Raw genomic sequence first — 288358 nt, forward strand, 5'->3', positions numbered from 1 at the left:
TTTTTCTACTTCTTGTCTCTGTGTGTTGTCTTGGGTGTTGAAATAATGCTCTAAGCAAAAGCATGACATCTCCTTGTCAGTCAGTCCTAGTCTTGATTAGATGGCAGGACTGTTTTCCCAAATAATTTGTATAAACTTTTCTCACTGATAAAATGGCTTTGGGCTCTCTAAATTTCTCACATATGGAAGTTATGCAGATTAATGTAGATTGTTTAAACATCAGGGAGAAAAAATTGCTCCCACTAAGTTCTTGGAACTTGTAAACGAAATACACTAAAATATGCTGGCTGCATCCACTTTTGGTTATATTCATTTGACTACATATTTATAATTTTTATTGTTAGAGTATTTCATGCATGCATAAAGTGCATTTTGATCAACTCTATGTGCCATTCCTTCTTTTCCAATTCTCTTCATATTGCCCACACCACTTTTCCCTCCAATAGTTATGTGTTCTTTGAAAACTCCACTGATCCCACATAATGATAATTTTTCATTCATACACATGTATAATTACTGGATAATCTACTGAAATATGGATATCATTATGATTAAAACTAACTCCCCCCTTCTTCCAGCAGTCACCAGTTGACAATAATTTCTCAGTGAAGTACTGAACTTAAGAATTTCTACTTTCATTCATGCTGGTATTATGGAGGTCTTCTTCTTCTTCTTCTTCTTCTTCTTCTTCTTCTTCTTCTTCTTCTTCTTCTTCTTCTTTATTCTTCTTCTTCCTTTTCTTCTTACTTACTTATCGATCCCAGTTCCCTCCCTCCTTCCCATGTCCTTGACTACCCTTCCATCACCCCCCCCACTCCAAAGGGAGTGTGATGCCTTCCAGGAGGGAATCAACAAAATATGTCAAGTCACTTGGAGTATGGACTAGGCCCTCCTGCCTGCCTCTAGGTTAAGGGAGTATCCCTCCATGGGGAATGTGCTCCCAAATCCCTTTGGTAAACCAGGGATACATTCTGTCAGAGGTCCCTTAGACTGCCCAGGCCTTCTAACTAAGACCCATGTTCAGGGGGTCTGAGTCAGTCCAATGCTGGATTCCTAGATACCAGTCTGGAGTCTTGATCTCCCCCTTGTTCATGTCAGCTGTCTCAATGAAAGTCTTGATCTTGTGCAAAAACTGTTCATGTAGTCATATCTATTGGGAGTACACATGTAAATTGCCTCATCGTGTCAAGCAAATATTAGTTTGCTTCAGATAACCACTACTTCTGGATTTTATGATCTTTATTATCCCCTCTTTCTGTTGATTCTGATGTATTTTGTGCTAGAGGATTTGATATAAATATCCCATGTAGAGTTGAGCCCTCCACAGACCCTTATTATCTGCATGGTCTCCAATTATGAATGTCTGTTGTAAACACAATATGATGCCAAAAGGCTTGAGAGATATATTAATCTGTGGATGAACAGATAATAATTTAGGGCCATTTTATGGCTGTGTTTATTTAGCTGAAGAATAGCATTAGGTTCTCCCATATGATCTTTAACCTAAACAACTATGTGTTCTATGCCAAGTTAAAAATACTAAGTGTAAGTTTCATCTTGTGGGCCCAGACAATCAGAAAGTTGCTGGTTACTCATAAACATTTGTCTATGTTGCTCTGGTGGAAATATATTCATGGGACCTAAATAATTGTAGCTTGCAAGATTCAAAGCTAGATGAAACTTCTGAAGACTACCTGTTCCCTAAATAGTACAAATAAATCATTACAACATTTCATAACTCTGGAAGCTATACATGAGACATAAATTTTTAGCTTGTACCAGCTTCATTTCTCAATTTTTGGTGATTTAAAAATTTCAAGTGTTCAGTAATATAGAGCAATGGCAATACATTGCAATATTTGGAGGTGTCTATGGAACCTTACTTCTAAACATCTCAGAAATAGATGACTGACACCTTACACAGCATCTGTATTTGACAGCCTGTGTTCTCTGGAAGAGACAGTATCCCCCATTATAGAGTAGTTCCCTTCAAACTCCATTTATATTTGTATATATAAATATGTGTATATATATACATATATAATTTAAATTCTTAGCAATTCTGTATTTCTAATACATTGAGAAGAAATCCTTGCTATTCATATACCTCATTTCCTGATTTTCTTCCAATTTTTTTTTACTATATATTGATTAAAGGTATGTCCTCACCATTTGAGAAGTGGCTTCACAAATAACGATAATGATAATATGCAATTGGTTTAAAACATTGAACATTCCAAATTTCCTGTATTTGTCAGGGTTTCATCACACTGCCTAAATCTAATGGATCACAAAAAAGGATACATAGGTAGACTAGATGATAGATAGATAATTGGAAATCTTTTTAAGTGTGTGATTGATAGATTCAGGCATAGACCACACACACACACACACACACACACACACACACACACACACACACACACACACACACCTGGCAACAGAGTCTGAAATATAGGTTATCTCTGAGGGAGAAAACAACAAATACAGGTACTTGAGACCAGTTCCACTTAAAATCATCATAATAAGGGTAGATGGTTGTTCAGTTCTGAGGCTAAAATTCTAAGAACTATGAGAACCATTGAAAGAGCAAAGTCTGGAAATTCTGAATATTACTGAAAGAATTAAACAACATTGTCTAGTTTTAGATAAGGTAGCATAGATTCTCTTCTCTGCATTTTTTTTCTCTCCAGATACTCTATATGCTCAATTAATGAGAAGGTGCCTACACTCATTGATGAATGGAAATATTTCTTATTGGCTCCACTGATTGAGATGCCAGACTCTCTAAAAAATACTACTATTGCACAGATCCATTCAATCAATAAATATGACACTTCAAATTAGTGATTATATATTTCTTACTACTTATTTGCTGCTATGGAAGAAAATAAACAGAAATTTGTATTTTGACTGTTTCTTGTTATTCATTTGCCTTTCTTCAAGTGTGTCATAAGATTTTACCAAGGATCCCAAATCTGTCCCTTCAAAATCCTCTCGGTAAATATTATCTCCATTTCCTGACTGCACTACATACGCAGATTCAGGAAACTTATAGCTTCGTAGCCATTATTAAGGCATACAACCTGAGAGACATTTAGCAAAGAGGAGCTTTTATGTCTTTATTAAAGAAAGACATACTTTAACGAGCTGAATATTGTATGAAGTTTCCCTTCTCGTGGCTAATATCTATAATAAACGACTATAAGCATTAAGAGCAGTACCTTGCCCAAAACTGACTTTACTTCTGATACAGTGTCTTTGGAAGGGAGGAAGTCAACAGGATTCTTAAGCTTATTTTCACAAAGCGATGCATGAAATGCACTGATATTTTCCACGTATCACAGGAGAAGAATTTCAGTAAAAGCCACATTTCTCTTTGGCAGAACAAAGTGTTAAAGGAAGAACTTTTAGACTGACTGTATGATGGGAATCCCTACTAATGCTTTTCACGCTTCTCATACCTGCCTGTTTATACCAGCAGACTTATTGTAAAGTTCAACTTCAATCCCGTCACAGAGTAGGTGCTTTTTTGTCACTGTCCTGTTATGTTTAAAGAGATTTTAATGTTTAAGTTTGTATTTGTGCATGTGTGTTAGAGAGTGTGTATGTAATTTTGTGACCAACCACTTAAATGATTCATAGAAAAGGAGTGTGAGTTTGATAGTCAACTCAGAATACATTGAATAAATACAGGTGCAAAGAGAGAAAAGGTAGTGGTGGACATTATATACCACAACGGTGTGAAAGGCAATGTTGGTAATAAGCTTCTCATAGAAACACATTAAATAGAATACAACATTACTTCTTGCTTTATGACAAACAATGATTGAAGGTTGGGAACACCAAAGAAGATATTTGTTGTTCCAGAAAGAACAGTATAATTTGAAATGCTTACATGCCATTTGAAGAATGAGAGAATCTGGAAGCAACAACACAGTCTATGTATCCTCATATGTACATGAACAAAGATAACAAAATGATGTAACAATGTTAACGGTCTTATAAATACCCATTATTAATACATATACAGGAAAGCCTCTAACAAAACTACTAAGTATACTTACTTTGCCAATACCTGTGAGACATTGAGTGACAAGTGTCTGTTTTGCGGTACTTTTAAAACAGAAGGATATTGGTTACTTTTCTCTTACTGTCATAAATCACGATAACCATGAGCAGCTCCTGAATGCAAGAGGATATATTGGTTTATGGATACAAAGGGGCCTTCTGTAATGAAGAACAGGGCATGGTAGCAATTAGTTTGAACGAAAAGCTAGCTGATCACATTTCATCTCACAATACTGTGTCAACAAACTTCCAAGTTCACTTGCCAACAGACTTTGTAAACTGATACACTTAGAAAAATAATGCTTTCTAGAATGAAGTGATTCTTTGGGTTCTTTTTCATGACTTAGAATCTTAACTTTACCGTGAAGAACAGTCTTCTCTTTGTTGGTACCAATCTCTTTAAACACCAGGCTTTCAGCACACACCATGGCTATGACAAAAGTTTCCTCACCAAACTATAATTTTGCATTTACCCCTACTTTTACTTTTTTGAGTATTAAAGTCCAAACAAACAAACAAACAAACAAACAAACAAAAAGAAAAGAAAAGAAAAGAAAATCAGTTAAAAGCTACTACAAACTCAATGTTATGCTGCCATAACTATTGGAGACCAGAAGAGAGGCAAAGTAACCAGCTTCAGAACTGAAGGAAATTGACTCATTGGCTAGCATAATTACAGTGGATGAACCTTGGACAGACAGACCAAGGTCCTTGATAAATCTATGAGTTGTATGAAAATTATAAGAGGGTTTCTAGCTCCTCTCCAGGCAGTGTCACTGGAAGACATTCCTCACTCAATCCACTACAACATCTCATAACCATCAAGTGAAGGATGAAATGTGCATAGGTGTAAGAGAGTTAAAGGTATAGTATGAGGCTAAGACAAAACACAGCAATATATGAAAAACAATGAAGTATGCTAAAATTGTAAAGATTCTTTTATAGAGAGACTACTTGATGTAGGATGACATCTAGGGAAATAAATGATCTTTCATGGGCTGCAATAGAAACATTTTCTGGAGAGATATAAAGAAACATTCACATCACTCAGAATTTTTCATAAATATCTTTTGACAGAATGGATAATATTCTCAACTTCTTCCAAAGGCAGCCATATTTTTATCCTTAAGAAATATATTTAATCTTATATGACAAAATGTGTTCAAGTTGGTTTAAGCTAACTAATTTGAGGTGAAGTGGCTACTTATTATTCAAGTGGGTCCTAACAATACTTAAATTTACTTCAGCTGTCTTCCATAAAAGCAGTAGCAGATAAGGTAATCTCCATAATTTTTGGTTTTGGAAAATACTTTTCTACAAAAAGTGCCCCAGAGCATGTGCTCAAGATCATAAAATGCATAGCCCTTAGGATATGTAAAAGCTAGAGGACTTTATTTCCCTATAGCCATCAGAAAGCGGTAGACCAAATGCACCTTTGGTTTTCAACTTACTTAAACAAATTTTGCACGTCCAGTCTATACTCATATACCATAGGACACTAATAGAGTTCTCATGTATATTTCATCGTATTGTTTTATATTTCCAAATTCTGGGAAATGAATATATATGAGTCAGTGCATTTCAAAGGATATTTCAGGTCCATGAATCTGTTACAACACTGTGGTTAAAGTTATAATGCTAATTCAAGCAGCATGCATTTATGGGCTTGAATTTAGCTATTGTGAGTCAAGTATAAAGTACCCCAAGGTAGATGTTTCCATTTAGGTGGTTAGTTGATATACATAGAATAAGGACAATAAAGATAACTCAATTGTTTGTCTAGTGCTTTGTGCCTAATAATAATCCACAATGAACTCAGGACACATGGAAGAGATCATTAGGTTTCAGAAAATGTCTGGTTTGCCTTGTCAATGTATAAGTGAGAAGAGAGATTGGCACTGAGGTAGTGGATGAAAGGGAGAAACCAGAGCAAAGGCTGTACCAGCTTGCAGAAAAGCAGTCTCTAGTCTCAGGGTCAGAATTAGGTTGCTCTGATATCAGACCCAGAAATGTTAGTCGCAGAAACTGTCAGCCTTCGGAATGGAGCTCACATATTTTAGGAGACAAAGTAATCTCAGAAGCATGTCAGGCAAACGTGACACTGTCTCCAAAGCCTAACCTTTTGTGTCAACTTTGGATAAAGCAGTAACAATTACCATAAATTAACCTTGAAATTTTTTTGAAAAATTCTAAGGCATTTAGTGATATTTTTAGGTTTCCTGAGACTAAAGAGCTGAGAAAATTGTACATTTCTACAAGTAAAATTCTGTTTGAATACTAATAGTTTAGTAATGTTATTTGTGTGTTAGTGTGTATGTGTATGGGTGTGGGCTTATTTTTAAGAACTTGGTTTTTTTTGGGGGGGCAGGGGTATAAGTCTGAGTTGTTTACAAAACATTTATTTTCTCTGCTTTTGGACTATTTGCCCAATACTATCTTGTCCATATGACCAGGCTGTGGAATGACCATTCTACCAGACTACAGACTTGCTGAAGCTTCCTGTCATGGCAGAGTGGGACATTTATTATGCCTTTGTTCCTCTGCCTGTTCCACTAGCTGTTGAACACAGCTTCACCTTTTGGGTTCATTTAAATTAATCAGGCCCCATAATGACTCCCGCCATTCATATATATAAGTATATACGTGTGTGTGTGTGTGTGTGTGTGTGTGTGTGTGTGTGTGTGTGTTTGTTGGAGATTCAGCATATGAGTACGGAGAGAGGGTGACAGACCATATCATGTGTAATATGAACATGTCATATATTTTGATGTTTCTCTACAGTTAATAGTTTCTTTTGAAGAGAAAAAAATAAAAATGTTAATACGAGCAAAATTTTTCTGCATTATTACTTCCAGTGACTAAAGGGATAATGTATTTTTCTTCTTGCTTTATTCATGTTTGAAAGATTTTTAACTACAATCCTATAAATAGCCTTCAATATAGATGGCCGTAGAAGGTCCTTGACTTTGAAATTACAGACTCAAGGTCTGTGAGAGAAGAAGTTGCTTCAGATTAAGTTATTCATTTTTAATTACCTTTTAATTGTAGGCTAATGCAATTGCCACAAAACATAAAAAAACACTATCCAATGAATATGTAATTTCCAAAAATATATTAACTGATGGACAGATTATATTCTTCATAACTAATAAATAAGTCGATTACAAGCAAGGGTATAAAATTTTGTCTTTAACATTGCTACCATTGGGGACACGAGTTGCATTCTCAAAAGCCACCAGCAGATGGTGGGAGAGGAATAACTAAAATTGAGGAACATGTTGGAACCAGTTTGAATTCTTAGTTTCTCTACTTTCCTTGCTCTTCTCTGGTTGGTCTCTTTATAAATAAAATAAATAAACATTCAACAAAATAAATTTAATATGAGTAAAAGCACACTAAGGTACCTTACCATTGTTCTGTGTGATATTTAAAAACTGATCAGAAGTGATTTGATTCTAAATGGCAAGAAACACAGTGACATTTCAAATTTAGACATTTTCTATACAAATTTGCTTGTGTCCATAATTCTTCATGTATGTTTATTATTTAACACCACCATATCTACTGTTATGGATCAAAATTGTAAAAATAACTTTGAAGGAATGGTTCAAAGGTGATTATTTAATAGTTTTCAATCTAGATTTTTTTTAATTTGACATTTCTATTTTTATAATATTTTTAATTTAAATTTGAAACAAGATAATTTTACATGTCAATCCCATTACCTCACCCTCCCCTTCCCCCCTGTCCCCTTGCCAACCCCTATCCCATCCCCTTTCTGCTCCCCATGGAGTGTGTGGCCTTCCATAGGATATCCTCAAAAGTCTGTCATATCACTTGGAGCAGGGCCTAGGCCTTCCCCATGTATCTATGTTTGGAGACTATCCCTCTATGTGGAATGGGCTCCTGAAGTCCATTAGTATACGAGGGATAAATACCGATCAACTACCAGAGGCCCCAAACTCTTCCCTGACCTCCTAACTGAGACACACTTTCAGGGAGTCTGGGTCAGTCCAATGCTGGTTTCCCAGCTATCAGTCTGGGGCCCATGAGCTCTCCCTTGTTCAGGTCAACTGTTTCTGTGGGTTTCTCTAGCTTTGTCTTGACCCCTTTGTTCATCAATCCTCCCTCTCTGTGTTGTGATTTTTAAATTTTAATGGAAATACTATACTCAATCTATGATACATGTAACTACCATAACTATTGAAAAATCCAATGCCTGTTTCCATTGTAATGTTAGTAGGGTGAATAAATAAAAGAATTTGAAGTTTTTGCATGATCTTCTGATACTTGCCAAGTTTTTCAGTTCTATACCTCAAAAAGACAAAAGGGTATAGATGACTGTGTTCTGGATAGGTAGTTTCTCAAAGAATGTTGTAAGCTTTGATAGAGGTAAAGATGTTTTATCTGTCCAGTCTATTAAAAGTGATCATACAAGAGCTTAGCATGTTGAGATTTTCATCCTTCTTTGTTAACCTTAATCAAGGGAAATAAAAATATTTCTAGTACATTACTGGGAATTATAACTATTTTTATAGGGGTATATAAAGTGGCTAGTAAGGACAAATCAAATGCAGTAAACCAAAGGATAGTTTGTTAACCAGTTGTGATTGTTAGCATTAATTGTAACTTGAGAAAATTAAAATCACCTGTTAAGAAACCAATTGGTCATTATCTATATGGTGTTTGCCTGAGAGGAATTTCTCCTTAAGTTAGTAAATGTGGGAAGTCACATTCTAGTGTAAGCATCCTTACTTCCTAGGCAGGTTACTTTGAACTGTGAAAAGAGCAGAAAACTGAATTGAATAGAAGCAGATAAGCAAGTAGATGGCATGCATTGATTTCTCTCTGCTCTGGATAGTTTATGAGAGACAAGCAGCTGTCTTAAGCTCCTCCTACTATAAACTTCCCTTAAATGATGAAAAGTAATCAGGAATTATCAACTAAAAATTACCTAAGGATCACCTTATCTGGTATTTTTGTCACAGCACCAAAAATGAAAGCATAGGATACTTGAATATTCTCAAGAGATCTGTAAGTTGTGTGTTGAGAGGGATAAAAGAATGTCTTATCTGTGCTCAAATATGTTCCTAGCAGCATTACTTGCAATAGCAAGAACCTGGAAGCAACCTAGATGCCCCTCACTGAAGAATGGGTAAAGTAGATGTGGCACATCTACACAATGGAATACTATTCTGTGGGAAAAAAAGAAAAATAAAAAAAACAAAAACAAAAACAATGAAATCTTGAAATTCACAGGCAAGTGAATAGAACTTGAAGAAACCATCCTGAATGAGGTAACCCAGTCACAAAAAAAGAGGAACATGGTGTGTACTCATTCATATATGGATTTTAGACATAGAGCAAAGGATCACCAGCCTATAATTACACAGCCAGAGGAACTAGGAGACAAGGTGAATTCTAAGAGATTCATATAAGGTCCCTCACAGAAGGGAGAAGGGACAAGTTCTCCAGAGTACATGGGGGGGGCAGTGAGTGGAGAGGGAACTAGGAGAGAAGGGTAGGAGAGAAAAGTACTTGGGACTAGGAAGACTGAGGCAGGGGAGGAATAGAAGACAAAAGAGAGAGGGAGAGGGAGAGAGAGAAAGAGAGAGAGAGAGGGAGAGGGAGAGAGGGAGAGACAGAATAAAAGAGGGAACCATTATAGGATTGAAGAGAAAACTGAAACTAAAGAAATGTTCAGAGACCTACAATATTAACACCAATTAACAATTTGAGCAACAGTGAAAAGGCTACCTTTCCCTGATAGTGAGATCAATGGATAACTTATCCACCATCATGGAGCCCTCATCTAATACCTGTTGGAAACAGAAGTAAACACCCACAAGTAAACACTGAGCCGAACTAGAATCCAAATGCAGAGAGGGAAGACAAGACCACCCTGCAGAAACACATAGAGACAGCTGACCTGAACAAGGAGGAACTAATGGGCCACCCAGACTGATAGCTGTGAATCCAACATGGGACTGACTGAGATCCCCTGAACATGGGTCTCAGCTAGAAGGCCTGAGCAGTCTAAGGGACCTCAGATAGTGGAACCAGGATGTATCCTGGTACACACTAAGACCTTGTGGGCACATTCTCCGATGGAGGGATACTCCCTTAACGTAGAGACAGGAGAGAAATCCTAGTCCCTACTTCAAATGACTTGACAGATTTAGATGACCCCTCCTGGATGGCATTACCCTACATGTGTAGTGGGGTTGGGGTGGGATGGGAGGGTGGTCAGGGTGCATGTGAGGGTGGGATAGAGAGAAAGAGGGAGAAAGGGAGGAGGGGGAGTTGGGATCAATATGTAAAAAAAGAAAAAGAAGAATATCTTATCAGCTTTTTTTGATAAGCATGTTGCTGTGATATGACAACATGAGCATCACAATTTATAAAAGCAAAAGCTTATTTGGTGCTTACAGTTTGAAAAAACTAGATTTCAGAGGCACCATGGTGGGGACACTGACAGCAGACAGATGGCAGGTACTGAGCAGTAGCTGAGAGTTCACCTCTGGATCTACCACCATGAGACAGACAGAGTTGCTTAGGAGTGGAATACATTTATAAATTACTGAGTAGTCAAATACTTTTTTAAAAAATCTACTAAGGAATTAATAAAATTATTTTTAATAAACATGCAGAAGCTTATATTAATTATAAACTGTTTGGATGTTGGTTCAGGTTTCTTATTGGCTAGCATTCTCTTAATAATTTACCCATTTCTATTATTCTGTGAAAAGATTACTGCAATAATAATGATCCACAACAGTGATTTGATTCTATTTATTAATCAGGCTCAAAAGGTCATATAGAGAGGATAATAGAAAACTGATTTCAGTATTTGTGACACAGAATATTTTCTTATATGCTGTCAATTCTGGGTATGGGCAGTAGTGCATTTCAGTTTATTCTATAGCTGAGGGAAGGTCGGGATCCTATTCTTATTTTGCAGAATAAAAGTGAATGTCAATAAAATATAGAATATAAGGTTTAAACAGTTCTTCTGGAAAATTTTCAACAGAAAACTAAACAAATTTAATAATTGCTGCCATGATTAATGAATATGGGAAGTGTCAGATATTTACCATGTGCTGCTACAGTAAATACCCAATAATGCCAATGTTGGCAGTAAAGCCAAAGACCATTGTTTTACAGTCTTCTTCAATCCTTCACTTACTAGTAAGGTCTGTTCACATTCTGAAAGGTAACCCTTTTACTCAAAATGCAGTGATTTAAATGATAATTGCATCCAAAAGCACCCAGAAAGAAATATTCAAGACAGAATTTGGTCATGTAGCTAGATATGTTCATGGTTCAGATGAAAGGTTTATTAAAATTAACTATTACAGTTGATTAAAGAAAGTTTATTCACACACTCTCTTCTTTAATTCAGTGCCCTAAGATTTCAATGTATATGGAATAATTTGGGCATTACTTATGTAGTTATAATTTGAGACATCTGTATTTAATATTCTGATTCATATGTCTTTGGTAATTGACATAAATTTACATTTTTAGCATTCTTCTGTATGGAGGGATTGTGAAAGTGATGGTCATGTACCGTCCATTTGAGAAGCTCTGCTCATGGTTTTCTTTTGACATTCATTGTCTAATTAATGCTTTATGAAGTCACGGGGATTTTAAGCACCTGCAATTGTTCATCTCAGTCGTAGTTAACAGTCTGGAAATAACATGTCACGATCTATGATATTCCTTGCATCCATTAGTCTCATTTTACATTTTTTCATTGCTAATTTACTAGCCTCATTATGCTTCTTTTTTTCTCTCTCTTACTGCTCTAGAATAAGATGGCTTGTTGAATATGAACTCTAAATATAATTCCCTCAAGATATCTCTCAAGTGCCTTATTTATTCACTGTTCACTTATGATTATCAGTGAATTATTTGTTGGCTAATGTTGCCAAAAGTCCATGACGATTTGCTTAGTATCAAAGTTGTTTGTATACATTGTAAGATATACATGAAGAAATTCTTATTCAATTAAAATTATAATCAAAACTATGTCAACATATATAATCCACACACTTGTGTGAATACACAAATTATGTAGATAGTAACTTTGTTGTATAACAAATCCTGATTATAAAGGCATAAAAATTAATACACTATATTTCTATTTTAAATTTTTTATTTTATTTTGAATTGTGTGTTCGGTTTGAGTGTTTGTTTTTATGTATTTTTGCAAACATGCATAGAAACTAGAAGATGACATTGAAACCCCTGGAGCTGGAATTACAGGCCACATGAAATAATACACGCCCTAAACTCCTGAGTCAATTCTCCCACTCTGAAAATTTCTTAAACTTTATTTTTTTTCTGTCATACAAGCATACTATATATATTTTCACATAAATTAGGAAAAATCTACAAACTAGTCGATAAAAGTATTAAAATAGGACATAATAAAGAAATTAAAAATAAGTTCAATGAAAAATTGGAAATTATGAAGGTACGGTTAGCACCAGTTATTATTTTAAAATTACTGTATATCACACATTGCAAGCTGCTGTAAAATTTCATATGCCAAGTAACAGTGTATTTGTGAAGGTTAATAAAATTATGAAATGATTCAACTAAGAGGTCTTTAAAAAACAGCAAAAAACACACCTATGTGAGTCTGTAAGGTGATTATTTCAGGAAGGATTGAATAATGCAAGTAATGTGTTAGGACTACACATGGCATCCATCATTCCACAGGCATGACGCTCAGCAAGCCTTCACTATGATTTCTATATATCAAGGTGTAAACAGATGTATTTCATTCCTTCCATATACAGTGAATGGAAACTGATGAAACTATTAGCTTAGACAAATTATTCTGACTTTAGTCACTTCATTTCAGATTTTACTCAGCAATGAAAAAGTAAAATGAATGTAGTATTGATGGTAGATATCATTCTGTAATATGTTTCTTGTATTGGTTAATGAATAAAGCACTGTTGGCCAATTGGAAAGCAAGATACGCAGAACTAGGAGACTAGGAGGAGAGAGGAAGTAGTAGGGAGGAGATCCAAGATGGAGGGACTACAGGGTAGAATTCCAGCCCTTCTCTCTGGTAAGATGGAAATACTTAGATTAATAGAAATGGGTTAATCCTTAAGAAAGAACAAGCCAATAACAAATGATAGTAACTGGCCAACAGCGTTTATATCTAATACAGCATCTCTGTGTGTTATTTGGGGCTGGCACAATAGTGGGCCCAGGCTGCAGGGAAAAACCTTACTCATAACAAACTGGAGCTAATAAGAACTTCCACTTAAAACTTAACAAAAGCTTAAGAAAAGCATTTTAGAAACAAAATAACAGAGACAAGCAAGGCTTCTTGGTAACAGCATTTTTCTCACTTGGACTCTGTTTTGCTGGAAACAATCAGAGATTTCGGTGGCTCCTTTAAGGGAGATTTCCTGACTCAGCATAAGTGGCAAAAAACATCAAGGCTTTTAAAGACCTCTGATAACAACTGAATGGCGTGTACAAGAGCTGGCAATGACAGTGACCACATCTCCAAGCCAGCAGCATGCTGCTGGGTGCAGTGTAGACCAGGGCAGAGAGCACAGCTCTCAGTTCTGGTGGTGAAAGTACCCACAATCATCTTGCATAGACCTTGGCTAACACAGCTATGGCATTCATTTTAGCAGTGTTGTTGTTTACCAGATAAAGATGCATGGCCAGAAAAAGATAAAGATTTACTTTAAAGACAGAGTCTCATTAAGAAAATCCTCTAAAGTTTTACAGTGTGTTTTAAAATATACATCAGCTTGGGAGCGAAAGGGAATAAAATGGTTTTAAACATACAGAATGTAGCTGGGTGTTGTGGCACACACCTTTAATCCCAGCACTCAAGAGACAGAGGCAAACAGATCTCTGTGATTTCAAAGTAAACTTGGTATACAGAGTTAATTCCAGGACAGATAAATATTACACAGAGAAAACTGCCGCAAAACATGAAAAAATAGAAGAAATAGAGTCATAAAAAAGCCACATAAAGATGGGAAGCACAAAAAGAGTGAGGATACTATATACTATTCTGTTATCTTTGTATCATTTGACTGCTGAGGAAATAAAAACTGTTAAAAGAACTGGTGCTGGATCAATCCAATTTATATATTTTAAAAATGCTTTGACTTCAAAATTTAAGTCCAAGAACAGGTTACTGGGGAAAAGGATTTCCATTTTTGTTTCTACAGAAAATGAAAAGCTGTGTATTCCTTCCAGACTAATGAGCAAGCCAGACCCCCTGAAAGGAGTCCCAGGTGATCCAACATTCAAAACAGTTGGGACAAGGCAGCCTTATAGACTACAGCTAGGATTTCAGCATCTCCTTCAGATCCCCCATGACAGCACCCCCTACCAGGAGGAAGCAGTTTGGAAAGAATGACTACCAAATTCTCAAATATTGTTTATAAATGTTTGTTTTTATTTAAGTGGGGTGGTTATAAATGGTTAATGACCACAACCAATCTTTTTAAACGTAAAAAGGGAATTATGGTATAAATATGAATACTTCATTTTGGAATGGATTTTCATTTGTTGATACAAATCTAAGTCAATTTTGTGATATGTATATTTCTCCTCTTGTGTAGATATTGTATTTATAAAGCTCATTTAGAAATGTAATGTATAAATTTATACAGATTATAGAGAGTTACCTATGATAGTCAAAACTTAGAGTTAAGTTATTTGGTTTTCAAGATGTTTTGGGATGAATAGGCATTCTCCATACCTTTCAAAGACCTACTGAATATGGCATTTAAAGTGGTTTAGGGTTTTTCTTCACACTGAGGAACAACTGTTTCTGGAAATACCACCTGTGTCAGAAAGGAAGATGATCATCGAAGAAACTTGTTTATGGAGTTTACTTCCAATATGGCAAGGCTAGCCATTTGGGTAAGAAACTACTCTTGCCTGGACTGTTCGACTTTATGCTATATAAACTGGACATGCAGGACCCACAGGAAAATAACTGCTGATACAAGATGGACATTTGCTTCATGAAAGTGTCTGCCAGACATTCTGCAGGACACAGAGAAAAGAGACCGACAATTTGCCAATACAGGCAGACATTTTAAAGTTTACTGTTTGCTGAGATGTCTGCCAAACACTCTATGGCATATGGGCTAGAGATGGAACATTACAGAAGAACTTTGGGTGACTGACCAGGCAGTGAATTGTCTCTGTCATTTCTAGAATATATACTATCCTTCTGTGGTCTTTGAAGGAGTTGAAGACAGATAGTTATGGTTATAGTTTTCCTTAGTTAGGATTAAAGATAAGTTACACATAAGACTTTAGACTCACAAAGATAAGATAGATGATGAAACATTTTCTTTAATTCTTACTAAATGTTAATGGACTAAATATTGTTAACTGTGGTTCTTATTTGATAACTGTTTTGTTATATATTTTGCTATGTTAAGGCTAAAATCCTTCTTTTTATTTTAGACAGAAAAGAGGAGATTACGGGAGATGTTATTCTGTAAATATGTTTCTATTATTGGTTACTGAATAAAGCACTGTTGGCAAATAGCAAAGCAAGCTAGGTGGGACTAGGAGACAAGGAGGAGAGAGGAAGTAGGAGGGAGGAGATTCAAGATGGTGGACTGACAGAGGGAATGCCACCCCTCTCTCCCATAAGATGAGGCCAAGTGGAAGTACTTAGATTAATAGAAATGTGTTAATATTTTAGACAGAACTAGCCATTAAGAAAGTAGTAACTGGCCAACAGAATTATTTCTAATACAGAGTCTCTTTCTTATGTGGGGCTGGTGCAGTAGTGGGACCAGCCCAGAGGGGAAAAACCTACTCATAACACAGTATGATTTTTATTTTACTTGACCACTTCTGCTTTTCAGAGGAATGAGTTTGGTAAACAGTAATCATCTCATTTTTTTTCTCCATCACTTCCTTCTTCACCTCACTTCCTGCCTACCTCCTTTGCTTCCTTTCTTAATTTAGGACTTTCTCTTCCCTCACCCCTTCCATTTCTGTCTTTCTTTTTTTTTTTTTTAATTTTTAATATGTGACCAATTTAAGTGGTAGAGGTAATTAAGTAGCCATAGATACAATACAAAAGCATGTGTCTTTGTTTTGTTTTTTTATTTTTGTTTGTTTGTTTTTTTCCCTAAACTAACTTATAATTCACCAGGGGCAGCAGCAGAAGTGAGTGGATACATACATAAATCAGTACAGTTGAGTAAAAGCAAACAAACAATTGTTTCTGTCATAATTTAAGTGAAGCGTGAGAGGAAGATGCCATGATACAGAGTTCAAACAGAGTTATTTTGTTGTTGTTTTTTTGTTTTGTTTTGTTTTGGGAAAGAGATCATGACAGGGAAAAGCAGAGGGTGGATATCAGCCTCCAGAGACAGGGGCAGCAAGAGAAATGAGAGAGGAAATAGGGGAAGAATGAGAAGAAAGAAGGGGACTGAGAGAGGGAGAGAGAAATAAAGAGAAACATGGAATGTGGGCAGGGCTGCTTTAAAAGGGAACAGGGTGATTGTGCACAGGTGGTGCTCTTGGTGGCTGCAGCTAAGGGCCAATTCTGTCAGAACCCCAAAAACAGGCCAGTACAGATCCTTGAATTCTAGCATTCTTCCATTTTTATTTATTATAAAAATATGACACCTTAGAAAGTTGTAGCATTTGAGGTGGCAATCAGGACACTGTGTTCTTAAGACTATTTCCTGTTCACTTGGAGTTTCTTTCATCTATGGAGGACCTGGGAAAGCTGGGGTGACATCCTGAAATAGTTGGCTATTTCACTTCACTGTCCAGACATTTCTGAACCATCAAGTACTTCCTGGACCTGGCAAAATGCCATTCTTGGTTGTTCCAAATTGATTCCCTAAGGCTTAAAGCACCTTGTCACTTCCCATCAACACATTATCACCTGAACATGTTTGTTAGCCTTGTGCTTCCAGCTCTATGGCCAACTACTGGTAGTCTGTAACAAAAGCTGATTAGGAGTGGTCAGTGGGTCTCCATAAACATCCCAGTGAGAGCAAGGAGGTATAGAAAATGACACAGCTCCCATAAGAGTGGAAGAGATGTAAGACCCAATTTTCAGCATTCCAGAAATTAGGAGCTTAAAACAGGGACAAATGAACACCGGCAGGTTCCTGTCCCAAGGATGCCTCCAGATGCTCTCTGTCTCCATTCTCTACCTCATACCTAGTTCCCCCAAGCCCACACCTGTGCCAATCCCCCAATGGGCATGGTCAGTGGAACAGGTGCAGACAGAATGAATATGTCACTACACCACCCAATGAGTCCTCACTGAAAGGGTAGTGGTGGAGAGTGGTGGAGGGGTCTAAGCCCCAGAGAGACACAGGAGCCTGGTACCTGGAATTAAAGAAAAGCCAGAATTCAAGGAATGGATTGTGCTTGAGAAAAGAAGCTTCACATCCAGGGCAATGGTCAGAAGTGGATAACCCCACCAGTGACCTATTTGGAATACAAAGCCATCAGAAAATGAAAAGCAGATTTGTTGCAGGTGGAAGACAGCACATCAATTGAAGGTGAAGTAGGGTCTAGAGTCCATGCATGATTACAAAGTGTTGAGAAGCTGATTTTTGGTAGGTTTATTCCACATGAATGAGGCAGAACAAGATCCAATGACTTTTATCAAGCAAGGGTCAAGAAATAAAGGCATAAGCCACCTTGGTGGTGATTCATCAATCAAAGAGCAGAGGCTGAAGGATCACAGGGTCTGATACTGGCACAGGCCAAAAGGCAAGAAACCATGCTTGAAAGAAGAGTCCTCACTCATGGGAAGAGCCTGAAGTGGGGTAAGTTGAGTGGCTCAACATTCATGACTAGTTTGGATGGAAGTACCCAGCAATCCAGAGAAGTAAGGCTGTTTCATGTGAACTTGATTCCAGGGTCCTGGAGTGCAGGGCAGGTGTCAATGCCAGAAGAGTCCCCTCATTAGGGAACCAAAGTTGTAATTTAAGAAAAGCATCAGCACATGAGAGAAAGATGCCCTGGGACAGAGTTCAGAGGTGTAGAGATAGAGGTGATTTTTGTTTTTAATTAGGAAAAGGAATCATTATAAGGGGAAGGCAGAGGGGGGGAGACCATCCTCCAGAGACAGAAGAAGCAAGAGAAAGGAGAGCAGAAACAGGGGAAAGAAGAGAAGAAAGAGAGAGAAGGATGGGAGATTGGTAGGACCCCTTTAAAAGGAAACATAGTGAATATGCACAGGTGGTGCTCTTAGTGACTGCAGCTGAAGTCATATCCTGTGAGAAACTCAAGGACAGGCTAGTACAGATGACTGAATACTTACAATTTCTAAGAGTTGAATAATTCCTTCAAGAATTTACTACATGTATTTTCTCCACAGGAGAACATACAATAGGTAGGTTAGATGTATAGCTAAGACATACCTTGCTAATCATTTCTACTGAAACCTCTTTGGTGCTCTACCTAAAATAACAGATGTTATTTGGAAAATTGGGGTCCTCTTTGAGAGTTTTAATCCCATTCATAAAATAACTTGAAAGTAGAATCAGAAAGAAGGTCAAGTGCAGTCTTAATAGTGTACAGAACCTAAACCACAGATCAGACAAAGAGCAAAGCTTGACAACTTCCTGAAGGAGGGAGATGGAGAGGAGGGAAATAAAGGCATTTTGAGTTAGAAACAGATCAGTAAGGAGACACAGAACAAAAAAAATGGAGGGAATTTCAGAGAAAGATAAAAAAAAAAATTCCCAATAAAATACCAAAGAAAGCATGCTTAAACACTGTCCAGGATCTGTGGACCAAGTGATAATAAGTGATAGGAAAGAAAAAAATGTGTAAGTTATACTCTTTAGAGAAAGATTTTGAGTAAGTAATCAGAAAGGAAGACTGGCAGGGCATTGTAGATGCCCACAGCAAAGCTGCAGCTGGAGCATGCTTTCCAGAAACACAAAGAAACTACATTTTCTATTAAAGACATATTGTCATTGTACCTTCCATTTCTGTAGTAGGACCTAAGCCAAATTCACTTTTGTGAAGTCTAGTCTCTTACTTGAAAGAGTGACTTACCCAGTTATTTCTGATGTTTTGGTCAGCTTGGAATGTTAGACCTCTACTTAGGAAAAGATTAGATTCCCACATTGGACCAGAAGATAATTGCTGTTTATAAATGAGCTTCATCAGAGTATTGAACTCGGCTTCAGTAACATTTTCTTTTCTGAAGTGGTAGTTCCAAAATCATCTGTGGACTGTGCTAAAGTTGTAGAGCAGTTATTGCCCTGGCCAGCAGGGCAGCAATGAGGGCCTGAAACTCAATGGACCAGGAATGAAAGGACAAGAGACACAAAAACAAACAGAAGGACAGGATTTCTGATCAGGCTGCATTTTATTTTTCTCAAGCATGATATATAGTGATTATGGAGGGAAGCTAGATAGGGCAGGGATTCAGAAGGGAAAGGTAGTTGCCTGGTAACCAGACTGTAGAATGTTCTTATTCATGGGTCACTGAAGGTTAACAGGATGTGCTAAAGCAAAATGGAATGCAGGTGGAGATAAGCAGGATGTTGGCAGGGGGAAAAAGGTCCCAGGAGTAGGGGTTTCTAAATTACCTAACCACATCCTGTAAGCTCTATGAAACCTGATTTTCGACAAAACAGCTAAAATTATACAATGGGGGGGGGAGGAGAGCATTGTCAACAAATGGTGCTGGCACAATTGGATGAGGGAGTGTAGAAGACTGCAGATAGACCCATGTCTGTTGCCATGCACAAAACTCAAGTCCAAATAGATCAAAGACCTCAATATCAATCCAGCCACATTGAACCTCTTAGAAGAGAAAGTAGGAGGTAGTCTTAAACAAATTGGTATAGAAGACAACTTCCTGAACATAACACCAGGGGCACAGACACTGAGAGCAACAATTAATAAATGGGACCTCTTCAACCTTAGAAGCTTCTGTAAGGCAAAGGACATAGTGGACAAGACCAAATGGCCCCCCACAGATTGGGAAAAGATTTTCACCAATCCTATATCCGACAAAGGACTGATCTCCAAAATATACAAAGAACTCAAGAAACTAGTCAACAAAACATCAAATAACCCTAATAAGAATGGGATACAGAACTTAAGAAAGAATTCTCAATAGAGGAAACCAAAAAGACTGAAAGACACTTAAGAAAGTGTTCCACATCCTTAGCTATCAGAGAAATGCAAATCAAAACAACTTTGAGGTAAAATCTTACTCCCACCAGAATGGCTAAAATTAGAAACAGCAATGACGACTCATGCTGGAGAGGATGTGGAGAAAGGAGAACACTCCTCCACTGCTGGTGGTAGTGCAAACTCATACAGCCATTTTGGAGATCAGTATGGCAGTTCCTCAGGAAAATGGGAATTAGTTTACCACAGAATCCAGCAATACCCCTCTTAGGCATATACCCAAAGGATTCACATCCATGCAACAAAGACATCTGTTCAACTATGTTCATAGCAGCACTATTTGTAATAGCAAGAAGCTGGAAGCAACCTAGATGCCCCTCAATTGAAGAATGGTTAATGAAGATGTGGTACATCTACACAATGGAATACTACTCTGCAGAAAAAAAAATGGTATCTTGAAATTCGCAAGCAAGTGGATGGCACATGAAGAAACCATCCTGAATGGGGTAACCCAGTCACAAAAAGAGGAACATAGTATGTACTCACTCATATATGGATTTTAGACCTAGAGCAAGGGATCACCAGCTTATAATACACACCACCAGAGGAACTACGATACAAGGTATATTCTCAGAGATTCATGTAAATTCTGTCACAGAACTGGGAAGGGATAAGTCCCCCAGAGCACAGGGGAAGTGGGGGGGCAGCAAATGGAGAGAGAAGTAGGAAAAAACGAGGGGGAGGAAAGGAAAACAATTGCGACTAGGAAGACTGTGCCCGGTGAGGAATAGAAGATAGGAGAGAGGGAGAGGGGGAGAGAGAGAGAGAGAGAGAGAGAGAGAGAGAGAGAGAGAGAGAGAGAGAGAGAGAGAGAGAACATTAAAGAGGGAGCCAATATTGGTTTGAAGATAAAATTGAACACAAAGAAATATCTAGAGAACTACAAAACTGCCACCACCTAACAATTTGAGCAGCCATGTAAAGGATACTATAAATGCCCTTCCCAGATAGTGAGATCAACAACTAACCTATCGCTGGAGCCCTCATCTAATACCTGTTGGAAATAGGAGCAAACACCCATACATAAACACTGAGTCGAAGTAGAATCCAGATGCAGATGGAGAGGACAAGACCAGGCTGCAGAAACACATAGAGACAGCTTAACTGAACAAGGAGGAGCTAAGGGGCCCCCAGACTGATAGCTGGAAAGCATGGGATGACACAGGCTCTCCTGAATATGGGTCTCAGCCAAAATGACTGAGCAGTCTAATGGACCTCAGACAGTGGAGCCAGGATGTATCCTGTTTGCACAAAAGGACCTTGGGAACATTTCCCCCATGGAGTGATAACTGCCTTAGCCTAGCTATAGGAGGGGAACCCTAGTCCCTACTTTACATGACCTGTCAGATCTACATGATCCCAACTGGATGGCATTCCCCTACATATGGAATTGGTGTGGGGGGGAATGGGAGGGGAGGTGCATGTGAGGGGGCAGAGAGGGTAAAACGGAGGGAGGGAGAGGGAACTGGGATGGACATGTAAAGTAATACATAGAAAATAAATATAAAAATAAATAATAAAAAAATATTTTGACTCCAAATTTTAAGTTCAAGGACAAGTTACTGGGGAAAAGGATTTCTATTTTTGTTTCCACAGAAAATGATAGTGCCCCTTACCAGCAGGTAGTAATTTGGAAAGAATGACGCCCAAATTCCCAAATATTGTCTATAAATGTTTGTTTTCATTTCAATGGACTTGGTTACATAAAATAAATAAATAAATAAAAATAAAATATAATATGAGCCGCACAGTGACTGACTCGGTTTGTCTTTTAGACTGGATCAATCTCATGTAGCCCAGGGTGGCCTTGAACTCTCAGAGATCCAACTGCCTCTGACACTGTTATCAGCCAAGACTGCCTGGCATCTATGGCTAATTTGAGTGGCTAGCTCCATAGTCTGACCTTCAGACATGTTTTATTTGTTAGATCACAAGCACAATATCACCACACAGAAACAGTTCTAGTCAAGGAAGCCTAAACTCTTTAAAACTGAAGAAATCACACTGAACACAAGCAAGCAGATAATAATTAATGTATTCATTACTTTCTGCTCTTGACAGCTGACATGATGCAATGTAATTAGTTGTTGTACTTGCTACCCTGGCTTGTTAGAATATTTTTACCACTGTAAAAGAAAGCAATGTATAATATTCACTATTCATTTCTGTAAAATTATTGGAATTAAAATTTTGACTAATAGGTCAGAGCTAAATAATTCAAACTTTTCTTGTACAATAATAAACATATAATAGTCCAACATTGTAAGGAATTACGAATTCTTACAAATACAGCAAAGCTAGTTTTAACTTAAAAATGGGAAAGAAAAAAGTGAGCTGATAAAATACAATGAGTACCAATGCTAAGTAGAACACATCAAGAATTGACATTGCAGTGAGGGGTGTCATCTATGGTAAAACATCACTAGTAATTAGGAAACCTTAAATGCCAACCTTTAAAAGAATGCATTTTTATTTCTTTTGACTAATGTAAACATTAGTAAATATGAAATTGCCATATGTTCAATTGAATACTGGTGAGTGTACAAATGCACACAGATACAGGCATGCTGTTATGCTCTAATGCTATGCTGGCAGAAGCTTATTGCTATATTTTACAAAGATGAACAACAATGTACATATGTACCTTAAAATATTGCTTCACATATTTATAAAAGGATAATCCCTACCATGTTTCCTTCATAGAATCATGCAAGTATATGCCCAACAACACTTTACATAGTTTAAATTAGTAAGCAATGTACATGACAATCAAAAGAAGACTAAATATTTAGTTAAGCTGAATCTTACATAAAGAAAATATCTACCTTTTCCTTTTCAACTGTTAGAGACAATTTCACTTAAGAAAATATAAACAATCATCTGTTTGTAAAATTAGAAAGATAGATTTTATAAAAAATAAGAAAAACTATATACAAGTATAAAAAATCATAGTGAAGTTGCATGTCGAAATCAGATATTTTTAAAAGCAAATAAAAAAAATTTCTATAATAAGGTGAAATTTGTGGTATACAGTGAAAGGGACAGATTTATATGTTTTCATCTATGTTAATTTTATAAGAATTAGTGAATGGGCTTGTATAAAAATGCATATTTATAATATATGAAAATATAGTAGTTGGATATTTAAAAGTCATAGAATAAAAACATTTTTCTTAGATATTAAAAAGCTTTAGTACAAATGATCATATGAAACATAGATATTAATATTTTCTAATCTTTTCATTCATACAATATACAAACATGCAAAGGATTTCCCTTGGAATATAAATAATCACAGATATTTTAGATATTGAAAATGCATATAATGTACATTTTTAAAATGACGTTTCATCTTATAGTCATATCCTGCATCTGCACTTTACCCACTTCTTGTATTCTGCAGTATTTTCATAACAGAACATGGAAATAACAGACTCTTTGCAATAATTTTGCAATAATTTTACTCCAATATGTAAGCTGACTATGATTTATAGGAACTGCTTATTCTAAAAGGACATTTGGGTTGTTTGGATGTGTATGGTATTTCAAAACAATATTGTATGCATTAATCATTCCTCATGGGTGAGAGTTTATCAGCAATGTAAATGCAGTCACTTCCAGCACAAGAGTTATGTGCATGTCTAATTTGAGTAGATATTATCAATCTTCCTCCTCCCAGGTTGTACAAGTTTGCTTTTCCACTGGCAACAAAGGACAGTGACTCTTTACAATGTTTGATTAGTAGAATACACATCTTTAATAATCATCCTCAGTTTGAAGGAGAGAACATGAAATTATTTCAAGACTTCTGAGTAGTTCTCCCTAAAAATATTTCAGTTAGGTATTAGTTGTGTGTTTTGAAATATGATAGCATGTTTGTGACTATTCTTGTTTGATATGGTATTCTCATCATCTATTCTTTTTACAGATGACTTTAAGTTATTACTCTAATTTTATGGTTTGAGGAAAATTTTGATGAATTCTATAATGTTATGAAGTAACATTTCAGTACTGTCAAATACATTTCTCTCCATGTTTGAGGCAGAGAATTATTAAGCTATCTGTACTTTTGTAATTTAAAAATTGCTATACATTTGTAATCTACATGCATATTTTCCACATTCATCTTATCTATTTTAATAAATTAATTTATATTAAAAATGTTACCTATCCTGTTTCTCACTTTTTTCAATAGTTATTAATACTTTGTCTAATATAGTATTATAATACTTTTATCTAAATTGTTTAACTGTGGCAAAATCAATTTTCATTTATTACAATATTACTTAGTAAATATTAAAGTGAATCTTTTACTTTTCCACTATTTTTCTTCAAACTTATAAGTATATACATACATTTATTTTTATTTTCTCTTTTGTGATAGAATAACAAATGATGCTGACAAACCTTCTGAATTAAGGAGACTGAGAAAGGAATGGTGACTGCTACATGTTTGGAATGCAGTTTGCATCATTTGTGGTTGCAGGGTTCTGTATTCTTGCTTATGAGTCTGAAGTTCTTTTTGGGGGCCTCTGACATGTCTTAGGGCCTGCTTGAATATGGACAAGATGCACTGCTGATGAAATAAGAAACAGGATCTCTAGAATGGAGATCAGAGATAGAGCTTGAGATTTACTGGGTCAGCCAAATTTGTCAAGGTATGCAGCATGGGAATTATAGCATCTCCTGGAGGTGATCTCCCCAAGATCTTATGCTGACTCACCATGCAAATGTGATTCTTTTTAAAGTAACACATATTACCATTGAAGTGGCAAATGCAAGACATTATCAGATTAGATTTAGAACTTATACTACATAATATATACACATATCAAAATGGGAGAAGTTACCTAACATGGTGTTTCCTAAGGAAAATTTGTAGGTGAAAACAGATAGTAATAAAAAGGAATTTGTGAAAGTTATATAAATACAGGTATTTGAATCAAATAAAAATAAAGGTGACACTACTGTTTAAAAATAAACAAATGAATGAGGAGATGATTCCCTCCAAAAAGTGCTTGCTGTACAACAATGAAAATCTGAATTCTTATGTATAGTAATTATATAAAATCCATCATGAGACATGTTTCTGTGAACTTAGCCTTGAGTCAGCAAAGGCAGGATGATCATGTAGACTTCCAGCTTGCAAATCTAGCTGAAACTATAAGCCTCAAGACCCAATGAGAGATATTAGTCCTTAAAAATAAGGATGTAGAAAAGTATAGAAGAAAAATATATACAATATGCCGCTCTCAGTTCAATACTCCCATGAACAAGTATGTGCACTGAATCCCACATGAAAAAAGATGAATATGACATACATACCCATAAATAAAAATAAGAAAACATCAATCAAGACTCTATAAATCAACAGGAAGCCTAAAGGAATAGCAAAGTATAAATGAACACACGGAAAAGCTATCATTCTGAAAAGATAAATATAATTCTTGAGTATCTGGATAATTATATCTGAGGAATAAAAGCACAATATAATAATTGCCAATGGTCGAAATGAAACTAGAAGGGGAAGGCAGCCAACTATGTATATTAATCCTTTTCAAGTATTATGGATGGCTTTATAGCATCTTATATGTTCATCTCTGAAGAGTTATAACAAAGCATTTGTATAATTTGGTTAACATATTTATGATTAAATCTTCTCACCAAATTTGATATTGACAAAAATAACAATAAATTTCTAAAGGCTCTCATAAAACCCTGTTGCACATATCCAAATCAGTGTAAAAAATTAATAATTTTCTTAGGTAATGAACAAGTTAATATTTATCTTTTTCAATGATGTTCATTCTCAAAACAAGGGTGTTTGATTCTCAATTAGAACTAATAGAGAAATCCTAAACAGATCATTAATTTGAGAAGAAATTGCATAAATAAAAATGACATGGATATTTTTTATAAATATAAAACAAAGACATGGATAGCATTACTGACAAACAAAATTGTGCTAAATGACACTAATATAAGACTAAATGCTCATATATCTCTATTTGCAAATGAAGAAACAGACATGAGAGACTACATTCCATGTTTCTGTGCTTCCTTTCTTCTACCCAAGCCTCTGTGTGTTCCAGTTAACTTGTGTTTCTGAAATAACAGGACTGATTCAAATGTATTTAAAGTCTGATATGCCTCTACACAGCAATAAGTTTTATAGGAAAATAACTGTAGTGAGATATTTACCTTGTCTGCTTCTGTGGCACTGACCATACCCATTGGGGGTGGAGCCAATGGGTGGAAGTGACCTGTGGAACTAGGTCAGAGGAGGAGCCCAGGAATGCTCTCTTGCTGGCAATACTCAGAGAGGAGAGCATCCAGTGGAACCTGCCGGTGTTCATGTTTAGTTTGTAAGTTATTTCTCCCTGAATAAACATCTGTTGGGCCTATTTGTTTATCCTGATCCTTATTAAATCATGATAAATAATCATATATATATATATATATATATATATATATATATATATATATAGAGAGAGAGAGAGAGAGAGAGAGAGCTTGATAAGAGAGCTCCCTGAGAAGCAATTTTCTCCTGGGAGCCAGAGTGCTACCTGCCTTTTTCTTCCCTAGAACCCCTATATAGCCTGAAAAAAAATATAATGACAAATCACATAATAACTACTTTGCAAGTTAGTCATGTTCCACTTCCCTTCCTAGATTTTTTTATTTCCTTTTGAACTTTAAAACTCATGTCAGTCCCTTGAATACAGATGTGAATATCTTTATCCGTTCTTCCAAATTTGGTCACATTTATTAACTCTCCTTTCTCTGTCCTTTGTGACTTCTCTTGTGAAAGGGTCCAATAGGCCATTACCAAATCACCTGTGAAGGATGCCTATATTTTCTTCTGTAACACTCTCTACTATGATCTGTGAATCCACATACATTTTTTTAAATTCAGTCATTCACTTTCTATGATTCTCTTGTTTATCTTACCATTATGATCTCCATTTCCCTTTATTTAACTGTACAAAACATATTGTTATTATTTCTATGTCTGAATAAAACTTTTAGTGTGTATCACATATTATTTATTCATTTTATATTCTTCCAACCTATGTAAAAATATACAGTAAATGGCTTTAAAACCTTTATATAACACATGGAAATTCCAAGCTATTAAAAAGAAATAGTTCAACATCTAGGCATCTTTAGTAACTATCTGATAAGACTACAATAAGTCAGAAAATTAAATTAAGAACTGACCAACAGGAATACATTAAATTTATAAGATTCTGCACAACAAAAACAACGTTCAAACAGTGAAAAAAAAAATCACCCCATGGGATGGAAGAAAATTATTGCCATATAACCATCAGTAGATGTTTATTCTTCTGTGTGGAACATTGCACTAGGCCTTGAAAGGGTGACTTAGCCTTTCTTAAAGATATGATCTCAGTATGGACACAGGATGCAAACAGTCATGCTGTAAACAACATGGAGAGGGTAAGCATCCAGGCACTGAGGGATTATAGCCAATAAGGCTATTAAGGAATGATGCTCAATCCAAATAAACTTGAAAAATATCCCAATTCCAGAGAACAAAATATATATAGCATCTTGAAGGCATTCCTATGAAACTCAGTAAAGAAACCAGCTAAGTCATTCAAGGGCTATTGACTCATATAACTACCTAAAGGTATCAAAGTGGTAGAAATTTAATATATAAAAATTATTAACAGCTCAATAGATATATGTACTGTATATATAGAATTAGATACTTTATAATTAGAATTTCTAATATCAAAAATTTAGTAGGTCACTCAAAGATAATATTAGTAAAATCTTGTTATTGGTGAAATTGGATTATTCCCATCAGGCAGAAAAATAACTGAACAATGGGCTAAGAAGGAAGCTCAGGCACAATGTGATTAGAATTTGTTTTAAATCACATAACCTGGCTAAGGAAGGTGTGGAAGAGAAAAATAACAGACCATGGAGTTCAGGCATGTTGCAGGCAAGCAGTCATGTGAAAGGAGAGATTTGATTAAAGAGTAAATTCTAAAATATTTCATAAAGCATGCTTAAATAAGATATGGTGATAGGAGATTTCATTCTGTAAATGTGTTTCTTGTATTGGTTAATGAATAAATCACTGTTGGCCAATAGGAAAGCAAATAGATGGGACTAGGAGACAAGGAGGATTCTGAAAGAAATAGGGAGGAGATCCAAGATGGAGGACCTAGAGGATAGTATGCCAGCCCCTCTCTCTGGTAAGATAAGACCACATGGAAGTACTTAGATTAATAGAAATAGGTTAATATTTAAGACAGAGCTAGCTTATAAGAAATGCTAGTAGCAGGCCAACATCTTTGTATCTAACACAGTGTCTCTGTGTATTATTTGGGGCTGGTGTGGCAGTGGGACCAGACTGGCAGGCAGAAAAAATAATTCATAACATAGGCGTCCAACACAGACTGAACAACTTCTACTAAAAACTTAACAAAAGTTTAAGAAGGGGTTTTAGAAACAAAACAACAGAGACAAGCAAGGCTTTTGGTAGCAGCAATTTTCTTGGTTGTACTCTGCTTTGCTAGAGACAGAGATTTGTACAGCTCCTTTAAGAGAGGTTTCCTGACTCAGCATGAGTGGCAAAAAAAAAAAAAAAAAAAAAAAAAAAAAACCCACAGGGCTTTTAAAGAGCTCTGCTAACAACTGAATGGTGTGTATGAAGCTGGCAATGGCCAGCTAGCAGCATGATGCTCGATGGCAGGGTAGATTAAGGCAGTGAGCACAGCTCTCAGTCCTGTCAGTAAAAGTACCCACCTACATCTTGGATAGACCTCGGCTAATACAGCTGTAGCTTTCATTTTAGCAATGTTGTTGTTTAGCAGATAAAAGACTCATGACCAGAAAAAGATATTTACAGTAAAGACAGATTAAGATTAAGAAAAACATCTAAAAGGTTTAAAGTATGTTTTAAAACATATGTAGGCATGGGAGAGAAAAAGAATAAAATTATTTTAAAAAGAACGAGAGTAGCTAGGTTAATTACAGAACTCAGGTGGGAGAGGCAAAGAGATCTGTGTGATTTCAAAGCAAACCTGATATATAAAGTTAATTCCAGGAAAAATAAAAGCTACACTGAGAAACCATGTCTCCAAAATAAATAAATAAATAAATAAATAAATAAATAAATGTAAAAGAAATAGAGTAAGGAAAGAAAAACATGTGTGAACAGGAAGAGTGAGCCTGGTTAGGAATAGAAGTCAGGAGAGAAAGAGAGAGAGAGAGAGAGAGAGAGAGAGAGAGAGAGAGAGAGAGAGAGAGAACATAAAAGAAGGAGCCAATATTGGTTTGAAGATAAAATTGAACACAAAGAAAGGTCTAGAGAACTACAAGACTGGCACCAAATAACAATTTGAGCTTCTGTGGAAAGGCTATCATAAATGCCCTTCCCAGAGAGTGAGATCAACAACTAACTTCTCCATGGAGCCCTCAACTAATGCCTGTTTGAAACAGGAGCAAACAACCATAAATAAACACTGAGTCAAACTAGAACCCAGATGCAGATGGAGAGGACAAGACCAGTTGGCAGAAACACTTAGAGACATTTTACCTGAACAAGGAGGAGCTAAAGGGCCCCCAGACTGATAGCTGGGAAGCCAGCATGGGACAGACTCAGGCCCCCCTGAATATGGGTCTCAGCCAGAAGGACTGAGCAGTCTAAGTGACTTCAGACAGTGGAGCAAGCATGTATCCCTGGTGCATAAAAGGAGTTTGTGTACTCATCCCCCATGGAGGGATAACTGCCTTAATCTAGAGACAGGAGAGAAGCCCTAGTCCCTACTTCACATGACCTGTCAGATCTACATAACCCCAACTGGATGGCATTCCCCTACATATGGAATTGGGGTGGGGGGGATGGGAGGGGAGAGTGGTTAGAGTGCATGTGAGAGGGCAGAGAGGGTAAAAGGGAGGGAAGGAGGGAGGGAGGGAGGGAAGGAGGGAGGGAGAGGGAACTGGGATCGAAGTGTAAAATAATAAATTAAATTAAAAAAATGCTTTGACACCAAAATTTAAGTTCAAGGACAAGTTACTGGGGAAAAGGATTTCTATTTTTGTTTCCACAGAAAATGAAAAAATGTGGATTCCTTCCAGACTAATGTGGTTTGATCAAGCCAGACCACCTGAAACAGAGTACCAGGTGATCCTACATTCAAAACAGCTGGACAAAGTAGTCTTACAGACTACAGCCAGGATTTCTGAATCTTCTTCGAATCCCTCATGACAGAGCCCCTTACCAGCAGGACGTAGTTTGGAAAGAACGAGGCCCAAATTCCCAAATATTCTCTATAAATATTTGTTTTAATTTAAATGGACTTGGTTATATAAATAAATAAATAAATAAATAAATAGAGTAATCAAAAAGTCTTGCAAAGATGGAAAGCACAGAGAAACTTTGGATACTATACACTATTCTGTTATCTTTAACTTGCTTGACTGCTAAGGAAATAACAACTGTTAAAATAAATGCTGCTGGGTTAATTCAATTTATGATTTTCAAATGCATTGACTCCAAAATTTAAGTTCAAGGAGAGGTTACTGGGGAAAAGGATTTCTATTTTTGTTTCCACAGAAAATGAAAAGATTTGGATTCTTTCCAGACTAACATGGTTTCATCAAGCAAGACCTCCTGAAGCATTTTCCATGTGATCCAACATTCAAAACACCTTGGACAAGACAGCCTTGCAGACTACAACCAGGATTTCTATGTCTTCTTATGATCCCAAACACAGTGCCCCTTACCAGCATGTTGCAATTTGGAAAGATCGACACCGAAGTTCCCAAATATTGTTTATAAATGTGTGTTTTCACAACCAATTTCTTTTTAAAGGTAAAAAGGGGATTATGGTACATATATGAATACTGTTTTGGAATGGATTTTCATTTATTGATACAATTTAATGTCTCTTTTATGATGCGTATAGTTCTCCTCCTATTTAGCTATTATGTTTGCAAAGCTCACTTATAAATGTAATGTATAAATTAGTACAGATTATAGTTACCTATGATAATTAAAACTTATAGTTAAGTGAGTTGTCTAGATATACAGAGATATATTTGAGATGAATAAGCATTTTCAAACCTTTCAAACACCTATAGAATATTATTGCTATTAAATAAGGATCAAGATAAACAAATAGGCTGAATAGATATTTATTCAGGGAGAAATAACTTACAACCTAGACAGATGAACACCAGCAAGTTCCACCAGATGTTTCCTCTCCCAGTCCTGCCAGCAAGAGAGTATTCCCCAGCTCTTCCTCAGACATCCTTCCACAGGTCACTTCTGCCCATGGCTCCACCCCCAATAGGCTTGGTCAGTGCCACAGAAGGAGACAAAGTGAATATCTCACTACAATTCCCCTTTTAGTCTAAAGAAAAGATTTAAGCTTAATACAAAACTATATATAAAACAGTAAATAACAAGTGTGCTCTAAGAAACAGAAAATCAAATCGAGAACAAAATGACCTACATATTTATTACTAGGATGAAGGCATAACAAAATTTACAATAGAGTTGTCCTAAGCTGGAAAATGTAAGTCTAGTACCTAATATGTCTAACTAGGAAGAGAGAATAATAGTTGTTATAGTTTGATCTTTAAACTTATCAAGACCTGAGAAGGAAAATAATGATACTAGGGTATACAGGAAGTGCAGATGTGCAAAGACTCTCTCTGTGCATTGAGAGTCAGTAACTATATTGAGGGGTTCTGTAAAATCCATAAGTACCATGAGAATGGCATACAATTCTGCCTTTTATACAGAATTGTAAGCATTTTGAAACACTTTGCTAATTTTTCCTGATTTATTTCCTGCCTTACCTGATTTGTTTGCATCAGTGTAGAATGTATGAACTCCAGAAATAGGTGTTTTTCTTACAATGCGTGGAAGGATCCAAATCTTTTTTTTTTTTTTTTATGAATTTGATTCTCTCAGATTTGGGATAATTGTTGCTAATCATTCCCTAAAAATTACTGCATGCTCTCTGCCAATATTCATTATATTTCTATAAGGAGGAAATTTCCTCATTAGTTAAAGGTACTATGATTTCTTATGGGTCCCTTCCTGTTAGCTGACAAAGTCTTAATTTACCTTTTATAATCAAGTCAGATATATTTTCGATATATGTTTTTAGTTTTATATTATGTTTATGTGGTAGGAATATACATTCTAAAATGATATCTTCTCTCTTCATCAAAATCCCTGAAGGATATTCTCTAGATGGTAATATAACCAGAATACAGTCTAGGTTTGGATCCACATGGTCCACATGTGCTTCTAGTATCCTCTTTTCTACCCATTCTAATTCCTTTTCAGCTTCAGCTGATAGTATTCATGGACTATTCAAGTCCTTGTCTCCTTTTAGGGCCATTTTTTAAGTATTTCAAATCATGCCCTTCTACTCCAATAATGGTTTTCAGTTGAGAAATCTCTCCTAGTAATTTTTGAAGATCATTAAGAGTCTGGCAGCAATTTCTCCTGATCTGTACTTTTTATGGTCTAATTTTCTGTAGACCTATTTTATATCCTAAGTAGTTGATAGACTCTCCTTTTTGTATTTTTTTCAGGTGCAATTTGTAATCCCCAGCAAGGTAAAACTTCCTTTACTTTCTCAAACATTTTTCCTAATATTTCTCCTTTAGAGTCAGCTAACAATATATCATCCATGTAATGGTAGATTATGGATTGTGGAAACTGTTTACGAATTATTTCTAGCGGTTTTTGTTCAAAATATTTGCACAGGGTGGGTCTATTTAGCATTCCCTGTGGCAAAACCTTCCATTGATATCTCTTCACGAGTTGAGAATTATTGTAATTAGGTACCGTGAAGGCAAATTTCTCTTTTCTTGTTCTTGTAAAGGTACAGTGAAGAAGCAATCCTTTAAATCAATAACTATAATAGGCCATTCTTTGGGTATCACAGAAGGCAAGGGCATTCCAGGCTGTAGAGAGTCCATTGGCTGTATAACTTTATTGATGGCTCTCAGGTCTGTAAGCATTCTCCATTTACCAGATTTCTTTTTTATCACTAATACAGGAGAATTCCAAGGGCTGGTTGATTCCTCGATATGTCCAGCATTTAGCTGTTCCTGAACCAGGCTTTCTAAAGCTTCTAACTTCTCAGAGGCCATAGGCCATTGTCCTACGCATAGCATACAGGTTCCTCTCTTAGCCATTTTTAAGGTATGGCTTTTGGTTCCTCTGTTTGTTCAGCACTTGTATTCTGTTTTTGTACAGCCTGGATAATTGGTATCTGTCTTGTATAGTACTTAACAGTATTTTTTCCACAATCATGAGGTCGTCTATGGTTCCTATCTAATACAGGAGGAATGTTAATCTGCATATTCCATTGCTGTAATAGATCATGTCCCCATAAATTTATCACTTCATCAGCCACATATGGTCTCAAACTTTCTCTCTGTCTTTCTGGTCCTATACATTCAATCCATCTCGTTACCTGAGACAGTGTTCCAATCTCTAAGAATTGAACATTTACCTTATGCAGGGGCCATCGTTGAGGCCAAGATTTATTAGATATGATAGTTATATCCGCCCCTTTGTCAAGTAACCCATCAAACAGTCTATTATTCATCTTAACTATCAATCTAGGCCTTTGACTATTTATAGAGGTTTGCCAAAATATACGTTTTTTATTTCCTTCTGTCATGTTTGATTCAACTTTCATCACTAGTTTGTCATCCAGAGCGGTATGAGTTTTTCTAATAGGCACAGAATTTTCTAATTGTCCTGTGGGAGATTGTCTTCCACTGTGACTGGGAATGTTCAGACCACCTGTGATGTGGGGGCCTTCGAGAGGCCCCCTAAGGCATTTAAAATGGTTCAGGGATTTTCTTGACAGTAACACATAACTGCTCCTGGAAATACTACTTGTGTCATAAAGGAAGATGGACATCAAAGAAACTCGTTTTAGAGTTTGCTTTCAATAAGGCAAGACGAGCCATTTGGACTAGATACTGCTTTTGTCTGGACTGTTTGACTTCATGCTGTATAAACTGGACAGGCAGGACCAATGGAAATGTGACTGCTGATACAAGATGGAAATTGCTACAGGATTCCTACTTCATGGAAAAGTCTGCCAGACAGAGAAAAATGACTGACAAACTGCAAATACAGATGGACAGTTTAAAGTTTCCTGCTTTGCTGAGTAGTCTGCCAGACACACTATGGCCTATAGTCTGAAGATGAAAATTACAGAATACAGAAATTCAGGTGACTGACCAGGCCGTGAGTTGTTTCTGTCATTTCTAGACCTTTTGTGGTCTTTGATGGAATTGAAGACAGACAGTTATGTTTATAGTTTTCCTTAGTTACGATTAAAGATAAATTGCATATAAGACTTTAGACTCACAAAGATAGGATAGATTATAGAGTATTTTCTTCAAATCTTATTAAATGTTAATGGATTAGTTATTGCTAACTGTGATTCTTATGTGATAACTGTTGTGTGATATATTTTGCTATCCTAAAGTTAAAACCCTTCTTGGTATTTTAAACAGAAAAGAGGAGATGATGGGAGATGTCATTCTGTAAATATGTTTCTTTTATTGGTTAATGAATAAAGCACTGTTGGCCAATAGGAAACCAATATAGGTGGTATTAGGAGACAAGGATGATTTTGGAAGGAGTAGGGAGGAGATCCAAGATGGAGGACCTACATTATAGTATACCAGCCCCGCTCTCTGCTAAGAAAAGACCTGGTGGGAATACTAAGACTAATGGGTTAATATTTAAGACAGAGCTAGCCAATAAGAAATGCTAGTAAAAGACCAACAGAATTATTTCTAATACAGTGTCTCTGTGTGTTATTTGGGGCTGGTGTGGTGTTGGAACCAGACTGGCAGGCAGAAAAACAACTCATAAAAATATATCAAGAAAATAGGGAAATATTAAGCTGCTCTAAGTCATTCAGAAATAAAGGATGACTTACAGGCTCTCTGTTTATTAGGTCATTAGGTGTTTTAAAGAAGCGAAGAATCACAACTTCACAGAGTTAAGCAAATGCAAGACAAACACACACACACACACACACACACACACACACACACACACACACATCTTAAAGTAATATTCCACCACAAAAATGAGTGAGAAAGCCCAGAGTGAAAGCCTGATAATATGGTATTGTAAAAGGAGTTCTTAATTGTAGTATATAATAAAAAGCTGGAGTAAGATATAGAGGGAAATGATGAGAGATCAGAGAGAAGGAGCAAGCCACAGTACACTTTACCTCCTAAGCATCTTACTGGAGAATAGAGTTATTTCCTGAATATATAATTTCCTGCCCAGTTATGTCATGTCCTTTCTGTACAGATCTCCAGATCTCTACATTTATCTAGTGGCAAGAGTCATTCTCTGACCTCCCAGACAGATTTTATTTGTGTAAGAAAGATATCACAACGTGGTATATTTTGTCTTAGAGAATATTTTGTTTCTATGAAACAATCAGTAATATGTTACATAAAATCAGCATCAATAATGATGGGACCATATGGAAATTTTAACTTTCTAAGTTTCTCTTATGTTAAGATATACATATTTCTAATATTATGATGACACATTTCCTCATGCATATATCAATGCAATAAACACTTGATGACTGTTTCATTTGTTGAAAATATTGCATTAGCTTCAGAGGATAACTCAAGGAGTGGAGCCTGATAACAACCCTGTTTGCCTTTAATTTGAATTCTAGTATGGTTGGAGAGTACAAAATAAGCAAACAGATGACCAATAAAATGTATCTACAGGCATTTATAATGTATGAATGGACTTAAATAATACAGGATGGGCTAGGAATTCTAGTTTTAACGAATGATCGCAGTACCTACATGCATCATGTTTATTGATAGCAGGAAGCAGGACCGGATTTAGAGGCCAGGGAGGGATGCTGCTTAGATGCTTATTCCTCATGGCTTGCTCAGCCTACTTTCTTATAGAACCTAGGCCCAGTGACGACACCAGCCACAAAGGACTGAGATTGGCCCAATCAGTAATTAAGAAAATGCCCTACACACTTGCCTGCATCCTGATCTTCTGAAAGCATTTTCTTAGTTGAGATTGCCTCATTTCAAATGACTTTACCTTGTATCATGTTGACATGAAATTATTCAGCACACATAGATAGCATGCAGTGTCATAAGCAACCAGGGCTTACCATTTAGCTTTAGCTTAAATTGATATCCATGTCAGTAGCCTGTACTATACCTGTGGGGTAAGGAGAATATTTAGGGACATCTCTTGCCAAAAACTTGTAAGGATTAGCCCAGTCTACCCAATAATGTAAGACTTCTGGGATTGTCTACCTCTACACACATGGTGTCTTGATTGAATCACTAAATGTGTTTAATAAATTAATGAATAATTGATTTAGTGTGTTAGTGTATGTGGGCAGGTTGGAAATAAGAGTACAGCTCTTCATAATAGATTTTCCCTAATATTTTTTAAGATTCGACAATCCAGGTCATCAGTGATGAATATAAGCCATTTTTACAGCCTTTAATAAAACTAGTGGATGTTTTTTATTGCTCTTCCTAATATTTTTTCTAACCTATAAAAAAACCAAAGGCAGAGTAAACCCTTTTCACAAAGAATGGACAGGGACAGGATCACTGAAGATACATTGATATCAGTTCCAAGAAACAGAAATTGAGTTTTGCACCAATCGCTTGAAAGAATAAATATTATCAAGATCCAATATAACTGGAACATTTTCTTACCAGCAGTACCAGTTATCTGGGAAAAAATAACAATAATCCAGAAAGTAGAAGCCAATTTGATCAAATTGGTGCTCTATAGTCAGTAGCCATTCTGGGTAATACAGGTGGCCTTCTCATGTACTACATGGTGTTATCGATCTGCTCTGCCTTGAGCAATTATTGGGTACTGGTGATGAAAACAGCAGATAGAAATTGGCTACTTATTATTTAGGCATGGATCACAGAAGCAGAAATTCCAGGAATGCCAATTGGAGTCTGTTTTTTTTGTTTGTTTGTTTGTTTTGTTTTGTTTTTTATTTTGTTTGTGCTTTTTCTAGAAATGCTGACAAACACCCTGGATTATTATATTTTTTTAATTTTTATTTTATTTATTTTAATTAACAAAGTCTAATTAAATGAAAACAAACATTTATACACAATATTTGGGAATTTGGGCGTCGTTCTTTCCCAACTACTTCCTGCTGGTAAGGGGCTCTGTCATGGGGGATTCGAAGAAGATTCAGAAATCCTGGCTGTAGTCTGTAGGGCTTCTTTGTCCAGCTGTTTTGAATGTAGGATCACCTGGTACTCTGTTTCAGGTGGTCTGGCTTGATCAAACCACATTAGTCTGGAAGGAATCCACATCTTTTCATTTTCTGTGGAAACAAAAATAGAAATCCTTTTCCCCAGTAACTTGTCCTTGAACTTAAATTTTGGAGTCAAACCATTTTTTTTAAATTTAATTTAATATTTTACATGTTGATCCCAGTTCCCTCTCCCTCCCTACCTCTATCCCTCCCTCCATCCCTTTTTCCCTTCTTCCTTCCCTTTTACCCACTATGCCCTCTCACATGCACTCTAAAAACCCTCCCCTCCCATCCCCCACACCTATTCCATATGTAGGGGAATGCCGCCATCCAATTGGGGTCATGTAGATAGGACAGGTCAGGTGAAGTAGGGACTATGGCTTCTCTCCTGTCTCTAGATTAAGGCAGTTATCCCTCCATGGGGGATATGTTCGCAAAGTCCTTTTGTGCACCAGGGATACATCCTGGCTCCACTGTCTGAGGTCTCTTAGACTACTCAGTCCTTCTGGCTGAGACCCATATTCAGGGGGGCCTGAGTCAGTCCCATGCTGGCTTCCCAGCTATCAGTCTGGGGGCCCTTTAGCTCCTCCTTGTTCAGGTAAAATGTCTCTAAGTGTTTCTGCCAACTGGTCTTGTCCTCTCCATCTGCATCTGGGTTCTAGTTTGACTCAGTGTTTATTTATGGTTGTTTGCTCCTGTTTCAAACAGGCATTAGTTGAGGGCTCCATGGAGAAGTTAGTTGTTGATCTCACTATCCGGGAAGGGCATTTATGATAGCCTTTCCACGGAAGTTCAAATTGTTAGTTGGGAGCAGTCTTATAGTTCTCTAGACCTTTCTTTGTGTTCAATTTTATCTTCAAACCAATATTGGCTCCCTCTTTTATGTTCTCTCTCTGTGTGTCTGTCTCTCTCTCTCCTATCTTCTATTCCTAACCAGGCTCAGTCTTCCTGATCACACATGTTTTCCTTCCCTCCCCCTCATTTTCTCCTACTTCTCTCTCCATTCGCTGCCCCCCCCCAACTTCACCTGAGCTCTGGGGGACTTGTCCCTTCTCAGTTCTATGAGGGACTTTATATGAATCTCTTAAATACACCTTGTATTCTAGTTCCTCTGGTGATGTGTATTATAGGCTGGTGATCCTTTGCTCTATGTCTAAAGTCCATATATGAGTGAGTACATACTGTGTTCCTGTTTTTGTGACTGGGTTACCTCATTCAGGATGGTTTCTTCAAGTGCCATTAACTTGCCTGCCAATTTCAACATGCCATTATTTTTTTTTTCTGCAGAGTAGCATTCCATTGTGTAGATGTGCCACATATGTTTTATCCATTCTTCAATTGAGGGGCACCTAAGTTGCTTCCAGGTTCTTGCTATTACAATTAATGCTGCTATGAACATAGTAGAGCACATGTCTTTATTGCATGGATGTGTATCATTTGGGTATATGCCTAAGAGGGGGATTGCTGGGTCCTGTGGTAAACTAATTCCCATTTTCCTGAGGAAACACCATCTGATCTCCAAAATGGATGTACGAGTTTACATTCCCAACAGCAGTGGAGGAGTGCCCCCCTTTCTCCACATCCTCTCCAGTGTGTATTATCATTGGTGTTTCTAATTTTAGCCATTCTTGCAGGAGTAAGATGGTATCTCAAAGTTGTTTTGATTTGCATTTTCCTGATAGCTAAGGATATTGAGCAATTTCTTAAGTGTCTTTCAGCCCCATTTTTAAAAGGGGTATTTGGTGTTTTGGTGACTACTTTCTTGAGTTCTTTGTATGTTTTGGAGATCAGGCCTTTGTCAAATGTAGGATTGGTGAAAATCTTTTCCCAGTCTGTGGGACTGCCGTTTGGTCTTGTCCAATGTGTCCTTTGCCTTACAGAAGCTTCTAAGTTTGAAGAGGTCCCATTTATTAATTGTTGCTCTCAGTGACTGTGCCCCTGGAATTATGTTCAGGAAGCAGTCTCTTATACCAATTTGTTCAAGGGTACCTCTTATTTTCTTTTCTAAGAGGTTCAGTGTGACTGGGTAGATGTTGAGGTCTTTGATCCATTGGGACTTGAGTTTTCTTCATGGTGACAGACTTGGGTCTCTCTGCAGTCTTCTACACATCATCATCCAATTGTGCCAGCACCATTTGTTGAAGATGCTTTCCTTGCCCCATTGTATTCTTTTAGATGTTTTGTCAAAAATCAGGTATTCATAGTTGTGTGGGTTTATATCAGGATTTTCAACTCAATTCCATTGGTCTAGCTGCATATTTTTGTGCCAATACCAGGCTATTTTCAGGACTACAATTCTGTAGTGGAGCTTAAAGTCAGGAATGTGATGCCCCCAGAAGGTCTTTTATTGTATACATGCTTTTTTTTTTTTTTTTTTTTTTTTTTTTTTTTTTTGACTATCCTGGGTCTTTTCTTTTTCCATACAAAGTTGATCATTATCCTTTCATGGTCAGGAAAGAATTTTGCTGGGTCTTTAATGCGGATTGCATTGAATATGTAGATTGATTTTGGCAAGACTGTCATTTTTACTATATTTATCCTACATATCCAAGAACATGGGAGATCTTTCCATTTTCTCATATCCTCTTTAATTTCTTTCTTTAGAGCCACAAAGTTCTTATTATATAGGTCTTTCACTTGTTTGGCAAGCATCACCCCAAGATACTTTATGTTGTTTGTGGCTATTTTAAAGGGTGATGTTCCTCTGATTTCTATCTCAGCCTCATTGTCGTCTGAATAAAGTAGTGCTACTGATTTTTGTTGTTTATCTTTTATCCTGCTCATTTGCTGAAGGTTTTTATCAGCTCTAGGAGTTCCCTGGTAGAGTTTATTGGGTCACTTGTGTAAACTATCATATCATCTGCAAATAGAGTCAGTTTGACTTCTTCCTTTGCAATTTAGATCACTTGATCTCTTTCTGTTGTCTTATAGTTTTAGCTAGAAATTCCAGTACATTATTGAGGAGATATGTAGAGAGAAGATAGCCTTGTCTTGTTCCTGATTTAGAGGAATTGGCTTAAGTTTCTCTCCATTCAGTTTGATGTTGGCTGTTGGTTTGCTGTATATTGTTCTTATTATGTTTAGGTATGTTCCTATTATCCCTGTTCTCTCCAAGACCTTTATCATGAAAGGGTGTTGAATTTTGTTGAAGAATTTTTCATCACCAAGGAGATGATCATATGTTCAGTTTGTTTATATGGTGTATCACATTGATAGATTTTCATATGTTGTTCCATCCCTGCAATCCAGGGATGAAGCCTACTTGGTCATGTTGGATGATTTCTCTGATGGATGCTTGGATTCTGTTTACCACTATTTAATTGAGTATTTTTCATCGATATTCATCAGGGATATTTGTCTGTAGTTTTCTTTCTTAGTCATGTCTTTGTGAGGATAGGGTATCAAGGTTATTATGGCATGGTAGAAAACATTTGGCAATGATCCTTCTGTTCCTATTGTGTGGAAAATTTTGTGGAGTATTGGTCCTAATTCTTCCTTGAATTTCTGGTAGAATTCTTCACTGAAGCCATCTGGCCCTAGGCTTTTTTTGGTTGGAAGGATTTCGATGACTATTTCTATTTCATTCTGGGTTATAGGTCTATTTAAGTTGTTTGTCCTTGATTAAATTTTGGTAAGTGGTAGTTATCCAGAAATTTGTCCATTTCCTTTGAATTTTCAATTTTGTCTGGATTTCCTCTGTGTCCATTGTTATGTTCCCCTTTATTTTCTGATTTTGTTAACTTGCATGTTCTTTCTCTGCTTTTTTGTTAGTTTGGATAATGGTTTGCTTAATACTGTTTTAAAATATACTTGGATATATAAAATAGCATTTTTTCTGTTCCTTAACTCCATTATCTAATTGTCATCTTTAATTGTTACCATCATCTTTTAATACCATATATACACCTTATACAAATAGTCAATATTATTAATAACACCTTTTTTTAAGACTGCAAGTACATATTTTTACTTCATAAAATAAATTTTCTTAGTTTTGTAGAAATAATATTTAAAATTACTCACAACTAGGTCTTTTATTATGCATGCATACTTTAGTTTGTGTGTGCATGTATGTGTGCTTAAAGAAAAACCCAAGTTTGTGTATGCATGTATGTGTGCCTACATACAAACACCAGAGTTTTGTATGTGCACATACATGTGCTTACATGGAAACACCAGATTTTAATGTCAAGTGTCTTTCTTACTCAATTTCTTCCTTATATTTTGATACACTGTCTCTCAATAAATCGATATGACACTAATTTAACTAAACTGTTTAGCATTCAAGTCCCAGGGATGTTACAATATCAACCTCCCCAGTGCTAATATTTTAAATATCTACCACTCTTCCCAGATTGTCATGTTTAAGCTCAATACCTCAACCTTGAACATCAAGTACTAGTTCAACCTGTCCATCTATTTATGCTATCATGACTATATTTATTTGTTCAAATTCTCTTTTGTTACAGACTTTCTTATTAAATGTATTTTCACAGATCACTCATATATGCAAACAAAATATATGTCCATACACAATAAATAAATATGTAATAAAGAAGAAGCATTATTTATATTTTATTCCTAAAAATAAATCTCATTGTTATATTCCTCAAAATATTATTTAAATACAAAAACATAGTTGGTCTTTTTGGCAGCCTAATTTTTTACTATTTTGCCTAAAATTTCAGAGAGTTCCTTCCACTCAAATAAATTTGACTATTGAAGTGTTAATAATACATTTTCTTGTTTGCTTCAATATTTCAGCTAATAGCTATTGTAAACTATTTGCAACATTCATTTTTAAAATTATAATGCCAACTTTATTTATGTCCCTGCAGTAAGGTAGAGAGAAGGTTAGAGAGGATTCAGAATATAACAAAACTAAATTCCTTCCCCCCAAAAAAGGCAAAACAAAGATAACTAAGAGCTTCTCATTACATATAACCCACAAAGTGATAGAGCTCTTCAAATTACAAATTACATTGAGAAACTTGTATATATATCAATGATAGTTTCTTATTGAATTGGATTAACAAGATTATTTGCTGAAAGCAAATCCTATCATATAGCCTTAGCTTGTTTTTTCACTTAAATTGAGTTTCACAAGACAGTGCTGGATAGTAAGTTGATCAAACAAAGGTCAGTGTAGGTGAACGTTTCTGTCCCACCAGCAGCTTCCAATTAAGCACACTTAGATTTATATTAATCATAAATAATCACCTGGTCATTCGGGCTTGTTACTAGACAACTCTAACATTTAAATTAACTCATGTTCCTTATCTATTCTTTGCCGACATGGCTTGGTATCTTTTCTCAGCACAGCATGCCCATCTTGCTTTTTTCTGTGTCTGCTGCAGACTGCAGACCTTCCCTTCTTTGTCACAGCATTCACAGTTTAGCTCTTCTACCTAATATTTTCCTGGTCAGCTATTGGACAGTCAGCTTCTTTATTAAAGAACAACATATATTCACACACTGTAAAGGAATATTCCATAGGTCACCAAAACCAGAGATTTGTTGTTCTCTGTGTCAGGATTTGCCCATACATCACTATCAGTCTGTCAGAAGTTCACATTATTATGTGTAACATAGGTAACCCTGAATGTATAAAGTCCTCAGTAGATATGTGTTGTTGACATGAGTCAACAATCTCAAGAACCACAGCCTTAGACACATCAGTAAACATGTGTCTTTCCCCCAGGTGGCACTCAAAGGGAAGACAAAGCTTTCCCCCAGTATGTGTGCAGAAGTTAATAGTGTGTGGAGAAAGTGTCCAGCATTGCTTTGTCCCCCCTCTGTGATAGCCATAGGCTGAAGATTCCTCCCCTACAAGTAGGCTGCTCCTACTGAGATTGGCTAAACCAGTGTCTTTGATTCAGTGATATACCATAAAATCCAACTACCTCATTCATTTTTAAGTAATAACCTCACTCTTAAATTCACATATATAAAATGAACATTCTGAGCTTCCAGATGGGTATACATATGTTGTGACTTTTTCATTAAAGAGCCTGGTCTACATAATCTAAACTTTTCTATATGCCCTTCTGTTTGTCTTTTCTTTATTCCTCTGTTATCACAATCAGGACAGGTTCATGGGTCAGTATAATGATGTGGCAAATGAGTTTCTGCATTAGTCAAGTATCTAAAGCTGTATCTAAACACTTCAGAATGTAGCACAGGGGGAGGTCTTATTCTGGTTAAAGTTCCACATGTTTCATGGAATCATGGCAATAAAATGTGGAGGAATACAATTCTTCAACTTATGACGCGGAGAATACAAAGTGGCTGACAATAAATGGCCAGTGACCTGATATCTTTTAAAAGCGTGCTGACAGTGTCTTACTTCCCTTCAAAAAGTCCCTGCCTCCTGTTTTAAAGCATCTCCTAATAGTGTCATCACATTAAAAACCTGACAAAATATAATTCCAATTTTTATGTCTATGTCTTAGGTACCTAGTCCTCTTCCTTAAAGTCTACTTGCTAGCAGATGAGAACCACAATGAAAATTTTAGACATTAACATTGATGAAAATTTTATACATTAACCATATATTATATCCATTCTTACCCCCAATGACTCAATGGACATTTCAGAAAGCAATGCTAGTTCCTGTGAAATGTTTTTATATCCTTAAGTTATCAACATTTTCAAACATCTAAATCTATTTTCTTAAGTTCATACTTTTAACTTGGAGTCCCTATATTATATATCACAGATCATTAAATTCCAAAACACTATGCACAAAATAAGCAATTACATGAATGTTGGCAAGAAAATGGGCTAGAAAGGAGGTTTAGAATGCAAGCAAAGACTAAAACGCAGTAATTCAAGCTATCAATTTTGTTCTGTCTCCACTGCAGGACTTATGGAATTATGTATTAAACCAAAAGATCTATCTTCATCACCCCTATTTCAGTAACCTTGATGCTTCAAGCCTGCATGACTTTTATTTGGGCTGTCTATGGCGATTTTCTACACCATTTCCTGGCAGATATTTCAATTTTCATCTCCAATTCCTGGGCCCCATTGAACCTTCAATCTCAGTTGCTCAACTTCAATTATTTCACTCTTTTGAGTTGCCTACAGGGGTCCTGACCCTTCTCCCCCATTGGTTGGACTGTTAGCTATTTCCTTGAAATTTGGATGTAATATACCGTGACCCTGCGACTATTGCATTATGCATGTTTGATAACCCAGCACATCATGTATGATGCCAAGGATTGTCACCAGCTTCAGCTGTAGCCATAATATGTAAATCAGGGGCTTTAGGAGCTATATTTCTCTGTATGGATGAATATAAGAGATTAGTTCCCCAGGTTGCACCATTTAGGAAACTTCAGAGATTTCTTTCCACACCGAATCATCTTCCAAATACGTAAAATCTGTTAGAAATGCACATACCTGATGAGTGGTGCCTAATCAATTCCTGAAATTCCTTCATTGTTTGTTTTTTTATCCTCTTGATTTTAATGACCTTAATTTCATCCGTTACAACTTATTTGGCTCCAAACAAAACACACAATTTATTTTGGAACAAACTGAAAAATGTCAAACCTTTCATCTTTGCTTTTTGTTCAGTATATTATTATTAGACATGTTCTTGAAAGCAAACAGGACCATGCTAATGACTGATTTCTGGCAGCATTTACATGTGCTGTACTATATTAAATAGCTTATTTTCTTTAAACCCCACTCCATGTCAGCTCATTATGGAATACAGTCAAGTTCATTATCACAGTACAATATGAAATGATTGGAGTTCTTAAGCCTTTTCATTTCTAACCAAACAACCTTAGAGAAACAATTTAAAGATGCACAGACTTAATGTGGCTTATTGTTTCAGCCATTTTCAGGCTATTGTGGCTCAGGGGACATGGCAGAGACCTAGTTCCTATCATGAAGACTAAGAAGCAAAGAGGTATTCAAGAAGCAGAGAGGTTTTTCCACATGTTGTACTTTTATTTATATTTAGGCCAGATAATTCCACCTCAGATAGTCATCTCTGAAAATCCCAGACACATATGGGAGGAGGGTTAGGGTTAGGGTTAGGGTTAGGGTTAAAGAATGAAGTGACACTCAATAACAGGAAGCCACAGTTAGTGAAGAAGAAGCACCTGTCAATTGAACATACAAATATTTCACCTTAAACCATAACATTAAACAACTGGACAGGTAAATGTTCAAATGCACCTTGTAATTCAGTTTAATCTGGTTATTTTCTAGAGTCCCCATCCCTTAACACTGTTCTAAAATTCATATGCAAAATCTCTTCTCAGATTATAAGCCTTTAACAGTGAGACAATGTAAAAGCAAAAGAACATTCCATACTTATTATATATAATGAGGCATACCAAAACTTCTGAAAATGCAGACTAGGGATATTGAAATGGCTGTGGGATCAAAGTAAAAGCAAAACCAAGTATAAAGATACAAACTCTCCTTCATCCACAGAAGAAGGCCTCCTGTGGATCTATGGAATTCTGCAACTACATTCTGTGCCACCATGCACACTTCTCAAGTTATTTTATCAAACTGATTTTCACAATGGGAAAGCTAACCAGGACCAATCCATCCTGGTTAATATTTAAAGTCTTTGCGTCTCTCTCTCTCTCTCTCTCTCTCTCTCTCTCTCTCTCTCTCTCCTTTATTCTCCTGTGACTAATATAAATGGTAGCTCAAACTCAATTTTATGCTCAATGACAAGTTTGCTGCAAATGTAGTATAATATTCTTGACCTGGCAGGTCATGCCGCCCTTGAAACCCAAAATAAACATACCGAGATGTATATTAATTGTGAAACTATTGGCTGATGACTAGGGCTTTTTATTGGCTAGCTATGTCTTAATTATTAACACATTTCTATTACTCTAAATATTTTCATATGGTCTTTTCTTACCCAGGAAGTGTCTGTCACATCCTACCTTCCCAGTCTCACATGGTGTCTGCCATCTGCCTACACTTCCCAGAATTCTCCTTGTCCTAGTCCTGCCTATATTTCCTGTCTCACAGATGTAATGCCAGATAGTAAATTATTCACCAGCACTATATTTTGGTATGTTCTATATTATAAAAAGAAGGACTTTTAGAGTTACATAATTTAAAATGATATTATTTGATTGAACTTTTTTGTCACAATGTTATTTTAAACTAACAAGAAATACAGAGAATTTTTTGAACATGTACTGTCACATTTGATAGTCATCAAGAGTGGGTATTAGTACTCCTGTACTTAAGGACAAGAAAAGTTGAATATTCTAAATTTAAGTGAAAATTATGGACCAAGTAAAGAACTAATAACCATGAATTATAGCCATCATTCTGAAGCTAAAACAATATTTTTATGCTGTTTGAAACTTCCACTATACTCAATGACAAACACACATACACACAGTGGAAGCACATAGACATGGAGAGATTGAGACAGAGATATAAACACATGGAGATTAAATGGGAAGAAAACAACAGGTGAAGATTAAAAATATTGAGAAAAAGAATGAGGAAATTGCTAATTAACAGAGAGTGAAACAAACACAAGTATTCACTAGACTGGTCATCAGAAAGTTTGAATGCAAAAAAAAAAAAAAAAAACCAGTGTTGAAGTATTTGTCGTGTTGACAGACAAAATAAATCATTATGCAGTCCTAAAAGGTCTATGAAAAACAGCATACACATGAATAAGCATTAAAGACATTTCCAGACAACAAATTACATCAGGGTATTACTGCACTGGCATACCTCAATGCAAAAATATTCTTCAGAAAGATAGAAGGTCCTACAAGATTTTACAAAGTGCAAGGTTGTGTGCTTTTTATCTCCACAAATATAATTTTGTTAGAAATATTTAATAAATGAAACAAACATTTATTATTAAAATTTTTACTGAAATAAAGGACTCTATTTCAATTAAGTTGTAATAATACATTGATTCATTCTCTCAGAATACAAATGGAAATGAACATCAGCAATATTCTGAGGATAAGTCAGACACAATTTTTGGGTGGCTGGAATTAAGCTTACAATATCAATTAAACATTTATAAACTACCAATTTTATATTCCCTTTCCCCCTCGTTATTCTTCTTTGTAGTATTTTAAAATTATTACTTAAGTTGAAATGACTTTGCAATAAAATTTCCATGCATGCTTTGCTTTGGCTGATATTCCCTTATCTCCCACTCTCCTCTCCCACTCTTCTGCTCCCTTCTGACACAGTAGTCCTTTTCTGCTCTCATGCTCCAAGTATATTGATACACATTCTCTTCCTTCTTTAAAACATTTTTATTCTCTAGTAGTTCTTTTTCTTAGCTTCATGAACTACGCCACAGTCACATTTAAAAGGGCTTTCTACATTTCATCCCTACAAATGAATGTTTCTATTTGTCATTTATAAATTGAGAAATACCTACTTTCATATTTGTGGCTTATATATTTTTGTATTTGTTAGACTTGCATATTTGTAGTGAAATTATTTCTGGTTTCTCTTCTTAGTTTAAAAATTCGATTTATGTGAATATAATGAATTCCATATACAATGTTTTATAATGTAAGTTTGTCATGAAAACAAAACAAAAACAAAAACAAAAAAAGAAAAACAGAAAAATGGACTGTTTGTGCCAGATTTAGGAATACTAAATTTTAATATCAGCTTATGTAGCAACAAGAATTCAGTTGTTAAGTCATTTTATTTTCTACTTCACTTGAAAAAATACATGTAACTCTGTACAATAAACCTACAGTTAAATGTTATTGTTTGAATTTATACTACATCAATATTTTTTTTAAATAAGAACTATATTTTCTAATGTAACATTATATAAATGAAGGAATACTTTTAAACATGACCAAAAGCATCTCAAACCCTTCTTTTAGGAATAAATATAATTATTTAAATTTACTTTTAGGAGTCAAATAGAATCATCTAAAACTGAAATTCACAGTTAGGATGATGTGATTGTCATAAAGGAAAGGAAACAAAACATTCCTGTATCTGACCTATTCACAAGATTTGTCCACAAAAAGGTGTTCATAGGTTAGAAAGACAGTGTCTCTGTACAAAAAAAAAAAAAAAACATTTCTTTGAAGGGCTTTAAAAGACATCCTAGTGATGCTTTCATAAAAACAAGAAAAAAGAGAAAGGATTTGTGAAGGGCCAGAGAAAAGAAGCACCTGTTTAAGTGAAGATTAAAGCTCACAAGTATGAAAATACCAGTAATAAAATTAATGTGGATATAAGCAGAAAGAAGGTGGTTAGAAGACACTCATAACTTCCAGGTTTCTCTGAAGAAGGCTCCCACAGAAATTATTCCTGCAGATTTTACATCCCCGTGACAGTGAACAAAAGCCTATTGTCTTTCAAATAATTCCATGACTAACAACAGCATTTGAATTGTTGTTTTTGAGCCCTTGGGTCTTATTCAACAGTTGATTTATTATACAGAAAGATTATCATATCATGGAATATTGATAGCACATGCACAGCTGCCATCGAATTTAGTTAACATCACTTTGGAATGATGAATTAAAAATCAGATAGATGATAAAATTGCACAATCCATGATAAGTTAAAAGATTATGAATCTAAGTTTGATTACTTAAGTTTCCTTTTGCCTCTGGTCAAACAAAAATTGTTTCCCAACTCTTACAATGTTGTCTAGGCACTTATTTACAGCCTGTCAAATTTCATGAGTTTTTAAAAGTTTGCCTAAATAAAATTTCTTTGTTTTTAATATTTGATTTTAATATTTGGTGAACAAGAAGAAAATAACAGAAGCCATCGAAAAACAACTAAAATGAAATGTTGATGACATTTGCTCACATCATAGAAATAAGGAAAGGGACAAAGTGCAGGAGAATGGCCCAGAGTGTGAAGCAGGAACACAGGGCAGAAGGCAATAACACAGGGCAGGAAGCAATTGTATAGGGCAGGATGCTAGATACCAGGCTAGTCATTGTGATAATATTCTCAGTGCTAAAATGCTCCTATTAGTGTTTCATTCCTATGACAACATTAAATGAAAAGATGATAGTGTGCATTGACAAAATAAGCAAGATCCAATAGATGAATTTGTTCAGTATACAAAGTACTGATATCAGAAATTTTATGCCATATGTTTTGGATAATGAAATGCAGTGTGTAAATACAATGAAAATATTCAGCAGAAATGGAAAAATAAAAATTGAAGGAAAATAGATGGATCTAGAATGAGGTTGCTCAGACTTGAAATGCAAAAGGCATACTGTCTCTTTTAACTCTGTATAACTCCTTGCTCCAAATTATGATATGTGAGTGTACAAAAGGGAGTACCCATGGAAACCAGGAAAGTTAGTAAAAGGGAAATATAGGTGGGATGGGTAGATTGAAGGAAATTAAACCACTTAGAATTTCAATGCTTTTTAAAGAACCAGACTAACACACCCCTCAGTACTAAGCAAAAGAAACCTTATTTTAAATGGATGGTCACAATAATCAAAGTGATTCCCTTAAACAATTCCCATTATTAATGTAGTCCTATGTACTAAGAGATTGGTGTCTTCAGAAATAGAGACACCAAGATCTTAGCACACAGGACTCCAATGATTCAAGCTGCATCAGGCACAAAAGTCTCCTTCCTCTGCTCAATTTCTGGAACTATTTAATAGTTCCAGAAAATACTAGTGAATCTGCCAAAAGAGGAGACCAATTGAACTGTTTCATCCAGTTAAAGGAACTATGGCCCATGGCAATTACTAGTATGGCAAGATATACATAAAATGCAATAAAAGGCAAACATGTTAGTGGGGTGGCAACTAACATCTAATTCAACATAAAGCTCATTCGACAAGAGGGAAATCATGCCCAGTATTGGAATCCTAGACATATTTCTGAGGATAATGAGGTCATAGACCTTATCAAATAATCTGTTCTCACCAATTTTCTAGATAACCATAATTCCTTAGTGAATTGAAAATGTTATCCTTATAACATTAATATCCACATATAAGGGTGTCTAACTTCTTGAATTAAGGAAATTTTATTCAGTAAATGAACATCACAGAGTAACCACAATGAGGAGATCATATATACCTTAACACACACACACAAATATACCATTGCATCATATCATATTTCTTGCAGATATGGCTCAGGGATCACCAGAAAGGAAGGGTAAAACGATTATAAGAGTCAGAATGCCAGAACTTCTAATGTGAAATACTGTCTCCTAGATATGACTGCATAATCAAAATCAAAACAATGGAAATATCTCTGGGTGTGCTTTCATTGACGTGGTAAAAGTTTCTTTCTTTCTTTTTTTTTTTTTGGTTCTACTTCTTTAAAAAGAACTTCAGGCAATTAAGGACTTCTAGAAGGAGAAGGAGAATTATTCACCCCCAGAGAGATGATCCTTCTCATGGATTGTTCAATGCTCAGTTGCCAGCTCTGAAAACCATATATACAAATAACAAAAACAGATTCAGCAGGTACATGTACACACACATACACACACATTCATACATACATACATACACACACACACACATGTGTTTGGTTAAGATTATGTTATACATATATAAATGTGGGTGCATTTGTGTATGTATGTACATACATACATATAACACTAGCAATCAAAGAAAAAAGAGGATCTCAACACAAGTGAAGGATTTATGGGAAGCATACAATACCAGGTAGCAGGAATAGACTAGAGGGAAGAAAGCATGTTGGATAAGTGACAAAATTTTTTTCTATTTCTGTTAAAAATATAATATAGAGAAAATACTAACCAATATTAAAAGAATTAATTTAGATCCCAATCAATGGAGGATGGCTGTAATCGCTGAGTTAGAATTAAAACATCTACCTTCATTTTTTATATGCACTTGCTTTACTAACTTACTAAACAATAAAATTTACGGTCAAGAATCAATTTTCACCTTGTCCAAATCTATATAAATATAAAATAAAGAAAAAATAAAAATCCCCAAATTTAATGTTTCAAAACATCACCACAGCTTGTAATTTTGATGTATATAGTTAAGTCATGAGAAATAATTTTATAGATTATTATTCTACATGTTATGTGAACTAAATATTTGAATACGGAAGCTAATACATTAAAATACCATGTTGATAAGACAGAATTGAGGGTACTGTACACATTTTCTATTAACTGCTGCCTCATGAGAAAAGGAGACTGGTACTGAATGAATGTCCTCCTGCAAACACTAGTCAACACAGTGTATCAATTCTTTTTGCTGCCTGCTATTTCTGCTTTGCTTCTTTCCCATTTTTTCAAAATCTCTACCCAATTTTGTTTATTGATATCTTGTTACTATTGCCAACATCCATAACTATGTTTATTTTAAACATGTATGAAAACATTAGCCATATTAGAATTGATATCAAAACTAGGATAGTATACAATTTCTGTTATTTTATCCTTATCATCTTCAAAACATTTTTGTAATATTTTTTTGACTGTCAGGAAGTTGGATCCTAGTTTTCACAATATAGCATGTTGAGTAGAAATTCTGCTTAGTTCATCTATGTCTTCTAAGAAAATTGGTTAACCTGAAAGTAATTGTAAATGAAATTTATTCAGCAGTCATTGACTATTGATTTTAGATGCAAAGTGTACATGTTAGTAAAGTAAAATAATATTTCTTAACCTGTGTCTACTGTTAAGAAGTTTTTTAATCAAATGAATATTATGTTAGATCACATATTGTGTCAGTGATTTGTCCTATTTTTTTTTAGAAATTTCATTCAACTGTTTCCAAGCTTAAGTTACTGAATAGTGTGGAGTATATAGTTATACATAAGGCACATTTAAATGCCATATTAATTTCTGAAGAGACTGATATAGTGGGAGGTTGTAAGATTGGAGATATATTTATTAATAATAATGAAATTTGCTTTAGAATCACTGCCTTCTATAGACATGACCTTAATTTACCTGTTATTTATTATTATCAAATTAACATCCAACATTTAAATGTTTGTAATTACCTATTATCTGTCTCTGAAATTTAACATTTGTTAGACTGTTCATATGAAATGGCAGTTTGATAAAAGGCAGGCAATAAATATAATCCTGAAAATAGCAGGTTTATACATACAAAGTGACATGGTTTGTCAATCGCTACAGTGAAATTAACAGTGCGAAGTTAAGATAGAGTCATTCAGTTCATGGACTAGAAGCATTTCACAGAGACCTTTAAATGTAATATTGTGATCCAATATAAATCCAGTTATTTTTCTTTTTTTTCTTTTTATTTTACATATCGATGCCAGTTCCCTCTTCCTCTGTCACTACCTCCCTCCCTCCTTCTCTCCCTCCTTCTCTCCCTCCCTCCTTCCCTCCCTCCCTCCTCTTTCTCCCTCCCTTCCTCCCTCTTTCCCTCTCTCCCACCCTCTCATGTCCAACATTCTCCTCCCGTCCCATGCCCTGAAACCTTACCACATATAGGGTAATGCCATCCAGGAGTGGTCATCTAAATCTGTCAAGTCATTTGGAGTAGGGACTAGGACTACTCTCCTGTCTATAGGTTAAGGGAGTATCCCTCCATGGGGTATTCGCCCCCAAAGTCCTTTTGTGCACCAGGGATACATCCTGGTTCCACTGTCAGAGAGCACTTAGACTGCCCAGGCCTTCTAGCTGAGACCAATGTTCAGGGGATCTGAGTCTGTCCCATGCTGGATACTCAGCTATCATTATGGGGGCGCATTAGCTTCTACTTTTTCAGATGCCCTGTCTCTACATGTTTCTGTAGCCTGGTCTTTTCCTCCCTTTCTGCATCTGGATTCCAGTTGGGCTCAGTGTTTAGTTTTGGGTGTTTGCTTGTGTTTCCATTAGGTACTTGATGAGGGCTCTATGATGTGGATAAGTTAGGTTTTGATCTAATTATCAAGGAAGAGCATTTAGGTTAGCCATTCCACTGTAGCTCTGTAGATGGTAGTTGAGGTTAGTCTTGTAGGTCTCTGGAGATTTCTCTAGGTACTTTTCTCTTTAAACCTATAATAGCTCTGTATGTTATTCTCTCCCTCCCTCCCTCCCTCCCTCCCTCCCTCTCTCTCTCTCTAATCATTTTTCTCTAGTCTATTCCTTCCCTGACTCAATCTTCCTACTTCCATAGGCTTTCCTCTCCTCCCCTTCTCTTTCTCTCACTTCCCTCTCCACTCACTGCCCTCCTCAACTCTACATATGCTCTGGAGATATTGTCCCTTTCTCCTTCTGTGAGGGGCCTTATATGAATGAATGTCTTAGACTCTTACTTGTATCCTAGTTTATCTGGAGGTGTGAATTATAGGCTGGTGATCTTTGCTCTGTGTTTGAAATCCATATATCAGCAAGCACATACCATGTTCCTCTTTTTGTGATGAGTTACCTCATTCAGGATAGTTTCTTCAATTTCTATCCACTTGACTGCGAATTTAAAGATTCCATTTTTTTTTTCTGCCGCGTCATATTCCATTGTGTAAATGTACCATAACTTCTTTATCAATTCTTCAGTTGAGGGGCATGTAGGTTGCTTCCTGGTTCTTTCTATTACAAATAATACTGCTATGAACATAGTTAAACACATGACTTTGTTGAATGGATGTGGATCATTTAAGTATATGCCTAAGCGTAGGATTGCTGGGTCTTGTGGTAGACTGATTCCCATTTTCCTGAGGAACTGCCATACTGATCTCCAAAATAGCTGTACAAGTTTGCACTCTAACCAACAGTGGAGGAGTGTCCACCTTTCTCCACATCCTCTCCAGCATAAGTTGTCATTGGTGTTTCTAATGTTAGCGATTCTGGCAGGAGTAAGATGGTATCTCAAAGTTTTTTTGATTTGCATTTTCCTGAGAGCTAAAGATTTTGAGCACATTCTTAAGTGTCTTTCATCCTTTTTGAATTCCTCTATTGAGAGTTCTCTAACCAGTTCTGTTCCCCATTTTTTTAATAGGGTTATTTGGTGTTTTCTTGAGTAGTCTCTTGCGTTCTTTGTATATTTTGGAGATAAACCCTCTGTCAGCTATAGTATTGGTTAAGATCTTTACCCACTCTCTGGGCTACTGTTTTGTCTTGTCTATTTTTGTGCCAATAGCAGGCTGTTTTCAGGACTATAGCTCTGTAATAGAGCTTAAAGTTGGGGATGGTGATGACTCTTGAAGTTTCCTTATTGTACAGGGATGTTTTGGATATCCTAGGTCTTTTGATTTCTTACATAAAGTTGATTTTTATTCTTGCTTTTGGAAAGATTGCCATTTTTACAATGTTTATCCTACACAACGAAGAACATGGGTGATCTTTCCATTTTCTCATAGCTTATTTCATTCTTTAAAGATGCAAAATTCTTGCTATATAGGTCTTTCACTTATTTGATAAGATTTATCCCAAGATACTTTATGTGTTTGTGGCTATTGAAATGGGTCATAATTTTGATTTCTTTCTCATTCCCTGGGTCATTTGTATATAATGGGCTATTTACATTTTTTTGAGTTTATCTTTTATCCAGCTAGTTTGCTGAAGGTGTTTATCATCTGGAGGAGTTCACCCATAGAGTTATTTGAGTCATTTATCTGAACTATCACATCATCTGCAAATAGATAATGTTTGACATCTGCCTTTGTAATTTGTGTCTCCTTGATCTCCCTTTGTTGTCTTATTCCTTTAGCTAGAACTTCATGTATAATATTGAAAAGATATGGAGAGATAGGTCAGCCTTGTCTTGTTCCTGATTTTAGAGGAATCACCTTAAGCTTCTCCCCATTCAGTTTGATGTTGGCTGTTGGTTTACTGTATATTGCTCTTATTATGCTTAGGTATGTTCCTGTTATCCCTGTTCTTTCCAAGACCTTTATCATGAAAGGGTGTTGAATTTTGTTGAAGGCTTATTCAGCATCTAGGGAGATGATCGTGTGTTTTTTCTTTTTCAGGTTGTTTATATGGTGGATCATGTTGATATATTTTCACATGTTAAACCATCCCTGCAACCCATGGATGAAACCTACCTGATCATAGTGAATGATTTTTCTGATATATTCTTGGATTCAGTTTGCCAGAATTTTATTGAGTATTTTTGCATCAATGTTCAAGAGGTTTATCAGTCTGTAGTTTTCTTTCTCAGTTGTGTCTTTGTGTGGCTTGTATACCAATATGATTGTTACCTTGTAAAAAGAGTTGGGTAAGGAACCTTCTGTTTCAATTGTGTGGAACAATTTGGGGAGTATTGATACTAGATTTTCCTTGTATTTCTGGTAGAGTTATTCACTGAAGCCATCTGGCCCTGAGCTTTTATTTGTTGGGAGGCTTTTGATGACTGCTTCTATTTCATTAGGACTTACAGGCATAATTAAGTGTATTTTTAATCTGTTCTTGATTTAATTTTGGTGATAGTTTTCCAGAAATTTGTCCATTTCTTTTGTATTTTCAAATTTTGTGGAATACAGGTTTTCAAAGTATGACCTGAAAAGTATCTGGATTTCCTCACTGTCCTTTTTGTCCCCCTTGCCATTCCAGATTTTGTTTATTTGTCTGTTCTCTCTCTGCTTTTTGGTTAGTTTGGATAAAGGTTTGTCTATCGTGTTGAATTTCTGGAAAAACCAATTCATTGTTGCATTGATTTTTTGTATTACTTTACTGGTTTCTACTTCATTGATTTCAGCCCTCAAATTGATTTTTTTCCTGGCCTCTACTCCAACGGAGTAAGTTTGCTTCATTTTTGTTCTAAGGCTCCCAATTTTGTTGCTAATTCTCTAATGTGACTATCCTCTGTTTTCTTCAATTGGGCACTTAGTGCAATGAACTTCCCTCGTAACACTGCTTTCTAGGTGTCCCAAAAGTTTGGGTATGTTGTGTCCTCATTTTTGTTGAATTACAGGAAGTCCTTAATTTCTTTATTTCCTCTTTGAACCAGGTATGGTGCAAGTGCACATTGTTCAGTTTCCAAGGGTTTGTAGTGCTTTTTTGCAATCCAACTTTAAAGCATGGTGGTCCAATAAGATACAGGGTACTTTCCCAATTATTTTGTATCTGTTGAGGATTGTTATGTAGCCTAGTAAGTGGTCCGCTTCAGAGAATATTCCATGTGGAGCACAGAATAAAGTATATTCTTTTGTGTTTGGATGGAATGTTCTAGAGATGACTGTCAACCCCATTTGAGAAATAACTTCTGTAATTTCTTTTGTTTCTTTGTTAAGTTTCTTACTGGTGGACCTGCATAGTGGTAGAGTGGGGTATTAAAGTCTCCCACTATGAATGTGTGTGGTTTTATGTGAGCTTTGAGTTTTAGTAGTATTTCTTTTATGAATGTGGGTGTTTTGGCATTTTGGGAATAGATATTCAGAATTGAAATTTGTTCTGATGGATTTTCGCTATGATGAATATGAAATGACTGTCTTCATCTCTTTTGATTGATTTTGGTTTGAAGTTGAACTTGTTAGATATTAGGATAGCCATATCTGCTTGCTTCTTGGGTTCATTTGATCAGAAGATCTTTTTATCATCCTTTACCCTGAGATAATGTCTGTCTTTGAAGCTTAGATATGTTTCTTGTATGCAGCAGAAGGATGGATTCTGTCCTCATATCCATTCTGTTATCCTGTGTCTGTTTATAGGTGTGTTAAGACCATTAATATTGATGGTAAGTAAGTAACATTGATTGTTAAGGTTTATTTGTTTTGGATTTGTTGTTGGCATTGGTATTGTGAATATATCCGCCCTGCTTTACCCTTGGGTTCTGGTGAAGTGGGATTATCTATTGGCAATATCATTATGAGCATAGTTAACTGCCTCAGGTTGGAGTTTTCCTTCCTTAACTTTCTGTAGGGCTGTATTTGTAGATATGTATTGTGAAAATCTGGTTTTGTCATTAAATATCTTGTTTTCTCCATCTGTAATGATTGAGAGTTTTGCTGTGTATAGTAGCATGGGCTGCCATCCATGGAATCTCCCTACTTGTAGAATATCTATCCAGGACCTTCTGGCCTTGACAGTTTCCATGGAGATGTCAGGTGTAATTTTGATAGGTCTGCCTTTATATGTTACCTGTCCTTTTTCCTTTGGTGCTTTTAATATTCTTTCTTTATTTTGTATGTTATGTGCTTTGATTATTGTGTGTCAAGAGGTCTTTTTTCTTTGGTCCTTCTATTTTTTGTTCAGTATGTTCTTGTTCTTTCATGGGTATGTCCTTCTTCAGATTAGGAATGTTTTTTTCCATGCTTTTGTTGAATATGTTTTGTGCTTTTTTGTGCTAGATTTCTTTGCCATCTTCTATGCCTATTATTCCTAGGTTTGACCTTTTCATGGTGTCCCACATTTCCTGGATGTTTTATTTTAAGGATTTGTTCGATTTAAGTTTTTGTTCGGTCAATGAATCTATTTCCTCTAGTTTATCTTTAGTGCTTGAGATTCTCTCTTCCATTTCTTTTATTCTGTTGGTTATGCTTGCATTTATAGTTCCTGATTCTTTGCCCAGTTTTTCTGTTTGCAGCATTCCTTTAGTTTGTGTTTTCTTTATTGTCTCTTTCTCAGTTGAACTGTTTCCTTCACCTGTTTAATTGTGTGTGTGTATTTTTTTTTTTTTTTTTTTTGTCCTGGCATTCCTTACTTTCTTTAAGAGATTTTTCCATTTCTTCTATTTTTTCTTTCTTTTTTCTTCCATTTCTTTAAGGAATTTTCTCACATCGTCTTTTAAGGTCTCTAACATTTTTATGAAGTTATTTTTTAAGTCATTTTCTTCTATTTCATCTGCTTTGGGTGTTCAGTTCTAGTTGGTGTAGAGTCCCTAGATTCTGGTGGTTTTATGCTTGTCTTTCTGTTGTTAGTTTTTTTTTTTTTCTTGTATTGCCATTTTTCCATCTCTTCTAGTGGGTTCATGTGGGGTCTCTCTCTCTATGGTACTTCCCCTGTGGGCTTAGGTGGGTTGGAAGTTAGTTGTCTGTAGCTCTCTGTGGTCCAGCTCTCAAGGAGGTCTCTCCTCAGGCAGGGGTCCAAGATCAGGCTCAAGCAGAGGCCAGGCAAATGGGAACAAAGATTCAGCAGTCAGGGACTCAGGATTGTCCTGTGGGGTTGAGTGAATCTCTGGCCAAGGCCAGGAGCTCAGGCAGAGTATAGGCAGTGGGAGTCAGAGATCAGACAGAAGGAAATTCATGGTGGTCATATCTGTATAGTCTGGTATATTGTGCACAGAGCAGTTCCAGGAAGTTACATGGAAGGTGGCGGATTTGTTGGATCTACCTTATTTTCTAGTGCTCAACCAGAATTGTGGGACAGTGGTCAGTGTATGGCATAGGATAGGGGTAGGGCAGGCTTTTGTATGTGTAGAGTGGGTGTGTATCAGATCACCAGAAGTGCTCTTGCCAGCAACAGGACACAGGGAGTAATGAGATTCAGGGCCAATGCAGGGAGTTCCCAGGGAATGGGGGGGGGATTCAACCTGAACTGGTCCTAGAGTCACCTCCAGCAGAGGACCAGAGGTGGGTCGGAGATCAGGCAGGCAGGGAATCAGGGTAGTCCTGCGTGGATCATGAATCCAATTTTAAACTATAAAATAATTAAAAAGTTCAATAATTTCATCCTCAGTCAAAAGTATATTCAAATAAATGGTATTTTGTTCTTTTTCTAACAAACATAATAAAGGTATTTGGAGAAGCCTTAATAAACTAGTATAAAATACCCTGATTACAAGAATTGATCAAGTGAAAGTAAAGGAATGGGACATTAAGAAAAAATAGTTCACTATTCTGAATGGATGAAGATGGCTCTTATTCTCAAGCTTAGTGACAAATTAGATAATGTAAAAGCAAGTTGAACAAATAATATAAACTATGTCAGCAATATAGCTTAGTAGGCTAAATTTTTATAAAGTTATTCATAGATAACATTGGTCAATTTGTAAGAAACATACATTTATGAGGTTTCTACATTTAACATGATTGTTTTCCTAGACTGTATTTATTTCAAGTAAATTGTTAACACTAACCAACCACTTTCGGTTGGATTTAAGGTTGGCTGTTCAAGAAGAAACCCAGGTCTGATGATTATCAGGGACAGGGTCCTGTAGCAAAACATGTCTTATGCCCTAAGAGAGATACTTCTACTTAAATTCTACTACAGGACCACAGTATTAAACTGACTCTATAGAAAAGTCATTACACCCACAAATTAGTTCATCTCTCAACTGTCACTAGAGAAGTTTCTCCTTGTAGTAGATAACAAAAGAACACCGATATCCACAACTGGTCAAATGTCAAGGAAAAATAATCACAGAATTCTAACATATGGGACATATATAACACAGCCAGACTCCCAAGGCTTAGAGAATATTGCAGAAGATGAGGTGAAAATATTTTAAGAGCCAGAGGTTGCAGGTGATTAAAAGGAAGGTAATTTTCTGGCACAGTAATGTATTTGCACAAAATATTTATTAGCTATGGCATATGATCTGCATTTGACTAACCCTGTGAATCACAGAACAAAAGGGGTAGGTGTACACTAAACCCCACCATGAACAGAAAACCTATTGATAACCAATAACTGCTGGAATGCAGGAATAAGTTTTCTATAGAGATCTTTTCCTTGGCAGGTTGCTCATATTTTAATGTAAGACCATACATTAAAGAGCATAGATGTACTAAATGTATTTGACTAGATAAGTTAAAAAAGGAGAAGACACAAATTTGGCAGCCTATGTAAAGGGTTTTGAAGTGAGAGGGCAGAGTGGGGATAAGGGGGACACATATGATCTAAATGTATTATTGGATATTATCAAGAAAGTTATAAGACTGTACAATTAAAAGTGCATTATAAAATCTAACCACACTCAATGGGAGAACTCAATTCTATCTTTTAAAGAGATGGGTAATAGAAAGTTGTTAAAATACAAAGAGTGGAGATATTAGAATAAAGAGTATGAGGTTTGTAGTGATTCCTCTTCTGGGAAGTATGACCCTTGCTCTCCCATGCATGTGTGCATTTTACTTGCAGTTATTATTTTGATTGACTATTCAGTTATTTATCTTTTTCTTTTAATCTTAACACATTATTTGGAGTTCTGAGACTAGTTTGTAACTTCTTCAATATCCACCAAGTTATTAAATCATTTATTTTTATCAACATAGAGCTATAAATATTTTTGTTGTTTGTGTTATAATCACTGACATTATTTATTCAGTTAAAATTTTTGCAGCTTTATTCATCAGGAGGTCCATGAGGTTTTAGCATACCTCCATGAATTTTGTGCACTTCCAGTTAACTCAACCTAGTTTGCATTCTTCAGTTCCATTCTTAATTTAGCTTTTAAGAAAGCCAAGTTCAGTTGCTTTAATTAAAAATACTTTTACTGGCTAACCGTTTTCTCTGAATGTATTTGATTCTGGGAATTGGGAAACTGTTATCCTAGGTGGTCTCAGTACATAACTATGAAGCTAATACTGAGGCCATTGTTGTTTGTATAAATTCATACACATGCTAACTTTTTTAGAATATAGTGTAATGATCTTTATTTCATCTATATTTTATTTTATGCATTAGTATCTGCAGTTTTAAAAGCTCTTTTTATATGCATTATTTCTGCCTATCTCATTTGAAATTAATTAAAATGAGAATTACTCATGGCATCTCCCACTGGAGCTCAATCTAAGATGTTGATTATACTTTATCTCCATCATTTATTTCTAATTATTTGCCTGTATTAAAACATGACAGATGGCATGTGTATTTCATTCATGGATTTATAACAGATTAACACACAATTAAATTTTATTTCCAACATTCACACATATATAATACACTCATTATGCTAACCCTAATAGTGTGTTGTCAATTAGGCAGAAGTATATTTTTTAAGCAAGATTCCTTCCGAATGTTCCTCAGCTTTTTTTTTTTCTTCTTTTCCTTCTTCCCTCCAATATTTGTCACCACAGCTGTGAGCCTCAAAAGTATTCTCTGAGATTTGTGACATCCTCAAGAAAGGTGGGAGGATTGTAAACACTGACAAAGTATGGGAACACATCAACAGGTGGTGTTAGGGTTTGGAGAAGTTTATCGATATGGAGATCCCTACCCTGCTCAGATTGGAAAACAACTATCTAATTTCCTTTGATAATGGTGAATCAGAAAAATAGCTTCAAATCACTTTATAAAGGTGCTCATGGAATTTTTCAAAGACTTATATTTTGAAGAAAAAGAGAAAATAATTATGGTATAGAATGAATAAATATCTTCAGAACATGGAAGTCAAAGGCAAAATTTTTGAAGGAGTCTAAAGTTTAGTCAGCTGTAGGGGAGTACCTGACACAATCTCCTACACTCTTATGGTGTCAGTATGAGCTTCATAGTTATTTACTGAGACAACCTAGAATCACAGTTACCCAATTCCAGAAGCAATTATATGTATATAATTTAACTTCTGTTCCAGCTTTCTTGGTGGTGTCCTGGACAACATAATTGATCTAATTATTCTGTGAAAAGACTGACCACTATGGGTTTTCTTAGTATAAGGGAAGATGATCTGTTCTTTCCAGATATATATATATCACTGAGAAGAAACCAGAAATAACAATAGCTTATGCCTCTAATCATATTTAAATGCCCTACACTGAAATTATTGTGTCCTTATGATAGAGGGAGACTAGCACCAATGCTTAGATGTAATGCCTTAAGATGATTTATTCACACACACTGTAAAGCCTGTTGCAACAGATTTTATAAACAGAGTAAGAGTAGACACTTTTCATCATGTAAATGTGTGTACTGAAGCAAAGAAGGTTTAAGTGCTTTTTCAACATCATAGGTCTAATTTATGACTATAGCCTTTTACTTCTCAAAGCAGGGTTCTATATCATGAAGCCACTTATTCTAATAATTCAATTTTTCAAAAGGTTTGTAAATAATATACTTCATTCTATTTTGAGATGTGCATGCATTCAGCATAGAGGTAGAGCAGAAGGGTTCATTACTGGGAAATATTTGTCCATATACCTAAGTAAGAGTGTCACTTAATTGCAATCTATTCTTCATTATCTTATCAAGAATAATTGACTTATATTTTTATTACTCATCGTCAAGCAATGGGTTGAATTCATTTCAGATATATACTAAAAGTACAAGTAGTACAGAACAGATGAATTATGATCATAATTATAATAGCTCAAGGCCCATTACAGAATGATAGGTATTTTGAAGATTATGTGGATTATTTTATTATGAGAACATCAGCCATCTGAAGATGTCAAACTGATATGAAAGAATCAAACAGAAAGCTGAATCTAGTCTAACATACGCCGAAGGGCTTTCCTGATATGCTATAGATTGTTTGTGATTTGAATATTAGCAGTAATGAGTGAATGGGGACATCTTGATAGATAGGAGCTAGCTTCATCTGAGAGCTAACTTACAATTCTGGAATAAATTTGGCAAATAACAGGATGAGTGAGGAAAGATGAGGACAGCAATGAAATTCACCTCTAGACTAAACTAGAGGAAGTTTCCAAAGAACAGAAGAACCCAGGGTTTGTGTTATTACTGCCTCATACTTACATAATTCTTTTGTCTACTGACAATCTTTCCAGACCCAATTTTACTTGCCTAAAAACACAATTCATCCCCCTTCACATGAAACAGTATAATCTTTCTCAATAGACAAAAATTACCATGATGAGTTGCTGACATGTTACAATAGGCCTGTGACTAGGGAGAGAAGGCTGGACTAGTGGTACTGGCCATTTAGTCATTGTTGATTCTAAGATAAACTTGCCTTTTATCTGCCCATGGGATTTCCTCAGATAGAAGAAATTAATTTCATGAAATCCTTACTGTTATTCAAATCCTAGTATTGGGGAATTGACCAGGCATTTAGTGCCTAGATTACCTTTCTCTCTTCTACTCATTGTCACTTTGCAAAAAATTTATCACCATGGTTTATTATTTCAGTAATGAAAGCACTTAATAATTAAATGATTTTTCTACCTTTCCAAACTTTGATTATTATTTTAGTCAGTTAATAATACAATTCCTAATACTACTTAGACAGTTCCTAAATCTACTCTGATTTGAAAGTGATGAGTAAATATGTCTTGGCATTGCATTTTTTTTTTCATGAAACTATTGAAAACAAACCAAGTATAAATACAAATATGAAGATACCCAATTTAACCCAATTTTGATGATATTAGGCTAAATTGAATGAGTCAGAGAATCTGCCATTATGAATTTCAATTTAATTTGAAATAATACTCTTCTTCAAAACTAAGTTCCAATATGGCAAAACAGAGTAACTACTTTAAAAAACAATACATAGTTGCAGCAGACAGAAGAACTTAAAGAAATTACATAACCACAAATGGAACTCTTTTTGAATTGAAAGTGATCTTGTTTACTAGGACCCATTGGATTACTAGTCTCCTGCTTTGAAAGTGTAAACCATCTTGGGTGGTTTAGGGGTTCCTATGGCAAACAAATCAATTGGATGTAACACATTCTCAGGGCCATTATTGGATGGCAAAACATGGTTACTCAGGGTTAAGTCTACCCCATGATTTAGCAATTTCATTTTGACATTATTCCTATATCTTATGGTATTTCTATTGTATTTGGTTTCTATACATCTTACTTCAGGTTTTATTGCTGTTCAGAGACAATGCCATCAGATATGACAGAAAACATTTAATGAGCAGTGACTTAGAATTCAGGGTTTTAGTCTATTATCATCATGGTAAGAACATGGCAACAAACGGGAAGACATAGTATTGGGCAAGCAGACAAGAGTTCCAAAACCCATCCCTAGTGACACACTTTCTCTGACATGGTCACACCTATTTCATCAAGGCCATATCAAGTGCCATTTCCTGTGTGCCTATGGGGGCCGGTTTTAGTCAAACCAACATGCCATACTACTTTTCAGATGTCTATTAAATGTGTCTCTATATTTCCTTACTTGTAGCTCACTTCTCTCCCTCTCCCCATTTATCTTCCCATTATACTCCAAATGTCTATGCCTAACTATCTATTCAATTTACAGTTCCAAGGGATATCTATTTCCCTACCCAAGTACTTCACACTATACCTAACTTTTATGGTCCTACAGATTGTGGGTTGATTATTTTTAACTTAACAGGTAAGATCCAAATAAATTAAAATGCAAACCATAATTGTTTTTCCATATCAGTATTATCTTACTCAAGATGGTCAATAATAATTCAGTCCATTTACATGTAGGATTCATTTAATACTCTATTGTGTAAATGTACCATGTGTTCTTTATACAATATTTTGTTCAGGGACATCTATATTCTTTCCAAGTTCTGATAATTATGAATAGAGCAGTATAACATAGTTAAGCAAGTACCTCTGTGCTGGGACAGATTTCACTTGGGTATATGCCCAAGAGTTCTATATCTGCTTCTTGAGATAGATCAAGTCCTTGCATCCCGAAGAACTGCCACACTGATTTCCATATAGGGAATTCTATAAGCAATAGAAGATATTCCATTTCATTTCACTTATTACTCTTACTCCACATTCTCAACACCAGCATGAGCTGTCATGTTTTTCATTAAACTTTGTAATTCTGTGTAATTGAATCACACAATAGTTATGACATAGCCTTTTGAGGGAAAATGATGTTGAACATTTCTTTAATTATTTCTCAATCTTTAGAGTCATCCTTGGTTGTATTCCTAATTTAATTTTTTTTTATTTTATATAACCAAGTCCATGTAAATGAAAACAAACATTTATAGACAATATTTGGGAATTTGGGCGTCGTTCTTTCCAAACTACTTCCTGCTGGTAAGGGGCACTGTCATGGGGGATTCGAAGAAGATTCAGAAATCCTGGCTGTAGTCTTTCAGGCTGCTTTGTCCAGCTGTTTTGAATGTAGGATCACCTGGTACTCTGTTTCAGGTGGTCTGGCTTGATCAAACCACATTTGTCTAGAAGGAATCCACATATTTTCATTTTCTGTGGAAACAAAAATAGAAATCCTTTTCCCCAGTAACTTGTCCTTGAACATAAATTTTGGAGTCAAAGCTTTTTTTTTTTTTAATTTAATTCATTATTTTATATGTCGACCCAGTTCCCTGTCCCTCCCTCCCTCCCTCTCTCCCTGCCTCCCTCCCTCCTTTTTACCCTCTCTGCCCTCTCACATGCACTCTAACCCCCCTCTCCTCCCATCCCCCCACCCTAATTTCATATGTAGGGGAATGCCATCCAGTTGGGTTCATGTAGGTATGACAGGTCATGTGAAGTAGGGACTAGGTATTTTCTCTGTCTCGAGATTAAGGTAGTTATCCCTCCATGGGGGATGTGTTTGCAAAGTCCTTTTGTGCACCAAGGATACATCCTGGCTCCACTGTTTGAGGTCCCTTAGACTGCTCAGTCCTTCTGGCTGAAACCCATATTTAGGGGGCCTGAGTCAGTTCCATGCTGGCATCCCAGCTATCAGTCTGGTGGCCCCTTAGCTCCTCCTTGTTCAGGTAAGCTGTCTCTATGTGTTTCTGCCGCCTGGTCTTGTCCTCTCCATCTTCATCTGAGTTCTACTTCGACTCAGTGTTTATGTATGGGTGTTTGCTCCTGTTTCCACCAGGCATTAGTTGAGGGCTCCATGATATCTTTGACTTATTTGTAGTTTGGATATTGTCCTTTTATAAGTTATGCTGTTGATAAAAATAATTTTATGTCATATAATTCTAAATGGCAGTGTCCTTTGTCATGCAGAAAATTTCCAACTTCATGAGATCCCATTTAGTAATAGATTTTTCTTAGTGCCTATACTAATAATGATCTGTTCAGAAACTCTGTTCCTTTACCAGTGAGTTCAAGGCTATTCTCACTTTCCCTTCCTTCAGGGTCTGTATATCTGCTTTAGTATTGAGGTCTTTGAAACATTTGGTGTTGAGTTTTGTTCAAGGAGACAAATGTAGACCTATTTGTTTTCTTCTACATTCAATTATCCATTTTGAAGCAGATCCATTTGTGGAAGAGGCTGTCTTTATTTTCAGTATATAATTAGGACTTCTTTATTAAAACTCAGTTTTCAATAGACATGTGGATTTATGGGTAGGACTTCAATTTGTTACTTTGTTCAACATGTTTGTTATTGTGCCAATTCCATGATATGATTTTATTTGAAGCAGAAAATTTATTCAAACTTAATGTATTTTCAAACTATTAAGTTTTTACTTACAAACAAATATTATTTTTAAAAAACTTAATTCATCCCATTCTTTAAACTTTGCTTAAGCCTTTGCCTACTAGACCATTGTCAGAGCTGGGCCTTGTGACATAATGGCAGGTGCTCAGTATGTAGATATATATGTAGAATATTCCCTCTCCCAAAAGGATGGGAGGGAGAGGGTAGTGGTATTGATAAGTAAATTAAAATTGTTTGTAATTTAAATAAAAATAAAGAATATTCCTGGCTTTATTTACCTTTAAATTACAGATTTGGTCATGTAATTAAAGAAAAGGTGATCTCTAAATTACTAGGAATGAGAAATTTATCAAAACTTAAAGGATTCATAGTATTTACATTTTTATTGGAATATATATGACTGTATCTTATTGTCAAATGTAATTACAGAAAAATATGATTGAATATAGATAATTTCAGATATTGCTATAAAATTTGAACAGTATCAAAATTCTTTAACTATTCAAAATAAAGATAATAGAAGTTATGTCAATTTGGAGTCTCCAGATGGTCATATTATAATATATATCTATCAGAAAATTCTATCTTCATCAATATATAAACAATAATTAAATTGATCTTGTTAAACTCATGTTGTCAAGGGGCTACTCAAGGAACTGCATTTGTAGACAGTTTATTGTACTTGTTGAGAGATTCTCTTAACAAAAAGAAAAAAAACAAAAAACAAAAAGGACACTTATATAATTTTGCTCTGGAACAGTATTACTCCATTTCCACTCAGCACAGCACATTAGCTTGTCAAGAAAAATCATCACCTAGCAGATCGAAGTATGTTTATAACATTTTATGGTCTTCTCCTAATGGATGCATGTCATCAGGAAAAACCATTTTGATATAATTTTTATGCTGCACAATGATGCTGTGTAGTGTAGATGAAATTTTCCATTTGCAGGGGTTATAGAAATTTACATATAAAGTGGGATAGTCCTAGAAGTGTCACATCATTAAGTTAAAGCATAGCACACTTTGCCCATTAGTTTAAGATTCAGTTTCATTTCTTTACTTAAGCAATTTCTGTGGGCTATGATATTTGCACAGATAAGCACAGAAAACAGAAAACCATCAAACTGATTATTTGAGATACACTCACTTATTTCTTAAGATACTGCTTTTTTTATTTTCAACTAATGTTCTCTCAAATTTCATTGGGTATCCTGAAAATGTCTGTTTAAAATAGTTTGCAACATGATAGTAATAGGGATTTTGCCTTGATGTAATATATGGCAGCCTAAGCCTAAGAAAGACAGATTATCTACAGTCAAAATTTTATCTTTTCACAAGTGAGTTTTTTTTAGGTATTTTTACTTCATCAGGCTATGCAGGTGTTCTTGTCAGAACGACATAGGAACGGTGCTACCACATTCATTCTTTTTATTGCAAAACAATGAACATGTATAGTAGCAACACGAAACTGTCATGTCAATGATTCACTGTATGCAATATTTCATTGATATATATTAACATTAAAATGGATATAGTATTGGAATGTCATAAAACATTAAAGTATTTATCCAATCCATTTTTTGAATCTAAATAAAGCTAAACCTCTTTATATATTCAAACATGTCATGTCTATGTGATAAAATATTTGAAAATACTTCTTTTATCTTTCTGAATTGCACAATGTATTACTATTCTGTAGTCACTCTACTGAACAACAATACTCTTGGAGTTGTACTGACAGAAAGAACCATTGTTTTCACTGATAATTTCCTTCCTTCTCCCCTAATAATCACAGCCTCAACATCACTACTTTAGTTAAATCAGATCAAGTTTTATGTTTCCCGTGTGAGTTTAGTTACATAGTTTCTCTGCACTTAGATTGATTTACTTATATAATGTTTTCTAACATGCCAATACTATTACATTAAATTGATAAGGAAATAATAGACATACTTTCTTATGTTTTTCATATAATAAGACCTTAAATGGGCTCCCATTGTGTGTTCTCTAGATATGCAGTGTATCAAGCAATGTTCTCATAGTTATGTTTGTAAAATTAAATTGAAATTCCAATTAAAGTATTGATGAATATATGATGACTACTCTTTTAGAACATATGAGGTATGAATATACAAGAGAATAAATGCATGAAGAAATTGTGGGAAATAAAATATCAATTCAATCAGTAATTTATGGGTTATAAAAAGAAAGGAGATCTGATAGTGTGAGAGGGCATAACAGTAGAGATACTGGGAGATTTGAAGAGGCAAATGGAAAGTGAAAACAATCATACTTCATTGTATACAAGTATGGAACACTCATGGAAAAAATTATTAAATACACCACACTCCAAACATTTCACTGGAAGTCAACATATTAGTATATCGCTTCAGGTAAAGAAAACACAGGAAATATTCTCAGAGGTGTGCTATGAATGTCCCTGATGAGAACAGAAAAAAAAACATGACACGAACTCTGTACATGTCTTTCTCCTATTTCTACCACACTTGCAATTCTGTTTACTTATTGTCCTCTGCTACTGATATTGAATAATTATGTAAGGGATATTTGAATCATTTGTTTATTTATAGCATGTTTTGTCCTTCCTGACCTAACTTATCCTCTTTTCATTTGGCTTTATATAGTAATACATGTAAGGACGGAAGGGGTAAGTAACTAACTGAAATTATTTTTCTAGTGAGTTGCAACAAAGGAAAAAAAAGAAATCTGTCTTGTTTATCCAGAATATCTCTTTTCTTTGACTCCTTATATACTCTGTACAATAAGATTACAAAAAAAAAATTGTTGACTAGTATTCTTATTTTTTCAGTATTTTTTTTACATATGGATCCCAGTCCCTTCAACCTCCCTCACCACATCCCTCTTTCCTTCTATTCCACAGTCTACCCAAACCAACCTACCCTCCCATACCCCCCCAATCCACATGTAGGGTGATGCCTTCCGGGAGGGGTCATCTAAATCTGTCAAGTCATTTGGAGTAGGGACTAGGCCTTCTCTCCTGTCTCTAGGTTAAGGGAGTATCCCTCCAAGGGGGATGTGTTCCCAAAGTCTTTTGTGCACAAGGGATACATCCTGATTCCACTGTCCTAGCTACCTTAGACTGGCACCAGTCTTTCCATCTGAGATCTATGTTTAGGGTGTCTGAGTCAATCCCATGCTGGATTCCCAGTTCTCAGTCTTTGGGCCCATTAACTCCTATTTGTTCAGGTCAGCTAGCTCTATGTGTTTCTGTTGCCTGGATTTGTCTTCCCTCTCTGCATCTGGATTCCAGTTGGGCACAGTGTTTAGTTGTGGGTGTCTGCTTCTGTTTCCATCAGCTACTAGATGAGGACTCTATGATGGTGGATAAATTAATCACGATTCTCATTATCAGGAAAGGACATTTATGATAGCCTTTCCACTGTTGCTCAAATTGTTAGTTGGTGTCAGTCTCTGAACATTTCTCTAGGTTCAGTTTTCTCTTCAAACCTAAAATGGCTCCCTCTTTATGACTTTAAGGTCTCTCTCTCTCTCTCTCTCTCTCTCTCTCTCTCTCTCTCTCTTCTCTTGTCTTCCTTGTCCCATATGGTTTCCTCTCCTATCCTTCCCTTTCTCCTACTTCCCTCTCCCCTCACTGCCTCCCTACTTTGCATATGCTCAAGAGATCCTGTCCATTTCCCCTTCTATAAGGGATCTTATATGAATCTCTTAGAATCCTCCTTGTATCCTAGTTCCTCTGGCAGGGTGAATTTATTTTTTTTAATATTTTATTTTACATCCTTGCTCTAGGTCCAAAATCCTTATATGAGTGAGTACATAACAAGTTCCTCTTTTTTGTGACTGCATTACCTCATTTAGGATGGTTTCTTCAAGTTCTATCCACTTGCCTATGAATTTAAAGATTCTATTTTTCCCCCTCAGAATACTAATCCATTTTGTAAATGTGCCACATATCCTTTATCCATTCTTCAGTCAAGGGGCATCTAGGGTGCTGCCAGGTTCTTACTATTGCAAATAATGCTGCTATGGACATAGTTGTGCACATGTCTTTGTTGCAAGGATGTGGATCATTTGGGTATATGCCTAAGAGGGGGATTGTCAGGTCCTGTGATAGACTGATTCCTGTTTTCCTGGGGAACTGCCATACTGATCTCCAAAATGGCTGTACAAGTTTGCCCTCCTACCAGCAATGGAGAAGTGTTCCTCTTTCTCCATATCCTTGACAGCATAAATTGTCACTGGTGTTTCTAATTTTAGCCATTCTGGCAGGAGTAAGATGGTATCTCAAGGTTGTTTTGATTTGCATTTCCCTGAGATATGATCCCCAAAACAGCCTGGTTTTGGCACAAAAAATAGACAAGTAAACCAATGAAATAGAATCAAAAATCCTGATATTTACCTACACACCTACAAACACCTGATTTTTTGACAAAACAGCTAAAAGTATACAATGAGAGGAGTAAAGCATCTTCAACAAATTGTACTGGCACAACTGGATTATGGTGTGTAGAAGACTTCAGGTAGAACCATGTCGATTGCCATGAACAATGCTCAAGTCCAAATGGATCAAAGGACTCAACATAAATCCAGGTACACTGAACCTCTTAGAAGAGAAAGTAGGAGGTACCCTTGAACAAATTGGTATAGGAGACTGCTTCCTGAACATAACTCCAGTAGCAGACACTAAGATCTACAATTAATAAATGGGACCTCCTCAACCTGAGAAGCATCTGTAAGGCAAAGGACACAGTTGACAAGGCCAAACAGCAGCCCACAGACTAGGAGAAGGTTTTCACCAATCCTACCACTGACAGAGGTCTGATCTCCCAAATATACAAGGAACTCATGAAACTAATCAAGAAAACACCAAATAACCCTATTAAAACCTAGGGTACAGAACTAAAAAGAGAACTCTCAATAGAGGAAATCAAAAAGGCTGAAAGACATTTAAGAATGTGTTCAACATTCTTAGCTATCAGGGAAATGCAAATCAAGACTAGTTTTCTTAAAGTCAGGAAAAACTTAAGTCTTCATCTTAAGACCTTGTTATTTCTGTATTTTTATAGCCTGAATTGTAGTGTCTAGTTTTTAATCTGTTATGTTGCCTGAGTGTCCTCTTCAAATGATAATAAGAAGGGTCTCAATGTTTATTATTTTAAAATTTTATTAATTCTTTGATGTTTCACACACATAGACAATTTTTTGTTTTATCAACCCCTTACCCATCCCTGAAAAACTGACCCTCAACATATCATCTTCATATATATATATATATATATATATATATATATATATATATATATAGTTTTTGTATTTCATTGAGTCTATTTGTAGGTGGTAATAAGACCATCCAATTCAGTCAGGGCAATCTACCAGGGACATTTCATTGAAGAAATCTGATTCTACCCTTCCCAGCAGCCTCCAATGACAAAAGTAAGGCATTGGATATTTTGACCAAACCATAGTATATGTTGATATTTTGATTAACATTATCTTGTACAGTTATTGTATAGGCACCATGGCTGCTCTGAATTCATGAATGCTATTGGCATGCATTTAATGAAGGTAATATTTTGTATCCATCTTTCACAACTCCTGAGTCTTATGGTATTTCTGCTCCTTCTTCTATAAAGTTCCCTTAGCCAAATGAGTGTGCTTTCATGTGTATCTTTATTATTTTTAACAAGTACAGTTATTTATAAATTTCCTTCTTGAATCTGCATTTGTAGAACTCTGTAGGTTTGGGGAGACTGTGTCTTCATTTTAATTTATGTCAACATTAATGTGAATTTTTTTTCTTAAATACTTGCATTTTGTCACTGTGTGTTTAAATTTATATTCTTCACTCACTGTGTGTTTGTATATTTCTCAAAACTTTTTTGGGGGGATAGACCTATAATTTACCAGAATATCATAAATAAATATAATTAATAATATATTGCTTCTTTTAAGTAAACTGACACTTGTTTGTTTGCCTATAAGATATGTGCACTTTTATGGGGAATATTTTTTACTGCTATGAATATTGTGACTTCTGGAAATGTTGTTTCCTATAGCATACCAGTCTGCTAGGCAATATTGTCTATAATATAATTTGGCCTAAATTGTTTCTACTGATTTTATTTTTGGATCAAATAATCTGTCTGTCCATCAGTGAAATGTGGATGTTAGAGATATTCACTTAGGAAGGCAGTAAGCTTTCAAGGAAAAAAATATTCTTTTTTTAAAATTAATTGTATTGTCTGTTATCCAGCACTAACAGAAAAAAAAGTGGAAAGTATTTGCAGCTTGAAGGTTTGGCTTTGTATTGGTTGGTGTTTAACTTGTGTGGGACTGTGAGTTGGATAATACCCAACAATGCAAAATATACTTTAAAAAAGAAAAAAAAAACTTTCAAAACTGAACTAAAAATAATGCATGCAACTGAATGATTGTAGGTAACATTATTTTGCCTTATTTTGGCATACTGAAAACAGTATTAAAAAAAATCTTCTGCTTAGTACATATTTCTACTTCTACTAAAATCATAATGATACTATGTGGACAAAAAATTGGTGTCTTAAAATAGTTGTCTCTATTGGACTTTCCAAATATTCTTACCCATTGAGATATTTGTAGCTGAATGTGACATAATATCAAAATTATCAATAACAAGTAAGTCAAAAGGTATCTTCCAAAACACAGCAACTTCACAGCATTTGATCTACTAAGAATAATATAGTTTTAATATTATAGTTAGTTGGAATATAAATTGTTGTATTGAAAATTGTATGGAGAACATGCTATCACTTTTTACACTATTGTAGAATTAGTGTAGTGTTTTGTCAAATCATTCTTGCTGGTCCTCAGGTACCAGTTTCTCCAATATTATATTTTGCCTCATTTTAAACAATGGATTTGACTAAAATACAGTTCAAAGTCTCCAAATTCTCTATGCCAGATTGTTAGAAATGATTATTTTGCAATCCAGTTATCTTTACTATCTGCATTGCACTGAATGTTTATAATAAAAATATGAATATAACACTGCTCCTTATTACCATCAAGCATCATTTGTCAATTACTGGATACATGTGCAGAATGGCATGTTTTTTCTTTCATATAATATTCATGTGGTATTCATGTGAATGTAATGATAGTGTAATCTTTGTAATTTTTAGCAATTATTTCCTGAAAAGATTTTCTTGGTTCCTTAAGATATTCATTTCTAATCTTTTGGATGAGTCATTTCTTCATAAAATGAAATTGTTATCAATAGATTGAACTTGATACTATCAATTGAAATATATTAGAGATGATAAAATGTTTTAATGACTAAAATGCATATTGTTTGGTCAATATGAATTTGACCCTTAAAGGGATAAATGTTTAGCATGTAATTTACAAATAAAAGGAACATGGATGTAGTTGAAAATACATAGAGTAAATCTAAGTCTAAGCTATATATGTTACCCCTGCATTATCCCCTTTTCACTGTTTTTAATCTATTACCTAATTTTCAATTTTTATGTCTTTTTGCTTTTACATTTGTTTTCAATCTAGAGAATTTTGATACATAATCTTTGAACACTGATAGCAACAAATTTGTTTTTAAAATTATTGAAAAAGCTTTTATCTTAGAGGAATTACAAATTTATAGTAAAATAGAAATGAATGTATTGATAGTATCCACATATGTAAATAAAATTACAAGTATGTTCAGTCAAATTAACAATAACATTGATTCCTTAACACTTTTGAAATTATTGATTTTCCTCTATTGACTCATCATTGCCATTATTGTTCAGAGCTAATTCAACCCAATTCAACCCAAATCTTATAGCATATAGAAATTTTAGCATTTACATAAATTTACTTAATATTGCTTATTGTTATAATTTGTGAATATGATATTATTATATGCAGATCACTTGTGAACAATTTATAGTATTAAGTGTGAAATAAGTCTATCTGTAGTTTCTACATTTTTTTACTTTTCATAATTACTAGGTATAACATTATAGGTTAAATGTCAATTTCCAATTTAAAAAAGGTAATGAGCTTTAAATGCTTATATTAAGAAATTATTTCCCTGATTTTCTCCTGTAAATTTTATCATTGTAATATATTAATTCCATAAAATGTTTCATTATGACATCATACAATACAATACTACCATGGATTGTGTTTGTGTTTTTTATATTTCTTCATTATCTTTTCCTTTTTCTTTTTCCTTACTCCTCTTAGATGCATCCTTAATCACATATTTCTCTACTCTGCTTTTATGCGTCATATATTTGAAAAACCATCATTTTCAGATTGATTTTTTGAAATTGTTACAATGACCTGGATTATCTAGTTCTATAATTTCTTTCAAACTGTCATCATTTTGTTCTTTATGGTTATATGCATTATTTTGAGTATAAGCACAACATGTTACTTAATTAATGTTTAGTGCATGTTGTAAAACTTAATATACAATAATTCACTTTCCAAAATACTTTGAACTATGTTAGGTCCAACTACAAACAGATAACACTGAGTCCCTGTCAAAGTCTGCTAGTGTAACTTCCCTCCCTAAGTTAATTTTAGAGTATGAAATTCACTTACAGCCAGGCTTTACTAACAACAAACTGACATAAACATAACATGTACTTAATGAAACAAGATAAAAAAGGTAATAAAACACTAAATTGAATTCATATGGTCTTTGCTGTCATCTGGGATGATGCCCAGGTAGTGAAAGTCTTGCCGTAGACTTTCTTTTCATCACTCTGATTTTCATTTGCTCATATAATGTTGCCAGGGTCAATGCTCTTTACCAACATCTAGGTTAGGTTCATAGTTTAAATATATTAAATATTGTCACTGTATTCAAGGATGAGTAAATATCTATGTAGTATATATTGTAATCAATGATACTTCCATTGTAAATACATTCTCCATGTATGTAACAAAATTATATACATTTCTACACTACTCTTACTTTATCCTATCCTTTGTATCACCCCCCTTTCCAAAATAGTATTAAGGAAACCCATGCAGAGTGAAAGAAAATATGTTATATATGTCTCTACTTGGTGATATACCAATGTCTGTGATGATAAACGATCAAATAAAGCATTCTAAATTCAAACAAGTATGAAAAGTCTCCAATAGAATAATCAAATTTACATATACTTATAAAAGAAATATTTTCACATATATGTATATCATAATGATTTACCACACATAAAAATATATTTTGGCAAGAAGAACAAAAATCACATCATTCATTGAACAATTTTGGAAGTGTGTGTGTATGTGTGTGTGTGTGTGTGTGTGTGTGTGTGTGTGTATGCACACATTCAAAGGCATGTTCCTGTGTATATTTGCTTATGAGTGAAGGAAACGGGAAGGAAAGAAGAGGGCATGAGATCTCAGGGTGCTTGAACTACAGGCTATTGTGCACTATTCAACATAGGTGTTTCGAGCTAAATACTGTCATCTTCAAGAGAAGTAGTGTTCTTAATCACTGAACTAATTCCTGAATGTGATGTAATTTCCAATAAGGGTATTATTTTAAAAATAATTGTTTTGAACTGATGTATTTAATGTTTATCTTCATTCCATTATTCTATTACATGTTATAACTCACACTTTGCATACTTATAAGATTAATATGCATACATTAACAGTTTTTGCTTTCATTTACTTAAATCGCTTACTCTACTTTATTTGGTATGCCATATTAACTATTTACTGCTAATGGAATAAAAATCAGTGTTTCTGATAAACTCAGCTGTATAGCCAAGTACATTAATTGAAAGTTATAATACATTCCCTTTTCAACCCCAATGATTTTTCTAAGATCATTTTTGATGTTATCTCACCACAATCATTATTTTAATACTTTTTTACCACCATTATTAAGTGCTTCAAAAATTATGCAATTTAAAGCTTGCTAAGAGAAAACCAAAATGAGTTGGCTTAATTATAATACCATTAATTAAGAATAGTTATGATGCTATAAAAATAGCTGATGATGATGCTAGAAGAAAATTTAGAATATTTGGATATAATTAGTCTAATCATGCAATATGCCAAATCCAGAGACTAATTTACTAGGTTATTCAATCTTCTTCAAGTTTTATTTTGTCCTTGTGTGAAAAAGATAAAATAGTTTCATGTAATCCTGTGTATTATCTTTTAATTGAATGCATTATTAATGTAGAGTTTTCATTATGTCTCAGCCATATATCTTTACAATAGCATGCTAGGCTTGAAGCTGCATAGTGAGGAACCCTGAAATTGTACCTGAATGGGTAAACACAATAAAAGTATTAAAAAAGAGAAGAATATTGTTTCATAAAACATAGATCTCTCTTATGGTATGGCTAAACAGTCATGCTTATGGCAAATTTATTCTTACATAATTTCAAATAATTGAATCATCCGTGATACTTAAGTTTTAAATGCCTCAAAAACCTTATTTATTAAGGGATTTGGCATTTGACAGACACTATGAGAAAGTTGGGGAGAGTATTGAGTTAGGCCCTTTTGAAGATTATGGTCATTGTATGTATGTCCTGTAAGAAGTGAAATGAATGCTAATGGCTTTTATTTTATTTTTTCATTCCCTTTGTCACCATTAAGTTAACAGATTTCCTACATTACATGCAACTACCACAATGTACTGCTTTTAAAGATCCTGAAGAACTACAAGCCACCTAATTGTGCCTTGAAATATTTCAAATTGTGAGCTAAACATAGTTCTTTTATAAATTGATTGTCCCAGGTAATCTGTTATACTAATAGAAAGTTGGATGATAGTTAGAGACAGCATTAATACACGTGACTTGATAAAGCTCTGTGGTAGAATTCCCACATAAATTGATCAGGGGTCTAGGTTTTAACATCAGCATCATTAAGTAAATACAGGAATAAATAAGAGTATGCTGTTTGGCAAGAGGCAAGATATGGATGAAACTACTTAATTTTGCTTGGTGTATAGAAAATTTTAGTAATGCAAAATGAATATTCTATACAGACTTTCTATATAACAGAATGACTATAGTTAAGAACAAGGTATCTGCTTATTATTTGATCACACTCTGTATTTGTTGTATAATTAATTGTATATACATTGTGCTTAAAAATGTCTCTTTTAAGTATCTTCAAGATGTTTAAATGATAGAAAAACTAAAAGTATTCAGTATATAAAAGATAATTGTTATAAACCTCCAATCTTTAAATTACATTTGTAAAATTAACACTTGGTTGTAATGAGTACAGTGCCACAGAACTATCTCACTACACTTGGTTTCATTTACATTCATCCTGCATTGATTTAGGATAAAAGTGGAGTTTAGAATAGTAATTATTCTTTAACAAAAGTATGTCAAGTTTATAATATGCATAACCCTGAGGCCTTATTTCGGGGGCACCAATGGGGGTTACGATCAATAAAAGGTTGTTGAAAACTTTATGTGTAATCTAAACATTTAAAAACAGAAATATTACTCAATTGTTGAAAAATGATATGCTCCTTTTCTATCAGTGTATGATGGCCTACACCACTAGCAAATCCTTTCTACCCCACCATAGGCCAGGCAACTGCTAATATTTGGCTATCTTCATAGATTAGTGACTTATTCAGCCATCATCAGAGAAGCATCCTCCTAGAGCAGATGGAAACAATCATCCCATTGAAAATAAACTACTGTGAAGTCTCTCCCTTTTTGTTCATATTCCTGTTATGGACCTCTGTGTTAATTACTGTCTACCACAAGAAGCTTTTCTGACAATTGTTCTGTGACTCACTGATTTATGATTATAAAAATGTGGCACTAAGATTCTTGAATATATTCTTGATGGCACATTATAATATGTGGGGAAATAGTGTGGTTACCTCCTTCTCTTACAGTAACAGCATAAATAAATAAATTTTAATTTTATTATAAATATTTCCAGCATACTAGTTATGTATTAAATGATTTGCTACTGGTATTTAAAATTAGTGTGCATATATATTTTAGACTTTACAAGTATTAGTAATTACTAAGATATACTTAAATTTCAAATTATAAGCTTACTTCAAAAAGGGAAATATTAAATATCACAATTTGCAAGAAACATACAGTGACATTTTAAACATTTTTTTCTGTAAACTATAGTTCTAGAAAACTGATAGTAAAAAATCATGACCTTGAGGATACAGGGATATAAATGAAAAAAATTAAAATAACTTAGTAAGAGATGAGATGGCAAATAGAGAATGTTAACAGAAGAATGGGGCCTAAAGTAAGTTCTATGTCATTAAATATAGAAATGAATATTGTTTAACAATAATTTTATGATGCAAACTTATCTTTTAGTAAACATGTTAATGATCTCCTAAGATATTTGCAGTCACATTTACTATGCATTTTCACTGAAGAAATTTCTCCTCGTCTAGGAGAGATTCTATACAGTGAATTGTACATAATTTCCAATTAAAAATCCTTGTGAATAAAATATATAGAATGAATGTACAACATTAGGTGTCTGTTTTCCTTTACCCAGTGCACTGCTTATGAGATTCCTTCCTGTCATTTTAAGCATCAGAAGTTAATTCTAACTTTATTGTGCATATTATTCTGCAATGAACTATAACAATCCTATACTACTAATGATTTTGTCACTGGGTTGTTTCCAGTTTTGGTCCACTCTGCACTAATTTGCTATAAGTGACACTTTTAGAACTATGCTTTTTACTTGAGTAAAGAAGTAAATGGAATTTAGGGCTTAAAGGTGGCTAAACTTGGAATTTAGAAATAACTGAAATGTTTTTTAAACTATAGTCTAAGTAATATTTAATACCATTGATGTTCAAAATGTCATTTAATCTTATGGGTGAATATGTACCTAACTGGTATTGAAAGTGTAGTTGTAGAACTAGTATTGATTTTGAAGATGTTTACATATGTGGATAAATGAGTAATTTGTTAAATATTTGTCAGAAATATTTTCTTTGATAAAATGGTAACCACTTTCAAAATTCTTTACTTTAGTTATTTATTTTATATATGAAAAGACAACATTTATAATGAAACAACACTGATAGTATTCTGTTTTGTTCTAAAACCAGTATGTATTATTAATATATATTAATCACTTAAAAGAAAGGTAGTTAATTTCATAATGATTATCAAATAATAATCTTGTTCACACAAGTTTAGATTATCAACACATTTAAAATATTTTTAATTTAACAATATGTAAATAAAAATAAAAATGAGAATATTTTCACGTGACTTAGAATCGGTAATTTTTATACTCTCATTTTAATAGATTACAAAGATCTGGTATATCTTGGACTGAGCATCTATTATTTCAAACCCACAGAAATGAGTTATAGGGAATTGTGAAACTTAGCTACAGTACATTGACTATTCAAACTCAAGATAATGCACAACATAATATTAATTCATTGCATTATAAAAAGTGTTTTATTTGAATGAAAATATTTTAAAAACACATTTCAGTAACATGTTAATCTTATAATTTATACTCCTTGACCCATAATTGATTTCTAATTACATCTTTTTTTGCATATAAGTTTGAGAAGTACATGGATATTTCATGTTTAAATTGAAATCCTAAGTACAGTTTTATACAAGGTGGTGTATTGTCTTGTATTTCTTTAAATAATTTAAAACTATTTTCACTGCATTCTTTATGATATAAAGCCATGACTTATTTGTTTTATTTCCCACATGGATCATTTATTTACTGAATAATAGTTTTACCTTCTTGATTTCCAGAACATATAGATCTCAAATCACCTTTTGGGAAATTAATGTGGAACTAATGTTAAGCTACATTTATTAACATGCTAAGTGATCAGCCTCAGGCCTGATTAACAATGAACTCTTTTATTTTCCTATATTTTAATAAAATATAATAAAAATGCTATATATAACTAGAGGGAAAATCCCACAGTTTATTATAGCATTTATTTATTATTGGTAAAGTCTCCTTGATCACCACTCAGTGGCTGATATCTTAAGGTATTGGCTTGGGAAGATCACCTGGTGTAACTCTGTGCCCCATGACTGCTTTTCCATGTCCATGATTTTTATGATGTTGCAACAGATGTAAACACAAAATATAGACATTCAAAATTGATCTCTATATTGGCACACTTTGAATAATATGCAACCATTTCAATAGATCAGTGGCCAAGTAGAGTCCTGGTATTCTAGTCACATTAAGATCATAAGAATAGAATCATGGCCATCACACACACACACACCCTCCACACATACCATGGCATGGCACATAAAGATTAAACATTCTTTTATAAATAAAATTTTATTTAAATTAAAAACAATCTTCTTTTACATAGTAATCCAAGTTCCCTCATCCTCCATCCTCCCAATCTCCCTGTCAACCTCCCATCCCACTCCCCAGGGTTGGTGAAAAACCTAAGCTTAAGTATTATTTTGTTCCATTTTCATTTTCATTTTCATCTTCTCTATATTAACTTATATTTGTCCTTTTTTGTCAGAGTTTTTTTTAACTCACAAATACAATTTAAAAGCAGAAAATGAGAATAAGTATGGAGTTATCAAGAGATGAAGTACAAGAGGCTGAGAAATGTTTTGAAAATGTTCAACATACTTGGCTATTTGGAAAAGTGTTAACTAAAACTGTTTTGGGAAATCATCTTAATCCAATCAAAGTGGATATTTTCATAAAGAAAAGAGAGCAATTGCTGGTGAGGATATAAGGAAAGCGTAGCACTCATTCACTACTGGTGAATGTGGGAAAAAGCTTGACATAATTCTCCAGTGATACGGTGATATCATTCTGGGTACACTTAAAGGACTTTATATCCTACTATGCAGCTTATATTATGTGCTTGTTCACATTGATTGCTCTTCTACTCACAGTGTTGGAAACAGCCTAGATGGCCATTCACAGATGAATGGATAATGAAAATGGATAATGTTGCCTCTCCACAATGCAATGTTACCCACCTTTTTAGGAAAAAAAAGAAGTTGTAAAATTCATAGTTCAATGACTTTACCTATGAACCATCATTCAGTGTGAGGTAGCCCATACATAGCAAAATAAATACTGATTTTTTTTTCATGTTGGCTCTCAATTTTCAGATATGTGTTTGTTGGGAATGTCCATAGAGGTCAGTCAATAAGGAATCAGCAATAAAAGGGGGATTTCAAGAGAGTTGAGATAAAACACAGTGCTCTAAAAGACTAAAGGTATAATGGTATACAAAATGATAAATGTGGTGTGGAAAAAGAGTTGCCAGTAGAGGAAGAACTCGGGAAGGGTAAATAACACTGAAGATATTTTTGCAAGGGTAAGAAGGAAACATATAACTATAGTAGCTTCTGACTATGTCTACATACATACATATAAAGAGTAAGTACATAACAACTAATATAGATACCCACAATGAGTAAAGACACAGAGGATAAGAGAACAGACATTCTTCAGTCCTAAGCAAATCATCCATAGCACACTCATTCCTCCAAGGCTTCAGGATCATTGTATAGGAGAACACAGAAAATTCAAGAGCCAGAGTTGGTGGGTAGTTATCAAAAAGGCAAGAGTGTTCTTTGTTACAAAATTTCCCCTTTTACAATATAATCTGATTACAATTTCTCATTCCTCAACTCACCTCAACTCCACCAAGTCTTGGTATATAACTTCTCTGTGTCTCATTAGAAAAGAATTTGTTTCTAAAAGTTAAAAAATAAAACATAACAAAATAAAATGTGACAAGAATAAACAAAAGCCATCACACTGAAGTTTGGCAAGGCAAACCAACAAAAGGAAGAGTCTGAGACAAGGCATGAAAATAAGAGATTCATGCATACACAGTAATATATAAAAACACTAACCTGAGAGCCATACTTTGTACCCAAAAGACATGGTGCAGTCTTATGCAGGTTCATGTGTGCTGCATCAGTCTCTGTGAGTTCATATGAAATTTTCTCAGATGACTTAGTAGGTTTTGTTTTCTCTATCCCTCTGGCTTTTCAACTCTTTTTACCTCCTCTTATGAAGAAGGTTTTTATGAACACATTTACAGCTGTGTATTGTCCAAGGTTCTCCTACCTACACCTGTCCTGGGCATTGTCTGGCTGTGGATCTCTGTATTTGTTAGATTGATTAGGTTTATCTGATTCTGATAATGACTGAATAAAGCACTCATCTATGAGTGTAACAGAATATCATTAGGAGTCACTCTACTACTATATATAGAACAGTAGTGTTTGATTTTTACCTAGTAGGTCCCTGGGCTATGTACCATGTGTATCTTGGATATTCTAGCCATTTCAGATATGGGTCCCCTTTCATGGAGTATACATCGAGAGAGTTCAGGTATTGGTTGTTTTCTCCCACTTGATTGTGGATTGTGGCATCATTACCCTAGTATCTTTTCCAGGCACAACAGAATTTTAGATAAAAGTGTTGCTGGATAGGTTAGTGCTTACAATTCTCTGCATGGCCTGAGTGTATCTTCCTGTTCCAAAGACACTAGAATGTAAGTGTAAATGAATGTCTGATGCAGGCACCAGCTTGACTCCTCAATGTATAATGAATTTTATGGATGTTGTCTTAAACAATGGGTCTTGCTTTTAGTTTTCAGAGAGAAAATTATTGTCTTGACAGTTACCTGCATTGTTTGTGGATTTCTGTGGGACAGTTTGAGCAAATAACTCAATTGGGTTTAAACCAGTCCTGATACAGGAAGCTATGTTTGGTGACAAGAGATGGCTAATTGGGACTCCATCTCCCCCATCATTTGGAGACTTCATTAAGATTGCATTCAAATATTTTTGGATAGTAGCTTGTTTATCATTTACTTCAAAGGCAATATGCACATATAAGCACATATAAGTGAATACATATTGTATCTGTCTGGGGCATGTTAGCTCACTCAGAATTATTCTTCTAATTTTTTCCACCTATTTTGCTGCAGCATATGGTTTTCCTGTAAATGATTTGGTTAATAAAGTAATTGCCTCACTGGCTTTGATCAGCAAGAATCTACATTTCATCATTGAATCTTGAAAATTTACAGAGATAATCATTGTATTTTAAAAAGGCCGCTCAAGAAGAGTTGTTTTTATCTTTATTTTATGTTGTTTGTTTTTTTTGTTTTGTTTTGTTTTGTTGTTGTTGAGGTTTATTGTTTGTTTGTTTTTAAGGATTATAAAAAGGGGAAAGAGGAGGAGCCCAGCCTCTGGGGATAGATGCAGCAGGAAAGAGAAAGAGAAGCAAAAGGGGGGGTAGTGGACAGACAGAGAAAGGACAAGAATGAAGGGGGGCATGGATGGTGGGCAGGGCCCTTTTAAAAGCCAACATAGATCTGCCTATCACTGCGGGTCCACTTGGAGTGCCTGCAGGCAAGATCCTTGACCCCCAAATCCTGGCCTCTGCCAAAGAACAAGGTCTCAGCTGGAGAGCGCCAGTTTCCAGTGAGATCCTACTACCCTGCAAAACCTTCTCAAGTTCCAGTTCAGCCCTCGTCCTCTTCCGCCAGCTATTGGCCAGAGCTATTGGCCAGAAGTCCACTGTGAATACCTGCTGGCATCTTCTTCTGGATCCTCATTCTTGACCCCAGCCCTGGATCCCTGTCTGTGGAGAAACCTCCTAGAGAGCTTGGACCACACAGAGCTACAGGTATTGAATCTCAGACCCACATAAGCCCATCGGGGAAGTACCATAGAGAGAGGGGGAGACACCACCAACACCTACTGGAAGAAGCTATGGGAAGAAGGCAATACAAGAGAACACCTAACAACAGAAAGACAAACATGAAACCACCAGAATCTAGGGAATCTACACCAACTAGAATGGAACACAACAACAAAGCAGAGGAAGCAGAAGGGTATGACTTAAAAATTACCATCATAAAAATGATAGAGGCCCTCAAAGAAGATGTGAGAAAATCCCTTAAAGTAATGGAGGAAAAAATAAACAAAAAAGTGGAAGAAATGAACAAATTCCTTAAGGAAAGTACAGAAAGCCAAGAAAAAACAATTAACCAAGTGAAGGAAATGGTTCAAGACTTGAAAACTGAAATTGAGAAAATAAAGGCAACACAAACGGAAGGTATGCTGGAAATTGAAAACCTGAGCAAAAAATTGGCAATGATGGACAGAGCATAACCAATAGAATTCAAGGGATGGAAGAGAGAATCTCAGGCACAGAAGATAAACTAGAAGAAATAGATTCATTACCAAAGAAAATCATAAATCCAACAAATCCTTAACACAAAACATCCAGGAAATGTGGGACACCATGAAAAGGCCAAACCTAAGAATAACAGGCATAGACGAAGGTGAGGAAGCCCAGCTCAAAGGTGCCGAAAACATATTCAACAAAATCATCGAGGAAAACTTTTCAAAGCTGAAGAAGGACATGCCCATGAAAGTACAAGAAGCATATCGAACCCCAAATAGGCTGGGCCAAAGAAAAAATACCCCTCGACATATAATCATCAAAACACCTAGCATACAGAATAAAGAAAGAATATTAAGAGCAGCAAAGGAAAAAGGACAGGTAACATATAAAGTCAGACATATCAAAATTACACCTGACTCCTCCATGGAAACCCTCAAGGCCAGAAGGTCCTGGATAGATGTTCTAAAAGTATTAAGAGAACAAGGATGCCAGCCTAGGCTACTATACCCAGCAAAATTCTCAATCAATATAGACGGAGAGAACAAGATATTTAGTGACAAAACCAGATTTTCCCAATATGTATCTACAAATCCAGCCCTACAGAAAGTATTAGAAGGAAAACTCCAAACCAAGGAAGGTAACTATGCCCACAAAAATGTAGGCAACAGATAATCCAACTACACCAGAAACCAAGGGTGAAGCAGAACTAATATATTCACAATACCACTGCCAACAACAAACCTAAATCAAAAAATCATCAACAATCATTGGTCCTTACTCACCCTCAACATTGATGGTCTTAACTCACCTATAAAAAGACACAGGCTAACAGACTGGATACGAAGACAGAATCCATCCTTCTGCTGCAAACAAGAAACACATCTTAGCTTCAAAGATAGACATTACCTCAGGGTAAAGGGTTGGGAATAGATTTTCCAATCAAATGGAAATAAGAAGCAAGCAGGAGTAGCTATCCTAATATCTAACAAGTTAGACTTCAAACCAAAATTAGTCAAAAGAGATGAAGATGGTCATTTCATATTCATCTCAGGAGAAATCCATCAACACAAAGTCTCAGTTCTGAACATCTATGCCCCTAATACAAAGTCACCCACATTCGTAAAAGAAACACTACTAAAACTCAAAGCTCATATAAAACCTCACACACTTATAGTGGGAGACTTTAATACAACACTCTCAACACTAGACAGGACCACAAATCAGAAACTCAACAAAGAAACAAAAGAATTAACAGAAGTTATGTCTCAACTGGGGTTAACAGACATCTATAGAACATTCCATCCAAAGACAAAAGAATATACCTTCTTCTCTGCTCTACATGGAACCTTCACTAAAATCGACCGCATACTAGGTGACATAACAAACCTCAACAGATACAAGAGAATAGGAATAGTGCCCTGTATCTTATCGGACCACCATGCTTTAAAATTGGAATTCAACAACATCACAAATAGCAGAAAAACTGCAAACTCATTGGAACTGAACAATGTGCAATTGCACCACTCCTGGGTCAAAGAAAAAATAAAGAAAGAAATTAAAGACATTCTAATATTCAAAGAGAAGGAGGATACAACATACCCGAACTTATGGAACACATTGAAAGCAGTGCTACGAGGGAAGTTCATTACACTAACTGCCCATATGAAGAAAACAGAGGATAGTCACATATGAGAATTAACAGCCAAACTGAAAATCTTAGAAAAGAGAGAAGCGAATTCACCCTGCAGGAGTAGGCGCCAGGAAATAATCAACTTGAGGGCTGAAATCAACAAAATAGAAACCACGAAAACAATACAAAAAATCAATGCAACAAAGAGTTGGTTTTTTGAGAAAATCAACAAGATAAAAAACCTTTATCCATTATTGTATAGGGTTGTTTTGGCTATCCTGGGTCTTTTGTTTTTCCATATAAAGTTGATTATTATCCTTTCAAGGTCGGTGAAGAATTGTGGTGGGATTTTAATTGGGATTGCATTGAATCTGTAGATTGCTTTTGGTAAGATTGCCATTTTTACTATGTTTATCCTACCTATCCAAGAGCATGGGAGGTCTTTCCATTTTCTGGTATCTTCTTTAATTTCTTTCTTTAGAGTCACAAAGTTCTTATTATATAGATCTTTTACTTGTTTGGTAAGCGTTACACCAAGATACATTATGTTGCTTGTGGCTATTGTAAAGGGTGATGTTTCTCTGATTTCTTTCTCTGCCTCTTTGTCGTCTGAAAAAATTGGGCTACTGATTTTTTTGAGTTTATCTTGTATCCTGCTAGTTTGCTGAAGGTGTTTATCAGCTGTAGGAGTTTCCTGGTAGAGTTTATTGGGTCGCTTATGTAAACTATCATATCATCTGCAAATAGAGACAGTTTGACTTCTTCCTTTCCAATTTGGATGCCCTTGATCTCCTTTTGTTGTCTTATAGCATTAGCTAGAACTTCTAGTACGATATTGAAGAGATATGGAGAGAGAGGACAGCCTTGTCTTGTTCCTGATTTTAGAGGAATTGGCTTAAGTTTCTCTCCATACAGTTTGATGTTGGCAGTTGGTTTGCTGTATATTGCTCTTATTATGTTTAGGTATGTTCCTGTTATCCCTGACCTCTCTAATACCTTTATCATGAAAGGGTGTTGAATTTTATCGAAGGCTTTTTCTGCATCTAGGGAGATAATCATATGGTTTTTCTTTTTCAGTTTGTTTATATGGTGGATCACGTTGATAGATTTTCGTATGTTAAACCATCCCTGCAATCGAGGTATGAAGCCTACTTGATCATGGTGGATGATTTCTCTGATGTATTTTTGAATTCGGGTTTGCCATTATTTTATTGAGTATTTTTGCATCGATGTTCATCAGGGATATTGGTCTGTAGTTTTCTTTCTTAGTTGTGTCTTTGTGAGGTTTGGGTACCAAAGTTATTGTGGCCTCATAAAAAGAGATTGGCAATAAACCTTCTGTTTCTATCTTGTGGAACAGTTTGAGGAGTAGTGGTATTAGTTCTTCCTTGAATGTCTGGTAGAATTCTGCACTGAATCCATCTGCCCCTGGACTTTTTTTCATTGGAAGGCTTTCGATGACTGCTTCTATTTCATTTCGGGTTATAGGTCTATTTAAGTTGTTTGTCTGTTCTTGATTTAATTTTGGTAAGTGATAGTTATCCAGAAACTTGTCCGTTTCCTTTGAATTTTCAATTTTTGTGGAATACAGATTTTCGAAGTATGACCTGAAAATTGTCTGGATTTCCTCTGTGTCTGTTGTTATGTTCCCCATTTCGTTTCTGATTTTGTTAATTTGCATGTTCTGTCTCTGCTTTTTCGTTAATTTGGATAAAGGTTTATCAATCGTGTTGATTTTCTCAAAAAACCAACTCTTTGTTGCATTGATTTTCTGTATTGTTTTCCTGGTTTCTATGTTGTTGATTTCAGCCCTCAAGTTGATTATTTCCTGGCGTCTGCTCCTGCGGGGTGAATTCGCTTCTCTCTGTTCTAAGGTTTTCAGTTGCGCTGTTAATTCATTTATGTGACTATCCTCTGTTTTCTTCATATGGGCACTTAGTGCAATGAACTTCCCTCGTAGCACTGCTTTCAAGGTGTCCCATAAGTTCGGGTATGTTGTATCCTCATTCTCGTTGAATATCAGGAGGCATCACCATTCCTGACTTTAAGCTCTACTACAGAGCTATAGTTCTGAAAACAGCTTGGTATTGGCATAAAAATAGACAGGTAGACCAATGGAATCGAATTGAAAATCCTGATATTAATCCACACACCTATGAACACCTGATTTTCGACAAAACAGCTAAAATTATACAATGGGGCAAAGACAGCATCTTCAACAAATCGTGCTGGCACAATTGGATGAGGGTGTGTAGAAGACTGCAGATAGACCCATGTCTGTCGCCATGCACAAAACTCAAGTCCAAATGGATCAAAGACCTCAACATCAATCCAGCCACATTGAACCTCTTAGAAGAGAAAGTAGGAGGTACCCTTGAACAAATTGGTATAGGAGACCGCTTCTTGAACATAACTCCAGGAGCACAGACACTGAAAGAAACAATTAATAAATGGGACCTCTTCAAACTTAGAAGTTTCTGTAAGGCAAAGGACACAGTTGACAAGAACAAACGGCAGCCCACTGACTGGGAAAAGATTTTCACCAATCCTATATCCGACAAAGGGCTGATCTCCAAAATATACAAAGAACTCAAGAAACTAGACAACAAAACACCAAATAACCCTATTAAAAAATGGGGTACAGAACTGAAGAAAGAATTCTCAATGGAGGAAATCAAAATGGCTGAAAGACACTTAAGAAAATGCTCCACATCCTTAGCTATCAGGGAAATGCAAATCAAAACAACTTTGAGATACCATCTTACCCCTGCCAGAATGGCTAAAATTAGAAACACCAGTGATGACTTATGTTGGAGAGGATGTGGAGAAAGTGGAACACTCCTCCACTGCTGGTGGGAGTGCAAACTCATACAGCCACTTTGGAGATCAGTATGGCGGTTCCTCAGGAAAATGGGAATTAGTTTACCACAGGACCCGGCAATCCCCCTCTTAGGCATATACCCAAAGGATTCACATCAATGCAACAAAGACATCTGTTCAACTATGTTCATAGCAGCACTATTTGTAATAGTAAGAACCTGGAAGCAACCTAGATGCCCTTCAATTGAAGAATGGTTAATGAAGATGTGGCACATCTACACAATGGAATACTACTCTGCAGAAAAAAATAATGGTATCTTGAAATTCGCAGGCAAGTGGATGGCACTTGAAGAAACCATCCTGAATGAGGTAACCCAGTCACAAAAAGAGGAACACAGTTTGTACTCACTCATATATGGATTTTAGACCTAGATTAAATGATCACCAGCCTATAATTCACATCACCAGAGGAACTAGGATACAAGTTGTATTCTAAGAGATTCATATAAAGTCCCTCACAGAACTGGGAAGGGACAAGTCCCCCAGACCTCAGGTATAGTGGGGGAGGACAGCTAATGGAGAGAGAAGTACGAGAAAATGAGAGGGAGGAGAGGAAGGCATGTGCGACCAGGGGGATTGAGCCTGGTTAGGAATGGAAAATAGGAAAGAGAGAGAGAGACAGAGACAGAGAGAGAGAACATAAAAGAGGGAGCCAATATTGGTTTGAAGATAAAGTTGAACACAAAGAAAGGTCGAGGGAACTACAAGACTGCTCCCAACTAACAATCTCAGCTTCCGTGGAAAGGCTATCATAAATGCCCTTCCCGGAGAGTGAGATCAACAACTAACTTCTCTATGGAGTCCTCAACTAATGCCTGTTGAAAACAGGAGCAAACACCCATACATAAACACTGAGTCAAACTAGAACCCAGAAGCAGATGGAGAGGACAAGACCATGCGGTAGAAGTACATAGAGACAGCTTACCTGAACAAGGAGGAGCTAAGGGCCACTAGACTGATAGCTGGGAAGCCAACAGGGGTCTGACTCGGACCCCCCTGAATATGGGTCTCAGCCAGAAGGTCTGAGCAGTCTAAGAGACCTCAGACAGTGGAGCCAGGATGTATCCCTGGTGCACAAAAGGACTTTGCAAACATATCCCCCATGGAGGGATAACTGCCTTATTCTAGAGATAGGAGAGAAGCCCTAGTCCCTACTTCACAGGACCTGTCAGATCTACATGACCCCAACTGGATGGCATTCCCCTACATATTGTATTGTGGTGGGGGGTTGGGAGGGGTGGGTGTTTAGAGTGCATGGGAGAGGGTAGAGAGGGCAAAAGGGAGGGAAGGAGGGAGGGAGGGCTTGGGGGGAGGGAGGGAGGGAGGAAGAGGGAACTGGGATCGACATGTAAAATAAAAAAAAAAAAAAAAAAAAAAAAAAAACGCTTTGACGCCAAAATTTAAGTTGAAGAACAAGTTACTGGGGAAAAGTATTTCTATTTTTGTTTCCAAAGAAAATGAAAAGATGTGGATTCCTTCCAGACTAATGTGGTTTGATCACACCAGACCGCCTGAAACAGAGTACAAGCTGATCCTACATTCCAAACAGCTGGACAAAACAGCCCTACAGACTACAGCTAGGATATCTGAATCTTCTTCGAATCCCCCAAGACAGCGCCCCTTACCAGCAGGAAGTAGTTTGGAAAGAACGATGCCCAAATTCCCAAATATTGTGTATAAATTTTTGTTTTCATTTAATTGGACTTTGTTATATAAAATTAAATAAAAAAATACTCTATATGCATCACAAAAAAAAACCTTTATCCAAATAAAAGAAAAAGCAGAGACAGAACATGCAAATTAACAAAATCAGAAACAAAATGGGGAACATAACAATAGACACAGAGGAAATCCAGGCAATTTTCAGGTCATACTTTGAAAACCTGTATTCCACAAAAATTGAAAATTCAAAGGAAATGGACAAGGTTCTGGAAAACTGTCACTTACCAAAATTAAATCAAGAACAGACAAACAACTTAATTAGACCTATAACCTGCAATGAAATAGAAGCAGTCATCGAAAGCCTTCCAACCAACAAGAGTCCAGGGCCAGATGGATTCAGTGCAGAATTCTACTAGACATTCAAGGAAGAACTAATACCACTACTCCTCAAACTGTTCCAAAAGATAGAAACAGAAGGTTCATTGCCAAACTCTTTTTATGAGGCCACAACAACTTTAGTACCCAAACCTAACAAAGACACAACTAAGAAAGAAAACTACAGACCAATATCCCTGATGAACATTGATGCAAAAATATTCAATAAAATACTGGCAAAACGAATTCAAGAATACATCAGAGAAATCATCCACCATGACCAAGTAGGCTTCATACCTGGATTGCAGGGATGGTTTAACATACGAAAATCTATCAACGTGATCCACCATATAAACAAACAAAAAAAGAAAAACCATATAATTATCTCACTAGATGATGGGAAAGACTTCGACAAAATTCAACACCCTTTCATGAAAATGGTCTTGGAGAGGTCAGGGATAACAGGAACATACCTAAACATAATAAGGGCAATATACAGCAAGCTGACATCAAACTGAATGGAGAGAAACTTAAGCCAATTCCTCTAAAATCAGGAACAAGACAAGGCTGTCCTCTCTCTCCATATCTCTTCAATATCGTACTAGAAGTTCTAGCTAAGGCTATAAGACAAGAAAAGGGGATCAAGGGGATCCAAATTGGAAAGGAAGAAGTCAAACTGTCTCTATTTGCAGATGATATGATAGTTTACATAAGCGACCCAATAAACTCTACCAGGAAACTCCTACAGCTGATAAACACCTTCAGCAAACTAGCAGGATACAAGATAAACTCAAAAAAATCAGTAGCCCTAATTTTTTCAGACGACAAAGAGACAGAGAAAGAAATCAGAGAAACATCACCCTTTACAATAGTCACAAGCAACATAAAGTATCTTGGTGTAATGCTTACTAAACAATTAAAAGACCTATATAATAAGAATTTAGTGACTCTAAGGAAAGAAATTAAAGAAGATACCAGAAAATGGAAAGATCTCCCATGCTCTTGGTTAGGTAGGATAAACATGGTAAAAATGGCAATCTTACCAAAAGCAATCTACAGATTCAATGCAATCCCCATTAAAATCCCACCACAATTCTTCACCGACCTTGAAAGGATAATAATCAACTTTATATGGCAAAACAAAAGACCCAGGATAGCCAAAACAACCCTATACAATAAAAGAACTTCAGGAGGCATCACCATTCCTGACTTTAAGCTCTACTACAGAGCTATAGTTCTGAAAACAGCCTGGTATTGGCATAAAAATAGACAGGTAGACCAATGGAATCGAATTGAAAATCCTGATATTAATCCACGCACCTATGAACACCTGATTTTCGACAAAACAGCTAAAATTATACAATGGGGCAAGGACAGCATCTTCAACAAATGGTGCTGGCACAATTGGATGAGGGTGTGTAGAAGACTGCAGATAGACCCATGTCTATTGCCATGCACAAAACTCAAATCCAAATGGATCAAAGACCTCAACATCAATTCAGCCACATTGAACCTCTTAGAAGAGAAAGTAGGAGGTACCCTTGAACAAATTGGTATAGGAGACAGCTTCTTGAATATAACTCCAGGGACACAGACACTGAAAGAAACAATTAATAAATGGGACCTCTTCAAACTTAGAAGTTTCTGTAAGGCAAAAGACACAGTCTACAAGACCAAACGGCAGCCCCCAGACTGGGAAAAGATTTTCACCAATCTTATATCCGACAAAGGGCTGATCTCCAAAATATACCAAGAACTCAAGAAACTAGTCAATAAAACACTAAATAACCCTAATAAAAAATGGGGTACAGAAGTGAAGAAAGAATTCTCAATAGAGGAATTCAAAAAGGCTGAAAGACACTTAAGAAAGTACTCAGTATCCTTAGCTAACAGGGAAATGCAATTCAAAACAACTCTGAGATACCATCTTACTCCTGCAAGAATGGCTAAAATAGAAACACCAATGATGTCTCATGCTGGAGCGGATGTGGAGAAATTGGAACGCTCCTCCACTGCTGGTGGGAGTGCAAACTCATACAACTCTTTTGGATATCGTTATGGCAGTTCCTCAGGAAAATGGGAATTAGTTTACCACAGGACCCGGCAATCCCCCTCTTAGGCATATACCCAAAGGATTCACATCCATGTAACAAAGACATCTGTTCAACTATGTTCATAGCAGCACTATTTGTAATAGCAAGAAGCTGGAAGCTACCTAGATGCCCCTTAATTGAAGAATGGTTAATGAAGATATGGCACATCTACACAATGGAATACTACTCTGCAGAAAAAAAATAATGGTATCTTGAAATTCGCAGGCAATTGGATGGCACTTGAAGAAACCATCCTGAATGAGGTAACCCAGTCACAAAAAGAGGAACACAGTATGTACTCACTCTTATATGGATTTTAGACTTAGATCAAATGATCACCAGCCTATAATTCACATCACCAGATGAACTAGGATACAAGGTGTATTCTAAGAGATTCATATAAAGTCACTCAAAGAACTGGGAAGGGACAAGTCCCCCAGAGCTCAGGTGATGTGGGGGAGGACAGCGAATGGAGAGAGAAGTAGGAGAAAATGAGGGGGATGAAAGGAAAACATGTGCGACCAGGAATATTGAGCCTGGTTAGGTATAGAAGATAGGAAAGAGAAAGAGAGAGAGAGACAGAGAGAGACAGAGAGACAGAGAGAGAGAACATAAAAGAGGGTGCCAATATTGGTTTGAAGATAAAATTGGACACAAAGAAAGGTCTAGAGAACTATAAGACTGCTCCCAACTAACAAGTTGAGCTTACGTGGAAAGGCTATCATAGATGTCCTTCCCAGGGAGTGAGATCAACAACTAACTTCCCCATCGAGCCCTCAACTAATTCCTGTTGAAAACAGGATCAAACACCCATACATAAACACTGAGTCGAACTAGAACCCAGATGCAGATGGAGAGGACAAGACCATGCTGTAGAAACACATAGAGACAGCTTACCTGAACAAGGAGGAGCTAATGGCCATTAGACTGATAGCTGGGAATCCAGCATGGCACTGACTTAGGCCCCCCTGATTATGGGTCTCAGCCAGAAGGACTGAGCAGTCAAAGAGACCTCAGATAGTGGAGCCAGCATGTATCCCTGGTTCACAAAAGAAATTTGCGTACATATCCCCCATGGAGGGATAACTGCCTTAATCTAGAGACAGGAGAGAAGCCCTAGTCCCTACTTCACAGGACCTGTCAGATCTACATAACCCCAACTGGATGGCACTCCCCTACATATGGAATTGGGGTTGGGGGATGGAAGGGGAGGGTGGTTAGAGTGCATGTGAGAGGGCAGAGAGGGTAAAAAGGGAGGGAAGGAGGGAGGGAGGGCTGGGGGTAGGGAGCGAGGGAGGGAGGAAGAGGGAACTGGGATCGACATGTAAAAAAATATATTAAACTAAAAAAAAATGCTTTGACTTCAAAATTTAAGTTGAAGGACAAGTTACTGGGGAAATGGATTTCTATTTTTGTTTCCACAGAAAATGAAAAGATGTGGATTCCTTCCAGACTAATGTGGTTGATCACGCCAGACCACCTGAAACAGTGTACAAGCTGATCCTACATTCAAAACAGCTGGACAAAACAGCCCTACAGACTACAGCCAGGATATCTGAATCTTCTTCGAATCCCCCAATAATGTGCCCCCTTACCAGCAGGAAGTTGTTGGAAAGAACGTCGCCCAAATTCCCAAATATTGTGTATAAATGTTTGTTTTCATTTAATTGGACTGTTATATAAAATTAAATAAAATTAAAAAAAATAAAAGCCAACATAGTGAATATGCACAGGTTTAGTGGTAGCACCTGAAGGGTAACTTGTCCAAACTCCAAGGCTAAAAAAATGCCTAAACACTAACAGTAAAGGCATTTCAAAGAAAAATTAGGGAAATTAGAAATTTCTCTTTCTATTTAAGTAGTTTTTATGGATTTCACATTTGGATTGCCACTCTTTCTGGTTCTGTCAACTATCTGATCATATTTGGGCATCTGTTTTAGTTCAGTCTTCATTCCATGATATATATTTCTTTGATAAATAATGAGTTTATTTGTTTGACAATTCAAGAATCAAATTGGGTGTTTGCAAAACTCAGATGTTGAAAGTTGAATTGCATAAACACTATCCACCCTCAAAATATTTGATCTACAATGGTGTCTTAGTGGCCAAACATTGTTAGGGCAATGTTGGCACAAAGCTCCTGAGAGTCACTATCTGATATCTGATTTGATGTAAGGCACACTCCTTGAGATGGAACCCATACTTTGACTGCTTGTGTGAACAACCTGAGACTAATTATCATTGGAGCCTAGGGTAAAACCAAATACTTAAAATCACCTATTACATAGTGATAAAATGATTACCAATGTTATAGTGTTATTCTCATAGATCAGTGCCTTATGCAGCCATTATCAGTGAATGCTCACCCTGCAACAAGTGGAAATAAATACAGAAATACAGAGACCCACAAGCAGGCATTATGTAGAGAGTGTTAGATGTTGAAAAACTGAGCCCCAAATAGAGTCTCTCTATCAAATCCTTCCCTCAGGGTTCAGAGAACCCATGGCATAGTAGTCAGAAAGATTGTTAAGAGCCAGAGGGAAGGGAGTATACTAAAAAAGACAAGTCCCTCTAAATAACTCATATGAACTCACAGAGACTGAAACAATATTCAGCAGGTCTACATGAGTCTGTGCCATGTCCTCTGGATCTATGTTATGGCCTTCCACTTAGGAATTTTATGGGATTCATGAATGTGTGGATGAGAGGGTCTCTGAATCTTGTGCTTCCTTTGGACTGTTTTCCTTTTTCTTCTCGTGGCATATCTTATTATATTTAATTTTGTTATAGTTTATTATTATTCCTTATACTTGTGTTCTTTTCTAATTAGAAACAGAAAGGTAGTGGATATAAATGGGGGGGAGGGACAGAGAAACTGGAAGGAGTGGAGCAATGGAAAACCATAATTAGGATTCATTGTAAAAGGAAAGAATCTATTTTCAACAAAAAAGAAAATGAAAGACTCCAGGATGGGATGAGGAAAAACAGTTTGAATGAATCTATCAGACTTTTGCATGGTAGGAGCTCATCCCTGAAATTTGTGTATCTACTGAACTTAGGGCCTTTATATATTAATTAAGACTAAGCAAGCTCATGAGAGTGGGACACCAAGAAGTGAATGAAGATTTTGTTGATCTCTCCTGGAAAGCAAAGCTCTCCCTGAGAAGTGTGTGTGTGTGTGTGTGTGTGTGTGTGTGTGTGTGAGGGGCTGAGATGGGAAGGTGATTTGGGGGCATAGGAGGAAGAGAGGGATGAAGAGAAAGAGGGAGGGAAGAAGAGGGAATATGTAAAATAAGAAAAAATAAAAATAATAAAAAAAAAGGAAGTGAATGAAGGACTAGCATTATGCACCTATAGTATGGCATGCTGTGAGTCAATAAAGTAGACTCCTTCCATGAAAAACCCATGATTACTCCAAATTCTTAAACCTCAATCTCTCCACATTAATAATTCTCTGTATTTTCTAACTACTATGTTTTTGGCATTCAGTTATTGAAAAAACAAACTGGCTAACTTATTAAAACTTAGAAATACCTTTTCCAAAGTCTATAAAATTTCTCATGGGTTAATTTTAGTGGCTTTTAGGTGTTTCCATAGATTTTGATGATAGTGTTGTGAATAGCTTTCCTTTTCTTTACATTGATAACCCATTTAGGTCTTCTATTGTTTTTTATGTAATATCAGTTTAATTTTAACATATGTTTAACTTTGAAGAATTGCTTCAAAAGCAAACTGGATACAGAGAATGAGAACTGGTGATGTGATTTAATTTACATTTGAAACAAGGTTGTTTTAAAAGTCAGTCCCTGTTCCCTCACTCTCCCTCCTTCCCCTTTCACCACCACCAAACCCCAGCCCATTCCCTTTCTGCTCCCCAGGGAGGGTGAGGCCTTCCATGGGGAGTATTCAAAGTCTGTCAAATTATTTGGGGCAGGGCTTAGACCCTCCCCCATGTGTCTAGGAAGAGAAAGTATCTCTCTGTGTGGGATGGGCTCCCAAAGTCCATTCATATACTAGGGATAAATACTGATCCATGACCAGAGGTTCCCATAGACTGCACAGTTCTCCTAACTAACACCCACATAAAGGGGTCAGGGTCCATCCTATGCTGGTTTCCCTGCTGTCAGACTGGAGTCCATGAGCTTCCACTCATTCAGGTCAGCTGATTCTGTGCATTTCACCAGCCTGGTTTTGACCACTTTGCTCATCACTCCTCCCTCCTGTAACTGGATTCTACTCCAAGATATATCCCAAAAGATGTACATACAACAAGGACATGGAATGGAATAGCAAAAACCTGGAAGTAACCTAGAAGCCCTTCAACTGAAGATGGAGAAAATGTGGTACATTTTTCACAATGGAGTGCTAGTCAGTGGAAAAACACAATGGAATTTTAAATTCCCAGGGAAATATATGGAATTAGAAAAAAGAAATCCTGAGTGAGGTAATCCAGTCACAAGAAGACAAAACATGGTATGTACTCACTCATACTTGGTTTTTAGACATAGATCAAAGGATTACCAGCCTACAATTCATACTGCCAGAAAAGCTAAGACACATGGAGGAACCTAAGAGAGACACACATGGTCTCCCAGAGAAGGGGAAAGGATCAAGATCTGCCAAGCAAATTGGGAACATGGAGGGAGTTAGGAGAAAGAGAAGGGGATAAGAGGGTAGAGGTGGGCATGAGAGAGCAGTAAGATTGAGACAGGGAAAGAATAGAGGAGAACAAGAAAAGAGGTAAAATAATAGAGGAAGTCACTACAGATTTAAGGAGAAATCTGGCACTAGGGAAATGCCGAGACATCTACAAGGATGAACCTAACTAACAATTTGAAGAATAGTGGAGAGGTTACCTTTAATGCCCTTTAATGTGATTGACGAATACCTTATATGACATCCGAGAGCCATCATCTAGTAGCATTTGTAGAAATCTATATTTGACCATGACTCTTAATCATACTTATTTGAATACCAATTATTACTACACACGCAAGTAAACATTCTTGGAACATTTGAGTTGTAATGAACAATAGAAAAATGGTACTTTATATTTGACAATAATCCTTTCCTCTATTCACAAGAAGCAGATATCCTGGGCTGGCAATGAGATATAGTTCTCTCTTCATTTCATTTTTGAGGGAGGACATTTTATATTCGCACACATGTATTTTACATCTGGAAGCATAAAAACATTATGTCTACTTAATATTTGCAACTGTGCAATGACCAAACGTGGACTCTACTAATTTTCACTTAATTGATACTTCAATTCTTCTTTTCTCCTTACCATGTGATGAAAGTGACAAAACAACAGAATTTTATCTTACTGGGGATAGTTCACCCTTTTATATTTAGACTTACAATTCATCAGCTGTTCTTACCCTAACCACAAGATTAGGAAACAAAAAGAATAAATAATTCTTTTATCTTTTTTTTTTTTAATTTAAATTTGAAACAAGCTTGTATGATATGTCGATCCCTGGTCCCTTCTCTTCTGCACCTCCTTCCCTGTACCCCCAACCCCAATCCCATCCCCTTTCCACTCCCTAGGGATGTGAGTCTTCACATCATTTGGAGCAGGGCTTAGGCCTTCCCAAAGCTAGGAAGCAACCTAAATGCCCCTCAAGTGAAGAATGGATAAAGACAATGTGTTATATTTACACAATGGATTACTACTAAGGGGAAAAATGAATACATTTGAAACAAAGAAAATAAGAAATATAAAGTGATGATTGGCGATAAATTGTTGATATGATATTAATAATTACTTCAAGCACAACTCAGGATTAAAGCCTGAGCTGAAATATGTATGTGACCAAATTGAGGTAGTTTAGAATAAATGTCTACTTTAGCAATTTATTATATATATATATATATATATATAATATATATTATATATATTATCTTGATTTTAAAATTGAGTAGGTTATTCAAGTTTAGTAATAGCTAATTCCTAATTATGATTCTAGAACACCATGTAAGTAAACAAGTGAGCATGTTTTTATCAAGTATTGTGTTAAAGTAACATGACTAATAAGTAACATAGGCCAAATATTTAAAATAGTAAATTTCTGTTAGCTACTTAAAATAATTACGCAGTAACGATCCCACTGTGGGAATTAACAGGAAAGGAAAATGGGGAGGAATGAGGAAACGCTGATTTAGTTCTCAATGTATAGTCTTGGTTTACTTTTAGTTTACTTTTAGGTGTCAAAAAGAAGAAAATGTAGGCAAAAATTAATTTAAAATATCATTAAACCCAATATCACATATTTTTCAGTTGTAAATGTCACATCAATAAGCTTGATTCTCACTGCATTTTTGTCAATCATATGCTACTCCTGCAATTCTAATATACAAGAGACAGCTCATGGAATTAATATAAGATTAATATCTTGAAGGGAATATTTGTTAACTGTAATATTAGAAAATAAGTTAAAATGGGAAGAAAAATAATACATTAATTTGAATCTCAGACCTTATTCAAATGTGCTCTGTTTCCTTGCTTATTTAGAATTTATCATATATAGTCAAGATTGATTCTTTGCCAGTGTTATATGAACATAAAATATATAAGAAAAGTAATGACAGGAGAGTCAGTGGATTCTATCCTAAATCACTTCATCAATAAGAACATTAAAATCATAACTATAGTGAAATAATAAGCATTCTTACTTTTAAAAAATGTATCATAATATTTAAGTATAGTTAATCTATTGAAAAATTGATATGTATCAGACATTTAGCCAGCCACTGAACTGAGACAACTGTGAATAAAAGAGCCTCCTTTGTATGCTTAAATAACATACCATGAGCAACAATTATGTGTAAAAGAGGAAGGATCCTAAAAATAATACAAATACTCTGAAAAAAAAGACGGATCAGAATGATAATTATGTAAATTTGTCACTGTGGTGATTGAATTTGAATGACCTCATAGGCTTATGTGGATGAACACTTGATCCACAGTTGTTGGAACTGTTTGGATTTTGATAGAAGAAGATTGTAACTGGATATGTAACAACAACAAGAATATTACAACCTTTGCTTAAGGTGAGAATAAAGTTGTTAAGAAGGCTAGCATCCATAGAGAAAATTGTGGAGACCAGTCCCAGTGAATGCATATTCAAAGAAACTCTTGCACCTATGGCTCAGGGAACATCACAGAAGATGATGTAGAAAGATTGTAAGAGTTCTGGAATCAATATATTTGCTGTGAGACTGTGTGCCCCAGTAATGTGTAAACTACACACATAATATTTGAACAACATGATTACCTAAGCAAGGATAATAGCAATAGATCCACTAAAGAGGTTGAGAAAGAACTACAGACAAAGATTGAAGGGCATACTGCCTACTCCAAATAACTTGACAGATTTTGTTGACCCCTCCTAAAAGGTATCACCTTCCCTGTGGAGTGAGGAGGGAATAGGATGGGAGGATGGGTCGGGGGAGTGGGAGGCGAGGAAGGGAGAGAGGGAGGGAAAAAGAGGGAACTGGGATCGATTCGATATGTAAATAATAATAATAATAATAATAATAATAATAATAATAATAAAGATTCCAGAAGCAGAGACAGTTTTCCTCAGGGAAGAGCACACCAGTTGGTTTTCAAGTACTAAATGGTCAGCTTAGAAAACATACATTTAACTAACACTATAGAGTCAAAAAAAATATATTGGATATATATATATGTATATATATATATATACACATATATATATACATTATATATGTACACACACACATATATATATATATATACACACTTATATACATGTATATAAGTATATATTTATACTTATATACATGTAACCAGAATTAATAAAATAAAAGAAGCCATGAATTAGAAAGAGAGCAAGGGGTATTCTACAAATTTGGAGGGAAGGAAGGGCAACAAAATTTGATTATGTAAGACCCTCAGAATGAGGAGTCTTCCAGTTTTGGTCAGTACCCCAAGAACTCAATATCCAGTCCAGTTGCTGCAACACGCAAGAGGCTTTAATGAACAGGAAACATTTGCGCAAATGGGATCCTCCAGCATGCAGGCTAGAGAGAATCCCCCTCCCCCCCCTCACCCCCCCCCGGGCACAGATGTTTTTAAAGGCAAACCCACAAGCTTAGGGAGGGGGTGGGACCCTCTGTCCATTGATTATGTGACCTTTTGAGGGTGGATGGTCTGTTATTAGGGTCAATAGACCTTAGGGCCTCAGGGTGTGCTAATTAATTTTGTCTGGGCAAACCGGAGTTGCAGCTATCTCTTTGTTTCCTAAGGACCCTATTCACCACCTGCTGAATCACAGGAAAGGAGGGACAGTGGCAGTGTGAATTCTTGGTGTCTCAGGGCCTTGTGAGTGGAAGTTAGCAAATTCCAAGGAACAGATATTGATTTCCAGGTTAGTCCTTCATTTCAAGTGGGGGGGGGGGTTAGCTTTACTTTTTTTGTCTTTCAATTATAATCTTCAAATAAAATTTTAAAAATCATGAAAAAGAAAGAAAAATAAAAAGATGCCCTTAGGATAAGACAGCACCCAAACACACCTTCATCTTGTTATCATAATTGAAGTTTTTACTTCTATGCTAACAAGTGTTATCAAAGCAATGAAGAAAATAGTTATAGACAAGCTAGATAAGAGAAGTGTGAGTCAAATAGTTCTAAGTACCTTAAGATGTTGGAACTCCTGACTCAAGACTAGTCAAAGAGTGGGGCCTCACATCATCAATATCCTCCTAAAATATGTAAAATGAAGTATTTCCTCGGTTTTGATTCTAAAGAGCCAGTATTTACTCTTTAACTAGTGTCAAATATTTGAAGAAAACCAAAAGGGGTAGGGTATGAAATGGCTTAGGAATGGTCTTGTCACCTTATGTCCACATCTCTGTGCCTATGTAGTTCTCTCCTTTCTTAGAAATGATGCTGATAAGATGTTTTACACATCAAAAAGTCCTTCCTTGCTGGGAAAAGGATGTTAAAAAAAATAGCTTGCACTTGGACTGCTGCATTTTCAGTACTTTGACTATTTAAAGGGAACCGTTTCTTACACTGGGGAAGATTTCTTAATGGATAGAGCCTGTTTTTGGTCTAATGATTGAATAAAAGACTGTGTATTCTTAGTTGCTCTAATAATTGTTTAGCATCTATGCTAAGAGTATGTTTTTCCTGCCATCCTGGACCCACCATGTCACCAGCCCCAATTAACATATAAAGACTCTGTATTTGATATAATTGTGTTGGTCAGTTACTTGTTTCTTAACGGCTAGCTCTGTCTTAATTATTAACCTATTTCTATTAATCTAAGTATCTCCATGTGGTCTCATCTTACTGTAAAGTGGGGCTGGTGTGTACTCTCTCCAGTCCCTACCCGCTGACTCCTCCTTCCTACTTCCTCTTTTCTCCTTGTCTCCTAGTCCCTCCTATATTCCTTTCCTATTGGCCAACAGTGCTTTATTCATTAACCAATACAAGAAACATATTTACAGAATAACATCACCCATCACATCTATAATTTCATGTATTCAATTTTTAGCAAAGCAGAAATCTTTCACGTGATTTAGATGTACCAATGTCTTTGTAGTCAATGAAAAAGAAAATCACCATCCAAAAAATACTATGGTCCTCTTAGTTTGTAAACAAAATTTAAGTCTTATCCTCCAGCATATTTTCTCTGTGATTTAAAATGGCTATAATGTTTTTACAAGAAAACATTCATTTTATCTCCAACTGTGTCTCTAGGATCAATTTCATAGTAATGTAAATCATTAATGATCTTTCTAGAATGAAAGCAAACAAAATGTCTTCTAATGGTCCCGATGAAGGGGACATCATTATCATCTTATCAGTAACTGTTGCCATTCACTATTGATTGCATTACCATGGCTCTCAGATATGTGCAATATCTTACAATGAGACTCCTTATAATGTTTATTTATAAAACATTTATTTTTAATCCAGGAATATTTTGAATTAAATCAGACACTCAATTGTTTTCTCCTTTAAAGATTATGAATTGCCTGGTTTTATATAAGTGCTTTTATTAAACTCCCAAATTTGTGTCACTACTAGAGTTATGTATTTTATGAAAATTATGAATTAATAAATGCCAATTGTACCAATACATTTAGAAGACTCATATTACTTACTAAAGACATTTTAGTGTGATTGCTACAAAAGACTCCTCATGGTCTGGTAATATCTCCTAAAGATTCATGTGTCACAGAGTTATCCTCTAGTGAATGATATCATTGGAAACTTTACATTGGGTTTACAAGTAGAGTTAACTTATTCCATTTTCGACAGGCTTTAACAGAGGTATTGGGATGCTAATTCTTCCACTTCTCACATTCACACTTGGCCATGTGGTGAATAGCCATCATTTGCTACACTTTTCAACTATTATGTATGCTGCAAGTCTAAAACAATGGTACCAATGGGTAATAGATTTTGAAACCTTATGAACTGTGATTGAAAAATTACCTTTGCTCGTTTTTATTATATATTTTTATTTAATTTAGGAACAATCTTATTTTGCATATCAATCCCAGTTCCCTCTACCTCCCATCCTCTCATGTTCCCCACAGAACCCCAATCCCAACCCCATCTACTCCCCAGGGAGGTTGAGGACTTCCATGGGGGATCACCAAAGTCTATCACATCATTCATGGCAAGGTTTAGGTGCTCCCCTTGTACGTAAGCTATGTGAGTATCCCTCACAAAACCCATTTGTGCACTAGAAAATCATCTTTAAAAGAGCAAAGTTTCCATTGTCTTTGTAACCTCTGATGGTGGAAACTTTGCCCTTTATAATCTGATTTTCCCAGGTATTATTCATAGGAGTAGATATCTGACTAACACATCACACTAGTGACCCATCACAAGCAAGGGAGTATCAATATTGATGATTGGAATCTCTGTGTCATGTCTGTATGCAATGTCTTCAAGGATGCATTCTATCTTCTATTATCTATGCATTTCATTCATATTTAAAGTTGAATGACTGAGGGAGCAGAAAGCTGCTTCATCCAATTGCCAGATATGTTGTCTTAGCAGTAACACTGAAATGGCAGTGATACTGAATGCATGGGCTAAAATGTTCATCAGTCTTTGTATTATGTGAGCTTAAAAACATGAGACTGACTACTATGTACAGGTAGTTGTCTGTTAGAAGATGCTTCTTCACTTCTTACATCCACATTGTATAACACTTTTAATAAACAAGGGAATGGTTTCATGGACTTTATGTACTGCTTAGTAGACATGTGGTAACACTACTGCCTTCATTTCTCTTTTACATTTTCTAATGAAAATTGTTACAATATTTTCAGGCTAATAATTGCACTACCCTTTTCCTTTGCTAAAGAAGAAAGAACTAGCAATATGGCAACTATGTGGGAACACATCACAAGATACTCTAAGTTTCCATCAAGTGTGAACATTCCACATTCAATAGTATGGATTCACGACATTCGTTTCAACATTTTTGCAATTTACCATAGTATAATTGTCAACTTCCAATAGGTAAAACTAAACATTTGATAAATGTTAAAGTGTAAGATGTTGCACAATGTTGGGGTCCCATTTCTTTGTAATTGAATTTTTGAGTGTTTCCTAAGTGTTTGCTTTTCTGTGTTCTATGGTGATACATTGTTTATTATTTAATAAAGCTTGACTGAAAATCGGAATGCAAAGCTAGCTAGCTACTGCCTTAGAAGCCAGGCAATGATGGTAAACACCTTTAATCTCAGTAGCCACACCAGTTTGTTATAGACACTGGGCAGTGGTTGTGTACGCCTTTAATCGCTACATTAGAGAGGTATATAAGGCTGTAGTTTGTGGATGTCATCACCCCTTCAGTCTGAACATTAGATAGGTGAGCCTTTTAGTGGATGGTCATTTTGATTTTCTGATCTTTAGTTTGAAGCCAAATCTCTCTCTCTCTCTCTCTCTCTCTCTCTCTCTCTCTCTCTCTCTCTCTCTCTTTCGTGCAACAGTACTACAGTATTCTATTTAATTGGAGAGAAAATGTGCATTGCCACTTTTAAAATTACTGCAAGGTTTTAAACAGCATGCCTCTGGGTAGATACGTGTATATGAGTGTTGGTGTCTTTGGGCACCAGGAGAGATCATACAATACCACAGAGTCAAAGAGAGTCTTGTAATTCCCCACTTGGTAGGGTAAGTTTATCCTACAAGAAGAGCAAGCACTTTTGATCTCTAAATTATCTCTCCAGCCCAAACCAGATTACTTTTAGACAACCATTGAAATTTCATCATAAGATTACTGCAAAGAGAATGACAAGAATTTAAAATTATCACATAAAATTAGGCCTCCTTGCTGATTTCTTCATTACAGTCCAATGGATGTATGTGGATTGACCAAAGCTATACACCCCATAGGTCATATTGCTATATTAATCTCTGTGCTAACTCACATATGGGGACATTTTTTCTACAGAATGAAAAAAGCTAAGACACTTGACTATTCTTATCATGCTTGTGTAAGTCCTCTAGAAATACTACTATGGGTTCAACATAGTCTACTTACAATCTAGTCTTATACTGACATCTTGCAACTTTAATAAAAATACTACATACTGGTAGTATTCTCTCTACTTATTCTTGAACATAATTCACTGCAGTGAGTAGTTTGGGATATACACGGACTCCCATTCTAATTAACTAAATTGACAGCTTGTTATTCACTGAACTTACTGAACTTAACTCTCTAGCATTGATTCTGACTCTTCTTTTATATCATTTAAAACAATCTTTTGTAAACTAAAATAATAAAATGTCAGGACATTTTAGAATTTTCCTGCATAGTAGTTGGTTTTGCAACTGCATTGTTAAGTGTTACATAGAACACTACCCATTTTATGAAAGATAAATGTAATAGGAAAAAAGAGAATATATTACTCATAGTCACTAAAATGGCAATTTGTGGCAGCGACATTTAAATCAAGGTGCTCAGGTTCAATTATCCACTGTAATTGTACAGTGCGGCTCTATAGTTTAATTAAGTAGAGCAAATAAGAAGTAATGTTCAGCCATGTGTGATATTTTATTTCGATTATTTTGCTTTCAGTCTTGTCACATTTCTGTAAGAGTTCTTCCAAACAAATTGTGGTTAATATTCTTCAAATAATTACTTAGAACTATTTAAAGATACTGTAATCCAAACACAGTGATTTCATGGAAATATTTCATAATATAGGAAATTTATGTATTATAATAATAGTAATATACAGCTATAATTCTAGTACTTTTAAGATAGAGATCAGGCATTCAAGGTAAAAAACTCTTTAAAATAGCCAGTTTGGAGCTACAGAATTATGTAGGACTCTGTAAGAAAAACATCTAGGAAGTATTCTTTTAAGAAAAGTAATGTGGGCTGCGAACAAGGCAATATACTTCAAATCTGAGGCTTCAATAAAGGAAATGTAATGTTTTATGTTGACTTTTTAAGATTCATGAACAGAGTTGTAGAAATGAGCACATTATAGTTCAATGGCTTGAATAGCTCATATGTTCAGATCTGAAATGTTTGAAATGTGTCTCCAGAAAGGAAAGATGGATATAAATATGCTGATAGCCCAAGATAGTTTTAAGCTTCTGTATTTGTTCCTGTTTTTAAGTAAATAAGATATAATCAGGTAAAGATTAACATTTTGTATATTGTCATTTTTTATTTCATTTTATATTCCATCCTCGGTTCTTCATAAATCCCTCTACCCACCCTCTCTCACCTCCCCACTAGCTCACCCCAAGTCCACTTCTCCTCACAGGTAAGGGCTCCCATGAGGAGTCAACATAGTATGGTATAATAGGTAGGGGTAGGGACGGGCTCCTCTTTCAGTCATTCTTTGTGAGAGATAAATAAACATAGTTTTTACATTTGATACCATGACTGCATTAACTGACTTGTTTCAGCATCAGGATTTTAGCACCTCACATAAAATAAATGAAATTAGAATTGTCAGATAATATCTTATGCCACACACTATAACTTAAAATCGGGTTGTATTCTTAGAGGCAGTCTTACCACTTAGGAAAGAGTGAAATCATTGGTGATAGTATACATTACTTTTGAGTCTGATGTTTCTTTAGCTGTTTTCTCTGTGCACCAAGTATGTCCTACACACACAATCAGAAGTGTTTCCTACATGGGAAATAGATTTTATTGACACTCTTGAGATCCTATGATATAAACCGAAAGTAATATTCACATCATAAAAATAAAACTCTGAGAGATGTTAAGAGAGAGATGCTTGCATCAACCCAGTCCCTGTAGGAACACACATTTCCTGGGTTCTATTATGAAAGTGAAAATGATGGGAGACATGGCATATGTTATTATATAATTCAGTGCTTTATCAACAGATAAAGAATAAGATGTTCCTGTTTGAACTGTTAAGAATTAAAATGCATTAAAAATACAATTTGCATAACAATTAAAGATTACTACTCAACAGACTCCATAGAATTTTCAGAAATTAACACTTTTCTCTACCAGTCAAGAAGATCATAAAGAAACCTCTTAAGGCTGTCTAAAAACTATTTATTAATTAATATTAATGTATGTAAAATGAACTTTTTCCTCTACTAAGCAGTGTGTCATTGTGCCTCATATGGCTATCTAACTATACCATAGAGTCATAGAATAATAGCCAGTGAACATGTGATTAAATTATGCTGCTTTCCCACAATATGAAGGTCAGTTGCTCCAGGATGGCTGGAAATCTATGTTAAGTAAGTCTCCCTGCTTTCACAATAATAAGTTATATGTTCTTGGGAATGATTTTTCAAATCTCATTTTTTTATGATCTACTATAAACAAGATATTTTTGTCATGCTTATTTGAAGGAACACAACAAAGAAAATTATCTGGAATATGTGCTTTAATAATGAACATAAACAGGTTAGAAAAAACTGTAAAAAGGCAAGGTACAGTCTCTAATGTCTCCTTCTATAAAATATACAGAACAAAGAGATATGTTTTGCTATTCTTGTGACATGGAGGTGAGTCTATACTATCTCAGCCACTCCCTTGTCAGTCTTCTCACTTTCCTATGGTGGCTGACAGATAACTAGCTTATAAAACTACACTCAGCTTGTACAGACAAGGGAAATAGAGATGACAGAGAGGTGCTGATCTCTCTTCATGCATATCTCTCTAGTAAAGAGAATTTTATTACCCAGACAATTAGATGAAATACTACTCTAACTGTTTAAGTGTCTGAAAGTAGACAGAAGAATAAAAATACACTGAAAGTTAGAACTCAGCAATTTAATTGCGTACCTTATCGTTGTGCAATGGTAGTCACCATGGCAATTAATTTTATTACCTGCATCCTGTGCCATATATAATAAAATTATTAGCACTCTAGGTATTTTTTATTTAATTTTTTTTGTTTTATTTTTTTGAGAAAGCTTTTATCATTGAACCATTGAAATCTGGATGTCAGAAATTCATACTGTAGAGCTGGCTGGCCTTGAACTTGTAGATGTCTGCCAGTCCTTCCTCATGAGTGCTGGGATGAATGGCATGTGATATCACCACCCAGCAATATTTATAATATTAGCAAAAAAGTATCACATAAATAGTTTCCAATCAAACTGCAAACCCTTAGAAATATTTTCAATGTATTTCTTTTTATTAGAGAATATTAATTCTTTCACTTTCTGTTACTCATTATTGGACTTTCTAATAGTTTATTTATATGAAACCCACACTATAAAATAGTTACTACAACAGGTTAATATATTTAATGTAAGTTTCAAGTATCTAAAGACTTATATAATCTAAATGTTTGTAACAGCACGTCATTTATCCCAGATTTCACTCTGAATATGAGGGTAACAACAATGAAATAATAGGCCATGAATTTGAAAGTCAATAAGGAGAACTATTCATGTTAAAGTTTGGAAGGAAGAAATGAATGGGGTAATGAAGCAATCATATTATAATAGACAAAATGAAAATAAAAAAGAATATTCCAAGATTGCTGATTGATTTAATTAATTTCAAAAGTTAATGTCTTTATTACCTAATAACAATATGTGGTAATTTAAGTTCAAATTATATTCAATTCTTGACTCCTGCCACAGCTTTTAATGTCCTTAATTGTATCCATGGTAAGTTAAGATCTTCATAGAAAAGTGTATGTAGATGTGTTTTTTTTTTCTCTCTTTAGATAAGGTGACATCACCTGCCATTATACTTTCTAAATAGTTTCATTTCATGAAAACTTCTGATTTTATTTTTCTTTAGAGCTGGGTATAATTCTTGCAAATGCACCAGTTTCATTATCCATTCGTCTGAGATATTCCTGCAGAAGATTCTCTCTTATAAAACTTCAATTTCCTCTAGACAGTGATTTCATTTTGGGTAACAGGAATATTGAGTTTTCATTCTCTAAGAAAATGTAAGTATTTCAGAAAGCAGAATGGCATATTTTAAAGTTCTTAGGAATGTTTATAAGGGCTTCAAGAATTTTGTGTTATGAATTATTGTACCCAATATAAAACAGTAACAAATGGTGCAATCCAGATACAATGTTACTATAAGTTGAATGTCTTTTACCAGTTTAAATATCAAAATTCTTTTAGCATTTATTTCATAACAGATTTTATGCATGAATTTTAATAATGCTATCTCCAAATTTGGGATGTAAATAAAACTATATAATCTTATATGAGTTCACATTTAATTTATGAATTAGTAAACAGCTTAAATATAGTAGGTTGCAAAATTAGTAGCTGGATAATATTTTCTACTCTTTCTCTTCCAGTAGAATTCAAAGAACCCTTCAACAACATAGACACTAGTCAGAATGAATGACAAAGCAAATTATATTATATGGGACAATAATAATAATGAAAATATTGTTTTAATTTAAAAGCTAAAATCCTATTGGAGTGAAAATAACTGGTGTTGTTGCAAAGATAGGCTACCCTTAGTTACTATTGGCTAGAATATATTTCATACTAGCTACAGTAGAAAAAAGTACATAGGCATCTCATGAAATTAAAACCAAATGTTTACTAATGTGACATGCTACACCTGCATATATGTATAAATAATTATAATCAGACTCCTGAAAACACAGTAGTGCTACTATGTTCATGCAGTGAATGCAGGCTTTTTCCATCTGGCTCTCTTAGCTTACTTTCTTATAGATCTGATATCTTCCTGCCTAGGGATAAGACTCCTAAGGTAGGCTGGGTTCTTATATACCAGTTTGCAACAATAAAAATGCTCTTAAGTGTGATTCACTGTGAAACCAAAATAAATTCCAAAGTTTTTATTACAAACAAAAATAAAATAAAATAGTAAGAATGAGAACACAACAAACCCAAAATCCAGCAATGTAAGTATCATAGTGTCTAATGTCTGAAACTCACTCATGAGTTTCTTCTCGCCAAAAAGATGGGAGCATCTACATTTCTCTATTTATGCCATCCTTTTCACACAGAACTTTTTGTATATGCTTATTCTTGCCTCCTCTAATATACCATCCCTATCTTTTATGATTATCTTATGGTTCAGGCTATATCTTCAACAACAGTCTCTTCTGACTTCTAATGTTTACAAACCTCAGTTTGTTTTAATGGCCACTCAAATTCTGGAGGCCTTCCCTCCAAATTAGGTTGCATTTTCCTATTCCAATGATACAATTCATCCAACAGCTTCCTAACATTAAAATAAGTAACACTAGGGAAACTCTTATCCATGTTAGGCTCAATACCCAATTTAAGGTGCAGCCCCAGTATACATGAACCATAGCTTCTTTGTGATGATACTCAATGAATAATACCTAGAGGACATTATCTCAATGATTCTGATCTCGTTATTATTATTATTATTTTAATTTTATTTTACATATCAATCCCAGTTCCTTCTCCCTCACTCCATCCCTCCATCCCTCTCTCCCTCCCTTTCTACGTCACTCCCTCTTTTCCTCTCTTCCACTCGCACTTGCACCCTGAAAAACCTCCCATCCCACCCCCACTCCACATGTATGGTGATACCCTCGAGGAGGAATCATCTAAATCTGTCAAGTCATTTGGAGTAGGATCTAGGCACTCCCTCCTGTGTCTAGGTTAAGGCAGTATCCCTCCATATGGATTGTGCCTAAAATGTCCTTTTGTGCACCAGGCATACATCCTGGTTCCACTGTATGAGGTCGCTTAGACTGCTCAGGCCTTCTAGCTGAGACCTATGTTCAGGGGTACTGAGTAAGTCCCATGCTTGATTCCCAGCTGGGGGTCCATTAGCTCCTCCTTGTTCAGATCTACTGTTCATATGTGTTTCTGCAGCAAGGTCTTGTCTTCCCTCTCTGCATCTGGTGTTTTCATGACTAATTTCTTGAATGTTTTGTATATTTTGGAGATTAGCCCTCTTTCAGATGTAGGATTGATGAAAATCTTTTCCTAGTCTGTGGGCTGCTATTTGGTCTTCTCAACTGTATTCCTTGCCTTACAGAAGCTTCTAAGTTTGCAGAGGTCCCATTTATTAATTGTCGATCTCAGTGTCTGTGCTACTGGAGTTATGGTTAGGAAGCAGTTTCCTATACCAATTTGTTCAAGGGTACCACTCACTTTCTCTTCTAAGAGGTTGAATGTGGCTGGATTTAAGTTGACGTCTTTGATCCATTTGGATTTGAGTTTTGTGCATGGGGATAGACATGAGTCTATCTGCAGTCTTCTACACATCCCTTTGTCATCTGAATAAAGTATGCTACTGATTTTTTTTTTAGTTTATCTTGTATCCTGCTAGTTTTCTGAAGGTATTTATCAGCTGTGGGAGTTCCCTGGTAGAGTATTTTTTTTTGGGGGGTCGCATATGTAAGCTATCATATCATCTGCAAATAGAGAAAGTTTGACCTCTTCCTTTCCAATTTTTATCCCCTTGATCTCCTATTGTTGTCTTATTGTTCTAGCTAGAACTTCAAGCACAATATTGAAGAGATATGGAGAGGGAGGGCAGCCCTGTCTTGTTCCTGATTTTAGAGGAATCGCCTTAAGCTTCTCTCCATTTAGTTTGGTGTTGGCTGTTTGTTTGATTCTGATCTCTTAAAAATCACAGCTAAGTATTTGGTTCAGATAACTTGCATCCATTTCCCTAGGAAAACAGGTTTTCATTTACACCGATTTCTAATAAAAAAGAACACATGAAAACCCCCATAGAGTCTTCATTTCCCTCTTCTAAGAGGTTCAATGTGGCTTGATTGATGTTGAGGTCTTTGATCCATTTGGAATTGAATTTTGTGCATGAATACAGACATGGGTCTATGTGAAGTCTTCTACACACCCTCATTCAATTGTGTCAGCACCATTTGTTAAAGATGCTGTCCTCACCACACTATATAATTTTAGCTGTTTTGTCAAAAATCAGGTGTTCATAGGTGTGTGGTTTAATATCAGCATTTTCAATTCGATTCCATTGGTCTACCTGTCTATTTTTGTGCCAATACCAGGCTGTTTTCAGAACTATAGCTCTGTAGTAGTGCATTAAGACAGGGATGGTGATGCCTCCGGAAGTTCTTTTAATGCATAGGTTGTTTTGTCTATCCTGGGTCTTTTGTTTTTCCATATAAAGTCGATTATTATCCTTTCAAGGTCAGTGAAGTATAGTGGTGGGATTTTAATGGGGATTGCATTGAATCTGTAGATTGCTTTTGGCAAGATTGCCATTTTTACTATGTTCATCTTACCTATCCAAGAATATGGGAGATCTTTTCATTTCCTGGTATCTTCTTTAATTTCTTTCTTTAGAGCCACAAAGTTCTTATTATATAGGTCTTTTACTTGTTTGGTAAGCATTACCCCAAGATACTTTATGTTGCTTGTGTCTATTGTAAAGGGTGATGTTTCTCTGATTTCTTTCTCTGTCTCTTTGTCATCTGAAAAAAAGTAGAACTACTGGTTTTTTTGAGTATATCTCATATCCTGCTAGTTTACTGAAGGTGTTTATAAGCTGTAGGAGTTCCTTGGTAGAGTTTGTTGGTTCGCTTATGTAAACTATCATATCATGTATGCAAATAGAGACAGTTTGAGTTTTTCCTTTCCAATTTGTATCCACTTGATCTCCTTTTGTTGTCGTACTTTCAGTACGATATTGAAGAGATATGGAGAGAGAGGGCAGTCTTTTCTTGTTCCTGATTTTAGAAAAATTGGCTTAAGTTTCTCTCCATTCAGTTTGATGTTGGCAGTTTGTTTGTTGTGTATTGCTCTTAATATGTTTAGGTATGTACCTATTATCCCTGATCTCTCCAAGACCTTTATCATGAAAGGAAGTTGAATTTTGTAGAAGGCTTTTCCATCATCTAGGAAGATAATCATATGGTTTTCTTTTTCATTTTGTTTATATGGTGGATCACACTGATAGATTTTCCTATATTAAACCATCCCTGCACTCCAGGTATGAAGCCTACTTGGTCATGGTGGATGATTTCTCTGATATATTCGTGAATTCAGTTTACCAGTATTTTATTGAGTATCTGTGCATCGATGTTCATCAGGGATATTGGTCTGTATTTTCCTTTCTTAGTTGTGTGTTTGTGTGTTTGTGAGGCTTGGATACCAAGGTTATTGTGGTTCCATAAAAAGAGTTTGGCAATGAATCTTCTGTTTCTATTTTGTGGAATCGTTTGAGGAGTAGTGGTATTAGTTCTTATTGAATGTCTGGTAGAATTCTGAACTGAATCCATCTGGGCCCGGACTATTTTTTGCTTGGAAGGCTTTTGATGTCTGCTTCTATTTTATTGTGGGTTATAGGTCTATTTAAGTTGTTTGTCTGTGTTTGATTTAATTTTGTTAAGTGATAGCTATCTAGAAATTTGTCCATTTCCTTTGAATTTTCAATTTTTCTGGAATAAAGATTTTCAAAGTATGACCTGAAATTTGTCTGGATTTCCTCTGTGTCTCTTGTTATGTTCCCCTTTTCGTTTCTGATTTTGTTAATTTGCATATTCTGTCAGTGCCTTTTCATTAATTTGGATAAAGATTTGTCTATTTTGTTGATTTTCTCAAAAAAAAAAAAAAAAAAAAAAAACTCTTCATTGGTTGCATTGATTTTTTTTGTATTGTTTTCCTGGTTCTATTGTCTTTATTTCATCCCTCAAGTTGATTATTTCCTGGCCTCTACTCCTACAGGGTGAGTTCGTTTTTCTGTGTTCTAAGGTTTTCAGTTGCCCTGTTAATTCTCTTATGTGACTATCCTCTGGTTTCTTCATATGGGCACTTAGTGCAATGAACTTCCCTTGTAGCACTGCTTTGAATGTGTCCCATAAGTTCGGGTATGATGTGTCCTCATTCTGGTTGAATATTAGAAAGTTTAGTTTCCATGCGTTTGCAGGTTTTCTGCTATTTTTGTTGTTATTGAATTCCAATTTTTAAAGCATAGTGATCTGATAAGGTACAGGGCACTATTCCTATTCTCTTGTATCTGTTGAGGTTTGTTGTGACACCTAGTATGTGGTCAATTTTAGAGAAAGTTCCATGTGGAGCAAAGAAGAAGGTACATTCTTTTGTGGTTGAATGGAATGTTCTATAGATGTCTGTTTACCCCAGTTGAGACATAACTTCTGTTAGTTCTTTTCTTTCTTTGTTGAGTTTCTGATTTGTGGTCCTGTATAGTGTTGAGAGTGGTGTATTGAAGTCTCCCTGTATAAGTGTGTGATGTTTTATATGAGCTTTGAGTTTTACTAGCATTTCTTTTATGAATGTGGGTGCCTTTGTATTTGGGCATAGATGTTCAGAATTGAGACTTTGTGTTGATGGATTTCCTCTACTATGAATACGAAATGATGGTCTTCATCTCTTTTGATTAATTTTTGTTTGAAATCTCACTTGTTAGATATTAGGAAAGCCATGCCTGCTTGCTTCTTGGTTCCTTTTGATTGGAAAATCTTTTCCCAACCCTTTACCCTGAGGTAATGTCTATCTTTGAAGCTTAGATGTGTTTCTTGTATGCAGAAGAAGGATGGATTCTGTCTTTTTATCCATTCTGTGGCCTGTATCTTTTTATAAGTGAGTTAAGTCTATTAATGTTGAAGGTAAGTAAAGACCATTGATTGTTGATGCTTGTTTGTTTTAGGTATGTTGTTGGCAGTGGTATTGTGAATGTGTTTGTTCTGCTTTACCCTTGGTTTCTGGTGTAGTTAGAATATTGCTGCCTACATTTTTGTGGGCATAGTTACCTTCCTTGGGTTGGAATTTTCCTTCCAATAATTTCTGTAGGGCTGGGTTTGTAGATAGGTAATGGGAAAATCTGGTTTTGTCATTAAATATCTTGTTTTCTCCATCTATACTGATTGAGAATTTTGCTGGGTATAGTAGCCTGGGCTGGCATCCGTGGTCTCTTAATACTTGTAGAACATCTATCCAGGACCTTCTGGCCTTGAGGGTTTCCATGGAGAAGACAGGTGTAATTTTGATAGGTCTGCTTTATATGTTACTTGTCCTTTTTCCTTTTCTTCTCTTAATATTCTTTCTTTATTCTATATGCTATGTGTTTTGATTAGTATATGTCAAGGGGTCTTTTTTCTTTGGTCCAGCCTATTTGGGGTTCATTATGCTTCTTGTACTTTCATGGGCATGTCCTTCTTTAGATTTGGAAAGTTTTCCTTCGATGATTTTGTTGAATATGTTTTCGGCACCTTTGAGCTGGGCTTCCTCACCTTCCTCTATGCCTATTATTCTTAGGTTTAGCCTTTTCAAAGTGTCCCACATTTCCCGGATGTTTTTTTGTTAAGGATTTGTTGAATTTATGATTTTCTTTTTGGTCAATGAATCTATTTCTTCTAGTTTATCTTTTGCGCCTGAGATTCTCTTTCCCCTCTCTTGAATTCTGTTGGTTATGCTTGTGTCTGTAGTTCCCAATTTTTTGCCGAGTTTTTCTATTTCCAGCATTGTTTCAGTTTGTTTTGCCTTTATTTTCTCTATTTCAGTTTTCAAGTCTTGAACATTTTCCTTCACCTACTTAATTGTTTTTTTTTTTTTTTTTTTTTCTTGGCTTTCTGTACTTTCTTTCCTTACTTTCCTGTACTTTCCTTAAGTAATTTGTTCATTTCTTCCACTTTTTGTTTGTTTTTACCTCCATTTCTTTAAGGGATTTTGTCACATCTTCTTTGAGGGCCTTTATCATTTTTATGACGGTAATTTTAAAGTCATTCCCTTCTGCTTCCTCTGCTTTGTTGTTTTGTTCCATTCTAGTTGGTATAGATTCCCTAGATTCTGGTGGTGTCCTGCTTGTCTTTCTGTTGTTAGGTGTATTCTTGTATTGCTGTCTTCCCATAGCTTGTTCCAGTAGGTGTTGGTTGGGTCTCTCCCTCTCTCTATGGTACTTCCCCAGTGGGCTTATGTGGGTCAGAGTTTCAATATCTGTAGCTCTGGGTTATCCAAGTTTTATAGGAGGTCTCTCCACAGCCAGGGACCAGGGATGGTGTCAGGGATGAGGATCTAGTAGAAGATGCCTACAGAAACTCAGAGTGGTCCCTCAGAGATAGGCAGGTCTGTGGGAAGGACCTGTGACTCCAGCAGAGGACTGGGGGTGTGGTCAGAGACCAAGCAGATGGAAATTACAGGTGGTCCCGTGTGGATAGGCTGGTCTCCTTTGTTTAGAGTTGCTCTGAGAAGTCCCCAAATTAGGATGGACTGTTGGCTCCACCTCCTGTCCCAGTGTTCAACCAGAGCAGCGGGACAGTGGGCAGGTTAGGGCACAGGATAGGGGGCAGGCTCATAGTGAGGATGGAAAGTGGTGTACCAGAGCTCCAAGGGTGCTCTCTATGGGATAGGACACAGGAGCAAAGGTATCAGGGGCCAACCCAGGGAGTTTGTAGGGCGGAGAGGTTGTAGGGGAGAGGCTGACCCAATTGGGCCCAGACTCACCTCTAGGAAATGGCTGGCAGAAGAGGACAAAGGCTGAGATGAAACATGGGAATATTCTGAACGATAGTGGGATCTCCCTGAAAACTGGCACTCTCCAGCTGAGGCCTCTTTCTTTAGCACAGGTACTGCTTTGTGGGTCAAGGATCTTGCTGGCAGGAACTCTGTCTTTTAATTTTATTCTACTGTCCTCAAACGTTGAATATTTTAGTTGTTGATCTCAACTTGTGGTGGTAATGCCTGGACGTTCCCACCAAATATCATCCGGCAGCAGATAATCCTTCTGAACATGGTCCCTGTAGAATAGCTCTTAACAAAAACATAGAACCATGAATACCTGCAGGTTCCTGGTTCCAGGACGCTGTTCCTGTGTTGCAGGCAAGAGCTGTGTTCTGGATTTTATACTTTGATTTTGTGATTGCATTGCATCAAGACTCTGAAGCTTCTTTATTTCCCAATGAAACATTAGCAGTTCAACTGAAATTACTATCAGTATCTAGAGACAATCCATGCAAACAAATACAAATTTATAATCAGTTCCCTGGTGCTTATTAAATTATTAGAAGAATATCTTTGTTGTATTGAACCACTTTATGTCTAAAAGATAAATATCATTAGTCACAATTTTTTCTTCATTATACTGATCTTGGGACATGGAATTCTGGCTAAATGATGGCTAGGTCACTAGTGTTCATTAATCACATTGGCACAATATGTAGTTTAGTACAATGTGAGCACAAACCTTATGTTATTGGGTACACAAGATTCAAATTGGTAAAATATACGTCATTGGCACAACATGATTTGCGAATTTTTACAATTGCAGAAAATTTTAGCTGTGTGGGCTGTAGATAGATCAATATTGCTATGTTCTTTGAAGTTCTATACTAGAGTAAACTGAACATGTATTTGAATAATTGCTATGGTATCTAAATATCTACTTTACACTTAAAAACTTCAACATTTAATCTTTCAGCAATAAAAACTCCATATTATATTTGTATTTTATATTAGAATGTAAAATTTAAAGTTGTTCAATTTATAAAATTAAAATAATATTCATAACCATCTGGATCATAAGCATATTGCCTAATTCTTTAAAAATGCCTTTATGTTAGGCATGCAAATTCATTTACATTCAAGGGAAAATAGTAAATAAGATATCACATACTAATATTATATAATTCCTGAAACCATGAATAGTAATAATTTCATTATCTTTGATAATATGACAAGGACAACCATCGATTTTCATGACTTCTTTTCTATGTAGTAATGGATTGGATATATATTATTGTAAGAACATTATTTGCTACATGGCAGAGACAATGAGGGTGAAACCTAGAAATAATTACAAGTGAGAAATATCTCAAAAACTACGATAATATTGTGAAACAGAGCTTTTTGCTCATTAAGACTATTACATTTCTTCTGTATCATGAGCTCATTGTTGACAATAAACACTTCATTAGTGTATATAATTTATATTTGAAAGTATGATTCTCTTAACAAAATAATCTAAATCGTGTGTTGGTGTCTCTTCAGTTTGAATATGGATTAGACACATATAATGCAGGAGAGACAATTTGGTACCTTTATCTTAGGAAATAGATAAAAAATCATCAATAAGTACTAAAGGGAAAGTTAAGTATTTATTTGGCTTAAAGTCTCATAAGATCATATATAAGGCTGCCTTACTGACATTGTGCTTAGAAAAAGATGAGGAAAAGTGCATTCAATTCAGGAAAAATAATAAAGTAATTTCCAACTACAAATATAAAAGCAATTTATCTTTTCTTTACAAAATTTCTATGAATAGAGTCTTCAAATTTTTTTGCTTTCTTATAGTGCTGGGGATCAAACTCAAGCACAGTTACTTCTATTCATTAGTCCCACCACTGAACTGCACTGCCATGTTAGATGGCATAAAATTTAACTTGTTTAACTGTTTGATACGTATGGTTTTTGAAAGTTGAAAAACCCAATGGGTTTTTAAGCCAAACCCAAGAAGAAGATTTAGCACTGTCAGTTGCAATGTATTTTGAAGAGCGTTGAGTTTAGAGCTAGTCAGCAGAAGTTAACAGAGTTGTTGGGATATAGCTAGATCATGCTGTTCTCCACAATTCACTTTAAGCTTCAAATGACCTAGCCTGGTAATCAGATTTCATCTGGCACTATTGAAATGACAGAAACTGACATACCAAAATTCCATTCACTGTAGTGTGTTCTGTGTCCAAAGACCTATGCATTCCTGATTTGTAGAGTTCAATGGTCATATCATAGCTAATGAGATAGAGACCATTCTACTATAAGCATGCCACAATAACTCAATATGGTAGGATTCTTGGGTTCCAGACTTCCTAAACAGGGTCATTTCTCAACTCAGGAAAGAGTAGCCTCTTGATTTCTTGGTCTTTGTAATACAGACTAGTGAATGAATTCAATATTTTCACATTTGTTTAAACTCTCCCCCTGTTTTCCATCTCCTTTTGTTTCTGTCCCCAACTCCCCTGCAGTTACCTCTTCTGAAGTTGTCTGACCCTTAGCAATCATAAGCAAGTAAAAAGCCATGTATTAAACTGTTGTAATTAAGTATAATTCCTCTAAGAACAAAACCAATAAAATGGATTTGTATCTAGAATGCTATTTTAAAGGTTATTGGAGTGAAAGGCACAGAAATGTGAACATGCAGTAGGAATTTTTAATTGGTAGCTGAAAGTTTCCATGCAGAATTTTAAATGTGACAGCACACTTTGTTTTGTTAAAAAGATGAAGACCTATATCCTCCTCTGCCCTTCCTATAGAGAGCTGTAATGATGAAATGCTAAAAGATCCTCCTATGACCACAAAGGAGAAAATTACAACAAACTATGTAGTGATGTAGTGAGACAAAGAACCTGTACTCATTGTTAACTGCTTTGTTTAATGTGGGTCTTCCAAATATCTATCAGGTTTCTTTCTATTTTGGAAAACATTTTTATCTCACTTCAAAAAAGTGCATTATTTGGAGAACTTTTGGGGCTAATTTATGTTTCTATTCTTTTTGTTATTTTTTTCTTTATTTTTCTTTCATACAATACATTCAGACCATAGCCTTGCCTCCTCTCCTTCTAGTCCCTACAAACTCCACTCTTAAGACTTATTAAGTTTTCAAGTCTCCATTCTTAAAGAAGATATACGATTTAACTATTTTACATGATATGTTTTCTAGTTCCTTTTAAGTTAAGTGAAAGTTATTATAAATGTTACTGGAAGAAAAAAAATGTAATTATCTATCACACCCATGAATGAACAGGGCAATCTAAAATAATGTGATATCTACCAGATATAACTACTGGTGTAGCTGTAGAAAAGTGTTATGGTAACATCTAATGATTCTGCCTGGTAGTGGTGCATGCCTTTAATCCCAGCATTTGGGAGACAGAGGCAAGCAGATCTCTATGAGTTTGAGGCCAGCCTAGTCTACAAGAGCTAGTTCCAGGATAGCTTCCAAAACTACAGAGAAACCGTGGTTTGAACCCCCCCCCCAAAAAAAACTAATGATTTCAAAACAATTTTGTTTATGGTGAGCTACATGAGATGGAGCCAATATTTAACATGTTTAATGAGGTTAAGAATCTGAGACTACAAATGGCATACATACTATTATTTTCTACTAATCAATAAGGCAATGAAAGGAAATATAATGATGTATTTCTATATTATATACAAGTGCATCACTCAAAACTCATTAGGGTATCATATGTTTTTTAATAGATGACAATTAGAGAGATGGGCTACTTAGCCCTAAATAGAATGTCTTTGTTAATCTCCTTCCCTTAAGTTTAGGGGTCTTTGAAGAAGAAGAGGAGGAAGGTTTTCATTATCAGATATTGTGGAATACTTAAAGAAAACAATGTTTTATAGACAAACCATATGGATGCATATATGTACTACTAGGGACTGTTACAGCATCATGAATACCTGCACAAACATAAATCAGACAAAATTACAGCATGTGAAATATAAGTGGACAGGACATATCATCTTTAGCAAGGAATGTATTTTTAATTCACAACTCATAGGAAAGATAAAATTAATTTAATCCAATTGAGTTTCAGTGGCTATACCATTCATATACAAGGGCAGACCACAGGATCAGGAGTAAATGGCTGACACAAATGTGTAACTATCTTCTTTCATGTGTGTATGTGCAAACCATTGCTTTTCTTCCTTACAAAATGGGAGAAGAAACAATTTGGTGAATAGGGAGGCAGGGCATCTTGGAAGAACTAGTGTTAAAATGTTATGTGAGAAAGTGAATATGCAATTCTCAAATAATAAATAAGAATATACAATTTTATCACTCAGGTAATAGAAATTAAATTGATAATTTTATCAAAGATTCATGAAAAAGTGTAAGAAAATAAAAGAAAGTTAAAGTAGTTTCTTAACAATAATTAAATGAACATGTGATTAGTAACTCCATTTGAACGTAGTTTAAACATGAAACAAACAGAACCATCTAACTATATATAATCCATAGAAGTACATGATAAAAATGCCTTAAGCCTACTCAATATTTGAGATCCTACTTTCAAAAACCTTTGGTCCTGATAACTTGTCTGAACAGTTCCATAAATGAATAGTTCAAGAAGTGTAAATAATTTTACTCCAGTCTTTTTTGAACATAATAAGATGAACACTGTTAATATCATATTGCAGCAAACTTCCAGAAGCATCTTAGCTCCAAATATCACAGAATAGTTTTTCAGGGTACTCTACAAATCCCAGCACCAATTATCACAGTTTGATTTCTACTGCTGTGATAAAAACAAAATCAAAAACAAAAACAAAAAAACAAACAAACAAACAAACAAAAAAAACAAAAGAAATCTTAGAATTATTGTCTATCTTGAAGAAAAGTAGAAAAGTCATAGTAGGAACTCAGGTCAGGGACATGGAGTTATAAACTGCATCAAAGGCAAAGAGAGTACGTTTAATTAATTTTTTCCATCTTGGGTAGCTCAACCTATTTTCTTATACCTTACAAGAGTAGTTGTCCAAAGTAGCATTTTCCATGGTGGGATGGGCCCTCCCTTAACAAGTGTTAATTGGGAAAATGCATTATACACTGCATACAGATAGTTGGATACAGGCATTTTCTCAAGTGATGTTGCTATTTCTAGATGATTCTACTTTTACATGTTGATGCTTCTTCAGAGTAAAATACCCACAAAGTGGTACTTTGAACCATCCAATCATATCTTCTAAATAAAGGTGGTAATCATGTTTGACTGCTTAGGTTTTTGGACAAACATCTAACTTCAATGAAGAAAATCTTGTTCCCAAGCAGTCTGTCCCTGTCATTTCAGTTTATGCAATCTCTTCATCAAACTACCTTTTTATAAAAATAGCCTGTGAAAATTAGTAATTTTGCTTCCTATCAAAATTCATGAGGAGTTAAAATCCCTGGTCATATATCAGTAATTAGGCTTCTCTTTCCTACTAGAAACATTTTAATTTTAGTGCCATTAGATATGATTTGTTTTAAGATATGAATTCTCTCTTAAGCAAAGTGATTCTAACATGTGCCCAAATCAAATATGTAAATTCCACTTTTGCTTTGAAAGACGTTTTTCTACCTTTCCAACCTCTGTCAGACTATGCTTGCTTTTCTCCTCTTGCTATGTACTCACTCTCTTCCTCTTTTAACTATTATATTTAAAAAATTTGTCTGGCTGAGACATATTCCTTTAGTAGAGTGGAAAGAAACAAGACAAAAAATATGTAACAAATTTATTTTCTGATTTTTTTTACTTTTAATATTTTTGCACTGCAACATATTTTCAAATATGGTACAGTTTAAATTTGTCATTATTGGCTCATTTTCCTACTTCCTAGCTATACAAAAATGTACAAATATCACTGTCTTACAAGGACTCTGTGCATGATGCTCCAATATAAAGAGCCTTTTATCAAGGTGAGTAAGTAGTTTGGCTATGTGTTATCACCCCACATTTTAATGTCATTTGGAATTTGAAACCAATCATCATGCACATCATGAACTGAAAAATCTCCAAAGATAGTTTTATCTTTTCTAATACATATTAGCTTTTACAAAGGAAAATATGAACTTCCCTGAGAATAGCTATAAGACAAAAATCCAAACTAACTTGAAAATTAGAAGGAGGAAAATTTTTAACATCTGGATGATAATCTATTGTTGAGCTATAAACAGCAAGAGCAAATCATAAATCATAGCTGGCCAACATAACTGCCTCCTGTATAAAACTCTAAACTTTGAAGTTATCTTTATTATATTCATTAGCTCTACTATAATGTATTTTCTTGAGGTATTTCCTTCACTGAGTTTAAAAACACATTATTACTTCCATAAGATTAAAGAATACTACAGCTAACAGCTACAAATAGTATACTATCAATGAACTACAACTAGACATATTAGGGTCTAAAAATGTTAAAATAACATTTGTTGTTTTAACATGATGAACCATCTTTTAATCCCTGGTATGGATTTACCATTTTTATAGTGAATTATCTTTTTGACAATATATTACATTAAATTTGTTATATTTTTTTGGGGGGATTTCTTTACATAATGTCCAACAAGTAATTTATTTTTTATTGATTTTTCTTATTTCATGTATTGATTCCATTTCCCTCTTTCTCCCTCCCTACCTCTCTCCTACTCTCCCATGCCCCACAACCACCCTCCCATCTCATTAACCCCCACCCAACAGGGAGGGTAATGCCTTCCTGGAGGGGTCAACATAATCTGTCAAGTCATTTGGAGTAGGGACTAGGCCATCCCTCCTGCCTCCAGGTTAAGGGAGTAACCCTCCATGGGGAATGTGCTCCCAAAATTTTTTCCTGCACCAGAGATACATCCTGGTTCCACTCTCAGAGGTCCCTTAGCCTGCCAAGGCCTTCTAAGTGAGACCCATGTTCGAGGGTCTGAGTTAGTATAATGCTGGTTTCCCAGCTAACACTCTGAGGTACTATCAGATACTCCTTGTTCAGGTCAGCTGTTTCTATATTTCTGCAGCCTGTTCTTGTCCTCCCTCTATGTACCTGGATTCCAGTTTGGCTAGGTGTTTAGCTATGGGTGTCTGCTTCTGTTTCCATCAGCTACTAGGTGAGGGCTGTATGGTGGTGGATAAGTTAGACATGAGTCTCATTATCAGGAAAGGGCATTTATGGTAGCCTTTCCACTGTTGCTCAAATTGTTAGTTGTGGTCAGTATAGTAGGTATCTGGACATTTCTCTAGTTTCACTTTTCTCTTCAAACCTATAATGGCTCCCTCTTTTATAGTTTCTCTCTCTCTCTCTCTCTCTCTCTCTCTCTCTCTCTCCTTCTCTTTCTCTTTCTTTTATCTTGTCTATATCTCTCCTGACTTAATCTTTCTAGTCCCATGTGCTTTCTTCTCCTCCTCTTCTCTTTTTTCTTGCTCCCTCTCCACTCACTGCTCCACCCACTCGGGTGTTCTTAGATGTGTGGTTTAATATCAGGACTTTTGATTTGATGCCATTGGTTTACCTGCCTATTTTTGTGTCAATACCAGGCTATTGTCAGGACATGAAGTCGGGAATGGTGATGCCTCCTGAAGTTCCTTTATTGTACAGGGTAGTTTGGGCTATCCTGAGTCTTTTGTTTTTCTACATAAAGTTGATTATTATACTTTCAATTTCACTGAAGAATTGTGCTGGGATCTTAATGGGGATTTCATTGAATCTGTAGATTGTTTTTGGCAAGACTGCCATTTTTACTATGTTTTTTTTCTACCTATCAAAGGGCATGGGAGATATTCCCATTTTCTGGTATCTTCTTTAATTTCTTTCTTTAAAGGCACATAGTTCTATTATATAGGTCTTTTACTTGTTTTGTAAGTATTAATCCAAATGATCCACATCCATGCAACAAAGACATCTGTTCAACTATGTTCATAGCAGCACTATTTGTAATAGCAAGAACATGGAAACAACCTAGATGCCCCTCAATTGAAGAATGGATAATGAAGATGGGGGTGCATCTACTCCATGGAATACTACTCTTCAGAAAAAAACTAATGCTATCTTGAAATTAGCAGGCAAGGGGATGGCACTTGAAGAAGCCATCCTGAATGAGGTAACCTAGTCAAAAAAGAGGAACATAGTATGTACTCCCTCATATATGGAACAACAGGGGAGATTAAGGGGACTCAGTCAGCAGACATCTGGGCAAACTGCCCAACTCACAACAACGGGATGGCCCCTCTGGGCTTTTAGACCTAGAACAAAGGGTTACCAGGCTATAATTCCCACCACCAGAGGAAGTAGGATACAAGGTGTATTATAAGAGACTCATATAAAGTCCCTCACAGAAAGGGGAAGGGACAAGTCCCCCAGAGCACAGGGAAAGTGGGGGGAGGCAGTGAATGGAGAAAGAAGTAGGAGAAAGCAAGGGGGAGGAGAGTAAAACACCTGCAACTAGGAAGATTGTGTCCAGGTAGGAATAGAAGACAGGAGAGAGAGACAGAGAGAGAGAGAGAGAGAGAGAGAGAGAGAGAGAGAGAGAGCATAAAAGAGGGAGCCAATAATAGTTTGCCACCAACTAACAATTTGAGCTTCTGTGGAAAGTATACCATAAATGCTCTTCCTGGATAGTGATATCAACAACTAACTTATCCATTGAGCCCTCATCTAATACCTGTTGGAAACAGGAGCAAATACCCATACATAAACACTGAGTTGAACTAGAACCCAGATGCAGATGGAGAGGACAAGTCCCGGCTGCAGAAACACAAGAGACAGCTGACCTGAACAAGCAGGAGGTAACAGGTCCCCCCAGACTGATAGCTGGGAAGCCAGCATGGGACTGACTCAGGGCCCCCTGAATATGGGTCTCAACCAGAAGGACTGAGCAGTCTAAGGGACCTCAGACAGTGAACCCAGGATGTGCAAAGGTACCTTGTGAACACATCCCCCATGGAGGGTTAACTGCCTTAATCTAGAGACAGATAAAATCCCTAGTCTCTACTTCAAATGACCTACCAGATCTACATGACCCCAATTGGATGGCATCCCCCTACATATGGAATTGGTGTGGGGGAATGGGAGGGGAGGGTGGTTAGGATGCATATGAGACGGCAGAAAATGTAAAAGTGAGGGAAGGAGGAAGGGGAAGGAGGGAGGTTGTGAGGAAAGGAGGGAGGTAGATGGACATTTAAAATAATAAATTAAATATAAAAATTGGATTATGGTATAGACATGAATACTTTGTTTCAGAATGGATTTTTATTTATTGATACAAACTTAAGGTCAATTTTGTGATATGTATATTTACCCTCTTGTTTAGGTATTGTCTTTATGTAGTTCATTTAGAAATGTAATGTATAATTTAGTACAGATTATAGTTACCTGTGATAGTCAAAACCTAGAGTTAAGTTAGTTAGGTTTTGAAGATATATTTGTACAGATAGGCATTCTTCAAACCTGTAAAAGACCTACAGAATATGTCATTTTAAATGGTTTATGTTTTTTCTTGACAATGAGGCTCAACTACTCCTGGCAACACCATCTGTGTCAGAACAGAAAATGGACATCTAAGAAAGACATTATGAAGTTTGTTTTCAATATGGAAAGACTAGCCATTTGGGTCAGATACTGCTCTTGTCTGAACTGTTCAACTTCATGCTATATAAACGGAACATGCAGGACCCACAGTAAAGTGACTGCTGTTACAATGTGGACATTGCTATAGGGTTCCTGCTTCATGGAGGAGTGTGCCAGACATTCGGCAGGACACAGAGAAAAGGGACTGACTAACTGCCTATACAAGAAGACAGTTTAAACTTTCCTGCTTTGCTGAAGAGTCTGCCAGACACACTATGGCCTATGGGATGAAGATCAAAGATTACAGAAAAACTTCGTGTGACTGATCAGGGAGTGAGTGGTCTCGTCTCTGTCATTTCTAGAGTTATATATTATCCTTTGATAGGCTTTGAAGGAGTTCAAGACAGATAGGTTATGGTTTTCCTTAGTTAGGATTACAGATAATTTACATATAAGACTTTAGACTCACAATGATAGGATAGATGATAGAATGTTTTTTTAAATCTTGCTAAATGTTAATGGACTGAACATTGTTAACTATGGTTATTATTTGATAACTGTTTTGTTGTATATTTTATATTTTACTATGTTAATGTTAAAACCCTTTATTATTCATACAGAAAAGAGGAGATGATGGGATATGTCATTTTATAAATATGTTTCTTGTATTTGTTAATGAATAAAGCGTTGTTGGCCAATAGGAAAGCAAGATAGGTGGGATTAGGAGACTAGGAGGGTTCGAAGAAGTAGTAGGGAGAAGTTACCATGTAGAGACTGGAGAGAGTAGAACACTGGCCCCACTCTCTGGTAAGATGAGACCACATGGAAACACTTAGATTAATTGAAATGGGTTAATAATTAAGACAAAGCTAACCAATAAGAAACTAGTAACTGGCCAACAGAATTATACCAAATACAGAGTCTGTGTTTGTTATTTGGGGCTGTCGCCTCGGTGGGTCCAGTCTGGCAGGAAAAACCGACTCATAACACAGGTCTTTGCACTTGTCCCCAGAATTTTTCACTCTTAGCTCTGGCAAGGAGCCTTAGGTATTTGAATTTTCTGTCTGAATCATCCATACTTGCCCACAATCAGCAAAATGCTCTGGATCTTACCCAGAAACAGATATTCTGAGTGTCCTTTCCACTGATGACAGAAAAAGTTTTTGGCTTTTAAGGACATTTTCAATTATCAGGAGCATCCATATAGATAATCCAATTCAATTTGCTATTTTAAGATTTTAGGTATTAATCACATCTGCAAATGCATGTGTGATATCTAATAACTTGAATTTATATTCTATGTACAAAATGTGGCATCTTTGGGAAATAGTATTATGCTTGTTGTCAGAACATCCACAATGTCATAAAAAGAAAAATTACTGGAATCATTGTTTGAAATATATATATATATATATATATATATATATATATATATCTTATGTTTAATTTAATCAGCTTTTATATAGTGGTGCAAATAGTTGTTTTTAAATAAACACACACAATTATATAAGTATTTTAGTACATACTTGAAAAGGCTCATGGATGCTTTGGTTGTCATAAAATATTTGTGTGTTATTGTTTAATAGGTCTACTTGAATATGTAAAGATATGTGTGTAGTAATGGATTCAACATATTTTAGACAAAAGAAGACAAGAAAATGAAATGATATGTTTTCTAATATGTATTTGGCTGAATATTTTTACCTTAGATTTCTTCTTATAAATGGGTAGTCTTGAGAATTTAACTTGGGAAAGAATCTGTGAATAATGAAAGAATATGATGATAGATATGCGACCCTTCTCTAGATTCTCACTGTGTTTCTGAAAGGTCTTGAGTTAAAGAGTAATATCTTCCTCCAATTTCAGCTTTAGTCATGCCGTGACTGCATTACCCCTCTGTGGTTTCGCTGCAGTGAACATGCTGTCATTTTCCCCTAAAGGTCAAATTGCAGAAAGGTTATTGCACATTGCAAAACCACAATTATAATTTTATCCCTTATGTTAGATAAAAGACAACTTTCTCAAAACCATACAGTGGTATCATGTGGAAAATACTAAATCATTCATCAAAAGTATCTCTGAGCTTATATTGTTAATGGTAAAATAATATATTACTTATTTTATGTATTTAAATATTTGGATAAGTTTTAAAGTGAAATCTTGAAAATCATCTAAAGCAAAATCTCGACACAAATAAATGTATTTTATAATTCCATATACATGAAATACCTTCAGAAGAATGTGGAACATTTTTTTCTAGAATTTGAGTAGATGAGGGGAGATTTGAGGATGATGTACACATTATAGAAACAGACAGAGGTAGTAATTGGATAATATTTTTACTGCATTAAATGGTATTAAATTTTAAACCTCAAATGATTATAATGGTAGTCCTCATTATATATATTTTACCTAAGTTAATTTAAAAATATACCGATACTTAGAAATCACATGTACTCCTCTCACTACACAACAGTAAAACTATGCATAAACAACAATCACAAATTTTTGATACCAGGAGACCTAAAACAAATACAAAACAAAACAAAACAAAAACAAAAGTCATGAGATATGCTATAAACTATTATTTATTTTACAAATTTAAAATAATTATAAGAGTGATATATATTACTTAATAATGAGCAAAATATTCAAACTAATAATATTTATAAATGAATGGTGATATTAATCCAAAGAATTCAGAAAGAATACGTATACACACATAAAAATCTAAATTCATGATAGCACTTTGAAGAAAATTAAAATAATCAATAGTAAGAACTAATAATAGGAAAAACTATGAATTTTTTCTCTAATCTGAAAATAGAATGCAGAAGCATATTTGTAATCAAAAATATTCTGTGGCAAACTGAAAGTATCTTAGTTATTTAATGTTGGCATTATTGAAATCACATGCAAGGGGAAAGATTCAGTTGATATACCTAATGTTAGCAATATTAAATTACCTTTATTAAATACCAACTGGATCTAAAAATTTTAAAAATAAATCAAATTTTATGCTTAAACAACATTGTAATATATAATCTCTGTTGGGAAAGATCAAGACAGGTAACTCTGAGTATTAACAAAATAATTATCAGATGGCATAAGGGAAAATTGATTAAATAATAACAGTAGGTCAATATTTCTTGTGTTGAGTCAACTTTACCTGAAGGCAGAATTAATAATTGGTAAAGTCTTGAGATACTCTGATTTATGGACATAGCTAAATTTTGTTTATTATTGAAATAAAATGGTCTCATAGAAGGTGAATCAGCCTGTCACCCAGTGACAAAGGGTTGATTATTTCTAGTTGAAAAAAAAAAAAAACACCTCAAATTTCATTAGAAATACCTTACTTTAGTAATAGAAAGTTCTGAAAAATACCATATACTGAGTACAGGGTAATTGGCTTTTGGCAGGGATTATTGCTTCCTGAAAGGATAACAATTTCTTTTATCTATGAAAATAAATTGTGTGCTTTATTATTTGTTCGTCCCCATGTATAAATGCTTATTTTTTGCTCTTTTGGATATGATTTTCAATAATCAAAGGAAATGTCCTATCTCTTCACTGCTTTATAAGGAAGACTAGGTTCGGAGGTACTAATACTATTATTGACTATTATTAGCCTTTTAGCTACTGTTGCTTTCAGAGTGAGGATAGATAAGGAGGTATGATTTTGACAATAGATTTCAAGCACACGTAATATGATTTGGTTGGAAGATAGGAGAAGGAAGTCAGTGAAATCAAATAAAATCCAGGGAAATGTCAAGGAAAATATAAAAAAAGAAATTAAAGTATTTGCATTTTTATCTCACAATTTTCAATATTTTTTTTCTGTGGTAGCTACTGAGACTGAAATAATTGTTAGGGATTATGACTTGTTCTCTACATATTGATTGAGAATAGTTTTTTTTTGTATCAGTCTTTTGGTGTTAACCATTTTTGAGATGAGTTGAAATTGTAAAGGAATTATAGTTGCCTTTTCTATAATACCTAAGAATCTTGAACAATTGTATTTTTCTAAGTAGCTTTTAGTCATTGCAGTACTTTTTTTTTATAATTGTGCTGAAGGTCATTAGCAAATTCTGTTATTTCTTGTTTCTGTTTTGCTGAGATTAGTCAGATCTATGAGTCTCTATTGTGAGGTTGGGGAGATGAAAAAGGAATCTTGCCCTAATTTCATTATTACTCCTAGACCTGTGATGATGATAGCACAAAACATAAGTTGTTAGGAAGGAAAGACTACATTTTCAATTTGAAACTCAATAATTCTCAGTGCTTTAAACTAGATACTCCATGGATACACTACAGATAATTAGTCTAATTTATAATATAGCTAAGGGTCTTCTTTCAAGATTTCCAAATAGGTATCTTTATCTAGACTTATGTGTCTTCTCATATTTTTTTTTCTATGTGACCAAATAGCAAAAGATTTTCATCAACCACACATTTAACAGAACCATGTTTGATGGGAGATGTCATTCTGTAAATATGTTTCTCATACTGGTTAATGAATAAAGCACTGTTGGCCAATAGGAAAGGAAGATAGGAGGGACTAGGAGAGAAGGAGGAAAGAGGAAGGAGTAAGGAGGTGTCAAGATGGAGAGTCTGGAGAAGGCAGAACTACCAGCTGCCTCTCCCTGGTAAAACCACGTGGAAATACATAGAAATGGGTTAATAATTAAGACAGAGCTAGCCGATAAGAAACTAGTACCTGGCCAACAGCTTTATATCAAATACAGAGTCTCTGTGTGTTAATTGGAGCTGGCGCAGCAGCAGGACCAGACTGGTGGTGGGCAGAAAAACCATACTCCTTACATATGATGCCTATGAGCTAATAACAACTTCCACTTAAAATTTATCAAAAGCTTAAAAAAAGGGTTTAAAAACAAAAGAACAGAGACAAGCAAGGTTTCTTGGTAGAGCATTTTTCTCAGTTGTACTCTGACTTGCAAGAGACAAGCAGATTGAGCGGCTCCTTTAAGAGAGGTTTCCTTGACTCAGCATAAGCAGCAAAAAACCTCACAGCTTTTAAAAAAAAAAAAAACCACTGCTAACAATTTACTGAATGGCAGTGCAGACTGCAGACCAAGGCAGTGAGCACAGTTTTCAGTGCTGGCGGTAAAAGTAACTTCACCATCTTGGATAGACCATGGCTAACACAGCTATGACTTTCATTTTAGCAATGTTTTTGTTTAACAGATAAAAACTCGTGGCCACAAAAAAAGATAAAGATTTACTGTAAAGACAGATTCACATTAAGAAAAAGCACTAAAGGTTTACAGTGTGTTCTAAAATACATGTAGGCTTGGGAGAAAACACGAATAAAATGGTTTTAAAAAGACAGAGAACAGCTGGGTGTGGTGGCACACACCTTTATTCCCAGTACTCAGGAGACAGAGGCAATCAGATCTCTGAGATTTCAAATTTAACCTGGTATGCATAGTAAATTACGACAGATAAGAGTTACACAGACAAACACTGTCTCAAAAAATAGAAAATAAACAGAATAATAAAAAAGCCACAAATGGAAAAAATCTGAACACTGTACAGTATTATATTATCTTCTATTGTTTGATTGCTGAGGAAAAAACAACTGTTAAAGGAAGTGCTGCTGTATTAATTCCATTTATATATTTTAAAAGTGCTTTGACTCCAAAATTTAAGTCTAAGGACAAATTACTGGGGAAAAGGATTTCTATTTTTGTTTCCACAGAAAATGAAAAGCTGTGGATTCCTTCCAGTCTAATGTGGGTTGATCAAGTCAGACCCCCTGAAAAACATTCCTAGTGATCCAACATTCAAAGCTGCTTGAACAAGGCAGCCTTGCAGACTACAGCCAGAATTTTTGCAACTTTATAGGCTCCCCATGACAGCGCCCTTTACCAGCATGAAGTAGTTTGGAAAGAATGACAACCAAATTCCCAAATATTGTTTTTAAATATTTGTTTTCATTTAAATGGAGTTGGTTATAAATGTTTAATGATCACAGCCAAACTTTTTAAAGGTAAAAAGGGGATTATGATATAGATATGAATACTTTGTTTTGGAATGGATTTTCATTTATTGATACAATTTAAGGTCAATTTTGTGATATGTATATTTCTCCTCTTGTTTAGGTATTGTGTTTATATAGCTCATTTAGGAATGTAATGTATAATTCAGTGCATAGTATAGATAGTTACCTATAATAGTCAAAACTTACAGTTAAGTTACTTAACATTTCTAGATATACAGAGATGTATTTGGAGATAAATAGGCATTCTTCAAACCTTTCAAAGATCTACAGAATATGGCATTTAAAATGGTGTAGGGTTTTTCATGACAATGAGTCACAATTGCTCCTGGCAACACCACCTGCGTCAAAGAGGAAGATGGACATTAAAGAAACAGGTTATGGAGTTTGCTTTCAATATGGCAAGACTATATATTTTGCTATGTTAATGTTAAAACCCTTTGTTTTATTTAGACAGAAAAGAGGAGATGATGGGAGATGTCATTCTGTAATTATGTTTCTCATACTGGTTAATGAATAAAGCACTGTTGGCCAATAGAAAAGGAAGATAGGAGGGACTAGGAAAGAAGGAGGAAAGAGGAAGGAGTAAGGAGGTGTCAAGATGGAGAGTCTGGAGAAGGCAGAACCGACAGCCACCTCTCCCTGGTAAGACCACATGTAAATACATAGAAATGGGTTAATAATTAACACAGAGCTAGCCGATAAGAAACTAGTAACTGACCAACAGAATTATATGAAATACAGAGTCTCTGTGTGTTAATTGTGGCTGGCGCGGTGGCAGGACCAGACTGGCGGCAGGCAGAAAAACCATACTCCTTACACATGTTTGTTGCCAATAGTAAATATTTCTGATTTTAGTAGGTTTGTATTTTTTTTATTATTACCCATGTGATATAAGTATGTGTATACTGATGAAGGAAACTATTTTGCAGCGATTCTTGCCTGGGAACCTGAAACAGTGGCCTGATGGGAGATGCTGTTATGAATATATGTTTATCATATTGGTTAATGAATAAAGCACTGTTGGCCAATAGGAAAGCAAGATAGGTGGGAGTAGGAGACAAAGAGGAAAGAGGAAGAGCTAAGGAGGAGATAGCATGGAGAGTCTGAAGAAAGCAGAATGCCAGCCAGCTCCCTGGTAAGAGAAGACCACATGAAAATATATAGATCAGCAAAATGGGTTAATGCTTAAGACAGAGCTAGTCCATAAGAAACTAGTACTGGACTAACAGAATTATATCTAATACAGAATCTCTGTGTGTTAATTGGGGCTGGTGTGGCAGCTGGACAAGACTAGTGGTGTGAGTGTGAGGAAAAACCTTACTTCTTACATATGGTACCCATGTGGCTAATAAGAACTTCCACTTAAAATTTTAACTAAAGCTTAGAAAAGGGTTTTACAAACAAAAGAACAGAGACAAGCACAGTTTCTTGATTGTAGCATTTTTCTCAGTTGGACTTTGACTTGAAAGAGACAAACAGATTGCGAGGATCCTTTAAGAGAGGTTTCCTGATTCAGCTTAAGTGGCAAAAAACCACCAGGATTTTAAAAACTATGCTAACAATTCATTGGTGTGTATGAGAGCTGGCAATGGCAGGGACTACATCTCCATGCTGGCAGCATGGGGTTGGATGGCAGTGCAGACCAAGGCAGTAAGCACAACTCTCACTGCTGGTTGTAAGGTAGCCGCCACCATCTTTGATAAACTTCGGCAGAAACAACAATGACTTTTATTTTAGCAATGTTGTTGTTTAACAGATAAAAACTGGTGGCCAGACAAAAAGATAAAGATTTACAGTAAAGACAGATTCACATTAAGAAAAAAACTACAAAAGGTTTACAGTGTGTTTTAAAATATATGTAGACATAAAAGAAAAAAAGAATAAAATGGTTATAAAAAGACAAAGAAAAAGTGGGTGTGGTTGTACACACCTTTAATTACAGCACTTGGGAGACCGAGGCACGCAGATCTCTGCAATTTCCAAGTAAACCTGGTATGCAGAGTGAGTTCCAGGACAGATAAGAGTTACACAGAGAAACCCTGTCTCAAAAAATAAACAAGAAACAGAATAATAAAAAAGCTACAGATGGAGAGAATATGGATACTGTATGGTATTTTATTGTCTTTGTATCATTTGACTGCTGAGGAAATAACAACAATTGTTAAAACAAATGCTGCTGTATCAACCCAGTTTATATATTCTATAAAGGCTTTGACTCAAAAATTTAAGTCTAAGGACAATTTAATGGGGAAAAGGATTTCTATTTTTGTTTCCATAGAAAATGAAAAGATGGGGATTCCTTCCAGACTAATGTGGTTTGATCAATACAGACCACCTGAAACAGAGTACCAGGTGATCCTACATTCAAAACAGCTGAACAAAGCAGACTTGTAGACTACAGCCAGGATTTCTACAACTTCTTAGAATCCCCCATGACAGCGCCGCTTACCAGCAGGAAGTAGTTTTAAAAAAATGACACCCAAATTCCCAAATATTGTTTATAAATGTTTGTGGTCATTTACAGGGGTTTGTTATAAATGGTTAATGATCACAACCAATATCTTTTTAAAGGTAAAAAGGGGGTTATGATATAGATATGAATACTTTGTTTTGGAATGGATTTTCATTTATTGATACAATTTAAGTTCAATTTTGTGATATGTATATTTCTCTTGTTACGTATTGTTTAGAAATGCAAAGTATAATTTAGTACAGATTATAGATAGTTACATAAAAGAGTCAAAACTTATAGTGTTAGTTAGGTTTTCTAGATATATAGAGAAGTATTTGAGATGGATAGGCATTCTTCAAACCTTTCAAAGACCTACAGAATATGGCATTTAAAATGGTTTAAGGTTTTTCTTGACAGTGAGACATAAATGCTCCTGGCAACACCACCTGCGTCAGAAAGGAAAATGGACATTGAAGAAACGCATTATGAAGTTTACTTCCAATATGGCAAGGCTAGCCATTTGGACAAGATATTGCTCTTGTCAGAACTGTTTGACTTTATGAGGTATTAACTGGACTTGCAGGACCCACAGAAAAGCGAGTGCTGATACAACATGGGCATTGCTACAGGGTTCCTGCTTCATGGAAGAGTTTGCCAGACAGTCTGCAGGATACAGAGAAAAATGACTGACAATCTGCCAATACAAGAAGACAGTTTAAAGTTTCCTCCTTTGGTGAAGAATCTGCCAGACACACTATGGCCTATGGGATGAAGATTGAAGATTACAGAAGAACTTCGCGTGACTGGCCAGGCAGTGAATTGTCTCTGTCATTTCTAGAGTCTATATATTATGCTTCTGTGGTCTTTGGTGGAGTTGAAGACAGATAATTATGGTTATAGATTTCCTTAGTTAGGATTAAAGATAAGTTACTTAGACTTTAGACACACAAAGATAGAATAGATGATAGAATATTTTCTTTATTCTTGCTAAATGTTAATGGACTAAATATTGTAAACTGTGATTCTTATTTTATAATTGATATGTGATATATTTTGCTATGTTAAGGTTAAAAACCTTCTTTTTATTTAGACAGAAAAGAGGAAATGATGGGAGATGCCATTATGTATATATGTTTCTCATACTGGTTAATGATGGTTAATGAATAAATCACTGTTGGCCAATAGGAAAGCAAGATAGCTGGGACTAGCACACAAGGAGGAAAGAGGAAGGAGTAAGGAGGAGTCAGGATGGAGAGTCTGGAAAAAGCAGAATGATGGCTGGCTCCCCGGAAAGAGAAGAGCACGTGAAAATATATAGATCAGAAGACATGGGTTAATATTTAAGACAGAGCTAGCCAATAAGAAACTAGTACCAGACCAACAGACTTATATGTATTAAGAATCTCTGTGCATTAATTGGGGCTGGCGCGGTGGCGGTACAAGACCAGTGGTGGCGGGCAGAAAAACCATACTCCTTACAGTGGCCATACCTTTTGGTCATGGTTATAGGTGTGGACATGACCCATTATTGGCAGAAACAAGGGCCTTTGGGTCACAGAGAGTAAGGAAGAGGTGTTGTCTGCATTCTTCGAGCAGGGATGCTGACAACCACTCACTGTTACCAGTCTATGTAGGTCCATTCCAAAATAAACACATATTATTCATCTTGGTTTGGTGAAATCATTATAACTCCTCACCTTCACTATTCACTGGAATTTAACATTTCAACTTCAGTACAAATAATCTGGAGATAAAGATATTTTAAATTTGCTATAGTTTCACATTAGTGATGTGGTAATATTATTTGGCTTTTACATTTACAAGAAACTCATTAAAATATCTTCAATATAAAAGAATAAGACTGAGTAACAACTCATACTGGAGATGATGTAGAGCAAGAGAAATAATACTCTTCCATTGTTGATGGGATGCAAACTTGTACAAACACTGTAGAAAGTAATATGACATTTCTTCTGAAAATTGGGACTAAATCTATCTCAAGACACATCTACATCAGTATTGGGCATATACTCAAAAGCACTCCATCTTACTACAAGGACATTCATTCACTTATGTTTACAGAGGCTTTATTCATAATAGCCAGAACCAAGAAACAACCCAGCTATCCTTAAATTGAAGAAATGATAAAGAAAATGTGGTACATTTATACAATGTAGTATTACTTAGTTTTTTTTTTTTAAAAAAATGACAATATGAAGTTTGTAAGCAAATGGATGCAATAAGAAAAAAAAATCCTGAGAGATGTAACCTAGATCCAGAAATTCAAAAATGATATATACTCACATATAAGTGTACATCAGCTGTCAAGTAAAGGATAATCATGCTAGAAGCCACAATCCAGAAATGCTAGCAAGGAGAGTTCTGGGATCGGTGCATAAATCTTTCAAGAAAGAGGAAATATATTTTGTGGGCAAACTGGGGATAGTTGGGGATAGGAACAAGATGGATTATGCATGGAAGAGAGAGTGATGGAGGAAGAGAATATGGAGAGAGATAACTGGAATTGGCATCATTTAGAAGGTGAGGTGGAAATCTAGTGCAGTTGAAATTTCCTGAGACCTGTGAAGTTGAACCTATCATGGACACCTAATGATAGAGGATTTAATCTTAAAGCAACTATCTTCTCTAACCAGGTAAGGCTTCTACTGGTAGAATTGGGGGTAATACCATAACCACAAATTCTTCAACCTACAATCTGTTTTGTCTGAAAAACAATAGTAACTCAGAATTTATAGGAATGGCCAACTTTAGGCCCAATCCATTAGAAGGGGCTCATCCTTGACACTTCCCAGAATATATGCAAGTAGAAGCTGGTTGGCCCAGAGACATAGGACCAAACATGACTGACAAATAAATAAATAAATAAATAAATAAATAAATAAATAAATAAATAAATAAATGAATCTTTTATTTGCACTTCAGGATGTGTTTCCTCCTTCTGGGTTGCCCTGGCTGGCCTTCATGTGATGATTTTGCCTTTTGCCTGGTCTTATTGCATCTAGTTGCACTGTGTACTACATGGAGGAAGAGTGGATCAGGGAAACTGTTGAAATGGGGATGGGGTAATGGGAGAAGGAACATTTTCCAGAATCAATGCAGAATTTGTTATCAATAGTGAAAATACATTTTTATACTTATAAAGTCATCCATGAAGTTAATAAAACTAGTAACCACCTTTATACATGAAATCAAAAATATAATGTTAGATTGTGTATATAGTTTAGTGGTATAGAGCCTGAGAGTCTTGTATGAATCTCAGTGTCTAACATAGAGCACTAAAGAGAAAAATGAAAGACGGTAAAAAATGAAAGAGAGATAGACAAAGCAGTTCTGAAGAGATCAAATCACTTCCCAAAGAATAACCTACTTTGTATTAACATTTTATTCATCTCTAAAATACACACAAGCTTAGGTTCTTTAAATAATTAAATGAATAGAAAATATTATGAATTTCTTTATATTGTTTGTATAAATTTTCTAAAAATACAATTGACTGTTCTCAGAACAATGCACTGTAACAAAAGTGAAACAAATGCAAAAATAATTTACACTGACCAATTGGCAAGATTAAGATTAATTAACGATGCTGGTAGGTCTTTTAGTTCGTGTATAATTGCTGATAGTAGTGTGAATTGAAATAACTTTAGTGGATATCACATTTGTATTTTTTTAAATATGTTTTTTTTTATTTTGACAGTTTCTATTTATGATAGTCACATAAAATGATAAACATCAATTATGTCTTTTTCATATATGAGATCTCTTTAGCAATATGTCACATAATATTGACAAGCTACTTGAATGTATAATTGGAATATAAGAAAATATGAACATATGTTTGTAGTTGAAGAAAATATATTTTTGTTTAATTCAAAAGTCATTTGAAAATAACATTTTATTAAAGTGTGATGAAGCATATTCTATTTCATACAAGTTTCTGACTAACATCAAAGTACAATTAGAATAAGTGCATCTAGATCCCAGATACCACCTATTGTCACATACTTTTCCATGTAGGTGGTTCTAATTTTATCCACATGCTTTTCTTTCCTTACATGCTAGTGCCAGATCCCAATTGACAGAAGTAATTACTGTTCTTTATGAGGACCCATATGTCATTCTCCTGTCTAATCCTTGGAAGTGAAATCATTTCTGTAAACATCAACAAAATGGCAGAATGCACCCCTTAACTATGGAAATAGGTCATTTGCTTTAACAGAAATATGTATCCCAACTGCTATAGAAACAAAAATAATGTTGGTTTCAATTAATTGTGACAAACTATATTAACCAGAGTCTTAAAATGCAATGTCTCGGACCATCTTTGTAGTAAAATACTGCAACAGAAGAAAAAAAATACCAAGACCCGTATTTATTTAACAATAGACAAAGTTACATGAATCATAATTTTTTCTTTTGCTGGCTGAGCTATTAATAGAAGCTAAGGATTCCTTATGTGTCTTAGGAAAATGTACTAGGAAATTCCTGACCTCTTCTCCCCACACCTAAAATATATTCTAATTGTAAAATAATGGAGTTCTAGATTATTTTTATGAACAAATGAAAACCATTCTTAATTAAAACTTAAAATGGCCTTTAGGAGAGAAAGTGATGATACATCAAATATTATCAACACTCTTTGTACTGGTGTTTAAATCCAGACCTTATGAAACAGATAATTACATGTAAAAAGTGCCAGCCATACATAGGCAAACCATTATTCACATAGAAATGTCTAATGCTTTTTACATTCCATCACATGAATCCTAAGTTAATCAGCAAACTACTGTGACTCACCTGAAACTCTTAGTTCTGAAGAGAAATCTAATATGTGATCTAGAGATCATTACAGGTCTTTACCAATCCCTGATAGGATCTTTTTATGTTTAGCTCACATTCATGAATACTTCAAAAACAGTAGCATTTATAAAATATCTTTACTACTGCCTCTACTGCAGAAGTAATTTAAAAATATGGTTTACATTGTTTCAATATGGTTCTGCTGATCTCTTTTCACTGTATTTAAGCAAACAAATTAAAAAAAAGACTCTTTAGTAATCCAATCATTTGAGAATGTTCCTAATTATATCTATATATCAATTTTGAATTATGAATAAATGATATTGAATATTTAACTAACAATAATCCAGAAGAAATTTTAAAACATTTTTGTTGTCATAGGATTAATTGTCAGCATGTATGAAGAATAGTTTTACATATTTTCCTTTTTAGTTTCAGTACCAGATGAATTATAAAGCATAGCAATATGATAAAGCATTATTGCACTTGTGATTCATCTTAGCTCAACTGAAAAAAGCTATCATGCACACCTAGAGCTCATAGTCCATTATTAAACTGAAGTAGAAACTCCTGAAGAGAGCATTTAATCTCCAACAGTGAACATTTTTAAAACGGGTGATTATTCTTTATTTTTATTCACAAACATTATATAATTGTGACTAAATTTGGGGTTGACAGTGACTACTACATTTTTAAATTTAGGATTTATATTTTAAAAATGAGCCTGGGATGCCTCTGTACACCCAGATTAAATCAAAGCTACAAAGACTCATGAACAATAATGAAAGGGAAGTTTGTTTGAAAGAATATGTATATATATACAAAAAAGAATATCTGCAAAAGCATTCCACAGAAGATAATGGTCTTCAATAAAGTAACCAGGGGTGTAAAATTAAAATTATGGTGTAGGGATAAGTAACTAACACCTTCTATCTTTTCTCCAGGGCCAGGGATAAATAGGAAAGACTCACTAGAAAATAAAACCACCAGCGATAATGAGAACAAAATGACTGGAGATGTAAGAAACATAAAAGGAATGGGACAATGATGGCATAATTAAGCCTCCTAGCTAAAGCTAAATGAAACACACATGACACTATCTGGGACTGGCTGTGATAATTATTTTATATGTGTCCTGGAAGCATATGGCATCCTGAAATGATGTGTCCACATATGTTGCTGTGTAATGAGTTTTCTTACTGTGCTCATGTAGATTAGTTATTCAAGTGCAGCATAGAGTGTGGTTACCACCTGTTATCGTTTCAACTGTGACACAGACTATAAAAATTAGTATGTCAAGGATTTTCACAGACAACGTTAACTTTATGGATGGTAAACATTTAAGTGGTGCATGTATCCTATTAAAGTATGTATAATCAACTATGAAGATGTAGTTGTGAAATGATTAGCAGAATCCAAAGACAGAACAAAAGAGGTGTATATGCGTGTTCACATGTGTGTGCATGCCCACACATTGGTGTGTGTATATGTGTGTGTGTGTGCGTGCAAGAGAGAGACATAGACAGAGGCAGACAGGCACAGAGAGACATAAGAATGGGATAGAGACATATAGAGATACACACACACTGAGGGACAGATTAAGGACAGTGAGATAAGCAATTGTGACACTTGGATACTTGTAATGACACTGGTTTGAAATTAATATTTTTCCAAATACTATGATTCAGAAAATTTGAATTTTTCCTCTTATTATTATTGAAGGGGGAAATAAAAAAATATTTAGAGTTTATGTGGTTTTGTATTATATTATAACACCTATGCACCAACAAATGACAATTATTGTAAAAATGCACACATTTATTTTTATCTCCACATTGTTGCCTAGATTCTGAGTAAATCTTATTAAGAACAGTTAGTTGTACATCACACATACAAATTGAGACAAAATAGAAACACTTTATTAGCTAAAGACAAGCTTCTTTTTCAAATGGTATGAAATTTTTCTCTGATTTTTTTCTAATCATGAAAATTATACACATGTGCATACAATTATACATATGTAGTCATAGTTTGAAATTTGAATAAATAGAAAATCTTGAATTCGAGTAAGATTTAGTGTAGTGAAGATAATCACACAGGACCATAATTTTCCGTGAAGATTGAGGTGTAATCCAAGCAGAGATCAAGATTGTTTTTTGTTTTTTTTTTTTTTTGGCTGAAAAATTCGATGACATCACACATACATGTTCACACAGACACATGTACAGGAAATATAGTGCTTATATGAGAAGTTTCTTTTTCTTAATCATAACTATTATTCTGATGAGATGATGCATTTTTTTAATTTTATGAAATATATTATTTTCCTTTTTCTAGGATTTATTGTTAAATTTAACATTATTCAGGGAGGTTTACACCCACTAGGTAAAATTTAGTAAATATCATGAAGGGAAACCTGGTCTCATTAAAAAAATTTTGGTCCATATCTTTCCAACAGCAAATATCACTCTCATTGCATCTGGAAATCTCAGGTGAGAATTTATTCCCAAAGTTTTGAGAAACCTATGCCTCTACCTTTCTGCATATATGGATATTTCATTAGATAATCCATTTCAGTCTTACACAGTCCTGACCTGCTTCAAATAATCTACTTTGTGCCAAATAAATAGTAAAAGTATGTACCTCACTTCACTTTCCTCTTTTCAATTTGTAAAATAAAATAAACCAGAAGTGAAGACTGTTTATGTCATTTGTTCACATGACATTCAGAAGCATAAATTTTATGTGTTTCAATCAAGTTCACTATTTCATAACTCCACATGGTTTACCTCAATTTGTACATGTTGGGTGACAAAAGTTGATTCTGAAAATATTTCATTATTTTTAGATTGCAATATAATTATATCACCCTTCACCTCCCTTTCTTCCTTCCAATTTTTGATTGGAAAGTGAGACTAGCATAAAACAATGAGAGATGTGGTTAAAATCAGAGTAAACAATCTGGTAAACCTGTAAGGAATCATACTTTTAATTTTCTAAACAAAATGACTATAACCACAGTCAGAGCATAAATATGTGTATGGAACTAAAATAAACTTTTCTTATGTGATAGGATGATGTTCCTTCTAAGGGCCAAAGGCCATCTAACAAAATCCCAGCAAGAGAAATTAGGCATCCTTTCCCAATATATTATTTATGATTTATTAAAGCTTGCCTGAGGGTTCAGAATGCAAGACTAACAACAAGCCATACAGTGATGATAAACACACCTTTAATCCCAGAAGCCATATTATCTACTCTTCGAAGCCAGACACTGGTGGCACATACCTTTAATTGAAGAACTCAGAAGACAGAGGTATATGGATTTCTCCTAGTACAAGGCCACATTGAGGTACACAAAATTTATCCAGTCTAAAAGACAAACAGCTCCCACAAAGATGATCTCAGTACTTGGGATTCCATGACTTTATTGCAAGTATTTGAGATTTATAAAAGGAAGAAACTAAGTCAGACTTAGGACAGGGCAGCCTTTTCAGCAAGAGGTCAAGCTAAGCTGGCTGTTTTGCTTTCTGTTGTTCAGCTTGCAGTTGAACCCCAATAGCTATCTCTGGGTTTTTAATTTTTCTTATTACAATCCCAAGTGAATACTAGAGCCTTACAGACTTTATTGATTTTTGGGGCAATGATAATTATCTCAAGCTTTATAGATGGGGCAATCCTATTGCATGATTAAAGCTTTGATAGTCCCAAAACTGGTATATTTATCTGTAACTAATTGTATTATTCTCCTTTTGAACAAAATCTCCATAAAACCAGCCACCTGTGAATCTTCTACTGTTTCCAGCACAATTGTTTGTTGGCCAAAGTTTGATGCATAACATGCTGAAAACAAAACAAAAAATGAATTGAATATTAAGAGGCAACATTAGGGTTAAATATGTTGGTCCGTCACTCTAACATCATCATGTGGGTGGCTGAGGGGATAAAGTGATGTTTTAGTTTTATCTGAGAGGCATATCAAGATTCATTTCCTAGAAGCTATCCTACAACTAACCCCTTAACAAACCCTAACTATTCCATTTACATAAGAACAAAAATCACCAAAGTAGGTAACATCACAATTCATTTTTTGTTTCTTTTTTTTCTCATACTCTTTTAAATTTGAATTGGCTAAATTGTGCAATTTTACATAAAAATTTTAAATTGGAAATACATTGATGTTTTAACTTCTTGCAATCAGATTTTTTCTGCACAGGGTTTTCTCCAAGTTTATAGAACCAGAGTCAAAATAATCACTTTAAGAATACTTTTACCATATAGTGTTCTACATGTATAAAAATCATATAATAATCAGCTTCATTAGGTATTACAAATTTAGTGGCACTAATATTCACATTATACATACAACAATACTGATTTTCTCATTAAGCTGGTTAAAAAACAAATAAGTGAAATAGATTTGTTTTTCTTACAAATCACCTTTCTTCATTTTAGTTTTTTAGAGAAATAAAATTTCAAATTAGTTACCAAGGAAGTGAAGTTTAAAACAACCACTTCTATTATGTGTCATTGGCCCTTCACCATAATAGGGCATGGCACAAATGTGGTGAGTGAGCATGAAATAGAGGTTGGAGACTAACATTATCAATTAAACAAAGTGTTTGATTATTTTAAAATATTAAATAAATATTCCCAAAGAAGTATGGTAGTCAGAGATATGCAAACTATTGAATACCTTTCCATTAGCACTGAATTTGCAGCATATGGAGCAATTAAATCTTTATGGATCAGTGAGAATGTAATGAAGGTGCTTTCCAAAGTCACTGTTGAGATTATTCATGAAGTTAGAGAAACATGAAGGTCTTGTAAGTTATGACAAGTTCATAAATCCATGGACTTGTGATTCCTTAACCAGTTAGGATTCGTGTATTTGTTGGCTGAAAAGAAATTTTACTTGGAAAATTTAAATATTTTGCTGCTATGTTTCTGCAGAATAGTGATTGTATTTCTACAAAAAGTAGTATCTTGCATAATAAAACATTTATCTCTATGTACACAAATTATCTCTATGTATGTGTATATGAATGTGTGTCCTGTTTCCTGCAAGTTTGTCTCTAAAATAGCATGTCCAAATCTCTCAATTACTGGTTTCATTATGTCTAACTCAACCAAGAATAATAGCCACAGGCTTCATTGTTTTTGCGTTAAGCAAGACACTACTTACCAACAACTTTAAGTGTGATATCCATATCTGTCATTTGCAGCCAAAGGCGTCTCAGATGAGCATAAAACCTCCTGTAGAGAAGCTCCTCTCTCTCTCTCTCTCTCTCTCTCTCTCTCTCTCTCTCTCTCTCTCTCTCTGTGTGTGTGTGTGTGTGTGTGTGTGTGCACATGTATATGTACAACATATAAAATTCTAAGCCTCCATATTTTTTCCCAAATAACTTTAGAGTTAGTTAAGTTCTCCCAAGCCCTGATCTCCACTAGACTTTCATGCCTCTAGCAGTTGAAACTCCAACCCCACATTATTTCCCCTTTCCCTTACATACTGCATCTTGCTCTTAATTGTCAAAGTGAACATGGTGTTAAGATTTAATGTTTAAGACAGTATATACACTGGACAGAGAACATGAAGAAATTAAGCTGGAATGGTACTGGAAATTTTCTTTCAGCTTCATAGTTCCCTTAGTGTTGGAAGGTGCTATGGTGACTTCAGGGTCACAAAAGTCAACCATTTTTTTTCTTATGCATGAATCTTGTGAAATCTAATAATGATTGAAATTGCAAGATATGCCCATGGAAGCAATAGTGGCATGCATGCTATGGGAAAACCATGAAACTACCTCAAGATATATATGTCTCATTCTGCAAAGCTTGGCAAGTACCCATGATTGGAAGGCTCACATATTCCAGGGATAAAAGTACTAGTAATATTATGTTAAATTAACATAGTATAAAATTATACTCACTGAAGTGCTCTGACCTCATCAGAGTAATTTATTTGTGTAGTGAATTATGGTTATCATAGGGACTCACAGCTGATCAAAATAAAGATGATACATACATGACTGTCATTCACTTAAGCATGAATGTCATTTGCAGCCAAAGGCATCTCAGATGAGCATAAAACCTCCTGTAGGGAAGCTCCTCTATCTCTCTCTGTCTCTGTCTCTGTCTCTGTCTCTGTCTCTGTCTCTGTCTCTGTCTCTCTCTCTCTCTCTCTCTCTTTTGTCCCAAGTTTAAGGGACCATTGTGGAAGAGGGGAAGAAATATTTGAATAGAGTCTACGGAGGACTGAAGTGGAACAGTATCTTCTGTACATGACAGACTTCTACCCACATGAACTCATAGCATTTATGGCTGCCTGCATAAAGCCTGCAAATGATGCATTCAACCATCTTTGTAAAATTGAATTAGAAAAGGATCATGAAGCCCAATTTTTACTGAAATGGAAAGGAAGCAAATGCCTTTTGAAAGAGGGGTAGTCAATGTTCCTTAAGTGTGTGGCACATCAAAGGTCAAGTATATTTTAGTGACTTCTCCCACACACAGGAATATGTGGCCAGATCAAATTAGAGTAGATGTTATATTAATGGAAAAAAGTGTTTTTAAAGAACATGTTTGCTGAATAGGGAAATGGAAAAGCATATTCTTGGAGGTACATGGAGTATATGGGGATAAATATTGAAAGTAATTGGTATAATATTCTTAAAGTATAAATAAAATATCTATTTAATAAAATTAAAATAACATTATGCATAAATACAAACATATCCTCAGGAAAACTATGAAAAAGATAAATGAGATATAAGACACAATTGAAGCAGTTAATGGTTCTAAATACCCAGCCTTGGAAAATCATGCTTTTATTGTTATTGTCTGTCTTTTATAAGTTTGATTTTTAGTTTTCTACTAGTATTGATATAAAACATATTTAGAAATGAAACAACATAGCTTAGAGCATTATAAATATAACCAGTTGTATTGTTACTTCCTTAGTTAAATGTTCCTTTACCTAAATTATAGCATCCTCGTAAGTAGAAAATAGTATATTGAATTTGTAATATTATTGTTTTGTGCAATAGAAAAAAAATAAAAACTATTTTCTCTTAGAGTTACAACATGATAGTTCAATAAAATTAATTAAAACAGAGTAACCAACATCATTTCAGCACTAATTTAAATTGTGCAAAGACTATCTTATAAAGAAGAAAAAATTTAAGTACAAAAGATTTCATTAAGTTCTTAACAACTAATTAAACTGAGATAAGTTATTGATAACCCTTAGAATTTTATGCATAATTTTGCAGTGATTTTATTAATGAATTTAAGATTCATGATACAGGACTACACATAAATAATCTCTGCAGACATTGTTATATATTTTTCACTTCCAATACTCATGCTTAAAATTACAAAGTTTTGAATGAAACCAAAAATGTAATTATTTTTTAAATATCATCTTGAAAAAGGATATAATCAAACACATGATTAATATCACATTTATCTAGCAATTTTGTATAATATATGTGACAAAATGATGTATATTCTTTTTTTGGTTCGTTTTGTTTTTCTATTTTTTTATTTTAATTATTTATTGTTTATTTTACATATCGATCCAGGTACCCTCTCTCTCCCTCCCTCCCTCACTCTTACTCTCTCTGCCCCTTCACATGCACATTGACAACCCTCCCCACACATCCCCCCACTGCATTCCACATGGAGAAAAATGCCATCCAGGTGGGGTCATGTAAATCTGTCAAGTCATTTGATGTAGGGAATAGGACTTCTCTCCTGTCTCAAGGTTAAGGCAGTATCCCTTCATGGGAGATGTGTTTTCAAGGTTGTTTTATGTACCAGGAATACAACTGTCTGAGGTCTCTTAGACGGCTAGGTTATTCTACCTGAGACTCATATTTAGTGGGGGGGTTGAGTCAATCCCATGCTTGATTCTCAACTATCAGTCTGGGGGGCCCATTAGCTCCTCCTTGTTATGGTCAGCTCTCTATGTGTTTCTGCAACTTGGTCTTGCCCTCTCCCTCTACATCTGGATTCTAGTTCAAATCAGTGTTTAGTTATGGATGTTTGCTTCTGTTTACAAAGAGTACTAGATGAAGGCTCCATGATGGTGGATAAGTTAGTTGTAGATCTCAATATCCAGGAAGGATATTTATGGTAGCCTTTCCATGGTTGCTCTAATTGTTAGTTGTCAGCAATCTTAATAGGTCTCTAGAACTTTTTTAGGTTGAGTTTAATCTTCAAACCAATAATGGTTACCTCTTTTATTGAGACAATCTTCTTAGTCGGATGTGCTTTCCTCTCCTCTCCTTCTTTTTCTGCTACTTGTCTCTCCACTCACTACCCCCCCCCACTTCCCATGTGCTCTAGGGTACTTGTCCCTTCACCCTTCTGTGAAGGACTTTATATGAATCTCTTATAATACACCTTATATCCTAGTTCATCTGTTGGTGTGAATTATAGGCTCTTGATCCTTTGCTCTAGGTCTAAAATCCATGTATGAGCAAATACATAACATGTTTCTCTTTTTGTACCTGAATTACCTCATTCAGGATGGTTTCTTCAAGTGCCATCCACTTGCCTGCAATTTCAAGATTCCATTATTGTTTCTGCAGAATAGTATTCCATTGTTTAGATGTGCCACATCTTTTTTATCCATTCTTCAGTTGAAGGGCATCTAGGTTGCTCCCAGGTTCTTACTATTGCAAATAATGCTGCTATAAACATAGTTGAGCACATGTCTTCGTTACATGGATATGGATCATTTGGGTATATGCATAAGAGGGGGATTTCCAGGTCATATAGTAAACTAATTCCCAGTTTCCCATGGAACTGCCATATTGATCTCTAAAATGGCTGTATGCATTTGCACTCCCACCAGCAGTGGAGGAGTGTTCCCCTTTCTCCACATCAGCTCCAGCATGAGTCATCATTGGTGTTTCTATTTTAGCCATTCTTACAGGAGTAAGATGGTTGTTTTGAATTGTATTTCCCTGTTAGCTAAGGATGTTGAGTACTTTCTTAAGTGTCTTTCAGCCTTTTTGATTTCCTCTATTGAGAATTCTTTCTTCAGTTCTGTACCCCATTTTTTAATAGGGATATTTTGTGTTTTCTTGACTAGTTTCTTGAGTTCTTTTTATATTTTGGAGATCAGCCCTTTGTCAGATGTAGGGTTGGTGAAAATCTTTTCCCAGTCTGTGATCTGCCTTTTGGTCTTGTCCACTGTGGCCTTTGCCTTACAGAAGCTTCTAAGTTTGCAGAGGTCCCATTTATTAATTGTTGATCTCACTGTCAATGCTACTGGAGTTACGTTCAGGAAGCGGTCTCCTATACCAATTTGTTCAAGGGTACCTCCTACTTTCTCTTCTAAGACGTTCAATGTGGCTGGATTGATGTTGAGGTCTTTGATCCATTTGGACTTGAGTTTTGTGCATGGCGACAGACTTGGGTCTATCTGCAGTCTTCTACACACCCTCATCCAATTGTGCCAGCACTATTTGTTGAAGATGCTTTCCTCCCACCATTTTTTCTTTTAGATGTTATGTCAAAAGCAGGTGGTCATAGGTATGTGGGTTTATATCAGGTTTGGCGATTTGATTCCATTTGTCTACCTGTCTATTTTTGTGCCAACACCAGGCTGTTTTCAGTAGTATAGCTCTGTAGTAGAGCTTACAGTCAGGCATGGTGATGCCTCTGGAAGTTCTTTTATTGTACGGAGTTGTTTTGGCTATCCTGTGTCTTTTGTTTTTCCATATAAAGTTTATTATCATCCTTTCAAGGTCAGTGAAGAATTGTGTTGGGATTTCAATGGGGATTGCATTGAATATGTAGATTGCTTTTGGCAAGATCGTCATTTTTACTATATTTATTGTACCTATCCAAGAGCATGGGAGATATTTCTATTTTCTGGTATCTTCTTTAATCTGTTTCTTTAGAGACACAAAGTTCTTACTATATAGGTCTTTAATTTGTTTGATAAGTGTTACCCCATGATACTTTATGTTGCTTGTGGCTATTGTAAAGTGTGATATTTCTCTGATTTCTTTCTCAGCCTCTTTTTCATCTGAATATTGTAGGGCTACTGATTTTTTTTTTTTTTTTAGTTTATCTTGTATCCTGCTAGTTTGCTGAATGTGTGCATCAACTCTCATGGTACCCTATAGAGTTTATTGGGTCGCTATTGTGAACTATCATATCATCTGCAAATAGAGACAATTTGACTTCTTCCTTTCCAATTTCCATCCACTTGATCTAATTTAGGGGAACATAACAACAGACACAGAGGAAATCCAGACTGTTTTCAGGTCATACTTTGAAAACCTGTATTCTACAAAAATTGAAAATTCAAAGGAAATGGACTAATTTCTGGATAATTATCACTTCCCAAAATTAAATCAAGAACAAACAACTTAAATAGACCTATAACCCGCAATGATATAGAAGCAGTCATCGAAAGACTTTCAACCAAAAACAGCCCAGGCCAGATGGCTTCAGTGCAGAATTCCAACAGAAATTCCAGGGTGTACTAGTACCAGTACTCCTTAAATTGTTCCACACAATAGAAACAGAAAGTTCATTGCCAAACTCTTTCTATGAGGCTACAATAACCTTGGTACCCAAGCCTCACAAAGACATAACTAAGAAAGAAAACTACAGACCAATAAACCTGAGGAACATCGATACAAAAATACTCAATATAATACTGGCAAACTGAATTCAAGAATACATCAGAGAAATCATCCACCATGACCGAATAGGCTTCATCCCTGGAATGCAGGGATGGTTTAACATATGAAAATGTATCAATGTGATCCACCATATAAACAACCTGAAAAAGAAAAACCATATGATCATCTCCCTAGATCCTGAAAAAGCCTTTGACAAAATTCAGCACCATTTCATGATAAAGGTATTGGAGAGATCAGGGATAACAGGAACATACCTAAACATAATAAGAGCAATATACAGCAAACCAACTGCCAACATCAAACTGAATGGAGAGAAGCTTAAGGTGATTCCTCTAAAATCAGCAACAAGACAAGGTTGCCCTCTCTCTCCATATATATTTAACATTGTACTTGACATTCTAGCTAAAGCTATAATACAACAATGATGGATATTCTTACTGGTTTACTTGACTTTATGGGAAAATATCAAATAAATTACAGGTGTCACACAAATTTGTATTAATTAGTCATGACTAATATGTAAAAATCATGTATTTTAATCACAGTTTTCTGATAGCCATATAGGTTTTATTTTGGATAATTCATTAATTAATATTTTATAGTGTTAATCATTTGGAGACTCTTATTTTAAGAAATTTAGCAAAATGTTATGAAAGCCAAAGAAGAGTAATGGAATGTGTCAGGTAAAATTCTTAAAGGAAAAACTCTGCTAATATTTTGGAGGTCTTAGCCTAGGTCAATCAAATGAAGTGGAGAGTGGGTATTCTAAATGGATACTTTGATAGCTAGCCATAAGTATGAAGAAACTGAGTATACTAGCCCAGGTCTACATTGTTAAATTGATATATCTCCACGAAGAAAATCCTGTTGCTATATATAATTTTTGTACTCTATGGCATTTGATATACGGTCCTGAAAAATCTTGAGAACTTAATTTTTAAATTGATAGTTCCCCAGAGACAGACAGAAATATTGTAAAATTATCTATTTATCTTTGTTATTATTTATATTTCAATTAGAAAAAATATAAACTGAAAGTAACAAAGTTCATCACAAAATTCTTCTAGCCCATGTGTTTCACAGTATAATATGGCAACAGTTTCAGTTGTCAACTTGAAAATCAAAACACCTGGGAAGAGGGTCTCAATGATAAATTGTCTAAATTATATTAATCTCTTAATAGAGCTGTGGAAATTTATCTTGATTATCATGATAAATAAGAGATGATCCAGTCTGAAATTGGAAGGCACTATTTCTTGGGATCCCTCATGGAGCAACAGTTGAAAATATCAATGAGTACGTAATTAAGCACTTGTTTCATCATGTTCTTGTGAGATGCTTTAATCTCTTGACGTTGTGACATTCCATTTCTTACAGGAAAATGTAATAATCAGAAGACTTACAAATGTCTCAGTGTTTTGTAATAAGCAAATCTAATACATAAGGAGACTGAACATAAGGTGTACAATTATTTCCTGATGTAAAAATCATCTCAATATTTTAAATTGTATTCATCTAATTTGAGAGGTTTAGCCATTTGACACATTACCAATATATCCATTGTATGATACTGATTGTCTTATAGATGAATTCATATCTCTAATCTTTTCTAGTTGCATTCAAGTGAAATGTTATCCTGTCTAATTTAAATGAGTTCTAAATATCATTTTTCATTAAATATACTTTTCATTAAATATCTCTAAGGACAAATTTATATATACATATTTCTATGACATTGCTCAAATATTTTTGGTACTTATAATAAATTATGACTTCTAATTTTTTATCTAATATAAGAAACACTCAATTTTTACAATGTCTATTGTAATTTATAAAAATGGATTATTAGGGCACTGAGATTTTTTTTGACTTATCACCTAATTAATGGGCATGTCTCTTCAATACATCAAAACTCAAACACAAATATTGAAATAAATCATCACGCTTCATCTTAAATAGTTCTCTGCATATAAAAATGTATATTACAATACACCACAGACTATTAACAGTTTAAAGATCATAATTTAAAAATGCTACTGCATTACTAATGTTGATCACATTCAGCACCTTTAGTGATTGCTGAACTTTACTCTGGAATACTGTCATGTGAGATAAAGATGGTATAATATCCCATGAGAAAAGGACTACAGACTAATCAGGGAAATGGTTGCTAAAAAGTAGAGTTACATCTAATTTCTTGACATAGCAAAAACAGTGATATTTTCTGCCTTGATTGGCTCTTCTTTTTAAACATTTCTTTAATCACAGAATGCTAACTTATGGCATTTATTCTCAGAACTCCTTTCATACTCTGAAAGCCTGCTTTTTGTTAGCACCTAGATTTATGTAGAACTCTTAATTCTGTTTTGTCTTTTAACAATATGAATACCATGCTAAGAGGAGGGTATTCAATCTCAGGAAAGTTACTTATGTTTTGATCAGCACAATATAACACCTTATCAACTCAATATTAAAAATTAATATTAATTCACTCATATTTTCGTGTTCTGAATCTGAATCTATTTCTCTTGATCTTTTTAGCATTTCTTCAACCTCTACTGATACTGACATTCTAACGTTATCTTCATGATTGGAATCACCTTCTTCCAAAATATTTATAGTGACATTTAGATGTCTGCATACATATTGAAAAGCCTTAATGGGATATATGATGATGGGTTGTTTCTGTAAGATGTTGAATTTATCTTGCAGAAATATACCCAATGATTAAGACCTATGAAAATAAATATTGATTTCAAAATTATTTACCTAGTGTCTTCATAAAATTATAAACTACAAAATGAGTAAAATGATAGGAATCCTGACCCTAATACACTTGTAATTTGAATCTGTTCTTGGGTCACCAATCACAATATATTTTTAATATAATACCTTTAAAACACTCATGTTTTTCTAGATAGCAAGTGAAGGTAATAGGCTAAAAATTCTGTAACAATGTACAATGGTATTGTTGTTCAGATATTTTAGGTTTTCAAATACATGTGAATAATATTTTGTATATTTGGAACCCAAGAATGTTCAGAAAAGTATACATAAGTATTAATACCCATTTAAACTAAAAAACCAATTCATTCAATTCTAACAAGCAATACTCTTTTACCTGTGAAGACTGAGACCAGGCACTGTTTAACTCTATAATGTTCCCTTTACTCCACGTTTGTCTTCCAAATCACATCTGCCTTTCACAGAGTCAAATTCTGTCCACTCTGTTTGCACCCTAGCATTTCTGCTTCAGTTTTCTTGTGGGATTCCACTTTTTCTTCTCCAGCTGCCCTCATGTATTTGCCTTTATTCCCTTGGAGCCTGGATTTCTTAATGTCTCAGTTTTCTAAAAAAACTTCACAGATGTTCACATGTGAATGCCCATTATGCACACACACAACACACCTGCAACTTCTGTAGTTACCTTCAACAAGACACTAGTATAATTCAGAACTCTGTCCTGGCTAGTATTGGGATACTCTGCTAACATTTAAAATATAATTGCATTTTAATCTTTCAGTAGAGCTGCATTTCGTTGCCAGTTATTGCACTTTAAATGGTCCAGACTGCTGTTATGCTGACACTTTGTCATACTATTTATATTTTTAGGAAACTTGTGAGAGCTAATTTTCAGTGGGATTGCTTCCTGTGGAAGCAAACATATCTCTTCTGGGGATTGTCTGTAGAAATGTCTCTACATTTTAAAGGGCTTTGATTCACTATTTATATGAGTGTGTTTGCTAAGTGCTCCCACCACATACATAGTGTACATCTGCATCCAATTCCCATGCTGAAAAGAGAGGATATTTTTGCCCAATGCAACTGAATTTTGGCTACATCAACAATAAAGTTGATCATTAAAGTCTCACTTTGATGCTCATATTCACAGACTATTATGGAGTGAAATGGTTCTTGCAAAAATTATTTTGAATTTTTGTTGCTTTCATGCATCTAGAAACTTTCAGTCTATTTATAGGTGTAATAACATATTTAACATTTTTATTTTTCTTAAAAATATATAATAATATTACTATTATTGTTAATATTATTTTAAAGCAATATTGATCTCTATCATCCTTTCTGTTTGGTAACCTATATAACTAGAAGTGTTAGTAAAATTCTTGCTGAAGTCCAATATTCTACTATGCTTCTCAAAAAGTTCAACAGTTCAAATTTAAATAGTTTATCAATTTTTCACTTATTATTGAAATACTTATGGAGAAATAAAAATATATTATGTGACAAAAATATCAGGTGAAATTATGAGTACATCTACTTTATCACTTCATGTGAGCAATAACTCTGGAGGTTATGATGCCTTAACATCAATAGACACAAAACCAACAAGGCATCCTGGTACTTTGTATCACTAACTTGAAGACTGAACTTCACAGAATAAATGAAGTTGATGTTTAGAAGGAATAGACATTGAAGGCATAAATTTACAAGTAATAAAAAGCTATACTTATGTAGAACAGGGGCAGTAACTATATATATGAGGAACATGGGCACTTCCCAAGGAAAGGTTTCAACTGAGCACCTCAGTTAAGGAGTTAATGAAAATGTACCCAATTGCAGCATGAAGGTGGTCTTTCAATATACTATATTCCAGTAATACTAATAAAACAAATTTTTTTCATATGTGTTTAAAATGATTGGAAATATAGATAGATGAACATGTTTTATATGACTAATAGTGGTTTATACAATGTGATTGAAATTCTTTATCAAATATTTCCAGAGGAATGATACTAGATACTATTAAACACACTTGCTTTTAGTGTTTTTAGTTATTGTCTACCTTTATCAAGTAAAATAAATATTATTTTATTTATCAAAGTTATACAACTGTACAGAATATTAACATAAGACTATTTGGGGATTTGTCAACACTTTTTAAATCCATCAATCCTACTCCATGAGACAGAATCCATACTTGCCACAGTTAAAGCATTCAAGGACCTATAAATAGAGCATAGGTTCTGGGAAGACACCAATACTATTATAATGCTAACTTGACATAGCACTAAAATGTTTCTTAATGAATTGTTATACTCACAGGGCTTGGTATCATACCTCATCTGAGAAACTTATTCTTGCAGTACATGTCAATGAAGAAAGAAAACTCCCTCAACTAATCAAAAAGCATAGAAAAAGAGGTTATAAACTATTGAGCCATACATGAATAATACACATCACACTCCAAAACACAAAATTTCAAAGTTCTTTCCAGAAAGATTTAAGAGTGATGGGTAGTAAGTAACTTTAAAAAAAAAAAAAAAAAAAAAAACAGTGTTCTTTAAACAGGGAAGTTGCATGTATACACAGTGATTGAAATAGTATATAAAAGCCTTATATAAACTCAACTAGACAAAAATTGGGATAATTTCTATGTTGTGGGAGAGCTAACTGTATCATTTGTTGTTCAGTCTCTGTGTGATGGGAAAGTGCAGGGCTTATGTGAATTCCTGGCTAGAATAGTCTTTGAGGCTAAAGCATCTCAGCTAAGGCACCTTGAAATTATCCAGTATAGTTTACAGCCCAAAGCTGATTTTTTGATGGTGTTTATCAGCTTAGTGATATTACTAGAGCTGCTGTGGAGTTGTCATTGAGAGGATACAACCTAGTTTTGGAGATTTCAAAGGTCCCTGTCAGGCATGTTCATGGTTCAATACAGAAAACTTAAATATTTTTAACATTATTTGCACTAGATCTCAAGATATCAAAGGATCATTATTTTCTATATACATCCAGAGTACAACACTTAATTCCAGTTACTTAATAAAGTCTCAAACCAGAAATCATGTACAGGAAAGGAAGATAGAGCCATTTTCTAGAATTAGTTAGTACTCCAAATGACATCATGGCAAAAAGTTAAATATATGTATATATTAATTTTATAAGTTTTCAGAAATATTTATACCTTCAGAAAAGTGTTTAGGAGTTAAAAGTAAACCAAAGCATTGTGAGAGTGCTGGCAAAAGAATAGACACTAATTGGGTCTTTAACAGGTGGCTCTTCTGCCATGAGAAAGAGATATTGAATTTTCTTTTAACAAGCATGCTTGGGTTTAGAGAAGGACATAACCATCCTCCAACACTAAAACAAGTTTTAATGTATTTTATTTGAAATTGTCCTACAAAGAAAAAAACCATTTACATTATATATATATATATATGTATAGAACAGCAGAGACAAACATTTCAGAAGATTCATGGGAAAAAAACTGTGCTAGTTTTCTCTGTGTAGCTTTGGAGACTATCCTGGAACTCAGTCTGTAGACAGTATGGCCTTGAAGTCACAGAGATCTTTGTACCCCTGTTTCCCAAGTGTTGGGATTACAAACCACCACCTCCGGGCCTAATTTAGGTAATTTTATCATTTGGAGATGTGATATACCAATAGCCAAATTTATTATTTTTGAGGGGACATTTATGGATGATTATTTCTTTTTCTTCAGATGTCTCATATGTAGTCTTCAGATTCCTTAGTTGAGATGCTTGCTTTCATTTTCCTGGAAAGACACAAACAAAACATTGTCCAACATTAACTTTGGGGATCTTCCTTTTAGTCAAATTATATTTAATTAAGGAAAAGTATTTTTTAGTCTTATAAATTATTTTAGAATTGAATGGTCATGCTATTTGGGGAACTATTGCCTCTTGAATCAAGAGTTATCCCTTGTTCCAGTCTAATCTTTATAATTTTTATTTTATGACTTGTCCTGAAAGTATTGCTATATCCCCTAAAGCTGTTCTATCATCCAGAGCAGTGTAGTCTTTCATAATAGGTCCTTTCATTGCTCTGTGCTGGAGTTTCCCGCATGGTGATGGGAATGACTGAAGCAAAGTGATATGGAGGTCTAAGAGAAGGACATCAAGGCATTTTCAAATGGCAAAGTGTTCCCTTTTCTGTTGCTAACTGGAATTCATTGGTCTACTGTTTGCCTTCGCTGCACCATTTGCATATTTTGGAAGACAAGGTCCTTCTGTTTGGAGTAAAAGAAACATTATTTCTAGGAATGCCCAGCCTACAATCCCTTTTTTTAGGTGACCTTGTTTTCGACAATTATAACACTGGGCATTTAGATTTTTCTTCAAGCCTTTGAAAATCACTTCCCTTATTCGAGCATTATCATGGTTATGAGAGCAAATATTTGTTGTATCATAGATCCATTCCTCTATGTGTGCTGATATTGCTGTTAAATGCCTAATTATCCTTTTGCAATGTGAAGTAGCCTTTTCAAAAGCCAAATCTAAATATTCAATTATTATTTGTCTATCTTTTGAATTTGATATCATTCTATTTATAACTGAATTCATTCTTTGTAAGAAATCAGGAAGGTTCCTTTGGGGCCCTATAAAATTTTAGTAAATGACTCAGTTCTGTTTCTGTCTTCTACAATTATGTTCCAAGCATTCAAAGCTACTGTATGGCATAGAACCAAGATGTAGTCATATTAAGACTGTCTTTGTACATTGGTATAATTGACCCTCCAAGTAGTTGGTTATGGGAAATTCCAATGCCTTTTGCCTTACTTCATTGTTCAATAGTCCTAGTTTCATCTTTCCTCCATGCCCTCCACTTAATATTAAACCAGGTTCCAGCACTGCCATTACTAAGTCTTTCCAATCTTATGGGGGAAATTCTGTTACTAATTGACCATGAATTCAACATCTGCTTCAAAATAGGGAAATGCATATCATATGATATTATCACTTCTTCAAAATTCCTCAGATTTAACATTTCCACATGAATCTACTCAGCACTTACATGGCCTTGGAAGATATACTTACCATTTGGTAGTTGTATGATAACCTTGGGCTATTCCTCTCTAATTTTCTTTTTTCTTTTCTTTTTTTTTTTTTTAAACATTTGTAGAAGTAATATATCGTGGCACCTTTCACAGTTTTCTTTTTTCACAGAATGATGTATTTTTTTTTTTCTAGTCCTGAGTGTTTTTTTTTTTTTTTTAATTTGACTTCTTTTTCTTTTTTTTTATTTATTTTATATAACCAAGTCCATTTAAATGAAAACAAACATTTATAGACAATATTTGGGAATTTGGGCGTCATTCTTTCTAAACTACTTCCTGCTGGTAAGCGGCGCTGTCATGGGTGATTTAAAGAAATCCTGGCTGTAGTCTGTAAGGCTGCTTTGTCCAGCTGTTTTGAATGTAGTCTGATTCAGGTGGTCTGGCTTCATCAAACCACATTAGTCTGGAAGGAATCCGCATCTTTTCATTTTTTGTGGAAACAACAATAGAAATCATTTTCCACAGTAACTTGTCCTTGAATTTAAATTTTGGAGTCAAAGCAATTTTAAAATATATAAATTGAATTAATCCAGCAGTATTTCTCAGCAGTCAAACAATATAAAGACAATATAATGCCATACAGTATACAGATTCTCTCTGAGCTTTTCATTTTTACATGGCTTTATTATTACTCTGCTTTTTTTAATTTTAATTTTTTTTGAGACAGGGTTTCTCTGTGTAACTTTTATCTGTCCTTCGAATTCACTCTTCATACCAGGTTTACTTTGAAATAAGATCTGCTTGCCTCTGTCTCTCAAGTGCTGGGATTAAAGGCATGTGCCTCCACACCCAGCTGTTCTCTGTCTTTTTAAAACCATTTTATTAATTTTCTTGTGAATTATTGAGTAAGAGCAGATAATAGTATTTTACAGCGTACATTGTTATATATTCTTATTTGTGGTAAGCTATGTAAAATTAAGTTTATGTTTTGTTATATTGCGTGAAATCTTTCCACTTATGATGAATTATGCACATTATTCTTACTATATTCTATGTACGTATACTTTTACTTATGTCCAAGACATTTCGTATATTGATACAATTTATGCACATTTATTCTTGCCATATTCTATGTATGTAAACTTTTCTTGTATTCAAGACCTTTTGTATATTGGTACAATTTGGGAGCGGGACAAGACCAGCAGTGGGCGGGAAAACCCTATTCCTTACATATGGCGCCCATGTGGCTAATAAGAACTTCCACTTAAAATTTAATAAAAGCTTAAGAATGAGTTTTACAAACAAAAGAACAGAGACAAGCAAGGTTTCTTGATAACAGCATTTTTCTTGTTTGAACTTTGCTTTGGGAATAGTGTCTGCCGCCTGAGTGAAACCCAGGTACTGTGAAAATCCTGGTCCCACTTCTGACACCAGATATTGAAGTGAAATAAGGATCAGGATAAACAAATAGGCTGAATAGATGTTTATTCAGGGATAAATAACTTACAACATAGACAGATGAACACCAGCAAGTTCCACCTGTTGCTCTCCTTTCCATGACCTGCCAGCAAGAGAGCATCCCCTGGCTCCTCCTCAGACCTGCTTCCACAGGTCGCTTCTGCCCCTGGCTCCACCTCTAATGGGCATGGTCAGCGCCACAGAAGGAGACAATGTGAATATCCCACTACAGTATAAAATGAAGAAATTAGCAAAGGTAGACAATTAAATATTTCATAGAGAATGACTATTATCAGCAGCATTTTTTCATGTTAGGAAAAGGCAAATGCATATAAACTTTACAATATCACACATGTTAACCTCAGGCATAAAATAACACCTACAAGATATATTTTGGCAATTTTGGGCATTAAACCCTGGGCCTAGTACAAACTAGGAAAATGCCTTACTATGAGCTATAATTATAGCTCACAAATCACTATTCAGTTATAAATATAAAACTTTGTGGAGAGTTAATTTAGCTGTGGAATAAGCAGCACAAAATTTCACAGTGACAAAAATGCATTGCTTTCATTTGCTATTTAGAATTGTATTGGAAAAACAATTTATATACAATTAAAGAGCTAATATATTTTTACTCAGTAACTTACGCTGAACCTAATAGGACATTTTGAATACACAAGAGAATATATGTAATATACAGAATGTATTTGGGCTCACCATAAATAAGAAAAGCAAGAGGAGCTGAAATGAATCATGTTGCTTAATATATTGAAAAATGGCTTTTGTAGCAAATAAAGAGGATTTAATTTTATTAATACAGTTTTCTACACTGGTTAAGCAGATCTGAATATTTCCCTCCACACAGAATGAATAATAAATAAAATTATATTATTATAATTTTTCAAGAAATCCTTGCATAACTCATTTTATAAAGTTTAAGTAACAATAAACATTCTTTTCAGAGATTCCATTTCTGTATCCTATGCCACAAAAAATTTCAGATATTTTAAACATGAAAGCCCTTGTTTATTTAATGCAATTATATGTAACTTTGTTCTTACTGTCTCCAAAAAATCATGTGCTTTAACAGGAGAACAAAATTCTAATTTTTAAAGGACTATTATTGTTTTCAGTTTTGTAGTGCTGGGATTCAAACAGAGATTTCATGCATGCTGGACAATGGTATACTACTGCTTTACACCCTAAGACAAGAATGATTTTTTTCAGAACTAAACAACTATGCTTGAGAGTAAATGACATCATGAACACAAATCAAAATGAGGAAATAAGTTTTTGTTCCTGTCCCTCTCTCCAAAAATCCCTTTGTTTTGCTGACTGCCAAAACTATTCTCACAATTTTGAAATACAAGTAGCTTTGTAGACAATGAAAGGTACTGGAAAATAAGTTCTCTTAAGAACTGAATTCAAGCATAAGACTCAAGAAGATCACTATTTTCAAGTGTTGTAAAAACTCATTATTCTCTATTGTGAAATGACTCTTTATTTGGAAACATATAAAATATGGTTTGACTTTAAACATTCCACATAAAACTCTGAATTGAGCCTGTTCAGAAGGCAATAGTATGAAATTCATTGGCAATGTTGTTTCAATTAAATTTATGTTTAGCCAACCAATATATACTCACATAAATAATTCTTATGTGATGTTAACACTTAATTTTAGGAAGATAACATTGCTACAGTCTTGTTTATTTAACTATTTTTAATAGAGGTTATTTACAACAGATTTTCTAGTATTCCAACTCTAATGATCTTCTTGTTCTCTCTTCCTGTTTTATTAATTTGCACTGATATTGCCAGTGTGATTGGGATGATCTCTCCACAATTCCTTTATCCTTTGGTCACAACATTGTATTCAGTTCACTTGTAATCTCTCTCTCTCTCTCTCTCTCTCTCTCTCTCTGTGTGTGTGTGTGTGTGTGTGTGTGTGTGTGTGTACTTGTCCAGGTGTCCACACATTTGTGCAATGGTAACTATTTTCGACAAAGTTAGGGATATATTATGCAGGGTTGTAGCTATACTTACCTGTGGGAACAAAGATAATGTTTAGAATGTAATAATTAATTGGACCAGTCTTCTGAAAAGGCAGGTTTAGATTCTTTTTATAAGATATTTGCTTCAGTAGCCATGGAAATTTTCCTGAAATTCAGTATCAGGTATGATTTCCCTCCTGTTACAGAGGCCTGAAGTCCAATTGTACAGCTGTTGGGCAACCCAGATGTGAGTGTCACTTATTTCACTTTTACAAATATCTTGTCATACTGGTCAATGTGCTGTTTCACAGGAGTTTAAGCTAAATAGGAGTGTTTAATACCCTCTCTTGAAGGGCAGTTTGATTAGTATTTTTTTTATAAGCATGGAAGATACCTAGCAGGAAAATATTTTAAGCCACACATGTGCTCTGAAATGTTTGTTCCTCCCTCTCTTCTCACTTCCTCACTCTGAAATTTTATGAACACTATCTATCTATCTACTATCTATCTATCTATCTATCTCTATCTCTGTGGGCAGATGTGATGGGCTGTTTCACATATTTATCTAACCTATTGACTCTGTGTAGTTTTCCTTATGTGTGTATGTGAGCAGAGCTGACCATTTATATTGGACTATGTATGAGGGTTTTACTCACTAGAGGACAATAGTGCTCCCCCTCTCTAGAGCTGTCAACTTCTTTTATTGTTGTTATTCTTGTTTTTGGTTTATTTTTATGTGTAGCTAGGACAGAGAATATATACCAATGAAATCTCAATTGTAATGATTCCTGAAATAAATCAACATAATGTCAAAAGCATCTCATGCTACAATGTGAGCAAGAGACATCTTACTTTATCCCACTTATAGATTAAGTTTAGAGTTTTTAGTACACTTTATTGTTTTGCATACTGGTTTTACTATTTTACAGTGTCAACAGCCTTGTTTAAAATACTCTATTCTAAATGTTCAAAAAATTTGTTACATAAAGAGTCACAAACATTTCCTAACATTCCAAAAGCTTTCTTGTTTTCTGTGCTTTCCAAAGAAGATATTATATTTGGTTTGCTTTCTTTTGTTGACAGTTCTATTTATCAATAATTGTTATTGGAGTTGTTCCCAGAAAATTGCTGTCCATAGCAATGGCTTGAAAAGTACTTCCCTGTAGTATTTATAGAACTTGAATATTGTTATTTAGTTCATTTAGGATTATACAATAGTGATGTAATTTAAAGATTCTTCAGGGCAGTATACTTTTTCTATAGTTAGGAATAAAAACAAATAGTGTGAGTATTAATGAAAAAAAACATACAATAACAGGAAAAACATAGTCATTGGCAGTGTATTTAATAGGCCAAGAGTACTTGGAATTTAAACAATATCCATAATAATATATAATATTAATAATATTATATTAATTATATAATTAATTATATAGTTAAGATATACTAATAATACAAAATAGTCTTGATATGTTTAAATTTTCATATATATATATATATATATATATATATATATATATCCTGATGGGTATAAAATTGACATAAAGTGACATAATGATTCCAAATAAACATACTAAGAACACCAGGTTAACAAGAAGCATATAATTACTTACATGGATGGAATAAAAAATAAGGTTTAAAAAAAAATCTCTCCAGATTTGAAGAATAGAAGAACATCAGATATTTGGATGTAATGTGTGTACAGAAATAAAAAAATATTTCAGGTAAAGTCGATGTCTTTATAATAAAAGAAGAAATTGTCCACCATTCAAATATATGTTGATCCTACATTGATGTAACATATATAAAAGAGATCGCCAGGCCTCTGCTAGAGGGATCAATTTGAGTGGAATTTCCAATACACCCTTCACTGGGAATTCCCTGGATTGGCCCCAGACCTCTCTCTCCCTGTGTCCTCTCCCCATCAAGAACTTTTCTGGTGCTATGATACATACTCAACCACCCTCACCAAGAACCTGCCCTCCCACTACCATTTGCCCTACCATACCCACTGTCCCATACCCTTGTTGAGCACTGTGACAGAGGGGAGAGCCAACAGTACTGCTAGCTGTGGAGAACATCCTGGAGCTGCTCTGAGCACAATAGACCTGCCTATCCATGTGGAAACACCCAGAATCCCCACCTTCCTGGTTTCTGACCCCCACCACTGGGCTTCTACTGGAGTTCTGGGTCTCTGCCAGAGATTTGCCTATTCCCAAGGGGCCACTCTGAGTCCCTGTGTACTGGAATCTTGACCTCTATCAAAGGACTTCTGCTAAAGAGACCTCAGCTGGAGACTGCCAGTCATAGGCTAGATCTGCCTATCCACCCACAGAATATCTTGAGTCCCAGCCTTCTGAATCTTTATCCCCATCACAGGTCTTCTGCTGGATCCAATATTTCATGGCCAACTCCAGGCGCCTGCCTAGAGGAGAGAACTACTAGACAGCTTGTACCACCCAGAGATACAGACATCAAATTTCTGATCCAACTAAGCCTACTTGGGGAGTACCAAAGAGAGAGAGAGAGAGAGAGAGAGAGAGAGAGAGAGAGAGAGAGAGACCCCACCTACACCTACTGGAAGAAGCAATGGGAAGACAGTAATACAAAAAAACACCCAAATTGAAAGACAAGCATAAGACCACAAGAATCTAGGGACTATTCACCAACTAGACCTGAACACATCAAAGAACATGAAACAGAAGAGAACAACTTAAAATTTATCAACATAAAAAGTGATAGAGGCACTCAAACACGATGTGAGAAAATCCCGTAAAGAAATGGAAGAAAAAACAAACAAAAATTTGGAAGAAATGAACAAATTTCTTTAAGAATATATGGAAAGCCAAGGAAAAAAAATGAGTAAACAGGTGAATGAAACAGTTCAAGACTTACAAACAAATAGAGACAATAAAGAAAACACAAACTGAAGGAATACTGGAAATAGAAAAACTGGGCAAATGATCAGGAACTAAAGACACAAGCATAACCAACAGAATAAAAGAGATGCAAGAGAGAATCTTAGGTAGTGAAATAGATTCATCGACCAGAAATAAACATAAATCCAACAAATTCTTAACACAAAACATCCAGGAAATGTGGGATTCCATGAAAAGGCCAAACCTAAGAATAATATGCATAAAGGAAGGCAAAAAAGCCCAGCAGAAAACATATTCAACAAAATCATCGAGGAAAACTTTCCCAATTTGAAGAGACATGCCCATGAAAGTACAAGAAGCATACTGAACACCAAATAGACTGAACCAAATTAAAAAGACCCCTCAACACATAATTATCAAAACACCAAACATACAGAATAAAGAAAGAATATTAAGAGCAGCAAATGAAAAAGGACTTCCTAAAATTCAACGAGAATGATATCCTAACATAAACTAAATTTTGGAACACCTTGAAAGCAATTCTATGAGGGAAGTTCATTGCACTAAGTGCCCATATGAAGAAAATGGAGCATGATCAAATTAGAGAATTAAGAGCACAACTGAAGCCCTTAACACAAAAAGAAGCAAACTGACCACAGAGGAGCAGATGCCAGGAAATAATCAATTTGAGGGCTGAAATCAATAAAATAGAAACCAGGAAAACAATACAAAAATAAATCAATGCAACAAAGTATTGGGTTTTTTTATTTATTTATTTTTTTGGAAAATCAACAAGATAGACAAACCTTTATCCAAATTAATGAAAAAGCAGAGAGGGAACACACCAATTAACAAAATCAGTAATGAAAAGGGGGACATAACAATGGACACAGAGGAAATCCAGACAATTTTCAGGTCATACTTTGAAAATATGTACTCCAAATAATTTGAAACTTCAAAGAAATGAATAAATTTCTGGATAACTATAACCAGAATTAAATCAAGAAAAAACAAACAGCTGAAATAGGCATATAACCCCTAACAAAATAGAAGCAGTCATCAAAAGCCTTCCAGCCAAAAAATGCCCAGGGACAGAGGGCTTCAGAGCAGAATTCTACCAGAAATTCAAGGAAGAGCAAATACTAATTCTCTTCATATTTTTTTTACACAAAAGAAACAGAATGTTCATTACCAAACTCTTTTTACGCGGCCACAATCACCTTGGTACCCAAGCCACACAAAGACACAACTAAAAAGAAAACTACAGACCAATATCCCTGGTAAACATTGATACAAAAATACTCAATAAAAAACTGGCTAACTGAATCCAAGAATACATCAGAGAAATCATCCACCATGACCATGTAGCCTTCATTCCTCATTTGCAGATATAGTTTAAAGTATGAAAATCTATCAATGTGATCTACCATATTAAAAAAAAAACTGAAAAAGAAAAACCACATGATCATCTCCCTAGATGCTGAAAAAGCCTTTGACAGAATTCAACAACCTTTCTTGATAAAGGTCTTGGAGAGAACAGGGATAACAGGAACATACCTCAACATAATAAGAGCAATATACAGCAAACCAACAGCCAACATAAAACAGAATGGAGAGAAGCTTAAGGTGATTCCCCTAAAATCAGGAACAAGACAAGGATGCCCTCTCTCTTCATATCTCTTCAACATTATATTTGAAATTCCAGCTAAAGCTATTAGACAACAAAAGGGGATCAAGGGGATCCAAATTGGAAAGGAAGAAGTCAAACTGTCTCTATTGGCAGATGATATAATCGTTTACATAAACCACCCAAAAAACTCTACAGGTAATAAACACCTTCAGCGAATGAGCAGGATACAAGATAAAAAAAAAAAAAAAAAAAAAAAAAAAAAAAAAAAAATCAGTAGATCTAGTTTATTCAGACAAAAATGGGGCTGAGAAAGAAATCAGAGAAACATCACCATTTACAATAGCCACAAACAAATAAAGTGTCTTGGGTTAACACTTACCAAACAAGGAAAATAACTATATAATAAGAACTTTGTGGCTTTAAAGAAATAAATTAAAGAAGATACCAGAAAATGGGAATATCTCCCATGCTCTTGGAAAGGTAGGATAAACAGAGTAAAAATAGCAATCATGCCAAAAGTAATTCTCAGATTCAATGCCATCCTCATTAACATCCCAGCACAATTCTTCACTCACCTTGAAAGGATAATAATCAACTTTATATAGAAAAACAAAAGACCCAGGATAGCCAATACAACCCTATACAATAAAAGAATTTCAGGGGGCATCACCATCCCTGACTCTAAGTTCTATTACAGAGCTATAGTTCTGAAAAGAGCCTGGTATTGGCATTTGTCAGGTAGACAAATGAAATCGAATCAAAACACCTGATATAAACCCACACACCTATGACCTCCTGATTTTTGGCAAAACAGCTACATGAATATAATGGGGTGAGGAAAGCATCTTCAACAAATGGTGCAGGCACAATTCGATGATGGTGTGTAGAAGACTGCAGATAGACCCATGTCTATCACTATGAACAAAACTTAAGTCCAAATGGATCAGAACCTCAACATCAATCCAGCCACACTGAACCTATTAGATGAGCAAATGGGAGGTGCCCTTGAACAAACTGAAGTGTGCTTCCTGAATGTAACTCCGGTAGCCCAGACACTGATATAGACATACATAGGACCTCTGCAAACTTAGAAGATTCTGTAAGGCAAAGGACTCAGTGGATGAGACCAAAAAGCAGCCCACAGACTGGGAAAATATTTTCACCAATCCTACATCTGACAGAGGGATGATCTCCAAAATATACAAATAACTCAAGAAAGTAGTCAATAAAACATAAACTAACCCTATTAAAATATGGGTTATAGAAATGAAGAAAGAATTCTCAATAAAAGATCTCAAAAAAACTGAAAGACACTTAAGAAATTATTCAAAATTTTTAGCTATCAGGGGAATGCAAATCAAAACAACTTTGATATGCCATGTTACTCCTGACAGAATGGCTTATACTACAACACCAATGACAACTTATTCTGGAGAGGAATGTGGAGAAAGAGGAACACTCCTCCACTCCTGGCAGGAGTGTAACCTTGTACAGCTACTTTGGAGATGAATATGGCAGTTCCTAAGGAAAATGGTGATCAGTCTACCACAGGATCCTGCAATCCCCCTCTTAGGCTTATACCCAAAAGATCCACATCCATACAACAAAGACATGTACTCAATATGTCACAGCAGCATTATTTTTACTAACAAAACCTGGAAGCAACCTAGATGCCCCTCAACAGAAGAATGGATAAAGAAGATGTGGCACATCTACACAATGGAAAACTACTCTCTCTCTCTCTGTGTGTGGAGGGGGGAAACAATGGAATTTTGAAATTCGCAGGCAAGTGGATGGAACTTGAAGTAACCATCCTGAATGAGGTAACCAAGTTACAAAAGTAGGAACATGGTACATACTCACTTCTATATGGATTTTACACCTAGAGCAAAAGATCACCAGCATATAATTCACACATTCACACTGCCAGAGGAACTAGGAGACTATGTGCATTCTAAGAGATTCATATAAGGTCCCTCACAGAAAGGTGAAGGGACAAGTTCTCCAGAGCACATGGGGAGTGGGGGGTGGGGGACAGTGAGTAGAGAGGGAACTAGGAGAAAGAGAAGGGGAGGAGAGAAAACCATGTAGGACTACAAAGATTGAGTCAGGGGAAGAATAGAAGACAGAAAAGAGAGAGACAGGGAGTAAGAGAGAGAGAGAGAGAGAGAGAGAGAGAGAGAGAGAGAGAGAGAATCCTAAAAGGTACAGCCATTGTAGGATTGAAGAGAAAACTGAAGCTAAAGAAATGTCCAGAGTTATCCAACACTTTGAGCAACAGTGGAAAGGCTACCATAAATGCCCTTCTCTGATAATGACATTCATGACTAACTTGTCTACCATCATGGATCCCTCATCTAGTACCTGTTGGATTCAGAAGCAAACACCTACAATTAAACACTGAGCTGGACTGGAATCCAGATGAAGAGAGAGAAGACTAGACCAGTCTACACAAACATATAGAGACAGCTGACCTGAACAAGGAGGAGCTAACAGGTCCCTAGACTGATAGTTGGGAATCCTGCATGGGACTTACTCAGACCTGCTGAACATGGGTCTCAGGTAGAAGACCTGAGCAGTCTAAGGGACCTCAGACAGTGGAACCAGGATGTATTCCTGGTGTACAAAAGGACTTTGTGGGCACATCCCCTTTGGAGGGATACTCCCTTATCGTAGAGATAGGAGAGAAAAGCTAGTCCCTACTTCAAATGACTTGGCTGATTTAGATTTCCCCTTCTGGATGGCATCACCCTACAAGTTTAGTGGGGGGGCATGGGAGGGGCAGGTGCTTGGTGTGCATGTGAGGGTGGTAAAGAGGGAAAGATGGAGGGAAGGAAGAATGGAGGGAGGGAGAGGGAACTGGGATCGATATGTAAAATAAAAATAGTATAACCAAAAAAAATTACATATATAAATATACATGTATATTTATATATGTATTTAGAATAACCTGGCTAACCAACAGACAGGTGAAGAAAATACAATATACATAAAAAATATTAGCACTCTAAAACCATATTAAGTCAACATAATAATTTGCTTATTATTGTCTTCATTTAGATAACAAGTTAAAAAATGAAAATACTATAACAATTTTATTATTAATAGTTAAAATTCTATTTTAGAGATGACGTCACTAAATCATGATATTTTCTGGCAGAAATAGAGCAGTGTATCTACCTGAGTTTGTAATATATTTAGCAAAGAAACTGATTGGCAGAATTATAGTAAAAGCAAAAATTTATAAAATATAGGTAATTTTGCCCATCTTGTATAGTTCAAAAAATACTAGTACACCTGAAATTCAATAGAGAACACAGCATATCTTTTTAAGGTGCTAAATTATAATAATAAAAAAACTTTAAAAAGGCAAATAAGAAAAACAGGACGAATGCAATAGGTATCAAACACTAGGGTCATGATTATTATTAAACAGATGCTTACAGTTTAGAAAGTAATTTGCCAATATGTCACAGTTGATAAGTGTTACAGAAATTATACAAATTATTCTTCATCACAGATTATAAATAAATTGCAAACCTACCACCTTGCCCTTGAATTGCAATGTTACAAGAACATATACTGTGATGGCTTAGAGATCAGAAATGGTTTAGTATCCACAAGGAAGAGAAGCCAGAGCATCTTTGATGTTAGAAATTCACAAAACAGCATAATGTATAATAATTTTATAACTATTACAGAGATAAAAAAAATACTTGGTTCATAATGTTGACAAAAAGATATAACCAAGATCAATTACATGATGAAACAAATCTTTATGAAGTCTCAATAAAATTTAGAGAGTGAGAGTTTATGTGTGCATGTGTGTGTGATGATAAATATATAAACACAATCTGTTTAGTCCATATGTTACTTGTATGTATATTTTATACATACACTGTACAAACCATAAAGTTAAATCCCATAAAGCACTCTCTTTAATGTGTTATTCTCCAGGTTGTATAACCTAAACTTTCTTTCCTCTCTGGCAGTTCCTGAGTAACCACTCAGAGGCTAATATTAATTACAAACTATTTGGACTATTTTCTCAGGTTTATTATTAACTAGCTCTTACAGTTAAGTTAATCTATTTCTATTAATCTGTGTATTGCCACATGGTCTTGGATTACCAGTAATGCTCTAGCAGCTCTGGCAGCTACATGGCATCTCCTTGATTTTGCCTTCCTTCTCTATGTATCTCTGTTTGGATTTCTTGCCTGGCTCTATTCTGTCAGGGTATTGATCCAGAATATTTATTAACTAATGGTAAGAAAACATATTCGCAGCACCCAGAGATGCATCCCACATCAAATTGAGGTTTCTAATGCTAGGAAAAACATTTCATTTCATCTGATAAAGTATTAGCAATGAGAGCAGTTGGTTGATGACCAGCTTGACCTAGTTGCCTTCACTGTCGGTAAATACATATTATGATTTCAATAATTTTAGTTTCTGGTGGATAATACACATAATTAAGCACATGATGTTTGGGTACATTCTCTTTAGTAAAAGACAGATTTTGATGCAATCCTATGATTATCAGTTCAAAGAATCATTTGAATTTTGACATGCTCTTCCACCACATGGTAAAAAATCCAAGAAACAAATGAACACAGAAAGTGAGATTTTATGCTTTATGGGATGTTATGAATGAAGATTTACATCTTTTTTTTAAAAACTAATTTCTCTCCAAAGAATTTGACTTCATGGCTTATAGACAATGTGGATGGATAGAGTGTAAAAATGCCAAGAAAATGGATTATGATTGGTTCCCTGTGTGTGTGATTCAGACTGCCTCAAAGAGGAAGGCCTCTGTTTCATTTCTACCCTACAAAGTTTAGGAAAAAAATGTTCTATCAGAAAAAAAATTATTTGTGGTCTAACAGTTTCCAAAAAATAGACCCAGATGAAAAAAAAGTACAGCAGCCACAAAATCGTCTTATTTTAAAAAGTATTTAAATTATTTTATCTATAATGAAACACAAGGATCATTATAGATTTATTTCTAGTCATCTCAGAGTATATTTTGAGAGAAGAGATTTTGAACAGTTCATCAGTGTACCAAGGAATTGACTACGTAGTCACTTTAAGTAGTTTAGGTTATTTAAAATTGAGTATGGCTTTAGCTTTTGTCCTTGTTTTTTTATGTTTTCTTTTGTGTGTGCATTTGAATATGTTAAGGTAAGGATTTGTGTGTACATACATTTACACAAATGCCCAAGGTTCAAGACAAAAATCATCTATCACACTTTGACTTTATTTGCTGTGGTCGAGTTTCTTAAATCAACCCACAATTTGTAAATAATTGTCTCACTAGCTAACTTCTTGTGCTACACTTTATTTGCATTTTCTGTCTGCAATTATAAATAGACTGCCACACTTAACACCAATTGTTTTGAATTCTGGTGACCTGAACTTCAGTCTTCAGATACAAGCTATCTCATTAGCCCCTGACATGAGCTTTGACAGGAGTCCTACAATCCATGTTGCATCTGAATCTGATTCCAATAGTTCCAGAGTTCCAAAAAGGACTGGGATATTGACTCTAGTTGTCTTGTATTAAACCATAAGGCATCAGAAACTGGTGACCCCAAGGTTAACTGTGAGAATGAGGTTATTAACTGTAATGGCTTTATTGGTCAACATATGACCAAGTATCTTACTCAACATCAAACTGTGTAGCAACACTCAACAGAATATAAGTCTTTTGTCTCCAACCTCCAACTTGTTCACAGTGCTTAGTCTGAGACAGAGCTTTGCCTTCTCTGATCAGCAGAGTGATCAACAGACATGCCAACAATTTTGTCTGATCACCTTAATGAGTTATCTTTGGGATAAATACCAAGATTCACTAGTATCTACAACTGAACTTCATAAAGATATTCCTCTAAGAATACCCACAGAAAACAAAACAGTCAAGGAGTGTCAAAATATTTAATAAAAAAGATGAATCTATCACACATATGCACAAAACATAATGACCAACAAAGTATATTATACAACTGATCTTCAGAATTACCCTCAAGCTCTTGACTATTAGATTTAATTTACTCACATATATATATATATATATATATATATATATATATATATATATATGAGAAAAAAGCAGAATCTTGTTTTCTTAGGATAAAAAATGCAGAGGATTACAAAAAGCAAACTCACAACCTTAGAGAATTTATAAAAGACTCCAAAATGATAGTCTTTGAATAGAATAAAATGGTGAATAAAAAGAGAAATTGTAAAATATAAAGAAAAAAATTAGCTGCAATTTAATGCCAATAATTCCTCAGTTAATAGTGCTTGTGTCCATTTCCCATCCATGACTTTGCAAATCTTATTATCCTGTAACAATCACTGCGATATCATATGCCAAATGCTCTGCTATGTCCAGAAAATGCTATTTCCTTGAAGTGATTATGAATTTTAGTTAATCTTTGTGCCAGCTCATCATGAATTTTCCAGTGCCTTAGGAAAATGTATATAATATGTACAGTCATTTTAGCAATGAGAATTCCAATGTCTCTTTTTATTTTCAGGTTGGCTAGTTAAAAATCTCTTTTTGTCATGCAGTCCAAGAAGAAGCATCTTAGATTTTGATAAATGTGCTGTTCTATAGATATAGCAATAGTTTAGTGATAGCCATTTTAGTACCTATATACATTTTGTGGAATAATATCATTAGGAAAACTCATGTTATATGAACTGCCTAGCTGGAGATTCTTGGCTTTTCTAATAGTGCCAAGAAAGGGTTCCATCTCATAGATAGACAGGGTCTTATATATAAGCAGGAAGTTGTTAGCTACTTCCATAACATCTGTGTAACTATGCCATATATGGACAAATCTTTGCAAATAATCCTTATTTGGGTTTACAAATTAACAATTACATGAGGTTGTTTATAACTTTTCTCCTTCAATAGGCTATATAACTGCTTCTAGTAATATGAAAGCTATCCAGTAGGGATGGAGCTATCAGGAAAGCACAAACATGACTTCTCTGTATTTTGTGAATATATTAGGCAATGTTTTCAGCAATTGGATCTTAACAACAAGTTCTGGAAAGTACCAAAGTAATGGAAATAGCATGGAATACTTTATGGTCCATGGAATCTTATTGGCCAACTTGTCATTTAAGTTACAAAGACTAGTATTTGAAACTTGACCATAGTATAAAAAATGTGTGTAAAGATTATTTACTAGGAATAAACATGAACTTAAGATTTTATGTCAAAGCCCATCATTAATGGAATATGCCTTTAATCCCAGGACTTGGGAGGCAGAGGCAGGCGGATTTCTAAGTGTTCATGGTCTGTCTGACCTTCAGAGCTATTTCCAGGACAGGTTCCAAAGCAATACAGAGACACCTGCCTCAAAAAAAAAAAAAAAAAAAAAAAAAAAAAAAAAAAAACAAATCATAACAAAACAAAATGACAAATATTTTGTTATTCTAAATATCTTTCAATGACCCTTCAAACTTAATTATTGAAACCATGGTGGCTGAATTCACCTGTTGAAATAGAGTTCAAAACAGTATAATTACTCTTCAGTCATAATAGATCATGGGTAAATAAATTGGTAGGAAATCTACAATAATGGTACATATTTTAAATTATTATTTACTTCATGAACTCTAACCATTAAGGATACAACAATATTTAGCAAAATATTCTAAGGTTCTGTAACCATGTAACAGCAAGAGCATGATCAACCTGAAGCTCATTGTTAATCTGACAGTGAAGCACAAAATGCCTTCCTGATCTGTGCAAAATAAAGCAGACAGTTTTATTCCAAGGAAATCAGAATCTCTCTATTGTAAGATGATGGGAGATGTCATTATGTAAATATGTTTCTCTTATTGGTTAATGAATAAAGCAATATAGGTGCCTAGGATTGACAGAGGATGTAGTAGGGAAGAGTTTGAAGATAGAGGACAGAGAGAGAATGCCACCCCCTCTCTCCAGTAAGATAAGACCATGAGGAAATGCTTAGAATAATGGAAATGAGTTAATAATTAAGACAGAGCTAGCTGATAAGAAACTAGTAACTGGCCAACAGCTTTATATATAATACAGTGTCTCTGTGTATTAGTTGGGGCTGGTGCAACTATGGGACCACTCTGGCAGGGAAAATCCTACTAATAACAGTAAGATTTCATATAATATTCAATGCTTCATTTACAAAATAAGCAAAAATTAAATTCAGTATTTGGATATAGAGTCTCAATAGAAAACACAAGATAACATAATATGCTTTCATATTAATGACATTAATTTTTCTTATTACATGTGATCATGGTTTACTTTAATATGCTCATTTCTTTTTATGCATATTTTGTGCATTTAAACTGAATTAAGTGGAAATTATATGTAGAAAATTACATGTGTATAAACATAGACATGAATGGAATTTTATGTACATAAACACATAAACCTTGATAAAATGCCAATTCTTTCAAAGAATTTCATACTTCAAATTATCATACCTATTAGTAAATTTGCTTTTATTTTCACTCTTATAAATTAGCCTAGCACATATCAAAACTTATGTAAATAACTATGTTATGTAACAATATTCTTTCCATTCCTATAAATAATTTGTACAAGAAATTCATCTATATTTTTAGTGTGGTTATAGTTTAATTATTCTTCTTTCAGTTAATGTCATTGATCCATATGCTACTGCATACTTATCTATTCTATTGTGAATATGTAAGCATTTATTATATTACATCAGTTGTGGCCAGTGAAGTTACCACCAATCTTTTAATGAAAGAATGCAGATATTCATCACTTAGGACATATCCATTCAATTCAAAGCACTGAGTAAAGGACAATTTATAGCATTCATTTCTTGTGATAAACATTTTTAGTAACTTTAGTTAGATTTAAATAAAATGCCCAACAGTATAAACAAATGAGGAATATGGTTAATAAAAATAGACACCATAAAAATAGACATAGACTCATTGTATGATCAAACCATTTCCATATATTATGGATATTAAGATTTCAGATTAGTACTAGAAGATAAACAGTAAGTAAATGAACAGTGGGAGGGTTAGTTTCTTTGACAACCAGACAATACATTTCTTTTTTCTCTATTTTCCTATCCCTTTGCAATTCTTTGTTTGGATTGGTATTAGGAATTGAAAGTGATGAGTGTTCATGTCTGTTGTATAGCTGCTATGTGCATGGGAGTATAGATGCAAGCTGTTCTCAGCAGGTCAGATCCTTCTAGAGTATGACTTACCTGCAGCACTGAACCGTCATCTGTATGGGTTGGAGATTGAACTTTAGACCTCCTGAAAAACAATCCATGTTCTTAGGCTCTGAGGAACATTTCAATCCCCTTATTGTCATATTTTACATAACACTTTAAAGATAATTTTTATACCTGTAAGGCCTTTTTATAAGAAGTTGGATTAATTCAGATACTATTTTTTTTTAAAATAGGAAGACATCAAAGGCTTGGACTCCATAAAATGGAACCAAAGTGCAACTTTTGGTGCTGGCAATTTCCTTTGGAGCGAATGGATCACTCCAGCTTAAGGATTGTAAAACACAAGACTACAGAAGTTATGGTCTACTGAATAAAGAATAAACTTGAAAAGGCAGTTTATCAATAACTAGGAAGAAGCCACAGTATATGTGCATGTGTGAACATTTGTATGCACAGTCAAAAGCAAATTCGTCATGATTTGTTATGTTGTATCAGGGACCTATACATTTAGAAATTCAGAAAAAGATAGGGGAATTTTCTACAGAAAGAAAAGAAAAATAGTTCCAGGTTAAAGTAAATATAGTCTGCTTAGTCAAAACAGGAAGTAAAAGAATATTATATGATTTATAGTCACTCTATAATGTCTGTAAATATTATTAGTGAAATAAGTTAATCTATCCCCAATATTTGAAAAAGACTTGGAAACTTATTTACTGTTTCAAGAAGACATTTTTTATTAAATTATTTTAATCATTTTCATTTTATAGATATAGAAATGTTATTTATTTCCATTTGGTTTACTTTTTCCAAAACTAAAAAGTATTTAGCACCAAGACAGAAATGCAGACAGCTACCTCAGGAAAACTAAAAAGCTCTGATTTGAACTCAGTACTAAGGCATAATGAATAAATTATTTTTCAGAGCATTATTTTCCAACTTACCTAACTTTACAGTAGAATCCTATAGAGTGAATTGAGTCCAACATTTAAAAATAATTAAAATATTTCACATGCATTTTCTTTGTTAAATTTTCATATACAAGTTCAGTATTGAATTGAATGTTATTGATCAAAATCAACATCTTGAGCTTAATTCACTTAATATGGATAAGAATAAATTCTGTAATATATCAGAAGACAATAGAAGAAAGTATATCTATATTCATTATTTTAATTATAAAAATCATTTTCATAATAAAATATTAACCTAGATGTTTTTACTCCCACTGGCAGTGGAGTAGAGTTTCTTTTACTCCATCCTCTAGCATGAGTCATCTATGGTGTTTTTGATCTTAGCCATTTTAACATAGGTAAGATGGAATTTAAAAATTGTTTTGATTTGCATTTTCCTGGTGGCTAAGAATGTTGAACATGTCTTTAAGTTCTTTTTTGGTCATTTGGATTGCTCTGTTGAGAATTCTCTAATTAGATCTGTACCCATTTTTAAATTGAATTGTATGTTTGTTTGTTTTGGTGTCCAATTTCTTGAGACTTTTATATATTTTGGGAAATTAGCTTTCTGTCAGATATGGGGTTAGTGAAAATCTTTTTGTCATTCTATTGGTCACCATTTTATCCATTGATGGTATCCTTCACTATACAGAAGATTTTCAGTCTCATGAGGTCACATTTATTAATTGTCAATCTTAGTATCTGTGTTATTGGTGTTTTGTTTTTCATTAAATTGGCTCCTGAGCCATTGTGTTTAAAGGCTATATCCTACTTTTCCTCATATATGGTTCAGTATATGTGGATTTATAGTGATACCTTTGCATCATTTGGACTTGAATTTTGTGCAGATGATAGTTGGATCTGTTAACATTCTTTCTACATGCTGATATTGAGTTTTACCAGAAGTATCTGTTGAAGATGCTTTCTTTTTTCATTGTATAATTTTGACTTCTTTGTAAAAAATTATGATAAATACAATGTGGTCTTTTATTAGCATAGCTTTATAGTAGAATTTGAAATCAAAGATGGTAATACCTCTGGAAGTTCATTTATAGTACAAGATTGTTTTAGCTATTCTGTTTTTTTTCCCATATGAAGTTGAGTATTGTCCTTTCAAGGTCTGTAAAGAATTGTTTGGGGATTTTAATGTCAATTGTATTGAGTCTGTATATTGCTTTTATAAGATGTACAATTTTACCTTGATAATACTACGATCCATGAGAATAGGGAAGTTTTCCATCTTCTGATATTTTCTCTAATTTCTTTCTTTTTTCTCTTTTTTGGATAGAGTTATCCAAAGATGTTTTATAATATTGGTAGGTACTGTGAAGACCCAGGTCCTCACCATATATGTTACAGTAGTGTAACTTGTTGTTCTTATGAGACTCTTCACAGTGGGAGTTTTGGTTGTTCTGATTCTTTTGCCTGCTTTTGGGAGGCTTTTCCTCCCACTGAATTGTCTTCTCCAGTCTTACCATAAGGTTATATGTGTTTTTATATCTTGTTCTGTCATCTTTGGCTGATAACCCTGTGAAACCTGCTCTTTTCTGAAGGGAAACAAAGGATGAATGGATCAAAACAGGAAAGATGCTGGGAGGGGAACCTGTATTCATGATGTAATATATAAGAATTAATTGAAGTAAAACAACAATATAAAATAAATTTGATAATATTTTTTAAAGGATATGACATTCCTGTAGTGAGATAGTCCTTCTGTGGCACTGACCACGCCCATTTGAGGGTGGAGCCATGGGCAGAAGTGACCTGTGGAAGGAGTTCAGAGAGAGAGAGCCGGGAAAAGCTCTCTTGCTGGCGTGTCTTGGACAGGAGAGGATCGGGTTGAATTTCCTGGTGTTCATCTATCTAGGTTGTAAGTTATTTCTCCCTGAGTAAACATCTATTTGGCCTATTTGTTTATCCTGATCCTTATTTAACTGTGATACATTCCATACAAGAGTGAAAGCAAAATTACCACAATAAAATGTAGTGAGATATTTGTCTCTTTCTGTGGCACTGGCCACGCCCATTGGGGGTGGGGCATGGGCAGAAGTGACCTATGGAAGGAAGTATGAGGAAGAGCCCAGGAATGCTCTCTTGCTGGCTGGACTCAGACAGGAGAGCATCCAGTGGAAATTGTTGGTGTTCATCTGTCTAGGATGGAAGTTATTTCTCCCTGAATAAACATCTCTTTAGCCTATTTGTTTATCCTGATCCTTATTTAACTGCAATATCTGGTGTCAGAAGCAGGATTAGGATTTTCACAGGACCTGGGTTTCACTCAGGTTGGCAGACTCCGCTGCCCTCCCCCACCATCCCCAACGGGCAGGGTCCCTTGCCTAACCAGGTGGACTCACCACAGCTTTGGGACATTTGCCTCTGCCTTACAACTCTTTTGCCTCCACAGCAGGCCTGAGGAGGCACTCACTGCTTCTCATTTTTTGCCCATTTACACACTTTGCATTGGCGCAGAGCTGCTTGGCACAAGCTCTGCTTGTTCATTTCCTGAGGTTAGACCTGCAGTCCCAGCAATTCCACAAGACTCCTTTTACTCATTGGTCTAACAAAGTTTAGCTTGCCATAGTTTGTTAAGAGCTATTCTACAGGGACCAGGATCAGAAGGATTGTCTGCTGCTGGACGATTTTGGTGGTACACTTCCAGGCAGAACCAGAATCAGACAGGTCCTCTGTGGCTGGACGCTATTTGGTGGTACATCTCCAGGCATAACTACCACAAACTGAGATCTACAACTAAAAGCATCAAAGTTCCAGGACAGCAGAATTACACCTAAGGTAATTGTAACATCCTTTGTAATTTAAGCTGATATAATATCTGAGATCAATTGTTCCATACCTATGGCAAATAATTTTACAATGCAGGACTTTAGGAATTATTTTACTTCATATATAGAAGGAATTTTAGCATAAGAAAATTATGACTGGACCAATATGTACTTTTATATTGTAATGGAAATGGGTTTCATCATTAACATGATATTCTTAAAGAAATGGTTTGAGATTACAGCAAACAATAAGGAACTTGTAAAAACCATAGAAGACTTAGTAACAAGGATTCAAAACATTGAAAATGATAGAATTCAAAGCACAGAATGCTTAGGAAAAAAAGTTTCAGAACGTTGAAGATGTCATTGGAGACCTGACAGGTAGAATACAAACCATGGAACATAAAGAAATGACCAAATAGAAAACAGAATTTGTTCCATGTTCAATGCCTCAATAACCAGAACAGAAACAATGCAATGCATTAACAAGCTAGCAGAAAAAGCTCGTTCCTGGTTGGAGGAAGCTACTAATAAGTTTAAAAAACTGGAATATCAGATAGAAAGACTAGATAAGAGAATCTCTTCCATGTATGAGGATAATGGCAAGCTAGCAGATAGACCATTGTTCTGGAAGGCTGTTTACATGCCATTCAGATAATATCTAAGGATGAGAATATTAAAAACATGGAATCATTTGTAGTTGAAGAAAGTAAGAAACTGACTGATGCAATGGAGTCTCTAGAGAGTTATTTGATTCAAAGAGTTCAGAGACTCAAAGAAACAATGGTGAATAGATTTCAGGCTTTAGAAGACCTTCAGTCTGATACATCAGAAGAAGAAGTACAGGTAACAGGGCATGAAAAAGACTTAAATTTTTCCACACCATTTAGGGTCAAGGGAGCATTCCCTGTATCTATTAATGAAAAAATCAGCAACAAAAAAACACCCAAAAGGTGTCATTGCATATCGGTGGGAACCAATACGTATGAAAGATTTAAAAGGTATAAAGGAAGCAGTAGTCTCTTATGGCGTGCACTCACCATATGTGAAGCAATTAGTAGAATCATGGGCAAGGAATAACAAGGTAACCCCTAAGGATTGGGATCAATTAATATCAGCTGTCCTTGAAAACTCCTCTCCATTAGAATGGATGGCTTTATGGAGAGAGGAAGCAAATGCTCTTGAACTTCAGGGCTTAAAGAAAGTTTATAAAGCTCCTCAAAATAAAATTCTTGGTGAGGGTCTTCATGCTGACCCAGAAACCCAAGCTGCCTATAATGAACATATCTTGTCTCTATGCAGTACAGCAGCTCTGAATGGAATAAGGTTCATTAATTAGGGGAGAGGATAGAATCCTACACAAAAAATAAGGCAAGGAACTAGAGAATGCTTTAGTGTGTTTCTAGAAAGATTATCTAGGGCAGTACAATTAGAGTTAGCAGACATAGACTCTAGGCAAATACTCATAGAATCTTTAGCTTAAATGCATACAGGTGCTTTGGCCTTTAAAAATGCGATCAGCACCCTTGTAGGAATGGGTCCTACATACTGCCAACATTGAATATAATGACAATAAGACTGAAGCATGGGTAGGAGAAGCCATATCTAAAGGTCTGAAAAGATATCAAGATAACAGTTCTTAACTTTGGTGACTTCGAAGCTTGGGTAGGAGAAGTCATCTCCAAAGGTTTGAAGAGATATCAACATGTCAGATGTTATAACTGTGGTAAGATAGGACATCTAAAAAGAAATTGTAGGTAAAGCTTCCCTAGAAATAAAACTCCCAGGAATGAATCAAACAGAAGGCCTCAGCCTCCTGGGTTATGTAGAAGGTATGGCAAAGGCAGACACTGAACAAATGAGTGTAGATCGACCAGAGACAAGCAAGGAAACCCTTTACCATTGGGGAACTCCTTGGGGGGCCTCTCGAAGGCCCCCACGTCACAGGTGGTTCGAACGTTCCCAGTCACAGTGGAAGACAATCTCCCACAGGACTATTAGAAAATTCTGAGCCTATTATAAAAACTCATACTGCACTGGATGACAAACTAGTGACAGAAGTTGAATCAAACATGATGGAAGAAAATAAAAAACGTATATTTTGGCAAACCGCTATAAATAGTCATAGGCCTAGATTGATAGTTAAGATGAATAATAGACTGTTTGATAGGTTACTTGACACAGGGGTGGATGTAACTATCATACCTAATAAATCTTGGCCTCGAAGATGGCCCCTGCATGAGGTAAATGTTCAATCTTAGGGATTGGAACACTGTCTCAGGTAAAACAGACCACAAGATGGATTTAATGTATAGGACCAGAAGGACAGAGAGGAAAGGTGAGACCATATATGTCTGATATAGTGATAAATTTATAGGTCATGATCTATTACTGCAATGGAACACACAGATTAACATTCCTCCAGTGTTAGATAGGAACCATAAACGAACTCATAATTGTGGAAAAAAATATTATAAAGTACTATACAAGACAGATACCAAATATCCAGGCTGTACAAAAACAGAATACAAGTACTGAACAAACAGAGGAACTAAAAGCCCTAACTTTAAAATGGCTAACAGACGAACCTGTCTGGGTAGGACAATGGCCTATGCCCTCTGAGAAGTAAGAAGCTTTAGAAAGCCTGGTTCAGGAACAGCTAAATGCTGGACATATCGAGGAATCAACCAGCCCTTGGAATTCTCCTGTATTTGTGATCAAAAAGAAATCTGGTAAATGGAGAATGCTTACAGACCTGAGAGCCATCAATAAAGTTATCCAGCCAATGGGCTCTCTACAGCCAGGAATGCCCTTGCCTTCTTTGATACTCAAAGAATGGCCTATTATAGTTATAGATTTAAAGGATTGCTTCTTCACTATACCTTTACATGAACAAGATAAGGAGAAATATGCCTTCACAGTACCTAATTACAATAATTCCCAACTGGTGAAGAGATATCAATGGAAGGTTTTGGCACAGGGAATGCTAAATAGCCCCACCCTGTGCCAATATTTTGTACAAAAACCCGCTAGAAATCATTCGTAAATGGTTTCCACAATCCATAATCTATCATTACATGGATGATATATTGTTAGCTGACTCTAAAGGAGAAATATTAGAAAAAATGTTTGAGAAAGTAAAGGAAGTTTTACCTCACTGGGGATTAAAATTGCACCTGAAAAAATACAAAAAGGAGATTCTATCAAATACTTAGGATATAAAATAGGTCTACAGAAAATTAGACCACAAAAAGTACAGATCAGGAGAGATTGCTGCCAGACCCTTAATGATCTTCAAAACTTACTAGGAGAGATTTCTCAACAGCAAACCATTATTGGAGTAGAAGGGCATGATTTGAAAAACTTGAAAATGGCCCTAAAAGGAGACAAGGACTTGAATAGTCCATGAATACTATCAGCTGAAGCTGAGAAGGAATTAGAATGGGTAGAAAAGAGGATACTAGAAGCACACGTGGACCATGTGGATCCAAACCTAGACTGTGTTCTGGTTATATTATCATCTAGAGAATATCCTTCAGGGATTTTGATGCAGAGGAAGATATTCCTACCACAAAAACAGAATAAAAAACTAAAAACATATAGAGAAATGTTCTCTGACTTGATTATAAAAGGTAAATTAACACTTTATCAGCTAACAGGAAGGGATCCAGAAGAAATCTTTAACTAATGAGGAAATTTCCTCCTTATGGAAAGATAATTAATACTGGCAGAGAGCATGCAGTATTTTTTTGGAAATGATTAGCAACAATTATCCCAAATCTGAGAGAATCAAATTAATAAAGAAAATGATTTGGATCCTTCCATGCATTGTAAGAAAAACACCTATTTCTGGAGTTCCTACATTCTACACTGATGCAAACAAATCAGGTAAGGCAGGATATGAATGAGGAAAAATTAGCAAAGTGGTTTGAAGCCATTATAATTCTGTAAAAAAGGCAGAATTTTATGCCACTCTCGTGGTACTTATGTTTTTTACAGAATGCCTCAATATAGTTACTGACTCTCAATATGCAGAGAGAGTCGTTTTACACTTTGAGAATGCAGAATTTATTCCTGAAAATACAGAGTTAACTTCTTTGCTTATACAGTTACAAGATACTATCAGAAAGAGGACTCATCATATATACATATATATATATATATATAACACATCAAATCCCATACGTGTCTGTCAGGTCCTCTAGCACAAGACAATGATGACATTGATCCTTTATTGAAAGGAAGTATGCTAGAAGCCTCAGAGTTTCATAAGAAACACCATGTTAGCAGCAAAGGTTTAAAAAAGGATTTTTCCATCACTTGGCAACAAGCCAAGGAAATGTCCTACTTGCTCATTCTATAACCAAACTCCTTTACCACCAGGCAGTAACCCTAAAGGTTTAAATAGGAATGAAATATGGCAAATGGATGTGTTTCATTTTGCAGAATTTGGAAAATTAAAATATGTACATCACACTATAGATACATTTTCAGGGTTTCAATGGGCCACTGCTCTGAGCTCTGAAAAGGCTGATTCTGTTATCATGCACCTATTAGAGGTAATGGCCATTATGGGCATAACTGCATAAATAAATCTGACAATGCTCCTGCATATGTCTCCAGAAAATTGAAACAGTTTTTTGAGTATTATAACATAAAGCACATAACTGGTATACCACACAATCCTACAGGACAAGCAATGGTTGAGAGATCCAATCGTACTTTAAAAGAAATGCTCCATAAACAGGCAGGAGGAACAAGACACCCAAACACAGATTGCATAATGCTTTATTAACATTAAACTTTCTTAATGCTGATGAAAAAGGAAAAACAGCTGCAAAAAGACACTGGACAATAGAAAAAACTTCTGAAATAAATCAGCCAGTATACTTCAAGGATGTATTGACCTCAGAATGGAAAACAGGATATGTGTTACGTTGGGTAGGGGTTTAGCATTTGTATCTACAAGAGAAGAAAAACTATGGATACCATCTAAGTTAATCAAGATCTGAGTTGAACAAGAGAAATATCTTAATGAAGAGAAATGATAAGTCATCCAAAAAATTAGGTCCCAGGAGATGGGCAGAGACCTCTCAAAGATAGCAGAAGTGTTCTGTTGTTCTTACAGGAAAACAGAGAATACCTATCTTCAAGCAGTCAAGAAATACTGAACATGTAGGTACCTACAGAAGAAAAGACAGCTCTCCAGAAACAATCACTTGATGAAACAGAACCTGAAATATGGCAAAAATATTTAATTCTAGTATGCTATTTCTATACAGAAATCTATTTCTCTCTATTATCCAGTATTCCTGAAGTCCCAACTCATGTAAACCAATACTGGCTTTCGAGTTGGATTTGGCTTTTCTTCTCTAAATTCAGGCATATTGTTAAGATTAAATTCATGGTTTCTGCCTTAAATCAAGAAGCCAATTTGTGTAAGGCAGAAGAAAACAAAATCAGGGGACTCATTTCTCATGTGCAATTTTCTCTGTGAAATTCTAATTTTCTCACATATATTTTAATGCTTATTTTTGCCTTTCCCTAATGCAAACTTGAATATTTTTCTTTAATATTGATATTTAAGTTTTCCACACATAACACAAATTTCCACAAATAATAACAATTCCTAACAGCAGTCTTTGAACTTTCTGGAAAGAAGAAGGGGCCCCACCTCATCATTTCCACTTGATTCAACCTGATGCATTTGAACTACAAACATCACACTAAAACCAGTTTGAGATTGTTTTGCTCAAGACAGCTCATGAAAAGTTAGCTGTGATGGTGCACCTTGTTATTATACCCTGGCCAGAGTTTCAAATAGAACTACAGTCAAGCATTTTCTGCCACACAGTGACTAGCTACATATGTCACAGCCAGTACTGTTGAGAAATTTGGTTGCTAAAATTTTTCTTTTTTTTATTTAATTTTATATAACAAAGTCCAATTAAATGAAAACAAACATTTATACACAATATTTGGGAATTTGGGCGTCGTTCTTTCCAAACTACTTTCTGCTGGTAAGGGGCGCTGTCTTGGGGGATTCAAAGAAGATTCAGATATCCTAGCTGTAGTCTGTAGGGCTGTTTTGTCCAGCTGTTTGGAATGTAGGATCAGCTTGTACTCTGTTTCAGGCGGTCTGGTGTGATCAAACCACATTAGTCTGGAAGGAATCCACATCTTTTCATTTTCTGTGGAAACAAAAATAGAAATCCTTTTCCCCAGTAACTTGTTCTTCAACTTAAATTTTGGAGTCAAAGCGTGTTTTTTTTTTTTTTTAATTTATTATTTTACATGTCGATCCCAGTTCCCCCTATCTCCCTCCCTCCCTCCCCTGCAGCCCTCCCTCCCTCCCTCCTTTACTCCCTTTTGCCCTCTCTGCCCTCTCCCATGCACTCTAAACACCCTCCCCTCTTGAACAAATTGGTATAGGAGAGCGCTTCTTGAACATAACTCCAGGGGCACAGACACTGAAAGAAACAATTAATAAATGGGACCTCTTCAAACTTAGAAGCTTCTGTAAGGCAAAGGACACAGTTGACAAGCCCAAACGGCAGCCCACTGACTAGGAAAAGATTTTCACTAATCCTATATCTGACAAAGGGCTGATCTCCAAAATATAAAAAGAACTCAAGAAACTAGTCAACAAAACACCAAATAACCCTATTTAAAAAATGGGGTACAGAACTGAAGAAAGAATTCTCAATGGAGGAAATCAAAAAGGCTGAAAGACACTTAAGAAAATGCTCCACATCCTTAGCTATCAGGGAAATGCAAATCAAAACAACTTTGAGATACCATCTTAGCCCTGCTAGAATGGCTAAAATTAGAAACACCAGTGATGACTTATGTTGGAGAGGATGTGGAGAAAGTGGAACACTGTTCCACTGCTGGTGGGAGTGCAAACTCATACAGCCATTTTGGAGATCAGTATGGCGGTTCCTCAGGAAAATGGGAATTAGTTTACCACAGGACCCGGCAATCCCCCTCTTAGGCATATACCCAAATGATTCACATCAATGCAACAAAGACATCTGTTCAACTATGTTCATAGCAACACTATTTGTAATAGCAAGAACCTGGAAGCAACCTAGATGCCCCTCAATTGAAGAATGGTTAATGAAGGTGTGGCACATCTACACAATGGAATACTACTCTGCAGAAAAAAATAATGGTATCTTGAAATTCACAGGCGAGTGGATGGCACTTGAAGAAACCATCCTGAATGAGGTAACCCAGTCACAAAAAGAGAAACACAGTATGTACTTACTTATATATGGATTTTAGAACAAGATCAAATGATCACCAGCCTACAATTCACATCACCAGAGGAACTAGGATACAAGTTGTATTCTAAGAGATTCATATATAGTCCCTCACAGAACTGGGAAGGGCCAAGTCCCCCAGTCCTCAGGTAAAGTTGGGGAGGACAGCTAATGGAGAGAGAAGTATGAGAAAATGAGAGGGAGGAGAGGAAGGCATGTGCGACCAGGAGGATTGAGCTTGGTTAGGAATGGAAAATAGGAAAGAGAGAGAGACAGAGACAGAGAGAGAGAACATAAAAGAGGGAACCAATATTGGTTTGAAGATAAAGTTGAACACAAAGAAAGGTCGAGGGAACTACAAGACTGCTCCCAACTAACAATCTCAGCTTCCGTGGAAAGGCTATCATAAATGCCCTTCCCTGAGAGTGAAATCAACAACTAACTTCTCCATGGAGTCCTCAACTAATGCCTGTTGAAAATAGGAGCAAACACCCATACATAAACACTGAGTCGAACTAGAACCCAGAAGCAGATGGAGAGGACAAGACCATGCAGTAGAAGTACATAGAGACAGCTTGCCTGAACAAGGAGGAGCTAAGGGCCACTAGACTGATAGCTGGGAAGCCAACAGGGGACTGACTCGGACCCCCCTGAATATGGGTCTCAGCCAGAAGGTCTGAGCAGTCTAGGAGACCTCAGACAGTGGAGCCAGGATGTATCCCTGGTGCACAAAAGGTCTTTGCAAGCATATCCCCCATGGAGGGATAACTGCCTTATTCTAGAGATAGGAGAGAAGCCCTAGTCCCTACTTCACAGGACCTGTCAGATCTACATGACCCCAACTGGATGGCATTCCCCTACATATGGTAAAAATTTTCTTCCTACAGGATTCCATGGAGCAATCATCATCCCATTTCAGCAGGAAGTAACCTTAAGATAACGATGTCCCCTTTCCCTACCCTTGGAATTTTAGGATAGTATTCATCTTCTTTGGTTGCTTTAAGTTATTTAGGGTTGGGTATGGAAGGTGATTCTTACACTGTGGTTTATCTTTTAGACAGGAATAGGGTATGGGGAAAGGTATGGTTTAGATGGGATATAGGTAGATTAGCCTATTTTCTTGTGAATTTGAGTAAGAGTGAGATAATAGTATTTTACCGCTTACATTGTTATATATTGTTATATGTGGTAAACAATGTAAAATTAAGTTTATTTTTTTATATTATGTGAAATCTTTCCACTTATGATATTTTATGCACATTATTTTTACCATATTCTATGTATGTATACTTTTCTTGTATTCAAGACATTTTGTATATTGATACAATTTGGGATATTTATCATGCTGCCCTTTATAGTCCTACCTTTTGTCTTGACATTTCTACTCTACCTCTATTTTAGGGATTTATATGTATGTATATGTATTAGTTATATTGTTTAGGTATTTGTTCCTGCTTTACTCAGGGAAGTTTCAGTTTTTAGCTAAGTTCCTGAGTATTACAGATTATCTTCACTCATGTTTCCTTTATCTATGAGATTAGTCAGACATAGATGCTTAATCTTCAATCACTTCATAGACATGCAGAACATGGTATTTAAATGTTTTAATATTAGTACTCCGTTGACATGGGACCTGTTGCTCCTGACAGTACTGTACACTTTCCCGAAATATGTTGGACACTGTTGTTGCTCCTGCTGGAGTTCATTCTTGCCTCAGCTAATGGCCTGTTGGGCAAAGATGTGCTCCGTCCTTGACCACTGATTTGGACATGCAGTCCTATGTGCTTGCAGGAGACAAATATAGAAAACTGCTGGACCTTGCCAAGTCAGGGTAAGACAGCCATTCTACCTCCCTGCTGTTGTTGTGGTCTGTCAAGTTCTCTTGGCCTTAGCCAAAACAGAATGTACCAACATTGCTGTAAGCCTTAGCTTGACTGTCCAGGTAGCTTGCTGTTTCTATCCTTGCTGCAACTTTTGGAAGTTGGCCATCCGTACTTCATGTCTACCCTAGTATTGGTATTTTCCTTCTCAGGTCTTGATGAGGTTGAAGATTAAACTCTCACAACTATTATTCTCTCTTCCTAGTTAGATATATTAGGTACTAGACTTACATTTTGCAGCTTAGGACAACTCTATTGTAAACTCCGTTATGCCTTCACCTAGGACTAGATATGTAGGTCATTTTGTTCTCGATTTTCCTTTTCTTAGCACACACTTGTTATTTACTGTTTTGTATATAGTTTTGTATCAAGCCTAAATCTTTTCCTTAGACTAAAAGGGGAATTGTAGTGAGATATTTACTTTGTCTCCTTCTGTGGCATCGACCACACCCATGGGGGGGTGGAGCCATGGGTGGAATTGACCTGTAGAAGGAGGTCTGAGGAAGAGCCTGGGAAAGCTCTCTTGCTGGCAGGACTCTGACAGGAGAGCATCCAGTGGAACTTGCTCTTGTTCATCTGTCTAGGTTGTAAGTTATTTCTCCCTGAATAAACATGTATTTGGCCTATTCGTTTATGCTGATCCTTATTTAACCGCAATAGTAAAACTTATGTGGAAATCTATTTTCAGTGATAACATTCTTCAAGTAAGATAGGTTCATCTTCACGTACAGTTTGAAATGCAATATTTACTAATCTTAAGTTTCCCAAGTCTCTATCTATTTGTCTGTCTATCATCTATCTATCTATCGATCATCTATCTATCATCTATCTATCTACCTATCAATTCATCCATTCATTCATTTATTTACTAAATGGTCTCAATATATAGCCCAAGATAGCCTTTATCTTATCACCCAGCTACTCTGATTTCTTTATGATTGCATGAATTAGAGGCCTCTTAGCCTTTCCCTTTTCAACATTTTCTTACAAAATAATTTTCACCATAATATTGACTAAGTAAAAAAAGAATTCAGATAATAAGGGTGCTTCACACTCATGTTTAGTTAAATTATGATTTGTCTGATAAATTGAAACATACAATTAGAAATTCTATTGTTATAAAATTTCCAGTAATTAATGACATATTTGAATTTGCAAATTTTTTGTTTTGTTATTCTCCCTTCTTTTCATCAAATTTTTTCCCATAGCTAGGCACATGTTGATTTATGTGTAATCTCTTTCACTACCAACTTGTTTATATCAATTATATCAAACTCTAGTCAGGTTTGCATATGAATATCTGTGGCTTTCTGATATCACTAATATATTCCCAAGACTTAACTGGAACCTCTATAATTATGCTAAAGAGAAGATTTCCTAATTCAAACACTATCATTTACAATTTCCAAGTGATTGGTTAACTTCTAGTAAGAATTATAAAGAATATATAATTTAAGATATCAAGTATTATTATTTAATAATAAAATATAACACTGCTCTCCTCTTTATTGAGACAGCTTTTTTGAAGGTTAAAATTGAATAAAATAAAAAAATCCTTAAGTCCACATTTCCTGAGGATCTTTGTAATGGGTGTCAAGTAAGAAAAGTAATTATGCTTATTAATTCCAATAACTGTGTTGGTCTTTATGGTTAGGTGTATTCTATTACATTATCCATATGCAAGTGGGGAGAGACCTCATTTTCAAAACTGGGATAATAAATTTCTAACTTAGTTGACTTTAAATAATTTTTTATTTATAAATAATTTATTCATGTCTTTTGATATTTGTGTAATTTAAGTAAGTCAATAAACTATAATTGCACCTTTCTTAAGACTTTGCTTACTGCCACATATAGTAAGAAATAGTAACATGTATTGAAACTATTAATATGCTATCAATTCAAGACCAAACTTAACACTTAATATTGAACTCTAAAATTAAATGTATATTTCCATTTCTAATAACTTTGGTTATTGAAAGAATGCTACCGTCACATTTTATTTGCCAATTACATGTGACATGTGAAATGAAAGATTAAATTTTCCAAAAGATGGCATTCAAAATATGGACCTGAAGAGAGAATTTAACCTTTAAGGAGATTTGTTCTGCCAACAAGAAGGTTAGAACTCAGTCCCCAGAGTCAATATCAAGATTGAGACACAACAAACATCTGAATCACCAGTGCCAATTGTTGTTTCCAACCTAGACTAGAATATGTGGGTCTGAGGTTCAGAAATGGAGAGGGTGACTTTCTCAAATGATTAGTTGGACAGTTATAAGAAAGGAAACCTAGTACCATCTCTGCCATATGCACTTTTACTCACACATGTATATGCAAGCATAAATAAAGCCTATCATTAAAAGTAAGCTAATAATATTTTTATATTTACAAACTGAGATTTTAGAGAAGTTAAATATAACATACATAATCCTCAGTAATTTAGACTAAATTTGGTTTTTGATAAATTGTCAAATAAATAACAAAGGTAAGTAAACACTGCATACACACACACACACATATGTGTGTGTGTGTGTGTGTGTGTGTGTGTACATGTTGTACAGACCTATGTGTACCTGTTTCAAGTAGGCATTCATCATTCTTTAAGTAATTATATCTATCAGATATTGTTCAAGTTTGAAATAACAAAAAATCATATACACAAAGCACAAATAGTTCAAGCACTTCAGTGGCAAGATAAATAATTTGTGTGGATGGGGGGACACTGAAGCAGATGGTTAGATGAACTTTAAAATGTCTAATGTTTATATATATATTATCATTCCATTATCCATTCATAATTAAAATTTAAATATTATTTCTTATTATTTTCCTAAGTGATGATTTTTTATAGTTAAAAGTACATATTTTTTTGCCAAAAAGCTTTTAGTAAAAGTAATTTTAAACTAGTATAAGAGTTAAGAAATTAAAAATGTGATTTATAATATATTCACATCTGCCCAAAGAGAATTTCAATCCTAAATATTATGTGACTTTTACTAATTTGAAAGATATTTCAAAACTACTGAATACCATGTAGAAAATGTAGAACTGAGATTTGAATGCTTAGAGAAATATTTTGAAGTTCTTTGCTAGTGACTTCTAGCAGTCACTTGAATTTGATTATGATTTTTTTCATTTTTCAGATGTGACAAATGATGCCAGCTTATGTATTTAAATCTCAAATGAATTGTCAGGTCTTTAGCGTGACTATTATCTTGCTGTTACAATTCAAAAATATGTTGTAAAATCTCCAACATCTTATAATTAGGCTAAACAATTTATTCAGTTACCTGCTTAGTTATGTTTTTATCAATGTTTTAAACCATATGAATTTTAACAAGTTGTGTAAAACATATTAGTGCTGTTAATTTATGCATCCAGTTTTAATTTTTCTCATACAATATATTATATTACAAAATAAAATTGTGTTGCAGAAATATAATTGTGATAATTGATGGTTTTCTTTAAAAATTTTTGGATACAATTATTGTCATCTATTGATTCAGCTGGAAGATGCCACTGGAAATTATGATCTGTAATTGCCCTGGTCCCTTTTCATTCTCCATTTGGCCTATAATTATATTAAGAGAGCTATTAACAGATTTCTTCCCACTGTGTGTCCTTATGAAATAATTGCACCACATGGCACACACACGGTTCATATTCAGACTGTTATTTTTGTTCCTTTAGCAACACAAATGCACCTGTTCTCAAACAATTAGGCTTGGCCATATTGAAGATAATCAAAACAAATAATGAAAAATTATTTTGTTTCATTTGAAAAATAAGGCATAATGCCTAGTCAGGCATTGGAAAAGCATTGATAATGAGTCTGGGTGGAATTAACATATTTAATGAAAATTGATTTTGTTTATATGCAGAGGTAATGGATATGCCTGCCTAATTTCTGGTCACTGACTCTGAGATATTAACTATTATTTTATAATTTACCCAAGACAATTTCAGCCAAAGGTAGCATCTGTTTGGCACCAAGATTCTACTTTGGTTTAATTTTGCAGTTCATGAGAAATAGATAAAAAGAGTCAAATAAAGTAGTCAAGGTCACAAGGACAGAGTTTTATTCTGATTAGAGATATAAAAATCTCTCTCCTACTAAACACTCAATTAGCAGAGTACTCTAGGATAATAAATTTCTATACTTATGTTACATGGAGACTCAAATGGAGAATTTTTGGGCTCAGTTTAGTTTTCAATTAAGAATCTTTCCTTTCAAAATTCCTCCAATATATTTTCATAATTTCTATGTCAATATTTTTATTTACAGTGTCATTAAATCTCCCTAATTATCTTAATCTTGTTACTCAGGAAAGTTCAAGTTTTACTTTAAAAGACATGTTCTGTAAAATTGAAAACCACTCTTTAATATTTATACTCTGGTGTTAATATTTACATATGAGTATATATGATTTAAATTGAAGGTAATATTTTCAGAGGCCTATAAGATAGTTTATTGGGTAAATGTGCTGTTTGTTCAATCATGTTGATTCATGCTCAATATCTAGAACTCATGTAAAGTTAGAAGGAATCAGCAAAACTCCATAAAATGGTCTTCTGATAAGTTACAAACCCACACACTCATAAACACACCACACAAAATAACATAAACCCACATTAACAAAATAATAATATTAATAAAAACAATAATAAAAGTTTAAATATAAATTTTATATAACGATTCTTGTGATACTTTTCTAAAATAACTTTTTTTTTTTTTTTTTTTTTTTTTTTTTTGCATATAGAGTATTTTTTATTTAATTTTATATAACAAAGTCCAATTAAATGAAAACAAACATTTATACACAATATTTGGGAATTTGGGCGTCGTTCTTTCCAAACTACTTCCTGCTGGTAAGGGGCGCTGTCTTGGGGGATTCGAAGAAGATTCAGATATCCTAGCTGTAGTCTGTAGGGCTGTTTTGTCCAGCTGTTTGGAATGTAGGATCAGCTTGTACTCTGTTTCAGGCGGTCTGGTGTGATCAAACCACATTAGTCTGGAAGGAATCCACATCTTTTCATTTTCTGTGGAAACAAAAATAGAAATACTTTTCCCCAGTAACTTGTTCTTCAACTTAAATTTTGGAGTCAAAGCGTTTTTTTTTTGTTTTGTTTTTTTTTTTTTTTATTATTATTATTTTACATGTCGATCCCAGTTCCCTCTCCCTCCCTCCCTCCCTCCCCCCAAGCCCTCCCTCCCTCCTTCTCTCCCTTTTGCCCTCTCTACCCTCTCCCATGCACTCTAAACACCCTCCCCTCCCAACCCCCCACCACAATACAATATGTAGGGGAATGCCATCCAGTTGGGGTCATGTAGATTTGACAGGTCCTGTGAAGTAGGGACTAGGGCTTCTCTCCTATCTCTAGAATAAGACAGTTATCCCTCCATGGGGGATATGTTTGCAAAGTCCTTTTGTGCACCAGGGATACATCCTGGCTCCACTGTCTGAGGTCTCTTAGACTGCTCAGACCTTCTGGCTGAGACCCATATTCAGGGGAGTCCGAGTCAGACCCCTGTTGGCTTCCCAGCTATCAGTCTAGTGGCCCTTAGCTCCTCCTTGTTCAGGTAAGCTGTCTCTATGTACTTCTACCGCATGGTCTTGTCCTCTCCATCTGCTTCTGGGTTCTAGTTTGACTCAGTGTTTATGTATGGGTGTTTGCTCCTGTTTTCAACAGGCATTAGTTGAGGACTCCATGGAGAAGTTAGTTGTTGATCTCACTCTCCGGGAAGGGCATTTATGATAGCCTTTCCACGGAAGCTGAGATTGTTAGTTGGGAGCAGTCTTGTAGTTCCTTCGACCTTTCTTTGTGTTCAACTTTATCTTCAAACCAATATTGGCTCCCTCTTTTATGTTCTCTCTCTCTGTCTCTGTCTCTCTCTCTCTTTCCTATTTTCCATTCCTAACCAGGCTCAATCCTCCTAGTCGCACATGCCTTCCTCTCCTCCCTCTCATTTTCTCCTACTTCTCTCTCCATTAGCTGTCCTCCCCCACTATACCTGAGGTCTGGGGGACTTGTCCCTTCCCAGTTCTGTGAGGGACTTTATATGAATCTCTTAGAATACAACTTGTATCCTAGTTCCTCTGGTGATGTGAATTATAGGCTGGTGATCATTTGATCTAGGTCTAAAATCCATATATGAGTGAGTACATACTGTGTTCCTCTTTTTGTGACTGGGTTACCTCATTCAGGGACCTCTTCAAACTTAGAAGCTTCTGTAAGGCAAAGGACACAGTTGACAAGACCAAACGGCAGCCCACTGACTGGGAAAAGATTTTCACTAATCCTATATCCGACAAAGGGCTGATCTCCAAAATATACAAAGAACTCAAGAAACTAGTCAACAAAACACCAAATAACCCTATTAAAAAATGGGGTACAGAACTGAAGAAAGAATTCTCAATGGAGGAAATCAAAAAGGCTGAAAGACACTTAAGAAAATGCTCCACATCCTTAGCTATCAGGGAAATGCAAATCAAAACAACTTTGAGATACCATCTTACCCCTGCCAGAATGGCTAAAATTAGAAACACCAGTGATGACTTATGTTGGAGAGGATGTGGAGAAAGTGGAACACTCCTCCACTGCTGGTGGGAGTGCAAACTCATACAGCCACTTTGGAGATCAGTATGGCGGTTCCTCAGGAAAATGGGAATTAGTTTACCACAGGACCCGGCAATCCCCCTCTTAGGCATATACCCAAAGGATTCACATCAATGCAACAAAGACATCTGTTCAACTATGTTCATAGCAGCACTATTTGTAATAGCAAGAACCTGGAAGCAACCTAGATGCCCTTCAATTGAAGAATGGTTAATGAAGATGTGGCACATCTACACAATGGAATACTACTCTGCAGAAAAAAATAATGGTATCTTGAAATTCGCAGGCAAGTGGATGGCACTTGAAGAAACCATCCTGAATGAGGTAATCTAAAATAACTTTTAAGACAGAAAAATTTTGAAGTTTTTGCAATATGTTCCTTAACAATTTTGTAGCATTTTAATGTATTATATTCATTTACACTAAAATCATAACATATTTTATTAATATTAGTATTTCATAAGGAATTTGAGACTAAGACAGAATATTATAATAATAATATAGGAACATATAAACTTAATAAACTATATTGAGAAGCTATCTTTTTCACAAATATAAATAATAGTACATGAAACTTAAAGAAAAAAGTGCCAAAAGTGATCAAATCCTATTAACTGGAAACAGATATGCAGCAATAGCTATAATCAGGACTTTTTATTCACCATTTGGTAAAATAAACAGACATCTAAGGACAAGGAAATTTTTGAAGAACATTTGTTAACTTAGCCTTCTTATCCTAGAGAAATACTATCTGACAAATAACCATGAGTATTAAAAAGTTCCAGAACACATCCACAAATGCAAATCAAGTTGATTACAGTCTTCCTCAACTGGGAGTCCAGAGACCATTTGATAACTCCATTCATTAAAGCCAGCCTCAGAGAAAGCTTTGGTGATACAGTTTTTTACAGAAAAAAATTATTGAAAATGATTTAAATGGGTCAAAAAATCATTAATTTATACCTGGCTTCTCTGAGTGGCACACAATCTCTAGACGACATTTGGAGCAATATCTTTTTATTTATTTCACAGCAATGTAAACACATAAAAAAATCAGAAAAATGTAAAAAGAAACACTTTCCCATTGAAATTTTGTCATTGTACAAAGATTAAAACATGAGGGAAATATAATGCTCCTTTAAGCATGAACAGCAGAGGAAGCCTAGTTTCTTTCAACTGCAAATTATTTACATTTATCTTCATGAAAGTGTTCAAATTTAGTGCTATTGCCACAGAACTCATAATATACACATCAAGGGAAAAGAAGTGCAGCATGTCTTTAGAGTATTTTTCTCAAATTAATTAGGATAGATTTGAAATGATGGCATATAGAATCTATGAGGAAGCACAGAACTGTGAAGGAAATGTACTATTAGGTACCCACATCAATCCTGTGTGGAGGTTCAAAGATGCCTTAAGAAATTTGAAAAACCTGAAAACTCTTAGAATGAAGTTTCTGTATTAATTATGTTCTTACTAAAGAAAAACTCTTCGGAACAACTCAGAACAGTAGGAAAAATTTCACTTAAGTGTATATTTTGCTAATGTATGTAGATCATGTGACTGTGCATATATATGCTTACATATGGGTAGATAATTATATATAATGAAAGATTTAACAAGAATATATAACTTAATAAAAATTTGATATGTGTATATTAGAATTGGAAATCTACACTCTAGGGATAAAGAATGGTGGAACACTTTCCTTTGTTTAGGTTATTCTTGTTTTAAACAAGGTACAAGAATACCTAAGGAATATATTTGAGTAAATAACAAATCAAGTTAGAAAACCATATCTCTCCTCAGAATCAAAATTACTTCTCCAGGGCAGAGGAAGTCTCAGATACACAGAGAATCCTATTAAGCACAGTGGCCAGGTTCATGGGTTTAGAGCTCAGAAAAATGTCTGCATATTATAATGTTTACACAACTATTTCTGGCATAGTAAATCTGGTTTAAAATCATATTGTAGTCACTAAAAACGTACAATGGCTTCTAGACCCAAATTCACATGCACATTTTAATTATTACTAATCTAGATGACAGAATATGCATGTTTTTCCAAGACATAGTTCATTGTTTCACATTAAATAATAAAATGATAGCCTGAAATTTTTTTGTGGGACAGTAAATTTAGGTAAAGCTATTAAAGAGTCATATTTTGAACTTGAATAAATATCCATAGTATTTGGGTAAATTTCCAATTCCTTGTAGATTACAGGTATTATGTAATGAGAGGAAAATTGGTAAACAGTTTTGAAGGGGCCTCGTCTTAACCTCCTGAAGGAAACACCTTTAAATGTACTAGAATTCAAGGTCAACTTGCATATTTTCAGTAAGATACAGACAGGAAGCTTTTATTTCAAATTAAAAGTATGCACACCATACTTTATAAAGCTGAAATAATTTATAAAATATTTCTTTGAATATCTCAAGCAAATAATAAACTGTAGCCTGGGCATCTGTATAGTATAATTTTCTCCAATTATGACAGAGATTTGCTTTGGCTAAATCCATGCAATCAATGAAGCAATGCTTATCTGGTCAAAGTATAATGCAATCATTTTAACAGTCCAAAATTGCTGGATAGTTGTTATTAATTATTTCAAACAATTCATTTAATTGCAGTTTATATACTAGTTTTATATATTATACATATATATGTATATATATGTGTATTATATATATTATATATTATATATATATATATATATATATATATATATATATATTACTGAATACATTTATGTCTTCCTGAGTGTTGTTACAGATGCAAACAAGAATGGACAACATTGCATGTTCTGGGCACCATTACTGAAGTTTTTTTAAATAAGAAAATCTTAGCTGTTATAATTCTTTCTTCTCAAATCTGTTACTTTATTTCCAATTTCCAGTATTTCATAGCCATTGTGTATATCATATTATGTGATAATAAATCAATTTAAATCCCAAAGAAGTTAACTCAACAAATATATGCCTGTGAGGATTCTATTGATTTTAGTTGATGGAGATGGGACGAGGACAGGAAGTATCACTGTTTCTTCCAATCAACTGTATAGAATAACAGATACTTTATCTCTGTGGTGGTTACTGAAGATGGGAAGAAAATGGTTATATATTAACTGTGCTTATATTTAACCAGCAATAAATCAAGTGTTGTCTATAAACTACAAAGTAGTGAAAGCAAGTTTCAAATGCTAGAAACATATGTGCATAATGTGCTAGGATATATTATAAAGATTTCTATGTGTAGTACTTTTTATATTAGGTTATAGGTGTTAATTTGGTGATGAAAGTATGAATATATATATGACCACATAAAGAAATTCTGTTCAAAATATGGTACTTACCACAATGTAATGATATTTTTTTAAGTGCAGGGATTAAGGGTCAGATGCTTTACATAATACTACTGTAAACTAAAAACATATTAAATATTCAATAAAAGAAAATGTTGTAGGCTTGTTGGCTTGGTTATTAAGAGACTGTATTGTGCTCTCGGAATACGGGAATTTGATTACCAGCACCCAGGAGCTTACAGCTGCCTGAAACTACAACTTCAGTGGATCCATTGATGTCCTCTGACTTCTCAGATACTATTACTCACATGAATATAACCACAGAAAGATACACACTAGTACACATAATTGAAACTTGAAACAATCTTAAACACTCTTAATACAGAAAATGCTCAGTTTTTAAGATACTGGTTCCAGAATCAGAATGACCATTGTTTATGGTATTGTGCTCTCTTGATTTTAATTCATGACTCTACAGAATTTACAAGAATAGTTTCATCCATATTCAGCCACACAGAATTGACATTGTAATTTATAAGTTCTGATATAACTTCCCTCCAATGACACAAGATCAGAATTAATAGCTGAGCTTCAAATGGTCTATAAAATTCTCATGGATTTTGAGGAAAATGTAGGATCCTGATAAGTCTCTTGAATTTTAGAACAGGAAGCTCATGATAATATCAAGGATTAATTAATCCATTTTGTTTCATATTTGGAATGAAAGTGTTCATGGGAGAATATTGAGATAAGTCTCCCAGCCAGAAGTTGAAAGAACAGATGATTTTCATCCTTCTGTATAAGAAAATAATGCTCTCTTAGAGCAAAGAGAGCTCTAGAAACAGGTTCAACCTGCCTGGTTGGTGAAAATCGAACAGGTATATTAACTAATTTTCTGAAGCCTTTTACTTTTCTACATTTGTCATATAATTTTTGTATGTACCCCCTGCCCTCTTTTCTAAGGGATGGCTAGTGAGCTTAAAGGATGAACAGTTCTTATCTCCCGTATTATGTATGTTCATTCTCCATTGATAATGGTTGAAGATGCACATAATGAATTTCTGAAGACAATGGTAAGTGAGGACTGATGGCTTCAGGAAAAGTTTAACTGCATTTCCACATCAAGACATCACAGTGAACATTATATTATTATGTCTTACAGTGACCATTTTGTGAGATATAATTTCAAATCCAGTGAACAGTGAGAGACAATGACAAACAGGAGATCCATTCTTCCTTGCTGTTTTAGTTCATTTACAGTTTTATGCCTGGAGGTGGTGGTGAATGCCTTTAATCCTAGCATTCAGGGGACAGACATGAGCTGATGTCTGTGAGTTCAAGATCAGCCTGGTCTACACATCTAGTTCCAGGACAGCCAGGGCTACACAGATAATCTATGTCATATATGTTTTAACCCTTATCTTCATCATATCAATATGTGTGATCCTCTGAACTGTTGGGAGGACATATGATACTGAGGAATCAAACACTAGTTAATTTGAGATACAGCTAAAATCAGTGAAAAGAAATGAATATATTACATTTTCAGTGTATTGAATTGAGTAACTGATTATTTTAATCTATTTAAATGTCTTAAATGATCACCACAAACCCCAGAAATCTAGAATTGTCTTTATCTGATATTTTATAATGAATGAACATTTTCATGTAATCCCTACATCAGTGATGAAGGCACTAAGGTGATCATTTCCTACAAAGGAAATCTGAAGTAGTCCTGGCTATTCAAGATTCTGTCTGAAAAAATAAACAAAATGACCCTAATGAGATAGGATGATAGGTTTCAACCATGCTCATACCAGTTGAATGCAGCTTAAAATGTAGATTAAATTAATATAATAAGTGTCATCTGATAATTCATTTTCAAATACTCTCAGAAATTCTTCCAATTTTGGTGTCAACAACAAGGGACTTTACATTTTTGTCTTTCTTCTGTTTCATGAGATGACCTACATTGATTACAATTTAGATTTATGTGTGATGTCAAAAGAAAATTTATTGGTATACAAAAAATGTATTGCTACTTTGTGTCAATGATTTCTTTGCACACTTATTCATTGTTACAAAATTTCATCTAACACTCTTCTAATTTGTTATTCTAAGATACAAACTATAATGAAATATTGTCTTGAAAAGTTGTATATGCTATTTTACATAGATCATAACTATTAAATGTTTTCCAAAATCATGTTTTGCTTTGATTGCATCATAGGTCTGCTTGACTCACAAGTTATCATTCAGAATTATGTATTAATTGGAAGGTTAGGTACTCCAAGTCTTACAGCCCCAAACAATAACAGGTGATCATATTGGAATTGTTCTAATCATCCAGAGCCTAACAGAAAATTATTGGGCAGGTTAGAATATCTTTGCACCTTCCCACATTTATTGTTACTTTACATATTTCCCAGTCATTTGTATTCTCAAAGTGACTCAGAACATGTCAAAATCTTGCAAAGCCTACTGAATCATTTCCTAAGATTGCTTTTCAGAGTACACCATGATGTAAAGGTTAACTGTATGAGCAGGTGGAAATCATAATCCTGTGAGCAGCTGGCCATCAGAGAAGTGGAAACATTAACCCTATGAGCAGGTGGACATCTTAGCAGGAACATCTTAGCAGGAGCATCTATGGCCCTCTTTCTCATTATTAACTAGCAGAACTTTCCAGATACCACTTTGAAACATTTCCTCCATGTATTCTTTACTGTTCTGTTCAACATGAAAGTGATTTACTGCAGTGTTTCAATTATCACTGGATCAGTTTGGAAGAACTGTTTGCGAAGTGGCACTTCTGCTTATAAGTAACTCAGAAGTACATTTCTACAGTCTAAAAATAGTCTGGCTAGTACTTTTGGCATCAAGTTACCTGACATCCTTTGCTGAAATTTTCTGCACAGATTTCCAACAATGTTCTTCAGTACACCATTGTGTCCACAACAATCACTGTAAATACTTTCACTTTGCTGGACATAGGGCATTTCAATCTATATTGTCAAAAAAACTGTTTTATATTTAAAATGTAAATATACATGAGTCCAATAATTAGAATTATGCATTTAGTTACTAAAATAAACACTAAAATTAAAGAAAGACAAGTATATGAAATGAGATTGGATAAACAGGAAATTGATAAGAAATGGCACAGGTAAGGAGAATAAATCTGGAGGTAGACTCTTAAAATTGATGTTGTACAATATTCAATAAAATACTTGAAAATCAAATACAAGAACATATCAGAGACATCATCCACCATGACCAAGTAGGCTCCATCCCAGAGATGCAGGGATGGTTCAACATACAAAAATCTATCAATGTAATCCACCATATACACAAACTGAGAAAAAAAAAAACACATGATCATCTCACTTGATGTTGAACATGCCTTTGACAAATCCAATACCCCTTCATGATAAAGGTCTTGGAGAAGTCAGGGAGAACAGGAACATACCTAAAAACAATAAAAGCAATACACAGTAAACCAACAGCTAATATCAAACTAAATGGAATTCCTTTAAAATCGGGAACAGGACAAGGTTGTCCACTATCTCCATATGTCTTCAATATTGTACTTGAAGTTCTAGATAGAGCAATGAGACAACAAAAGTGGATACAAATTGGAAAGAAAGAAGTCAAACTTTCATTATTTGCAGATGATATGATAGTTTACATTAATGACCTGAAAAACTCTAGCAGGGAACTCCTACAGTTGACAAACACCTTCAGCTAAGTGGCATGACTCAAGATTAACCGAAAGGGGGAAAAAATCAGTACCACTACTATATAAAGACTGAGAAAGAAAGAAGTCAGGGAAACATCTCCCACTACCATATACACAAACAACATAAAATATCTTAGGTTTACTCTAACCAAACAGGTGAAAGAGCAATATAGCAAGAATTTTGTGAATTTAAAGAAAGAAATTAAAGAAAATCGAAAAATGTCCTATGTTTTTGGATAGATTGACTCAACATAGTAAAACTGGTAATCTTGCCAAACGATATCTACAAATTCAATGCAATACCCATCAAAATCCCACATTTTTTCAGAGACCCTGAAAGGATAATATTCAACTTTATATGTGAAAAAAAAAAGATCCAAGATAGGTAATTTACAATAAAGGAACTTCTGGAGGCATCACCATTCCTGACTTTATGTTCTATTATAGAGCTGTAGTCCTGAAAATAGCTTGGTATTGGGAAAAAAAAGACAGGTAGACAGACAGAATCAAATCAAAAATCCTGATATTAACCAACACACCTGTGAACACTTGAATTTTGACAAAACAGCTAAAATTATACAATGGAATGAGGAAAGCATCTTCAAAAAAATGCTGCTGGCATAACTGGATGCTGATGTGTAGAAGAGTGCAGATAGAACCATGTCTAACACCATGCACTAAATTTAGGTCCAAATGGATCAAAGGCTACAACACAAATCCAACCATACTGAACCTCGTAGAATAGAAAGTGGGTGGTACCCTTGAATGAATTGGTACAGGAGACTGCTTTCTGAAAATAACAAGAGTAGCACAGACACTGATATCAATAATTAATAAATTGGACCTCCTGAAACTGACAAGCAAAGGATACAATTAACAACCGAAAATGGCAGCCCACAGAGTAGGAAAAGATCTTCACTAAACCTGCATCTGACAGAGAGAAGATCTCAAAAATATAGAAAGAACTCAAGAAGCTAGTTAACAAAATACCAAGTAATCCAATTAAAAATTGGGGAACAGGACTAAATAGAGAATTCTCAATAGAGGAATTTAAAATGGCTGAAAGACACAAAAATGATAAACATCCTTACCCATTAGGTAAATGCAAATCAAAACAACTTTGAGATACCATCTTATTCATGCCAGAATGGCTAAAATTAGAAACATCAATAACAACTTATGCTGGAAAGGATGTAAAGAAAGGGGAACAGTCCTCCACTGTTGGTGGGAATGCAAACTTGTACAGCTATTTGAGATCAGTTTGGCGGTTCCTCAGGAATATGGGAATCAGTCTACTACAGCACCCAACAACCCACCTCTTAGACATATACCCAAATGATCCACATCCATGCAACAGACATGTTCTCAATTGTGTTCATAGCAGCATTATTTGTAATAGCAAGAACCTGGAGGTAGCCTAGATGCCCCTCAACTGAAGAATGGATAAAGAGGATGTGGCACATATACAAAATGGAATACTACTTTGGGAGAAAAAAAAAAACAATGGAACTTGAAATTCACATGCAAATGGAAGGAAATTGAAGACAACATCCTGAATGAGGTACCCCCATTTACAAAAATAGGAACATGGTATGTACTCACTCATATGTGGATTTTAGACATAGAGTAAGGATCACCAGCCTATACAACTAGGATACAAGTTGGATTCTAAGAGCTTCATATAAGTTCCCTCACAGAAGGGGAAAGAGACAAGATCTCCTGAGCATATGGGGAGTGAGATAGGGGTGGAGAGGGAGCTAGGAGAAAGAGAAGGGGAAGAGGGGAAATCATATGGGACTAGGAAGATTGAGATAGGGAAGGAATAGACAGAAGAGAGAGAGAGAGAGAGAGAGAGAGAGAGAGAGAGAGAGCATAAAAGAGAAAGCCATTATAGGTTTGAACAGAAAACTGAATCAGAGGAATGTCCAGAGACCTACAAGACTGACCCCAAATAACATTTTGAGCAACAATGGGAAAGGCTACTATAAATGCCCTTCCCAGATTATGAGATTGATGACTAACTTATCTATGATCATAGAGTTGTTGAAAACAGAAGCAAATACCCACAACTAAACACTGAACTGGACTGAAATACAGATGCATAGAGGGAGGACAAGACCAGGCTACTACAAAAACATATAGAGACAGCTGACTTGTACAAGAAGGAGCTAATGGGCCCCCCCAGACTGATAGCTGGGAATCCAGCATGGGACTGACTCAGACCCCCTGAACATGTGTTTCAGCTAGAAGACCTGCACAGTCTAAGGGACTTGGGACAGTAGAACCAGGATGTATCCCTGCTTCACAAAAGGATTTTGGGAAGAATATCCCCCATGGAGGGATACTGCCTTAACCTAGTAACAGGAAAGACCTAGTCCCTAGTCCAAATGACTTGACAGATTTACATGACCCCTCTTGGAATGCATTACCCTACATGTAGAGTGTATGTGTGTGGGGGGGGGGAATGGGAGGGCAGGAAAAAAAACCTATGTCATTAAATGTTCTTATCCTGAAGATGGCATCAATCTGTGTGACCTCAGTCCTATGTGACCTATTTATTGAGCATTGTCCTCAGAGCTGATAAGACTGGCATCATCATACTATTGTCAACATTAGATGAAAAACAATACATGTTTTCTCTTTCAAGTTTGTTTAATTATTTATTTATTGCCTTGCAATGTTTTATCTGCAAACATCTCCATTCTGTCACTTCAGGTTTAACCTAATTAGATTTTTTCAATAGGAAGGACTGGGATGAAAAGGCAGGAGAGTAAATAGAAATGAATATCAATGTCTTCATTGCCCCAACCCCAGGCACAGAAATGTCTGTGTCATAAGATAGTTTGTTTGAAAGCTACCTTCTAACGGTAGAGCCATGACAACCACAGTTACCTGAGCTGTTAAGCAAGGGGCTCATTCTTGCAAATGTAAGCCTCTTTCTTACAGGACAAAATGTGATACTCTAGATTTTTTTTTTTCTGACAGAAAACAGTAGTCTTTTTTCAGAATAGAAGGGCTTGATCAAAAGTGTGAAATATACTTCAATGGGTGTGATCTTTTACTAGGATTTCATTAAGACTGATAGCAGGGAACCCACTCAGATCCCTGGAATGTGGGTCTCAGTTAGAAGGCCTGGGCAGTCTAAGGGACCTCTGACGGTGTAACAAGGATTTATCCCTGGTGGATGATAAGACTTTGGGAGCACATTCCCCATGGAGGAATACTCCCTTAGTCTAGAGACAGGATGTAGAGCCTAGTCCCTAGTCCAAATGACTTAACTAATTTTGATGATCCCTCCTGGAAGATATCACCCTTCCTGTGGAGTGAGGGTAGGTAGGAAGGGAGGGAGTTCTGGGGCATGGGATGTAGGGAGAGGGAACTGGGAAGTATATGTAAAATAAGATATAAATATATATTTATATTAAATATATTAATACATATTATTAATATAATATATTAATATATTATATTAATATAATATATTTAATATATTAATATAATATATTAAATATCATATATATAATATATTTAATGTCTAGCAATATGCAATACGGTATCTGCTTGGCATCAATTTACCAAGAATTTATACTATCCGGATAGGTTCTTTTATTTCAACATTAATTATTAATGTTAATATACAGACTCCATAATAAATCCATTTATGTCAATCTATCATCTCTCTATCATCCATTTATCTATCTATTTATCTATCTACTTGTCATCTGTCATCTCTATATCATATATCTATCACATATCTATCTATATACTACCTATCTATATCTGTATCTAATATCTATATCATCTATCTCAGTCTCTATCATCTTTGTCTATATATGGTCATAAAGGATGAAAAATATTTTCAGAGACTTCAATGTATTTAAAAGTCTTAAAGGTCAATTCTGGGTAAATTTTAGGAATACAGGAGAGTATCTGGATTGATAGGACAATGAACTGAAGCAGATGGGTTATTGGAAAACTGTTGACAATGTAAAGACAAGCCTGTAATGACGTTTTAGTAGAACTTTAGAGCTGAGTTTAGCCGCAGAAGTGTGAGACTGTCTATAGGAGAGAAAGAAGGACTGGAATTCTGCCTCTTTCAATTGCTGTAGCTTGATTTGATCTCTACTGTTGATGTGTTTAACTCCACTTTACCATTTTCCAATTCTCCAACATGCCTATTTGACCTGCAATCATTCCACTCTCATATACCTTGTCCTGTTCTAAAGAAGTTAGAAATATAATGGTGCCAGCAGCTTGATAACAGAGTCTCTGGATAAAAAAAAATGTAACAGGAGAGTAGGAGAAAGAACTCAGTGATGAAACTTCCCACCTCTAGACATACATAAAGAATTTAAACAATTTAAAGCTTCTAAGAGTTTTCTGATAGAGACTCTTCTATCCAGCCACCAACCATAAGCTTAAATTACCAAGAATCGAATCCAAAATTGCATTGTAGAGTTAGGTGATTATAAAGCAACTCAAATCCCATATTGAAAACTGTCAGCTGTTATAGTGTGGGCTCTAATTTTCTGTGGAATAGTGATGGAGGACCCAGAATAGACTGATAGAAAAGAATTCTCAAATTCTGAGAGGCTTAATTTGCCTGAGGAATTAATTTTCTATCTTCACTGATAGATTCATCCTTATTCCCATCCCTTAAGAGATAAGGAATCAAGACTGAGAGGGGAAATAGACATAATCCCCAAGCCCTGACCTAGAGGCTATCTCCAAGTGATAATAAGTGGCAAAGGAAAAATGTATTTTTCCAAAGAATACAAAGAACAATTAAGGAAAGGTCCAATGACCAATAGAAGGCCAAGGCAAAATACTCTTAATGGTGTTTGGGGAAGGAATTTTGCTTGCACATTTTTTTTCATTATATTTACCATAGTGGTCTTTTGCTAAATGTTCTAATTTTTGTGTTTATATGATTCTTCTCTGTGTTTGTGAACATGTATTTGTATGCATTTCTTTGGTTTTTTTTTCTTTGGCTCTTTATAGTTTGTTTGTTTTATTATATTCAATTTGTTAAATCTTATTTACTTATTTATTAATATACTGGTTTGTTGCTAATTAAAGAAGTCAATAAAGGGTATGAATCTGGGTGGAGAGGAGAAGTAAGGATTATCTGAGAGGATTTGGGGAAAGAGAAAGTATAATTATAATATATACTATGAAAAAAATCAATTTTTCAATAACAAAGAATATAACTATAGATTATGCAGCATTAAGTTGCTAGATATAATTAAAATACAAGATGCCCATTCCCTATGGAAGGATCATCTTTCAGCACAGATACACAGAGGAGGGCCTAGGCCTTCAACCAAATGATGTGACGGACTTTTATGATCCCCCATGGAAGGCTTCACTATCCTAAGGGAGTGGGTAGGTGATAGCATGGAAGTTTTGGGGGTATAGGATAATGGGAGGGAAAGAGAACCCATTAATATGTAAAATAAGATTGTTTCTAATTTAGTTAAATGAATAAGCAATAAATAAAATACAAGATGCTTTAAAATTATTTGGATTTACTTCACATTTAAGACTAATATAACAGACACTTCACAAAAAAGTTTTGAATGAATTAGAGTCTCCTACTCACTTGTCCAAACACTCTGTGGTCAACATAGTTGAAAAATATGATACTTTTTAGAACAATGCTGATCAAGATCTTTGCAAATTAACTTGTACCCAAAACCTGGAGAATTGAAAGCCTGTATTGCTGGAAACCCTAACTAAAAGCATATTGCTTCTGATAGTAATTATGTGAAGGTAGGAGGAGAACTAAGAACATTTATTAGATAAATCCCTGCACACTTAAACAGCAAAAGAGTTAGGTCAATCTGCTCCAGTAAAGAAGGCACATCTGGCATAAAGATAGCACATGTGGCACAGCAACAAGAATGTGACTTGTTATCCATCTGTTTCCTGTATACACGTGTGAATTTGAGGAGTTGAAGGAGCCATCACACTCATGTCTTTCAGGTCCTTGTTGGTGGCTGTAACATCTGACTCCTTCCACATATTTGATATTCTTTTTGGTTCTCCATTTTCTCCAACAATAACAGTTCTAATGTATTCCATCTGTTTTGCAACAAAAATCACCTTTAATTTATAGATCAGATTATCAATGTTGGGATTCTGTCAATAGCTAAATATAACAATTTATTCTAATCATAGATGTTTAAAATAGGGAAATAAACACAGTGTGAGTTAGGCTCCATTACATGCATTGTGTTAAACTTCACGAGTCCCTGATCATTTTAAGGGCTTGCTGTGCTTGCATGGCCAACATGTTGATTGGGATCTCCCAATATTGTCAGTTCACATTATGTCCCTATAAGATATTGAAATACCTGATTATGTAATTTTACCAAGTGCAAAAATCCTGATAAATAGTTGCAGATGCCAATGATGAAGAACAAAATAATAATTATTAGATTAATTTTTCAACCCTTCCTCAATGAGAATTCACCTTCCCCTTAATTTGAAAGACTTGGATCTCTAAATTGGCTCACCTAAAATTGGTTGGGAGACCAGGATTTTCTGATGCTTTGATGGAAAGTAAGAGTGCTCATTTGTTGTGATTTTTCCAACTTGTACATATCAAGCAAGAACTTAGTAGACTTAGTTCACTTCCAGGAATACAATGCCAAAGGTCTATGAAGTTTTGGTCATTATGAAAATTGCTTTGTCTATTCTTCCCATTAAAGTAAAAGTACTTAGCTTACCATTGGAGATTCAGTGCTTCTGCTAAAGCAATGCTACTCCAGGATCCAATTACACATATTGTGTTTAAGTTAAGCAGCTGTGGCTCCCACAGTATTAACTTGCCAAACAGTAAAGAGTGGTGCAAGGCATCTCAAAGTACACTTGTACTCCCCTCACAGAGCTATTTCTTATAGCATTAGTGAAATACATATTTTCTGGTCTCCTTCATCATGGAGTATTAGATTTTTTCCACTTATTTTTTATCTTATTTTACATTCAATCTACAGTTCTCCTTCCCACCCCTCCTCCCTCCCTTCTTCGCCTCAACCCACCCTTCCTTAACCTCCCTTCTAGCCTACCTCCAGTCCACTCCTTCTCGTGGGGGCAGGCTCCCAATGGGAGTCAACATAGTCATAGTTGGGTACAATAGGTTGAGGCAGAGCCCAGCCTCTATCCCATGCACTAAGCCTGAGCATGGCATCCTACCATAAGGAATGGTTTCCAACAAGCTAGTACATATGATCAAGGGAGGTCAAGATCATGCTGGAGAAATCTACATAGGCAGCTGTACCAAGCTTGTGGAAACTCACCGACTCTATACCTACTACTGTGGAGAATCCAGTGGATAGATCTTGACCCTACATATGTGAGAAACAGATGTGAAGCTTGAACTATTGGAGGGGATGCTGGAAGTAGAATTATGTTATACTTCTGGTATATGAGATTGCTTGTTGGTACCATGCTCAGAAGCAGAAGGACCATGATATAATTCTGACTACTGGGTTGTATATGACAAATATATTCTAACATTGAAAGAGTTCTGAGTCTTTGCATCACTTTAACAAAATAGATCATAAGAAATTTGGCATGTCACATTAGTCCATACTTCAGAAACTGATGATACTACTTTATCTGTGTGAGGAACAATATGAATCCCAGAGAGAGAGAGAGAGAGAGAGAGAGAGAGAGAGAGAGAGAGAGACACAGAGAGAGAGAGAGACAGAGAAAGAGAGAAATGTGCCATGGAGTTTCTGTAGTCAAAAGGCAGTTTCATGGAATGTCTCTGTTCTTTTTGTGAGTTCTAGAGATGGCATTCCTAAGCTGTGCCTAGAATATCAAATGAATTTTAAATGATAATGTTTATAAAATTGGAACTATTAACTCTTATTTGTCTCTATTTTACCATCATTAAATTGTCAAGAGAATATAATATATACATTTGAAAGTTTCAAAAAATAAATTTTGTAAATAAAATAGAATTTGTTTTCACATAGATCATTTTTAAGTCAATTAAGGTATATCAAGTTACTCTTTGGGATTGTTTTTTTTGAAAACACATTAATAATTCTTGAAAATACATTAATTATGTGCACAAACACATGTGCAAAATGAGGACGATATAACCATACTTAAAAAAAAAGCAGACAATGATTATCTTATACTGTTTTCTTAGCTTAATAGTGCTATATTTTCTAAAATAGAATGATAGCATTAACTAAGCATCAGCAGGAAATGTACTTCGAGATGTTTTCTCTCAGTAATTAGTAAGGTATCTGAATATCCACTAGACAAAGTTGAAGAATTTGAAAAGACCACAAGGGAGAATTGTGCATTAAAAAGCATAGTCTTCCTGTAATCACTACATTTTAAACCAAATTAAACTCACTGGAATCCAATTAAGTGACAAGAACCAACAAGGAAATAAAATGATTTAAGAATGAGCTTGATATTGTAATCCAAAATTCTTTAAAACTAAACCCTATCATTAAAGTTTTAGTAAAGGGTAAATGGCCTGTTCGGGAAATACAAGCTGAATTTTAATTTTGAATTCCATCTACTACATAGAAGAATTAGTCTTTTTTTCTTTCGTTCTTTCTTTCTTCCTTTCTTTCTTTCTTTTAAGAACAGAGTATTTTATACATATCTCAGCAAAAGAGTTTATGGTTTTCCTGAAATCCCAAGATCCAGTGCCCATCATAATTACAACAAAGAGAATACCAACAATAATACAACATAAAGATCGCTGGTATAATGTGACACATTGGGTTAGAATTCCTAGATGAAGCATATATTGCTATATGCTTAACTTCATTTCACTGAATTTTTAAAAACCATATCAAAATATATTAATGACATACATTTCCTGAGAATATTAAAAGTATGTACAAATCTATTGTTGATATTTAACTTGGGGTTCTATTGATTATTTATTGTATATGCTTACATACATAAAAATTAAATATTATCCATTATTATTATGCAAATTAATATGTGTTAATCAAAAACAAAATACAAGGGCAAACATAGTTACACATATCTAATTTCAGCTTTTTGAGGCAGACACAGGAGATCTGTAAAGGTAGCCTGGCTTGTCTAATGAGACTATCCTCACAAAAAATTAAATTTATTCTAAATGGCTTAATATGGAAAATTATGTTATAGTTGTTTCAAATAACATGTCCTTACTTTTTAGAGATCTATAAATGGTTAAATAGTCTATATTGGACCATAGAAGAGCTCATGGGCAACCTTTTACTTGTAATCTCTATCAAGTGCATTAGTGGTCAATCATCATCTTCATAGAATGACAGTCACATAAAACATAATGTTTATTTTTTCTGGGTTAAGCAAAACAAAGGAGAATTTTCATACAACTTTTCACTTATGGGAACCACAGTAAAGCAACACATAAAACATAGTGAAACATGTTGTTTCTTTTTCTGTGTATTTGAATAAGACTACAGATTTTTCTTCAAATATAAGGAAGATTTGGAGTAGAGACACAGAAAAAGAACAAGAAATATCAGAGAATATAAAGGTTAACTCTTTTGTGAGCATGGGCTAAATTACACCATTCAAGAAGTAGAGGCATGACACACCACAGAAAATGAAGAGGGGGGTAGCTTTGAAAGCAGATTGAGAGTTTAAATGACAGACTTGTTATTTACACACCCACAAAAAAGGAACAATATAATGTATGAGAGGGAACACTCATGAATACAACAAACTGAAATGCTTGTAAAATGGAAAGTGGATGGGAGGCTATACGATTTTGTTAATGAGCTGCTCTTGAGATTCTGATGGGAAATTAAACCTTGGCTCTAGAATAGGGTGGTAATGCTCTGGTAATGAAGAGTAACTAGGATGTTGTAGAATTAAAGATTAATTCAGGCTACTAATGCTCAAAAGAGGCCTGATGGACTGATTCCTACTTTCCAGAGAAACATTTATACTGATTTGCAAAATGGCTGTACAAGTTTGTACATCCACCAGCAATGGAGGAGCATTCCCCTATCTCAACATCCTACTCCGCATAAACTGTCCTTGATGTTTTTTATTTTAGCCTATCACACAGGAGTAAGATGGTGTCTCAGAGTTGTTTTGATTTGCATTTCCCAAATGGCAAAGTATGTTAAGCATTTTCTCAAGTGCTTTTCAGCCAGTTTAGATTGCTCCATTGAGAATTCTCTGTTTAGTTCTTTACCACACTTATCATTTGAATTATTTGGTGATCTGGTGATTAGCTTCTTGATTTCTTTGTATATTTTGGAAATCAGACCTCTGACAGATGTGGGGTTGGTAAAGATCTTTTCCTATTCTGTGGGTTGCCATTTTGTCTTGTTGAATGTGTTTTGCCTTAAAAACAGCTTCTCAGTTTCAGGATGTCCCATTTATTAATTGTCATCTCAGTGTTTGTGCTACTGGCATTACATTCAGGAAATGTCTCTTGTGCCAAGTCATTCAAGAATACCACCTACTTTCTCTCCTAATAGCTTTTGTATGGTTGGATTTATGTTGAGGTCTTTTATCCATTTGAACTTAAGTTTTATGCTTGTTGATAGATATTGATCTATCTGCATTCTTGCATATGTCCACATCCAGTTATGCCAGAACTATTTGTTGAAGATGCTTTCCCCCTCCATTATATAAATTTAGCTTCTTTTGTCAAAACTCAGGTGTTCATAGGTGTGTGGGTTAATTTAAGGGTCTTTCATTTAAGTGCCAAAACCAAGCAGAATTCATTACTATAGCTTTCCAGTGGAACTTGAAGTCAGGGATGGTGATACCTCCAGAAATTCCTATATTGTACAGGGTTGTTTTGACTATCCTGGGTATTTTGTTTTTCCATAAAAAGTTGAGTATTATTTTTTAAGGTCTGTGAAGAATTGTTGTGTTATATTGATGGGGATTGCATTAAATCTGTAGATTTCTTTTGGTAAGATTGTTCTTTTTACTATGTTGATTCTACCTATCCAAGTGCACGAAATATCTCACCATTTACTGCTATCTTCTTTAATTTCTTTCTTTAACAAATCAAAGTTGTCATACATCTCTTTCACCTGTTTTTTTAGAGTTACCCAATATATTTTATGCTGTTTCTATTATAAAAGGTGATGTTTCTCTGATTCCTTCATCTCAGACTCTTTATTATTTACATATAATAGGGCTACTGATTTATTTATTTTTTTAGGTAATCTTGAATTTTGCAACTTTGTTGAAGGTGTTTATCAGCTGTAGGAGTTCCCTGGTAGAATTCTTTGGGTCACTTATGTGAAATATCATATCATCTGCAAATAGTGAAAGTGTGAATTCTTTCCAACTTGTATGCCCTTGATCTCTGTGTTGTCTTATTGTTCTAGCTAGAATTTATAGTATGATATTGAAGAGATATGAAGAGATTGGACAACCCTGTCTTGCTCCTGATTTTAGAGGAATCTCATTGAATTTCTCTCCATTTAATTTGATGTTGGGTGTTGGTTTGCTGTATATTGCCTTTATTATGTTTAGGTAAGTTTGTGATCTCTTCATGACCTTTATCATGAATGGTATTAAATTTTGTCAAAGGCTTTCTTCAGCATCTAATGAGATGATCATGGGCTTTTTTCTCTTTCAGTTTGTTTATGTCGTGGATTACATTAATGGATTTTCCTATGTTGAACCATCCCTGTATCTTTGGGATGAAGCCTACTTGATCATAATGGGTGAGTTTTTTATTGCTAGACTACAATCCACAAGGAGGACTGTTATGAGTATTTTTTTCCCGCTGATCTCCACCCTGATACCACAGCTGTGCCAGCCCCAAATAACACACAGAGACGCTGTATTAGATATAAAACTGTTGGCTTATCACTGGTATTTCTTATTGGCTAGCTCTGTCTTAAATATTAACCCATTTCTATAAATCTAAGTATTTCCATGTGGTCTTATATTCCCGGAAAGAGGAGCCATATGTCTGTTCCCTCAGTCCTACATGTTGAATCACCTCCCTGAGGAGTGTATGGGGGATGGGATGGGGGGGTCAGTACAGGGCATGGAAGGAGGGAAGAGGGAAGGAACTGGATGGATATGTAAAATAAGATTGTTTTTACTTTAAATAAAATTTATTATGAAAAAGAGGCCAGATACTTTTCACCTGGAGAATGGCCCAGATGTGCCTTGTAAAGAGATAATATAGTGCTCTGGAGTTGGAAACTGGCTGCAGTGCAGTGCCTTTTCTTGGTATAAAGACAATGAAGCCACAGAGTTACAAAAAGGGTTGTATTTATCAGATATTCAAAGATATAGATAGTGTCTAGGAATAAAAAAGTCTAGGAATCCTTGTGCCTGTAAGGAGTAAGGGTTTCCCTCCAGCCACCAGTCTTGTCCCCGCTGCCACACCAGCCCCAATTAATACACTGAGACTCTGTTTTTTATATAATGCTGTTGGCCAGGAACTAGTTTCTTATCAGCTAGCTCTGTCGTAAGTATTAACCCATTTCTGTTAATCTACCTATTCCATGTGCTTTCATCTTAGCTGGGAAAGGGGCCAGTGTCTTGTCTCCCCAGTCTCTCCATCTTGACTCCTACTCCCTACTTCCTCTTTCCTTCTTGTCATGGTTGTACTTGCCCTGGAGATGTTCTAGAAGCAGCTTAGCTAAGGAGGTCCTGCCCCGACCTATGGGACCTAGTTATTTGTGGGATGAGGTGGGCAAGAACTGAAAATAAATGGGTGAGAAAGAAGGAATGAGACCAAGAATTGACACCATGAGGAGACTGGGGACCAGAGGTCCGGGCCCATCCTCCGGTAAGATGAGACCACATGGAAATACTTAGAATAATAGAAATGGGTTAATAATTAAGACAGATATAGCTAATAAGAAACAAGTAACTGGTCAACAGCCAGTTATATCAAATACGGTGTCCCTGTATGTTATTTTGGGCAGGCATGGCAGTGTGACCAACCAGTGGAGGGGGGGAAGGGACCTTACTAGTAACAATATGGCACCATAGCGTGGCTAATAAGGAATTCCACTTAAAATTTAACAAAAGCTTAAAAAAAAGGTTTTAGAAACAAAAGAAAAAAGACAAGCAAGGCTTCTTGCTAACAGCATTTTTCTGGGTAGGACTCTGTTTTATGTGAGACAACCAAAGATTTGCATGGCTCCTTTAAGAGAGGTTTCCTAACTCAGCATAAGTGGCAAAAAACAGCATGGCTTTTAAGAAAATCTGCTAACAATTCATTGGTGTGTACCAGAGCTGGCAATGGCAGTGACCACATCTCCAAGCCAGCAACATGCTGCTGAGTACAATGTAGACCAAGGCTATGAGCACAGCTCTTATGGCTGGTTACCTGCCACCATCTTTGATAAACCACAGCAGAAACAACTATGACTTTCATTTTAGCAATGTTGTTGTTTGCCAGATAAAAGACTCGTGGCCAGAAAAAGATAAAGATTTACAGTAAATACAGATTCACATTAAGAAAAAGCACTAAAGTATTACAGTGTGATATAAAATATATGTAGGCTTGGGAGAGAAAAGGAATAAAATAATTTTAAAAATACAGAGAGTAGCTGGGTGTGGTGGCACACACCTTTAATCCCAGCACTTGGGAGACAGAGGCAAGCAGATCTCTGTGATTTGCAAAGTAAACCTGTTATGCAGAGTGAACTCCAGGACAGATAAAAGTTACACAGAGAAACCCTGTCTCAAAAATAAAAAAAAATAAAAAGTAAAAGAAACAGAGTAATAAAAAAACCACATAAAGATGGAAAACACAGAAAAACTGTGGATACTATATGTTTTTCTGTTGTCTTTTAATTGTTTGACTGCTGAGGAAATAACAACAACTGGTAAAAGAAATGCTGCTGGATTAATTCAATTTATAAACTTTCAAAGTACTTTGACTCCAAAATGTATGTCTAAGGACAAGTTACTGGGGAAAAGGATTTCTAATTATGTTTCCACAGAAAATGAAAAGCTGTGGATTCCTTCCAGACTAACGTGGTTTGATCAAGCCAGATCTCCTGAAGCAGTGTCCTAAGTGATCCAATATTCAAAATAGCTTGGACAATATAGCTTTGCAGCCAGGATTTCTGCATCTTCTTAGGATCACCACAACAGTTCCCTTTACCAGCAGGAAGTAGTGTGAAAAGAACAACACTCAAATTCCCAAATATTGTTTATAAATGTTTGTTTTCATTTAAAATGGGGTTGGTTATAAATGGTTGATTTTGATATAGATATGAATACTTTGTATTGGAATGGATTTTCATTTATTTATACAAATTAAAGGTCAATTTTGTGACATGTACATTTCTCCTCGTTTAGGTATTTTGTTTATATAGCTTTTTTAGAAATATTATTATAATTTAGTACAGATTTTAGATAGTTATCAATGATAGTCAAAATTATAATTAAGTTAGTTAGGATTTCTAGATATATAGAGATGTATTTAAGATGAATAGGCATTCTTCAAACCTTTCAAAGACCTACAGAATATGGCATTTAAAATGGTTTAGGGTTTTTCTTGACAGTGAGACATAAATGCTCTTGGCAACAACACTGTGTCAGAAAGGAAGATGGACATCGTAGAAATGTGTTATGAAGTTTACTTCCAATATGGCAAGACTAGCCATAGAAAAGTGACTGCTGATTCAAGATCAACATTGCTACAGTGTTCCTTCTTCATAGAAGAGTCTCTCAGACAGTCTGCAGGATACAGACAAAAGTTACTTACAAACTGCCTATTTAAAAGACAGTTTAAAGTTTCTTGCTTTGCTGAAGAGTCTGCCAGATACACTATTGCCTATGGGCTGAAGATAGAAGATTACAGAACTTTGGGTGAGTGACCAGGCAGTAAGTTTTCTCTGTCGTTTCTAGAGTATATACTATCTTTCTGTAGTCTTTGAAGGAGTTGCAGACAGATAGTCATGGTTATCGTTTTCCTTAGTTAGGATTAAAGATAAGTTTCATATAGGACTTTAGATTCACAAAGATAGGATAGATGATGGAATATTTTCTTCAAATCTTGCTAAATGTTAATGGACTAAATATTATTAACTGTGATTCTCATTTTATAACTCTTGTGTGATATATTTTGCTATGCTAAGATGAAAATCCTTCTTTTTATTTAGACAGAAAAGAGGAGATGATGGGAGATGTCATTTGGTAAATATGTTTCTCTTACTGGTTAATGTTGGCCAATAGAAAAGCAAGACTGGCGGGACTATGAGACAAATATGAGAAAGGAAGGAGGAAAGAGGAGTCAGCATGGAAAGACTTAGGAGACCAGACAGTGGCCCCACTCCTTGGTAAGATGAGACCACGAGGAAATACTTGTATTAATAGAAATGGGTTAATATTTAAGAGAGAGCTAGCTGATAAGAAACTAGTAACTGTAGCAGAATTATATCAAATACATAATTTCAGTGTGTTAATTGGGGCATAGGGACCAGCAGGAGGAAAAACCTTACTCCTTACAGGGTACCAAGTTTCCCTTAGAATGTTGAGGGATTGCATTAATAAATGCCTAGGGAACACCCAGGCTTGGAGGGAATCTTGAGTTAGGTAGACATGAATGGGACCAAAGTTGCCTAGTACCTAGGGCAGTACCAGCATACACTGTGATGACAAGAAACTGGAAAGTACATAAATGAAAGAAGCTGAGATGCCCCAGAAAGGATGTCCTGGAAAATGCTGCAGTTAATCAAAGAAAGTGAGGAAGCCATGATCACTTGTGGTTTGTTTTTATTTTATTTTGGTTTTGCATGGTTGTTTTTGTTTTGTTCAATTATCCTAGCAGCCTAGAAATGGCTGGAGTGCTTGGGGACTTAGGTGAGCCACACTGTCCTACAATTTCAGAATGTTGCAATGCCACAGGGATTATGAGGGCCCAATGAGAAAATAGAGTTTTTATATCTTATATCTAGCACATTGTGAAGGGCTGGGATGCCAGGGACATGCAGATAATCTAGAGCTTCCATTTATTTCTTACATTGTCCCTCTTGAATTTTTCAGGCCATTCTTAATCACAGGTGACAAACTAGAGAGAATCAATCTGTGATTCAAAAAAAAAAAAAAAAAAAGATATCCTGAAGCCTTTAGTAACATCATTTCACCTAAACCTTTGAGATTGACTGAATTTTATCAATACATCCTTCTGAGAAAGGGAATACTGGGGTAGGTTTTGCTCAATGACTCCCTCTCAAGTAATCTTTCCCTGATGGCACAAAATGACCATTTCCTCAATGACTCCCTCTCAAGTAATCTTTCCCTGATGGCACAAAATGACCATTTCCAAAGGAAGTATCATGATTTCATTGAGATCTCACTCTGCCATGCATATAGAGGCCCCTACTCCATCCTTTATACTTCACAAGGTGGCTGTGAATATAGTTCATGCATATGGAAAATGCATAGGCATGCTAAAAGAAGGGAGGCATCAGAGTGAAGGAAGGAGCAGGCAGACTTTGTTCATGGAAACTGGCTCTGAAGTCAAAGCAATTTATATCATTTCAGTTTTTATAGCCATGTGTGTCCTATATATAAATGAAATATACTATATAATTACTATTCTGTTGTATTTATACATTACTCAGTTTTTATTTTGTTCATTTCTGTCTGTGTCTGTTTCTCTCTCTCTCTCTGTATATATATATATATATATATATATATATATATATATATATGTATATATATATATATATATTTATGTCTCTATTTCTCTGATCAATTTGCATGAGCATGGGTTTTCCAAACACTTTCTCAATAATTTTTATGTACAAGGAAAGAGGAATATAGTGTGTTCATTTCATTCATATGCATACTTCTATGAGCAGGTGAGAAATACTCATATTTTAAAGGCATATTAGTTCTTACTGTCAAAGTCAATCGTTGCTGAGGCATAGGGAAAAATCAGTTCCACCTGGAAGATGCAGGAAAACCCTCCTGAAGTGATATCTAAGATGGATTGTGAATCAAGGAGAAACTACATTCAACTTAATATGTATTTCTAGCTTATTAAGTGCAAGGTATTCTGCTAAGGTGCTATGAAGCATAGAGAATTGAATAAAATATGGTCTCTTCAATTCAAGAATTTACAATAAAATGAAGGAGACTGACGCATACACAAAAGCTCTTTTGGAAGTTCTCCGGGCATCATTAAGTTTAATCCCGAGACATTCTGAGATGTCTGGCATTCTTAAAGGATTATCCATTATAACATCCTCTGCAATGACTTGGGAAAAGTTGGATAGATAAAAATTAGTCTATGGAGAATGGGTTTAGCTATGAACTGGCAATGCTCATTCAATAAAAAAACTATTCTTATTTATTCTTTGTTACAAGGTGTACAGGCAGGTAGACATTCAGTTTGCCTTCCTCACAGGGCTTGTGATCTGCTGTAGTAGGCAAAAAAGCCCATATTTCCCCAGATTGCTAATTCCAGCATGGGTTAACACAAAAACATGCTAATAAAGTAAGGTTTTGACTACCTAGGATCCACTTGCTTTTTATTCCTTACAACGACACCTGTTAACCAGCTGTACTAATTTTTAAATGATGATACAACATGCTAGGAATGTTGTAGGTCCCTGCATGAAACCCCGAGACACCTTGAGCAAGCCTGAAGGTGTTGGCCAGAACTCCTTGCCCCAAAGCTATTATTGGTACTCTTCCTGTTTTGATAACACACACCTCCTGATAACACACTTTTCATGGGGAGGAGTTAGGCCTAAAAATCCTGTTATTTTCCACTGTGCTGTAAGTCAGTATTTAAGCATATCCTATCACCTCAATAAACAGCATTTGGCATTTGGCATTCAGACATTGCCATTAAAGGAATGGCCTGCTGTTTTCTCTCTTTATTTCAATCTCTAGCACTTCGCCCAATTCGTGGAAGAGATCAGAGAGTGGCCATTACAGAATTTCACTGTCTTTTTCATAGTATAGGAAATCTTTAAATTGTGAACTAAGAAGTCCATACTCCCAAGAGACAGAGGGAAATGAGCATTCTTATAAAAAGGCCCTAAAGCCTTGAAATAGAAGTTATAATGAAGGTCATTAAAATTTGTAATGTAAAAACAAAGAGAAAGTTATAAAGCTGGCAAAATTGAGGAGCATTCAGAATTAAGATGTGTTTATATATATATATATATATATATATATATATATATATATATATATTTTTTTTTTTTTTTTCTGGTTTGAAAATTTTTGAGCCTTACACAACACAATATCTAGCTTTGAAGATTTGTAGTCAGACAGGTATCATTTCAGGGTATTTCCCTTTAAGTAATATTTCTTCACAAGGATGATTGCATAATGAAGTTGGAGAATCTATGTATCATAATCTGAAATCACACAGTTCATGTTTTTATAAATTATTACAGTCAACGGAGAACTTGGACACTAACACTATTTTTCTCATTTCCAGTCTGGTTGGCTGATAGCATCCCATTTTCTATACCATTTGCTCCTATGTCAAGAATAACCAATGATATATTTCTTTTCAATGAGTTAATCAAACTCTAGTTATCCTCTTGTTCTCAAGCCAATTTTGTTTATTTAAAATCTTTGAACTAAAATTGTTCCAAGTAACTTTCATGCTTTAACCTTCAAATATTTGTTAGTATTTAAGTAAAGTATAGTTCCTCAAAATTCATCAGGAGGGTCTGTATGATTCTCCTTCTGACCATCAGTCATGATCAGTTGCCCTCCACTCTTCAACAGCCCCATCAAACATTTTAAATTTATTTTTCACCTTCAGAATTTTTGCCGTTTTCTGGATCTCCTTGACCTGTTTTATTTACTACTAGGCAATTTTGAATTCAAGACTGATCTCACCCAGGACTTTTTCAGGGAGGAACTAAGTCTAAAAATCCTGTTATTTTCCACTGTGCTGTAAGTTAGTATTTAAGCACATTCAATCACCTCAATAAATGGCATTTGGCATTCGGCATTTCGACATTGCTATGTATGAATCCCAACAACTGCTGTGTATGAATTTGTGGTTAACATCATTTCAGTCACTTAACAGTATTCTTTTTACATGTCTTATGGTTTTCTTTATTTTTGTCTTAGACTTGTAAGTAGGTTTTTTGAACTATAAATCGATTTTCTAGGTTTATTAACTAATGGCACTTTATGCTATATGCTTCATTATTTGCTTATGATCTACACAAAATCTGTTACATTATTTTCAGTTTCTTCTTAACTGGATTTAGAACTACCAAAGAGATTGGGGAGTAGCTGTAGGTGTGTTTGAGAGAGCATTTCTAGTGAGACCTTATTGGCAATAGACCTACTATACATGTAGGTGGCATAGTCTTATGGGAGGAGTGGTCAAAAACAAAATAAAACTGTAGGAAGGTAACAATATTTGAGTCTACCTTCTTTATTCCTTCTCTAACTTGATATGAACTGTTTTATCTCTCACAATGCCTTCACACTGCAATGCATTAACACTTTAGAAACTGCAAGTCAAACAGCCCTGCTTCTGTTGTTTTGTGAGATGTTTTTGACAATGATGAGGAAAGTGATTAACACATCATTGTTCCATATGTTTTTTAGGTACTTTTTCTATTCTGTCTTCATACAGTATTTAAAGATACATCCATGCCTGAATGTATGTATCAACTCACTATACACATACAGTGTTGGCCTTGTTACTTTGGAGAATACTAATATTTATTATAGTCTTAGTTTCATGCACAAAAACTACACAGCCAAAAAAGAAAAAAAATATCACCATGATATTTCCTTATTTATTGGTACTTGTGTTTGACCCTTGAAGTGTTTTTCCATATAAAGAGTGCCTCATAATATTCTTTCTAGTTTCTGTTTTTTTCTGACTTAATCTTTTTGTTGTTGTTGTACAGAAAACCCCTCAGGATTATAGGAACATTTATTCTGAAATATCACTTGTTTTAAGAAGCAATTTTAATTTTCTTACATCAGTTATAAGTCATCAATTGTATCGTGATTCACATCAATAAAATTGTGCATCCTTAAAACAGTTCAAAATAAGCACATTGGTAAATATTGTCAGTGTGAAGTTTACTCCTACACATCACATCACACAAGAGTCTCCTTAAAAGATGTAAGGACATTCTAAGTTGCCCTTCCTTGTTGTTCAAAGCACTAAAGCTTGCACACAATATCTTAAAGCATGTGTATTTTGTAATAACACATAGAAAATTAGAAATTGAGCTCTCTTTATAAATTATTTTTTTAAATTTACTAGTGTTTCTGACAGGTGAAAATACATTTTGTACATTTAATCCCAGAGATTGTATTAGTTTTCATTATTTTACATACCACATAAATTTCTTCTACTGAATTCTATCACTTACCTCTTCCCCACAACGATACATCTTTCAGCTGTGAAGCTGACTCAAGTTAATATAACAACCATTACCTCCTTGATAATGAGGCAAGTGAAATTATAGCATTTTAAATCACAGATTCATATGAGATAATTTCTTCATGGCTTTTGCATAATAGAGAAAATCAGCACTGTGGACTCATGTATTTCATATTGACAGAAAACTACTATATTTTTCTGAATCACAAACTTCACATGAAAGTTAATATTTAATTACTACTAAGAAGATTCTTTAATATGAACCTTGAGCTAGATTGTACAGAATGTTGAAATCCTTAACTGCATGTAGGTCAAGGTAGCTCATTGATTGAAAAGAAAGGCTTGTTTATTCAGATATATGAAGACATGAGGGACTACATATTAATTTCTATTACTGCTAGTGGATCAGACCTTTACTTTATAAACTAATTTTAATCTAGTGTTTGAATAAATACTTATGATTTTTTTCTCTTTTCTTTATTGAGCCTCATTGTAGGCCATCTCAACTTCTTGCCTTTTTCAATAATGTTCTCCCTCTTCAGGGAAGATTTTTCCCAACTTCCCTGGAGACAAGAATTATAATATATTAATATAAATTTGAGATTTAATCCCATTCTTTATTTCTTACACTACTCATTCATTATAGAAACAAAAAGATTTGAATGTCAAAACAAATACTGTTGTTCTCTTTCTAAATATATCCTTTTCTTTCTTCAGTCAAGTATATTGCACTCATATGAACATAACCTGTATCTCCATGAAGTCCTCAAATACTGTATAAAGTTGTGGAAATGGAAGGTCCTGGTAAGTATCTGAGTAGCACTATAGTGTTGAGTTCAAGTGTCTGTTGATGGAATGTCTTCCCGGGTTACATTTTGATTCCTTAGATCCTGCTCTTCCTTACTCAGAGAATTCATTCTTGATTCCCTAATATAATTTCATCAATTTTCTCCAACAATGTTTTCAAAATATTCTGAATATTTTGAGAGCATTTTTATATTTATTTATATCTAATACTGCCATTTAATCAGATAAAATTCTTGAGTACCTTGATGAGCCTAATATTCTTTTAACCCATTAATGAAGCAGAAATCATTAACTAAATATTTTGTTCTTAATCATACAGGCGTCAAAAATTGAGTGAGTTGATGTTGTTGACAGTACTGATATAGTGGTTATTATTCTCCTTGCTATTGGCTTGATTCTCTGTTCAATTATATACTGGTCTACACTAACTGGAAGTGTATGAGAAAGTAAATTTTACATCTATGTGTTTTAATTTGTGAAAACAATTGATTATGTCATTATTGAGCCCATGTAAATTAATTTTTGTTGGTAACAGAATTTTTTATCTGTACATATTTTCATGTTTAAAATTTCTATTTTTACTCATGAAAACAATCATTTTTTTCTTTTTATCTTATACTTGATGCCACTGACTTTCAAGCCTTTTTATCAAGAAGTATGTCTTAATAAGTAAATCAAACATGTGATATCTTATTTTTCAAATAAACTTCTATACAACAGAAAATAATTGACAATGAATGTTAATTTGTCTGTTCAACATAGAATTCCTGTAAATAGTATTCACTAACATATATACAAATGCTAGAACACACATACAAATACAAACACACACACACACACAGAAACATCAAACTTTTGTTTGTATAATAGATTTATAGTACATATTACCTGGCTATAATATAATGGTGAAAAATATGACTAATTCTTTCTCAGAGATTATATCATGGTGATGATTATAGCCATTTTATGGTGTGGGGCATTCTCTGTGTACACCATGCTGCCCTGGAACTTGCTGTGAAGACCTCGAACTCAGAGAACCTCCTTCTGCCTCCTGAGTACTGGGATTAAAGACATGAGCCACCACTGCCCAGTATACATAGTCATTTTTTGAAACTGATTATAAGAAGGGTGGTAGTTACCTACATTTTAATCCCAGCACATGGGAGGCAGAGCTAGGAGGATCTCTGTGATTGGAGCCCAGCCTGATCTCCAGAGCAAGGTCCAGGTAGCAGGTACATAGAAATGTTTCCTCACAATAAATAAATAAATAAATAAATATTACAAAAAGTGATGATAAATTTAATGAGCATTGGTAAAATAGGAAGTGCTATATTTAATATGAAAAAATAACATATCACTAATCCCATTGCACAATTTAATACTTTTTTTGATTTTGTGGTATCCTTTAATATTGTGACAATACGGAACACACAAACACACAACACACTTTTCCAATAGTCAGAAATCTGCACAATGAGTACTATTTGTTATACACCAAGCCTAATTGCTCAAGTAAATAAGAAATTATGAACATTATACTTCTTAATTTATCAAATTTCTTTGAGATAGTTTCTAGGTAGTAAACTGTACATTTGTAGAAATATATAAGATTTACAAAATATTAGGGAAAAATACTGGGCTCAGTTATGCTCTATTTTCACTGAGACAGAGGCATGGTTTACTTATTGCCTTTGATTAAATTATACATATACATGCTAAAATTAAATAATTTTTATGCAAGAGTTGTCGCATCTTTCATCATACATTCTATCGATGCAAAAATTTTATAAGTACATGTATCAGCCATTATGATACAATAGGAAATAGTCATCTCCTGCTGACATTATTAGAAACCCTAGAAAATATTAATTACTCTACATTATCTACTAGTCATATAATTGTATTAATATCATCTATCATTTTTACTAATTGTATTCTTTCCTTTAGTAATTAATACATATGAGGTTTCTATTTATTTTATCGATTGATAAATTATTTTTATTTTGGTATAGCATTTGTTTTACAATGGTGACAAAATATGCTCACCCATTCACCTACTAAAAACAATCTTGATGGCTTGTAAGTTCTATAGCATTTCAGAAGAATACCTTCTTAGCATGCTTAAGAGCAATCCCCAGAACTAAAAATAATTATTCTAAATTCTCTGTTGAGTGTTCAGATCACCTGTCCAAACATTTATTTAGTTCTTTTGAAATTTATTTTCTTAATTGCACCACAGTTTTATGTTATTCTAAAAACTAGTTAAAAATAATTATACTATGGTCTGTTCTTTCATAATATCAATGGAAGTAAATTAAAGTTTTTTTTTTTTTACCTTATCCATGCACCCACTAAATTCCAGTGATCATTCATTACCTTCACAAAATTCATCAATAAATATCTTCAAATTCATGTTACTTTCACATATTTAGACCTGAGAGTTTTATAATTATGTAAAAGTATCTGTAAATAAAGTTATATTGAGATTCTCCTGAGATACTTGAAAAATTGTTCATCAAATTTTAAACTTCATTCTTTTATTGGCTGTTCCTACCATCTTTATACAGAGCCAAGTCTCTAGGATTTTACAGTTGATAAATGTAAAAATTCAGGTCCAAGTACTTCATGTTTCTGCTGATTATTTAATAAGTTTAACAAATCCATTTTTATACAACTCAATTTTCCCAGAGGCATGATCTATAATCACATTAAAACTTCTGGCATAAACTAATCATTGAGCATATTTTAGATGGGCACATTACAAATTACTGTCCAAGCACTAGTTTTTCATAGCAGTTAATAGCAGCCATCATGAAACTTCCATTTGAGCTGTATTTTCTAAGTTCTAATTTTATTCTCAATAATGATACGTATGTTTTCAATCAAACTTGTTAAAAATTCCCTGTTAACAAGTTGATTAATTTACAAATGAATAGGGGTTACATTAACTTTTAAAATAGAGACAGGAAATCAAATTTACAGAGCATAATTTTATAGCAACTGTTTCATATTGACTGCAATATCACTAGTTAATAATACACAAGGCTATCTAAGGAAACCAGTTGAGAGAACATAGTATGTACTTTTACTAATAAAAAAATGCTATTTTAATTATATTCCAAACACACTATATTATCTATGGGATTCAATTAAAGTCATTCACCAATTCCCTGCTAGCCGCTTGCTTAATTTTCAAACAAGAGACACCATGGGTAGCCATGGTAAAAATTTGTACAATGCAAACTGCACAACTCCTCTTGGTTAGCAGAAGCTATAGAATAATAGGTTACAATAAATGGCATCATCCACAAAACACACACTGGGTCTATCTATCTTCTCTTACTTCAACCACCTGAAAAGGAACAAATTAAAACTCTTATGTAGTAAAACATTATAAATATATAAAATCTTATTTTTTTCCTATGAACTAGTATCATTTGCCACATATGTAAACACAAAAGTTCTAAGTAAAAGCAACCACTCACGGACAGAGTTACAAGACTGCAATCCCATCAGATGGAATCTTTTGTGACCAGACTGACTCTTCATGTATCATTAATTAATTATACTGCTTCAGCAGACGCAACAATTAGAAAAGAGAGAGAGACTCTCAAATACTCAGAAATGAAAGAATTTATCTCCAGAACAATTGGTTTTTTAGAAATGTTAAAATGATTTTTGTCTTATTGAAATGAAGAACAACAAATTGCTTAGTGGAAGACACTCAAGGAACTGAAATTCACTAAATTGTTTAATTCTGAGAAATGCAGAAAGCTCCACTATTGTAAACATCCTACATAAACTCATTATAACTGACTTGTGATGCCTAAAACATTAAATGACAATAATTACTTCTATATTTTAAATTGCAGAATTTCTCAATAATTTTGTCAATCTTCTATTATCAAAAAAAATCAATTGAGATAATATACTTGCAATGAATGTGGAAGTAATAGAGGTATTTCCGAATTAAAAAAAAAAACATACAAATGACGAACAGTTATATGAAAACATAATAAATTTCACTTGTTATGGAAACCAAAAATCAAATCTATCATGAGCTATAACTTCTCTCCATTAGGAATGGTTTGCAATAAAATTACATGAGTAAAAGCTAGTGAGGAAACCAAGCAAAGTGACACATGGAAAACTGTTGTTGGGTGTGAAAACTGGAACACTGGAAAAACTATCGAGTTTCCTTAAAGAATTAAAAAAGGCTATAACACTATCTAGCTATTCTCCAAATATATGTAAATAAAATAAACTCATTATGAAAAGGGCATTCTGCTCTCCCATTCACTGAAACATTTTATCTACTAGCCAAAGAGTGGAAGCACCTCAGTGTCTACCTATTTAATGATAGATGATAGAATTTGATGCTTTCACATGATATAATATTGTCCCAACCAAAACAAGGAAAATGAAGGTGGGTTTCCAATTAAATAAAAATCAAGAAAAACATGTAGAACTGTGATACTTATTTTAAGAGGTGTTCATCAACCTTAGAAATGCCAATTCTGCCTGATAAGTTCTCACACATGGAATCTGGAAAAGTATATCTCACATCACCAGAGGCTGTGGAAAATAGAGGTCTGAATATAACAGGAGGGGTTCAGGAGCTCCTGAATCTAGCTAAAGAGCTATTGACAATTGATGGCTATTTGGGAAAAGAAATTCAGTATTTTTAAAGTCATGTTAACTTGCAAGACTGGTTGGTTCTTTTAGATGCCCCCACATCTAAGCATAATGGACTTATAGAATACCATAACATTTAATATTTTAGGGGGTATTATTCTTTTAGCTTATCTATTTTGCATCCCAAATGCAGTTTCCCCTCCCTCTTTTCCTCCTAGTAGTACCCTCCCTCACCTATTAGTACTAGGCATTTGTACTGGACTGTCCTTATGGTTCTCACAGGACCTGTTTATGTTCACTATGTTCCCTCTTAAGAAGGTCCTGCCTACCACCCATCCTCTTCTCTTTTTTTAATTTCTCCCTCTCTGTTTCTCCCTCTCTCCTTGTCCCTCTCCCTCTACATCTCTCTCTTCCTCTTTCCATTCTCCTGCTGCTCCTCTGCTCCTGTCTTCAGAGGCTGGTCTCCATCCCCTGTCCCCTTTTGATGACACCCCCCAAAATAAAATTCTACTTGAACCATGCTACATGTCTTTTCTCTATTGCTGCTTTTCTTAAATTACAACTGCAACCACATCTTCTCTGCCTACCCCCTTCACTCTTTCTCAGTTTCTGTTCTGAAAAGTTCAGGCTTCTAACAGATATCAACAGATCATGGCATATCAAGATGCAATAAGACTGAATATTTCTCCTTGTATTAAGGCTGGACAAGGCAAACCCAATATGAGTAATAAATTCTCAGAAACTAGCCAATGTATTAGGGACAGTCCCTTCTTCCATTATTGAGATTCCTACAAGCAGATAAAGCTACACAGCTGTACCATGTATGTAGAAAGCCTAGGTCAGTTCCATGTAGGTTTTCTGTCTTCTGTTCTGTCTCCTTGAGCTCCTAGGAGCCCAGATTTGTTGATAGTCTATTTTTTTTTCTTGTTATGTCCTGAATCCTCCGGCTCCTACAATCCTTCCTGTATTCAACAGGATTCCTCCAGCTTGGCCTAATGTTTGGCTATGGGACTATGTATCTCTTTCCATCAGTTGGTGAATGAAGGCTCTCTGATGACCATTGGGCTATGTGCAAATTGATGAGGATAAAAAACATTGATAGTTATCATTTTATTGACATTATTTTCTTCCACTCCTGTTTGGTTATGAAAGAAAATGAAATTTTAGATAACTGAACATGAAGAGAGAGAGATGCACTATATGATTCAAAGAATGGGTTATTTATTAAGTAAAGTGTTCACAAAAAGGATAAAGAAGAAGGGGGAGACCATATCTGGGGGACAGAAGAAAAGAGAGTCAGAGAAAGAGAGACAGACAGGCACAGAGATGGGGGAGAGAATGAAAAACAAAGGTTTGGAGTAGGCAAGGCCATTTAAAAAAAGAGAAGGTAGTTAATGTGCAAGTGGTGTGCCTGGTGGCTGCAGCTGAGGGTTGATCCTGTCAGATACCCAAGGAGAGACCTCTACAGACACCTGAATACTAACAATGATAAAAAGAGAAAGAGTTCCAAATATAATGAAAATATTGTATATGTATTATACATGTGGAATTATGTAGAGATTAGTAAAATTTATGTTTTAAAAGATGGGGAAAAGTTAATCAATAAGGAGTAAATTCTTGTTACACAAAAATGAAGCTTTCTAATGTTGTTACATAGTTGTAGGTGTATAGATAATATAGAGTATGTGTTTATGGCTAGAAGAAATGATTTTGAAAATTTAACCACAAAAGATAATATTTGAAGAGATAGACTTGCCTTGATTTAAGTATTAGACAATATGAACAGAAATCATTCAAGGATTATAGTTTTCCTTATTAGTTAACTGAATATAAGATAATAAAATGTAACATATAATCTAAACTAACATATTTGTAACATATTTTTGCTGCCTTTGAGATCATTGTACATGTATCTGATATTGCACATATATGTCCCTCATAGGTTTCTTATATAAGGATGAGAGTTTATCTAAAAGAGGAAATTGCTAGTTGCTTAAAGTTCCCCAATAGTTCCTTGCCATATTTTATATATAATAATTCAAGTTGTTAGGAAAAGAATTATTTTACGGAATCTGTGACTACCCCAGATTATTTTTTGTTTGGTCTGATAGTCATATAGTCATCAGTGTTTGGAAACAACTAAATTGTAAGTATGTGTTTTACAAGTCTTTATTTTATGATAGAAATTTGTTCTACAAAGTAATTAAATATTTTTGGATTAATAGTTTTGGTTTTCCCAGATTATAATGTTTCTTTTTATTGACCAGGTCTAATTTTGTAAACTAAGATATATTTACAATATGCCTTCTTGAAAATTTGTTACCAAAGCAATACAAAGAAGGACATGGTATGATAAGTTAAACCAACCAACCAACCAAACAAGAAAGCAATTTGTGAAATGAAAGTGGACACTGCTAAAAAATCAGAAAGGATTTGGTAAATTAACCCAAAATTACAATGAAGCCTCTGATTTAAGAACAAACTTCAGAATCCTAAAGATAAGATGCATAGGTATCTCATGCTGATTTAACCTCTGCAAGTACATACAAACATTCTGTTGAGTGGTTTCATAGGGATAAAACTACTATGTTTTATCAAATATTACTTTACACTAACTTTTAATCACAAAAGAGAGTTGAGAATGTAGAGACAAGTTTGCCAGCATAAAAGAATTTGGCACATTAAATTTATATCCTGTTAACTTTATTTCAGGATAATGGTTCCAAGAATAATTATTAGCCATAGCTTCTAACCTGTCAGGCTAATGAAGGGATGTGTGTCATTTTCGATGTCTCTTGTCTCTTGCTTTCCCTAATTAGACCATTACTTTGACTTTGGCACTTTTAAAGCAATCTTGTTAGCCTTCATATTCTTGTAGGAGTGTACATGGTACTGCATATCCTCTGTCTTAGGATACCATGGTAGGAGAATTAGTATTTCTCACCAAGATTTATATAACTACTTCATTCAAAATGCTACTGCTTAGTTGTTTTCTTATAAATTTTTGAAGATTTAAAATATATTGTAGTGTGAGACTACTTTAAAGTAGCTGTAATTAAAACTTACAAATTTAAAATTATGGTAATTTAGTCAGTGTTGATTTAAAAAAAATGAATTTCCATGCCTATTAACTAAAAAGTAAATTTTACTTCACTGAAGGCTATAATAGGAGATGGAATTTATTTGTCATGTTTTCTAGAATATAAATCTTTAAATAATGTTGTAAAGGCAGAAATGATGTAATGTAAATTAAAAGCAAAATTACTTGTTGAATAGATTACATGCCAGGATTCTGTGCAATTCAATAATGAGAAATATGTTTTAAGAATATCTTACTCTGAATGTTATAATTTAAATACTAATAAATGCAAAATGATAAGTGTTGACTTAAAATAAGTGAAACTAGAATGAAAAATATGTTGTAATAATTTAATCTATGTATGAATGATCTTGTGCCTCTTTAACTGCAAGTCACTTTCTCCTCCACACTGATACAGTGTACTGTTTAATTCTGACCTCATTGGTCTTGAACTTTCAGGATGCATGCTTCCATCTAAATTTATACACATTAGTCATTAAATATTTTATATTTGTGACTTTTTAAATGATTTTTATTGGACAAGAAGATTACCCAGTATCTGACAGTACATAGTACTCTTGTAGAAGACTTAGTTAGTTCCTAACACCTATATCTGGAGACTCACAATTTCCTGTAGGTCAAACTGCAGAAGATTCATAGTCTCCTCAGGCATTCTGGAGAAGCTGCACTCTGCACACATACCATTATACAGACACACATATACTCCCATGTGGACAAAATAAATGTCCTTTGAAAAATTATAATAGAGATTCCAATGTAAATGCTAAACATGTTTCTTAAATTTGTTAAATTAACTAATCTTTTAAGTTACATGGATAGATGAAGAACAATGTCCACAAGCAAAATATACATATAATAATGAATGTAACAGGAATAATAAAAATCCAGAGACATATATAGGTGGAAAGCAGCCAGCAAATAGAGATTTCTCACCTCTTTCAATGCTCCAGACCAAATATGCCACTCATTGAACCTCAGATTGCATCTCTAGAAGGACCTGTTCTCCACCAAGCTTCAGGATGCTAAACTACAATGCTCTTCTCAATGTGGCTAGAGAATAATAACCACATGAGACCCTTTGCTTCTTCCTAATTTACCTCTCTAGTGCTGGGATTAAAGGCATGAGCTTAATTCTCATTTAGACTCATTCATTCTAATGTCATCGAGTATAGCATTGACCTCACAGAGATTCATCGGCCTATGTCTCCTTAGTTCAGGGATCAAAGGTTGGTACCAGCACTTCTCAGTTTCTATAGCTAACTAGTATAGCTGTTTGGATTAAAGTTGGGTACCACCACCCCTGGGCTCTATGTTGTGGCTAGCTTTGCATTCTGAACCTTCAGGCAAGCTTTATTTAATCATAAATAATATAACAACACAAATGAATGTGGAGTTGTATGTAGTATTCTGTGTGCCACGGCCAAACTTTAATTTTGAAATGAATTACATACTGCCTGACATATTTACCATAACAGTCATTTATCAAGTTATGATTAAAATATAATCACTGGTTTAAGATATTTAAGATTATATAAAATAATGTTCATATGCACAAATTTAATAATTACTAGATTAATAACTCATGCATTATTTATTGGTGGGAATTTGCACAGTTAGTTACTTGCATAGTATAAATATCAGAGTACATGTAGTCACAACGCTAGATGGCTACCACATCAGGAGGTAATAGAGTCCTATTTGACCATCCAAATACATGTGTTGTTGTTGACAAAAGCATCATCATATAACACATGCTGAATTAATGTATGTCTTGAGTTGCTTCAAAAGCACAAGTTTTATTAAATACTTTATGTACATAAAATAAAAATTAATAAATCACTTTATGGTTTACCATATTTTTGCTAAGATTATGGTGACAAGAAGCCCCTTGCAACTAGCTTGAGATCATTTAAAGTAAGACACCAAATCACACATTTACAAAAACCCAATTCCAGTGGCTTCAATAAACTTAATTTACAAAGATCTTATTTTGATGTCACTCTGGTATATGGCATACAAAGGACTGAAATTTTCATGGATGAAGTCCATATCAGTTAATAAGTAGTAATGTGTTAATCCTTAATACATTATAATAGTACTCTGAAACAACAACACAAAATAGCAATATCATGAAATAACAATACGTAGGCTCAAGCAATAAAGGATCTGGAAATTGATTTCTCTAGCCTGACCCACTATTTACAATTATTTTTAAGTAGTGCAGTCTTATGATATAAAGGAAGGTATAATTTGCTAGTGACTTAACAAATCAACTTATATGGAGAGTTGTTTAAAAATGTGAAACCAATGTAAAGTTAGTTTTTATATTTTATCCAGATAAGTTTCTGATTTTAAAATATGTTCATGGATATAAAACTCATTGTGCAAACTTTGGGAAGGACAGTCTTCAGGGATGGGCCTGGAAATCCACAGACTAGGAAAAAATCTTCACCAACCCCACATCTGATAGAGGGCTGATCTCCAAAATACACAAAGAACTCAAGAAGCTAGTCACCAAAACACCAAAAGAATTCAATTAAAAGTGGAGTACAGAACTAAATAGAGAATTTTCAATAGAGAAATCTAAAATGGCTGAAAGAAACTTAAGAAAATGCTCAACATCCTTAGCCATCATAGGGAAATACAAATCAAAACAATTCTGAGATACCATCTTACTCCCATCAGAATGACTAAAATCAAAAACACCACAGACAGTTTATGCTGGAAAGGATGAGGATAAGGGAGCACTACTCCACTGTTGGTTGGAGTGCAAACTCATACAGCCACTTTGGAAATAGGTATGGTGATTTCTTAGGAAAATGGGAATCAATATACCTCAAGACCCAGCAGTTCCATTCTTTGGCATATATCCAAATGATGCACATTCATACAACAAAGACAACTGTTCAGCTATGTTCATGGAAGCATTACATGTAATAGCCGGAACCTGGAACAATGTAAATGTCCCTCAAATGAAGAATGGATGAAGAAAATATGGTACACTTACCCAAAGGAGTACTACTCAGTGGGAAAAAAAATGGAATCTTGAAATCTGCAGGTAAATGGATGGAACTGGAAGAAACCATCCTGAGTGAGATAACCCAGTCACAAAAAGGTAAACACCATAAATACTCACTCATATATGGATTTTAGACATAGAGCAAAGGATTTCCAGCCTACAATTCACACCAGCAAAAAAGCTAGGGAACAAGGAAGATCCTTAGAGAGACATACATGGTCCCCTGGAGAAGGAGAAAGTGACAAGATCTTCCAAGCAATTTGGGGTCATTGGAGGAAGGGAGAGGGAGTTAGAGGGAAGAAGAGGGGAGAGGTAGGCATAATGGAACAGGGAGATTAAGTCAGAGAAAAATAGAGGAGAGCAAGCAAAGAAATACCATAATATAGGGAAGTATTTTAGTTTTAAAGAGAAATCTGGCACTAGGGGAAATGTCCAGAGATCTACAAGAATGACCCCAGTTAACAATCTAAGCAATAGTGGAGAGGCTACATTTAACACATTTCCCTGATCATGAGATTGATGACTACCTTATGCCATCTTAAAGACCTCATCCAGTAGATAGTGGATGCAGAAGCAAACACACATAGCTAAACACTGAGTTGAAATCTTGTAAACAGATAGCAGAAAGGGAAGAGTGATGAGCAAAGGAGTCAAGACCACGCTGGAGAAATCCATAGAAGCTGCTGACCTGAACAAGTGGGAGCTTAAGGACTCCAGTCTGATAGCTGAGAAACCAGCATAGGACAGACCCAGATTCCCTGGATGTGCTGTTACTTGGGAGGATTGGGCAATCTCTGAAGCCTCTGGTATTGGATCAGTATTTATCCCTAGTATACATATGGGATTTGGGAACCCATTCCACATAGAGGGATAATCCCTCAGTTTAGACACATGAGGGAGGACCTGGTCCCTGCTACAAATGATATGATAGACTTTGAAGACTTCCCATGGAAGGCCACTCCTCATGGAAGGAGGTAGGATGGGGTTGGTGGTGGAAACTGGGGAGGACAGGAAGGTGTGGGAACTGGGATTAATATGTAAAACAAGCTTAAAATAAGTTTAAATTTAAAAAATTACAAAATAAATAAAAAATTAGAACACATTGTGAGATGAATCACTGAATCATATTTCTCACTCTGGGAACTGTTTAGAATGTCACAAAAATAACTTGTATCAACTATAAGTTCAGTGAGTCACAAGAGAAATTAACAATTGAGATATCTTTAAGTCAATCAAAGCACATTACAAACACAATAACAGTAAAATGGATATACTTCAAATAAATCATGCCTTTTCACTAAAATTGGAAATAAAATTTCATTGATTGTTTTCTATAATTGGATGACATTTTTCATCATCAGTTTGTTTGCAATTGAAAGTGATATTTCCTGTAATCAATAAAGTCTCCTGTCTGTAAGTTTGCACTCTTATGACCTTTAATCAGCTGTGGTAATATATTATTCTTGTTTTAGTAGCAATTTTATCCATTGTATAATTTTAAGCAGCATTTGAAATTTGTGAAACAAAATCCTCACTAGAATAAAATATTCTTGGTCAGTTAAGCTATATAAAACTTTGTTCTAGTATGCAGTTTTTTGTTGAATTATTCTCTTTATATTTCCATCTCAGCACTATATATTGTTCAAAGTTGTTATTTGGAGGAGATCATGATGCTTTTAAATTTTTTGCTGTATCATACTTTTAAAATATATTTCTCCTATATGAAATGAAAATGTTTGAGAAAATTACAAACTAATCAAAGCTACATATTAAATTGAAAACAAAAATAAAAGCAAATCAAGTGTAATAGTTTAAGTGATTAGTTGAGTAAAGTTAACAGCTCTTCAGCTCTTCTTTGTTTAAAATATTAGCAAAATAATTAGAACTTATTGCTGACAGCTTTCCTCCAAAAGTACTGTGAAGTCAAAGACAGACATATCTGATTGCCATTAATTCATTAGAACATGAAAACGGAATACATGGAATTGGAACAAACATGAAAAATAGCCCTAAATCCTAACTGAGAGTTGTACATCCCAATTACCCATGGCAGCTGTAGAAGTGAGAAGAATGGCCTATAGACACTAAAAGGTGAGAAATAAGAAAACACTGGGTGTCAAGTGACACCTCAGGCTATCAATAAAGGCCTAGGTACATTTTTATTTACTTCTAAAGTATTACTTGCATTTGGTAGTTAAGTAAATGGTCAACATATGTCCCCAGGATAGGATCAGATGTTATATATTTGAAACAACAGTTGTTGACCATTACTAAGTAGTAAAAATTCTTACACAGTAAAGGAATTTGCAAGTCAGAAATAAAAGTAGCTATACCATGGTTCTTGTCTCACACACACACACACACACACACATACATACATACACACACACACACACACACACACACAAAACTAAACTATATATAATTTTCCAAGAGAAAGTGGTCACTAGACTCTGTAAAATAGTAATGAAATAGCTATAGATGTGGACTTTGTATGCTCATAAATAAAAATTATGATACTAAGAGGAAATACATATGCTCTATGCTCTGATACAAAAATAGTAACACTAAACTTAAATATTACTCAGGAAATCATAAATCAAAGTCTAGTGTATACTGACTGAGTGAAGCCATCCTCACAGAAGCGATGACGATCACTGCAAAGCTTGAATAAGGTAATTGGCATGAAATCGATTATTCTTAAATAAATAATGGAATCTGAAATTTGGAATGTTACCCTAAAGAATTATTTGAAACATAAATAAAATTGACCAAACAGAAAATGTGTTTTCTCAATTTGATGAAGTAGAGTCACTTGAAAGCTAGAACCTCAAGTAAGATAGTGCCCCCACCAGATTGGCTTCTGCAAAAATTCTGTGGGGGCATTTTCTTTATTGATGGTTGATTGGAGGGGTATCATGATGTGGGTTTTACTTTTGTGTAGATGGTCCTGAGTTATGTAATGTGGATGAGCAAGCCATGAAGACTAACTCCATGGCCTTTTACTCAAACCTTGTGTCTGATTCCCTGACTTCACAGGACTGGCTTGCCTAGATAATAGATAATTGTATGGAAAACTCAACCACTTCTTACCCAAGTTGCTTGTGATTATGTGTTTTATCATAGCAAGAGAAAGTATAGATAAGATGGGATTATTAAAGAATTAAAAATAATTCAGTCAAGTGGGAGCTCATAGACTCCATTCTGATAGCTGGGAAACCAGCATAGTACCTACCCAGATTCCTTGAATGTGGTGTTAGTTGTGAGGACTGGCCAGTCTATGAGACATCTAGTGATTAGTATTTATCCTTAGTATACAAAATGATTTGGGGAGCCCATGCCACACAAAGGGATACTCTCTCAGCCTAGATATATGGGGAGGGCCTGGGCCCTGCTCCGAAAGATATGACAGACTTTTAAGATCCCCCATGGAAGGCCTCATTTATACCGGGCAGCAGAAAGCAGATGGGATGGAGGATGGTGGTGGGAGCAGGGTAGGATGGAAGGGTGTGGGAACTGAGATTGGTATATAAAACAAGCCTTTTACTAATATATATATATATATATATATATATATATATATATAATTTTCCTTATGAAATCATTATTTGATTATTTTGTCTATGATTTTAAATGTATGTCCATATTGTAAATCTACTTTGTTTATAGAAATTCACAAAAATGTATGAAGATATTGAATTCAGACTATAAAAATGGCTCAATTGTGAAAACTTTGAAATATACTCGACTCATTTAAGTAAATACTGTGAGAAACTGTGTTTATTCAATTACTCAGTAGAATCAAAAATTATCAGGAAATTTATAAGAAATCTGGGATAAAATTGGAAATCATATAAAGGTATGAAGTTTTGTGAATCACTGAATCAAAAATTCTCATATATGCACTTCTCAGAATCTAAGTATTCAATTATATGTGTATTTTAATAACAGGTTTAATTTTTTTCACTGATTCTATTGGTATGTATGTACATTTAAAATATACTCAAGGATGAATGGAATTTATTTGAATGAGAGTTTGAAAATTAAATATGTAACATATTTGGATTTCATCTTATTATTAAATAATTGAGAAGCTTATCAAGATTATAGAAAGTATCCATTTTCTAAATCAAACCTTTTTGATAATTTATCAATATTAAATTTTAGGTTCCACATAGCAATTTGGTTTTTTGATTTGGTGCTTTGGCTAGCATCACACTTTATGTTATTAAGTATAGAAGGAAGAAAATAAAATTATTACTGTGCCTGGTTATGACTTTTGTAGCCACACAAGCACAGATCTTTTGGGATTTTCAACTCCAAAGGCATAGATGCCAGCATTGTCTCTGTATACCAGTACTAAAATGAGAATGTTTTATTTGCTTCTGATTTGTACTCTTGGCTTATAATTCACAACAGAATTTCAATTTTCAATTCTGAATGATATATTCAAAGGTAACCAATCAATAATATATAAACATAGGATGTAGGAATTTAGTTCTTATAATAGAAGCCTTAAAACATTTTTAAATAATCATTTTAAAAAAGTTTTAAGTTTTCAATACTTGCAAAAAGCATTTAGAAATATGCCTAATCAGTTGTATAATTAAAATAAGCAATAAATAGATATATGCAAGTTGTTAAGAGTATATATTTTTTTCTAAAGGAAATCTTGCATACTCTACTGTAATTAATAGTTAGACATGTTTTTACCCAAATCATCAATGCTGAATACATTTGACAAACAGTGCTTTATAACTTTGGCATCTTACAACAGAGCTTGAACAAACTTGTACAGGGAATAATAAATTAGTTTCATGCAGGAATAGAAAACACACAATATCACCTTTAGGGAAACCGTGAAAACATAATTTCATTAAATCCACAGCAATATGCTCTTGTGAATGGAATACTAACAAACTGAAAATTATGCTGCACGGCAGGTGGGGTGAATCATTCTGTAATCCCAGGGCCTGGGGATTGAAACAAGAGGGTTGGTATGAATTTGAGAACAATGTAGGTAGTGAAGTGAGTTTACAGGGAAGCCTGTGCTACCACCATTTGAGACTCTCTCAGAAACAAAATAAAGATAAACTTCAACCATTGTTATATAGAACTAATCCTGTAAAAAGTAGAGGTTTTCCAGCTATCAGACTGGAGTGCATGAGCTCGCCGTTGAAAACCAGCATGAGTGACCCAGACCCAGTCAATGTGGGTGTTAAGAGGACTGGGCAGTCTATGGTGTCTCTGTTAGTGAATCAGTATTTATCCCTAGTATATTAGAATGGATTTGGGAAGCCCATTCCACATAGAGGGATACTTTTTCAGCCTAAACATGTTGGGGAGGGCCTATTCCCTGCTCCAAATGATGTGACAGACTTTAAGGAACCCTCATGGAAGGCCTTACCCTCCCTGAGGAGCAGAAAGGGAATGGGATGTGGTTTGTTGGGAGTGATAGAAGAGGATGGGAAGGTGAAGGAAATGGGATTGATGTGTAAAACAACCTTGTTTCTAATTTAAATTTAAAAAAAAGGACAAAAGAAAAAATAACAAAATTTTACAAATAAAGTTTTAACAATGTCTTGATTGTATATTCTTTCCCCCCGTACTTTATACAAACACTTAATGTAAAAGTGCAAATAATTCCCCTTTCTATTGGAGCCTGTATGAAAGTCTTCTGCATGATTTATGTGGAGTAGAGCAGAAATAGAAAATCTTACCATGTGTTTATCACTCTGACTGAAAATACCTCATGCAAATGATCTGCATACTCCCTGGCCTTTGGATATTTAGAATTTAGTAACATTTGCCTTTGGTGTTACAGGCTTATGTACAGAAAGGAAGATTGTCATCAACATATCTAACAAAAAATTTTAGTAAACAGGTTAAAATGCTTCTTAAAATGATCCACCCATACGCAACTTTAAGTATGTCAATCTCTTCTTTCTGAAATTGTATCCTCAAGAGTTAACATCATGGAAAAGTATTTTTTATCAGATATGAATTCATTTATCTTATTTAAAAACAAAACAAAAATATTCTCCTCCAGTGTTTTATTAGATATTTTCCATCGGTTTAGTTGAAAGTACAGAATATAGAGTATAAAATAAGTATGGATTTAATTCTATTATTCTCCCTTGCTATTTATACTTTGATTGATCTGTGTAAAAATCACAGTTATTCAATGAATAACACATGTAATTACAATTTTTTAGTAAATAATATCTATTCATGTAATTATCTACACTTCACACCTGCCAATTATCATTATTAAACAAATCATGTTAATAACTTTATAAAATTTCACAAGTTTTAAAATAATAGTTTACATATGTCATTTGTGCTTGAAAATATACTACCTGTTTTCCTGTCATGAAGCAATGAATAAAAATTGATTTTCTCAACACAATCACCATCACTGGTGCAGTATAATTTGAAGAGTGTAAATGATTTAACAGTACACAGTCCTTTCACAAAGCGCCAGTCATTCACCTCATCTTCAACCATGGAGGTGTTGCTTCAGAAGAATCCACCTGCAGTGGCTACCTTGACAACTGCACCCCCCCACCCTCTTCTCTGCCAACCAAATCTACCTGAGCTCCACAGATGTCTCCTGGGTCTTCAAACAATCCTCCAGCCCTCAGATGGCTCAGCGGAAACTGAAACAGTAAAAGAAGAAAACCTCCTTAACATCTAAGATGTCAGCTCTGGCTGGAGATGAGTGGCTCATCAGATATCTCAGGACTAAATCTGCAGTTTTGGGCATTGCAGTTTGGGTCAGAGCCTGTCCTTTCTGATTATGAGTCTACCCCCACCACAAGCTCCTCTTCAAGCCAGGCTCCTAGTAGCCTGTAAACCAGTACAGTATACAGAGTATACAGGCTATATCTACAGTTTTGTCTAATCAAAGTCAGGAGTCAGGAGTCTGGTTATTAGAGTGGTCCAATTCAGTCGAAAATGTATACCTCCGAAAATAATGCTCAGGATCCTCTATATGAACAGAGATTCACACAGACCTGGCGGTATCGTAGGTCCATCCTTTCTTCAACCCAAAAGGACCTGGCTCAGGCTAAGAATGGTTTCAGTTCTGTGCAGAAGACGCAGTTGCACACCATGCAATCTGTTGAAGGTGCTACAGGCTCTACAGTGAAATCTGACTCACCTTCCACTTCTAGTATCCCCTCTCTCAATGAAATAGTACCTGCAGCTTTCTTACTGATGACAGCCAATCAGCATTCATCCTCTTTAAGTGGCTTGAGCCACTTAAAGGAGATTCCAAATACCACCACTACACAACACAGCAGTGTGTTACCTACACAGAGGAATACCCTTTTTCATCAACATCTTCTGGGCGTACTTTGACATCCACTCTTTTACACACAAGTGTGGAAAGTGAAGCGAATCTCCATTCTTACTCCAGCACTGTCTCTACCGCAGTTGGCCAGCACTGTCTCTGCACCTTCTGCAGTGGTCAGTGTCTCTCCTTCAGTGGCTGTAGTCTAGGCCTTCGCCTGGGCAGCAACTTTATTGCCATAGCCTCAATCTGAAGCTCAGTTGCTACAACTTCAGGAAAAGCTCCTCCCAACCTTCCTCCTGGAGTCCCACCATTGTTGCCTACTACATATATTATGGCTCCAAGGCCGTTACACGCCTACCCGCCACAAGTATATGGTTATGATGATTTACAAATGCTCCAGACTAGATTTCCGTTAGATCACTACAGTATTCCGTTTCCCACACCCATCAATCCACTTACAGGGAGGGATGGTAGCCTGGCCAGCAACCCTTATTCTGGTGACCTTACCTAGTTTGGCCATGGGGTGCCTCCTCCCCAGCCCCAGGCACAACGTTGGCCCAACCCCAACAGAACCAGGCACAGACTCACCACACCATGCAGCAGACATTCCTGAACCCAGCACTACCTTCTGGCTACAGTTATACCAGCCTGCCATATTACACAGGGGACCCGGGCCTCCCCAGAGCCTTCCTGTACGGGCCTGCTGTATTCCCTGTGGCTCCTACATCTTCCAAGTTGCATGGTGTGAATGTCAGTGTGAATGCCTCGGCCACCCTTTTTTCTAACAGCCAAGTGGATATGGGTCTCACAGATAGAACACTGGAAGAAAATATCCACCCCCTTTATAAGCATTCCTGGATGGCTGAAAGCTAATTTGGCACAAGCCAGGGGGCTGTGTTTTGTGTGTGTATATAAATTTGCACTGAAGTCTTGTTTTAGAAACCAGACCACTATGGAGAGCCTGCTGATCTAAGGCTTTGGCCTGCTTGGCTTGAGGAAATGAGTTGGTGGATACCTTCTGGGCTTTTGAACTTGCCCCTCTTCTCCTCTGACCCTATCTTATTCATTTCAAATTCGTTCAGTGCAGCACTTCTGAAGCATCAATGCACATACCAGCTATTGCACACCATGCTATTGCTTTTGATTTCTGGAAGGCATGTAGTTCCAACTTGTAACAAAAATATTTGTAGTCTTCAATAAACTGTGGTACTTCTTTAGCAAAAGAAAATTGATTTTATATTTAATTTGTATGTTTGTAGGTTTAAAAAAATCAAGAATCAACAATGTATTTAACTTATAATGAGACAATAAAAGAAGCTATTGTTTTAGTTTGTGATTCTTTTGATACAGGGCTCACTATGCAACAGTCTATCATAGAATTTTAATTACCAAAACTAACATTCTTAATGTAAATAAATAGAATAAACAAAAACATTTTAATTATCAAAGAGACAAAACATTTCTGGGAAAAATGTATGCCTGTTGTAGCTGATCTATTATAACGTTACTTGTCAAGTATATTAGAATATCTATGACTAATTGTTGAGTAGACTTAACAGAATCCAAAATTCAATAAATGCAAATTTTTAAATTTTAGATGCAGACAGAAGAAACCATTCCTGAAGGAAGTACATTAACATTACTAACATGAACTCAATGACATAAAGTCTTCAACTGGAAATCCACTACATCTAAAATGAATCATATATAAAATAAGATATATTTGTATAACATGGTTAAAGAATACAAGGGTGACATTCAATCATAAATGGAAAGCATTATTATCTAGACATTGCCTATGGCAAGTATGTGAGATCAGGTAGAGAAAATATTCAAGGAAGTTAATAAAGATAGTGTTTATAGGATTTGTGAGGAGATAAAACTGACAGAAGTATATTTTTCCAATAACCTTGAGCTACTTTACAAGAACTTAAACTCTTGCAGGCCATTTTACAGTATTATGAAAGTGAATATCACCACTTAGGAGAAATTCAGTAACAAAGTGATAAAATATATGAAATAGAAAAGATGTCTCCTTAAATATTTAAATTCTATAATTTCCTCAGCTATGATAGAAAAAGAAAATGAAATAAGAAGTAAGTATTGTGTATACATACATATTAATATCTCTTTTGAGTAATGAAAAAATACATGATTCTTGCTTTATTATTTAATCACACTAAATGCTATATTTCGTATCTTAAGAATTAAATGGTGCTGGACATTCATATATAGCATAGTTGCTGACTTTTGGTTCTAATTCAATCACCATTGTTGCTCCCTGATCAGTGTTGCCAGGCTACACCCACAGCCAGCTGTGGTCTTGATGACAAAATAGTTTTTAAATTTACCGGCACATTATGAAATTATTTTATGAATTATTTCCTGTTGATTGCTCCTAACGATCTCTAACTCAGCATCAACATTTGCCACAAACACTGTAAATGATTATTAACATGAAGTTGTGCTTGCCTTTGAGTGATTATTGTTTCTGTTATCACTATTAACTCAATAAAATCCAACTCATTTCAGCATAGACAAATTTCCAAACTGAACTCATCAAGCAAGAATGACTTTGTGTGTTTCAATTATGTTAGCAATTCAATCCTCTGTTTCTCACAATTTAACTCTATTGTGGATTGATTCCATATTGTAAACATAGAGTTCCTAAAGTAACAGATATTCTTTTTTATTATTAATTTTATTTTACATATGGATCCCAGTTCCCTCTCCCTCTCTCCCTCCCTCCTTCTCCCTCTTTCCCTCTCCCCTTCACATGAACCCCAACAACTCTCCCCTCCCATCCCCCTCCCTCTACATGTAGGGTGATGCCATCCAGGTGGGGTCATAATCTGTCAAGTAATTTAAAGTAGGGACTAGGATTTCTCTCCTATTCTAGGTTAAGGGAGTATCCCTCCATTGGGGATGTGCCCACTAGGTCCTTTTGTGCACCAGGAATATGTCCTGGTTCCACTGTCTGAGGTCCCTTAGACTACTCAAGCCTTTTAGCTGAGACCCATGTTCAGCGGATCTGAGTCAGTCCCATGCAGGATTCCCAGCTATCAGTCTGGGGGCTGTTAGCTCCTCCTTGTTCAGTTCAGCTGTCTCTATTTGTTTCTGCAACCTGGTCTTGTCCTCTTTCTCTGCATCTGGATTCTATTTCAAATCAGTGTTTAGTTTCGGGTGTTTCCTTCTGTTTCCAACAGGTACTAGATGAGGGCTCCATGATGGTAGATAAGTTAGTTCTTGATTTCATTATCATGGAAGGGCCTGTCTTCCCACTATTGCTCAAATTGTTAGTTGGAGTCAGTCTTGTAGGTCTCTAGACAATTCTTTCAGTTCAGTTTCTCTTCAAACGTATAATGGCTCTCTCTTTTATGTTCTCTCTCTCTCTCTCTCTCTCTCTCTCTCTCTCTCTGTCTGTCTGTCTTCTATTCCTCCCCTGACTCAATCTTCCTAGTCGCAGGTGCTTTCCTCTCTTCGCCTTCTCTTTCTTTCATAATCTTTAAAAACTAACAAAAACTAATGAATATAATTTATAGTTTGCCTTAAAAATCCCAGTAGTGTTTACTATTGTAAAAATAAATCTTTATAAATAAAATGTAAACATCAGATTGTCTTCTACATTAATTATGTAGGAGAGAGAAATGGTTAGACATAAATTCTCCATTGAGTAAACAGAAAAAAAAATTCCAAATCTCTCTTTGTGTATGAATTATTCTGATGTGGTGCTGTTACTGTTCCAATGATGAGGTGCTAAATAAGAACATTTATAAAAATAAACTACCAAAAGTGATTTGATCATTCTTGTGTAGAGATTTTTCCTAAGTGTCATTACCGTGGAATGGGGTGTTGAACACATAAATATTAGTGCCTTTGAAAAACTGTGTTACCTATGGCCTGCAACAAGACTCTAAAGATCTATGTTTTAAAACTTCTATATCCACCTGAGTTTCTTTCTTCAGGCATTTGGCTTACTGCTGTGAGCCAGATACCACAGACTAAGCTGGTACTGAAGTGTTTAGAGAAGTGCTCACAGGTACTTATCTGACAGGTGAAAATCACAGATGAGGGAGCTCATTGCCTAAAAAACACTCTCAACACCAGGACTTATGCCCATCTGTAGATGGTCAACTCAAAATGAACTCAATAGCAATGGCATTTCTTTGTCTAACTTTTCTGTTTTGTTATTGTTTATTTTGCTTTTTGTTTGCTTTATTTTTTTCTTTACAGGGCCATTGTGTATTTATTTTAGATTCCAGTTTTGTTTGTTGTTTTTATGAGATGAGTGTGTAAGGAGTAAGGTTTTTCTGCCCACTACTGGTCTTGTACAGCCAACATGCCAGTCCCAAATAACACACCGAGATTCTGTATTTGATATAATGCTGTTGGTCAGGTACTACTTTCTTACCGGCTAGCTCTGTCTTAAGTATTAACCCATTTTTTGTTAATCTATGTCAAATAAGAATCACAGTTAACAATATTTAGTCCATTAACATTTAGAAAGATTTAAAGAAAATATTCCATCATCTATCCTATCTTTGTGTTTAACGTCTATGTAACTTATCTTTAATCCTAACTAAGGAAAACTATAACCATAACTATTTGTCTTCAACTCCCTCAAAGACCACAGAAGGACAGTATAAAAACTTGCTGCCTAGCCAGTCACCTGAAGTTATTCTTGTCCAAATGGCTAGTCTTGTCATATTGGAGGCAAACTTTATAACGTGTATTTTTAATGTGCATCTTCCTTTCTGACGCAGGTGGTGTTGCCAGGAGTCTCACTGTTAAGAAAAACCCTAAGCCATTGTAAATGCTTATTCTCTAGGTCTTTGAAAGTTTTGAAGAATGCCTGTCTATCTCAAATACCTCTCTGTGTATCTTGAAAAACTTAACTAACTTAACTCTAAGCTTTGACCATCATAGGTAATTATTTATAATCTGTACTACATTATACATTACATTTCTAAATGAGCTATATAAACACAATACCTAAACAAAAGGAGAAATATACACATCACAAATTTGACCTTAAATTGTATCAATAAATGAAAATCCATTCCAAAACAAAGTATTCATATCTATACCATAATCCCCTTTTTACCTTTAAAAAGATTGGTTGTGGTCATTAACCATTTATAATCAAACCCATTTTAAATAATAACAAACATTTCAAACAATATTTGGGAATTTGGGCATCGTTCTTTCCAAACTGCTTCCTGCTGGTAGGGGGTGCTGTCATGGGGATCCTAAGAAGAGACAGATATCTTGGCTGTATTCTGCAAGGCTGCTATGTCCCAACTGTTTTGAATGTTGCATCACCTGTGACTCTGTTTCAGGGGGTCTGGCTTGCTCAAAGCACATTAGTCTGGAAGGAATCTATAGCTTTTCATTTTCTGTGGAAACAAAATTAGAAATCCTTTTCCCAAGTAACTTGTTCTTAGACTTAAATTTGGAAGTCAAAGCATTTTTAAAATATATAAATTGGATTGATCCAGCAGCATTTTTTTAACAGTTATTATTTCCTCAGCAGTCAAATGATACAAAGAAAATATAATGCCGTACAGTATGCAGATTCTCTCCATCTTTATGTGGCTTTTTAAAATTATTTTGTTTATTTTACTTTTTATTCTTTCATTTTTTGAGACAGGGTTTCTCTGTGTAACTTTTATTTGTCTGGGAATTCACTCTGCATACCTGGTTTACTTTATAATTACAGAAATCTGCTTGCCTCTGTCTCCCGAGTGCTGGAATTAAAGGTGTGTGCCACCACACCCAGCTGTTCTCTGTCTTTTTATTATTCTTTAAACCATTTTATCTTTCTTTTTCTCTCCCAAGCCTACATATATTTTAGAACATACTGTAAACCTTTAGAGGTTTTCTTTATTTCGTGTGAATCTGTAAATCATTATCTTTTTCTGGCCATGAGTCTTTTATCTGGTAAACAACATTGCTAAAATGAAAGTCATAGTTGTTTCTGCTGTGGTTTATCAAAGATGCCGTGGGTACCCTTACTGCCAGCAGTGAGAGCTGTGCTCACTGCCTTGGTCTGAGCTGCCATCCAATACAATAGCATGCTAGCAGCTTGGAGATGTGGTCACTGCCATTGCCAGCTCTGATACACACCAATAAATTGTTAGCAGTGCTTCTTAAAAGCCATGTGAGTTTTTTTTTTTTTTTGCCACTTATGCTGAGTCAGGAAATCTCCCTTAAAGGAGAATATCTGCTTGTCTCTCACAAATCAGAGCCAAACAAGCTGCTATCAAGAAACCTTGCTTGTCTCTGTTCTTTTGTTTGTAAAACTCTTTTTTAAGCTTTCGTTAAATTTTAAATGGATGTTCTTATTAGCCATGTTGGTGCCATATGTAAGGAGTAAGATTTTCTGCCTGCCACTGGTCTAATCCCACTGCCGTGCCAAATAATGCACAGAGATCTGTATTTGATATAATGCTATTGGCCAGTTACTTGTTTCTTATTGGTTAGCTTAAGTATTAGCCCATTTATGTTAATGTATGTATTTCCATGTGGTTTTATCTTACCAGGGAGTGTGGCCTGTGTCTGGTCTCCCGAGTCTCTCCATCTTGACCCCTCCTTAATACTTCATCTTTCTTCCTCCTCTCCTAGTCCTGCCTATCTAGCTTTCCTATTGACCAACAGTGCTTTATTCATTAAACAATATGAGAAACATATTTACAGATTTACATCCCCCATCATGAGTGTATGCTTAAGTGTGGCTCTATGTCTATTTTTTCCTGCACATTTTTTTCTTTTGCTTTGTGTCTTCTGTTTATTTGTTTTTATTTTTTTCTTGGTTGATTTGTTTGTCTTATCTTATTGTTATTGTTAAATACCTATCCATATCCTAATGAGATAGACAGAAATATTGTTGATTTGGGTAGGTGGGGAATGGGGAGGATATGGAATGGGTTGCAGAAGGAGAAATGTGAACCAGAATATAGTGTATGTAAAATCCTACTGCCAACCACATAGAAACTGTTGGAACACACACACACGCAGAAAAATTGTGTGTGTGTGTGTGTGTGTGTGTGAGAGAGAGAGAGAGAGAGAGAGAGAGAGAAGGAAAGAGGGTGAGGGAGAGAGAGAGATCTGAAGAAAATTGGAAGAAGTTCCACTCAAGGCAGAAAATTTGAGACTGTTTTAGTTGTCTATCTTTTACAGATCATTTATGACATACTTATCTGGATTGTCTACATCAAAAATTTCTATGTTTAATAAGCAAAATACCCAAACACAAAACAAAAATACTGGACGAGCTCACTTTTTATCAAACTCCTTAGGGCTAGTAAAGTCATGAATCTTGGAGAAGAACCTGAACTGCTACTTTACTAAACCAGCATAATCCATGACTATATTCTAAATATTTGTCCTTTCATCTCAAATGAAACATAATCATTATCCGTCATCAAGGAAATTTCACTTTACAATGGACAGAAACAATTACAAATATGACAATAAGTCAAAATGAAGGTATTAAAGATTTGACCAATTTTTATATGACAGTAGTTACAAAAGACAATAACATTAAAAGAAAGAAATTTTCAAATAGGTGATTGACAAAACCATCATACAATATGGTCTATTAATGAAAAACAGCTTTTGTTTGGAATGCTATTTCTCACTTTGGATCAGGAAATATTTTATTTTTTAACATTTTTATGACATTATACAATTTAAAAATGTAATCCCTACATACATTGAGTGTGCATTTTAACTTTAAATCTGATATAGTAAAAAATAGGCTTTTACACATGATGAAGAATTTCTGTTAATAACAGAAACAGGAAAATGATGTTCATTCTCCATGCCTCATGTTAATCACAATACATACTTGAATCTTAGAGCAATCAGACAAGTGCAGGAGAAAAGGACATATAAATAGGAAGGTAAGAAGTCATACTGTCATTATTTCAGAAGACATAATTCTATAAATAAAAGACACACAAAATGTTCTGAAAATACCTACATCTTATAAAATCATCAAAGTAGCAGAATAGAAAATTAATAAACAAAAGTAAGTTGCCTTTCTATATCCAAATGACAGACATGGAAAAATAAATCAAGGCTACAATGCCAATCAAAAAGCCATACAAACATACACACACACACACACACACACACACGCACACACACACACACACACACTCTCTCTCTCTCTCTCTCTCTCACACACACACACACACACCTATAAGTAAATATAAACAAGAGATATATTTAATATAAATTAGCTACATTAAAGTGGAAAAAATAACATTGAGTAATTGACTAAAATAATTGTTATAATTACTGATAAATAAATTAAATAATAAATTCAATTTTTGCATCTATTAACAAATTTGCTATACAGGTTTTATTAAATTTAACATCCAAAATTTAATTATGATTAGGATATATTATATAATAAAATAATCTATTCTGAAGAAAAGGATATTCACATTATGCATATTCATAAGCATGGATAATGTTCAGAATGAAATTTATTTCCTATGTAAAATAAGTAACAGTAACAAACTGCAGGTAGTAGTTGGAAACTAGTCATTTAAAATATGAGCAATCATTTCAGACCATAATCTCTAGGCTTCAATTTCAAGATCAGGCAGGTTAACTTCTTTCTCCTCCAATAAAGGGTTCATGGTGAATGGCTCATAGTGACAAGAGCATGTACAGATAAAGTCATACATCTATAGGGACTGAGCATCTAGATTATGCAAAATGGGGAGGCATTATTTCTATTAATCCATAAGGATATAAATCTTAGATAAGTACATATGTTAAATATCTATAACATTTATATAAAGGTGCAGATATACAAATATATATGTAAAACACTATATCATTAAATAGCATAAGTCATCTCTACACCCCTCCAAATATTTATGGGCAATATAGCACACTTATACATTATTTGCCTAGTCATGCAGGAAGCTTTCCCTTATCAGGAAGTTTTGTACTATCATATAGAATGGATATGTGACAAACATTGTAATATGATTATGGGGGGATGTGGATGCAAGGAGACCAGAAATTCAGAGTTTTAGAGGTCCAATCATACAAACTAATGTTAAAAATTCTGAAAAATATACTGATATCTATATCCATCAAAATGAATCTTTGTGTCTCCTGAATATTTTAATTCATGAAATTAAGTGTAGGTATACTCATTTTTCCCCCTGAAAGTTGAGTTATTTTCTGTAATTCTAGTCAAGAAGGTTGTAGAAAATGTTGATGGTCAAAAATTTAATTTGAGTTAATAATATGGTTATTGTTTCCTTAAAACTTAAGTTTCTTGAAGTGTTTTCACAGCTTTCATGTGCCCAATCAATATAGAAGCCTGTATGAGCACATTAATAATCATACATAAAATATACTTCCATAAATAATTCAACATAAAGTCATGTTTATCTTCACTTCAATGTACATTTCAATTTTCTCTAAGGAATACATTGACAATTTTACTCTTTACTACCTCAATTTGATTAAATATTCATAAGTATTCTGAGTTTGTTAAATTTCACAAAACATTAGTCATAAAAACTTAACATGTGCTGATGAATATCCCACTCAAATGTCTGATTCCCAAACCAGACAACCAAAGATTGATGATTCATCATTCAATTAGTTGAAACTCAGCCCATTTCTAATGAGATATACCAGAAATATTTTTTAGGTGACTAGAGACAATGCCATTTAAAATGAAGATTATTAATATTAAGAAATTTAAGACTTAGAAAAAATTCTGTTATTATTTTGTTTTTACTTTTTCTTCTCTAATCAACAACATAGTTAGCTAATATATATATATATATATGTATATATAAATATATATATATACATATATATATATATGTGTGTGTGTGTGTGTGTGTGTGTGTGTGTTCGTGGGTGTGTAAATTTTACTCATATTTTGGATCTTATAACATGCATTAATTACATGCAACAGTGGAAATATTATGTTATTTCCATTCATTTACACATGATGCATAGAACAAACCCTGCTTTCCTTCCAAAAGAGTTATACCTTTGAGTCAAGTTTCATATTTTTTATAACTTCAGCCTTTGATGGAGATCATTCAATGTATTTTTCAGTTTATTCACATAACTTCATTGAAAATTCTCAGTTTCATTCCATTCATCCATATTTTCCTCTTTGAGGAAATGTTAATTGCCTTATTATTGACAGTAATTATAAAAAGTAATATATATGCAGAGAGAAGAATATATAGCAAAATAATAAATAGAAATTACAAAACAATTTCTATATATGTATCCAAAATTGATACTGAAACACAAGAATCAGCTCATTTTAATCTTTTTTTGTCAGTAGTTTTTGTTAGGAGAGTATTGGTATGTGATTTAATGACTTCCTACAAATAGAAAAGCCACAAAGCATTCAGTTCTGCGATCTTCACATATAGGTAAAATGTTTATCTTTTGCTTCTCTGATGTTGGACAATGTCTTGATGAGTGGGACTCTGTGGTGCAAATTCATCATCTATGCCTCATTTGCTGGATTAGGCTGAAAGAAAAGTGTCAGAAGAGTCTCAATAGCTATCTGAGGTAGATTTGTTTCGCTGTGATCAACTACTGGGAACAATTCTCTCTGAGTTAATTTCACCATGCTCTCAGCTTCTTTGTTTGCCATAATGAATCAACAGGTAACAACTGGTAAAGGTGAACAAACAAAGGAAACAATCTGGTGCTGAATCCATTGATAACTGCACCTCAATGTATTCAAGTACTTCACAAAAACTAAATAAGAATAATCCAGTAATATTTTAACCTGCCACATTAAACCTGTAAATGTTCATTATTTATTAGTGAATGTCATCAATTAATTAATTACATCCTAATTGCAGTTTTTCCTCCCTCTTCTCCTCTCATTTCCTTCTCTCACATTCCCTAACTGTCTCCAAAAATCAACTCTTTTTCTGTTTCTGTTTTAGAAAGGGCCAAGCCTTCCATGTGTATCCACCAAACATGGAGTAGTAACTTTCAGTAAGTCCTGGCACTGGTGATTCATGCCTTTAATACCAGCACATGGAAGGCAGAGGCAGGAGGATCTTTGAGTTTTAGGTAGCATGCTTTATATACCTACTTCCAGGATAGCTATGGCTGTTACACAGAGAAACTCTTTCTCAAAAAAAAAAAAAAAAAAAAAAAAAAAAAAAAAAAAGAAAGAAAAGAAAAGAAAAGAAAAAAGAAAAAAGAAAAAACCACAAGCAAAAAATTTCAATAAGAATGATACCTCCACTTATATTTATGCTGTATAAGGTAATCCATTATGAGGAATAGGTTCCAAGATCCAGCCCAAGCATTAGGTTAACCACTGCTCCCAGTATTTGCTGTCCCACAAATAGAGCAAACTATACGTTTGTCACATATATGTGGAGGGCTTAGGGCATTCCCTTTCATACTCACGGTTGTTGGTTCAGACCTGTAAATGTTCTCTTTCTTTCTTTTTTTTCAAAAATGTTAGAACCAACCAATATCACATGTCTTTGTGTGAATCTTTCTTTTGTTTTAAAATTATATACTCAGTGTCTAATCAAGAAAACTCATTTAAGTGTTCAGAAACTTGGGAATTAGCCAATTCACTTATCTGTTGACTTCAATTCCTCAACCCAGTGTCCAATTTGTGATGGTTTTGTGGTGCTTTATTTATTTGATTGATTTAATTAAAACTGAGTACATGCATATCTCTAAACCACAGTGGAGGTGTGAAAGGAATATTCTTCACATATAAAGTGGACTGACAGCATAATCATTAGAAATTTGTTTAATGTATGATGAAATAAAAATAAATCATGTCTACCACTCCATTTACCATGTACTTGTGTTTCCACTTTGGCAATAGGAGAACCCTTGAGGCAATGATTTCTAATATTCATCCCAACTATATGGAAAGCTGACTTTTAGAAGCAGACAGTATATGAAATGCATACACCATACCAAGGTGAATTCTATACAATGGTTTAAATAGAGAAGGAATGTATCTTAGGAAGTGGAAGGGATTTGTAGCATTGGAAGCAGTAGAGGGATAGAAACAGTGGTCAAGCAGTATTGTATGAGAGAAGAATAAAAGTTGAGAACAAACCCAAAACCATTTTGTAATAATTAAAATTTTACATACACTCTAACAGGAAACATCACTTGGTTCAATTATACTATAATTAGATGTTTAAATGTGAACATGAATATAGGTTTTTCAAAGAATTTAAAAAGGCACACTTGAGAATATGTGTTTTCTTATACAGTGAATTGAGCTCTTACAATTCCAATGCTTCCAAGAAATGGCAACGGGTATGTACAAGGTAATTCAGAATGTCTTAACTCTGGTAGTTTGTTAATTAGCCGTGTAATGTTTCTTTAAAAAAGACAACTGTGGGCTAGAGGATATCTCAGGCATTAAAGGCAAGGCCCAAAACTATAAACAGAAAACACAACTGCTCAAATCATCTTTTTTGACAATCATTTGACACTCTCCATAAAAATTCAGTTTTAAGCTTGAATGAAGATTCTCTTAAATTCATTTAAACTGAAAACTATCTTGTGTCTGGGTGACTCTTGTAAAGAAACTTCATAGCTACAGAAACATCATAGATGGACAGGTGGTTGTTGTCAGAGATGTGTGTCTTTCTCAAAAGACCAGAATAACAAATTAACAGCTATGTTGTACAATTAAATTATCACTGCATTTTCAAGCCTGTAGTTGGAAACTTCCAGAAGATTCACATATTATTGGATTTAATTTGTAAAATGAAAATTAAAATTACTACATTTCACAACACATACATTAATACATATACAGAGAGAGAAAGAGAGAGAAACAGAGAGAGAGAGAGAGAGAGAGGGACCCAATGGACCCAATGGAAACTCTAATGATTCTTAGAGAAAACAGCATAATTTTTTTAATAAGGGACTGATGTAATTTTAAAAAATCTTTAAAAATTAAAATAATTTATACATCACATTTTAAAAGAAAGTTTTATTGAAATTAAAAGCAATCTTATTTTACATATCAATCCCAGTGCCCTCCTATCCTTCTATGTCCTCCATACTACCCCCCATGTCACCTCCCATTCACTTCCAAGGGAGGGTGAGGTCTCCCGTGAGGGATCATCAAAAACTGTCACATCATTAGGTGCAGGACATAGGCCCTCCTTCATATATCTAGGCTGAACGAGTATCCCTCCATAGGGTATGGGCTCCCAAAGGCCATTTGTGCACTAGCTATAAATACTGGTTGCACTGCTAGAGGCCCCATAGACTGCCCAGGCCTCCCAACTGACATCCATATTCAGGAGGCCTGGTTCGGTTCTATGCTGGTTCCCCAGCTGTTATATATCATATAATGACAGAAACTGTGCAGGGTTATAGCACAAACTAGCAGACTGTTACTTTCAGCTGAAGACAGTTTCTTTCCAACATGGTCCCAGAGCCATTTAGTCTCAAATAAACACAGAAAGGCTTCTGTTAATTACAAACTGGTGGATGGCTAAGGTTTCTTCATATTGGCTAGCTCTCACTTAATTATTAACCGTTTACTCTTACTCTCTGTATCTCCACGTCTTGGCTTACCAGAGAATGCCAGGAATCCTATCTTCCCAGTAGCTACATGGTGTCTTCCTGGTACTTCCTCTCTGCCTTCTTCTTCCTAACATTCTCCTAGTCTGCTAGCCCCATCTATACCCCCCTGCCTGGATATTGGCCAATCAGCATTTATTCATCAACCAATGAGAGAAGCATATACTCAAGGCATAGAGAAGGACATTCCCCATCATCAGCTGAATCTTCAAATAGGAACATAAAGTATGAAGGTTTGCATCATCATCACATATGTAAACATAGACTCACAAAGTACATATTCATTAATGCACACAAATAGTAAAGCTACTCTGTTTATTTATTTTTAACTATGGCTGATACTGAATCCAGCTAAGTTTGAAAATTAAGTAAAATAAAATGTGCAGAAATTATAATTCTTAATAAACATCATACATACAAAATTAGTTTATATGTATATTAAAATTTTGTTAATTGTTGACTTGTTGACAGACTATTGATATATATATCAATATATATATATATATATATATATATATAAAGAAATTCTCTAGTTCAGACACTGTTAACCTCTTTATTCTTCACAGACACTGAAGTGTTGTTTTAAAAGCATTATTGTTTTGAAGATAGATAATGCACATAAGTCAATAGTCAAATCAAAATCTTGAAACATTAATATTCAAACTAAAATGTTTTGTCCACCTTTAAGTACTTAAATTGATGGGTCACTACCTAGAGTTAAATGCTATTCACTGAAATTTTTTTTCACAGCAATTAAGTGTTCATTTATTTGTTAAATAAATTAAATAGGATCACATATTTATAAGATTTTAGTGCAAAAATAGCCATTAAAATAGTATGCTTATGGTTTTGTGTGGTATTTTTAGATTTCTCCAGAAGATATGCAATGGCTCAGCATTATAAAGTAGTAAAATTGAGTGGGCATGGCAGAGTATATGGTAAGGTCAGCTTTTATGTTGCTGTCAGGAACTCATTCATACCACAATGTATCTGTTTACTGAGGACAGAATGGTATTGTCCTGACTGAAGGTGGTAACCAGAATATGATTTATTATTATTATTATTATTATTATTATTATTACCTGATATAGTAACAAAATAATGTTTCTTTTAACTTTTAATTCAATATGTTATATCAATACCCTTCCTCTTTCTGTTGTTTAATTTGTCCTAGATTTGGCCAATACAAATTTCTTCCAGCTGGCTCTAGAGTTCTGTCATTTTCCCATCTTGTATTTTCTGAATACTTAACTGGGATTATTTTGAATGTACACAGATAAAATGAGACTTTGCAAAACATTTAAAAAAGCAAAGAATTCAAATATCAAAAAATTATGATCATGGAAAGCAAGATATAAACAGATTGACTCAATTCCATATTATTCTTAATATTTCCTTGTATTGATTAAAGAGCAATTAGGCAGAAAATAGGCATTCATTTACTGTTCAGCACTTTCAAAGTCTCAATGAAAGTAGCTTACAAGATGTCATAATAGTTCAGAAGATATGGCTAGTTTTGAACACTGATATTTTAAAATTGATTAGTCTCATATATTCTGCAAACTTTATTGTTATTAAAAGTTTGGTCAGTGATGAAATAAATGAGTACATGCAGTTACAATGTAAATATAATTTCTGTATATGTTCTATAAACATACAAAAGTAGTAACTAGAAAACAACATACTTCGATCATGTTTATTCTGTTTTTATCAAATGTCTCACTTTAGATAGCAGTGACTAATTAAATATGGAAATATATGAAACATTGAAAAATGTTTTGATATGCATTCTCAAACATAAATGAAAGCATTTAATGGTGTGCACAATGTAAAACAAATTCTGTATTTTCAAAACAATTACATACATGATCATATTTTTCTCAAATAATCACATTAGTTTCTATTGACTAAATCTACTTTATTCCATTTTATCTTAGCTGTATGTGATCGCATAGCATGACAATACAGCATCTAGGTTCTAGCCTGAGCATTCAATTTCCTAATGACTGAATTATTAAAAAGAACTATCTACTTCATATCAATTCAGTACTATGCATTTTTAAGTTTGGCACAAAACTCTTAAAGGGGGACATATTAATATTTTTTGTTTAGTTTAGCTTTGTTTTTATTTTACATGTCAATCCCAGTTCCCTCTCCCTTCCTCCCTCCCTCTTGAACTGTTTCCTTCACCTGTTTAATTGTTTTTTTCTTGGCTTTCTGTACTTTCTTTAAGAAATTTGTTCATTTCTTCCAATTTTTTGTTTGTTTTGTCTTCCATTTCTTGAAGGGATTTTCTCACATCTTCTTTGAGGGCCACTATCATTTTTATGATGATAATTTTTTAAGTCATTCTCTTCTGCTTCCTCTGCTTTGTTTAGTTCCAGTCTAGTTGGTGTAGATTCCCTAGATTCTGGTGGTGTCTTTCTGTTGTTAGGTGTTTTCTTGTATTGCCATCTTCCCATAGATTCTTCCAGTAGGTGTTGGTGTGTTCTCTCCTTCTCTCTATCGTACTTCCCAGGAGGGCTTAGATGAGTCAGAGGTTCAATGTCTGTAGCTCTGAGTGGGCCAAGCTCTCTAGGAGGTCTCTCCATAGTCAAGGGCTTGGCAATGTGGGTCAAAGATCAGGCTCCAGCAGAAGACTGGCAATGGGAGTCAAAGATCTCAAAGGCTGGGACTCAGGATGTCCCCTAAGCTGATAGCCAGATCTAGCTTGGGCCTGGCACTCTTCAGCTGAGGCTTCTTTTGCAGAGGAACTGGGATGGGGGTCAAGGATCGTGCCCACAAAAACTCAGAGAGGCCCTGCGGAGATAGGTGGATGTCTGAGAGTGGCCCAGAACTCCAGTAAAGGACCAGTGGTGGGGGTCCGAGACCAGGCAGGTGAGAATTACAGGTGGTCCTGGATGGATAGGCAGGTTTAGTGTGTTCTGAGCAGCTCCAGAAAGTTCCCCAAAGGTGGCTGGATTGTTGGCTCCACCCTCTGTCCTAATGCTCAACCAAAGCAGTGTGACAGTGAGCCTGGTAAGGTGAGTGCAGGCTCTTGGTGGGGTGGATGGAGGTGTATCAGAGCACCAAGAGTGCTCTCAATCGTGACTGGACACAAGGGTAGCAAGATAAAGGACCCACCCAGGGAGATCTCAGGGAAGGGTGTAGGGGAGTGTCCACCCAAATTGGTCTAAGACTCGCCTAGCGTCTGATCCTCAGGATATATCCGCTAAGGAGGACTTATTATAACACAAACTTTATTATCATTTTTAATACAAGATAAATTTCCAAGGGTAGTTTTGACCTGAAGTGGTTTAAGTAACAAATTTGTAATACCCAATCTATTTTCTATTATGAAATATGAAATATTCCAAATATGAAAAATAAAGTTTTATTCTGACTGTCCCCAAATTTAAAATTTTAAATGCTTAAAAATTGAGGAAAATGTGTAATCAACAAATGATAATAATTGAAGTGTATATATTAGTAAACAAAGCATAAAATATAGTGATGCAATTCAAAAAATACATTTCTGAACTTTGATTTAGGCAAATCATTCTTTTAATTTTATGTAAGTAAAAGTTGAGACACAGTACAAAAGAAACAATAAAAAAAGAATAATTATAATCAACCTAAGTGCAAAGGCATTGTATGTTAAGAAGAATTCTAAATATGGACAGAGTTATAGATGTAGCTGTAGCAGTAACCATTCCCTTTTTCCCAAAGCACATCTTATATATTATTTTATATAACTAGTTTGTGTCAACCAAATTGTTAATGTTAAAAATAGCATAGACAAGTACATTTCTTTTTAAAACATGAGTGCTTGGCTCCATCTTAGTTTATAATTTTTTAATTTAAAAATTTTACTCCCCACCTCCTCTCCCATTTACATCTCTTTCTTGCTTGCATTAGAAAAGAACAGTCTTCTGAGAAACACAACCAAGCAACACAAAATAAAAAATAAAATATGTTAAAAGAAAAAACTCATCATTGGACCAACTCAGGCCACCTGAACATGGGTCTCAATTAGAAGGCCTGTATAGTCTAAGGCCTCTGACAGTGGAACCAGGATGTATTCCTGGTGCACCAAAGGACTTTATGACCACATTCCCATGGAGGGATACTCCCCTAACCTAGAGGCAGGAGGGAGGGCCTAGCCCCTACTCCAAATGACTTGCCAGATTTTGTTGATCCCTCCTGAAAGGCATCACCCTCTATGTGGAGTGGGGGGAAATGGAATGGGAGAGTGGTCAGGGGACATGGGAGGAAGAGAGAGAGGGAAAGGGAATTGGGATCAAGAAGTAAAATAAGAAAAAATAGAAAAAAAGATTAACTATGTGTATTACTGTCTTCAGATAAATATTTTACATGTGATATAATTACTAAACTAATATAAAGTTCTTTTTTGAGTTTTTCATTGTTGTATCTCATATGGAGTCTTTTGATTCCATATGTATATGTATAAAATATCTAAAATGTAGTAAAGGAATGTGATTCAAAAGTTTAAAAAATTATTAATTGTGTCCATTTTTACAGAATTGCAGAATTGCAGAATATTATATTAACAGACCTAAGCCTTTCTGGAAGAGACTCCACAAGACTCCAAAGGATAACATTGAAGAGATTTAAAATGGGTTCACCCTGTAAGACTCAGGATAGCTTGGATACACTGGGGCCATGACATGCTCAATAGAGACAAGCCAGAAATTAGGCCTGAGATTTGCTTCCCTATGTCAACACCTTGATGCAAGAAGGACCCCATTCCAGTCATTATAGTCACTATTACCAGATAACTCATAGTCTAGCACACAACTATCTCTTTTCACCAAGACACCCCTAAACAAATGTCAGCCAGTCAGGGGCCCTGAACCATAGAAATTCCTCCAAACCAACCTCTGTTATAATAAAACCCCTGCGCCAATTGAGCTAGAGACTCTATTCTCATATAACTGTGTTGGACACATGGTGAGTCCTAGCTCAAGTTTTAATAAAGGCTCTTTGCTTTTGCATACCAATTTGAACTCTGTATTATTCTTTGGGGGACATTGTGATCTATGCATAACAGTTACAACATCTATGTGTAAGATTCCAGTTTCATGGATTAAATATTAAAGCTCATGATGATTACAAAAAGACTTCTAATGTCTAATTAATCCCAGGCACTTCAAAATGTAAATGCACTCTTGTCTGAAGAAGTTAGTAAAGATAACAGGGCTTAAATAGTTTCTTTGGGGTTTGTGTAGAACAGCTGTGTCAGCAACCAGTTGAAAAGGTAATCTGCAATTAATTACAGGCACATATGTCCTTTGTCACTATGGAAAAATAAGTGTCTCTCAGTTATTGAAGGAAGTGGATGTTCAGTCAATTGTAACTGTTAATACTGCTCTGGTAACCTAAACTGCTCTGAACTCTAAAATGACCCCCTAGAGTTATCTTTTAACTGTTAATAAAACTTATAAATTTGAATTTGTATAAAAGTGATATTTATAAAGACTTTAATGGTAATTTTTGATTTCTGTATTTACATGATAGTGCATCTGTTTTAAAACATGGGTTTGTATTACAATTAAGCTGGTGAAAAAGATGTAAGGATAATATCAAGTCAATGATTTATATATTTTTAATTAATAAATCTTATTTAAATTAGAAGCAATCTTACTTTACATATCAATCCCAGTTTTCTCTACTTTTATTTTTACTGCTGTGGTTCAATTTAGATTTTACTACAGATATGGATTTATCTTCATTGGGAGAAACACCTTCAATATCTAGGTACAACCTTTTATATCACAACCTGTGTCTCTCACATTATTGACATTTGCACAATTTTGCCATCAGTAAATTTATTACCTACATTCTTATAATTACATAAAGAGCAAGCAAATTCCTTTTAACTTATATTATATCTAAGACATTAAGAATATATGTGTTGTGTTGATTCAAATGTACCTATTAGTGTTTTGTTAATTGAATCATTTGTAAGATGAACATATATTCTTACATATATATGCTGAGAAATAAAATGCACATGTGGATAAATTATCCAACTCTGTAAAATGCCAGTATTTTATATTTGTTCACTTACAATTGACATAATTTCTTTTGCATTATAAAAAACCTATGTCTCGCTCAAGTTCCAGGTCAGCCCTCCTCCTCTTCCACAAGCTATTGGCCAGAGGTGAGTCTGGGCCCAATCAGGGCTGCCTGTTCCCTACAACCTCTTTTTCCCCTCCCCCGCCCGAACTCACTGGGTTGGCCCCTGATCCTGCTGCTCCACTCTCCAGTCCCCATCTAGAGCACCCTTGGAGCTCTGATACACCCCCACCCATCCCACCGCCAGCCTACCCCCCCTACCCTGTGCCCTACCCCACCCACGGTCCTGCCTCTCTGGTTGAGCACTGGGACAGAGTGTGGAACCAACAGTCCACCCTACTATGGAGACTTCTCAGAGCAACTCTGAACAAAGGAGACCTGACTATCCTCTCGGGATCACCCACCACCAGCTTGGCTTGGTCTCTGACCCCGCATCCAGTCCTCTGCTGGAGTCCCAGGACCCTCCCAGAGATATGCCTATCTCTGCGGGTCCACTCAGAGTTCCTGTGGGCAAGATCCTTGACCCCCAAAACCTGGCCTCTGCCAAAGAAAGAGGTCTCAGCTGGAGAGCACCAGTTTCCAGTGAGATCCCACTATCCTGCAAAACCTTCTCAAGTTCCAGCTCAGCCCTTGCCCTCTTCTGCCAGCTATTGGCCAGAGCTATTGGCCAGAGCTATTGGCCAGAGGACCACTGTGAGTACCTGCTGGCATCTTCTTCTGGATCCTCATCCTTGACCCCATCCCTGGATCCCTGTCTGCAGAGAAACCTCCTAGAGAGCTTGGACCACAAAGAGCTACAGATATTGAATCTCAGACCCACATAAGCCCATCAGGGAAGTACCATAGAGAGAGGGGGGAGACACCACCAACACCTACTGGAAGAAACTATGGGAAGAAGGCAATACAAGAGAACACCTAACAACAGACAGACAAAAATGACACCACCAGAATCAAGGGAATCTACACCAACTAGAATGGAACACAACAACAAAGCAGAAGAAGCAGAAGAGTACAACTTAAAAAATTACCATCATGAAAATGACAGAGGCCCTCAAAGAAGATGTGAGAAAATCCCTTGAAGAAATGGAGGAAAAAGCATACAAAAAAGTGGAAGAAATGAACAAATTCCTTAAGGAAAGTACAGAAAGCCAAGAAAAAACAATTAACCAGGTGAAGGAAACGGTTCAAGACTTGAAAACTGAAATTGAAAAAAATAAAGGCAGCACAAACAGAAGGAATGCTGGAAAATGAAAAGCTGGGCAAAAAATCGGCAACTACTGACACAAGCATAACCAATAGAATTCAAGAGATGGAAGAGAGAATCTCAGTCGCAGAAGATAAACTAGAAGAAATAGATTCATCGACCAAAGATAATCATAAATCCAACAAATCCTTAACACAAAACATCCAGGAAATATGGGACACCATGAAAAGGCCAAACCTAAGAATAATAGGCATAGAGGAAGGTGAGGAAGTCCAGCTCAGAGGTGCCGAAAACATATTCAACAAAATCATCGAGTAAAACTTTCCAAATCTGAAGAAAGACATGCCCATGAAAGTACAAGAAGCATACCAAACGCCAAATAGGCTGGACCAAAGAAAAAAGACCCCTCGACTTATAATAATCAAAACACCTAGCATACAGAATAAAGAAAGAATATTAAGAGCAGCAAAGGAAAAAGGACAGGTAACATATAAAGGCAGACCTATCAAAATTACAACTGACTTCTCCATGGAAACCCTCAAGGCCAGAAGGTCCTCGATAGATGTTTTAACAGTATTAAGAGAACACGGATGCCAGCCTAGGCTACTATATCCAGTAAAACTCTCAATCAATATAGACGGAGAGAACAAGTTATTTAATGACAAAACCAGATTTTCCCAATATGTATCTACAAATCCAGCCCCACAGAAAGTATTGGAAGGAAAACTCCTACCCAAGGAAGGTAACTACGCCCACAAAAACATAGGCAACAGATAATCCAACTACACCAGAAACCGAGGGTGAAGCAGAACAAATATATTCACAATACCACTGCCAACAACAAACCTAAATCACACAAGCATCAACAATCAATGGTCCTTACTCACACTCAATATTAATGGTCTTAACTCACCTATAAATAGACACAGGCTAACAGAATGGATGTGAAGACAGAATCCATCCTTCTGCTGCATACAAGAAACAGATCTTAGCTTCAAAGATAGACATTACCTCAGGGTAAAGGGTTGGAAATAGATTTTCCAATCAAATGGAAATAAGAAGCAAGCAGGAGTAGCTATCCTAATATCTAACAAGTTAGACTTCAAAACAAAATTAGTCAAAAGAGATGAAGATGGTCATTTCATATTCATTGCAGGAGAAATCCATCAACACAAAGTCTCAGTTCTGAACATCTATGCCCCTAATACAAAGTCACCCACATTCGTAAAAGAAACACTACTAAAACTCAAAGCTCATATAAAACCTCATATACTTATAGTGGGAGACTTCAATACACCACTCTCAACACTAGACAGGACCACAAATCAGACACTCAACAAAGAAACAAAAGAATTAACAGAAGTTATGTCTCAACTGGGGTTAACAGACATCTATAGAACATTACATCCAAAGACAAAAGAATATAACTTCTTCTCTGCTCTACATGGAACCTTCTCTAAAATCGACCACATACTTGGTGACATAACAAACCTCAACAGATACAAGAAAATAGGAATAGTCCCCTGTATCTTATCGGATCACCATGCTTTAAAATTGTAATTCAAAAACAACACAAATAGCAGAAAACCTGCAAACTCATGGAAACTGAACAATGTGCAATTGCACCATTCCTGGGTCTAAGAAGAAATAAAGAAAGAAATTAAAGACTTTCTAATATTCACCGAGAATGAGGATACAACATACCCGAACTTATGGCACACCTTGAAAGCAGTGCTACGAGGGAAGTTCATTGCACTAAGTGCCCATATGAAGAAAACAGAGGATAGTCACATAAAAGAATTAACAGCCCAACTGAAAACCTTAGAACAGAGAGAAGCAAATTCACCCCGCAGGGGTAGAAGCCAGGAAATAATCAACTTGAGGGCTGAAATCAACAAAATAGAAACCAGGAAAACAATACAAAAAATCAATGCGACAAAGAGTTGGTTTTTTGAGAAAATCAACAAGATAAACAAACCTTTATCCAAATTAACGAAAAAGCAGAGACAGAACATGCAAATTAACAAAATCAGAAACGAAATGGGGAACATAACAACAGACACAGAGGAAATCCAGACAATTTTCAAGTCATACTTTTAAAATCTGTATTCCACAAAAATTGAAAATTCAAAGGAAATGGACAAATTTCTGGATAACTATCACTTACCAAAATTAAATCAAGAACAGACAAACAACTTAAATAGACCTATAACCCTCAATGAAATAGAAGCTGTCATCGAAAGCCTTTCCAACCAAAAAAAGTCCATGGCCAGATGGATTCAGTGCAGAATTCTACCAGAAATTCAAGGAAGAACTAATACTACTACTCCTAAAACTGTTCCACAAGATAGAAACATAGGGTTCATTGCCAAACTCTTTTTATGAGGCCACAATAACTTTGGTACCCAAACCTCACAAAGAGAACTAAGAAAGAAAACTGCAGACCAATATCCTTGATGAACATCTATGCAAAAATACTCAATAAAATACTGGCAAACCGAATTCAAGATTACACCAGAGAAATCATCCACCATGACCAAGTAGGCTTCATACCTGGAATGCAGGGATGGTTTAACATATGAAAATCTATCAAAGTGATCCACCATATAAACAAAAAGAAAAAGAAAAACCATATGATTATCTCCCTAGATGCAGAAAAACAGTCAACAAAATTCAACACCCTTTCATGATAAAGGTATTGGAGAGGTCAGGGATAACAGGAACATACCTAAACGTAATAAGAGCAATATACAGCAAACAAACTGCCAACATCAAACTGAATGGAGAGAAACATAAGCCAATTCCTCTAAATTCAGGAAAAAGACAAGGATGTCCTCTCTCCCCATATCTCTTCAATATCGTACTAGAAGTTCTAGCTAATGCTATAATACAACAAAATGAGATCAAGGGGATCCAAATTGGAAAGGAAGAAGTCAAATTGTCTCTATTTGCATATGATATGATAGTTTACATAAGCGACCCAGTAAACTCTACCAGGGAACTCCTACAGCTGATAAACACCTTTAGCAAACTAGCAGGATACAAGATAAACTCAAAAAAAAAAAAAAAAAAAAACAGTAGCCCTACTTTTTTTCAGACGACAAAGAGGCAGAGAAACAAATCAGAGAAACATCACCCTTTATAATAGTCACAAGCAACAAAAAGTATCTTGGTGTAATGCTTACCAAACAAGTAAAAGACCTATATAATAAGAACTTTGTGACTCTAAAGAAATAAATTAAAGAATATACCAGAAAATAGAAAGATCTCCCATGCTCTTGGTTAGGTAGGATTAGCATAGTAAAAATGGCAATCTTACCAAAAGCAATCTGCAGATTCAATGCAATCCCCATTAAAATCCCACCAAAATTCTTCACCGAAGTTGAAAGGATAATAATCAACTTTATATGGAAAAACAAAAGACCCAGGGTAGCCAAAACAACCCTATACAATAAAAGAACTTCAGGAGGCATCACAATTCCTGACTTTAAGCTCTACTACAGAGCTATAGTTCTGAAAACAGCCTGGTATTAGCATAAAAATAGGGATAGAACATAGGAAAGAGAGAGACAGAGACAGAGAGAGAGAACATAAAAGAGGGAGCCAATATTGGTTTGAAGATAAAATTGAACACAAGGAAAGGCCGAGAGAGAGAGAACTACAAGACTGCTCCCAACTAACAATCTCAGATTCCGTGGAAAGGCTATCATAAATGCCCTTCCCGGAGAGTGAGATCAACAACTAACTTCTCCATGGAGCCCTCAACTAATGCCTGTTGAAAATAGGAGCAAACACCCATATATAATCACTGAGTCGAACTAGAACCCAGAAGCAGATGGAGAGGACAAGACCACGAGGCAGAAGCACATAGAGACAGCTTACCTGAACAAAGAGGAGCTAATGGCCATTAGACTGATAGCTGGGAAGCCAGCATGGGACTGACTCAGCCCCTCCCGAATATGGGTCTCAGCCAGAAGGACTGAGCAGTCTAAGAGACCTCAGACAGTGGAGCCAGAATGTATCCCTGGTGCACAAAAGGACTTTGCGAACATATCCCCCATGGAGGGATAATTGCCTTAATCTAGAGACAGGAGAGAAGCCCTAGTCCCTACTTCACTGGACCTGTCAGATCTACATGACCCCAACTGGATGGTATTCCCCTACATATGGAATTGGGGTGGGGGATGGGAGGGGAGGGTGTTTAGAGTGCATGTCAGAGGGCAGAGAGGGTAAAAGGAAGGGAAGGAGAGAGGGAGGGCTGGGGAGGGAGGGTGGGAGGGAGAGGGAACTGGGATGGACATGTTTGGAAAGAACGATGCCCAATTCTCAAATATTGTGTATAAATGTTTGTTTTCATTTAATTGGACTTTGTTATATAAAATTAAATAAAATAAAAAAAGAAAATGATAACTATAAATTGAGTGATAAAGGAATGTATTTGGAAAACAAAAACTACATTGTTAATATATGATATCTAGATTTTTCAGTATAGCTTAAGACAAAGATTTATCATTGATGTGGTGTTACAGGAGTGGGAGACAATCTTTCAGAAACAGAAAGTCATAATAATATCATTTAGTAATGGTTTTGATGTAATAGGCTTAAATACTACATAACAAATAAAACTAATGTTTTCAACATACACTTTTTACTTGCACATTAAGATAGATAACATGGGAGGGGAGGGTGGTTAGAGTGCATGTGAGAGGGCAGAGAGGGTAAAAGGGAGGGAAGGAGGAAGGGAAAGAGGGAGGGAGTGAGGAAGGGAAGGAGGGAGTGAGGGAGAGTGGGAGGGAGAGGGAACTGGGATCGACATGTAAAATAATAAATTAAAAAAAAAATGCTTTGACTCCAAAATTTAAGTTGAAGGACAAGTTACTGGGGAAAAGTATTTCTATTTTTGTTTCCACAGAAAATGAAAAGATGTGGATTCCTTCCAGACTAATGTGGTTTGATCAAGCCAGACTGCCTGAAACAGAGTACCAGGTAATCATACATTCAAAACAGCTGGACAAAGCAGGCTTACAGACTACAGCCAGGATTTCTGAATCTTCTTCGAATCCCCCATGACAGCGTCCCTTACCAGCAGGAAGTAGTTTGGAAAGAACAACACCCAAATTCCCAAATATCATCTATAAATGTTTGTTTTCGTTTAAATGGACATTGTTATATAAAATAAATTAAAAAAAAAACCTATGTCTCAATGTTTGATGAACTATAATAAAGCATATTAGTTAAAACTGTATGAAATGTTGTGATTAGAGGGAAAGGTAGGGTATTTGTATACATTTGTGGTCACTCTGGTCTATATAGCCAAAACTATTTGGTGAGGCCATTACTTAAAGTAAATAAGTAAGTAAGTAAATAAATAAATAAGCTAAATATGCTTTTGCTTTTTTTTTCCCCAAGTTATTACTTATGTGGCCAAACATACAAATAAAAGTCAAAGAACAAGTTAACAGAATTGGTCTCCTTTCAACATGTAGCTTCTGAGGATTGAACTCACGTAGTCAGGGCGACTAGAACACACTTTTCCTAGCTGAGCATTCTTTAAGGTTTTAAATACCATATATAAATAAAAAAAATTATAACAACTGTCTTGATTTTCAATGAGTTAGGGGTTTAGAATATCAACTGAATTCACTTTATTGCTTTTTAAAACAAGAAGCCATGTGAATTTCTTGAATTAATATTTGCTGCTTTAAACTGTGTGTGATGTTGAAATTTTACTGCAACCTGATTGTAATTAATTATTAGCATATGTAATGTTGAGAAGTTGTACCTTGCTCAATTTTGAAAAATGTGAAAGGTTGAAGGGCATTAGATACAATACTTGTGCGTTTAACATTTATTCCTAAATAGAAGTGGAAAATATGTGAAATTAGGATTTATTACTTTGTTGGCTGAGACCTGAAAATTGGAAATTATCACTATAATTAAGGAAATGTTCTTTTCAAGGATATATATATATATATACTAATATAAATTGTAGTGATAATAAGGAAATAGCACAGATGAATGTATATATAATATGTATATGTATATAATATGAGTTTTGTATTTGTTGGTGACATTTAAAGAATGAATTGAATAAATATTATATGAGGAATACAACGATTTTAAAAATTAAAAACTGTAAGTCTTATACTTTTATAACAACCATAGTGTAGTCCTCAGATGTATTTTCATGGGAAACCATTAACTCTTAATTTGTTCCAAACCATTTATATAAATGAAGAAAGAAAACCACTTTTCCATTACAAGACATCAGCTGGCAACAAATCTCCTATTACCTTCTTGTTGAATGAGGCAGAAACACAGCAGCAAGCCACTTAAATGATTCCATGAGCAGGAAGAATTCTGTTTACATTTATCACTGCTATTTCTCTAAAGTGCCATAACTTATATTCAATGGACAAGAAGTCCTCAATCATTTTATAATTGTCTCGATGTGTAACATCACATGCTATATGATCAGGGGTTATAGAAGTCAGAATGATGGAAAGTAAGAATGATTTAAAAACAGCAGGAAGAAAAATCAGAATGGAGTAAAGATACCTGATTCTTACAATTTCAACTGATGTAAGAATATGGGCAGTATTTCAAACAATAAGAGAACGTAAAAGAAATACATTTTTAAGAAGTAGTATTACAAAAAAAAAATAATAAGTTGCCATCTATCAATTGATGAGCTTGTGTCCTTTAGCACTGAGAGAATGCTGAGTAGATCAAGTGTGAGATAGAGTTCTCAGTTTTAATTATGTTATTACCAAAGTTGAAAGAAGATTGAAGAAATGGCATTTCATAACCCTGAGGAGATAGTGTTAGACCTTTTTAAAATTAAAAACAATCTTATTTTATATACCAATCATAGTTATGTCTCTTCTATCCTCTCATTTCCCCCCACCAATGCCCCATCCCACATCCCTTTTCACCCCCCATCCACTCCTCAGGGAGGGCAAGGCTTCCAATGGGGAAATATAAAAATCTGTCACATCATTATATAATCCCATGATGATTAATCTTGGTTGTCAATGTGACTACATCTGGAATCAACTAAAACATAAATATCTGACATAGACACAAGGAGTTTTATCAATCTTACTATTCAGTGGGAGTGTACAACAAATCTAGGTGACACCTGCTGGTGGGAACTCCCATAAAAGGACAAGGAAGAAGCATCACTTTTGCCTGCTTGCACTTACCCTTTTGCTGACAAGTTCATCTCTCCTGTTGTTGAGGTTTTCTGTCATGATATTTGGACATCCTCCTTCTTCTCATCCCTTTCCTCTTTTAAGGCTTCAAATTTTATTATGGCCAGCTGCTCTCAAGGAATTCTCCTAGAGTCCAGCACCAGACTGGGAATGCTGAAATAGCCAGGCTTGGTAATGAACAACTTCTGGACATTTACCCTTTCCTTTATAAGATAGCTATTCCTGCTTTACCCAGACCATAACCTAGGAGTCACTGTGAACATTGTAATAAATGCTACATATATAGTATCTATGATTATATTTACTATATAATTTGTATACAGTTAGTATATATATATTTATATATTTATATATAGTCTTAGTAAATATATGTATATTTCGTATATTTGCAAGTGTGTGTGTGTGTGTGCGCGCGCGCGTGTGCACGCGTGCATGTGTGTGTCTGTGTTTATAGAGTTGTCTCTGATGCCAAAATTAGAATGGTGTTTAGAAACTAAAACAACTAGGCTAAGAGGCAAGGGAAATCATTTTCTTCTTGAAACAGAATGGGCAGAAAGAAGGTTTATAACATTCCATCTCAGATGGCAAATCAGCATGGGATGTCCTATTAGCTAGCAGTTGTTATTAAAGTGGGAGAGCAGTCATCTATACTCTGAAGGGAGGAAATAAAAGGAATACTAATTTACAAATAAAAAACAGAAGCAGAAGGGCTTTAAAATATCTAATAATTAAAGAGCAAATTCAGTACATTTAATAATGCTTATCCAAGATTCATTAGTGGCCATAGATCAATCGTGAATTTTCTGCTCTTATGGATACAATGACCTGAATGTCTTCAGTAGTTCTTAACAACTTGTATTAACATGAAAATCTTAAGAAGGTTTTTGTTGAGCTTCCTGCTATGTATGAAAGTAGCATTGGGATTAAAATGATGATCCAGGATATTTAAGTTGAAAGAAGGGAAAGGGATGGGAAAAACAATGAAACACATAACAGAGAATTTGTAAATCTTGAAGCAGTAATCATAAAGTAATCATGATGCGACTTGTTAACACTATCTAAAGGGAGTTTTCTGACAGGCTTTGCCTTAATCACAACAATAACACAACTGCTTACCTCAAATCTACACCATGTAATACTCCAAGGCAATCTTTAGGCAATTTACTTGAATTTTTCAGCCAACATCACATTAATATATCAAATACATTTACTCTACATGTTCCTCTCTTTTCTCCTAATTTGACATAACCAGCTATGTCCTGAATGCATATTCTAAAATTGATATAACTTAATCCCAGTACAACAGTGTTAAAATGGGGTAAAATAAGAGAACATTCGGTAATATATGTTGCTCCAAGTGAGTAGAATAATGTAATTATCAAGGCATTGGGATATGGATTATGAGAATATAATTGCTATAAAAATCTTTTCTTGCCATTCTGAATTTCAAAATTCTGCCATGGAATGATATACCACAAAGTCCCTTGACTAATGGTAGTACTTCCTATTCTATAGGAACAAGTGACAGAGAAGTTTGCCTTGTCCATGAATAGCTCTTCTAAGAATAGAAAAAGAGCTAGAATGTAATTCTTTCTTTTATCTCACATTTTATTATTTCATCCTTTAGGTCCTAGAGTATTTAGTAGTCTGATACAATGTTTTTCCTGTGAAGCACCAAAAATTGTCTGTTATGATTCTGAGCTATCCAATGTGTCTTTTTATTACACTGTCTCTTCATCCCAAATGTAATTATTCACCCATATCATGACATGCACATGCTTTTGGAGGTTGTTTTCATAATTTAAAAAGGCATTGCTTTCTTGGAATTCATTTGACATACTTCATTATTTTTTTGATATTCCTTATATATGTGCCTATCATGATGATATGAAATAATAGCAAACAGAATGGTTTTCTTATTATGAGTCAATATATAGAGATTAGTTATTGGCTTTAATTTTTTGAGAATATACTTAACCCCTCAACTTCTAATACTCTCAGGTCCCCCCAGGATATGCTAGTTATGTATTGTTTTATAAAACTCATCTCCCAACTTACCTCCCTTCAAATGTGTTTATTTATTTATTTACTTATTATTTTAAAACACCAAGTTCATTTAGTGCTATTTTTATGCTCATAGTTCAGAAATGCAATGGAGCATGGGGAATCAGTGATTATACTCCTGTATCAAAGTGACTTTCAGCAGTTTTCAATAGCCAGTAACTTCCCAAAGAGAGGCTGGACTTTGAGAGATACTACCTAATCCATTCTTAAGTAATTTTAAGGATTTATTTATTTTCAGTAGTGTATATTTGTGCTTGTATATGTACCATGTGCACACAGGTGCCTACAGAGAGCATAATAGGACCCTAGATTCCCTGGAAGTGAGTGTGTAATTGTGAGCCATCAAATGACAGTGCTGGGAACTAAACCTGGGTCTTCTGCACCAGTGAGAGATCTAAACTGTTGATTTATATCTCCAACCTCCATCTCTAACATCAACATTTATGCTGCTATTTTGTTTTGTTTTTTGAAACAAGGCTTTTCTGTGTAACAGCACTGACTTTCCTGGAACTCACTCTGCTGACCAGACTGGCTTTGAATTCACTGAGATCCACCTGGGATCCTGAGTTTTGCGATTAAAATCATGAACCTCCACCACCCAGTTAATGTTATTTTTTTATTTACTCATTTATTATTGATGGGTGGTAGGAAAGCATACTGGTAGAGAAAGAACAACATTTAGGTATTTTAGGAAGCTGTTCTTCTACCATGTTTGACTTGGTAATTAAGTTTAAGTCATCAGCCTTGTCAATAAAGACACATGATGAGGCATCATGTTGACCCATGGCAGAATTTTAAATGGTTTGATTCTTTTCAAATCTTGTAGAGGTCACCATGGTTGTTAGAACTTATATGTGAAACAGCCATCTTATGTTCAGAATACAAAGTGTTTAAAACACTTCTTCAGATGTTACATGTGTCCTGTTGCTTCTTAAATCTTGGGGCAGGACAGGTAATATATGTGCTCTATTTATGACTAAGCATTCATTGTCACTGAAATTCTTCACTTTGAATAGTTTTGAGTCTTGTATCAACAACTCAACACAGTAATAAGAAACTTAGCTTCCAAGGTTGGGATGTACACAATATGAATTATTTAGAAGACATGTTCACAATGTGTACATTTAGAAAAACAATACCAGCATGTTCTCCTTTGTTTCATGTGATCTCTGAAATTTTTGATCATGTTGACAAGATTTGTAAATATCTTCTTGTGGAGCTCATCTCAAACCCAATTATGAGAGAGTTTGGCCACAACCATAAAAAGTTTTGTCACTATTGTACCACCACTGGGCATTTATTGCCTGAGAAAATCATTACTGTGGCATGAAAAGAATGGCACTATGTAAGAATATTGCTGTTTTTCTCTCCCAGAAGTCTGCACAACACCTCTGGTACTATTAAAGCTACTAAGCAGGGATAATTTCCTGGTCACCTCAACACCAGTTTCTCAGCATGGAGAGATGGCTTAGTTAAGAGCATTTATTGCTTTTGTAGTGAACCTGGGTTCACTTCCCAGCATCAGTATGGTGGCTCACATTCATCCATAACCCCAGTACCAGATGATTTAATTGGCAAAATGTGGTGAACACATATGCATGTGAGCAAAACATTCATGCCTTTAGAGTAAAATAAATGTAAGAAAAAAAAAAAGTCTGTTTCTTCAGCAAATGACATAAAGTGTTGTTTTGGTGGGCTCAGAGGAGTCAGTAATCAATAACTCATAGGAAGGCAGCACAGACATTATCATAATCGATATGTTTTGGGAACAATATTTTTTCATTATTGTAAGTTAAATCTATTCAAACCTCCTTTAATATACACCTTTCTTTTGTTGATTTTTGAGATAGGGTTTCAGTGCCCTGGAACTCACTCTGTAGACCAGGATGGCCTCAAACTCAGAGATCTGCCTGCCTCTGCCTCCTGAGTGCTGTGATTTAAAGGCATGCTCCACCACCACCCAGTTACACATATTCTTAATTATGTATTTCTTGAGTTAAATGAGTAAGACTCCCTATAGGCTCACTTATTTGGATACGGAGTCTCCACTGGTAGTGCAGGTTCAGAAGTTATGGGACCTTTAAGAAATATAACTTTGCTGGAAGCATTATCACTGGGAACAACTTTGAAATAGTATACTTTTGGTTCACTTCCTGTTTGTTCCTTATGCTTCCTGTTTGAAGAAGGAAATTGGATTTTTTTTTTTTTTTTAGCTTTTTGTTTCATGCTTTGCTATCATGCCCACTCTCCCACCATTCTGAATAGTGTTTAGTTGATTCAGCCTTGGTATTTTATCAGAGCAATAAAAAAGCAAATAATATAGAAGTTGATATCAAGAGAATGTTGCTAAGAATTGGTCACATTGATTATATTCATAATGTTCTTGAAGTAACTTGTTTAACTTTTGAATTACAGAAGTAGTTTAATGAAATGATCAGAAACTGGAGGACATTTATAGTAGGAATCTGGAAGATGGTCATGCTGAGAGTATACTGATGGTAAAATCCCGTTTCAAGAGGTTTCAGAAGGGGCAAAACATCTTAAAAACCTGGCTAAAAACAACACATGTTACAGTTTGACAAAGAATCTTGTTTCCACAGTCTACTTATTGAAAATTCATATGAGAATAAAGTGAGATGTAAGGATCCAATTCCTCTTGCACAGGAAATTAAGAGAGCTTACTATTGTGTCTGCTGCTTGGTTATTGCTCACCCTTTTAAGTGTCTCAACAGAAAATAAACACGTGAAGAAGATGGAAAAATTAATTGTATAGTTCAAAGAGAAGTCAAGGAAACCTAACGTTACACCCAAGGCGTGTGCTGAAAGCCATGCTATTGTTGTTAATGAGAAAGGTCCAATTCAAAAAGCTCCATTGCTCTATACTAGAACAATAGGCAAGGTTCCCTGAGCTTCAAATCCCACACAGCTAAGCTTCCATCTTATGAATGAATACCTTTTTTTTTCTGAATATAGAAAGTAACTTAGTAAAAAAAAAATCTTGTAATATGATGCAAAAGGGTAAAGGCAAGCTGCCAGTTGAAACTAGCAGAATAGGCTACATGCCACTGGCTTTTAGATAAATGAAAAATTCATGAGTAAAGGGGTAATGGATCTTGCCTCTATTGTTCTAGTGAATTGCTTGAAGCTGGGCAGCCTGTAGCCATAGCTTTGCTGTAATGACTCAAGTCCTTCAGGAGCCAGGAAGCTGTGGGAGATAATTGTGTGAAGTTGTGAAAACAAAGCAGGGAGTCACTGGAGACATCAAGGTGTTGGTTACCAGAGCCATGAGACATCTATCCAAAAATGTTGTGTGCAAGGAGAGGGATCATCCCAAGAAAGATCTGTACAACACAGGCAGTGCATATAGAAAGAAGGGCAGGAACACTAAAGCCATTTTAAAACTAAGTACCAGGCAGGCATCATAAAGTTTCATGATTTGATATTTTTCTTCCTGTATTTCAGTCCTGCTTTGAATCGGTATTTCCCCACTATACATTAATTCCTCCATTTTGGAATCAGAATATATATTCCCCTTTAATGAAGAGTCACAGTTGAGTTTCAGAAAACAACTGAGAATTTTAAATAGTGTCCAGAGTATTACAAACTATCAAAACCACGAAGTTGGATTAAATGCATTTTGTTTTATGATACTTACAGAAGCATATGGGGATCTGATAAAGGAATGCATTTTTGTTGTTGTGGTTGTTTTTTGTTTTTCACTTTTGCTTGTTTTTCATTATTTATTGTTATTGTTATTATTTTTATTATTTTAAACATTGATCCCAGTTTCCTTTCTTTTTCATCTCCCCTTGCATCCCTTTCCCTACTTCCTCTCCCATTCCTCATCTAGTAGTTGATGGAAACAGAAGTAGACACCATAGCTAAACACTGAGCCAAACTCTTGGAATCCAGTTGCAGAGAGGGAGGAGTGATAAGAAAAGGGGTCAAGACCAGGCTACAGAAACCCAGAGACAGCTGATCTGAATAAGGGGGAGTTCATGGACCCCCCAGACTGATAGGTGGGAGACTAACATTGGACCAACCCAGATCCCATAAATGTGAGTCTCAGCATTAGTCTTTTAAAATATAAATATTCTACATGAACTCATATGATTGAACATTTGGCCCTAGTTGGTGATACTGTTAAAGAAGGTTTTGGCACTAAGCTTAGGTCATGTAGCCTTACTGGTGGAATTGTGTCACAGAGAGTGGATTTGGAAGTTGATGGACTTGACCCAGTTTTAGTTCATGCTCTCTTCTTCTTGTGTTTGTGGTTGGGATATGCTAGCTCTAGTTGTTTGTCCCTGCTACAGTGCCTGCAACTAAGCCTTCCAACTCTGGATGACTGTTATTCCTCTGCAACTAGCTACAAACCAAACAAATGCTTTTGACTATAAGATGCTTTTGACATTTTTCATAGTAATAAAAAGTATCTGACATATTACAAATTAGCGGACATACATAGGCTTCATATACTCTTAATTCTGGGTAGCTCACTCTATATTTGTAATGTCCATGAATTGCCTAAGAAAGTGATTTTTCTAAGATATATGTTATGATTTATTCAGTAGCACAAAATTTGTTAAATATTTGTTTTATCTGGTAAATAAGGAATTTTATTTATATGAGGTTTCTTTTACATATCACATGCTATTCATATATCATCTCTGAATACATCACCTGAAAGACATACTTCTGAACATGTCTATTTCTTTTAATTAATTAATAAATTAATTAATTTTTGAGATAATCTCTCTGTAGCTTTGGAGGCTGTCCTGGAACTACCTCTTGTAGACCATGCTGGTCTCAAACTCACAGAGATCTATCTGCCTCTGCCTTCTGTGTGCTGGGACTAAAGTTGTGAGCCACCCCCACCGGGCTACAGGTCTATTTCTTGAGTTAAGGCAAGAAGATATATATTAAAAATGGATATCTCACAATGTGGACTGAAGTATTACACTGAACAAAACAGGAAAATATGCAATGATGTAAATTATGTCTTTGATTTGGATAGACATTTCTAGATAAAAATCAAACTAATGTATATATTATACTTAGCAACATCACAAGAGAACACCACTAAAGATACAATGAATTATATAAATGGAAAATATACACTACTAAAACAGTCATGATCCATTGGAGTTATAGAAATATTGGTAGAAATTACATCACAATTTTCTGTTACACTAAATCTTTAAAGAGGCACAACACACGTCAACAAAATACACTTGTATGCACTCAACACAGTATCTTAGAAATGGGGGTAGAACTCAGTTGGTAATTCCCTGCAGTGTAGAATATGAAACCAGTTTAAGATGCATAAAACGCTCTTCATTTAAACCACACACACATATTTATACACACTCACAAATACACACACATATTTATACACACACACACACACGCACACACATAAATATTTTCTTCATTCATTGAAGGATGTGGTCATAGTTACCCATACCCATCAAATTGTTGAACACTCTTGTTTCCTACACCAAAAGTTCAGTAACATTTTTCTCTCACAGCAATTTATGTTTTTTAGTTTTTTGTTTTGCAATGATCATTAGTATGTGGTTAGGGAGAAACACGGCAGAAAGACAATATTAAATGATAAATAAAATTGAGAGTGAATAATGAGATAGACACTATATTAATCATTCAATGATTTTCCATACTTTTATTATTTAATTTTGTAATTATTTCTGTTATTTATTTATTTATTTGTAGTCCATTGGGGCTGGAAAAATACTCAGCACCAAGTACTTCTTCTTGCAGAATACCTGAATTCATTTTCCCAGCACCCACATAGCAAGCATTTCAAAGAAATCTGTAGTTCCAGTTTCTAGGGAACCAATGCCATCTCTGGCCTCTGTAAACATGAAGCCTGGACATGATGCATGCATACACACTTGCACACATGTAATGAGTGAGTACAAGTTAAAATAGTATTTTACTATGTTAAATGTTAAAAAACACAGCAGACTTCTAATTGCTTTGACTTTTGCCTCTATCACCTTCAAACATCCATGTGGATTTTCAGAGTGAATCTGTACCCTGAAAGTTTGTCCATGAATATGATGCTACACCTTCACAAGTTTGCTCTATAATTATGACAAATTCACCAGCATTATGCTCCTTAAACAGGATAGACTATTTCTTATATCAATTCCATGAAATGTATTGCTTCTCCATGGGATATTCCTCATTCATTTCTTTAGAATATAATTGTTTCTTGGTATTTATCTTCAATTAAATTTGGTAACAGGAAAATATAATCTATCCTTTAAGGAGGCTTCTAAAATTGCTAGCATCGTTATATTTTTTGATATTATTTTGTTGCCTAATTTAAATTTTATCTTCATTAAAATTTTGATACTTTTATTTTTTTATTTATCCATGTGTTCCAGAACAGAAGAAACAAAAACAAAACATAACAAAAACATCAGAAAATGTCAGTCTAATGATATGCCTTCCAAAGTGTAACATACAACGCTATTCACCAAACATTTTATTAACTTACTGGGAGTAAATAAAGGAAGTAGAATTAGAGTGTGAATTACATCTACACATATATTAGCACTGTATGAATCTTTGGAAGTGATCTAATGTGTGATTTCCTTGGATCATTTGAAAATGAGAGCTTTGAAATAAATAATTTGAAAAACCTTTCTGTTACATTGTCAATCAATAAGTCAAGTAGGCTTATTCCTCCAAATATTAATCCTGCATAGACCACAAATTTGGTAATTGTGCTATCATTGAAACTAGAGTTAAATAGTATGTCATTATATCTGTACAAGTTGGTTACCTAATATGAATATAATTATAGAGAGAAGAAATTGGCCATTCCACTTACCAAGAATGGGAGAAAATATTATTTAAGTTTTTGCAATGTATTAGGTAATATGTCATAGATAATTATTTTAAAAATGAATACTGAATAAGCATGTTGGTATGATTAAAGTTGTTAAATTTATATTTAAGTTCATGAACTATTGTATATCTTTTTTCCCTGAACTCTTTCTTTATATTATGCATCCCTAATATTTTCATATGTAAATCCATCAAATCTTGATCCTTTTTTATTGACCATGGGAAATAATTTATCTTTTGGAAAATCCAAATTTACTTTCAAATTTATATAAATAAGCATGATTATAGTGAGTAAGATTTAATATATGTGTTCTAAGTTGTCAATATTTGATATGTATAACATTTGCTCATGATTATTGCAGCAGTATTTGTCAAAAGACTACATTGGGACATAGTAAATTAATCTAAGACCTAGGTATTGAAACCTGTTCTATGCTCTCCTTACAAATTTATTTTCAACTTTGTCTACCTGCTCATGATATAATATACTGTTAAAAATGCTTGGTTCATATTTATTCCTTCCTGTAGCAATTATCCTCAATTGAATATTATTATTTTTCAAATAGCTCAAGGACTCTAGACTAGCAACAAGAAAACTTGCATGGGACCAAATTAAGCCCTCAGCATGTGGGCAACAGTGTTATAGCCTGGTCTGTTTGTAGAATCTGGCAGTGGAACCAGGATCTGTCCATGGTACCTGACCTGCATTTTGCAGTCCATTCCCTATGGTGGAATATCTTGTTGAGTCTAGTTTCAGGGGTAGGGGCTTGATCCTGCCTCAACTGAATGTTTCAGATTTTGTTGACTCCCCATGGGAGGCCTTACTCTTTCTGAGGAGTGGATATGGGTGGTTGAGAGAGGAGGGGTGGAAGTGAGAGGAGGAGAGGAGGAGGAACTGTTGTTAGTATGTAAAATGAATAACAAATTTAAAATAAAAAAGAAAGAAAATTACCTGGCCATAGTGGTTCATCAGTGTAATAACAATTGTATGATGTTTTAGGCCACCAGGGTCTTGAGTTTTAGGTTAGCTTCTGTTAGAAATAATGTCTCAAACTGAGATTAAACAGTTCAACATAGCCTCAAACACATGCTTCCAGCCTAGTCCAAAGAATACCCTGCTCAAAAAACTAAAACAAAATGAACAACATAATATATGTTATAGATTATGATAGACTTTCATGGTGAACAGCTTATTCCATATAAAGACATAATCTGTAGGTGCTTGTGTATAGATTCTACTCTCAAGACAAAGTGATTAAATTACGTTTAAAGGTTATTTACATGAATTTGGACACAAGAACCATCTAGTAATGCTAGCCTGCTGTTTTTGTGTTATTTGTCAGGCTAATTTATTCAGTCAAATTAACCATTCTTAATATCCATTTGGCAAGGAAAAAAAAATCCTGACAATATTACACCTCCTATTGAGCAAGGCATCTTGAATGACACCTGGGTCACAGACAAATAAAGCACAGATTTGTGGACCTTATTCTCCAGATAGAGCTTTGTTCCTCATTCTAGCATCTTGATTTTTCAAAAGAATTAATGCATTTATATTTTTATATCCATATATCTTTCTTAGAAAAAAGTTAACAGAGAAGACAGATATGTCTTAAAACTAAGGTCATTCAACTTGTTCAAGCATTTACAATACAGTTGTAGGAAGTCAGCCTGGTATTAGTTAGAGTTAATGTCTTCTCACTTTCTTTAAGATATGGCTATATTCATAATTTTAATCAGAAAAACGTATAAAATTTTTATAAAATATGTAAGAGACATAAATAAGTATCATCTGCATTAGATGAATGTAAACTCTAATAACTTTTTATAGCAAGTATTCTACATATAGTACATACTTTTTGCTGTTTATTATCTTATGCTCTAGTAAATATTTTATCCCAAGAAAAAGTTCATAGTCAAATTCAAGGTCTGTAGTGCTTCCTGTGTTGTTTCCTATTCCCTAATTTATGATTCATGGGTAGTCCATGGGAAGGGAAAAGCCACTCATTAAAATGAAAGAGCAAGGCTCTCAGTTGGGTTTTGTAAGGTGCATAATGTGTCACTGAGAACCCTTTCTGATTCTTGTCAATGCAAATTTAGATCTCTAAAGAATAAGCAGGGGAGAAGACAACACTCATGAATAACAATCTCATGGTTTGATTCCTACCTCATTTAGATTAAGGGAGAATATCCTTATGCAGGACATGAAATCACCAATGTTGGTATCTCCAAATCATGTCACATGTACTTCCAAAGCAATGATTTATTCTTTTTTAAAAACAATTCTGCAAATAACTACATAAATTTAAAGACTGTACATAGAATTTTGTTTGGAAATTGATAAACCTATGAATTAATTAAAGCTTTGCCACTCCAGACATAATCTTTCTTTTCCTCATATTTTTATCCAGTTACTTAAATCCTCTCAGGAAACTCCTGGCATACATAGATCTTGTTATGTGTGCCCATTATTTTACTTCTATTTCTTTTTGGAATTTATTTGAAACATGATAGCATGATTTTTCTTGAGTATATGTATAAAAAACCTAAATTGAAATAAAGAATAATTTATATGCTTTCCATTTCCTTCTTTCTTTCTAACTACTCCCTTTCATGTGCATTTTCCATTTGTTTTTTACTTCATCAACTATCATGATAAATGAATCAATCTTTGCAAAATTAACTGGTACAGAGTATAAAGTAATCTACAAGAAGTCATTATGAATTTTTGCATATATAACAAGAGATATTTTCCTAGTCAACAAAGAAAGGAAATTGAATTTTTTTTGTTTTGTGTTTTAACATGCTTGCTAGTCTTGCTGTACTGAGAACATGGGTTTGGCTCTGCCTTTTCCTGGGTAAGCATGCTGAAATTAGTTTGCATGTTTGGAGTCATTATTTATGCCACTGTATTTGTGGGATATAATTGAAGTGATAGGATCGCAGAAGGATATGTGAGAGCATCCCCAGTGTTAGGATGCATGCCTAAACTTTCATCTGCTACATGTGACATGTTGATGTAACATCTGAAAAAAAGGAACTGCTGGCTTATGTATATCTTGCTGTGACCAACAACTAAGATACATTATTGATCTTTCCCCTCTACATTTATAAATGGTTTCCATGTGTTAAATTGCAAGTACTTTCCAAACTTTCTCTGTTTCCCTACATTTTAAAGTATTTGTTTTAGAACTTTCTAAACTGTTACATTCTAAAGGCACTTTGCAATGTAATCCATGGTTTCCATAAACAAGAGAAATAATATTTTTTCAAAGTTATGTAAGTAGAATCATGTTGTTTTATGTTAGTATCTTCACAAATATGTAAGTACTGTTTTACAGTGTTTCCATGATTGCATATTATTAAGTCATAGGAATTTATCAGCTCCATTGTTCTTATGAAATTCATATTATACATGGAGTTGACTTTGTAATATTTTACTTATTATACTTTTATTCTTTTATTTAATTTATTATTTTACATGAAGATCCAAGTTCCCTCTCTCTCCCTGCCCCCTCCCTCCCTTCCTTTTACCCTCTCTGCCCCCTCACATGCACCCTGACCACCCTCACCTCCCATCCCTCCACCCCAATTCCACATGTAGGACAATGCCGTCCAGGTGGGGTCATGTAGATCTGACAGGTCATTTAAAGTAGGAACTATGATTTTTCTCCTGTCTCTAGGTTGAGGCAGTATCCCTCCATGGGGGATGTGTTCACAAGGTTCTTTTGTGCACCAGGGATACATCCTGGTTCCACTGTCTGAGGTCCCTTAGACTGCTCCGTCATTCTGGCTGAGACCCATATACTAGGTGGGCTAATTCAGCCCCATGCTGGATTCCCAGCTGTTAGTCTGTGTACCTTTAGCTCCTCCATGTTTAGATCACTTGTCTCTATGTGTTTCTGCAACCTGGACTTGTCCACTCTGTCTGCATCTAGGTTATAGTGTTCAGTGTTTAGCTGTGGGTGTTTGCTTCACATTCCAACAGGTATTAGATGAGAGCTCCATGGATAAGTTAGTTGTTGATCTCAATATCCAGGAAGGGAATTTATGGTAGCCTTTCCAAGGATGTACAAATTGTTAGATGGTTATTGCGGTAAATAAGGGTCAGGATAAACAAATAGGCCGAATAGATGTTTATTCAGGGAGAAATAACTTACAACCTAGACAGATGAACACCAGGAAATTCAACCCGATCCTCTCCTGTCCGAGTCACGCCAGAAAGAGAGCGCCTTCCTGGCCCCCTCCGACCTCCTTCCTCAGGTCACCTCCGCCCATCGCTCCACCCCCCAATGGGCGTGGTCAGTGCTACAGAAGGACTACCTCACTACAATTCCCCTTTTAGTCTAAAGAAAAGATTTAGGCTTAATACAAAACTATATACAAAACAGTGAATAACAAGTGTGCTCTAAGAAAAGGAAAATCGAGAACAAAATGACCTACATATCTAGTCCTAGGGTGAGGGCATAATGGAGTTTACAATAGAGTTGTCCTAAGCTGGAAAACGTAAGTCTAGTACCTAATATATCTAACTAGGAAGAGAGAATAATAGTTGTGATAGTTTAATCTTCAACCTCATCAAGACCTGAGAAGGAAAATAACAATACTAGAGTAGACAGGAAATGCGGATGGACAACTTCCAAAACGGTGCAGCAAGGACAGAAACAGCAAGCCACCTGAACAGTCACCCTAGGTCTCACAGCGACGTTGGTACACCCAGATTTGGCTAAGGCCAAGAGAACTTGACAGACCACAACAACAGCAGGGAAATAGAATGGCTGTCTTACCCTGACTTGGCAAGGTCAAGCAGTCTTCTATATTTGTCTCCTGCAAGCACATAGGACTGCATGTCCAAATCAGTGGTCAAGGTGGGGGCAATTCTATGCCCAACAGGCCATTAGCTGAGGCGAGATTGAACTCCAGCAGGAGCAACAACAGTGTCCAACATATTTTCGGGAAAATGCACGGTGCTGTCAGGAGCAACAGTGTCTCATGTCAAAGGAGTACTAATATTAAAACATTTAAATGCCATGTTCTGCATGTCTATGAAGGATTGAAGATTAAGCATCTATATCTGACTAATCTCATAGGTACAGGAAATGTGAGTGAAGATAATCTATAATACTCGGGAACTTAGCTAAAAAGACTGATTAAAACTTTCCTGAGTAAAGCAGGAACAAATACTTAAACAATATAACTATTTACATATACCTACATGTAAATCCCTAAAATAGAGGTAGAGTATAAGTGTCAAGACAAGAGGTAGAACTATAAAGGGCAGCAAGATAAATATCCCAAATTGTATCAATATACAAAATGTCTTGAACACAAGAAAAGTATACATACATAGAATATGGTAAAAATAATGTGCATAAATATTATAAGTGGAAACATTTAACACAATATAACAAAATATAAACTTAATTTTACATAGCTTACCACATAGGAATGCATAACAATGTAAGCTGTAAAATACTATCTCATTCAAACTCAAATTCTCAAGGAAATAGGCTAATCTACTTATATCCCATCTAAACCATACCTTTACCCACCATTCCCTATTCCTGTCTAAAAGATAAACCCGAGTGTAAGCATCACCCAATCCCAAATAACTAAAACCAACCCAAAGACGATGACTATTATCCCAAATTTCCAAGGGTAGGGAAAGGGGGCGTAGTCATATTAAGATTACTTCCTGCTGAAATGGGACGATGATTGCTCCAATGGATCCTGTAGGAAGAAAATTTTTAGCAACCAAATTTCTCAACAGAACTGGCTGTGACATATGTAGTTAGTCACTGTGTGGCAGAAAATTCTTGACTGTAGTTCTATTTGAAACTGGCCAGGGTGTAATAAAAAGGTGCACCATTACAGCTAGCTAGTCATGAGTTGTCTCGAGCAAAACAGTCTCAAACCGGTTTTAGGGTGATGTTTGTAGTTCCGATGCATCAGGTTGAGTCAAGTGGAAACGATGATGTGGGGCCCCATCTTCTTTCCAGAAAGTTCAAAGACTGCTGTTAGGAATCGTTATTATTCCTTGTGGAAAAGTTACACATCAATATTAAAGTAAAATTTTCAAGTTTTAAGGTATGCATTAGGGAAAGACAACAATAAGCATTAAAAGTATGTGAGAAAATTAGGATTTCAGAGAGAAAATTGCATAAGATATGAGTCCCCAGATTTTGTTTCTTCTGCCTTACACCAATTGGCTTCTTGATTTAAGGCAGAAACCATGAATTTAATCTTAACAACATGCTTGAATTTAGAGAAGGAAAGCCAAATCCAACTCCAAAGCCAGCATTGGTTTACAAAATTTGGGACTTCAGGAATACTAGATAATAGAGAGAAATAGATTTCTATATAGAAATAGTTTACTACAATTAATTTTTTTTTTTTTTTTTTTTTTTTTTTTTACCATATATCAGATTCTGCTTCCTTAAGTGATTGTTTCTGAAGAGCTGTCTTCTCTTCTGTAGGCACCTACATGTTCAGTGTCTTTTGGCTGTTTGATGATAGGTTTTCTCTGTTTTCCTGTAAAAACAAGAACAGAACACTTCCCCTACCTTTGAGAGGCCTCCGCACACCTCATAGGACCTAGTTTGTTGGATGACTTGTCATTTCTCTTCATTAAGATGCTTCTCTTGTTCAACTCGGATCTTGATTAACTTAGATGGTATCCATAGTTTTTCTTCTCCTGTAGATACAAATGCAAAACCCCTACCCCAACGTAACACATATCCTGCTTTCCATTCTGAGGTCAGTACATCCTTGAAATACACTGGCTGATTTAGTTCAGAAGTTTTTTCTATTGTCCAGTGTCTTTCTGCAGCTGTTTTTCCTTTTTCATCAGCATTAAGAAAGTTTAATGTTAATAAAGCATTATGTAATCTGTGTTTGGGTGTTTTGGTTCCTCCTGCCTGTTTATGGAGCATTTCTTTTAAAGTACGATTGGATCTCTCAACCACTGCTTGTCCTGTAGGATTGTGTGGTATACCAGTTATGTGCTTTATCTTGTAATACTCAAAAAACTGTTTCAATTTGCTGGAGACATATGCTGGAGCATTGTCAGTTTTTATTTGTGCAGGTATGCCCATAATGGCCATTACCTCTAAAAGGTGCGTTATAACAGAATCAGCCTTTTCAGAGCTCAGAGCAGTAGCCCACTGAAACCCTGAAAATGTATCTATAGTGTGATGTACATATTTTAATTTTCCAAATTCTGCAAAATGAAACACATCCATTTGCCATATTTCATTCCTATTTATACCTTTAGGGTTACTGCCTGGTGGTAAAGGAGTTTGGTTATAGAATGAGCAAGTAGGACATTTCCTTACTATTTCCTTGGCTTGTTCCCAAGTGATAGAAAAATCCTTTTTTAAACCTTTGCTGTTCACGTGGTGTTTCTTATGAAACTCTGAGGCTTCTAGCACACTTCCTATCAATAAACGATCAATTTCATCATTGCCTTGTGCTAGAGGACCTGGCAGACCCGTATGGGATCTGATGTGTGTTATATATATAGGATGAGTCCTCTTTCTGATAGTATCTTGTAACTGTATAAACAATGAAGTTAATTCTGTATTGTCAGGAATAAATTCTGCAGTCTCAATGTGTAAAACGACTCTCTCTGCGTATTGAGAGTCAGTAACTATATTGAGGGGTTCTTTAAAATCCATAAGTACCATGAGAATGGCATACAATTCTGCCTTTTGTACAGAATTGTAAGGGCTTTGAACCACTTTGCTAATATTTCCTGATTTATATCCTGCCTTACCTGATTTATTTGCATCAGTGTAGAATGTATGAACTCCAGAAATAGGTGTTTTTCTTACAATGCGTGGAAGAATCCAAATCGTTTTCTTTATGAATTTGATTCTCTCAGTTTTGGGATAGTTGTTGCTAATTGTTCCCAAAAAGTTACTGCAAGCTCTCTGCCAATATTCGTTATCTTTCCATAAGGAAGAAATTTCCTCATTAGTTAAAGGTACTATAATTTCTGCTGGGTCCCTTCCTATTAGCTGACGAAGTCTTAATTTACCTTTTATAATCAAGTCAGAGATCTTTTCTATATATGTTTTCAGTTTTTTATTCTGTTTATGTGGTAGGAATATCCATTCTAATATGATATCTTCTCTCTGCATCAAAATCCCTGAAGGATATTCTCTAGATGGTAATATAACCAGAATACAGTCTAGGTTTGGATCCACACGGTCCACATGTGCTTCTAGTATCCTCTTTTCTACCCATTCTAATTCCTTCTCAGCTTCAGCTGATAGTATTCGTGGACTATTCAAGTCCTTATCTCCTTTTAGGGCCATTTTCAAGTTTTTCAAATCATGCCCTTCTACTCCAATTATGGTTTGCAGTTGAGAAATCTCTCCTAGTAATTTTTGAAGATCATTAAGAGTCTGGTAGCGATCTCTTCTGATCTGTACTTTTTGTGGTCTAATTTTCTGTAGACCTATTTTATATCCTAAGTAGTTGATAGACTCTCCTTTTTGTATTTTTTCAGGTGCAATTTGTAATCCCCAGCGAGGTAAAACTTCCTTTACTTTCTCAAACATTTTTTCTAATATTTCTCCTTTAGAGTCAGCTAACAATATATCATCCATGTAATGATAGATTATGGATTGTGGAAACTGTTTACGAATTATTTCTAACGGTTTTTGTACGAAATATTGGCACAGGGTGGGGCTATTTAGCATTCCCTGTGGCAAAACCTTCCATTGATATCTCTTCACCGGTTGAGAATTGTTATAATTAGGTACCGTGAAGGCAAATTTCTCTTTGTCTTGTTCTTGTAAAGGTATAGTGAAGAAGCAATCCTTTAAATCAATAACTATAATAGGCCATTCTTTGGGTATCAAAGAAGGCAAGGGCATTCCAGGCTGTAGAGAGCCCATTGGCTGGATAACTTTATTGATGGCTCTCAGGTCTGTAAGCATTCTCCATTTACCAGATTTCTTTTTGATCACAAATACAGGAGAATTCCAAGGGCTGGTTGATTCCTCAATATGTCCAGCATTTAGCTGTTCCTGAACCAGGCTTTCTAAAGCTTCTAACTTCTCAGAGGTCATAGGCCATTGTCCTACCCAGACAGGTTCCTCTGTTAGCCATTTTAAAGGTAGGGCTTTTGGTTCCTCTGTTTGTTCAGCATTTGTATTTTGTTTTTGTACTGCCTGGATATTTGGTCTCTGTCTTGTATAGTACTTAACAGTATTCTTTCCACAATCATGAGGTCGTCTATGGTTCCTATCTAATACAGGAGGAATGTTAATCTGTGTATTCCATTGCTGTAATAGATCACGACCCCATAAATTTATCACTACATCAGCCACATATGGTCTCAACCTCCCTCTCTGTCCTTCTGGTCCTATACAGTCAATCCATCTCGTGCTTTGTTTTACCTGAGCCAGGGTTCCAATCCCTAAGAATTGAACATTTACCTCATGCAGGGGCCATCTTTGAGGCCAAGATTTATTAGATATGATAGTTACATCAGCTCCAGTGTCCACCAGACCCTCAAACAGTCTATTATTCATCTTAACTATCAATCTAGGCCTATGACTATTTATAGCAGTTTGCCAAAATATACGTTTTTCATTTCCTTCTGTCATGTTTGATTCAACTTCCGTCACTAGTTCGTCATCCAGAGCAGTATGAGTTTT

At 35.1% G+C, this 288358-nt stretch overlaps 1 pseudogene; it reads left to right on the forward strand.

Moving 5' to 3' along the window:
• The first annotated feature begins 240758 nt into the window (after window positions 1–240758).
• LOC127220785 (ubiquitin-associated protein 2-like) lies at window positions 240759–242525 on the forward strand (annotated as a pseudogene).
• The last annotated feature ends 45833 nt before the right edge of the window (window positions 242526–288358 follow it).

This window comes from Phodopus roborovskii, unplaced genomic scaffold (genome assembly GCF_943737965.1).
Source record: "Phodopus roborovskii unplaced genomic scaffold, PHOROB, whole genome shotgun sequence".
Classification (NCBI taxonomy): domain Eukaryota; kingdom Metazoa; phylum Chordata; class Mammalia; order Rodentia; family Cricetidae; genus Phodopus; species Phodopus roborovskii.